Source organism: Pungitius pungitius, chromosome 20 (genome assembly GCF_949316345.1).
Source record: "Pungitius pungitius chromosome 20, fPunPun2.1, whole genome shotgun sequence".
Taxonomy (NCBI): domain Eukaryota; kingdom Metazoa; phylum Chordata; class Actinopteri; order Perciformes; family Gasterosteidae; genus Pungitius; species Pungitius pungitius.
In genome coordinates this window covers 4,226,422-4,464,869 of record NC_084919.1, presented here as the reverse complement: position 1 = coordinate 4,464,869, position 238,448 = coordinate 4,226,422, and the positions used below count along the sequence as shown (strand labels likewise).

General features: G+C 44.3%; 10 protein-coding genes and 1 long non-coding RNA gene across 21 annotated transcripts; 7 read left to right on the top strand and 4 right to left on the bottom strand.

Annotated features, from left to right (window-relative positions):
- Positions 1-77,286: 77,286 nt before the first annotated feature.
- On the top strand, positions 77,287-100,113 carry lama4 (laminin, alpha 4). The gene is made up of 40 exons (XM_037449659.2): positions 77,287-77,665; positions 81,203-81,304; positions 81,425-81,552; positions 81,648-81,728; positions 81,853-82,067; positions 82,361-82,461; positions 82,713-82,893; positions 83,286-83,369; positions 83,506-83,657; positions 83,957-84,067; positions 84,688-84,799; positions 85,183-85,347; positions 85,960-86,153; positions 86,908-87,024; positions 87,578-87,726; positions 88,518-88,659; positions 88,749-88,842; positions 88,927-89,043; positions 89,891-90,076; positions 90,265-90,404; positions 91,183-91,347; positions 92,001-92,146; positions 92,487-92,649; positions 92,740-92,873; positions 93,400-93,571; positions 93,784-93,915; positions 94,012-94,154; positions 94,656-94,785; positions 95,195-95,332; positions 95,571-95,704; positions 95,972-96,136; positions 96,514-96,667; positions 96,756-96,949; positions 97,065-97,254; positions 97,372-97,527; positions 98,076-98,235; positions 98,703-98,830; positions 98,923-99,016; positions 99,312-99,431; positions 99,524-100,113. The coding sequence occupies exons 1-40, from the start codon at positions 77,552-77,554 to the stop codon at positions 99,667-99,669; spliced, it is 5,649 nt and encodes a 1,882-aa protein (XP_037305556.2). The 5' UTR covers positions 77,287-77,551; the 3' UTR covers positions 99,670-100,113.
- Positions 100,114-103,107: 2,994 nt separating this feature from the next.
- Positions 103,108-117,741, top strand: tube1 (tubulin, epsilon 1). 4 transcript variants are annotated; one of them, XM_037449050.2, is made up of 13 exons: positions 103,108-103,262; positions 103,499-103,572; positions 104,741-104,793; positions 104,901-104,958; positions 105,172-105,287; positions 105,887-106,008; positions 106,358-106,545; positions 106,636-106,808; positions 106,990-107,130; positions 108,058-108,198; positions 108,956-109,130; positions 109,412-109,572; positions 117,722-117,741. In XM_037449050.2, exons 1-12 carry the CDS (start codon positions 103,238-103,240, stop codon positions 109,568-109,570), a joined length of 1,425 nt encoding a protein of 474 aa, XP_037304947.1. In that variant the 5' UTR covers positions 103,108-103,237; the 3' UTR covers positions 109,571-109,572; positions 117,722-117,741. The 4 variants fall into 4 exon arrangements, with proteins under 4 accessions (XP_037304947.1, XP_037304948.1, XP_037304946.1 ...); XM_037449051.2 differs by lacking the exon at positions 117,722-117,741 and adding an exon at positions 110,079-110,217 and having other exon boundaries at positions 106,364-106,545; XM_037449049.2 differs by lacking the exon at positions 117,722-117,741 and adding an exon at positions 110,079-110,217.
- ccn6 (cellular communication network factor 6) lies at positions 110,121-114,193 on the bottom strand. Its single transcript, XM_037449055.2, has 5 exons — positions 114,042-114,193; positions 112,124-112,400; positions 111,223-111,459; positions 110,518-110,711; positions 110,121-110,402 (listed from the first exon to the last, which is right to left on the bottom strand). The coding sequence occupies exons 1-5, from the start codon at positions 114,087-114,089 to the stop codon at positions 110,121-110,123; spliced, it is 1,038 nt and encodes a 345-aa protein (XP_037304952.2). The 5' UTR covers positions 114,090-114,193.
- Positions 117,209-130,797, top strand: si:dkey-119m7.4 (uncharacterized protein LOC560629 homolog). Of its 2 annotated transcripts, XM_037449047.2 has the most exons (10): positions 117,209-118,606; positions 119,123-119,226; positions 119,449-119,603; positions 120,117-120,285; positions 121,237-121,360; positions 121,713-121,819; positions 122,838-123,049; positions 124,703-124,811; positions 126,153-126,365; positions 126,859-130,797. In XM_037449047.2, the coding sequence occupies exons 1-10, from the start codon at positions 118,262-118,264 to the stop codon at positions 126,881-126,883; spliced, it is 1,563 nt and encodes a 520-aa protein (XP_037304944.2). In that variant the 5' UTR covers positions 117,209-118,261; the 3' UTR covers positions 126,884-130,797. The 2 variants fall into 2 exon arrangements, with proteins under 2 accessions (XP_037304944.2, XP_037304945.2); XM_037449048.2 differs by lacking the exon at positions 126,859-130,797 and having other exon boundaries at positions 126,157-126,355.
- A 1,020-nt stretch (positions 130,798-131,817) lies between these two features.
- On the top strand, positions 131,818-157,454 carry fynb (FYN proto-oncogene, Src family tyrosine kinase b). 5 transcript variants are annotated; one of them, XM_037449253.2, is made up of 12 exons: positions 131,818-131,892; positions 142,268-142,530; positions 145,270-145,366; positions 148,177-148,275; positions 148,672-148,775; positions 148,935-149,084; positions 151,707-151,871; positions 153,849-154,028; positions 154,332-154,408; positions 154,957-155,110; positions 155,799-155,930; positions 156,460-157,454. In XM_037449253.2, exons 2-12 carry the CDS (start codon positions 142,278-142,280, stop codon positions 156,666-156,668), a joined length of 1,620 nt encoding a protein of 539 aa, XP_037305150.2. In that variant the 5' UTR covers positions 131,818-131,892; positions 142,268-142,277; the 3' UTR covers positions 156,669-157,454. The 5 variants fall into 5 exon arrangements, with proteins under 5 accessions (XP_037305150.2, XP_037305152.2, XP_062415478.1 ...); XM_037449255.2 differs by lacking the exon at positions 131,818-131,892 and adding an exon at positions 136,128-136,783; XM_062559494.1 differs by lacking the exons at positions 131,818-131,892; positions 151,707-151,871 and adding exons at positions 141,138-142,137; positions 152,208-152,363.
- A 1,479-nt stretch (positions 157,455-158,933) lies between these two features.
- Positions 158,934-160,784, top strand: LOC119194810 (probable G-protein coupled receptor 139). The gene is made up of 2 exons (XM_037449222.2): positions 158,934-159,012; positions 159,775-160,784. Exons 1-2 carry the CDS (start codon positions 158,934-158,936, stop codon positions 160,782-160,784), a joined length of 1,089 nt encoding a protein of 362 aa, XP_037305119.2.
- An 865-nt stretch (positions 160,785-161,649) lies between these two features.
- On the top strand, positions 161,650-165,247 carry traf3ip2a (TRAF3 interacting protein 2a). Of its 2 annotated transcripts, none has more exons than XM_037449221.2 (10): positions 161,650-161,813; positions 162,254-162,301; positions 162,409-162,819; positions 163,695-163,836; positions 163,925-164,088; positions 164,170-164,258; positions 164,340-164,408; positions 164,494-164,598; positions 164,714-164,788; positions 164,908-165,247. In XM_037449221.2, exons 2-10 carry the CDS (start codon positions 162,286-162,288, stop codon positions 165,052-165,054), a joined length of 1,218 nt encoding a protein of 405 aa, XP_037305118.2. In that variant the 5' UTR covers positions 161,650-161,813; positions 162,254-162,285; the 3' UTR covers positions 165,055-165,247. The 2 variants fall into 2 exon arrangements, with proteins under 2 accessions (XP_037305118.2, XP_062415533.1); XM_062559549.1 differs by lacking the exon at positions 161,650-161,813 and adding an exon at positions 161,993-162,051.
- A 415-nt stretch (positions 165,248-165,662) lies between these two features.
- On the bottom strand, positions 165,663-168,293 carry LOC119194811 (uncharacterized). The gene is made up of 4 exons (XR_005114169.2): positions 168,188-168,293; positions 167,584-167,701; positions 166,045-166,202; positions 165,663-165,863 (listed from the first exon to the last, which is right to left on the bottom strand). It is a non-coding gene; the product is annotated as an uncharacterized LOC119194811 (long non-coding RNA).
- Positions 168,294-168,342: 49 nt separating this feature from the next.
- On the top strand, positions 168,343-210,857 carry rev3l (REV3 like, DNA directed polymerase zeta catalytic subunit). 2 transcript variants are annotated; one of them, XM_037449215.2, is made up of 32 exons: positions 168,343-168,778; positions 183,554-183,743; positions 183,875-183,949; positions 184,398-184,558; positions 185,462-185,603; positions 186,800-186,894; positions 187,450-187,554; positions 188,416-188,500; positions 191,316-191,449; positions 192,059-192,187; positions 193,325-193,562; positions 193,963-194,108; positions 194,842-198,628; positions 198,879-199,756; positions 199,847-199,929; positions 200,843-200,968; positions 201,148-201,340; positions 201,502-201,613; positions 201,759-201,874; positions 202,138-202,256; positions 203,118-203,236; positions 203,494-203,635; positions 203,999-204,243; positions 205,145-205,253; positions 205,497-205,703; positions 205,904-206,013; positions 206,813-206,927; positions 207,014-207,151; positions 207,412-207,602; positions 207,971-208,217; positions 208,637-208,852; positions 209,441-210,857. In XM_037449215.2, exons 1-32 carry the CDS (start codon positions 168,640-168,642, stop codon positions 209,579-209,581), a joined length of 9,033 nt encoding a protein of 3,010 aa, XP_037305112.2. In that variant the 5' UTR covers positions 168,343-168,639; the 3' UTR covers positions 209,582-210,857. The 2 variants fall into 2 exon arrangements, with proteins under 2 accessions (XP_037305112.2, XP_037305111.2); XM_037449214.2 differs by having other exon boundaries at positions 201,499-201,613.
- On the bottom strand, positions 210,412-216,151 carry mfsd4b (major facilitator superfamily domain containing 4B). Its single transcript, XM_062559547.1, has 4 exons — positions 215,031-216,151; positions 213,938-214,106; positions 213,731-213,847; positions 210,412-212,328 (listed from the first exon to the last, which is right to left on the bottom strand). Exons 1-4 carry the CDS (start codon positions 215,316-215,318, stop codon positions 211,073-211,075), a joined length of 1,830 nt encoding a protein of 609 aa, XP_062415531.1. The 5' UTR covers positions 215,319-216,151; the 3' UTR covers positions 210,412-211,072.
- A 413-nt stretch (positions 216,152-216,564) lies between these two features.
- Positions 216,565-236,646, bottom strand: slc16a10 (solute carrier family 16 member 10). Its single transcript, XM_037449220.2, has 6 exons — positions 236,108-236,646; positions 225,636-225,780; positions 224,484-224,913; positions 220,259-220,402; positions 219,625-219,853; positions 216,565-218,324 (listed from the first exon to the last, which is right to left on the bottom strand). Exons 1-6 carry the CDS (start codon positions 236,451-236,453, stop codon positions 218,077-218,079), a joined length of 1,542 nt encoding a protein of 513 aa, XP_037305117.2. The 5' UTR covers positions 236,454-236,646; the 3' UTR covers positions 216,565-218,076.
- Positions 236,647-238,448: the final 1,802 nt, after the last annotated feature.

The following is a 238,448-nucleotide window of genomic DNA, read 5'->3' as shown; positions in this document are numbered from 1 at the left end:
GGGTTAGACTGTTTGTGTGTGTTGATAAGACTTTTTTTCTGAGCGGATTGCTGCCTCAGCACTGGCTGCAGCCACAGGGAAGCAGAAGCAGCGTGTGCCTCGTAGAGCGGCTGTTTAGTGTTGCCGGCGCACCACACGTTTGACATCATGGATTTATCCTTCGAACATGTCACATGTAATGCTTTCATAGAACATTTCTGCAGGAATAAGTGCTGGAAGTCCAGGAAGTGACGGTGCAGGGCTTAGTGACAAAACAATTCATTTAGCATCTTTTTTTTCCAGGGCTTTCAACCAAACTCTTGTGGTTTTCTCAAGATAATGGGGCAGCCTGTCAAGGATTTTATGAGGTCCCAGAGTTGAGAGAGTGGAGATCCAGCCATAGAAAAGCCTGCTTTCTCAAAGGCCTAATCAGTGTTAACATGTGTGCAGCCACTCCTTCGATCATCCTTTCAGTCAGTTGCTCCAAATTAATGACCAATGCACGGCGAGAATCCCTGACCCGTGGCTTGACTGCCGCTGTGTGCGCCGCGTCGGATCAGCAACATTTAAAGGACGACTTTAAGGGGAAACAGGAACTCGACCAAGACTGTCAACTGCCCCCCCCCCCCCACCCCCCCAGCCTCGAACATTTCAACTACAAGGCATTCCTTACAGACATCACTTATTCAGTGTAGTCTTATAGACTACTTTTAAGGGTCTGCTCCATTTGGCATGGACATGGGGGGGTCCTGGCACAACTGTGAACCGGGACAGACTGTCCTCGGTCCTGAGGAGTCCGTGGCCATGTTGGCAAACCTGACCTGTCCCTCAAGCACGCTGGCCATCTTGTTAACCATTTGTTGTGGTTGGGACTTTTTTAGTCATTACGGTCAGTATCAACCGATGACTTTCAAATTACATTGTTTACCAGGGCGGTTAGTTCAGTGTTTCTCAACTGGTGGGTCCCGAAAAAAAAGTAAAAAAAAAAAAAAAAATCATCCTGGGATTCATGATCCCCCCCCCCCCCGTTGACCGATCGAATTGGGTCGCGGCTCGTCATTAAGGGGTAAAGGTGGGTCCCAGAGCCAGACAAGTTGAGAACCACAACCAACGTGTTGGGTAGATATACCTGTATATAACACACTATATTCTTAAGGCAAAACACGTCATTTTTTTTCCAAATTCTACCAATTATCTTTGAACCAACCCAGAAAAGATCCAAATACTGCTGGTTAAATATATATATATATAAATATATACATACATACATACATAAACACATATATGTTTGATACCAAACAGTACGAACTGAAACCCCCACGTGCGCTGACGGTCCAATCAGCTGACAGGGGGGGGGGGGCTCGCTGGAGATACGGCCGACGGCCACATCTGGCCCGCTGGCCTTGAGTTTGACACATGTGATATCGCGTGATGATGCATACAGAGATAATGCACACAGAGAACATTGTGAGAGGATGAGGGGTGTGTTGTGAAATGACGATAGGAGATGTTGTATGTCATCGTTTTCAATCAGTGTGTAAGTTTCCCTGTGCATTAAAGCCAGTTGAATGCTGTGGTTAGATTACCAATGCCTGCAGTTTTATTCAGTGCTAGCACAGCTGGAGTGAGCTGTGGTCCACTGCTAAGCATCAAATATGCCCCGAATGATCATTCTTCTTTCTCTAAGACAATAATTTGAAGCGATGGTGTGTGTGATTGGAGATGTAAAGTTTTTATTTTTTCAGATGGACGTCTTCATCTTGGCAAATGGAACACTGCACTTATTGTAAGTCGCTTTGGATAAAAGCGTCAGCTAAATGGCATGTAATGAACACAGGGCTCTGTCAGTATCTTTGTGTCACCATCTTTGTGTGGAATCGAAAGCAGATCATCATTATTAGTGTAAAGGGAAGTGACTCTGGACTTTGTTTCTACAGGAAAATGTTGACTCTGATGCGTTTGTGTTTCATATCCTCCCACTTGGACACTAGTAAGAATAACTATTGAAGCCATTTGATTTTTTTTTTCTCCAATTTCAAAGTGGGTGGGGGTGCAGATGGGGATAACTCCTTTATTCAAGCCTGAAAAAATGGTTCCCTCCTAGGAAACGTTTAGGTTCTTACTGCGACGGTGTGGACCCCGGCTGTTGTAAAGCAAAATGTAAACAAATCCAGATCAAATCATCCATATTATTTAGATTTTGTACAGGCTTAGACAATAATGCCAACAAAATTCCTTTCCCGCAGTAAGGACGGCCTGTCTGTGACTTTTTCATTAGTGACTGATAATGACAGAGAGGCCAGCTGGGGGGATCTGAGAGGGACACTGAGGTCATATTCACAGAAAATGAACGTGCCAAAATAACATATGACAAGTAGTAATGTTTGTAAGCATGTTGGGTTCAAAATCATAGATTTATATCAGTTTTCTGCTCTGTTGTATTGCTAAGTAGCGCAGAAAAAACTTGGTGAACATAACACTGCCCTAAATCCAGAAAACTTTCAGACAATGGATGATAATCCTTTTAGAAGGACTTGCTCCTCGCCCTCTGCTCCTGACATTTGAATCACCTTTTACACAACACCAGTGTAGTCTGCCCTCTGTTCTGATGTCTGTCTCTCTGCCGTTCTACTAATGCTGGCCTCCACTGCAGACAGAACTTCCTTTGGTATCGATAGCATTAGATGATGTTGTGTAGTAGTTTATATAATGGTGTTTGGTTTAGCAAGGTGTTTCTTGGTAACCATGCCAACGGGGCACTCTTTGCATGGACATATGTTTTGCATGTTTATACTATTAACTACAAATCACATGCACATCAACGCACGTGGAGTGGATGAAGTCATTGGCTTCCTGATAATCAAAAAAATTGATTGTTTAAAAATGAATTATTATTATTATTGTACTTGTTTTTGTTTGCTTTTTAGCAAATGGGTAAAAATATAAAGCAGCCTCTATATTTTACTACAAACAAGATGCCAACAATGTCTATCAAAATAATCCTTTCATTTTGAAAGACATTGTCTTTGTCTAATCCTTTAGGTGAGTGTACATCGGTACTGTGTGTGATTGTTCAACGATTAAACGCTACTAATCTCACCAGGCCATACAGCAGTAATGGCAGTATTACAAAAAAAGTCTTAACCTAAATTACCCTAAACTTCCCATAATCCATCTGATTGGTGCCTTTTAGTCTGTATTATCCTGTTCAAAATGTATAAGGTCCACTGTAGGTTCAGTCTGAGATATCACTGATGACATCACAATGACATGATCGCCCTAAGCAAAGGGAAGCTTGTTTTAACTGCGCAAAAAAGGGAGAGCAAGCATGCTAGACATGCCGCAACTCTATCCTAATGTCGTAAATGTCTCCTTTAATGCTACCGAGTTTAGTCCCTTTAATTGTTCTCTGAGGGCCTCGCGCTACCAGAACGGCACACAACCATTCGTATCAGGGGATTTTACACTAATGGAAATCGTAGAAGCACTCTATTCCTTTTTTGCCCCTAACTGGTGCTCACTATGACTTTCAAGCTTTACGTCCAGAGAGTACCTCATTTAAAGTACTTGTACTCCTGTAGAGAAGTCAATTATTTCTTCTGGTAAGGTGGTGGCTAGAAATGACAAAAGCACAAAAGCACCACTGTGCCAGTTGCTTTTCAGACCTCATTAGCATTTTCCTTTGACTGGGTGATGTTAAAGGAAGGGAAAGCAATCTATGTCTCCTCAAAGTTTTTTGTCTCAGATTAGGAATTAGGTTAGGAAGAATTCAGTGTCTGCATTTTCAGACAGAGTGTAAATTGTAACCACAGTCCCTACCATCCAGAAGATAAGGCTTCAATATTTCTGCAGGGTGCTTACTTTGATTCAGAAAATAAACCGATTTCACTAATTGCCCTACGATAACTCTTTAAAATGCTTTTCTTCTTGTGTTCAAATCAGAAAAGAATCATAGAAAAACATCCATCAAAAGTCATCCTTTAACTTAGAACTTCTTTCTCAAACCTATAATTTCTACACCATACCATATAACCATAAGTTCAACAAAGTTTGCAGAACGAATCCTTTTGGGACCAGAAATTGTTTTTAGTGCAATTATTTGCAACATTTCAGTCAGGTTGACATAATAAGACATTAAAGTAAAAAAAACATTTTACTTTCCATCTTACTAACTATTTTACAATTGTGTTGATTAATTGATACAATTTATTTATTGGTTTTTCTATATTGTATACAATCATTTAGGGTGGTCTCCAGCCATAGATCCCTGACCCCCAGAACCCCCCCCCCCCCCCCCCTCCTCCCTCAGCAACTAGTGCTCTTGAGAATCCCAGTGACCTATATTCAGTCAGAGTTTACTTCCGGCTCCAGTATTTGGCCGTTTGCAGTCCGCTTCCAGCGCCAAATCCACGCTGTACTTGCACATCAGTGCTTTGACCCACATCTCCATGGCAACAGCTCCACAATACCCAGACGATGCAGTGGCTGCTAGCAATGGGGAGAAGTGAAGGGACCCGCAGAGGGGCGAATATGTGTATGGGTGGGTGTGGGGGTGGTTGATTGACTGCACCTCTGCCATACTGGTTTCACTTTCCCTGAACTCCCTTCAGGCTCACTGGCTGTGCACTGCCCTGCATGTTGATGAGTAGATTAGCAAATGTACATGTGAAGGAGTAACCTCACAACGGCATCGGTTTTCCCCTTAGTTTAAGCAAGACTTTTGGTTCCCAGTGATCGATTTGTCTTTCCTGCGTCGCCTTTTCAGTAATTTTATCACAATAACACACATTTACGCTGGGTGAAACATACCCTCCAAACTGCCACCACTCTCTGCTCAGATAACACCGGTGACAATCAGTGCTCTGTGTCACGGTTTGGGTTCATGTCTCTTGTGTCCCTGGGGTAACTTCCTACCCTAACACTTCCTGCCTTGTCCTGTCATCTCCTAGGATTGTCTGCAGTGTCCATGATTGTGTTCAATCACCTGCACCTCCCCTGTGCATTTAAGCCCTGTGTGTCTTGTACCCCTTGTCGCGTCATTGCATGTTGTAGTGTTTGCATGTACGAAGTGTGTAGTCTGTTGGTGAATGGTGTCAGTGTTTTATCCCTTCATGACATTTTGGATTTTGACTATTAAAGTATTTTTCGTGAGAGTCTGCGTTTAAGTCTACCTGATTCCGGCTCCTGCCTTCACACGCACGTGACACTCCGTCTGTCCATCTCTGGGTACCTGCTGCGGCAGTTTGTTACGTGGCTCATAGCCAGGGTTAGACCTAATATTCAGTAGGTTTTCAGTTGAGTAACTCCCTTTGGTTCTAACCTATTTTTTTCATTCAAATGTAATCTAGTTAGTGCCCTTAAACGACATGCAATGGCTGTAGGCAAAATGTTATTAAAAATGAAAATATTTACCCACAAATAGCAATAATAAAGTTGTTTGCTACAGTCTGCTTGTGTGAAACCAGATTTTTTGCACTCTTGTAATACTAAATTCTTTTATCCCTGTAATGGCTCACACCTGTGCTTTTCCCATGTACATTGAGTAAATATTAATTGGTCAATATAACAAACCCCACAACCATTCTCTCCCACACACACGTATGCTTGGCCTTTAGGGTCATGGGTCTGATATTCTATCCAAGCTACCTTTATCTGCCCTAAACGAGCTCTTCCAGTTGGACAGCCCTATTTCATGGCAACCAGACAAATAAAGGTCTGCAAAACAAAGACTCCCTCAAATATAATGGATTTAGTAGATACATTGCAACTAAATCCCTATAGGCAGGTTGTGTGCTGCCCAACAAGTACAGCATGTTTTTTAATTTTTCGATTCGAAGCCAGCTCTCGGTAAAGATGAGTGCATTTTTTGACCTCCCATGGCTGGGTTAGCCTGAAGTATTTTTTCATCCATCTTATTTTCCTGTGACAAGACATTAACCACTAACTCTAACCCAGCCGACTGGGTGATGGAGTAATAAATAGAAATAAGCCAGAAATGAATACAAAAGTATTAAAAACAAAAACTTCGCAAGAGCTACACTGGACAAGTATTTCCAGGGAATCTGTGAGTGTTTGTACATTGTCTAAATCCAATCAAAGCAATTTACTCGGTTAGTGTCCTGACCAATAGACATGATTGCCAAAAATCTTAACTACCGGGGGAGGGGGCTTCAAACATATTTCCACAGTCCGGCTAGCTCGACAAGCATCCTTTCCTTCGCTGCTGATTCTTTCATCTGCATCTGACTTTCAGTGTGTACACTGTATATAGTATTTACACCAATCCTGCATTTCACCGGCCCTGGTTCCCAGAATGTCTAAGCCTCACAATAAATCGAGACTTGCAAGTTGCCGTTCAGCTGTTGGCTACAAGCTGTGGCACGGTCACAGACTGATGTGTGAGTTGATGTGAGCACAGGCTGGGGGCCGAACACACCACTTCCTCGCACAATGAGCCACCCAGGCGCCCCTTGAGTGTCTAATCCTTTCCCACCATGTCCGTATATTGCTATGACCTATAATCTAAACTGTCATTCATTGGATTGCAGTTTTTGTTGCTACTGCCAATCTGGTTTGGTCCCTATAGCTTTTTGTGGCTAAGAAATATAGAGCCTCCATCTCCAACCCAGTCTCACAGCAAAATGTGTAGTAGCGACGTGGGTCCACAAGAAAAAAAAGGTAGTATTGTTACAATTTGGAAATTTAGGAAAGCGTGGGAATGCAATGGTTTTGGCTGCGGTGATAAAAAAAAATGCATTTCTACTGAGGGTGTTATGGTACGTTTTTTTGGCCTATTCATTTGCATTGCCTTGCAACTAGGTCACGTGACTATCAAGTTTCCGTCAGCTAAAAAAGAAAATGGACTGTCGGCTTATTATCTGTGAAAAAACACAATATTATAAGAAAGCATCAGCATTTGTATGCATTTCGATTGCGTTTCTAGCGAGAAGAGAATGTAGAAGACCTTTATTAGTTTCTACGAAGCTTTTAGTGTCTCTTTAGGAAAGCATGGGAATGCAACGCTTATGGCTGCAGTGATTAAAAAAAATGCACTTCTACCGGGAGCGTTACGGTAAACTTGCCAGGCGCTCTAACCCACGTGGGTCTGGCTCGATTCCATTGGCTCTGACGATTCCATAGAGGGGCGGGACTTTGAATTTTGCCGGGAAACAGGTGAGATATGAAAACTGCATGGTGAGGCCTCCATTAAAGCCTCTCTGTATTTGTTCTGCTTTACTCAATCAAAGTAAAACCTTTATATATATACTATCCACACACTAGGCTAACATATAAGATTTATGTTTTGTGGGAGTAAAGCCCCTGTAAGTAGTTATTTTTTCTGTGTGCCATACAAATATTAATATAGATATTCTGATATTTATCTTCACATTTTGCCGTGAGACTAGGTGGCAACCCTCCCCGTCTGTTTGTGAAATATAAGTCTTGTCTTGATCTGACTCACGAAAGCAGCTTATATAGCGCTTCTCTCCTCCTCATATTAACAGTATTTTGAATAACTTCAGTGCCACGGTTGCCAGGGCCCACACTTACAAACAATCTAAAATGTGGCCTATAGACTTTTTCAACTTACTCAGCCATTCTATACTTTCTCTGTAGCAGTTGAACCGGTTACTGTTTAAATTAACCGGCATACATTGACAGTGGATCCCTAAGGATGAGCTCTTTGTTCGGTTTGAGATCAGCCTGCTCGCATCTTTTTCCAAATGGGTGATTTCAACCAAACTGGAGCTTGTCACATTGGATCACCGCCCAAGATCACAGAAGGCGGTATTAAAACATTGAACAGAGTTATTTTCAGCACAATCCATGAATTATTTCTTCAGCTGTCAGCTTCTTCTTTTTAGACATCTCTGACAAAACATTTGCTTGTAGCTTGCCCCCAAACACAGCAGGCAGTGTCGCCCAAAACTTCCCTCAAGAGGTGCGTGAAAATTCAATCGATTGGAGAGCAGTCGTAATGGCTCCAGTAATGGAGTTTTGCCCTGTACCACCGTTGCCTTCAAGGGTGCAATGTGGCATTTGGCAGATGGCTGACTTGAGGATGTTAATAGGAATTTTTTGGCCCCATTTGTTTTATCTTCTTGGGATCCCTCAGTATGAAGCATGTGACACAAAAAGCCACATTTGAAACTTTTTGTGTTGTGGTACTTGAACTTTCTATTTTCCCCTCCTTGCTGTAGGCTGCGATGTCTTCAGTCTTCTGGTTTGGGATTAGCTACTAAAGGTGTCTCAGTTTTGATAACAGAAATGTAATGCAGCATGGAAGTGAAGACTTGTGCTTTCACTCAGTTTTTTCTTCTTCATCTTCTAGACCAGGGGTGTCAAACTCATTTTGGGTTTGAGCCAGATACTGCCCAGTTCAAGCGAGCCACCGGTTATAAAGTATATAAAACATTTAGGCCAAGTCCCAGTTTGGACGAAGGCTTAGATCCCTGTGTCACTTTCTATTTCTGTATGGATATCTATATACTCTTTTTCATTTCCTTATGTGTTTTTTTCTTTAGCTGCTAATTACTCAACTATTTCCCCCAGATCATGCGTAACTGTCTGCTACGAGCAAGTGGAGTTGGTTGGATTTGTTTCCCTAAAATAGCTTCCTACTATGAATTTAAGCGGAAACCACTTTTAACTTTTGTGTTGACGTTAACCCGGTCAGTCGGTCATTGGGACTTGCGCTTTAAGAGTCATAAATAGCTACTAACGTGTATCTAATGCTATTGTTAAGGTACTGATTTGTCAAATTGATTATGAAGGCCTCATTGTGGATTATCCCTTTGTATTAGTGTAAAGATGTAATTCTCTTAAAAATGTACAAAAGGACACATTTTCTCATTCAATTGAATGAGGAAGTGTATTTGTGGTCCATCTGAGTGTCACGTGATGGTTTGGCAGTATCACCTAGTAGAAGGGCTTTTCAAACAAACACCTAACTTTTGACTTGCTTGTATTTAAAGCAATCACCTTATAAAGTTGGCGTTCAGATCAAATATGAAACTGGGTATGGCCACAATACCAGTACCAAATCTGGTTTTGTTGTGGTTAATTAGTGTAAGTCGGGGAGCAGGACCACGCCTCCAAAAATACAGCTTAACCCACTCTACTCGTTCTCCAGTACGCATTCTAAAGCCCTACCCTCCCAACCATATTCTTTCATACTCTAACTGTAGACTTCAGTAGAAACTCCAGGCTAAATTATTACAACTATCTTTTATTTTTAGCTTATTCATGAAAGAAATAATTAATGTGGAACCAGTCCACATTTAGAAGCATTTTTAGAGTGGCCCTGACGAGATCACCTGCTTAAGTATCAGAGCTTGGGCTGGTGGATATGGACAACGTCTCTCCTAAAATTGACTATTCCATATCTTGATATATTATTCATAATGCAATGCAATGCAATTCATAAGGCAAGTCGTTGTGACAGAAGTAACTCCCAATTAGGTGTCAGCTCCTGTTTTAATTTACATCAATATTTACATAATGCCCGTTTGGCTGACTGTTCTTCAACCTAATAATAAATATATACAATGAACATTTATACATCGATACTTTGACAACAAAAGAAGTCATTGACCAGCAATAATTCATGTTTTAGTACTTAATGAAACATATGACTTGTTATCTTTCAAGTGACTGATTTTAACACCCAGAGCGTGTGTATGAAAAGCCTATTATAATTTCCCCACATCAGTAGGCCGAGGATATCGTAGAGCAGTGGTTCTCAACTGGTCTGGCTCCGGGACCCACCATCACCCCTTAATGACAAGCCGCGACCCAAATCGAGGAACATTCTCAACTTCTCAAATTAATTAAAAATCAAGTTCATAAGCTGAATTTTATATTTTATATTCAGGATGTTTAATTATCCTAAAAACCCAATGTCTCCCCCAGATCAGAATGGTTTGACCCAACCTGGCACACGCTGCTGAAAACATGGACGGACGAGCTGGCAAAAAGACGACACTGCATTAAAAAAAGTCCCTTCAAAATAAAATCACAGGAGGAATTTTTTTGTGATTTTTTTTTTATTCTAAATTTTATCCATGCAGAGGCCCGCGACCCATTAAAAACGGTTCCGTTTTGTTCTCTTGTGTCTGTCCTCCGGGTTTTCCTCCACCTGCTCTGTGCCACCACATCTGTCACCTGCACTGAGCAGTTCTATCAACAGCCTCCACCTTTCACGTGTGCTCGCGCGTTGCTTAGTAACGAACGTACGGTGGCCGAGACGGTTTAACACCGTCTTCTCACGATGTGGCGTGTGAACTGGTGCGCGCGAATTAAAAAAAAAAAAGTATTGTGACTTTGTCACCACCAACATTTTCGTCTCGTCTTGTTAGTGAAAGTTAGCATAGATTTAGTCATAGTTTTATTTCTTAAGATCCGTTTTAGTCTCGTCTAGTCATGGAAAAAGGTCGTTAACGAAATTAACAATGCGGGGAGGGACCCAAAACTAGATGGAGAGATTATATCTCTGGCCTGGGCTCTGACCTAGTAGATGTGGCCCTGGAAAGGGAAGTTTGGGGTCCCCTGCTGGAGCTGTTGCCCCCGCGACCCAACCCTGGATAAGCGGTTGAAGATGGATGGAGATATCAGATTTTATTACTGGAGAGGCGCCCCAAGTATGGCAACGCCCTATTGGCCAGCCGCCAATGATGATGAGTGGAGGAAAATAATAGGACGGCCCTCTGAAAGTTGATTATAAGTTGATATATATATATATATATTCCAACAGGGAGAGCCAGTTATTATACAATATTTTTAATAATCACATGAACCTGAATGTTCTCCTCGGGTGGTTTTAGGCTGTAGATCTGAATCCAGATGGCACAGCAGGAAGTCCACACTAAGGACAGTTCGTCCGGTTGATTGCCATCATGTAGAAGCCTGCTTAATATATCGGTTATAGCTCCAAATGAAAAAAGCCAGACATTACCACGGAACAAGTTGTGAGCACACATGCCTCTCCCGTTTCATGTAAACTGTGACGGTATCACTTTCACTTCTTGTTGATTGCAGTATTGCTTTGCTCAGCACACTGCGCTGTTTCTCCCGAGCTTTGCGGCTCAGATGGATTCCACCCTTGGCCACGAAAGAGAATATCGACAAGTTAACACCACTTGTTTGTGCGTATGTGGCCTCGAGCAAATCATGCCAATCGCGTTTTTTGAAGAAAAAAAATAAATGTTTTGCTTAAAGACTCCCCGAAGCCCTTAGCACTCTTCCCAGAGTGGGGTGGTGGGGTAGTGGGGGGGGCGGTGGTGGTATTTTTTGCAGTCAGCTGACTGAACCATAACAAGTGAATGTTATCATACTGCCAAAAACATTTTGCTGTATGGCAACCTCATTAAACACGGTAGTTAAACTGAGTAATGGCATCTGTGGGTGGCTGTTCTACGTTGAGCCAAAACCAATAGTCAGCACAAAATATTCTCCTGCAGTGTTTGTCCTTAGAAAGTATAGGGCGTGGACAAGACTGAGCAGCAGAGGAATTCTTGTGCTTTGGAGAATGTGCCCTCGACTCCACTAAATAAAATGTGTGCTCTGGGCTCCGTGCTGGTGGTTGAATCAGTATCGCAATCAAGTAATCAAACAGAAAACCATTCAATACGTGTGGAAGCAGACTAGATAGAGACTACAATGAAATGGCTTCATTGAGTCACACGCACATGCTTCTAATAGGTGTTAGATTTTTAGGGGGTTTCCACCAGAGGGATGGACCTGTGACGATGTTCATTTCATTTTGAACCTGTAAGAGTTTGTGTGAACACTTTGTTTGAAGAAACAACAGACCAAATTGACAAATATTTGCAATGTTGGTAAGCAACCAATTAGTCGCAAGCTCGTATGCGGAAACTAAAACCTCTGTGCTGTTCAGGTTCACTGATTAACTCAGCGCTGATAACGAGTGGGGGGAATTGATGTAAACTTGTCACACAGAGTACTTGCTGCTTATTACGCCATACAGAGCTGGAGCAGCAAAAACAAATAACTCCATCTCTAACAGTTCAGTGAACAGCTATTTGAATGTGAGAAACTTGACATCACATAATTGATTACAGAAGGACGGAAAGCAGAAACGAGTGCTCATGTTTTTGTTTTTGTGGTTGTATGAAGCTTAAAATATGAGCGGGGGTTGATAGCTTAGGAGTTATGTTGGGTTTGTCACGGTTTGGGTCCTTTTTTATTTTGTAGTTTCATGTCTCTTGTGTCCCTGGGTTAGCTTCACTTCCTGCCTTGTCCTGTGATTGCCTGATTGTTTCCACCTGTGTCCAATCACCTGTGTGATTTAAGCCCTGTGTGCCTGTTGTCCCATGTCGCGTCATTGTTAGTCTACCTGTTGTTGGTGCACGTCTTTGTTTTGGATTGACCCTGCGTCTGAGTCCTCCCTCCCAACCCTCCCTGACAGGATGCAGTGAAAGCACTTCCTCTAAATCTTAATTTGTGTAGTTTCAGAATCAATTTAGCCAAACCTGAAACTGAAAAGTCCGTATGTTTGTATTGCACAATTCATCCTTTTACAAAGTATGGTGGAGCTAAATGTTTTCAGCACGCACTGGTTGTCTGAACCAGTGCGTGCTGTGAGAGCCACTATAGGAGCATCGAAAAGGAAATGGTGTAGATAAAAACAACTTGACGACTTGCTTGCGTTTCAATCTCTTCTCTCCACCTTTTCTGCTTCTACACTACACTATTATCTATCTTCTCCAACTTCTCTCCCCCCCCCCCCCCCCTCCCCCCCCCAAGTCCTCCTCCACCCTTCTTCCGGGGGACTTTGAAAACTACTTGGACATAAGCTTCTCTTTCCCAAACCCACCTATTAATTGTGTCCCACCGACTTCAAGTCTACCGCCCTCACTTCCCTCCTTCACCCACTTGTCTCCTAACCAAGTTCTTACCTTAGTAACCTCTACCCGTCCGACTACTTGCCCTCTTGACCCCATTCCATATCTACAATCTATCGCTCCTGACCTTCTTCCTTTCCTCACTTGTCTCATTAACACTTCACACTACCCCACTCCTCTGCTCTTTTCACTCGCTGCCGGTGGCTGCCAGCATCCAGATGAAAACATTGGTACTCACCTGCTATGCTGTGAATGGATCAAGTCTAATCTACATCCAGGACATGGTGAAACCCTACATCCCAACCCGCACACTCCGCTCTGCATCTGCCATGCTGCTTGTTCCTCCCCCACTGAGAGCAGCAACAAGATCACAACTCTTTGCTGTCCTGGCCCCTAAATGGTGGAACGAGCTCTCTGATGACATCAGGATGGCAGAGAGCCTTCACCTCTTCCGCCGCAAACTCAAGACACACCTGTTTAGACTATACCTTGACTAAAAAGACTAACAAGTTGTAAATTGGCTTAAATTAAAAAAAATTAAATTGCACTTTCCTGTTTCATGTTCTTTTGAGTTTGTATCCAAATGGTTGAAATGCACTTATTGTAAGTCGCTTTGGATAAAAGCGTCATCTAAATCACATGTAATCTAATGTAAGAAAATCATGCTTGATTTGAGTGTTAGTGCCGGATGAAGTATTGATTCATATGAAAGGGCCCAAATAAATGTAAGTCTGTGCGGTGGCTCAGAGTAGCGTATTTGTTTAAAGGCGCCCAGTATGACATTGTGCACAAGTTGGCACCATTCACTTAGAGGTGCAGAAGTTTTTAAATGTTGATGTACTTTTGCCCTTCCTTTGGTAATTTATTTATGCTTCACTGCAGAGCAAGCGCAGCCCGTTGAAGTGGCAGCTGACATCTTAGCGCTGAAAGCAGTGGAGTTGAGGTAGGAAGTACTAAAAGGTCATGCACACTAAAACGAGATTTAAATTTGATTTTTGAGTAAAAAAATGTTTTTGTCAAGGCTATTTTTTTGTGTTATGTTGCACAGTCAAACTTCAAGAACCACTTACATAGTATGAGTGTGATTACATTATGCATCTTTAGAAGCATGCTGTTTCTGCCCTAGTCTGACTCATTTCATAGACATAGATTAATAACTTCATTGATTGACTAAGATATAACAGGACCATTATCCAAATGTGCATCAGCCGATGCTGAATGCTAAAACTATTCCTTTATACATGGGAGTCATTTGCATTCACTATGGTGTTTCAAAAAGGTCTTCGAAAATGTAATAATGACCATACAAATTAAAATCCTAAAGGTGGACCCTTCACATCTCATATGTCTAGCTATATTTATCTGTCTTGAGTCTTTGATGTGAAGGTGCAGTGAGACGACTCGTTGCTACGGAACAAATGGGTCCAGCCAGCGAGGCAGCATGCAGTCGAGCCTTAATAGAAGGTTCAGTGCTCCCGGGGCGCGGCATTCGTAAAGGCCTCGGAGCATCGGTGGCATCCCAGGCGCTAATGTGCTCAGTGTTGGATCGACCATAGCAGTTCTGCCAACCGTTTCTAATGAGGTCGCTGAGGTGGTCTGCAGTGGTTATGCAGCAGTCCTCTAGTCAGGCCGGGAGGAATGAGTGTTGACAGTCACATTGTGTTGTGAATGCAGGTTCACCCCCGGGGGTCAGGCAAAGAGTTGCACTGTGATGTCACTGGTAGGGTTGCCACCTTCAATACAGAAAAATAAGGAACACCCGGGGGGGGGGGTCTGGGCAATTTAAATTTTTAAATTTTCTGGGCGCCCTGTGATGACCACTTTTGTCAGTTCTTTTGCATCCGCTTTCGCTTGAGAGCTGGACGCGGGGAGGTATCTTGAGCTGCCGCCGCCGTTCTTTCAAATCGACACTCAGCCAAGAGACCCGCCCTCCTCTAGCTCAGATTGGTTTGTTGTAGGTTCTCGGCCAATCAAACCAACGATGCCAGCGAACATTAACGAATCGGGCAGAATAGGAGGAGTCTTCACAAAATTCGGGTGCGATTATTTGCATGAAAAGCTGCATTGAACAACTCGGAAAATAGGAGACAAACCCCCCATCCCGTACCAAACAGGACGTGCTATTTTATTCTCAAATACGGGACAATTACGTATTTTAAGGGACGGGTGGCAACCCTAGTCACTGGTCAGCACGTGTTGTCCAGGAGAGAAGGTTGTCTTAGCTTTTTCATAGAAGAAAATAGAAATTACTTTGTGGAGAACCATTAGTTTTTAGGCACACTGCATCTGTAAACACTTGCAGAACATAGCAAAGCTTTATGGCTCTGGTTTTTCTTTTAGGGGGGGATGAATATTTTAAGAACGTGTGTCTCAGAATAAGGGGCTGCCTTATGCAATCAGAATAGTGATTGCATAATTTTCACTCTTAAGCGCAGTAGATCTGTTTGTGCCTCCTCCAAAGAAAATATTATTAAAATTTTGCATATCACAATACGACAGTCTCTAAGGGCAAAAACAAACAAACAAATCATATAGAAACTAGGCTACATCGTAGGATGGATAAAGAAAATGGAGCTCTACTTACGTTAGGATTAATCCCACAGACACATGGAAACTGACTAAACACATTGGCTTCAACAGGGCCTCCATTTATAGTGTGGGAGGCAACCCGCCACCTGGTGCCCCCTGTGGACAGGAGGGCGAATTGGATGCAGTTTCTAACAATTACATTCCCATATCCTGATGTGAAGAGCTTTTCATGGGCTGTGCAGGGAGCAGGAGGAACAACTATTCATCCAAGATGCATACCAAGAGTGTCTGCCACAGCTCCTAGTGCACCTCATGCTGCCGACCTAAAGTTTTAGGACCGAGATGACCCATGGTACACTTTCTTTGCGACCTGAACAAAGTGAGAGACCAACAACAAATAATCAAACAGTGCTTGGTAAAGAGAATATAATTCTACGATGAGCCCTACTTTTTGTCTATTTGTCTACTTCCTTGATAATTACAGAGGTATATTCAAGTTTCCTCCTACAAGTTGCATTATGACTAAAGAATAGAACTGGTTGAGGTCACAATTTCAATGGGCATCAATACCCCATTGTTAAAGCTTAACGTTCAGTGGACTTGTATTTTCTTTTTTCATACAGAGAAGCTCTGGCTCTGTTATCACTCTATGTGGTCTGCATGTTTTCTCTGAGTCAGAAAAACAACCAATTTAGTGTGGAATTTGCCACATACAAGGCCGAGCTACCTACATTGTTTCCAGAAGGGAACCTACAGGGCCATGTGTGTGCACAGTCAGACGGTCAGATTTGACCCGTTACAAAACCACAGCAATGCAGACGTGGGTTTAATTTTCCCATAATTTGCTCTTGCAAAGACTGAATACATAGAACTTAGCAGGTCATGTCTAAGGGTCCAAGGTAAGGGGTTGAATTATCTGAAGTTTGTCTTTAAACATGTGTATTTTGACAGCGTTAGTGGCGACCTCAAATTTCCCTTCTCTCTAACCATTTCAAATTTAATTCCAGTGGCGCACTAAGTCCACAAACCTTGCTCTTTGCAAAAATGCACTTTAAAATGAATGAGAAGCTAATCTGTGGGTGTTGGAAAAATAAAGGGAAACATCTTCCAAGGTTCCAGTCTTAATAGTGTGAAATCCCTATTGCACGCACTGAGCTTTGGCCCCTTGGCCCCCTTGGCCTTGGCAAATCAGCATTGCGATCGCTTCAGTGCCACCAACTTTACAAACTTTCACTCCAAATGGCAACTGTTGCGCTACATCTGGCAACTTTCCAAAGCGGAAAAAAATCGAGTCACTTTTTCTGGTGTTATTGGAAACTTTTCTGACAAAATTACTGTTCTGGTGTCCTCAGCGAGTCAGTCTCACAGAAGCCTCACAGCAGTACCAACCCCCCCTCACCCGCCAACCCCACTGTCACCTTTTAACCTCTTATGAGTTTGCAGGTATGCTCAAATAACACTCTTTCTTTTTCATGCAATTACATGACACAGATCTGTGCTCAACTTGTGACGGCCCCAGGGCCTCTGCCGCTGGTGTGTGTGTGTGTGTGTGTGTGTACCTGCCTACCTACCTACCTGTCTGTCCGTCTTGCAGGTTGCTGAGTGGCTGAAGAGCAAGACCGTTAACCCAATTGAAGGCAGCTGGCCGGTGCAGCCATGCCTTTAAGAGACGCCCAGCCTGATCCATCCAGACACCTGGCGTGACTGGGGCATGGTGGCCTCCCAGTATTCCTTCTCTGACTGTTGGTTCCTTCTTGTGAAAAGCATGGTTTATAGTTCTGGACTAAACCCTTTTTCTGTTCAAAACCCTTAAATTGCCGTTGTCACCCGTCCTTTGTTGCGGTTTAGGAGCCTGACCGTAACAAACTAAGTACAGCTTTCTAGTTATTATTATTTTGTTTTTGGGGCTTGAGGAACATGACACCCGGTGTTTACTGGTGACCTTTTTTTCTTTTTCTCCTGAACATCTCTTATCCTGACCAACTTTAATACTGTAATAGAAAGTCTGCAAAAACACTAATTTCCTCTGGGGAGTCATTTGGGTCCCCCCCAAAACTGCAGTCTCACTGTGGAAAGTATGCTTAGTCATATATTTTTGCCTTCTTGAACTCATTATCTCCATCAGAAGGTTTTTTGATGTTTGTGTGTGCTTGTATGTGCATTTAATGATGTGTGTCCTCTCCTAATCTTTCCAATATAGTATCTTTCTGTTCTCATTTCTGACTATGTACTCAAGGACCTCATTTGTTTGCATCAATTCCCATCTTTTTAAAATAAATATAATACATACCTTAATGACTGTTTTATGTACTACTTCAGTGATTTTGAATCTTTGAACCAACATGACAGCAGTTGCTTTGATCCACAAAATCAGCAGTTGCTGATTAAAACAGGGCTCAAGACTAACATGCTCTTCTTGTTTTCTCATCTTTGTAAAATTCTCATTTTGATGCATAGCGTTTGTTCTAGGATATCACTGCTGTGGCATTGTATCTTCAGGGACGGGAAAGATTAATGTTTTTTACGAATCACTGTCTTTAACATGGCGAAAGTTCATGATTTGAGCCCCAGATTTGGCAGATTGTCTTGTATCTCCCCGTCTGATCTGTGGAGTTCACGAAACACAGGAGATCAGTTGTCACGTCATGTGTGCTGGGAGCGTTTTGCTTGGATGCAGTCCCAGCTTTGTAGAATATATCATCTGCAAAAGGCTTGTTAAAGCCTCTCCAGGGCTAGAGCACTTTGGGATAACATGTATAAAAAACCATCCCAGCACGTGTTGGGGAAGAGAGTTGCAGCCACTTAACATTCAATTTTAATCATCTCCAGGTTCCTCATGTTGGATGTACTCATATTTCATTTTGCCATGCAGCATGTGTTTTGCCAGAGATAATCATTTTGCTTCCCACACATTCCAAATTCATCTCAACTGAACTTTCTTACTGCCAACAGCTAAAACATATCTTTTTTGTCCAGCTCTACATGTAGTGGTAATGGATTTGCCATGTCTATGGAGATTTATAGGCACCTAGAAGTCCTAGAAATGTGGATTTCCATTATTATTCCAGCCCATTCCATTTTAAAGTCCACTAAGGAGCCTCAGAAAGCCTCAGCTTCTTTCCTTCGACTGAATTTGATCCAGGTGTTTTGTTCTCTGGTTTCATGGCAGTAGTCACCGGCAGATGAATATTCAATTTTTTTTTTTTTTTACAAATTTGCCTCAGAGGGCATTACAAACTGTACACATGCAACATCCTCTGTCCTGAAACCCTCACATCGGAACATGAAAAACTCTTCCTTCCCTAAGGGGAAGAAACCTTTGTGAGAACGTCAGAGGGATGGACAGACTGCAGTGAATGTCATATTGTTAAGCATTCTTGCTAACACAGCTAACATGGTAACGGTAAAAGAATCGAACTTCACTCAACTCACCAGGATATCAAATGTTCAAAGTTTTTATCATCTTCCCCGAAACTCCAGACGTTGAATGGCTCATTCTTCAACAATCATATTAAAGCTGTTCAGTAATATTTTATTTTATATTATGAACACCGCACTGAAACAGGTACATTTTGGCTCAATTCAGTACACCCCATGACTCACTCTCAACCAATCAGAACGCTTGATTTCATCTTCCCGTATTATAAAAAAATACACGATACGGGATATGAAACATAAGGAGTAGTCAATGTACAAGCAGCCAGTTGAATGGTGAATTTATGCTACTCTGTTGAATTTGTAAATCTGACTTTGAAAGAGTCAGTGCCTCCCCAGCCAGCAACCTCACCGCACGTCACTGTCTCAAACTCCTCGGGATGATTTCCCAGAGGAGCGCTCCCATTAGGTAAGATGTACCAACAGCCCGCCGGTTTAACAGATGTCCACGGACATGAAGCTAATTAACGAGGCGGGTGAAGGCCTCCAGACGGGCCGCTGCTGTCACCCCGAAGCACGCGTCTCGTCTCGTCGCCTTTGAAAGTGACGTTTGCAGCGGGGCCGTTGACCTCTGATGGTCGACCTATCGCCATAAAGGGAACAGCAATAAAGCCTAAGTCCTATCCCCAATTCCTTGGGGCCTAACGGAGGTGTTCAGGGAGGAATTTTAGATGAGTAGGAATTCCCTTGGCACAGCGGCGTGTGTTAATAATTTGAAGAGCTTTGTTTTCATCTTTCGATACGCTTTCACCTTTTGTGTTCCAATGACAAAGACGCCGTTACAAACAATAGAATGGCAGCAGTATTTTGAAATCATACTACATGATCCAAGCGACGCGAATTCATCAGAATTGTTTTGGAGTCCCTTTTTTCACTCCCCTCTCATCAGATTTGAAGCGCCTCGCCATGGCGTCACAGCAGCCCTCGGATCTTGGAAGGTTAGATATCTAAACACTGGCTTACATTTCCTTTCCCATGAATACGTTTTATAACAGATTATCTGCTGAGTTCCAATTTCTGCCACTTAACCTCTCAACTCAAATTAAACTTGGCCAATCCTGGGGTTAAGCCACTTATCCCAACAAAACCAAAAAACCTTATTCATTAACTTTAACGACAATTAATAAACTCAACATAACCCTGGCCTCTAGCACACCTGCTGAGCATGGTTAGTACCTAAAATAAAGACAAACATGGGGTCCTATGTTTATCACTAAGCCCTCTAACAAAGACACTCTTTGTGCAATGGTTGGATGTTAAAAGGCACTTCGAAAATGTGCATAATCAGAGTAGGATGAAAAGAGCAACACCACCAACCAGTGTTTTGCATAGCATTGTTTCCCCTACCTCTGAACAAGGAGGCTGTCCAGCCTTCCAGCCAACAAGATTAGTGACCAGTTTAGCCACCTCTGGATCCTACGTGGAGGAGGTGTGAATTGGGCTGATGTGCTCTCCTACCACCTCTCAATATTGCTTCCGGTCCAGGTCAGCAGCTCCCTTTCCCCTCCCTAAGATTTCATAACTAAAATTCCAGATGAAATAACTCTCAGGCCAATATTGTTGCTCTTCAGTGAACTTCTTGTGAGAATAAATCTTCTCAGGCAGCCAAGCAGGCAGAAAGAAGGGGGAAGGGGCGACATACAAGTGGAGCAAAGAGAAGGGCTGAAGTTTATTGTACGAAATAGAGGGGGGAGAAAGCCCAAATTCCTTCCATCGCTCAGGTCATTTCATGGCCTCAGAAACTCTTAAGTCTCACTGTCCTAATGGCCAGATTTTTTAAAAAGCCTCAAGGTTTATGGCTTCAAAGCTTGCAAGGATATCACTTATCACATTATAAATTGAGGATGAATAAGGGCACCCTTTCTTTTTATTTAAATTCAACAACTCGGACGACTTCAACATGAAGGAAATGTGAAAGGAGATTCAGTTAAGAAAAGTTGGACTTTGATTCAACTCAAAACACAACATTGCTTGCTGTTATAATGAAATTAATTCGCGACCATAAGGCGCACTGGATTATAAAGCGCACCTTCAATGAATCGCCTATTTTAGAACTATTTTCTTATACAGTATAGGGCTTAGCTAGACTTATTCTGAAAATACAAATTCACGGTATGTATTTTCCATTTACACGTGTTGTCTGTCATATCTTCCTCTAATCTAATACACGTTCTGTCTTGTGTGCTGTCTGATGCTGATGTATGACAGGTTTGTCCCGGCAAGAGCAGTCTAGCTCTGGCAAGATTCCACTGATCGGTCATCCAGATGATCCTGTTTGTCTTAAACATCCATTATTGCATACTTTTCTCTAGATTTGTTTTCAAAGCAGTCTCTTGCCGTTTCCGTGTTGTTGCCTGGAGTACAGACTCCTCTAAACAGGGTACATTTTCATTACAGTGGCTTGTGTATTCTGTGTCCTCTCAGTGGTTACTGTGTGTATTATGCTGGAAGGTTTTTTATTTGGTTATTTAAAAGGATCCCCATTAGCTGACGCTGTCACAATCAGCTAGTCTTCCTGGGGTCCAAAAAAAATACATAAAAAAACAGTAATCACAATCACAATTACTCTACATTGAGTTATCAATTGCTGTTAGCCAGCTATCCGACATTTGCGTCATTGCAGTGCAGGTGGAATGACCATTCCTATAAGCATGCAGAAACATCGTAGTCAAATTGTTGTTAGAAAAGTAATCTTGCACTTGCTCAAAGACAAACTTTTCCAGTATTTACTTAGAATAGGCAGAATGCTAATAGGCCTACTATTTGGGCCCCAGAAAGTTGTTTTTGTATCTTTGGGTAAAGGGATTATCTTGCAAAGTTTTGGACACACACCACTAATCAGACATCTATTAAAAATGTGACGGATTGGTTTAGAAATATGTCCAGCTGATAACTTCGACAGCCGATTATCCAAGTTGTCTGTACCAACAGACCCACCAACAGTTAAAGATTTCCACCTGTACAACATTAACCTGATAAAATTCAAAACGACACATTTTATCTTTCATAATACACCTTTCAATTAGCTCATTTGAGTTGGAACCAACAGTGCATTTCATTGTCTCTCTAAAGTTAGAAACCTTATTCACAAAATAATCATTAAAATAATTTACAATCTGAATTGGCTTAGTCAAATAAACTCCATTCAAGTCAACAAAAGAAGTGCAAGTAGATTTTTTCCCAATGATTTCATTGAGTACATTCCACATTCTCTTACTATCTGTACCACTATCGTCAATTCACTTCTGAATATATATTTTCTTTTTCACTCTATACTCCTTGGTCACCTGATTCCTTAAAATACAATTATACAATGCACTTTTGCCATTAACTGTAAATTTCTTTAATGGAGCATGATTGTTAACAATTCTCATAAAACAATCCATAAATAAATTAAGGGATGCATCCACATCATTAATGTCACTAATGGAATTCCATTCAATATTATCCAATTCATTTAGAAAACTCTCCTCATTAAATACCCTATAAGTTCTCTTCATAATAATTTTAGGACAGGCTCTTGGTAGCTTAGTTCTCCTGGAAACAGCAATACAGTTATGATCGCTAAAGCCAACTGTTACAGAAATAGGTGTTGAGCACATATCCGGATTATTAGTGTAAATATGATCAATACATTTTCATGTTAAAGATCCTGTATTGTTACTAGAAACTCTTGTTGGTTGATCCATTAATTGAGATAAACCACAGGTGTCTGTCATGGTTTAAATCTTAATCTTCAGAGGACAAATATCAGACAGCCAATCAATATTTAGATCACCCAGCCAGTATAGCTCTCTGTTTTCCTCAGTCACCTTGTCTAGCATATTACATAAACCATTTACATAACAACAACCAAGAATAATCGGTTTTACATGTGGAAGATGTACCTGTAACCATTACACTTTAACATCATCAACCATTAAGTCGTGTCTCAATTTAACAGGAAAATGATCCCGTATATAAATGGCCACACCACCGCCAAACCGATCTTTTCTATTTTCTTGCAAGCAGCAGCGCATGGTCTCATTTAATTCAATTTGTTTTAGGGTTTTTTTTTACCCCGGAACAAACAGTGAAAGTTTTTTACGTTTATTAATTAGCCATTTTGAATAATTGACTCCTGGTAATTAACGGCTACCTTTTAGGCTCCCAGCAAGGAGCCGTAAGTTGGACCCTCGGCAGTGTGCAGACAGCATGGCACGTGGCTGCACCCCAACTGAACCACAGGCAGACGACATGCTCCCAGTCTCTTGATCGGTCTTGTTTTACTTCTTTCCCCCCTCCATCCCTCTCAGAGAAGACACCCAGCTGCACATGGTGGGAAAAGAAGCCAATACATAATGACTCTGCCCCACCAGCCTCTGACAAACATAAAGGCAAGTAGGCATAGAGAGAGAGCGTGCCCATCTGCCACGGCCTCATCACTCTTGAAATGCATGCGTAGCCCTGGGAGACCAGCGGGGGGGTTTGTGGGAAGTGAGAAAGAAAACAGCCTCGGCCGCTTTCATCACAGACTCTTGTAGCAGTGGAGATGCAATTAGGAATAATTAAAGGTACCCTTCACACTGTTGATATCCATATTCATACTGATACAAAAATATGTCTCGCTTGCCAACATTCTTTAGCCTTTAATGTTTACTCTTATTTTCTGGCTTCTGTCCAGCAGACATGCACTCTACCTCTCCACACTGGAGTGGCCAATGGGTAAATATTACCCATTAGCCACTCTACAAATGTGGTAAGCAAAACAAGGTCCTTTGCGGTTTTCCTTGGATAGAACATCTTGGCTCAAAAAATGAATACCATGTGTGGACAGGGTTAGACTTGTCTGCAGATCACAAACCAGTGTATATTTCCTGATATGTAAAAAGAGCAATTTGTAAATTGGCAGCTGTATGGAAATTCACGATATGCCAATATCCTATTTTCCCATCACCAGCAAGCTTGACCAAGCAAACCTGCAAAATGTTTGCTTTTTGGCAAAGTTTTCAATTTTGAAATCAAAATAAGTCATCCACGTGAATCGTGTAGATCTTTTTTTTTGGGGGGGGGGGGGCAAAGTCAGTGTTTTTGAGATTGGAGCGAGACAAGGAGAAAAGATCTTTGCACCCGATAACATTTCTTCAATGCAACGTGTTGAATCTTAGCCAATCAGCCTTTAGTTGTCTACAGCGCCTTCATGGAGCTGATTCCTGACACACAACAAGCAAGCACGGGCATTATTATGACATTATTTACATCTTAAAATTAAATATGGGTGCTACTGTGATTTCGAATTTCAATGGATGGCACACAGAATTGTAAAGCTGCTTGTTTAGGATGAGGTGAAGGTTTAGGGAACAGCTGTTGAGGTTCAGGCAACAAAGCTACATGTTTAGGATTAGGCAACAAAACTACTTGTAACAAAGCTATTTGGTTAGGTTTGGACAAAAAAGGAACGTTACTTGTTAAGGTTTAGAAAACAAAGATGCCTGTTTAGACAACATTACATTGTCTTTGAAAGGGTTAGGGTTTGCAATAATGGTGCGCTAGTGAAAGATATCACATTGGCTGAACTGCCTGCCCTCGTCCCTGGTTGTGGCTGCAGCGTACCACACGGTGATGGAGGAGCAGAGGATGGACTCCATGATGGCCGTGTAGAAGTGCACCATCATCGTCTTTAGCAAGGTGAATTTCTTCAGCTGCCTCAGGAAGAGCAACCTCTGCTGGGCCTTCTTAGTGATGGAGCTGATGTTCAGCTCCCACTTGAGGTCCTGGGTAATAATGTCTTGAGGACATTTTCACAGCTCCCTCATGGCTTCGGTTCCCTTGTTCCTTTTTAAACACCTGCAGTAGAAGGTAAGCAGCTCCTTTAAGGGTAGCTCCTGGACATTTCATTGAAGAGGCCTGTCTGGGCTACCAAGTGTAGCCTGCTTCTTCTTCCATGTATCTTCCAAAAATGGTTGAATGGGACTTCTCATGATCTATAATTCCTTTGGGCTGCAATGAATGAACAATCGCATACGTGTCATTTTTTAAACCATGAAAGGAAATGCCTGAAGTAACAGTGCGTGTCATCATACTCGGCATGGCGGGGATTCTAAGAAGAGGCCTTTCTACTGTTTCTTGCTTCTTATCAGTTTTGAGCCTTTTGTTCTTTGTGCATACACGCTTGCCTCTGGGCCCGTTCATTACAGACCCATTTGTAATACAAAATGGGGGGTGCACAGTTAATGAAGCGCCCTTTTTTTACAGCCAGTGTCCCTCTGTAGCCAGAGCTCCAGAGGACAATGACAGCCCTGTCACATCCTCCTGTTTTAAGATGGGACACAGCCACTGGTGTCGACTGGGAGAGAGTTTGCCCGCAATGAATGTACTTTTGTAACAAAAGAGCCACAGATCTTGTCAAACAAGGCAGTGCACAATGAAAAAGCATTGTGCCGCGATGTATAGACTGGTGCCATCTGGATTCCTAGCAAGTGACAGAAAAGATGGTTTGAAGTGCAGAGACTCTGGGATTTGTTTAAGTATCTGTTACTTTCACTGAGGGTGAAGCTGGATTTATGGGGTCCTTACCCATTGGGGACTACGGCAGACATGAAAAATATGACTGCACACAGACACAGACATCCAGGCGGTTCCGGATATACACATGAATCACCTGCTTTTCAGTCTGCACGCGTTGTATAATGGAGCCGAAAATATTATCAGGTCAAGCTTTGAACTCCCCTGCAAAAGCAGGAGTGAAGTCTAGAAGAAGCTGAATCGCAGGAGGCTGAAGGTGAACACCTGGAATTTTTGCAACTGGGCACCCAACAGTTCAGTTCAGTAGTGACTCCAAACTAATATTTAAGTGTGATTCTGCGACACATGACCGGAAGACATCAGTCCCTTGATGTATTGTTCTGGTTGCTACAGATGTGATAGCGCAGCCGGCAGGTATTTGTAGCCTTCTTGGAGCGCTGCCAAACAGGGAGCCAAAATAATTGCCCTGCAGCTATATGTCACCTCCCCGGGACATCAAAGTCAAACATGTGTGGTGCAGCCCAAAATCCCTCCTGGTCGGCGTGTGTCATGCAGCTTTGGTTCTCACCTGCTGAGCTGGTCAACAAGAATACAAGGCAATACAATACAATCAGCAGTTTTAAGTGTTAAATTGTTGCCACGGGATCGATCCTCAATCTGGGCACGTTCCCTACTCTTGTCAATGAGTGTGTTGATGTTGAAGGAAGTTCAGGATTTTTATCATTGTACAGTGCAAGGCATCTTAAATGTCTCCAGCTAGATGAGGGAGCAAATTACAAACGGTCAGTCTACATTTATAATGAGTGTAGTGCATTAGGCATACAATTACAACTATTATATTCATAACGTTATGATTTTTTTAATTCCAAATTACGACTACATATATTGTTGCTATAATGCTTGAAAGATGCTGGCTGCTCTGCGGTGCACAGCTAATTGTGCGTCCAGTGCCAACAGCGCGTGACAAAGCTAACAGTGTTTATCTGAGGGGGGCGGTGGGTGCTACGCTCCTTCTGAAATCTTAGTCAGTGCTTCGCCCCTTAGGTTATCAAGGTTTTCAAGCATTTAATCTGAGAGTTTTATCTCTGCAATGCTTTTAACGACTTCTTCCATAGAAGGATTACTGTCGATATCTTAGTACTTTCATTTGTTTCAAAATTCATTCACCTTTTATTGAGGTGAAAAGATTAAAGTCTTTCGACAGTCGTTCTCAGAGTATCAATAAAGTATCTTAGGGATGATGTTTGTAGACCCAATGAATTTCTCTGCAGTTAACATTCAATGAATGTGTCCATGATTCCATGTAATGTGATGGCCCGGAGGGTGGGATTCTTGTTAAGGCGTCGATAAACTGAAGTTCTCTGCATTACAGAATATTTAAAAGTATGAGATCCTGTGGCACCTTTGAGACCACTTCCTGGAAGTTTGTGCTTACGGATTTTTGGGCTTCTTTTACATGCGAGCTGTCATGGCTTCTGAGAAGCAAAAGCCCCCCTTACACCCTGACTTGTATACCATCATTGCTAATGCGTCGGATGCCTGTCGAATTGTTTTATGCAATTTGACACCAGGGGCCGGGACGGCACTCCGTTTGACGCGATGACTGCATCCCATCCGAATGTCAATTTGCCCCGGCCCAGCTGAGTCCTGCTCACTTCCTGTGGATCAGGGCTTTCTCTCATGCACCGCTGAATGGGGATGGTGTGACAACTCTGAATCGGGTTCCTGTTTCTTAACTCTTTTATCGAAAGTGAACCTCTTGCCAAGGTTCTGCCCACTTTTCAAATTCCCACCCACTGAAAAACAGAAGCATGAGCTCTCGGGAAAGGAGAAATGAAAGTCAGGAGCTACTAAAAAAAAAAGTGCTTGGGGGATTTTTCTTTCAGGTCAAAGTTTTTAAAAGGAAAGCATTTTGTTTTGACAAACTTCCTGGAGGAAGTACCTTCTAGTCTCCCATTGCAGGCTTGTCAAACTCTGGTTGATTGTAAAGAACCTCTTTCACACAGATCAGGTGATCACCTGATCTGTGTGAAAGAAGTCCTTTACAATCAAACAGTTTTCTGAGCATATTTTGCTCCCTTTTCTCATATTAAAGGATTAATGTACCTCATTATTTCGGTTTACAGTAACTAACTACTATATATCTTATCAAACTACCTCCCAGCCGATGTGACAAGCTGCGATAAACCCACTATACCCCTCCTACACCAGCCATCAGACACATTCAGTCACCAGATAATGGACATAGAAAGTGAAAAGGAGGAGCGCAGGAGTTGGTAGGCACCAAATATAGAGCCAGGTAGTCAGAAGCAAGTCAATGATAATGTTACTTCATCTCTTTCAGATAGGAAAACTGGCACCTTTTATAAGTGCAAACTTTACAATATTGTGCTGGCAACCTGTTGCAAGTCTGCTAACTTCTAGAGGACCCTGTGGAACAAAGCACCAGAGGTCCTCTAGATGAACTACATTTATACTTTTTCCAAAACCACCTAAAGGCTGATCTGATCCATTGAGATATTCTGATACATATTTACTCTGCTCCATTATATATTTAAATGAAAACACTTAACAATCAAGACCTGTATTGAAACCTATTAGCAAGACGAGCTGACGTGGTGATGTCATCAAGTCAGCTTCTGTTCCAATTGCGGAAATGACCGTTCTCCCGTACACGTGGGTCAGGACTCCCGAGTCTGTCTCCAGAGTCTATTCAAGTCCGTTCTCGGTGTCTTAGGTATTGAGAAAGGGCCAAAGTCATTGGCTAGAGATCGAACTGCTGTGTTTGTGCTTTTGGGTCCACCAATTTACACTCCCTTAACAAAGCCATGGTGTTTAAGATCGTTTTGCAAAGTAAGCAGCTGTAGTGGGAGAATTGTCATTGCTGTTCATGAATATTTTAATGTTGCCCAAAAAAACCAATTAATGCATATTTTACATCTCTCAACAATCTCTCAGAGTTCCGCTCAGCAAAGTTCGGACACTGGTGGTGAAGAAGGGAGTTGATGAAAAGCGAGGATGACTGAAGAATGCCCGATAGCTGGCCAGAGGAACCTGGGGTGGAGAAGGGTCGCATCCAGTTTCGCTCTGAAACGACACCTGACAGCAACAACAGACAAAAACCCTTTAGCAAATGGACATAGACCTGAGGTGAGAAATACTGGAGAGTGGGACCAGTCGTAGGTCTCACCCCGGGGTAACTCACATTGACTTTAAACGGCAAAAGATGTGTGGTTTGTGCATGCCCTCCACACTTGGGATGTTTAAAACGCAAGTGATAATATCCAAGGGTCAACGGACTGTGCTCGCTATCACTCTCTCTCTGGTTCTGTTAGGCGGCCAGTGTGTCAGAGAAGAGAGAGCAGCGAGTCAGCAGCTCCGTTTTGCAGCGTAAGCCCTGGCTGTAAGAGAGCCAGCAGCACCTTCCCCTCGCTGCCTTCAAAGCCCCCACTCCATTATTGGCATTATGTCCTTCTCTGAAGCGTAAACTTTCATGCTAAAGCCAAGCCACCTTTCTTTTTAAATGAAAATAATGTGAACTTGACCCAAAAGTTGGATTGTCGGGTAATTGGAATTTGAAACACAAGTTGGCATATAATTGGATTTAAGTCGAGAAAAGAAAATGTCATGACTATAATATTACGATGCATATACATAATATGAAGGCAAATCAATGTCATGACTTATGTTTTCACTTCATGGAACAAGTTTGGTCGGCTAAAGATACCATACTCAGAATTTGTTTTTACTTAACTAGACCATCTTCTGGATCCCAAAAATGGGATTGTGATGGCAACATACCAAGACCACTTTTAATTTTTCTCTTCAATTCCCCCTTTTATGTCTTTAACACGGTTGGTCTAACAGCGCTATGGAGCACACAGCCGCAGCATGTTTACCAGCTTGGGTAGTCTGGGATCATGTCATAGGTAATGGAACAGAGAAGAGAAAGTTCTTTTTTATATATGTCAAGCAATTCTCCTGAAGCTGTGTATAGTTTGCATCTCCGGTGACTAAGATCCACATAGCTTAGACAGCCAATGGTTTCACCTCATGCTGATCGCGGGCCCGCAAATGCGCGACGACACATGGAGAGTGCATTGTGGGATTTGTAGTATTATGGTGATCAGTGCTGGGAAAGTTCACTTTTTACATGAACTAGTTCAAAGTTCAGTTCACAAGTTTTAAAATGAACTAGTTCAGTTCATAGTTCAAACTTAAAAATATTTGAACTAAGTTCACAGTTCCAACTAGTTCAGTTCTTTTTTTCCATATGTTGCTGCAAGCTATTATTTTTCAAAATTGTTGCCACAGCCCAGAACCACAGACAGCAATTATTTTATCAGTTTAACCATTGTTGCTTTAATGTTACTGTCTATTCACTGTATTACTCCAACCTACAGGTCTTCAACTGGGTTGGCATGTCCTTCTACGTCCAACTTAAAGAGTCCAAGCAACACTGTATGAGCGTGTCAGTGTCCCCAGGAGAATGCCAATGCCATAGCCAGTAAACCATGGAAGGAAATGTGCTGAGGGTCACACATGGGCCATTTGGTCATTTCAGGCCGTGCACTGCCGACTCACCGCTACCCTCCTCCGAGTAAGTAGTCAACTGTGTCCACAGTCCGGCCCACTGCTGGACGTTCGTGATCAAATGAGCCACGTCACCATTTGAGTGTCATATATTGTTTCTCTTTAATGGGTTGGCGATGTTAGGCCTGCAGCAGAGGTGCAATCTTGTAGTAAATCACGCATGAGTCTTTTATCCATGCCTTTGAGTGATTGGTCTGGGGTTAGTTACAACATCAAAGTGTTTGTTCAGCTGTTCTCTGTCAGCTGGAATCGGTCCCGATGGAGATTAGGTGAGAGTAATTGAACTGCCCCTTTAACATTTGAATAAAATATATAAATTAATAAAATCTCAGTCTGGCAAGGAAAGGATTTTTAAGCCGGACGCACTTTGATGATTTTCATACTGCTGTACCTGTACCGAGCCTTGTGATGAGCTCTTCTTCCAGCAAACACAAGCTAAATTGCGAGCATAAACATAAATGGATGTGGATGTCTAATGTTTTCTGCTGCTCCCTCGAAAAGAACCAACAGGTTAAAAGAGGGAGATGTCCATCAAAGAATGGGAAAAGAAAGTTCAAGGCTGTTGCTTCATTGAGGTTTTTGGATGACCTTATTTGACCTGGGCTTATTTCATCCCCTCAGCATTGGATTTATCATTCATGATAATAACATGCCACGCCCAATTAGTGCGAAATGAATGTGTTGGCCAATATATATATTTTTTTCTAAATGCGGCAATCTGAAAAATGTGCCAATGACTTGATTGCAGCGTTTTACGTCTACAAAAATGAGAACATCAATGAAAATGATATCTTGTGTAACTTACATATACTTACAGACTAAGCCTTTTTTATTTATCCGTATCCGCCAATATACACAGTACAACAGCTCCTATTCCTCTTCTGTTATGAAATACCTACACATTATTGCAATGTGTGCACTGTGTAGCAGTAAACACACTGTAAATATCCATAAGCAAACATTGTCTCTAAAGCTAAAACTGTGTGCGGCCATTCTGGGAACTTTACAGATTCTTGGAATCTTAGCAAAACAAACCAGACGGCATAATCACAGTGTTGAAATGTTTGGAACAACAAAACAATATCTGAGGTCGTATAAACAATGAACGGATCGGCACGGCGGACCAATCCTGTTTACTCTTGCGAGGAGAAAAATTGCAAGTGTAACCACATTTTAAAGAACGTTGCGTTTTGATTGCTATCTCACATGTCCTCTATATACATTTCTGAGGGGAGGAATGTCGGGGTGTGTGGGGGGGGGGGGGGGGGTTTCAGGCTAAATGGTAACAGCTGTTTCTGAGCGATGTGTTTGATGGAGGTCGTTGAGAGCAGTCAGCTTTTATTTGCCTTGGCCACAGCCTTGGAAGGGGAACACTTCAAACGCCAGGCGCAGCAGTCAACCATTCTTTGGTTTCCGGGTCCAAAAAAACGCGGCGGCGCTACCCTGGGTGTTCGGTTTGAACGGGGAAGGCCTGTTTTGTGCCCGGGCACCGCGGGGCCCACAGCGAGGACTTCACAGGTCTGCACATTTCAGCAGGCCATTCCACGTCCGGTTATGGAAGGGTAACTGGTTATTCTCGCACTTGTTTTTAGTTCTCACTCCGTGTTGACAGATCACATGATGATGTATAACATCTTACATTTACAAATTTACCATAACAGTTAACTCATTGAGAGTTGCATATGACAAACATTGCAAAACCAGCGAGGTTATGACAGTCACTGAAGCTGCGAATGTACATATCTTAAGTCACAATTTTGACTTTCTAACCCTGAGAGAGCTGTTCTGTTGTATTGTAAGTGGGGGGGGGGGTAGATTTCCTACTCATGTACAATTCAACATCAAGTTTGAATTTAATGTTGGATTATCATTATAATATGAATGGACTCTCTGCTCTTTAGCAGAATATCCAGGTTAGTAGTTTGCTTCTGGTGTGAGTAAATTTCAGCAAACTCACTCTGTATTGAAGTTATCTTTATGATACCATTTGACAGCTTTGAAAATGATTAGTTTACCCATGTTAATCGGGGCATGATTGGAGGGATTAGGGAGCACCGAAGTCTTGGTCTAAACCAACAGCTTGTTACAGAAAGGCATGGTGCCTCCAGACCCATCAATAGGTCAATTTTTCACTTTGTCAATACTTATTACCATATATACACTTTAATATTTTGGGCCATAGTCGAGTTACATATCTTTTCACTGGTCCACAGAACACCGTTTAAAGATTCTTGCCCTTTTATCTCAAGTGTTTTCAGTGTTTCAGGTCTCTATGGAAGAGGTGCTCCGCAGTTTATTGTTGTGGCTGCATACTCTGTGTTTTTAGATTCATTTGTAAAAAAAAAAAAGGGACTGCTGTAATCTCTTTTGTTTTGGAAGATGAAGTTGAACTAAGTCATCTCTGGCAGGAATCTCCTCTTTCTACACTGTCTTTGCCTCCGTCCCTGGCCCCATCCTCCCTCTGAGACACAAAGAAGAAGAAGAAGAGGAAGAAGAAGTAAGAGCTGAGGAATGCACTCTTAAGCACTGGCAGCAATGGAAGACCTTCGTGGAAGATGAAAAGAATATTAGTCTCGCCTAATGAGATTTGACGAGGACTGCCATTGTCAGCTCAGGCCAGATGGGTAGGGTACATGACGAGCGGCCTGTCCCCGCACATCAAAGACGAGGGGATTCGGCTATTGAATACTCTTCTGGCATTTTTAGGCAGCGACGGAAATGAAGAGATTCATTAAGAGCACGGCTTTTGTCAGTCGTGATGCTAATGAGCTAGCTGCTCTGTGCGGAGCCTCGAGAAGAAGCCACCTACAATACATGACCCGGGTTCTCTTCTTTTGAACTTGAAAAACAAAACCTCCTCTCGGGCTGTGTTCTTTTCATCTTTGACACTCCTGCCTTTGCACTCGTTTATTTCTGGTCGAACGAACGTTTGCTCGCTCACTCTCCCCTGCTATGTTTGGTCACTCCGTGTGATGATAAAGTCTTGAAATTTCTGTAAGTCATTGCCGTCTTCTGCCATGGAGTAACTTGTTTAACTTTCAACAGTTTGTACTGAAACCGTATAAACACAAGTGAGGTAAACCATTATTGGGTGGTGGGCTGTGGGAGGGAGTTACTGAGCTCCCTTTAATGATACACTTCCTTACCAAAAAAAATCCCAATTGTGACAATTAAAGGGAAGTTTCTAAAGCAGTTGAAATGTTTTAGGAACCTTGTTGCCAATTGTGTTGTCAATGTAAGGTCAGTAGAGCTTTTTCAGTGTTCATAACATTGTTTTCAAGCCATGTCTCTTTTTCTTCTGTTAAAGCAGACCGTTTCTCTTGCATAAATTTGCACTCGGTTCCTAATCATGAATGACTGCCCTGATGGAGCCTTAGAGCCAAACATGCTTAGACTAAATTCCTCTGTTAAATGATTCAGGATTGAAAATGTTTTCAGCAAATACTTTACACTTGTTCTTTGCTTATCAGAAGTGAAATGAGATATTTCAGTCTAAGGTTTGCCAACAGTTAACATGATATTGGGAAAGATATGTTTGTTTTATGTAATACAACACTTGATTTAGCAGGAGTGTTTCCCTTCTTTCTTGTAAGAGAAATTCATTTATTTAACATCTTTCATTCCTTTTCCTTTCCTCCTTTCTGAATGCAAAATAACAAATGGCACCAAAGTCAAGGCTTTAAAATGTCTCAAAACTTGCAAACCAATGCGGAAGGTCCCGTTTGCCACATCCATTCATAGTCTACAGTCTCACAGCAGAAACATGTGTAAGGCGGATAGGTTTCGAAAAGTAGAATCAAACAGAGTCAATTAGCAGTCTGTCAAGAGCTTTTCTTTAACTAAGATGGAGATTCCCCTTGTTAGTCCATAGCAGCGACTGAACTTCTATTCATGAGACCAGAGTGCTGAATGATCCAACACAGGAAAGGGTTCAGAAGTTCCCGTGTTCTTGAGGAGTTAAAATGCCCAAGAGTAAAGTTTGCATCCAAGAGACTTGGCAGCAGTAGAACATGAGCATACAGATTTATTGGTTGCACTACTCATTGCATTGCCCATAACAGCAACAACAGCTCAGTATTTATCCAGCTTCTTTATTTCCCAGCGGGTCACTGGTCCCAGACAGGGTTAACTGGAACTGGCCAAAGAGATGTTTACTTGACCCTGCACAGAGATAACCCAGTAAGTTATGTTGTTCACACAATGCAGCCACTTCCTGTCTCGGCCCCACCTACCCTGATTGAGAGGAGAGGGTTCAGGGGTTGGATTTGCAAAACTGAGCTCAATGCCAGCGCAGTTTTTCTGCCGTTGCTTCAGCCAACTTGGTCTGCAAGGCATCCGTGGTTTGCTGTAAACCACAAGTTAGATAGAGTTAATGTTATAGGTTTTGAAACATGGAAAAAAACACATCTGTTAAAGTATGTAAGATATGTCATTTTTATTGTTTTAACACTGTCAAATCTGGTTTTACTAAAAAGATCCAACCTCACAATGAGATATATTTAATCGAATGGGTTTCATACGCATTCCTGTGAGGAGCAGACAGGAATTTCCTGGACTGGTTTGTTTCCTGGTGACCTGGAGTGGGTTTGGCAGGATGGCCTCTGACCCTTTGAACCTAAATTCAAAAATAAGAAAATAAAGTGCAGCTTGAGATCTGCACTTAGGGAATTCCAAACCATTGTTGGTTTTGTATTCATAATTTAGAGTTTGTTTAAAATGGTTACTCATGTGAACCTACTGACTCCTCTGTATTTTTCAGCAGCGGCTTTTTGTTTCTTTACCGTTTCACTGCGTGCGGTTAATTACATTCTTAAAAATATTTTACATCCCGTGAGTGATTTGGTCATATTGGAAGGCAGATTGCGTTATTTAAAAATGATACAAGTCAGAAGGCGGGTGATACACAGATGAAATACCCATTTGGAGCTGAAGCTCAGAGCAAGAATTTCACTTACAAAGTGTTGATGGCTGTGATTGTCTATGAATTCATTCCATTGAAAGACTGACCTTATCTGTGATGACCGGTGTCATGTAGTCATTGCTGAGGAAGTGTTAACATCAACCATGGTTCAACACACAATATCATTACAGAGTTTTGCTGTACAAAGATTATGATTAACAGTCAGAATAAATGTTAATCTAATCCTAATAATTAATTAATCCAATAATTTTGCAGTATAAAGATCTTTTCCTTTCAGAAATGCACAGCAACACCCATCTTGATGTCCAAAATCATTCGGCCCAATATTAAATGGACTTCACCATGGCAGCTCTTGAGTAGACGGACTTTGTGAATAAAATCATTCAAATTCAAAACAAGCAAAGTGTTGATGACGTTTCCTTAATGTTGCTGACTCAATAAGCCATCTATTTGATGCATTTTTGGTGTTCTTGCTATAAAAGACAATGCCAGCATTATTCTTGGGAAGACATTTCGTTCAGTTAAAAACAAAATGTAAAAGGGTCTTAAAACTTGCATTCTCTCTGCTGACCAGCACTCTGGTTGGAAGTCTAAGATTACGTAATATCACTTCTCACTTGATTTACTACGTAAACATTGTAAACACGAGTTCTTAGTCTTCTGTGTCTTCAATAGATGAATACATGATTCAATATATTACCGTCCAATTAAAATCAAATAGACCATAAAGCGCTGTGTGCTTGACAACGGGGCTACTGTGCTACTAGAGAAGTACACAGCGTCTCTATGTTTCTCCTCAGCATTCCAGCTACGGTAACTTCAGTTCATTGGTTTCAAAAAATGGCAGGAATCTGGGATGGCGAGAGGAAAATCACCAAACTGCATGCTTTAAGACGGCAATCCAAAAAACAAATGGCTGATGTCCCAATGATTATAGCCACTTCTCATCTTCAGTTGATAGTAAATAATGTCAACATGTCGGACTCTGTAAAGAGAAGTCCCCAGGGCGTATTAATAACCAACACAGTAATTCATAGGTTCTTATTAATCAAAGGAAAAAGTAGTTGTAAAAAGTATTTTCCATTTGTTCTAATCTCCCTACATACTGCACCCTTCAGAAGGCTTTACATTTTTGGGAATCTTTAAAAGAAAGCTAAAAGTTACGGCATGCAAAATAAGTCTTTTGTGAGTAAGGTGACAAAGGTGCAGCTGATAACGACTAGTACAGACTACAATGACACTCTGACGACTAGTACAGACTACAATGACACCCAGACGACTAGTACAGACTACAATGACACCCAGATGACTTGTACAGACTACAGTGACACCCAGACAACTAGTACAGACTACAGTGACACCCAGACGACTAGTACAGACTACAATGACACCCTTACCACAGACTAGTACAGACTACAATGACACGCAGACGACTAGTACAGACTACAATGACACCCTGACCACAGACTAGTACAGACTACAATGACACCCAGACGACTAGTACAGACTACAATGACACGCAGACGACTAGTACAGACTACAATGACACCCTGACCACAGACTAGTACAGACTACAATGACACCCAGACGACTAGTACAGACTACAATGACACGCAGACGACTAGTACAGACTACAATGACACCCTGACCACAGACTAGTACAGACTACAATGACACGCAGACGACTAGTACAGACTACAATGACACCCTGACCACAGACTAGTACAGACTACAATGACACCCAGACGACTAGTACAGACTACAATGACACGCAGACGACTAGTACAGACTACAATGACACCCTGACCACAGACTAGTACAGACTACAATGACACGCAGACGACTAGTACAGACTACAATGACACCCTGACCACAGACTAGTACAGACTACAATGACACGCAGACGACTAGTACAGACTACAATGACACCCTGACCACAGACTAGTACAGACTACAATGACACCCAGACGACTAGTACAGACTACAAGGACCACAATGACACGACAAGGGACAAGAGACTCACACGGCTTAAATACACAAGGAGGTGCAGGTAATTGGACAAAGGTGGAAACAATCGTGGCAGACAATCACAGGGGATGACATGACAAGGCAGGAAGTGCAGTTAACCCAGGGACACAAGAGACATGAATCTACAAAATAAAACGGGACATGAACCCCAAACTGTGACATAAAAAGACTGCTAACGCAAATCAGAGAATAAAAAAAATGGCTATAATTAATAACACGGCTCTTTGTACTTTCATATAAAGGTTGGTTACGAATTTGCACTAGTAGTGAAAGTGCTGCAGAGTTCAAGCAACTCATATTTTTAAACTTTTAGATACCACATTGTTGATTTTCCTCTAACTGTAATCAGCGGCACGATCCCAACATGTTTCCCTCAATGTCATGGGGGGGGGTATTGTACAAGAGTAGAATAAAGAAATCGGGGCTAAGTGATAAAGCGCCGCTTGACTTAGTGTGACCTGCTCGTTGTGGCTTAATCGGTTGCACGTTTGCAGAGTCGCGCTGAGAAGGAGGCGCTAAGTCGATCCGCCGAGCAGCAGCTTATAATGGAAATGTATGAGGAAGTGAAGCATATCATACGCAAAAAAGGGAATACGGCAGCTGAAACTAAACAAAGAGAAAAAGCAGACAATTGTGGACCGACTGAATGCGTAAGGATTCAGAAATATCTCCTTACTAGGAAAGTTGTACACTCTGTTTTAATTGCTTTAATAGGATTGTTTCAAAACTGAGCAGAGGGCATTAAACCTCCTGAGTTTTACAACCATATACATATAATGAATGAATATACAATTCATTTTGGGACCCAGCAGTCTGCAAAAAATAACTGATTCCATCTCCAGAAAATCTATACCTCTCATGCAGGTACTCGTGGGGAACAGCTAAAGGGTCTGATCTGCCCCGGAACACCTTCTCACGTCTGAAAGCACGTCTTAATATCAGCGCTTCTTCATCCAACACGTGGTTCAGAAGTGGGCATCATGGTGCAGGAAGAAACACACGTTAATGGCACTTTATATATCGCCTTCATCACAATTTAGTCAGTTTACAATTGCTCACTCCCCACTGCGCATTCAGAAAACAACGGAATAACTGTTAAACTGTTAAACTGTTTCGGGTCAAAACGGCAGCTGATTTAACACATGAGGCTGCAGGATTAACCTTAGCCTGGCTCTTAGCCTGGTCTGGAGCAGGCTAGATTCAACCTGCTTTCGTGCATCCAAGTCAGAGCTAAATTCCTCCAGGATAACCAGGATAGCCCGACTTAATCCCTTATCCGGGTTTCGTGCAATAGCCCTCGGGTCTTCGGAATGACCAGCAGGACTTTGGAAACAAGCTCACGTGTTTGCCACCCTCCCCCGGCTGCTTAATCCTTGGGTTCAAATCACCTGACACACACGTGATGAGTTGCAAGAGTTTATTTAATGGACACTATCTTTCTCTACTGAGTTATTCCCGGAAACTGCCTGAACCCTTTGCAGCTCTTTCTGCTTTCTTTAAAACTGCATTATTGTCTGCTCTGATTTGTTATGAATGAAAAAATAATTGTAGCAAGATCTCATGAAATTACATTTTTGGTGCCCGATGCTGCATAATCAGTGGTGCGTGTGAAGATATCACTCTGGACCCCTCCAGACGCTGACAGTGGGCTTAAGATGAATTTTTAACTGGCTTGTTGATCGTAAGTACTTAACCTAATGCATTTACTGTTTGGCTACTGGTTGTATAGGCTCAGCAAAATCAGATTACGAAATGGGGTTATTGTGGTAGTGTATGATTTATTCCAATCAAACTCCCTGAACCAAACAGTTTTGTAGTGCATTTAAAGCCACTTCAGTGGGGATTCAGGCAGCAGATTTCCAGAAAGGGACAAAGCAAGCGGCGTATTTTTTGTTTAAGCCTTCAAAAGGGGCCCAGGGGCCGTCTGTCCCTCCCCATCTCCCTTCTGTCCGAGAAGGGAGGAGAGTGGGGCACATGTGACTTTTGACATCAGGCATCTGTTGCTTAACCAAAGAGCTTTTTCTGCTGTCCATGTGCAAACTAATACTGTACCAACACCCCCTCCTCAAGTGGCCTCTGACCCAGAACACATGGTCCACACTTCTCAAGTTATTGTTAGACAAAACATCAATGGATTCAGTTTCACTTTTATATGGCAGTTTTAATTGAGTCTAAGAGTGTTTTTGAAACTCACAAGATTGTGTCTTCGACTGCTTCCCTAAAAGTGTCCTATAAGGCTCCAAAATAAAAGTCCAATCTGCTTCCATTTGGTCTCTTAGTGCTGCCAATCACTGTCAATCTGGGTTTTCCCACTTAACCAAAAAAGGGGTGTCCCTATTTTTGCTTTCCTTACTCCACTGAGTTAAGTCCCCTTCATTAAGGGCATGGCTGTGATTAATGGCTCTGCTGGCAGTGTGCTGCATCTGCTGTCCTCTCGGGGGAGGGGGTGCACTTCCCTTAACCCCGCAGGAGCAACGATTTCTGGCCATGTGAATGGCGGTGAAGACAGTGGAATAATATCTTAAAAAATTTGAAGGCACTTCATTGAGCAGTCACAATGATGCCTTCTTAGAGGATCAAATATATTCTAAATAAATCAATTAAAAGCGCTTGAACTTAACACGCTTAGGTTTGTTTTGTCATTATTTCCAAAGTAGTGTAGTCATTCAGAGACATATTTCAATCATTTTTCCATCTTCATCCTGAAGCAATGCTACTTGTGGATGATATAAAGTAAGAGCAAGAGTGGTGAAGGTCAACTTACTCTAGGTAGAAGTTATATGTCATTTCACAATTTGTCCTTTATCTTTTGATATTTTGAGAATCCAGCTGCCCGGCAAGGAGAAACCACAACCTAAAATTTCTCAAACCAGTCCTCCCAGCTTGCTTAAAAAGATTACCGCAGGAGGCTTAGCTGTGATACGAGGTGGTCTAGGAACACAAGGGAGACAAAGCTCCTATTCAAAGCAGACTTGCTACCAAAGTATTTTATCTAAATTATATCCTAGGATACAAGTTTTTGCTTAAAAGTGGGGCTGAGTAAATTTCATAACAATCAACCAGGCTTCATCCAACCAAACAGGGAAAGAGATTAAAAGATCAAGTAGGCCTATTTTTCCTCCCATTCCAACAGCCTTGCTTCCTCAATTACCCCAAGAATGTTAGGAGCAAACTCACTGAAGGCCAGCAGATGGATTTTAAGTGTTAGAACAAGGAAAGATGTCTTACATCAACTCTGAGGAGTTGATGTAAGACTATAAACTGATGTTCAGATCAAAAAAGTCCCCAAAAAGCAAACAATTATCTTGGAAACAGTTTAAATGTTTAAAAAATATTAACAGTCCCTCTAGTTGCTAGGGCTGAACAAGAGTTTGGCCCAGAAATATTTACTGTATCCAATCGAAATGAGTAATTTCATTTTTATAATAGCAACACTCATCAGCTCATTGAATTGATGGGAGTTTCTAGCTCTCCGATTGTCTGATTGTGTTTCTTTCCCCATGGACTTCAACAGATTCTCTACATTCTCAGATCTCCAACTTACTTGGTTAACTGACTGTATGGTATGTGATCTGGAATCACTGAAACAATGTGCCATAAAGCTCTCACATACAGTTCAGCCATTTCCACATAGATTGGCCAATTTTCTCTTAAAATCTTAAGCACATCAGACGTACAGATAGTAGCTTTAAAAGGACCATTTTTCGCCTTCATTTCATTGTTCGGACCTGGCCATTTTAAACCTGCATCTATCAAGTCTATTATACACTTTTTATCCATCGAACACTCCAGCCCTTATTTTGAATCATCAGTAAAGCCCAGGATCAACAGGTCTATTCAAGCTGAGAGGGTAACACAGTAAGTCACTAAGGGATCGAAAGAGGGGTTTTTTCCAGGAGTCAGCCAGCTCACTGAGCCAGAGAAACCTGTCAAGTGCACCATTAAGCCAGGCGCGAGAACCAATAAATCCACCAGTAGAGATGTGTTACAGATGTCTCATTCCACACACTAGAAAGACAGATGATGAGATTCAATCAAGCATGGGAGGGTTTCAATGGTTTGTGTAGGGCATAAATCGTGTTGAAAACAAGTCATGCTACTTGTTGAGCGTTTTTATTACATGTCCTTTATGTGAATAAAGGGTTATTGGATCAGACACTGGAATCATGTCGCATGTGACGCATTTTAAGAACCAATTATCCATATAAGCACATTATCTTAACCTTTTGAAGAGTGTGCAATGGAAATTAAATGCATAATACATAAGAAAGACTTGCCATATGCCACAATGATGGTTCCCAATGGTGAAACTAATGGAAATACACACTTCACGAGTCTGATGATAATTGGTTGGATGGTTTCAAATGTAGTAGTGCCACATGTCCCCCCACCCAACTTGCCAAATACAACCGCTTGGTCAACGGCCTTACCCTGTATGAGGCTCTGGCTACCTCAAGCGTCACTTGAATGCACACAGTTCCAGTAAAGTAAACTTCTGTTTTCACAGGAAACGACTTCATTCAATAAGTGAAAGTCAGGTGTTTTTGGACCCAACTCTCCACCCAGAATTCCTGTACCTCTATTTGTCTTTTTACAACATAACAAGACACTCTCCTTTACTCTTAAACACAACCCCCTAATTGACCTTTGGTGAGTTGGGAGTGAGAATGGCGCTGCATAGGGAGTGGCCAAAGATAAAATGCTTTTATTTAGAGAGGTTATTCCTTTCTGCTGTGGCATCAGTTAATTGTGTCAGAATGTGACCTGTTTAATAGAAAGTGTGTGTGGTGGCTTTGAGAAAGATTGGTTCCTCCACCAGAGTAAAAGTAAAGAGGACTCATTCAAAGGGAAATTACTATGAGATGCTGGGCCTTGTTTGTAACCGAGCACTCAAGCATAGCACTAAGCAAGAAACTGGAGGTCATGGAGGGGACATTACAGTGTGCTTTCAATCTGGATGAGCATGGCTTTAAACCACTCAATTTTCTTGGTGCAACACATTGTGAGAAATATTATACCTTATCATTTTTCCCATTACTGTGTGTGTGTGTGTGTGTGAGTGTTTATCCTCCAAATCAGTCATGCGCAAGTCCAAGCATGCGGTGAAACAAATGCTGTCCTCTGACGTCCAAAAGAGCAGCAGATGGTAGATAGCTCAGGAGAACGGACAGAGAGCCAAGTTCCACTGCAAACACATTACCTTCATGCTCGCACAAAGCCACACTCTGTCAGGGAGCTTGATTGGATTTGCAGGAACCCGGTGTTATTATTGGCTGTTCTGCCATTCATCTGTTATATAATGATGGGGATATTGAACTCTTCTTCTGCTTTCCATCCTGCAAGTATGACATCACAGTCTGGACAGGCGAGAGGATGATAACCTGATTAAATCCTCCTTTTTCTCCTGAAAGAAAGCTACTTAAAGCAATAGCAAAGGAACATACATCAAACTATTTGTATGACATGTTTGCAATCTCTCTTTGGAGATAGAGATATTTTGCTGTTATGTGTGTAACACATTTTACCAAGTAAAACATGAATATATTGCTTTTCTAATCCAGGCAGCCTACAACAATCTCATTGGGACATCTTAATTCAGGTTGGTAGTGAAAAGTGTTTTGTCGCAATACGTGATCTTCGAGAAGTCTTTACTTGCTAAAGATCATCTTAGTGAAGGCAGAGGATGATTATTCACAGACTTCGACGGAAGTGATGCTTTGAACAGACACAAGAGCAGAGGGAATGAGGACATAGTAAAGGTCTCAGATTTTAGTCAGCCTGTGAGAAACAGAAAAAGAGAGGTCACGTGCTTACTAGAGGGCAAAATGAAAATATTTAGTGGTTACTAAAAATAGCTCTGCTCCCAGAAGCTCTTTATAATGATACTCTTATGTCTTGTATGATGCAAGATGAATATTTAATCAGCAGCTCTCAGCCACTGTTGCATGTGGGGATATGCCAGTAAGTTAGAGAGTTAGATTGCCGTTTACTAAGTCATTTTAAATTAAGGTTTCAATGTTGTGATAAAGGAATGTCCACACAACATCGATTTTTTTTAAAGCATCCAGAGTTGGGTTGGAACAGCACATCTCTGTTCCTCAGTTGTTTCTAAATGCAAGAAAATAAACCAGTGTTGCTTTATGGTTGTTGGGCTGTTTTCTGCCTAATTGGGCAATATTTGATTAAGCATTATATATATTATCAATAGCTAAATATTGTTGGGGTGGTAGATTCAATTTGGGCTGCATTTTTGCTGATCTGACAGCTCTTTCAGGTTTGTTGCCTTGTTCACACTGTTACAACCACTGTTGGCATTGTTTACGCAGTTAGCACGGTTAGTTTATCACCTGCTCAGTTGCTTCTATGGTGAGAGCCGAATCATTGATGTTCTAAATGCTGTATAGATCCCCTACTAAAATTAAATAATCGTCATTTTCTGTCCTAACAGACAGACTTTTAGAACAACTCTGCCTGAAGCTTGAGTTTGTAGAGTAATTTGTTTATCTTTTTTTCGTATAGATTTCTCCGGTAGACCCTAACACCAGCGACGAGCGTTGTAAGCTGATACCAGCTTGTGTGTGTGTGTGTGTAAGTGTGTGCGCGTGCTCGAGCGAGCAAGAGAGAGTAGTACCCAATATGTCACCTTGATTGAAAAATTCATTATATCAACTCTGCATGTGTCCATACCGCGCTTGTTAGTAACGTTTGCTGGTTTGACGTGTTAATGGTAACCTGGCTTTCATAACTCGGTGCCTAACCTCTTACTGACATCACCACACGTCACTGGTCGCTGCCAGCCATCTGTATAGGGAAAGGAAGCAGGCTATATTTAGATTCTTCGTACATTTGTGTATGACAACCACCGAAGGAATCAAAGCTAATGCACTTCCTGTCTGTGTCGCTCATCGGCTTTGTCACAAGCCGCTTTCTGTGGGAGTTGATCACGTACAAAGCAAAGGGGCGACTTTGTTCTTTTTTCAAAGATATGTGTGAGAAACTTTAAGATAAGAGTATAAGACACGACATAAGATGTGTCATTGTCACTCGTGCATGAATTGCATTCTGGTGAAAGAGTATTCGTCTGAAATGAATCCAAATCTGTTCTCAACTGGCACGGAAATTCTTCCCAGGAAAGCTGATTAAAAATATGTCCCAATAAAAGGCAAACAAAGGAATTCATGAGGAAGTAAAGAACGCATAATTAAAGCAGGGCGATGTAAGGCATAGGCGCTAGAGGACAGCTTTATTGAGAGGGCTTGAGTCCTATCTGGAGATGATCAATGCTAGGGTGGGGGGCTTTCAAACAACAACAAATCACTTTGAGAACTGACGTTAATTTTCATTTGGTCACTGGCACCGTGGCTTTCGCTTTAATCCCTTCATTGTCCTTTTCACCTGATCTATCAAAAAGTGACAGGCTTTAGTCCTCTGAAGCTCTATGTCGCAGTATAGTCCGAGCACTGCTTTTTTTTTTTGTACAACTACTTTTGTAACTGTACACAACCGAAAAATTCCATTTCATGGTGAAATGGTTACAGTACAGAAATTAAAGATATAAACATTGTTTTAATCACTTTATGTAATAAAGAGCTGCTTTTACATAATTTGTGGAGAGTCGAAGTTAATTTGGAAGTCTTCCAGAAATAACAAAATTACAAACGTCTGCAAACTAATGGGTGACGTCATGCTGACGGTTCACTTTTTTCAACAGTCTACTCTTAACACGTTCGGGGTTAGCTCAACAGCCACAGAAGCGTCCAGCTGATCCCACAAAAAAAAGGAAAAACTATTTGTAGCAAGGAATGTCTCTGTTATTTATATTCATGATAATAATTTGGGGGGAGTAGCTTTGGAGGGGATGCCTGAAGGGACGGATGTAACAGCTTGTTAGCCTCAAGTTGGGTTTTCCTTATTACTCATTTATCTCACCTGTAAGCAATCCCTAACTCTTGGTGTTTGCCCCTCTCAATCCCATACATATAAAATTGCCTGCTGATGACACCCTACTGACCCCACTATAAAAGAAATCGCCTGCTCCCAAGAACGCTGTCTTTTTGTATTTTTGCTGTCTCCGTACTACCTCTCAGGCCCTATACAACGGGCGGTAATTGTTGCAGCCATGGCAACTTTGTTGTAATCTATACTTTCAACTGAAAAGTTAGTTGGATTTTTTGCGGAATGATACATCATTTTAGGTAATCTTTCAGCGGTTCCTCAATCCTACGTACTTGAGTAGAAGTATTCTCTCCTGTATCCTAAGCTCAAGCTAAAGTTGGGCTTGACATAAGTGGTTAACTGTATCCCATCGTACACACACGTTTTCATTTAATGTTAGGTGGGAGTTAATTGCAACTCCACAGAGTAAATGTGTGTACAAATGAGCTGTATTTATATTCTCTAAATGCATTGACAGTAACCATTTAATGCTGAAGAATTTAAAGTCACAGACTGCATAGATTTTAAGTGTGCTTTTCTCTAACACCCACCGCCGCCATGCCTGGACATAAAAACTGTAAGGGACTTAGATTAGACATTTTAAGGTCAATTTAAGCAAATCCCTGCTGTCAAATGTAACAGTATTTTAAGCGAAAAAAGACCCTCAAGATCCACCGCCACCTCGGCACCAGTTGTTCTCTGGCTTTCTTGGTTGGTGCCTCTTCCCTCATAATCCCCCCCCCCCCCCCCCGAGGCGTGACCCTCAGTGTCTTCCCGTACTATGTGATGAGTGCTGCGAGGACCTGTGGGTGCAGCCGCTGTAAATCATCGATCCCAGCTGCACTCTTGGATCAAATGGAGGACAAGCATGCTTTTGTGAGACGTCTCTAACTGATTTTTCAGGGTGACGAACACACTGGTTAGCCTCTTCTATCAAGCTGCTGGGATTTTTCTTCAACTTGGATCGAGTCACACACACTAGGGATACCAGCACGGTATTCATGAACCTTTTTTCACACCTGTTTTTATCCTTTTCACATACATTTCCGTTTTTGAGTATGGGGTTTATGTCCATTCCAATTCCTTCTGCTGCAAAATGTTAAAACTAAAGAGTGCACGGAAATATAAACTGACTTCCATACACATTAGGTTAGATTAAGTCAACCCCTTGTGAACCCCCAACATAAATGCAATAATTAAGTGTAAATTAGATGGCAGTGCAATGTCTTATATACTCTTGCCAAGGTTGCCAAGTTTTTCACTCGGCTGTTTGTTATTCCAGCATTTATCTTTTAAAACCAAAACCAAGAAACCACATACAAAATGATCATCCTCTGCTGCAGATTCTCTCATTCCAGATGTATTTGTATTTGGCTGAATGTCAGCGTGTGTTCACGGAAGAAATCTTTACTAATCTAAGGCCCAGGTGTTGCTAAAGTTCTTGCTTGTAGGACATTTGTTTTCTTTCTTCTTGTCTTCTTTTAGTATAAGGCTTTACAGAAAGGGTTTGAGACATGACATGATGATCTGTATTCACAATTGTCATGTAACAAACAGGGTTTGGATTAATCCTGCTTGTCACACGAGTCTTATTTTCAGTCACTCTAGGTGTCAAACTCATGTCAGGTTTGGGCCAGATACTGCGAAGTTCGAACAAACGCGGGCCACCTTTTCGACTGCCGTGGTGGCGGGGAGCGCGCTGATGTTCGTGCGCTCCCCCCCTAGTCCTCATGACGTGATGCCCCAGTCTCGGAACATCGGTCTGATGGCGATTTAGCCACCAGAAAAAATAACCCACTGAATTGTGGTTAGTTCCCCCTACTGATCTGAAAAACCTTGGGGTCCAATGGGAGTTGTGTTGGGAGCTGCCAAGCCAGAATAAATTAATCAGGACCTCACACTGTTTACTGGTCCGTCAGGAGCAGCAGGTGCTGTAATCAAAACAGGTTTCTGAGGGGCACCTTGTGTTTCCATGGGATTTTCAGAAAAAATCAGCGTCTCCACTTATCACACCTGATAGAAGGCCAGCCGATCCCGTAGACTCTCTTACTAGGGTAATGATGCAGGCGGTAGGTCTATGCCTACATTAACCTGTGCAAACCAACTACATCTCCTCAAAATAACCTTCATGTTAAGAATCAAACTGATTAGATTTGTATTTTATTCATGAACACTCTATGAACCCCACATGTTTATAAAAGTTATTCAGTTTTTAGATAGATTTGGGGATATATAGATATAGGACATCTTAACAATAGCTTTAATTACAAGTGAAAATACATTGATTCAATATTTAACCAAAACCACAAATACATGTGACGTTATATCCATCAATCTATTTCAATGTGACCCTCTGGGGAGAACTGACGAGAAAGATCGTCGAGTTTGGTGTTTTTATGGCCTTGACAGTAGGAGAAGTCGGAGCGCCCAAAAAAATAATGACCACCGCGACTGGCGGGAGTTTAACCTCTTGGCCGTCCGAATGTACTGTTTAAGTTTTTGTGGTCCGTCTACACCACAAATGGATGAGCAACCCCCTCCAGCCAGTGTCTCCATTCCTCCAACGCTAGCTTGATTGCTAGCAGTTCCCGATCTCCAACGATGTAATTTATCTCTGCAGGGGTCAACCGGCGAAAATAGTAAGCGCACAGACGAAGCTTAGAGTCTTTGTCCAAATGTTGAGATAGGATGGCCCCCACTCCTGTGTCCGAGGCATCCACTTCAACTACAAACTGTCAGGTGTCGTCGGGCTGGTTCAAGATTGGAGCGGAACTGAACCGCTCTTTGAGGAGTTGAAACGCCAGCTCGGCCTCCGGCGTCCACGAGAACATCGCCTTGGAAGAGGCAAGTCTTTTCTCTGCCTTCATGAATAGCTTGTTCTCCAGTAGGCGTTGGAGGACCATCCGGACGTGACGCTGGTGCTCCAACAAATCTGCAGAATAAATAAGAAAGTCATCCAAGTACACAAATACAAAGAGGTTGAGGAAATCTTGCAGTCCGTTACAATATGATCAAAAGGTGCCTTCAGATCACGTGACCTGCCGTTCATATGATGGAAACATGGCGACATTCAGAGAGGCAATGCTAAAACAACAGAGGGACACATGTATTGACCCGCATGCTATATGACTTAAACAAATAAAACAAAAAAACATTTGGCTAACAGACGGCTAACAGACACGAGTCAGAGGAGGTACACATAAGCTGTTCCGATTGATTATGGTAGACTGCTGTGTCTCCCCTAGCATGGCTGATATAATGATGGGAAACACTGGCACCGGTCGGTTATCAAACCAACAAATACAGAATCCCTTAGAGTTCATTTCTAAAGCCTCGCATTACGCAACGTTACATCACTTTGTTTAAGACGCTGCGCTACTTGCAGGTCGCTGTGTTGTGCCAGATACTCAATAAAGGTAAATAGGATAGGTTTTTTCTTGATCAATGACAAGCCGGAAAACAAGCCAAATGGGAGTGAAATGGGAGTAACGAGGCTATTTTTAAAATGTAAGGAGTACAGATATTTGCGTGAAAATGGAGTAGAAGTAAAAAGTCGTTAAATAAATAATAAATAAATACTACAGTACAGTATAGATACCCAAAATATCTACTTAAGAAAGGTAACAAAGTATTTGTACTTCGTTACTTGACACCTTTTCATTGCAGGAACAAGAAAGCCATATAATGGCACAAAGATGCTTGTCTGTGATGATGGAAAATACCCTGGTAATCCAAGCTCTTAATTACACCCTAACATAAAGGAGAAGCATCGCCCTGTGTGAACAACAAGTGGAGCATTCTCTTACACAAACACGCACACAGTGACATGTGTGACGCTGCTTATTACTGCCTTCCCGGGCATTGTGCACAGGCTCTCCGTAGGACCGTGCTCACATTATGGTGTGATCTTACTTCAGCATTAGTACGAAGACACAATAGCAGGCATTTATACCAAACAGTGGTACGTGTCATTGTTTGTACTTGATGAACATTTTACACTTTTTTAAAAGAAGGTTCCTATGGATTTGCAACAAGATCCCATCCGTCCATGAGCAGGGATCGGTAGTCTGCCTATGTCACTGTACACTATTTCATCAAGTTCCCTCTGCTTACACAGTGTAGTATATGTTGAGTGCTTTGGATGCAAAAGAATATACCAGGGGATCTGGACTGCACTTACTTTGTCGTGGCTGAAAGGGAAATAATAAGGTTTGCTGTCTTGCTTTGGTCTACGGAGCCTCTGTGTTGTTCTACCCGGTAGTTTGTTTTGTACAAAATTGGTAGATGCCTCTGCAGCTCCTCATGGATGATGGGTTCTTAGACTTATTTAACGCTGTTTGTGCATATGGTGGGCGGCACAGTGGTGTGGTGCTTACCACTGTTGCCTCACAGCAAGAAGGTCCTGGGTTCAACTCCACCCAGTGGCCTGTCTGTGTGGAGTCTGCATGTTGTCTGCATGGTTTCTCTCTGGGTACTCCGGCTTCCTCCCAAAGACATGCTCTGGGGATTAGGTTGATTGGGAACTCTAAATTGCCTGTAGATGTGTGAGTGTGAATGGTTGTTTGTCTCTGTGTTGCGATTGGCTGGTGACCGATCCAGGGTGTACCCTCTCTCTTGCCCAAAGTTGGCTGGGATAAACTCCAGCCCCCCCCCGTGACCCGTGAGTACAAGATAAGCGGTTTGAAGATGGATGTGCATATGGCAAATACGTGTGTGCTTACCTACGGGGAGTTATATAATGGGCAATGTAGAGGAAAGCTGTGCAAAATATTACTATTGAATACTTGCAACTTCTTCTCAACTCTTTTTAAACTGTCCTAACCATGTTATGGGACTGCAATGCTGAATCTCTTGGGTAGTCTTTTAATCTGGGGTGTATTTGTATTTAGTGTTGAGTAGCCGCTGATGAATTCTCCTGTTTGAAACGTTACTTTAAATGAAGTCCTCGGATGTCAATAAGCTTCCTGGAGCACGTATTGTCAGGCCCTCTCTCTCATTTGAGAGCAGAGCCATTAGCTGCGAAGAGCCCCTCGGGACCGTGTGGCAGATGACACAACGCCGGCCTCCTTTATCCAGAATCGGCGCCTATGGCCTTGCTCTTATCTGAAGTCTTGATGAGAACACTTTAATATCCTCCTCGGTTAATGGAGATCAGAGAGCGCTGAAGGAGAGAGAGAGAGAGGGAGAGAGACTGGCCGGGGAATATTGGCTGATGGTAAATTGGAAGGAAAGGGTTGCCAAGGCAACTGCTTACTCAGAGACAAGCTCACCATAGAAATACACTTACATCAGTCTTATTACTCCACCGCTCCCCTCCCCCACCATACCAGCGACCAGTTTTTATTGAACAAGAATCGGATCGTTATTACCCTTTTTTAAACAACCTCATGTCTACATAGACAAGCCTACAGCCTTATCACTCCCACTTTGAACCGACTCCGCCATTGTTGATTCCTTTTCCCCGAGCTTTGAATCAACAGGAAAAAATGTTGGCATCTGAGAAGGACAAATCCTAAGCGACTCTGACTCAACAGTTGTTTTAAAAGAGCTTTGTTTGTGCTATTCTTTGCTCTAAAAGAACAGCCACCTGCGAGGACTGCTCAGATTGCAAGGGGGGCTGAATAGTATTTGGGTTACCATGGATAGGATTCAGGAACGAAACTGAAAATAAAAGGAAGCAAGCTTTTCTGGCCTTTACTGGGTGTCAAAAGGAGTGATACTCTCTTTTTACAGGAAAAGGGGAACCTGAATGTCGGCCTCTCGGAACATTATTTTGGACTCAGACCGGCGGCATTGTCGCTTGGATTTGCGATATTTCACCTTAGTCTGCGATATGGCTTTGGATACAAATCCAAAGCCATGTAGGAGCGATCTGATTGGACGAGGAGCTGCATCAACTTGTTTTCGAACTGTTGGCACACAGAAAAGTGCAGTGTCAAAACATCTTTTGGTGTCAAGAGGCCCTGCTTGTTGACACAATTAACATTACTGTGACAAAAAAAGAAATATGTGCAGATGGAATTCTGGAGAGCAACGTCATTTCATCAATATGAGAAAACATATTTTAGCGGCCTTTGATGGGAACTTTCATCAGCCTCACTTCAGAAAATTTTCTTTTCAAATTCATTCAGACAATTTCACACTACACAATGAAGTGATGACATTAGACAGATATCGAATCAAACTGAAACTTTAATGCTTAGCTGGAGCGTACAACCGTGAGGCAGAAAAATCTAATTTATTTCATTTGATTTTATCATTTTCTTATCTTAAGTTATTTATTTTTATTTTAAAGCTTTTACTTATTTAAAAAAGCGGTTGCGAACAAGTGGCAGAATGAACTACACACCATCATGCACCAAACCCTAAACAGCTACAACGTGGTGTAGCTCGGCCAACGTAAGCGTTTTGCTTCTTGGCTGCATTTATGCTTCAATCATTTGCATCATCTGCTTTTAGTGATTGTGTAGGCTAATAACTGTCTATAACCTTTTTAATTATACTAAAAATAGGAATCATCTCTGGCTTGCAACTTGGACGCAAACATTAACAGTTTTTAGAGGTACAAACTCAACATTATTCTGGAAAAGCCCGGCAGTTAAGGTTGTGACCACTGGAACTACTTTCTTCAAAGAGCCACTCAGCTTTCTCTTACCACAGCTGCTCTTTTCATGAGTAGAAACACACAACTTTGTTAATCCCTGACTGTGCACCAGTGGACCTTTCACAGGAAGGGCAGCGTAGCATTACCTCATCCTTAATCGCATTATTCAATTTACGCCTCCTTTCTCAGAAAATGGAGGGGGCGGATCTCCTATTTATTCTAAACACACAAAGCTTTAGTGATGCCACAATTTTCCATATTGGCATCAGTGCGCTCCGCCAAAGTCGAACTGGAGTTATTTTGCAGACATAATAACATGTAATGAGGCAAAATAAACCGGGTGGACGGGGGAGCGACATCCCCGATCTAGAGGCAGGTTGTGTTGAAAACAACTGAAATGCACAAAAGGGATTTTCCTTTTTCTTGTTTATTTACTCGTGTAGACCGCACACATGAGTTGCAGTGTGGCAAAGGAACTCCTGCAGTAGTGTTGTAGTAGTGCCGGAACTGATGTCCAACACAATAAACAAAGCCTTTTTCAGAAGGGAGCCAATTGACCAAGAGGAACCTGGGGGCCCGCAGAGGATCATCCATCCGGATCATTTCCAAATACTTCCAGTATATGCCCCTATGCTACTAAATGTCTGTGCTGACGTCAGGGTCACACACACAGAAACGTAGATCTTCCACTACCGGTAATTAGAAGCCTGTCCTGGTGTGGCATTTTTAGGACCAGCTCCTCACTGCTCCACCTTCCTCTGCCATTTTCACTTGCGCCTCAATCCCGGTTTGCAGTTGACCCCCCCAAGGGTCGGGAGGGGCGGGGTGGTGTAAATGGGTGACCCTTCTACTTTCTTTGAACACAATAGCCTTTGATACCCAACGGTGGGAACGAGAGGCAAAAAGGGAGCTCATTGCACATTCAGCCGATTTCTTTTTGGCAGCCGGGGGCCGGAGCGCCAGCAGCCCTTAAATGGATGGTGCCATTGATGGTTAAATCAATTCGGGATGGTGACAGCGTCGCTGGGCTCCAGACTGTAACTATTGCAGATTACAACAGTGCTACACCCCGCCCCTTCCATCGTACCCCTCCTCCTAAAACCCATCCACACACCCCTCCCACAGCCTCAATCCTTACACTGGCTTTTTAAGATGAAGTGTGGGGACTTCAGAGGGGATTCAGAAAGGTGGGGTAGGAGGGCAAAGGGGGACTTTGAAGAGGAAGGGAAGGTTTACGGCGACAAAAGATAAAAATTTCCAGTGAAAGCCAGAGAGGGGAGAGAATAGTCACTTGCAGCACAATGCTGTTTCACTCTCTTCTAAAACAGGAAGAAAAAAAAAGCTGGTGCGAAACATCACTCAATGATGAGAAATCCGCTCCACTCAGCTGCTCTCTGTCCTCCTCCTCCTTTGCTTCCCTTCCCCTTCTCGCCGCTGCGCACACTCATTCATGCATGCATACCAGCACACAGAATACTTTTTTTTTCAGCTGTGATTTGGGGGTAGGGAGGGGGGTCAGCAAGGTTTAAATCCCAACCAGGGACTTTTAGTGCTGGATGGGTGGTCCTACATTCACAGTGGTGGTTGTGACACAGCAGGTTTGTGTGGATTTTCTTCTTTTTTGTTGGTGGTAAGTGACATACATGCTGCACTAGAAAAAGGCTCAATGCTGCCCTCTTTAGAGGGAAACTGGGGCGAATAAGACGGGAGCTCTGCATTGCCTTCACAGTGTTCATATATGGTGCTGTAAAGGAAGTGAAATGGTGGAGTTGAAGCAACCACAATCTGCAATGTATTCTGTTGAAAGAAAATATTTTTATAAAAACAAGAATTTCTAATGCCGACGCAAAAACCCACCCTCGTGTTACAAAGAGGCAAGATGGCAGTGAGTGTGTGTGTGCGTGTGCGTGTGAGGGGGTATTGGCTGACAGATGCACTAGAAGCCAGAGGTGGTCTGCGGTTGCCATGGAGACCGTGTGGGCTGAAGGAGCCAAGAGCATATTGAATATGCAGAAAAAAGTCCCCTGAGAACTGCGAGTGGATTTAAGATGGCTGTCAGAGGGAGATCTGCTGATGACAGCACAAGACATTGGCTACTGGAGGAAGATTATATCTTTGTTTTATTTGGGTTTTTGCAGAGCTGTGTCAACAATTGCAAGAAATGAAGCCCAGTTCCCTTTTGAAGTAAAAGATGAATCCCGTTTTGAATTTTGACTTTTCCATGAGGGAAAAAAGAAATCTCTTGTGTTAACCACAAACCTTATTTGAGACGTCTAACCAAAGAAACCCTTCTGAAATACGTGTCGACATCCAGAGGGATTTGGAGGCTGACTAATATCCGGTTGCTGGGACTCATTCCTGCAGCTTCTTAAACCTCTATATTAGCAATGGCTGTCTCCTCCATTCAGCATGTTTGCAAAGCCAAAGCTACACATCAAACAGCCTGGCCTCCCATTACGTATACTTATCAACTCATTAAGCCCCATTTCAAACGCACCACCCCCGCAACCCACTCCACATGCTACCCTGGACTGATTCTTTCCGATCAGTGTTGATGTGCATGTGTTTCCATCAGAGCAGCACTGTGAACAGATGTGCTTAAGATTGAAATATGTGCCATGTGCCAGTATTTGTCACATTTAGACAAAAGGGCACTTTGAATATCTGGGTGGGGTGTTGAAATTAAGCTCCGCTATGCTTTAGCATGTCATAAATGAGGTCCCTTGTCTTGTCTTGGGCAAGTTATTGCAATTAAAAATGTCAAATTTGGCATTCTTTAAACGTGTTTCACCCCAAGTGGTCATTTTTTTGCACTCAAGTATTGTGAAAGATGCCTTTCGTCTGCCGGACCTCTCTTAAACATGAAAACTTTTTGCACTTCTGTGCCTCGCTGAAGCAGCTGTTGGTTTACGCTGTTGAGAAGAGCCTCTTAATGAGCAGAGTATACCCAGAGTTTCCGCTCTTGTCACTTGTCAGCGTCTGTTTTATGGGTAAAAGGAAAGAGTGCTCCCAGTCTCATGGTTTCGCCTCCTGTACCTACTTCATCTGCAGTTCCTCCCTGGAGTTCATTCCACTTACCGCAGCTATGACCCTCTGGGCATAGCTTACATCACATAAGCTCTTAAAGGTGCACATCATTTACAGAGATGCTGTATATGGATTATGTACCATCTTAAGTGCCGGAGGCTGAAGTCTTTTCGGGGTCTTTGCCCAAGTGTAGTGTTACACTCAATTCCACAATACCATATAAGTTTAGTCTTGACTGTAGCTTCTTATGCTTCTCATTTGGACTGTATTATCTGTAACTGCTATTCAATACAGTCATGCTTTTTAAGAGAATTTTCACTGTGACTATATATATACACACACACAGGGCATAAACTGTACATGTACACAAACACACAGGTGTTACGGCTGTAAATTAGGAGTTCGTTGAAATGAGGACAAGGAGAAGCATAGTGGGATAACAACAATAGGAGGATAGCTACTTAGTTAGGATTGAAGGGGAGGGTTTCACTCATTCGACTGGTCAGAGAAATGTATAAACTAATGTTGTATGACCGCCTCGTTGGTGTCTTTCCGCCAGCCGAATAGTCGAATAGTGTTTACAGCTTCACAAAAAGCCCTGCCCCGTTTAACACAAAAAACGAAAGACAGAAAGAATTACACCGAAAGTACTGTCCATGATTTAGTTAAGCAAACAAACAACTCTTTACTGCACTTGGCAAAACTTGATAGTCTACCGATGCAGGTCTCTAGCAAAAGAAATCTCCATGACATCGGGGAAGAATCTGCTTTCATAGACCCAAGGGAAATGTTCCCTTTGACTGCTTGCACACAGTCAGTTCCTCTGTCCACCCTTTCAGTTCCTCTGGTCTCCACTGCAGACTGCACTGTGGTCAACACAAATATCACATCTGCATTTCCATAGTTCCTGGTTTTGGCTTCTCTCAATGTGTACACTGAAGATCCATGCTGGACTGTAACATTTGCAGAATGGACTTTCTTTTCCCTTAGGTCTTACCTAAAGTCTCATGCTGGTTTATAATAAGCATGAAAACTAAAAAGTATGCTGACGCTAAAATAGTAGTTTGGGAAATAGGGGGAAAATAATTTTAAAAAATATGGGGAGAACGTTAATCATAAGCAAAAGCAGCTTTGAAAAGTCTGTTTTGTTGACCCAACCATGTTCATATATTTACTATTGTACTAAATAATTTGCTCTTACCATCTAAAAATGATTTGGATGGGTTTCATTAAAGTTAGTTGAAAGCCCAATGAGTCTGATACAGATGCTAAATGGTCTGACTCAATTGGGCACTGACAAAGCGGGGTTTTTTGTGAGAATAAGCTGGCTGGTCTGAATTTGGGGAAATTAGGCTGAACTAAATATTAAGGGAGTTAAAATATGCTTCAAAACATATCTTGTTTAGTTTGGAGGAATTTTGCTGCTAAATCTCTCTCGATTCACAACATTTAAAACAAAACAAAAATCATCTTTAACAATAATTTATTTTAAGCACTCATATTTAATTCATCAGCAGTATTTATTCAATTCTGTAATTTACTCACAATGACCATGGGTTCACACCTCCCTACCAAGAAAGAGCATTGTAGAGAAGTGCTTAGTGTTTCCCCGGTGAAAAGGCAATCCAACATTTTTTAAAGAGCACAGTGAGGTTTGTGGGAGCTGTTGTCTGGAGGTCCAGACAGGATCCACTGTGCTGTACCGGGTTACCAAGTTTAATTATTTACGTGATTAACCTGAGCTTAAATTATCTTTTAGAATTCATTAAATGTTGTCAAGACAATAAGAAGTATAGTCATCAGGATATCCAATGAGTTAAGAGTGATGAGGATGACAGTAAATATTTAGAGCACAGCTGACCATATTCTTTTAAAAGGAAGTTTCAGAAAGAACACAGTTTGGATCTAATTCCAGCATTGGTGATGGCATCGTCCTTCTCCGTTGAAGCTTCATGAATCGGACCTTGAGATGGGGTGGATGGGGTTTACAGGTGCAATCAATGGTCTACCAGCAGCCGTGATCCATTCTCTGTGAATTTGCCTCACTAGCTGAGAAGGGTCCAATCTAAATAGGCATCAGGCTGGAATTAGCAACGGGCCTAAACTGGTTGAGACATGGCAGCTGGGTTCATCAGCAACTAGCACTAAAACACGCTCCGGCCCGTTGATGGCTGCTAGCTGCAGTCAGTTATGTTCGATCGCAGAGTCTGAGGCGTTAGTTGAAGATGGAGATAGCTTTTTGCATTGAAAAGGTAAACAAGCACAGGAATTCCTCCATGTGTCAAACAGAACGGGGATGAGTGGAAAACGGAACACTTTACAAGCTAGCTGCACGGCTAAGCTAGCTGCTAGGCTACCGCCTACCTCTATGTCAACATCTACCCTGCTCTGCACACGGTCTGCAGAGTAGCACCACTGTTGCCCTTCCAGACAGTGGTTGGCATTAGGAGTGAGAATGGGATATAATACTATTGATGGATTTACCATTCTTGTTTTGTAAATGGTGACATCTCACAACGCTTTCTTGTTTCTGTTTCTACCAGGCTGCGACTGCGATGTTGGCCGGAATCAAAGGTTGCTACCGAGTATGAGTTTACATTTTTTTAATTGAATGTAATTTTACACTTTTAACAGTGGGCTTTCTACAAATTCACGGTAACATTTTGGTCTGTCTTATTTATATAATGTAAAATATTATTAAATTATATATTCTAACATATGAGATAACATAAATATATCATGTTATTTTTTTGTTCGTGGTTGCCAAAGAATGTTTAATCAGTGATTTTCTAATAAATATACATATCAGAGGCATTAAAGGGCAGCATGAACTTCAGTTTGTCCTGGAATTGGATTCCCCCGCATTGATCGAGATAAAGCTGAAGGAAAGCTCTAAAAAGTGTCCAATCAATGAGTTACCTATCAGTCAGAACAGTCTGGATTAAATGAACCCAGCTACAGCTTTCATCTTATTACGGGTGATTTGAAAAGTACACCGTTTCTATCTGTTCCATTGGTACGGATTAAACTGCTGCAAAAGGAATCCATTTGTGAATTTGATCCTTTAGGGGTTTGTAGGTTAAATCATTATTCTAAACATGGCAGAGAGACACAAGATAATAATAGAGAGCACAGGTAATTCGTGCTGCCGAGTTGGATTTCTGCAGACTTGTTGGTCTCGGGGCCCTGTTTCCTGACATAGGCTGCTAGGGAAATCTAGGCGGAAAGAAAGCACTTACCCACTGTGAAATATCTGCAAAGTTTGAGTATTGCTCTTCAATGGCAGAGGCCCCACACACAATGCTGGGAAGTTCTGCACAGCCGCGCTAGATGACACATCCGGTCCAGGCCAAAGGATCACATCATCCCATTGTACGCTATCATTGTGTGGCTGGCCTGCGGGGAGGGGGTGCTCTCAGGGAATGAGAGGCGATGTGTGCCTTTTGTCTTTATCTCAAACTGTCTTAATCCTTGTTCTTTTCACAGGCTAGGCTGTGCTCTCGGCTGGTCCCGTGGAACAGTGAAAGAAAGAGCTTGACAGTGAGGGGGGCAAGAAACTGCCAGACTCTACTCAGTTTTTCTTTTTAATCCGAGCCAGCTGCCATTTCGTCTAGATTCTTCCTATTGCCCCAGAGAGATGATATACCATAATACGATAGACATGTTCTTGGCAGACGGAGAGTTTGGCTTCAGGTCAGGTCGAGATCCTAGTTTAACAAGCTCTGTCGCTGCTTCAATTCATTATGCATCATTAACCGTGATCATCCACTGCTAAACGTACCCAGCATGTATTGATCTACAAACCGCCCTCCTATGTCCCTCTCCACTTGTACAGAGAATATTTAGCCTTAATCAGAATCGGGTTCGTCAAGTAATGGGTCAAGTAAAGAAGAATATAGGAAAGTTATTCAAAAGGTTTATATATGGAGGGTTTCACTCGCTACATGTTTCGTTTAAATATAATGTTTTCAAGCCTCCTGAGATTAAGACCATCTTTAGAGTAACTGGAACATTAACAGGAAGTAAGTAAATGATGAACTTCTCTTTTCAGAGACCACAGGACCATCAGCTTGCAAAAGTCTGACTCAACAATCTTAAACAAATAGCTAAAATGTGCAGGCATGACTACAGAGGGCCCCAAGTTTGCTTTGACTTGGGACCTGACTTTAGCGCCCTCCCTAGTTCTTGACTTGGAACTTGACTTGTGAAAATAATTAGCAGGGATCCTCTGCAGACCATTTTGATGAATTTCCATGAGAGTTCAGCCAGACCAAAAGACATATCATACATATATGTATTATCATAGCAGCATTTAGGAAAAAGGCACCAGCTGGGAAGGAATACTGATTTATTTATAATGCCCAGAATATGTCTATAAAAAAGGAGATTAATCAGTCGGAATAGCAGCTTAAGTGTTGAGTTGTCTATCAGCAACCAGCCACACTGGGCACTGCAGTCTGAGGGTCAGAGCCCAGTGCCGCTACAGGAGCTGACATGGCCAGCCCAAGCTGGAGCTGAGCCAAGTCCAGCTAAAAAATCTGGCCAGCTAGGTGCAGCAGGCAGATGCATGCTTGCCTGTTTTGAATCAAACCCCAAATGGACAGAGGCATCGGTTCAAAGTCGTTGTGGTCAAGGATGTATGGTGCCAACGGCCATGCACCTGTGTAAGCAACAGTGCTTTCATCACAGAGTACAAAGAGAGCTCTCTAAAAAGAGGATGCACTCTGCAGCACCTTTCCATTAATGATATATTGTGAATAGTCAAATCTCTTATGTCACTGCAGAAATCTGTTTTTGAACCTGAACTGAATCCTCACAATGTTAGACGGGGCTTATGGAACTCTGGTCCACTAGTGTGTTTCGCTGTCGATGAGTGATAACAGTGAAAGGTTCGGTGCCTCGCTTTATCTGTCTCAGTATAGGTTCAAGATATCCAATGCAAATTGTTACCTATCTTTATGAAGGTCTGTATCTAGAAGTTAATGTAGTCAGCAAGACACTATTGGGGGCCTCAAATTTGGCATTTCTGCTGTCTTCAACTTGGATTTTGGCAATAACCATATTTTTTCTCCTCAATCAAGACATTAAAATGAATTTCCTGGAAACAAAAACACACTGTGAAAGGTTTAAGCCCTAAAACAAAAAAACAAACAACTCCCGGACCAGACAACAGCATGATGACCACTTGTTAATCAAGTTAGAGCCACTATCTAGTCTATTGAAATGGAGCGTGTTGAAGAAGACTTGAACCTTTGCAATTAGCAAGACCATCAACTCCTATTTACCATGTTTATTGAGGTTAGCATTTAAGCATGGAGTAGTCATTTTCTCATAGACTCCTAAATAATAATAACCAGAGAAGTCTCCTCCCGGTGACCCTTAGAGAGAATGGACGTTTAAGGCCGTTATGCATTGGCTTCACTTTTCAGAACCAAGTTGTCGCCTCACAGCACCCACAAAGACTTGCTGCTCATTGCTTATGTGCTGTATATGAGGTATTCATCTCAACAAGCCCCTATATCCACCTTTATCCTTCCACTTTCAGATGCAGAGGTTTCCTCAGGTGGTCTGTGATTGACAGGTACCTGCTGGCCCTGGATTGAGGCCACGGCATCAAAAATAAGAAGAGAGATAGTGATCTTCTCCAAAGCCATGTTTTCCTTCCAAAGGAGGATCCTTGAACGTAGTCTTCACAGCTGTCACAACACTTCAGGAGAGTTCACATGAAGGTAAATGGGCAGTGTGGGCTATTGTCACTGTGACTCCCCTCTGCAGAAACAGAGAGTTATTTTTTCAAAAGGTTTATATAATGCATTCATATTGTCTTTAACTCTGGTGGTCAGGCAATGTCTGGTTGCTCACGAGAAGTAAAAGAAGAAGTAGTATGCGGCTATTACACGCCTGCTAAGCCCAATTTTGTCAGCTATTCAGTCCTAGTTTTAGTTAGTTTTAGTTAGTCATGGTCATACTAAAACTTGAGAACATTTTTGTCTTGGTCTAAACCAAAAGTGTCCATAACGTTATTACACATCATTTTGGGTCCCAATCATAGGACACACATTTTATTGAGGCCTTAGGACTTCTTTGAAAATAAAACACCGCAGGACCTTTGTGTCAAGGAATATTTTAAAGCCGTAAAAATGATACATGAAACATTTTACAGTAGAAAAGACAGCTGCCGAGCCATACGTCAAGCAGTGTACTCTCTTCCAACAAACTGTCTATTGAGGACTGCGGACAAGTGATAAACTGTCATCAATAGTTTCAGTTGTGTCCAAACAGCTCAGGGCAGGCCCAGAAAGAGAAAGTAATTGCACTCTGGTGATTTCATTATAGAAAGCTGCAGAGTGTCTCCCCTGGTGACAGCTGCTCATACAGTAGAAAGTTTCTCTCCTGCCAGTCAAGAGATCACTTCTCACTCATATTCGTCTAGACCAGAAAACAGAGATGTGAAAGTCCTCCGCTTCTTGTCAACACCTCTAGCACAGTGCTGCAATACAGTACACACCATTCTTTCTTTTGGACTTGAGCTTTGAATTGTTTTATTTGTGTAGAGATGCACACACATCAAACTGCCCATTTGTGGTTCCAATAGCCCCATCACCATTAACATCATCATCATCAACCCTCACTTCACATTACAGCAGTGTGTTACTGATAGAAACCAGAGGCTGTTTTCTTACATTAATCACAGGACAAGCGAGCCCACATTCCTGAGAACATACGATTAATGTATTACATTCTCATAAGCAACACACGCACACAAACCCGGGTTATTATTGGAAGTGTCAAGTGGGAGACAGTGACTGAGCATCAAACGGGATTTCCCAGGACTAGCTTTGAGGACAGTACTCGATCACGTACAGTGAATTATCATGAATGTTTTGTTTAATCCCAACTCTGTTATTCGCCACCTCCAGTGTGATGTATTGTAAAACATACATGTTCCCTCGCTCACCTCTCCAGCTGTGAAAATATTTTCTCTGTCAAACATCTGCTGGAGGAATGCGGGGACAGAGCCGACCCGCTTCCTGTCAGTAAAGCTGCCAAGCGGTATTCCCCCCCCCCCCCAGCCCACCTCCCCTTTGCTGACTGCTTCCCCCGGTGGGTTTCCAAACCTTCCCTTTACATTTCCCAACATCCTCATACTTTCATATGGATTTCTTGCTACTAGTCGATGTTACTCTACTTATACCTGCGTGTAGTTTATATGCGTGTGAGTACAACAGGATGAACCCGTTAGACAACATTGTGTCTGATGAGAAACAGGAATGTATGCAAGAAGAATGCTTTCCTATTTAAACAAGGTCACTGAAGGCACTTCCAGTCTGGGTACATGTCCTGTTACCATGTCTCCAGCATGGGAGCTAAATGAACTGGATTTAACCATGTATGCGTTTTTTTCTATTTGAGCTTCACCGCCTTTAGAATTCCATTTTGGGCTTCTCTCAAAGCAATCTGGCCCTTAATCTGCTCCCAAATTGCTTGATGATGCCGTAAAACTGACAGGAGAGGCCTATGTGCCAGGACTGAGCCACCGACCCACCACAGCAAATTTAACCCTGCTCCTCTACTGCTAAGATGAATGTCTGTCAGTCTATGTTTACATTAAGGCTATGTGAAAAGGTTGGTTAAACCTCTAAATTAGCGATTAGCTGGCCTCTGAAACCTCAAGCCTTAGGGATGTTTTTCAACTACAACATGAAATCGATAATCTTGTGGTATGATAATAAAATGTAATACTTTTCTGCAGTCATTATCACTATACTGTAAATGTTCGGTCAAGGTTGAGGATGGAAGACCAAAAAAGAAAGATTTGGCCCAACAAGGAGATACATGTAACCGGTGGGATTTATACTGTTGGAATCTTTGGAGTCAAAAACATTCATAAGGACGCATGGTTTGTGTGGCCAGCTTGAATTAGGAAAATGTTCAACACAACACTGCATGCATGCCCCAATGACTTGTTTTTGGTGTGTGGTAGTCAAAGAATGATACAAAAATCCAAGCTTCCTGTTATGTGGGTATAGGATAAACATGTTGCTACATACATATACAGGTGCAGTAATCATTTAAATAGCTTTATATATTTTGTCTTTAGGTTGAAAGACCAAAACAGAACTGAAAAGAGAGAAAATATTTGACTTGCATGTATGATTTGACATGCATGTATGGTATCTGTCGGTATTTTCATTTCTGTATGCCACTGTAATCCTGTAAATGTGTGACTAATAAAGGATTTTCTTATCATATCACATGATCAGAAGCACAAATATCTCTGCTGGACGTGTGAACCGGCAACAGTTTGCAGCCTAATTCACCCTAGCAACAGGTGATGGTAAGTCAATATCATGTTTACGCCAAGTTTGACTATAAGTGTAAAGAGAAAAAAAAAGAAAAAGCCTGTGTGGCAACTATGTGGCAGTTGACACAACTACTTGTAAATGCTGCAGTTTAACTGATAGCTGTGGTTCCAACATAGTGTCAGAGCAGCTAATGATACGGCGGTGGACTACTGAGTGCAACCTTACACACAAATTCATATATTCAATGTAAACCTCCACAAACTGTAAGGCTATAATATTTTGTCCCAACATTGTGTTGGTTCTACTCACAGCATATGAAGGATTAGCTTTGATGTTGAAAGGGTAATTTTATGGGCAGTGAGGCTTTCAGTTAGCAAACAAACCATTTTTAATTTAATTCACGTTGATATTTTCATCTTGGTTATGCACAAATCATCTTACCTGTGAATGTATTCTTCAGGAGAAAGTGTTGCCATGCCCACCCACAATCTGCTGACTGTGACTGTACAACAAGCTGATGATAATTAAAGGAAAAGTCATCCTGAATCCAAGTATATTTAAGCATATTCGCTTACAGCTAACAATATCAATATCAAAAAGTATATGATGTTATTAGTTATTGTCCTTCTATTATATTATACTTATTCCATTACTTCACAATCTATCTTCTTTAAATGTGGATTAAATGTATTGTTGCAGACAAATAACCCTGTTGCACCTCTGTGCTTTCTGTTACAACAGATGACTTGGTGCTAGTATCAGAATATATACATAATTGTCAGTAATGACATTTTCTTGATTTAATAAACCTCAATTTCACAGCCTTTATTTAATAATAATATCATGTCAATTCATGACAAAACCTAAAATCTATCAAATATAAATAAACAAGACTCTTCGCACCCTGCGGCCGAGAGTGATACGGTGGATATCTGGTCCTTTTCTCTGCCCTGATAGCCCTGGACTCATGAAGTTATGACAGTTTCTGTCAGTCGGGGCCGTTCAGACACTCACTTCTGTCATTGGTTACGGCAAGACGAGCTGACTGCTTAATGTGGATGTGGCTTTGATTCGTTTATGTGAAAAAGTTAGCTGAATGCTTATGTTAACGGATGAGACAAACCCTATATTTGTAGGCTACTTAAGGCTTGCAATGGCCTAGAGAACACTTTGCGATCCACTTCAGGGAACGCCATGAAATCATAACAGATAACAACTATCCCCACAGTTACGACGCCCACATTTGAATGAACTAGAATTCTTATCCAGGTGAATTTTTGGTAATGGTTGTCTCTTCTCCAAGTGACACTTTGACTTTCATTCACTGAGAGGTTATCCACTCAAACCCGCCAGCCTAATCCTTGGCCTTACAGCCAACTGCCCGAGTGACCTCCAGGAAGGCCAGATGGGCAGGGGTCTGAGATATATCGCTAAGCGGTGGGGTCAGTTGTGATTGGCCCGTGATTTCCCGTGTTGGCTGGACGATGACAGAGTGTGTTATCAGAGCAGAATGTGAGGGGGCCTGCTGTTTGGGTTTAGCTGCGCCGGGGCCTGACAGGAGCAGCTGGGCCGCTGCACAGGGTTCTCATTATTCACGTGGGGTCCTGGCATTAGCACTCCTGCATGCTGCTGCGCAGGGAGAGCTGCACCAACTGCCACTTACTGCACAATCCAATCTGTGGAAGGACACGGCGAAGGAGAGGGCAGAGTTGAATGGGAGGCTGTTCTTGCCAAGACCCGTGAAAGACGGCCATGACACCGAACTGTGAAAAGTAATTCTGCTGCATCACTGAATGCACACAGTTGTTTTTTCCTACAGATCCCACACAAAGGACACTTTTCTTGTCAAATGTTAGTGTATTATGGACGGGGATGTTGGACAGTTGCAACTCACGTCTTGGTCCAGAGCTAGAAATCTTAGGTGAACAAGTCTCTACACTGTCGTAAAGTTGTGTTGTGTTTGGTGTTGAGGACTTCCATTCTGACAGGGGGCATCATGTGTTCATTCATTCAGTTCAGTCACACTTCATTGAAATTCTTAAACACACCAAAGTTACAGATTGGTTGCGTACAAATTTGACATTTGATTGATTTTTAAGAATAATGTAATCGTGAGTACGTTGTTACCCCTGCCTATCATTTCATAGTGTGATGTGCACGGCCCCTATCCCGGCAGTCACTAGCAGGCCCACACGCTGTTTTAGTGCTCACCCTGGTGTGGATCTCGGAGATGACGTTAATCACTGTGATTCGAGGGACTTTTAAACGGACCACGTCTTAATTGTTCCTGTTACATCCCACATAGCCCAAGCACAGCTGCGCTGTCCTCTATGCCACAGGGGCCTTAAGAGATTACAGATCGTCCCACTCTTTCTGTCTACTGAGGACCAGCAATCTTCAAGCAGCTTGCCCTCCCTTCGCCTTGCCCCTTTCTGGGGATGATCAGTTTGGACACAAAGGATATGGCATTAAATCAAGGCTTATCAGCATTGCCCCTCTTCCATGCGCCTCAGTCTGGGTGAATAATGTTAGAGTTCAAAAAGTTCAAACCAGAAGCCACATGACGATCCAGTTCATCCAAGCACACATGTAAATAATCTCATTACAGGGCCACTGAGCACATTAATTGGTCGAGTGGGAGTCCTTCACACTGTAAAATGCCAAGGGAAGCTTGGTGTTGATCCGCATTATGTGATACAGGTCTTGTGGCACAGGGAGCACATGGTTGCATTTGTTAGACAGAGCCGTGGTGATTTTTTTTTGTAAAACTGTGTTTTAATGAAATGTGGCCCTTTTTGGATTTAGGTCAGCTGTTACTACAGTGAGCTCTAACTTGTTACCGTGTACGATTGCAGGCGGGGGTTATTAAAAAAAAACACAAAAAGCTATGTTTGTTCAGAGGCCATGGGGTGATAAGCAGAAGCAGCTGTGTATGTTTGACAGTGCCCCATGTGTATAGAAAACTGCGGTGGCCCCTGGTCAGTCTGCTCAGCAGCTAGTTGTCCTGGGACTGGAGTTTTATAGAGAGAACGATGGGGAAGATAGACAGGAACTTTAGGGTCAGACTATAGTATCATTCCTGATTGCTAACTAGCACATGTCTGAACTATTTGCTTCATCAAAGCACTTTTTTGCATTGTATTGAATGGGTTTTTTTAATCATTCAAATGTCACGTTTGTTTTTTGAACATGATTTGCTGTAATACTACTGGTGGATGGACTTTACATTAAAACTGCAGGTGAATGGAAAAATGTCGCTTCACTGGGGATTTAGAGTGTAATATAATGTGTGCTTGTTACAGAAACGGGAGAGCTGGGAAACAAAAGGCAGGGTGACCCATTGCAGCAGGTTGAAGCGAACTGGCCTTGTTTAAAAGTGTATAATTGAATAATGGTTCCATAGCTCCCTTTTTTGTGGGCTTTCAGTATTAATATCAACGCTGCACCAGTAATATTTTACAGTCTGCCTCCTGGAGATCGGTCCAATAGGAGCACAACGAACTGCCTTAAAGTCCAAACAGTACAAAGAGAATAAACCTTTAAAACCTTTGTCTTTGTCTTTGATTTTTCATTATTTAAAAAAATACAAAGAACGTTGGACAAACCTCCAGACTTAACAGTTTTAGCTTAAAACTGTAAAAAACAGTTAGGACCGAATCCTCGTGGACAAAATGACATGGACAAAGGCTTCACCCGTCAGATGGCTTAAAATGTAATTGATCTTTTGGTAGTGGGGTCAGAGTGAACATTTCCTTTTCTGTTAAAGAGTTTATCTCCTCTTCCATCGCGTCATTACATGTCAGAGATGGACGTCAAAGAGAGTCCAGCACTGTGTTGTGGAATATTTCAATAAAACCAGTTTGGGAGAAGAGAATGATTCGGTTCTAGGTTCATCTAATAAAACAGAGTCTTGATGAATGATCAAAGTTGTAAAAAGTCCATTTATTGCTTGCAAGCAGGAGGTAAAATACACAAGCACGTATTACGATGCTCTGTGGAGACGGCGTCTGCGAGCGGTCAAAACGCTGAACTTTTATACACACACATGAAGGCCATCCTTCCGTCTTGCAGGGATGACATCTTGCAAACCAAGTTTAGATAAGAACCCAGGTTAAGATGGGGTTAACAGAGTTCCTTTGAGCATTTGTGTGAAAGCGTCCTTTACACAGCTGCAAAAGACAATTTTTGAATCTTTCTTTTCTTCTCACATTACTTCAATACAGACAATGAGCACTCTTGTTGCATACGACTATGTTATAACATATTTTACCATTACAACTGCAGGAAACTTCCACCTTTATAAAACGCATGGAGCTCTCTGACGTTCCGCACTTAGCACTGGATAAAATCCCTCACTTGGATGTTTGTGGTGGACATTTTATTCAGTGTGGGGTCTGTGACCTGGAGGAGAGTGCTTTAAAACTCAGCGAGTGAAGATTTATTAGGATGACAGCCCTGCCCAACCAAACCCACATCCAGCATCTCCCCCCCCATTTATTGCATAAACCAATAAAAATATACAATGCAGTATATGCAAAGTTGTCCAGAATCAACGCTTTGCTTCATTAGGTCATAACAACGTGATAAAATACAGTTCTATTTCATCCTTACTGACCGGCAGAGGCAGTGCTTCACACTGGATTATCTTCTTTAAAAAGTTGTGTGGAGGAATACATTTGCTTGTTTGGTTATAATTGATTTTCCTCTTGTTATTTCAAAATGAGTTCTCCAATCTGAAGCTTTAACAAAAACACACCTCAGGGACAAATAATGCATTACACAATTTATGGTTTGAATACACTGGACATGTCAATGATACTGAATGTGACTGAATAAAGCAGGTCGTCTGCACAGGTCATTCCTAAAGCAGTAACCTTTGTGAGCCTTTACCACGTACAACACCCTGAGAGGAGGTGAAATGCTCCACCCTTGACTGGCCCTGGTCATTATCACTGTGTAGATCACAAACCTGCAAATCTACTCTGCCATTCACTCTTTTTTTCACCATGGGCTGGCAATGGCCATGTGCGGTACGAAAACAACAGAAGAAGATAGCCCCCTTCTTCCAAGCTAGGAGGCCCCCTGTAGAGTCAATGCAGCTGGTTGCCCGTGCTCCAGTCTGAGAGCAACACTGCCCTCTAGAGTGTCTGCTGCAGGGAGGGTGTAGGGAGGAGGGGCTATCGGCCTGGCGCGTGCTGCCATGGTGACAGCGGTGGGGACTGCTGGTGATGACTAATCAGATTGTCCCCACACCGGGTGTGATTCAGTGTTTTGTTTCCCCTTGCAGGTGTTGCCTTATCAGCGGTGACAGTGTCTTTGCATTTGCATGTTGCAGCATGTTGCAGCATGTCCAGTGTGCATTTGTTGGTCTGTGGTGCACATGTGATTTAGATTCAGAGGGGTTAAATATTAATATATATGATGACACAGTTTTTCAATTTTTTCTTTGAAACTGACCCACGTCCTAATGTCCTAATGTTCGGCTGGGGTTCTTTTAAGCAAAAGGCTACATGACGAACAGGCGGATGCATTTCCCAGAACATGAAATAGAATTGTTGATTTTGTGGAGTTCGGTTTCTGGCTAATTTATCCTTCCTTGATTAGACGAGATTCTGCTAATTTATCCTTCCTTGATTAGACGAGATTCTGCTAATTTATCCTTCCTTGATTAGGCGAGATTCTGCAGGATCATAATATAAGTTAATCATTTTGTCTCTAGAGAGAAAGAACCTCATATGCAGGTCTCTCTATGTAAATCATTTCTTTGTTATGACTTACATCATAGGTCACTGCAGATTAAAATTAGCTTCTCTGGCTAATTCCGGCTCACTTACAGTACAACTGTTGATTAGTGTGCGTTGTCCCTGCAAAAAGAAAATGCCAATGTCATATGCGCATGGATCCGTGATGAGGTAATTCATGGAAACATTGATTAATAAAACTTTTTGAATTTTTAGAGGTGAAAACCATTTTTATGGGTCTGGAAAGAAACCTTCTGTTGTTGTAATGTTTTAGCTCAGCCTACGTAAGCTGAACTGCTGAATCCAGATGCTTAGAAGAAACCGTCTAATCCCCCAAACACTGTAACTACGCTAAGTAAACTGTGGTACTCTCGAGTAAATATTTGGCCATTTGAATTGCTGTCTGCCTTCAGTCTGAACCATGTTTCATTTCTTATCTTTGGCTTTTTCCTCACAAAGCCTGCGTCTCTCTTACTTCTGTATTTCTCTCTCAGCTCCTCAGTTCTCCTCTTTCTGAGGTTACTACAATTTATTTCAGTTGTTTTATTTTTAATTCAGTTCTCATTTATAGTTGTGAACTTAGTTCTTAGGAGGAATTAAATAGAAAGACATTTAAGTTTTTAATTCTGTAAATTAACCTTAAATCTTCCTTGCACCAGTTAATTACGAATGTTACTCAATATTTAAAATTCTTAAAATTATGCATCCTTGGTTTTAATATATTATACATTTTAATATGTATTAATATTACCAGACAAACAAATCAAAACTATATTAGCCTTGAAGCAGCATTAACTTAGTTGCAAATGCAATTTCAATTCAGCAGGTACAGACCAACATTTGATTTAAGTTTTCTGTCCACCTCATGAATATGAGTTAAGAGAACTCCTTTTATATATTTTTTGGGCTCCAACTCCTGATCTATCTATCTAGTTTACCTGCTAGTCTTTAACTATCTCTTTTTACTGTCTGCTGTTGGACAAGTAGTGAATACATTGTAAAAGAACAACTTGTATTTATTGGGCTCAAACAGTAATTTATGTTGGTAAAACATGAAAATATAAATTATTGACATTTAAGGCAATAATGTTAGTTAGCAAAACAAAGCAAGAAAGTTGTATGCGCCAAAACAGTTTGGTGAGTTGGTAATACTTAAATCCTTAAGTTGGGGTTCAATACAAGGGACAACAGTTCTACTAACTCTTAGTTCTTTGTTGTGAAATGCGGGAAAGCCAACTGTCCGAGTTGTCACTTTTCACTTGTCTCATTCTGGGTTTGCTGCTGCCTCGAGCTGGAGTCCACACAGGTACGCTTAAGTTAAAATGATACAGGGATTTTATTCTGAGTTGTATTGTGCACTATGTTGTATGTTGTTTAATGGAGAAAGCAACCTACACATTTTCAACATCTACACAAAGCTTTTCAGTCATTAGCGAAAGCTAGTGTCAGCGGCCGAGAAAAAAATAAATGATGTTGCCGACAACGCCACCTAGTTCAGTACTAAGAGCCCTAGGACTAAAACCAGGTTCTTTCTATTTGGTGGAGAGCAGTGACACAATGACCCAAAATGAGTGACCCAAAGACCTAATGATTAAAGAGCTAAAATAGTTCATACAGGTTTATCACCACAGCAGCTCAAAGTCCCACATGTAAATAGTCCACCGGTTGCAACGTCTGATTGGCAGCTGCCCCCTGCTTCGGTTAATGCTACTGCTGTTATTGCCACTCTGCTGCTGCTGCTGCTGCCACTGCTGCTGCTGCTGCTGCTGCTGCTGCTACCACTTCTGCTGCTGCTGCTGCTGCTGCTGCCACTGCTGCTGCTGCTGCTGCTGCTACCACTTCTGCTGCTGCTGCTGCTGCTGCTGCTGCTGCTACCACTGCTGCTGCTGCTGCTGCTGCTACCACTTCTGCTGCTGCTGCTGCTGCTGCTGATGCTGCTGATGCTGATGCTGATGCTGATGCTGATGCTGCTGCTGCTGCTGCTGCTGCTGCTGCTGCTGCTGCTACCACTTCTGCTGCTGCTGCTGCTGCTGCTGCTGCTGCCACTGCTGCTGCTGCTGCTGCTGCTACCACTTCTGCTGCTGCTGCTGCTGCTGCTGCTGCTGCTACCACTGCTGCTGCTGCTGCTGCTGCTACCACTTCTGCTGCTGCTGCTGCTGCTGCTGATGCTGCTGATGCTGATGCTGATGCTGATGCTGCTGCTGATGCTGCTGATGCTGATGCTGATGCTGATGCTGCTGCTGCTGCTCGAGCTCCAGCGTTCTCTCAACACTGCCGTGTGTCCTTTTCGTCTTCCGCTTTCGGTCTCCCTGTCTGCCTGTTAAAAAGGGAAAAGTCCCCATGGCATTTTTTTCATTGGTCCATTTGCCCATAAGCCACTGATTGTTAATGTGTCACTGGGGCCGATTGTTAATTGACGAGGATACAATGCAAATCAAAACAACTGAAAACACAAATTGTTAATCACAACACAACATGCAATCAATCATATGTCAATAAAACATGCAATCAATTATATGTCAATAAAACATAATAAAACATGCCATCATGAACTAATAAACCAATAAATTATGCAATTGTCCCTAATCGTCCACTGATGCATCAGTTAGCCGGGCAAATCCCATTTAAACAGGACAGGCATGTTATCTTCTGACTGGTTGGTATTGTGTTAATTCATGCTCACTAACTTGTTACAGCTACACGAGCAGCCATTAGGGTATTAATGTTTACTCAAAATTGTGGTCGCACTGACATTTCATGTCATCTCGTGATTAGAAGTTCCTGGTTCTAAATGATATAGTTGAGTTACATATATACTATTGTAGTTTGCAATTTTAGATTCCACTTAAATTATTCTGCTATATATAATGAATGTAATTTGTCTTCTTTTCTCCCTCCCGGCGGCTTGAGTGGACGAGGTGACAGATGGTTGACTGTCTCATAGGGACATTCGTCTGTCGGACAGGCTAAACGGTGAGGCAGCGTGGACTACCCTCAAGGACTGTCTTGTGCTCACAGCATCAAAGCAGCAATGATGGAAAGCTGGTAGACAGTCCTCTCTGGAGATATTAGCTCTCTGATGTGTTTACCAGACAAGTCAAACTCTGCTGTGACTTCTTCTTTCACACTGACACCTTCTGACCGTCCTTCTCAATGTAGTGAGTGGCACAAATAGAACGTGAGCAAAATGGCAATTTGGTAAGTGCCGCCCTTTCAAAACTGACTAGCCAATCAAAGCATAGTTTCCGCAAGCTTTTCTATTTATCCTCTGAGAGCAGCTGTCCTTCATTGATGCAGTGTTTTCAGATGATACTTCTTACCCAAAGGAGTGGAAAGGACATGTACTTTTTTTAAAGCACAGCCAATGAGAAGTCACAGTGAACCATCGTCGTCAAGCTAGGCTGAGTACCACTCTCGTGGCCTGTGGCTATTTGTGGCAACCTTGTGACTGCACCAGAGCAATTACACTAGCAAGCATTACTTCATTTTGTTCAGCTTGTGGATAGGTCATGTTTAACGCTGTGCGTCCTGGCATTCTGCATTATTCCACCAACATAGCATGGAGCTCTTTGTTCACGATATTGATCCATTTTTTATGTGTTTATGTTAATGTTAAAGGGAGAGTTGTGATACTTGAAAAGTAAGTAAACGTGACAAGGTAGATAGTAATACATATGTCCTTGCATGTTTACTATCGGCAATACTAATATTGCATTCAGAATTTTGGTATTATAAAAAGGCAAAGATAGAAATGAGTTGGCTTTCACTGTTGCCCAGTGAGCACTCATATTTACATTTTAGATGAATTGTAACATTAACACTGACACTGTCTAATTTCCATGTGTGTTTACATTGTGTCAGTGAGTCCATGTCAGTGTGTGTGTGTGTGTGTGTGTGCTGTTTCCCCTCAGTGACATCTTGGTGGGAAATGATGAGAAAACTGTCTCAAGGGCCGAACCAGTTTGTTGCTATGTGCTACACTTAATTGTCACTGAATGCATGAGATAGAAATGGAAAGCCTGTTAATGAGTACTGTGAGTCTCGGAGCAGCTGTATTTAGATGCCTGACTGTAATCTATCACAGCCAGGGAAGATTGTGTGGAGACATGGCAGCTGTAGTCTTCCCGCTCTGTGCTGCTGTAACTCAGCGAAGACACAGCGAAGACAGACAATCACGAGTGTATAATGTGCCTTTTTAACACAAAATCACAGTTTTAAGGAAAAAGTCCTTTCCAAACAATACCAATTGTAAGAAAACCATGAAAACCTATTTTACAATTTGCAAAGTTACTCGTATACATGCTTTATGATCTGCCCATTGATGTTTTTAGATAAAATACAATTATATAAAGTGTTTTCTTACTCGTCTGTGTCACAAATTCTCCAGCTTATTCATTTTTCCAATGCCTGTCTGCTTGTCAATTAAACTCTACTGTCATTCCAGATCCCGTCATCAACACAAAATCATCTGATTCTCATCACCTGGTCCTCATGCCCTTCCCACCTGCAGTCCATTCCCTCATTAGCCACCCACTATTTAAGTCCCCGCACTTGCACTTGCCCTCTGCCAGAGTGTCTTGTGTGTATTCCAAGTTTTCCAGCATTCTACAATTTCATGATACCTCGTTCGGACCTAGACTGCCCTTTCTGACTACGGATTCCCTGCCTGCCCCTTTTTTTGGATTTGTTCGCCTGTTGGACTGATATCTCGGCTTTGACCCCGTTTGATTAAGTAAACAACTTTTGATTGGATTTCTGTCTCCGAGTTGTGCATTTGGGTTCGAGTACCTTACAGTCTGCATGTAGCTGTCAAATTGTGGATGAACAGACTTGACCTTTAAAATTCCATCAAAGTTTTAGAGTTATCACTTGTTTAATCTGTTCCCTTGATATCTGTAGAATCCAAAAATCGGAGGTCCACATTTTATAACTTCTTGGCCTTAGCCTCCTATTTAACCATCTGTTGTCTTGGGATGAGCTTCACCTTCACTTTGGAAAAAAAAAACACAGCATAGCTCACAATCCCCTGCCAGCATTCACACATTCGTAGCACTCCAATCTGCCAGATTTCGGCCCAGGAAGGCTTACTGAGATTGAATCATCCAGTTTTTCCCACCAAGCTAGACCCCTGCTTTACATTTTTTTTTTAAATGGCTTTCTCTCACACCCACTCCTCCTTCCATCTGCTTTCAATCAACACTCATTGCCAAGATCGAGAAATGTTTCTCCCCGAAGAGCCCTTTCACACACGGCGGGTTTGTGAAGCAGTCTGTTAAGTGGACAGTAAGAGTAACCAGACCACACCTCAAAAACACCCTTGGCAGTCATACGCAAGAGAAACATCTAAATGTTTCTGCCATTTGATGCCCACAGAATTTTGACATTCGTTCAAAATCACGTGATAGTAAATAAAATATGACATACCACAGGAAATTATTCATTCTTTATCCCTCTAGGTATTTAGTAGGAAATTGTTTTCATGATCTAATTTGTCACCTTGTAGTCGACATTTACAATAACACCACTGAAAATTTAATGGGAACTTTGCAGCACTTTTTATTATTGATTTTGTGTTGTATGTGCAAATTAAAATGTTTTTCATTCCTCCACCATGATTATGATGCCCCGGGGCTCCCGCTCATTTGCAGAAGCGCCATCTGCGTATTTTGCGTTCTGTTTATTCATTTAATTTCCAGCAGACTCTGGACAGAAAAGGCATTGCTGCCTCCCACCGGTGAAAGACAACCGATTTTGTGTCTTATGTGTTACACATACAGTATATGTGTATTGTACGTTTTTGTTTTAGTTCCCCTTTATTTCTAGACTGTTCAAACCTTTTTCTATACGCAGATTTTTGCCATAGTCATTGACACACTACAGTCCGGCAAAGCCTTACCGTACTGTATTACGTACTGTGACAAACCAGGGGGAGGAGCCTGGAAGCTCAGGTTGGGGGAGGTGATAAAGGGGATGTACTATCCAGTGCAGGTGCTGCACTAGGCACGTGGCATTGGTCACGCCTGCAGCCTAAATAACCTAAATAAAGGGAGAAGGATAAATCCATGGAGCGGTACAGCAATGAGAGGGAGCAGCAGCAGCAGCAGGCCTGGAAATACCTCTCTCGTCTGCTCTACCCCAACAGGACAGAAGGATGTGTTTACCCCGTGGAGTACACTGGAGTCACGTACCCAGAGTGAAAAAACCCTTCTCTTGTTATTAAAAGGACCCTTTTTGTTAAAGAGAGCCCCCTTTCCCTGGGTTGCTACAGTACGATCTTGTGATACTCTGCAGTGCTGTGGATGGCTTTCTTAATGTAGCTTGTGGCTCAGAGGGTGGTGTTCTACTATGCCTGCTGTATCACTTAGCTGCCGGACCCAGAAGACTCATTTGATCAGGCGAATGGCTTTAGCTGAATAGGTTGGCCAAGAAGACCACCCGGGACAAACCTAGCCCTTTGTAAGGACAGTAAGAATACAGCGCTGCTGCTGTAAAACCTCCTAGTTTGTGGAATACCACCCTGGCCTGTGACTTTTCTCTTTGGTGTTTGCACTATGCTTTTTGCCGAGAATACCAATGTGCAATGGGCCAGATGTGGAGAAGGAAAAGTCCTCTGTCTCAGTGAGCTGGTGAAGTAAACAGATTGTGGTTCAGTGAAGCCAAACATCAGTTTTTGGGTGGATGTTGCTCAGGGAAATCTGTGACCTTTTAACCTCACGCAAAAGTGTTCGGATGAGGTTGAATTTAATTTAGTGCTGTACAAAGCAAAGACGGATATCTGATTTTAACACTTTATCTGTCACTTTGGGATGACATTCATCCTCAGCTACAATTTGGAGAATAACCAATGGCTGCTGGTGGATTGGTGGTAATGCCAGCCAATCGGTTTCAATAAACACTATGATCAATGCCAAAGGGTATTGTACACACATTGTTACTTTGCAGTTAAATATTTAACATTGATTCCATTAGTTTAACATAAGGACATCTTATTTAAACAATTCCATATATCAATGAATATATATAAAACGATATTCAGAATATGATCTAAATATATTAAAGGATAAATGTATTTTAAAACTACATTTATAAAATCTATTAGAATATGTACATATTGAGGTGAACCTATGAAGCCAGTTTGTTGGGGAAAACACCCAATCAGTGTGTTGAGGAAAGACCAACTCAAAAGCACCACAAAACTTCACACAATGAATTATTTTGAATACAATGTGCCTCTTTTCATCCACGTCCTGGTTGTGTGTCCTTACCGCAGTCCTGTGTGTGTGTCACAGCTGGGTAGCGATATTTAACAGGCGATGTCAGGTGTAGCATCTTTACAGAAGCGTATGTGCGGCTTCCCTTTAACGTCGGTCCGTTGTCTGATTGTAAGGTCAGGCTGATCTGGGTCCAGCTGTTTTACCTCTAGTATATAATCCATTTCCAAAAGCACAAATATTAACTATTTGCAAAATGTATTTTTAATATGATAAAAAAATGTTTACCACTGCCAGTAACTGACTTTTTACTGCTTGGTCAGTTTCAAGCACCACAATTGGAATCAAAGACACTAACTTTCTCAAGTGTAATACAGGAAAATCTGAGTACTGACTTAACAGGGGTTGCCGATATTTGCATCTGTCATGCACATCTTCAATTCAGACACAAAAAAAATAAGTTTACAATTAGCTGAGGGGGGAAAAGTTTGGTCTCCATAATAACAAAACACGACAATAGTTCAATGGAAACAAACAAGCAAAATTCAAATGTAAATGAATCCTTTGAGATGACCCCATGCTTAAAAGTCCACTCAATGAAAGCAAGACATATTGCATCAGAAAAAGATATCCGCTCTGTGGGCTGAAACGTTCCTAATATCAAGTGTTGAAATAAACGGTACTGGTTCCGCTTTAATTGTTTGTTTTTTTGTTACATGACAAAGTTTTACAAAACTTATTACACTTTTTATCATTAAACCACACCTCCCATCAGAACCAGCTCTCCAATGTTAGTCAGCCTCTTCAAAAGTGTACAAGTTACAATTTTCCTTTGCAAAAAAGTTGAGGAGAGTTTTAAATCCAGGTTCTGTTCGGAATAGTGAATATAGAGCTGCCTGAGGCCTTGTTTTGCTCTTGTACAACATCTCTGCTATACAAAATTGGAATGTGGCAACGTGTTTATTAGTCACTTAGGACCATGTGGAAGTTGTATGTCTTATGTGCTTACACAACATAACTTGGCCCAAATCTGGAGAAGCCACAGCTGTCTGTGAATGTGTGCATCGCCAGTCATCTGCATGTGGCCTTTACAGTATCCAGCTAATCACATCTTGTTGTTCTGTGTTTTGAAGCCTCAAACAATACGGCCATTGTTCTGGAAGTCCTGCTCAGAGTCTTCCTGTTGAGGGCCACACAATATCCATACATTTAGCCCCTTTTGATGGTCTGACCTTGGAAATCCAACCCAGAGCTCATGTGTGGGAGCTCTGAGGTGTAGCCGGGCCTGGCATATCCGAGCAGCTGTTTCTTTTCTGCCTGTGGAGTGCAGAGTGAGTGTTGAAGCTTTAGACCCCCTGGAAGGGGGGGGGGGTAGCCTGTTGAGCCCAAGTGCGCCCCGGACCAGCAAATGGAGACGGGGCGAGCTAATGCTCAATGTGAGGAGAGTTATGCAGTCTGGATGAGTGCGCTGCCTGCCTTCTGCTCGACAGACAGAAGCCCTCTGTTACTCGTTCTCTCCCTTTCTCACTCCTCCTCTCACTTGTTCTCTCTCCGTTTCCAGCCTTCCCATCTGCATGTGATTTAGGCACAGGCTTAGGGGAGAGGCTATTGCGCTAAGGGAGAGGAATCAGGGTAGGGAGGGAGGGAGTGAGGGGAAGGGAGGAAGTCCACACAAGTTTTGTTTAAACAGGACTGCGGCCGGGCCGGGAACTTACCACGGTGCTCCATCTGAAGGTCGGTAGCCGTGGGAGAAGCGAAGCTAACGGGCGCAGCAGAGCAAAGAGGAGCTGGCCAGAGACTTCCCTACGGCCAGGAGCCACAGACAGAGACTGACAGAGAGGGAGGATTAGTGCTCCACTGGGCAAACACACAAACATGGCTGCTGAATCTCTGACCTGCCTCTGCCTTCTCTGCATCCTATCGGGGATCTCCTATCCAGCTTCTGGGGCCAGGCTTGGGGAACAGCAACAGCAACAGTTTCTGCTGAAAGTAAGTAACTGGTTTTGTTTGATCTGCAGGGTGTCTGTGGACATCACTATTGTGCCTAGCTTTGTGCTCACGCCTGTGTGTGTGTGTGTGTTTGTGTCGTTAGACGTACCCTGAGGCTAATGCTCACATGGGCTCTGACTTACTGTCCTCACCACTGTCATGCCCCTCCCTGGCAGTTCCCTAATGGAAACCAGCAGCCAAATGTTGAGCAACAGTTCAGGGAAAGAGACAGAGAGAGCACAGTGGACAGTAAGGGCATGAGAAAAACTACTGGACAAATGGTCTCTTAGCTCAGAAGGCTACAAAGAATACAAGCTAAGAGGCCAAACTCTCTTAATTCTGCAGACATTTACTTTAAAAATGAAAATCTTCAGTTTTGTTTTTGTTTTAGCAAGATTTCTGATACAATTTTATATACCACTTTCTAACCTGCAACATAATCATTCGCTTATGAACATCATCATTGTCAGGAAAAGTGCATGTCTGCCCTTTGTTTGTACACCACTGATTGGCCATTAGTATCAACTTTTAGGCTTGAAACTGCAGTTCTTCTTCATGTCCTGTCACAGACTTTTGACAGAAGGGTCCATTCAGACGGTAAGGAACTGAGAAGATGTTGCAGGTCAAAGGTTACTGAGATGGTTGTCCCTTTTTGTGATAGAGATTATTTTATTTTTCCCAAAATGTTTTTATGTGCTTACTATCAATGACTGCACATTTTTAGAATGAGATGTCATACCGTAAATGGAGAACTTCAACATTATCTTCCGTTACTCTCTCAAACTATAATTATGTGGCTGCTCAGGATGCTTTGGGGTCCACTTGTGTTCACTGGCCCTATGAAACTGAAACAGTGACTGTGCACCACATGCTTAGCCATTGCAGAGCCACAATTGGGGAATAAATACCCTGACTTTCTCTAGGTCTGGATGTTTCTTCATACGTATAAACAAAAATCCAGAGGAAATAGAGAATATTACGGTGTTCAATTCCCAAACTTAAGTAAACCAGCACAATGTAATCATATGCTCATTAATTTTTATTTTTATTTCCTAATCTCTTGAGCTTTCTTAAATTGAGGTAACCCAGAGAAAAGGCCTTGCCCCCCCCGCAGCCGGACTGTCTGTGTGAAGTTATTGAATTAGGATGAGATTCTCATGACCCCGGATCTGTCCCTTCTTGAGGATGTCCGGCATGGCTAAATCCAGTGTCTCAACCCCTCTTTGAGGTCAATATAAATACAGCAGCCAGTTGAGAGGCAAAGCGGAAATTAGATGCAATAACACTTAATCCACTTAGTTTTTAAAACTTGGCAGGCCACATGTACAAAAACAAACCCCCATACATTCAAAAATCAAATTCATGAGACAATCCCAATGTCATAGAGACCCTACGCACACTGCAGAGATGGCCTGGTCACATATTTTGGAGCTACATGACCAGAGGGCATGTTGACTTTGGACAGCGCTCAGCTGTAGAGTCAAATCTTGTTTTTGTGCTGGATTGCCAGCTGCATCTGGTTCGTGGTGTCCAGAAAGCATCCTGTCAATGTACAGGAAGTGCACTGACAAATGGGGAGAAGCAAGAGCCTCAAATGGAAACAGAGAGTGGCTGTATATAATGTGTTGAATGTCATCTTTGTCCTCCACTGTGGTGGGCAGAGTGGGAGGGCCTCGGAAATAGTCCACATTACTGAGTGTGCTCACAGTTGGCAGACGGCCGCAAATGCCAATGATTTTGATTCACATAATAGTTAGGCGTTTATTAAAGTAACCACTTGGGTTAAAATCCCTATTCAGATGTTGTATTAGGGCTCAAGAAGTGGGTCTTATATGAGTAGTGTAAAATGTTATATGTGAATAATTCAAATCAAATCACTTTATGTACAGCCCAAAATCGCAAATTAAAAATTTGCCTCAGAGGGCATTACAGTCTGTACACATGCGACATCCATAGAAAAGCAAACAATAGCCTGTGTTAACAACGTAAAATGTCACATAGAAATAATAGCGCGTGTTTAGTTTAGTTGTGCCTCGGATGCACAAAGAATGCAAGTCAATTATTTGTAACTGTTTAAATGTTCATCTGCCGGCCTCCAGCGGTGTCTGTCTGCATTTTGTTGCTGATAATTTGCTGTACCATGGGTTTATCAGAGCTTTTTCCCAGGAATGTAACTAGAAAGTATTGGGTGGAGTGTTTGGGAGACCACGTGTTGATTAATGGGTTTTAGGTTGGTCTTGGCTTAACTTTAGACAGGGTCAGATTTCTTCCATTCTTCATGCTACATTAGGCCTGAGCCTAATCTTCATATTTACTGACAAAGATTGGTATTGATCGTCTCATCACATTTCCTGAAAGTAGGTGACCAGAGAGGCATTCCTTTCAATTTTGAGGACTCTGAAGAAGCCGTGTGCGGCTTCAAGACCCTCCGCAGAGCCTCCCCTAAGCGTAACCTGTTACCCTGTGCTCCAGCAGCTGTTTAAGCCATCACACACTGTCACACAACTCACAGGCCTAAAGCCCTTCAAGACTCTTTAAAGTTGCTTCACAAATGGCAAGTAGTTTGGTATGTCAGTGCTTTCCCCACAAATTTGTGGTTGTTTGCTCCTGACGGCTTGGACTACCATTTGGGGATTGAACTTGTATCTTCACCGTTTGCATCATTAGCTCCCATTTTCAAGGAAGTGCTTACATGAAAGGTTTGGCATCTTGAATGTTTATCCGGCAGTGATGTATGGGTCTGGTCTCACTGCATGTGAACTGTAGGTCAGGGGCCGCAGAAAAAAAGCGGGTCTGCAGGACAAATCCGTGCTGCTTTTTCAAGAGGGGGATTTGCATTAGCTAACCAGAGAATCATGTCTTTGTCTCGCAAACAGAGATTAAGTCAAAGGAATATGGGAATCATAAGTAGCCATAGAGTAGTGTTTGTGGAATGTCTTCAGGCCGCTCTGGATGCATCAATGTCCAGCCAACTGAGTGGAATAAGGAAGTCAAATTATGGACTTCTTACAGACTGCTATTGTATCGTGAATGGTGTGGCTTCAAATGTTCAAAGAGGTTCAAAGGCGCGTCTGTGTGTGCGCGTGTGTGTGTGTGCGCGTCATTGCTGCACTAAACTCTGGCATCACACCGTCCCGAGAGGTGACATTCTCTAAATGTGTGGGGGCTGCTGCCATTCATTGAGCTTTTCATCACAACTGACTTAATGCAGAAATCATCTTAAAGGAGTCGCATTATGAACATTTTGTGCTTCTACGTGTTAATGTGGCTGTTGGTTTCCTGCTGCTTCATGATACACAGGGCCGAAATAAGAAAACAATGGGCTGTTTTAGATTCCAATGAGTTGAAGAGTGAGTATGTAGCTCCATCACTTACCCTCTCTGGCAGACTAACTACGATTTTTGGTGATAGTAAACAAATTTAACCGGTAATGTTGCCACAGGAAACCCAAATTCGTTTTCATCAAAAGATATATGTTTTAAATGACAGATCTTTGAGATTACCTTTATAAGTGAGAATTTTCTGTTCCACATGCAGGTGTGTGCAAAGGGATTCTTCCTGAGTGAACAGAGCATATGCTTGCCATGTAACTGTAAAGGCCACGCAGACTACTGTGAAGACATCACTGGCATTTGCATAGTAAGTTTCCATCCACTTTGATTCCCTCTGAGTCAGTATGTTCACTTTATTTCCATAACCACCAGACCAGTTTTTAATAATAATACACATGTTCTAATACTATTGAATTTCCCCTTTCAGAACTGTAGGGACCACAGTACTGGGGATTTCTGTGAAATGTGTGAAGATGGCCACATGCTCGCTCACAGTCCGGACGGACGGCATTCCTGCAGACCCTGCACCTGCCCCCTCTCTGTCCACTCCAACAAGTAAGCCAGTCTTGTTCCTGCAGCAGAGGAAACTGCGTGTCGGCGAGCTGTGGGTAATCCCACGAAAACGATTTCCACACTGTGTTTCTGTCCAGCTTTGCGGTGCGCTGTGACAAAGGAGGTGGCAGTCTACGGTGCAAGTGCCAAGAGGGCTACGCCGGACATCTCTGTGAGAGGTCAGCGCCGAGCAGAAAGTCTTCGTGAACAATATAAATGTTTGCCATGATGTGCTTGGTGCTGGTCGTCGCTCTGTATATCATCAATTCATCAATCAATCAATTTCCTCTCTCTCTGATCCAGGTGTTCTCCGGGCTTTTACGGTAACCCAATGGTGATCGGTAATTCCTGTAAGCGATGCAACTGCAACAGCAACTCTGACCCTAACCTGATCTTCAACGAGTGTCACAACGTGACGGGCCACTGCCAGCACTGCTGGGGCAACACCGGCGGCGCCAACTGTGAGAGGTGTGCCCCAGGTTTCTACGGCGACGCCATTAGCGCCAAGAACTGCAAAGGTGGGAGCAATGGGTTGTCTCGGGCGTCATAGACGAGTGTGACCCGTGCTTATCCGTGTTAAGTGGAGCTTCCATGTTCAAAAGTTATGTTTCGGTATTGCTGTGACATTTTTTCCCATTATATTATGGGTTGGGTGTCATTCTGATGCTGGAAATAAACTGAGTATCAAGGATTACCATACACCTTTTTGGAAGCCTTTTCAAGTCCAAAAATAACCCTCTCACCCTCTGCTTGTGACCATCATGTGACCTCTAATGTCCTCATTGTTGTGCGTGCTCTCTGTCCGTTACAGAATGCGAGTGCAATGAATGTGGCACCTCTTCATGCGACGACAGGAAAGGAGTGTGTCACTGCAAGCCGGGTGTCACCGGACGACTGTGTGACCGATGCGAGGTGAGGGGAACCATGTGACTGGTAAAAGGATTTCTTCTGGGAGACCTGTGGGAGGTTCAAGGTTTATATGTACAACATAACAACATTACAGAAGAAACGTAGTTAATTCCGTTAATTAGTCATTAGGTTGTTGACTTCTGAAAACCCCCCAGAAGTAGATAAATCCTATAATTGATGCGCAACAGAATTGTGACTAAATGAACAAGAACAGCCAGATGTGGGAAAGTAACAGCGTTTTTTCACTAATCTAGGAGGGCTACTTCGGTTTCTCCGGCTGTCAAGGTTGCCGGAGGTGTGAATGCGGGCCTGCATCCATTCGCCCCACCTGCCACCCCCTCACCCACAGCTGTCCGTGCCGCCCAGGCGCCGGAGGTCGTTACTGCGAGCGCTGCCTCCCAGGCCACTGGGATTATAGCTCTGCCGGGTGCCAGAGTAAGTCATCCTACATTCCTGCCGCTTGTCAAATGTAAAACCGTCAACGCAGATAACGCTTTCCCAGAGGAAACGGCTATGCTGAGTGCTTACGTTCCCACACCCACTGCCACAGTAGTGTGGGTGATGTCAGAGCAGGCCGGAGACGCTCTGCTGAGAGCTTGATGACATCACCACCCAATCTATATAAAACACACACAGACACAGCTGCTAACATGGTCCCACACTCAGCAAGACAGATGTGCAGGCCTCAAGCCAAACCACCATCTGTGAGTCTTTTCATACTGTATGCGTGATAACTGCCCTGAACTGTTTCCAGCTGATCAACAATTTAGGATTTCTGGCTTCCGCTATGATGAAGTGCATCTGCTTTTTGGTTTGTCTTTCCACAGAGTGTGACTGTGAGAGCGGCCACTGTGATATGCACACTGGAGAGTGCCTAGCAGAGGCTGCAACAGTCAATCTGTGCAACATCAGTGAGTGGGCCGAACAACTGCAACGGAGACTCAGTCGCAGCCGTTTTTTAAAATAGACCAAAAACACAAACTTGAAGTCTGAAGTTAGAGCATAATTGCAACTCTGGTGCAACGCTGAATTTTTCTTTCGTTTTAGGTTGTGATGAGTGCATTTGGCATCTAATCGGGGACTTGCGTATGTCCAATAAGACGCTGGACCAGCTGAAAGTCGGTGTGCTGAACATCTCCACTGGCGCTGCTGCCAACGACAGGCTCAAGTACTACAACTATACCGCCCAACAACTGCAGGTACAGACCCACATGGAGCAATGTAGACAATAACGTAAAACAAATACAACATGCACTAAAAGACAGGTTAACACTGCACCAATGAATATTTCTTCAGAAAAACAGCTGTGTTCTGTAGTGTACGATTTGTATCCAGCACCAAATGTGAAGTCATTGGGACGGGCTTGTGGCGCTGTACACAATCATTCCGGAAATGCAATAAAAAATCACAGATCATCAGTGTAACTTTCCTTTTCCTTGACATGTTCTTGACAGCATAATGCCCACCCGATGAATGAATTATTCTGCTTTGCGTCCAGAAACAGTTTCAAGGCTGGAGAAACAAGTCATCTTTGATTAAGCCTCAAACTCTAGAGCTTGAGAAGGCCACAGACGCTGTGGTGATGGACATCAAACAGCTGGGAGAATCGGTCAGTAAGGCCATCATTTAAAGCACTTTAACCATTTAATTAGAATAGATTGGACAAGATAAAAGGAGAAATCTGAATGGGGAAACTCACTGTTTCATTGACATCAAAATGATTTATGTTGTTAATCATTGAGACACACCAGACTTTATTGAATAATCCTATACAGAAAATTATGTTGTGTGTTTTTTCATATAAAAAAATATTGGCATTATGTAAACAAACTGGTATTTAACATCAATGTTGTTAACAACGTTGTAATTGTGACTAGGACAAAAAGTTTTTACCACTGTGAAAGGGAAAATAATATTGTTAAATGCTTCTTTGTAGCAGTGTAGCAAGTCTGTGTTATTTTTCCTATTGAAATACATTTTGAATCAGTTCTGAACATTTGCATCAGATTAACTACTGTACTATACTAATATTCCAAAAAGGGGCTTAAAATGGCTTTTCCTCATATGCACATACAGTATTCTCTACATATCCTCTGTACAGTCAGACAAACTGCTGTGATGTATTGTTTAAGTAGTATTATATATATATATATATATATATATATATATAATATATATATATATATAGCCGTCTAGACCTGCAAATAAAAAATGTTGGGGGTTTTCCAGGAGAGTGTGGTGAAGACGCTCGGGATGATACTGCAAAACGACACGCTTGAGACCGTCACCCTGGCTGAGCAGCTCAGCACAGACCTCACTGATCTCAACCTACGCATTGAAGGTACCCAAACGCTCTCACAAAGTTAGACTTTATTTATAGTGCAGACTGCATGCCCTCATCTTTAAACACATTAACAGTCTTATTTTAATAACTGCATGGTGCATCGTACATAACGCAAGCGCATTCAAGGCAAACCAACTATTTACTCGTTAAAAAGCACAATGCGAGGTGCAAAGGTCTCTTAATATGCATAGCTGTGTTAGTTTGCCTGATGAAGCAAACTATCTCCAATTCTGTCTTGAAGCAAAGTAGGGGCCTGGCCCGTCACTCTTTAGATGGGAGATTGCATTGTTTTCTTTGAATGAAAATCTATTTTCTACTACTACTACACTTATGTGTTTAGATTCCTAACGTGTGTGTAATTTGTACGTGTGTGTGCACAGAGATGATCCATGACTGGGAGCTGTACAGTGTTCACCAGGACGTGGACCCGGAGGTGGCCAGGCAGAATACTGAGCAGGCCTATGCAATGGTGACCTGGATGAGGACATTGGATCTGTCCCCACGAGAGCCCATCGCCACCGACGAGTCGACTGAAGCCCATGACCGTGAGGAGATACACAACACATCACAAAATCACTTGAGTGCAAACAAAAGGCAGAAATGTATTGTTATACTAAGGTGTCCCTTACAAAATTCTAAGAAGTTTACGTCTCTGTAAACTGAGGTCATCTGACTAAAAATTAGAGTTGGTAGCAGGTTAGTATTCAACGATTACTTTAGAATTTGACTTAAAGTGAGAGGGCTATTTGAAGATTCACCTGTGAATATCGTACCTAGTGCCAGGCTTGGGGGTGAGGGTCAATGAGTATGCTTGAGTTGTTTTGACTTAAGTCCAAGGGTTCTACGGGTTTATTGGTCAGATTATGTATATGTGGTGAATAAGAGTTAACCTCGACAACAAAATGTGAAAAGATCTGCATTATATTTTGAATTGTCACATGCTGCCTATATATATTTGGGGTTTCCCTTTACATTGATGAAGACATTTCCACCAGAATGGAGGAAATGCATGCAGAAAGTATATTTCACAAGGGAAAACCCCCACAGTAAAAGTAACACAACCAATTTGTGCTGAAAATACATTACAGTAAACCAAACTAGTAACACAAGTAGTTAGTAATACGTTATTGAAATGCCTTCATTCCTCGTGTTTCCAGTGCTGAGGCGCATACGTCAGTTGGAAAAGAAGTTGATGATCACGGACGGCCGCCTCTCACCCGTCAGGGAGATTCTGTCCCGCTTCTCCGCCAAGCTGTCGGACGCTCGGGGCTTCCTGCAGAAAGCCGCCGACACAGTCCGGGAGACTGAGGACGTGAACAGAGCCAGCATCCTGAAATTCCAGAGCCGTGAGGTGATTTCCCAAGACACACCTCTGCTAAGAAAAAGAGAGCATGTCCGAAGTCTTTTAACGGTGCCATTCAAGTGCCGTCAACAGAAACACAAAACCATCTGTGGGCGCTTGTGGACTGTTACATTAGGAGGCAGGCCCAGGGGGAGCAGCAATACAATTCATTTTTTTCCACAATCTAGAGCCTTCTTACAGAAACATCCCTCTATTTCCCTGTTCTACAGAAAAGTCTTTACTCTAAAAAGAGAAAAAGAGAGCCATTGGGCTATACTCAATCATGCAAATGGCAGCCCCGAGGCAGGGATTTAAAATCCAATCATTATCTATTACAATTTTATATTAATAGAAAATAAAAGTTCCCCACAACGCCACCTAGTTTGGGGAGTCTAGGTCTCCATAAAAAAAGTTTATTTTGTGCCGCTGGGTGAACAGCATGGATCACAAGACATGAATTTAGTGAAAAAAATTAACTCTTAACTAACCCATATTATTAAATAACAAAAACCCATGAAATAACTGCAATTATATGGTCAGATGTCCAGCAAAAAATTAAGAGTTCTGCCCTCTGTAGTGGCTGCGATAATTGGAAGGGAGAGGAGATCCTGTCCAAAAAAAGTGTTTTTGCCTACATGACAAAACTAAGATGGTGTCTCAAGATGACTTGATGGTCAAGGTGGAGATCACCTTCTCTGGTGTATCCTATTTCTGGGCTTGAACCCAGCTCGATTTTCTCATGTTTACTTCATTGTGTCCCCAGGCGAAGCTGCAGAGGTTGGCCGAGGACCACGCCACTGTCAACGATACACTGGGAATAGCCAGAGGCTCCATCTCTAAGACAGAGAAGTCTGTGGCTGAGGTTGATGCAATGGTTCAGGTGAGGCCTACACGACTGTGAGGACCTAGGACCATCAGGAGGGAACCATGGTCACTTCAAATGCAGAGGTTGTTTTTTTAGAATGGAAATAATATCTGGGTCCCTGCTGTCCAGTGATGCTTAGCTTCACTCGCAGCGTTATAATTCATAATCGAATGGACTGTGATATAAGGCTGCAGTATCCCGCATCTATCTAGTAGATTGCATTTCATTTATTCATGAAATGGATTCCTGAGATGCAGCATGTGTTGTATCTGAAACTGGCCAATTTGATTTAGAAGCAATTTGTGAATGCCAGAGATTGAATCAGCAGCTCTCCTGTTTTAGTCAAGTAGCTCTATATTAAGTTACTTTGTTAAGTACAATAATTTTGATGTAACAATGTTAGATTGGTCAAAAGAAAAAACAAAGATAACAAAGAAAAGCAACTCTACATAGATCACTGGGGATTCTGAGATTAAGACATGAATGCAAAGCGGGGGGGGGGGGGGGGGGGGGTGGGCCTACAAATAGTAAATGTGTCTGTGTGTTTTGCTGGTCTACATCCGCTCAGAACGTGACCGAGTACCATGCAGCGATCGATGGCGCCAACCAAAGGCTAATGGAAAAGACCGAACGTCTCTCGCTGGCCGACAGATATCTGGTGCAGAGGGCCGATGAGCACGCCGACGAGCTGGACAGACAGGCCAATGACTTGGAGGAGTGAGACACTCAGTTACAGTTATTTGCCAAAACAATCAGACCCATGACAGGAGCAAAGGCAAATGCAAACGCATCAGTACATCTCTCAGAACGTCTCTGCCCTGTCTGGGGCACTGAAAAATGTAAATGTTTTCAAATTTAATGTAGGTGTAACTAAAAACTAAATCTTTTTAAAATCTCAGTAAAAATGGTCCCTTTTTAGAAATCTGCATACCGTAACATACTGCGTATTGTGCATTTATGGGGAGGAAGTGGGAGGGGGATATTTTTATGTACAAATTGCTGCATACAAAAGTTTAATATTCAAAGAAACCAGTGTGTTAGAGGTGATAATGTATATATATATAAGTAAATCTGTGTCATCGGGTTTTGAAAGAAAAAGGTGATTGAATTTATAGCACTGAATATTTATGCATTGAAATTATGTATCTGAATGTTTTTCAACGTTAAAATACCTCAAAAAATTCAACTGCAAAAAATTCAACCGCAAATAATTCAACGTTAAAATATTCAACTGCAAAAAATTCAACCACAACATAAATTCAATCACCTTTTTCTTTCAAAACCCGATGACACAGATTTACTTCCATACATATACAAACAAACACCCAATGCAACATCATCTCTGTTCCTTCCCTTTTCTGATGGACCTATAATCCATGGTTGATATATTGATTAGTGAAGCTTTCATTTAATATGTTTTTATGAGAACTGGGAGTTGTTGATGCTGTTCCACACAATGTAGAAACACTCAGGTTTGACTGCAACATCTGTCCCCCTGTCTCCACCAGCGATCTGAGAAAGAGTGACGCCAATGGCTTCGTGCAGAAAGCCATAAGTGCAGCCAACGTCTACAACAACATCGTGAAATACATTGATGATGCCAACATCACATCGCTCACCACCCACAACTTATCCCATCAAGCTGAAGACGTATGTGAAATAACAGAAATACACCGTACTCATTCCCTGTATTGCTGGTTTAATACTGCCACCTTGTTTTTATGCGTCCCATGTTTCAGGCCATCACTGGAATAAATACGCAGCTTGAGTACCTAGTAAGGCAAAGCAACAATGTTTTTAAGGAGTCTGTTTCATTACATTCAGAACAAAAAGGTATGTGGCTTTCACAGAATGCGTAAAGTGTTTTTTGCAGCTATCCACAGTTCCTTTAACCTCAACTATGTCACCATTCAACAGAGGCCGAAGACGAGGTGGCTGACAAGCGCAAATACATCGAGGAGACCAAAGAGACCGTGGATAAAAACACCCAAAAACTTGCAGAAATAGTGGAGGATATCAGTGGAATTTATGCAGGTAAAGCAATATTTTCCTATAAAATGTGTAAACCCACAGCGGGATGAGAAGATCTGATTTTGCTAGTCAGTGGTGTGTTTAGAGGAGAGTCAGTGGTGCGCTTGGACTAGTACAAAGGAGAGAGGGAGAGATGGAAACTACAACTATAGATCCTGTTAGACTTCTGTTTCTTTGTTTGAATTAAAAGGGTTGCTCCAACACTATGTTCTAAATCCCCACTCGACAAATACCGGACTTTCAGTCAATGGCGCTATGACAATTTAGGTACCCCAGCATCGATTCTGGACAGGGTTATAGTGTTGGTTTAAATTAGTCCCATGTATTTTATCCTATTATCCAACGGCGGTGTACTTTTTAAGTAAAATTTGGGTTCAATACATAACTGGCGTTGACTTATCTAGTACGGTAAAGTAGCTGAACATCCACAGGAAATAGCCTCTTGAGTGAAAGTCCTGTGTTTGTTTGACACAACCAACTCTCTCCCTACTACATCTCCGTGTCTCACACTGACGTAGATGGGATGGCATTAGAGTTGGTTCAAACCCAGCAGTGACTCATGCGTACACAGGGTGCCGTGGAGTGTGGCAATCAGACGCCCAGGTACGCGAGTTGGTAATGAAGCAGGTTGGGTTCACCCACATTGTTTAGGATGAAATTAGAAAAAACTCTTTTTCTCCCACATGGATTTGGTATTATTTTTCCAGGTTATGAGATATGTTTTGTGCCTGTTTTTGTCGGTTAGAAGAACTTTTTTTTTTAAATGACCGCAAGTCATCTTTTCCAATTGACAATGACTGCATCAAGTATCACTTGATTTACTCCATATCACCTTCTGCCTCCATTACAGACAGAACACCACAGCGACTGGAGTTTACCCTCAGAGTGGCTGAGGGGACTCTCAACCGCTCGGCAGAAGTCCTTCAGACCATCAACCCCATCAGCACCAAAGTGGAGGAGTGGGCCAACAACATGAGAAACAACGACTACTCTGCAGCTGCTTACGAGCGGGCTGTCCTTTCTGCCGGTGAAGCAGGTAGAATTACTGCTGCACCACATGTGTTTGACATTTTAAAGGTCCTCGCTATGAAATCACTATTTAACAGTAAATGCAAAATGCATTAACCCTGTTTGCAATTTCATGTTAATGTTAAGTTTCTTTATGCCTTTTTTTTACACTTGTCTCAATTCTCTTATTTTCCTGTCATTCAATGTGCTTTTTAGTGGACAGCCTGAATGTGCTGGTTCCCAGGCTGCTGGACAGGCTGAAGGTGGTCGAGGAGAAGAAGCCTGTCAACAACGTGACCACCAACATCATGAGGATCAGAGAGCTCATAGCTCAAGCCAGGAGTGTGGCCAAGAAAGTGAGTTCATCATTGGGAACATGCCTACAATATGGTCAATTTAGGACCAACGGTGCATTGGTATTTGTTGAAGTTAAAAAGAGCACCTCGTGGCTCTTTATCACGGCTCCAGTGGTAAGGTTCCAAACATCAGTCATGAACTGTGTAGAACAAAACAATGTAGAACAATAGTTTTTGTGTTGATTTTGTGTTTTATTTACTTACTTTTGCCAAGCAAATAAAGGTCAGAACGTAGCCGAGGCTGTTTCCACATAATTTCTCTGTATAATGTATTTGTGACATTAGAATGGGTGACCTCCTTGCTGTTTGTTGCCAGACGTTACACTGACAACTCTACACCTTTTGGGAATTTTATAATGACATGTATTATATTTCCCATTCAAAGCAATCAGTCAGCTGTCAACTAGTGGGTAAATAAAATTGGATTAAATGTGAGATACTAATAGCTGATCCGTATCAATACCTATCCCAATAACCATTCAGTCTGAAACCTGCTCTGGATCAAGTAATAGGAACAATAGGCTGACAATAGGTACAATTCTTTTAAAGATCAACAATTCAGTACATTTGTATGTATGTATTTATTTGTTATAATTAATTTACACATTTAGGATAGCAAAGCAACGTTTAAGGTAAGCCTTATGTCACGTTACACATAAAAAACAGATCAGTGGATTCCAGGTTGTAACTTTTGCGATTTGTTTAAAAACGTATGGCAGTAAAAACTGATGTTGATGTCGCCATGAGCTCAGAGCCACTGTTTTTCTTTCTAACCCAGGTACAAGTGTCCATGAAATTTAACGGTCAGTCTTCAGTCGAGATTCATCCTCACAGCAACCCAGAAGACCTTAAGACAGTGACGTCCATCAGCCTTTTCCTGAGAGTGGATCCTGACAAGGATCCTATAGAAGACCGTTTCATCTTGTACTTGGGAGACAGAAATGTGAGATATACATGGAAATCTCTTTTAGTGGCTTTGTCGTATGTGGTAAATAGTTACCATAAGTTACTATTAAGGTTCTACACTTCTATTGAGCAATTGCTCACCCTGAAACCCTCACCATAAACCTTTACCTTTTAAGGCTGCCAAGAGGAACCCATCCTAGGAGGTCCAGAGGGTACACTTTCATATTCCACGGGTTTCATCTAGAAGCAGAGATACTTCATGTGACTAAAGGGTCAACATTAATTGGGTGCTGTGAAATCCACAACAATCACGTTTCACAATCACACGTCTCACTTCAAAGTTGGACTTCATTTACATAAATACTATTATAATACGGGTAGATGAAATCCAGTATTCTGATTGGTTGAGAGTGAGTCACAGGGGGTACATTGTGTTAGCAATAAGGTACGAGAGGCTGTACTTTATCCTCCAATAATGTAACAGTTCGGGGGGGTTTTGTTTGGCCTGACGCGCAGCGACCCACTGTTATATTCCAAGTTTGAATAACGTAAAATATGATAATTTCTCTGTTGGAAACTCTGTAATCAGTTGTGAGCAATTGTAAATTGAATAAACAAAGTCCATATTGGGAAAATTAATAGTATAGTATAAACTCACTCACCTTTCTGCTTTTTTTGTTTTGCTCACAGGGTAAGAGAGACTACATGGGGCTGGCCATCAAGAATGACAACCTGGTGTTCGTGTACAACCTCGGGGGGGAAGATGTTGAGATCTCATTGGGTTCAAAGCCTGTCAGCCAGTGGCCCGCAGTCTTTAACTACATCAAAGTGGAGAGGTAATGGCTGCAAATTAAAACCTTTTTGGGAGTCTCTCATATAAACGGATCCCCCTGAGTAACACATACAAGTGATTTGATGGAACTTTTAACAATTTTCTTTTTTTTTTACCAATTATATTTTCACGTATGCTGTAATTTCAATGCAGCAGTGCAATCCGTCAACATTTTTGCCTGATTTAGGAGCGGTTTTTAGTCCCCTTCTTGACAACCAGCTTGTCATGGTTGGTCACAATAAATCCCATAGGTAATGTGGTATCTGAAAGAAAAAAACGTCGGCAGACAACGGCTGTCAAAATCTCAGTGAGTACTAATGCTCCTTTGTGAACTTTGCTCGCAGGCTGGGCAGACATGGAAAAGTCTTCCTGACCATCCCCAGCCAGAGCTCCAACGACGAGCAGAAGTTCATCCAGAAAGGTGTCGCTCCAGGCACGGACTCACTGTTTGACCTTGACCCTAAGGATATTGTGTTCTTTGTTGGTGGCGTCCCCCCAGAAATGAGGGTAAGGCCCTTTTCAACCTTTCCTTTGTATACAAAAAAACCTTTTTTTTAATAAATGATTATGTGTTTCTTTTATTTCTTCTTTACCCAGCTTCCACCTCTTCTGAGTCTAGCTCCTTTTGTGGGCTGTATCGAGTTGGGTTCGCTGAACAATGACGTGTTCAGTCTATACAACTTCAAAGAGACTCACAAAATGGACGTTGTTGCATCAACTCCGTGTCTCAGGTATCAGCTTGCGACTGTTTGCTGTCACGTCTTACCCCATCCTTGCCACCTACCTACTCTGTATATTGTCTATGTGCCCTGTCACCTCCAAATTCCAAGTACAGTGCACACTGCAGGCTTTGGAGTTATTGGCAGCCTGCTAGAGTTATACTCCTTCCGTCATTAACTTTCACAATAATGGAGATAAGAGAAAACTGACAAAATAGCATACAACACAATCAAATAGCTTACAATAACTATCTTCAGACAGTGGAAATGACGGGGAAAAACGTGCTTTAACTCTGGAAACTTGACTTGAAAAGAGGGAGAGTGATGACTCTTTAGACTTGGAGAGTCTAAATGTTGGCACTTTAAGACCTAAAATCATTATCCATTAAATTCACAAAACCATTAGCATATAGTAAAACTGCCACTCTCGCTTTGTCACTTAATACTTTTTTACAGTTGAATTTCCAATGACACTTCTAGGACGAGACCTTGACACATTCTGCACTCTGGATAAACTTTTCTCCTTCTGTTTTCTCAGGTACAAGTTGGCATTTTCCCAGAGTCGCATTGCCAGCTACCTGTTTGATGGAACGGGCTACGCACTCATCAATAATATTGAGAGGAGGGGCAAATTTGGTGTCGTCACAAGATTTGATATTTCCGTGCGAACCGTCGCCAACAACGGTGTCCTTTTACTCATGGTCAATGGGGTAAGTTTAAAGACTCACTCACGGTGAAGGTAAAGGCCTAAAATATAGTGATATACATTAGCTTGAGTGCAGCCTGAGTGTGTACAGGCTGCGCATGTGTGTTTATGCATACCTTGTTTGGTACATAGTTAGTTTTCATTGTTTATTGTAACTGAAAAGTTACAGGTAAATCATAATGTATCATATTGTCTTCTTTTTTTTTCTTTTTTTAGGATAATTTCTTCCTTTTAGAGTTAAAGAATGGCTTCCTGCGCCTAATGTACAATTTTGGCTTTAGCAAGGGGCCACTTCTCATGGAAAATAACTCACCGAAGCTGCAAATAAACGATGCGCGATACCATGAGGTAATTCTCCTCTTGTTTGTTTATTCAGTCAGACAATTTCACCTTGAGCATGTGAATAAGTTTTTTTTTTTTTTAACTTCTGGGCCGTTTGCACAGGTGTCCTTAATCTACCATCAGTCCAAAAAAGTTATCCTACTGGTGGACAAGAGTCACGTTAAATCATTGGAGAATCCAAAAACCACACTGCCGTTCTCTGATATCTACATCGGAGGGGCTCCCTCGAGCATTCTCAAATCCAGGTGAGTCACTCAGAATCTGAACTGGGTATCAACCAGTTGGAAGAACCAATTTTTCAAGGAGCCCAACCTCCATAGATAGGGCAGTTGTGCTCTTTGAAAAGGACCAGTCTGCCCTGTAAACTAACCACGGCTCTCTATATTATGGGTTCACCCAGTTTATCGCGTTAGCTGCGAATGGCACCTTGCCCCGACGGATCTGGTTCATCACAGTACCACCTCCTTGTGCAAATATTGACACTTCTGGTTACCCCCCCCCCCCTCTCCCCACCCCCAAAAAAAGAAGGTTGCAGCCCAATAGGATGCTAGGATGAACTTACAGTCCTGTCATGTGTTAAAAACTAAAATTCCAGATTTCCCAGTTTCGACCTAAGGGGTGGGGGCAGATAGGTGACCACCTTGCAATTTGCCGGCACAAGAAAGATGTATTTTATATACATACAACGTCACTAGCGCAGTTTATAAATTCCCAATAAGACAGTGACCATGTGTGTGTCACTACAGGCCCGAGCTGTCTGCTGCGGTAGGCCTGAAAGGCTGTGTCAAAGGTTTCCAGTTCCAGAAGAAAGACTTCAATCTGCTGGAAGAGCCTGGCACCATTGGTATCAGCAGCGGCTGCCCAGAGGAGTCCTTTGTAAGTGCTCCCTCCATCACTTCACACACTGTCAGCGATTATGGACTGCAAACATCCCCCTAGAGCAATTTAAAAAAAGAATAATGTGAGTTTTCTAATCTGTAATCAACAAGTCTTAAATATTCAGCAATTCAAATACAGTGGTCTGTGGGGCACTACTAAACTGTAATGCGTGACTTTAAATTGTACTTAAAATGGCACTTATCTATAACATGTTTTGAAACTGCTTATTTGATGAAAATTGTACTTTCTTGTTACTTGTTCTTCTGAGTTTGTATCTCTATGTGGAAATGCAAAGTCGCTTTGGATAAAAGCGTCAGCTAAATGACATGTAATGTAATGTAATGTAAGTTGAACAGGGGAAGGAAATAGGTGATGATAGTGAAATGTGTTGTTGTCGTCGTGGCAGATGTCCCGGAGAGCTTATTTCACCGGAGAGAGTTACCTGGGATCCACAGCAAAGATTTCCCCCTTCAGCAACTTTGAGGGAGGACTCAACTTCAGAACGCTACAGCCCGTCGGACTTCTCTTCCATCTGAATGACGGGGTATACGCGCATGTTTGTTGTAATACACATGGGAGGGGGTAATGTTAGCGATGTTTATTAATGCAAAATTTGGATTGATTTAGGGGAAGACATTTCTTTGTGCAATTTCAGAGGGTGTGGGGTACTGTCCGAGGAAAAAAACAAGCATCATTTCGTCATAAAAGCCAATCAAGATTGTTCTCCAATGTGTAATTATGGTGCTACGTGATAGCCACTACCTTATTTTCTCCCACTTCAGTCTGATGAGTTGAGTATCTCTCTGGAGAATGGAGCCGTGGTGCTGAACTGCAGAGGCACTCGAGTAAAATCCCATAAGAAACAATACAATGATGGAAGGACACACTTCTTAGTGGCCTCAGTAAACAATCAGAAGTAAGTAAGTGTTCTCTCTCACGACACTGGGGTGACGTCATCAAAACGGGATATTTTTGTTGGCAAACAAGAGAGGTGACACACAAACGGGTCACGCATAAAGCTCATACTCAAAGGGTTTCTTGTCCAGCCACAACACGCACACTGGGATAAACCGTGAGGTTCTGCGCACCCACAATCATGTTTTTTATCCTGAGACACATTTGGCCTGTAATATATGAATATGACCATGAGTATCACAATTAAGTGACTGACTTTTCACCTTAGGTATTCACTAGTGGTGGACGACAAGGACAAGCAGGAGAAGAAGCGTCCATCATCTGCCACAAGACCCTCCTCAGGTTCTGAGGTGAAGACCTTCTATTTTGGAGGTTCGCCGAGCAGCAGCTTGAAGAACTTCACAGGCTGCATCAGCTACGCCTACATCAACAGGTAGATCCCTGCTGAACAGTCCCTACAGCGCAAAGTAACGGGATGCAACTGATTCATCCTGCAGGTTACACTAGCCTGTTCATCCAAAAACACTTTAAGGATTGTTTAAAGCAGGGGTGCCCACACTCTTCAGGCTCGCACGCTACTTTTCAACTAAGTCATGGCGATCTACCCTCTCCCCTTTGATGACCGGCAGGCTGACGGGGGGGGAGTCAGCCTGGGTTTCTTTGGAATGTAACTAAATGCGTCCGGAAGTAAGCAAGGATTGCTAATTAGCATTAGTTTTGGTCATCTCCCGCGGTAGGCCGCGCATGCGCAGATGCTTGGTACAAGCCTTTGGGTTTGAGGTTTGAGCTCTCTTGCATGTATGTCTTCAGACAGGACCGGGACATTGAGCCGGAGGACTTCCAGCGATACACAGAGAAGGTTCAGACGTCCCTGCAGGACTGTCCAGTCCAGCGCCCCCCTGCTGCTCTGCTGTCAAGGCACAGGGAAACCACTTCTAGAGCCAAACAAGGCCCATCACACAAGGTAAAACAAAGAGTGGGGACTTTTTATGGTGTCTTAATGTAGTTGCGACAAGCCGCATCATCTTGACTTTTGACAAATACCAACATAGGTTAGCAGGGAGAAGTCCACCTTACCTTTGGGCCTGATGGAACTGAAGAGTGACGACCAGGAACCACCAGAGTTGAACGTCGAGCGATGCTACTTCTCCTCAAGTCCCAGAGCGACCCCCCAAGCCTTCCACTACGGCGGCCTCGCCAACAGCAGGCAGCACTACACAGATCTCCCTGTCTCTCTCTCCGAGAGGTACGTCGAAAACAAGGAACTCACAACAAGTAACCTTTGGGTCGAGTGCGTTTCCAAAGCTCCTTGGAAGGGTTTTGTTTTGCACGTACAACTTAAAGCGCCTTTCACCCATCAGGTCCCACTTCTCGCTGTCCATGAAGACCCACTCGTCGTTTGGCCTCATCTTTTATGTGTCGGATGTCGAGGAAGACAACTTCATGGCTCTCTTCCTGGCCCACGGGAAGCTCGTGTACACCTTCAACGTAGCAGACCAAAGAGTGAAGATCCGGAGCGAGGAGAAATACAACGACGGTGCTTGGCACAATGTAAGTTCATGAGCTTATTCCGTCAGTCGGTGTTGATCGGATTCATGGGCGGATGTGCACTTAGTTATGTGTTAATCATTTCTGAGGTGATTATTTCTTTCCCTTCTCCTGCTGAAGGTTGTTTTCATCCGTGATGGGAGCACCGGGCGGTTAATAATTGATGGGCTCACATTGCCGCAAGTCAGAGTTCAGGAAGGCAACATTTCCTGGAATGTCAGCAGCCCCTTTTATGTCGGGGGAGTTCCTCCAGAGAAGGCCCAAAAGAATATTCAGGTATGGATTCAAATGTACGTGGAAGGGATTTAAATATGCAGAGAGTGGGTTGTTTACAACACCCAAATAGTGTATCATCCATGTATGCAGTTCTCATTGAAAGGGTACCCTCTTACAAATTTATTTATGAACAGTATAATATATATGTTTTGGGGGAATTTTGCAAAAATCTTCTACATAAGGGGAAGAAATTAATGAGATTTTCTTGTAGAACAATGTGGAGAATAGAGTCAGGATTGCAGCGGTACTTTTAGTATTCTGTATGATTTAACTTCATTTCAATATTTTAAATTTTCTCAACATTTTTACTTTTTAGTATAAAAATGCAATACAAATGTATAATCCCACATGATGTAATTTGATCTTTAAACCCCTGAGTTGAACTGAACAAAGATGTGTTTTATTGAGTATACAACCTTTTACTTGTAAGAGGAATTTAATTGATTAATGACCTTCCAAATCTTTCGTGAGTTAAATATCTACTTGAGTTTAGAAAAGAAAAACCCAATAATGATTACCTAACCTTCTTATATGCCTTGTCCCTTAAGAGAAACTCTGCGTACAGCTTTACTGGCTGCCTGAAGAACATTCAGCTCGACGGGCAGTGGCTGTCCTCCGTGTCGGAGACTTTTGGGGTGACCCCGTGCTTCGAGGGACTATCTGAGGCGGGAACATACTTCTCAGAGGGAGGAGGATATGTCATCCTGGGTACATTTTATTGTAGTTTGTTAATGGGAGAATTCTATGCTTATGAACTCAGAGATTGAACTTTGTGAATCTTCTTTTTTTCCATATTGTACATTGGACAAGTGCTTGCAAAATTGAACATCTGTTATATTACACGGCTCATTGGATTCTCTTTTGGGGAAAAAAAAAACCTCACCAGCCCCGCTACTCTCTCACCATCCCTGAGTGAGAGAGCTGGGTTTAGGGGAACACGATACCACCGGTGCAACTGTGGTGAAATTGTGTCTCTGCCAAGAGGGGAGCAGCGAAGGGAGGGAGGGAGGAGCGGTGATATCCCAGAGGAATTTTGGGAAACGTGTAATTTCCCACCTGCTCACGCCGCAGAGAATCTTGCCTGGATAATGTGGTAAAGAGGTGAGGCCCGGAGCGCGCGAGGCGCCCCCCCAGAACTCACTCTGTCTCGTTCCCCTCTGCTTCTCGCCCCTCAGATGAAACATTCGACCTGGGGTTAAAGTTTGAGCTAGCGATGGAGGTGCGCCCCCGCGTGGCATCGGGGGTGCTGCTGAATGTGCGCACCGCCGAGGGCTACTTTACCATGTACATTCATCAAGGGACGGTAAGTCATTGGCCCACAACATAAATTGTGCAGATCAAAAAGCCCCCCCCCCCTTCCAAGGTATGAATGTAATGTGGCCTGTGTTCTTTCAGGTGGTGGTTCTTGTAAACGATGGGTCTCGTGAGTTCTTCACTAAAGTGTCACCGAGAAATGGGCTGTGTACTGGCAAGTGGCACAGAATCACTGGTAAGGATTTAAGAAACAGAAGAAGATTAAAAAGTTTTGTTCTATTTCCACGGTATATTTTTATGATAAAGGTTTATAAAAATCTTTTAAATTCAATCATTTTACTTACTGCAATTATTTACACTATGGTATATGAATAATTTAAATACCATTAGTAATATCTTTAAAAATGGTAACTAATATTATTAAGACCCAGAGCTTTAGTTGTATTTTAAAAACAATTAGTTTTAGACATCTGGACAAATATATATAATATATTGGCTAAACTGTCTCCTTCATCCTTGCTTGATCTCAGTGATACGGGACGCCAACGTCGTCCAGCTAGATGTGGACTCTGAGGTCAACCACGTGGTGGGTCCTCTGGACTCCAACTCCACACATACCAAGAAGCCATTGTTCATTGGTGGAGCTCCAGGTGAGCCCAGGAACACATTTCTAATTCCCTCCTGTCATTTACATCCATTCTCGCGTATCTCTAATCATGCGACGCACTCGTCCCCCTCTCAGATGTCTTCCTCCCGGAGGGCATCGCCACCAGGAGCCCCTACGTGGGCTGCGTGAGGAACCTGACCGTTAACAACAGCCGAGTGAGCTTCAGCAAAGCCGTTCTGGCCAGTGGGGCGGTCAGCGTCGGGACCTGTCCCACAGCATGACACTGCCGTCCACGCCTTCGCCATCCCTGATACTGACGAAATACGTTAGAAAAGGCTCTTTCTGTCAAGCATAACCATTATGAGAAGCAGCACCACTGTTTGTCACAGTTTCTCTCTTCCACTGTAATCTTTTCATTTATTTTTCTAATATTTTATTTGGGAGCTTTTTTTAAATGACAATGTCTCATGCCAAGAATACGCTGAAGTTATCTTAAATTAAAAAACTTGCAGTATAAGATGGAAGCGCCAGGTTCACAACCATCAACGAGAACCTATAGTGTATCCGTGATTTAGACATTTGACATTATAAATAAGATGTTTATGCATTTTATGTTCCACTATCCCTTTTTTACTCACAATGACACTTTTTTGTACAAGCTCATGCTCAAAACATTTCTTGTCGTACTGTTTGATATCTGATGAATAAAAGACATTTCACATCCATATACGGCATTTTGATTGGAAGCGTTATTCCCAAAACGGGGGATAATTTATGTAAATTTGCAACAATTTATGTAAATATGCCAATTTTTGAAAAAGACTAATCTGTAAAACAAAATTTGCTCTGCAATGGCTAAACTTTTACCCGTGGAATATTACATTACATGTCATTTAGCTGACGCATTTATCCAAAGCAACTCATATTGCATATTATATTATTATTATTATAACCCATGTGTTACATTTGGCCTGGGGAGCAATTAGGGGTTACTCAGGGGTTGCTCAGGGACTCTTCGACATGGCACATGGGGCAGCCAGGATCCGAACCGCCAACCTTGTGGCTCCCAGCGCATGACACTACTCCATGCGCCACCAACGCCCCATTCTTAGCAGTTAGGCCAGTGTGTAATTACATAGGTCGCTATGACAACCGTAGACTGAACCAGCCAGCGAATAGCTCATTTTGTATTCTTAAAAAGTTTGTGAATGGTTATTGTTAGAAAATTTCCTTCAACGAGAGGTCACTCAATTTCACCAGGCATTAAAACTCTGTGGTTTTGGAGAGAATTTTAGGAACATCGTCCATGCGTCTATGAACGTGAATAACTCAATTATGTTAGGTGGTTCTTTGCATTGTTTTTTAAATCTCTCTTAAGCAGAAATATTCTCTATTATTAAAATTAAAACTGATATTAAGTCGTTTGGACTCCAATATATTTTTTCATTTGTGAACTGGATATGTAGGAGTTATTAGTTACACCTGACTGCCATCTTGTGGCAGTATACGGTATCGCCATTAAATCAATTTAATAGGTGTGCACATTACAAAACATGGCAAAATAAGTTAAACTCGGAATATATGTAAAGAATTGAAAAATAAAACCTCATTCTGAAAATAAAAACTATCATGGAAAAAGATTATGCAGGCCATCAACTTTGACTTTATAAATGGAACCTTTAAAGATTTTTCCGTTTGCTGCTGCCTTTAACTGAACAAGATTCAAGGAGGAAGTGGATGCTTTTTATGGTTTATTTCATTTCAACTGCACTGCAACTTTTATTCTATTGTTATTGTTATTAAATGTTATTAAAAAATGTATTCATTTTTTGCCCTATGTTTAATGGTTTTATGTGAAGCATTTTGAATTGCCTTGTTGTTAAAATGTGATGTGCCAATATTAAATTAAAATATTAAAATCCTGTCTGGAAAATAACAACAGCTCTTGGTATTATTTCCTAGGGGGGGTCTTTTAAAGAATGGATTTTTCCCTACATTGTGACCTTATCATTCAAAAATGACCTGTAAAATTGTCCTCATTCCATTAACAACATGATGTATTGAGCACTATATTATGAACACAGTTTCACAGTGCTGGTTTATTCTTTTCAGAAAAAGGTATTCATTCTTGGGTCATCTTATGACTGTAACAACATATTGAGGAATCCCGTAGCCTATGAATTATAAACCATACCATCCTCCTCCACCGTCTACAATCAATCGGCATCTCCGGCACAGCACTCCTCTGGTTCACTTCATACCTCTCCGACCGTCACCACTTTGTCTCTGTCAACAACTGCAACTCCCACACTTCCCCTGTCACCCACGGCGTCCCCCAAGGTTCCGTGCTCGGCCCCCTCCTATTTACCATCTACATGCTTCCCCTCGGTCGGATCATCCGCCACCATGGACTCAACTTTCACTGCTATGCTGACGATACCCAACTCTACATCGCCACCAAATCCATCACCCCGGTTATCCTCTCCACCATCACTGACTGTATCTCCGACATCAAAACCTGGATGGACAATAACTTTCTCAAACTCAACAGCAAAAAAACTGAACTCCTCATCACCGGCCCCAAATCTCTCCTCTCCTCTGTCCAGAACTTTACCCTCCACATTGACGGTCACAATGTCACCCCCTCCCCCTCTGTACGCAACCTCGGCATCATAATGGATTCCACTCTCTCATACCAAACGCACATTAACCACATCACTAAAACATCCTTCTTCCACCTCCGCAACATTGCCCGCCTCCGCCCCTCCCTTACCCAGTCAACAGCAGAAATCCTCATCCACGCATTCATCTCTTCCAGACTCGACTACTGCAATAGCCTCCTCTATGGACTTCCCACCACTCATCTCCAAAAACTGCAATACATCCAGAACTCTGCTGCCCGCCTACTCACCCATACCCGGTCCAGAGAACACATCACCCCGGTCCTCGAACAGCTCCACTGGCTCCCTGTTCAATATCGGATTCAATACAAGCTCCTCCTCCTCACTTATAAGTCCCTCCATAACCTGGCTCCGCCCTACCTCTCTGAGCTCCTGCAACAACACCAGCCCACCCGCCACCTCCGCTCAGCAGGCACCAACCGCCTCACCCCTATCATTCGCACTAACCGCCGAACCCTGGGGGACCGAGCCTTTGCCATCGCCGCCCCCACCCTTTGGAACTCACTCCCACAGCCCATTAGAAACTCTGACTCACTACCTTCCTTCAAATCAGTGCTCAAAACCCACCTGTTCAAACTAGCTTTTTCGTAAACCGCCTTTTTTGTTTTTTTCCCCCATGTAAAGCGTCTTTGAGTGTCCAAAAAAGCGCTATACAAGTTCGATTTATTATTATTATAATTTCCAGTGCAACTGTTACCAATTAGATGTGGTTATTAGAGCAATACTTACTTTGAGTATGAATGCCCATAATTTCAGCAAGTAAGATTTGTTGAAACAAAGAGATTTGTCATCTCTTTACTATTGTTTAGCAGGGTCATAATTCTACTTTAGATTGTGTGCTGTTTTTTTTTTAAAGAGCCTGCTCCTAATGTTTTATGCAATATATTGTCGCTTAGAAACCCGTGGAGGAGACAGTCTCACTGTATTTGTAATAGTGCATCAATTTATTATCTAAATATGCATGAGCCAAAGAGGTGAGAGATGTGATGAATGCATATGAACTGTAACCTGCAGCCTACACGGTAAAACGTCATCAGCCCTCGACCATACACCGTGGAGGCGCGAGACAAGACGCATTCAAAAGTCGTCTCCTAATGTTATTGACAAATGTAAACATGACGTATGCCCTAACCCGGCGTTACGAGTGGGTCTACGCGTTGCTGCTACCATGACGCAGTCAGTTGTTGTCCAAGGTGAGTTAAAACCCGACTGCGGCACTCCGGACGGACGTAACCGACGTTCCCATCCAGGAGCGAGCTAACGGTTAGCTTAGCCGTCGCTGTCTTCGTAGCGTTAGCTAACGTCACTGTAGCCCCGCTATTAGCTGAAGGCCCGTGACTTCACTTGGCTTGCTGAGTTGGTTTACCGAACGGAAACATTTTCCATTACGTGTCATAACTTAACTGAGGTTTGAATCCGTGTTCTTCAGTTGGCCAGTGTGGCAACCAGGTGGGCTGCAGGTTCTGGGATCTCGCTTTACGGGAACACGCCCATGTCAATAAAGTAAGTAAAACACTCGTACAATACGGTAAGGCTACTTGACTCGTCATATTAAGTTAAGTAACTATATATAAAAATATATCCACAACAGAAATGCCGACATGTCATTAAACAATTATGATGGATTCTTGAATATAATGGAGCAGTAATAAATGCACGTAGCTAACGTTAGTTACTTTAACCTGTGCTTTTCTGGTTACTGTAAATAAACACTTGGACCATAGAAAATACGGTACACCTGTCGTAATACATACCATACTAACCATATTAATTGTTACACAAGACTATTATTAGTTATGTATTACGACTACGAAGTTTTTAAGTACCATTTTACATTAATGATCTTGATTATTCATCATTCTAAATTCTACCGTGATCATTGGGATTTAACGTTAAGAACAAGGGATCTGAATATGCATTGTGTAGATCTTATCAAACACAAATGTCACACATATAATACATTTGTGTTTTGCACTGTGAAGCAATGCAGTTTGAAGATTTCTCCTGGGCTGCTGAGAAATGTGATGCCAGTTTTCTGACGTTGTATTACAATTAAACCATTCATCAATAGATTAATTTACTTTTTTTTCTAGATTTGTGAAAGCAATTTTGTTTAAGTTTGCACTGATTAATATACATATTTCTGTGCCCTTTTTGTATTTTTATTGCAGCACTCCCCTTGAAGCTTTCATTCCAATAAAGACCCCTTTTGAAATCCTCCAGCACAGAGCAGAAATACCCGACTATGCATAAACACATACAAACACTCCTACTTAGTTATATGTTTCTTATACGGACAAAAAATAAGTGAAGTATTTCTACTGTATTACAAGTTTAATTTTTGTGGTATTTGTGGCCATCAGTAAGGGCGATATTTGCAAATACCTGCTCCCACTATACACACTGCAGATATTTAACTAGAATATATCCCACAGCATTATCCGTCTAATGAAGTCCCTGTAATGAGATGGACATGCTAAGCAGAGCCACTGTACTGTGTCGCCAGAACTGAGTACACAATGTCATTTCTATAACTAAGATGGATGGGTCCATAACTATTGAAAACACAAGCTTTGTTGTGCCCTAAATTAATCTAGCAGACTTGTTGACCCGCTTTCCACGACTTGGAAGGAAACCCCTAACATCTTACCCCACCTCCCCCTATTTTCAGAAAGGATTGTATGACGAGGCCCTCGGTAGCTTTTTCCGAAACGTGGACTCGAGGTAATCGCACCTTCTTTCACCAACCAAGGGCTACATAACTTGAAACATTCACCTCTGTGCAGTGGTCCAAATGTTGCACTGTGATATATGAGGTTTACTTTTTCCAGAGAAAGCAATGGAGCAGCATGTGCTGTTGGTGGGAGAATCCAGCATCTGAAGGCCAGGGTGAGTTTTTGCTCCTTACTAGAAATAACTTGAAAACGTGTTTTATCCCCAGGTCTTCCAGGTCAGGCCTGGATTCTTTGTTTCAGGGCTTTAGGCTTAAGTTAACAACGATGAGTTTTAGATTGATGGTGAGGTGTCAAAAGGCATGTGCTCTGCATATAATGGCTACTCAATCTGTGTGCTGGTCTCACACTCGCATATTTGAATCCACAGGCGGTGCTGGTGGACATGGAGGAGGGAGTGGTCAACGAGATCCTGCAGGGCCCATTGAGAGAGATGTTTGACAGCACTCAGCTCCTCACAGACGTGTCAGGTTCAGGCAACAACTGGTAAGAGACAGACGAGCAACGGGGCATCCCGAGTGGCCGCCAGCAACTGTTTTCAACCATATTTGTATCTGGTTTCACAATTATCTAACCACAGAGGGGTAATGCAGTCAATTTCAGGGTTGAGTCAATGTAACTGGATTGCTTAGTTATTTTCCTAAAGTTCTATATATGAATTAGAAGCGTTAAAGCTTGAAAAAAATCCAGATGGGTTTAGTAGTCTCAACAAGTGGTTGTAGTTTTTCCCCGCCTATTTGCTCTTTTTCAACCCTACATAGCGTAGAGTGGAGGAAAGGTCAGCCATGTTTCTTGACACGGGCGTGTAAATACTCACTCAGTAGGTTTGTAGCCTGGCAGAAATTGTTAAAAAATTGAAAGCCTCTTTGAAAGGGCATGATTATCTTAACTTGTCGTTCAATCTATAAAAGTGGATTTTATAGGAATTAATATTTCAGTGTCAACCCAAATGTGATGTACCATTCTGGAACCCAGTTCATTTAAACACGACACGTGAGAGTTTTAACAGAAATTTGCCCTTTCTTGCTTCATAAAACCAAAACGTTGTTTACGACTTTATTAAGTTTATTCTTCGGTTTCTCCAGGGCAGTCGGACACATGACGTATGGCTCGGCCTACAGGGAGCAGATTGTGGATAAGCTGAGGAAGGCAGCAGAACACTGCGACTGTCTGCAGTGCTTCTTTCTCATTCATTCCATGGGGGGAGGTAAGACAAGGACCGCGAGCACTGCTGCTGACACATGGGGATGAGTGGAGGCTCTTCCCCTTCCTGTGCTTTAATCTAACTCCAACAATGCTTTATTTAGTAACCAGTGGTCTTTAAATGTTAGGGTATAGTTCTGAATGTTATTATTCTAGTATTTTGTCAAATACAATATGTCAAAGCATTTGGACTATCAAATCTCCTGTATTACCAACACCTGGGTGTATATGTATACATACTCAAGAAAGGGGCTGGGAAAACTCTGGCTTCCACAATGTTCCATACTAATGAAAGAAACCAGTTTTTTAACTTGCTGCAGCAAAGTGAATGTACCTATTATTATGAATTCGAGGTACAGGCTCCGGCCTGGGGACGAAGGTGCTGAGCCTCCTCGAGGAAGAGTTCCCCGAGGTGTGTCGCATTGTCTCCTCCATCTATCCGTCCGCGGAGGACGATGTCGTCACCTCGCCTTACAACAGCGTCCTGGCCATGATGGAGCTCACCGAGCACGCAGACTGTGTCTTGCCAGTCGAAAACCAAGTTTGTTTTCATTCACCTTCTCTTTTTCGCAAGAGTCTCTCGTGGCGTGTTTGGATGGCAAATTTACGAGCGTCTGTTCTGCCCCTCCAGTCGTTGGTGGACATTGTGAACAAGATCCAACAGATGTCTCACGCTGGGAGGCCAGGGTCAGTGATCAGGAGAGACAGCGCTGTCATCTCTGGGCAGTGTGGGCTCAGCGGGGCCGAGAAGCCCTTTGATGCCATGAATAATATTGTGGCTAACCTGTTGCTCAATATTACCAGGTATAGTGTTTGCTTCAACAGAGAGGAGGATTAATCCAACACCGATAAATATTGGTATTCTATTTTTACACAGTGTGTCTAATTGAAAAGTGAAGCCTATTCTTGCTAAATCACTTGATGCTTTTTCCCCTATAATCTTTTTAAATCTTATGCCGCGCCTCAAGTTTCCTTTTTGTTTCAGCTCGGCCCGTTTCGACGGCTCTCTCAACATGGACCTCAACGAGATCGCCATGAATCTGGTCCCCTTTCCTCGTCTGCACTACCTGGTTCCCAGCCTCACTCCTCTTTACACGCTGGCCGACGTCGGCGTCCCCACCAGAAGGTCTGCTCTCTGGCTGTCACTTCAATCCATTCCACACATGTTGACTGTACTGATCAATGAGAAAAGACACCCCTCCCTCCACTGATCAGTATCGTGTAGAATGCTATTTGAGCCAACATGAAACGGTGTCGGCAATGTGGTGCTAGGACTTTTCTTCATTATTATTCCTTCAGTCTGAAAGTCCAAAAATATGCATAAACATAAACAACTCTCCCATATCTAGAACAGAGTGCTAAACAATTTTGGTGTTGTCATTAAGTGTGAAGTATGAAAACTCTCCCAAATGATGAGATGGGAAAGAGGTTGCCAATGGCACTCCTCCCTCTCTTTTTCTATTTAACGTGGCAAATCAAATAGTCAAATATTTCAGACAACACTCGGTGTAGGCAGTCGTGTTTGGTGCAGCAACAACTGGGACACATAATAGACCCAATTTTTTGGGGGGGTTTTTAAGGACTAGGCTAGACTTCACTTGGCATTGATAATGTAGTGTAACAGCTTATCAGACAGATGGTCTGTGCAGTGGACACCAAACCTCTAAATAATGGGTGGACCAGTTTGCTTGTGCGTTCCTCCCTGTGTTGAGTGAGACGGTGGCAACTCCCAAGTTTAGAAACCCCACCTCCTCCTGCCCTATAAACGTGGCCTTGTGTGAGCCGTGAACACCTAATCTCTGCTTAAAATGATCTCGCAAGCTCAGCAGAAGTGGTTTGGACAAATAAAGGTTTGAATATTGCCCCTTTGCTGGCCCACAGGGTTTAACCCGGGTGTTCCTGAAAGCCCTCCGCCTTTCTCCCACTGTAACCATTAAAGAGAGACTAGTGTTTGTGTTCTCTCCGTGTTTGCCTTTGCCCAACAAAAAGCACTGGCCTCTCGTGACACTTTATGAAATTGTAAATATTCTGTTTGTCAATTTTGCGTCTCTAGGCTGGACCAGATGTTCAGCGACGCCTTCAGTAAAGACCACCAGCTGATCCGGGCCGACCCCAAGCGCGGCCTCTACCTGGCCTGCGCCCTCATGGTCAGGGGCAACGTGCAGGTGTCTGACCTCCGCAGGAACATCGAGAGGTCAGAGCTGCAGTCCTCCAATCTCCCACCCTTCAACGGTCTCCTCATGCTCCGACCCCGGGGTGGGGGGGGGCCTAAATAGTGCCCTCATTCATGCACCAACAGCGGTGGTTCATGACTGGTCCATTCAGCAGCCCCCCCCTCCTCAGCTCTCCCCCTGCAGACTTGTTTTTCGTGTGCGGGTTGTTAAGAGAATCCGACACCGAAGTAGCGCTGAGAGCACACATTTGTGCATAACCATGTTTTAAGGCGGTTGGGTGCGTTGTAGGAGAAGCACACAAATGTACCTGACCAATGGCTTTTAAGAGAACACGGGTCACACACAGTACCAGTTTACCTGCTGCAGTATTCTCATCTGCCAACAGGGTTGGTTCAAGCTGCTCAAAGGTGCTTCTTCTCTTTATAAAATTGAATCCATACCAAAAGAATAATTTCAGTTGGGGAACAACTTGTTTGTCAAGACATTTGAAAACCTCAACTTGGAATCAAGGAGACGTCATTGAATTTTGACATTTAATTAAGGTCATTATTAACTGGTCAAGATTTCTTTTTCTTTTAAAATGACTACTTCTTTCTAGAGAATACCAAAGTCTTAAAATTGCTGAGAATATTAACCCCTTCCTTTGGCTCTGTCATTCTTATTTTACACCAACCTAGTGTTTAAGTGTCACTCTGAATAATGTTCCATCCCCGAATTGGAGAATGTCCCCATGTGCTCTTGTTGTCGTTTGACGTATCATTATCCTCGCTGCTCTAGACTGAAGCCCTCGCTGCCCTTTGTCTCGTGGAACCAGGAAGGCTGGAAGACGGGCCTGTGTTCGGTGCCTCCCGTGGGTCACTCCCACTCCCTGCTGGCGCTGGCCAACAACACCTGTGTGATGTCCACGTTCGTGGAGCTGAGGGAACGCTTTACCAAGCTCTACAGGAAGAAGGTGCGGAGTTACTGTATGCTTTTTCTTAGACTAATAGAAGCGTCAGCCAAGGCGTGTGTCATATTTTTTGGTTAAATGTGTGGATCACGTGTGGTTTTTCTTCATTTCGTTGTTTTCTTTGGACAATTGGTTTGACTCGCTGACGCAGCCTGACAATCCTGTAGCTTTTTGGAGATGCAAATGAAGAGTAATTCAAGTTGGACCGAAGACTTATAAGACACATGTGCAGCGGGTGAAATCATTTATTTTACGATAACCTGCACACTCTGTGTCTTGTCAAGGCTCACCTCCACCATTACCTGCATGTAGAAGGGATGGAGCAGAGCTTGTTCTCAGACGCTGTAGGCTCGCTCAGCTCGCTGATTGAAGAGTATCACCATCTGGATGCCACTAAGGGGAAACTCATGCCTGACGCACCCAGACTCCGCATCGCCAGATGAAGGTCTGCTCTGTTGTGTTTTGTTCAACCCTTTTTGTGGTAGATTAGAGTACATTTTTAAGAAAGACTTCACAACCAAATCTTTTGTATATACCTTTAGTTAATATCCATTCTGTCTGATTTATGACATGATTAACAAACAAAAAAAACTTTGTTCCTGTGGGAGGGGGGTGGGGACAAAAAGGAGGGACCAACATCATTTCCTTTGGAAGACAGACCTGATTTGCCATTTCTTAGTTCCCTGATCGTTGTATTATGGGGTTTCCGTTAATGTGTCAACAAACATCTGCTGTTCCAGCTACATGCACTCGCCATATTTCCTTATTGTTATTGCACTTAAATGTCCTGAAAAAAGGTTCACAAAAGCTTTCATCATCACTAGACAACTCCATTTATTCAATGATCCCAGCTACTTTTTTTTTTTTTTAATTTTTAAAAACTTTTTGAGGCACATTGGCGCTGCTGAGGAGAACCTAACGACCAGAGCGTGCACGTGTTTCTGTCTGCAGCAGCAGGGATCCTCCTGGCTCCCCTCGACCCGGTCCGATCCGCTACAGAAGCCGCAGGTCGGAAAACATGTCGCCTGGATCGTTGCACTTCCTCTGGCACACGCAGGACGTGATCCACTGCATCTTCCACTGGGTGTTGGAGCCCGCCTTGCACGTGAAGTTGACCTTGATCATGCTCGACTTGTTGGGGACACAGCACCGCTTGTCCGTACAGACGCCGCAGTACATGGGCTTGAACTTTTTGGTGCTGGTGCATCCTGAGAGTGTTAGCTTCTCCGCTTTCTTTGCTTGGAATTTAGGTCGGCAAGTCTTTCCCTTTTGCACCTGAGAGGGGGGAGGGGGGGAGGGGAAACTATTGTGTATGTATTGGATTTTTTATGAATTTTTATATATATATATATATTCAATGCTTTAATATAGAATTTGACAAAGTAGCCACCTTAACACTGCTCATCACGCTCTTCTCACAGGGCCGCAGCAGACACAGGCGCCGGTCCTTCCTCATCTCGCACTTGCCGTTGTCGTTGTTCACTCGCACAGAGATGCCCAAGCCGCAGGTTTTGGTGCAGGGGCTCCAGGGGGTGGTTTGGATCAGACAGTTCTTTTTCCAGGCTAAAGGAGGATCCCTGTAAGCTTTCAGTATTACAGTTAAAGGGCACCGTGTCAACAGCAGCCCACGCAGAGGACTAGTCTGTGTGCGACCAGAGGCCCCCGAATACCTAATCCCTCTGCAAAGAAGTTCATTTTCCTCTTCTCTAATCTTAAATTCCTTTTGCTCTACCGTCATGAGTACGAAGAATCGCAGAAGCAGAAAAGCGCATTTTTGTATGTGTGTCAGTGATTCATGTCATAAGAATGTGCTCGGTTTTCCACAATGTGAAAAGACATTTCTGTTTCAAAGACGTGTGTGTGTGTGTGTCAAGGCATTCATCTAAAGGCATTCATGCAAAGCGACTACATTAGTGTATCAGAGTGGAATGTATGGCGCTTTTACTGAAAAAAGCTCTTTTTATAACTGGAACCATCTATCTCGCCGTGAGGCGCTCACTCCTCACACCACCACAGTAATGAAACGCCCCCTCCCCTTTCCCCCAAACAGCCAACAGCAATAGCGTTCCAGGCCAGAACCTTCATGAACACACACCTGACATGTAGGTGGTGTCCTGCCGGTGTTTCTTTGGGCGAAGGCCGCCGCGAAGGCCAGCTGGCATGTTACCCATCAGTGGGGCGGGGCTCAAGAGACTAACCGGCTTCTGGATGAAAGCGGGGGTGCAGCCGATTGCTCCAGCAATGCATGTGCACTTGTAGAGGGGGCTGGGCTGGAAGCCCTCTCCGTTCTCATAGTGGGCACCATTTAGGTCGCAACCCACCGCCATCAGGTCTGAAAGAATCAGGGGCAAAGTGTCACAGCTTCACGACTCATGCAGGCAGAATCTCTGTGAGGCTCCATTGCATCATCAGACTGTAATGTTGATGAACCTCATTTCTCTACAACAAGTACAAAATAAAAGTTTTGCCATGTGTATAAATTGATTGCATTCATAAATTGCGAGTAAAACATAGGCGCTTTATTGGTTACGATGTGGATCTTTTTCATCAGATGCTTGTGACATAATTTGACTATACCCAAAAGTGGGCGGAATCTCGTAGGTTTGTTCAGTTAGTTTTGCATTTTGGCCGTCGCCATCTTTTGGAACCAAAAGTCTATGTATTAGTATTATGAGCGCGGCAGGGTCAGGTACCTTGCAAGTTACCTTTGAAGGGAACCACGGTGCAACGGTAGCTCACATTAACTGTTATTACTTTCTAGTGAAAAACAGACCTAAGCGTCCACAGCCTCAGATTTGCATATCTCGAAGAGTTGTGTAAACGCTACAAATGCAGTTGTCAGGAACAGAGATATTAACTGTGGTGACTGGGTGTAACCATGTTTACTTCTGCTGTAAAGGTGCTCAAATTAACATGGACGAGTTATTACTCACTGATACTTATGCTGGAAAACAAAAAAGGCCGTGACCAATTGAGAAAAGCAGAGAGCCACTCACACGCACACTCTCCGACTTGGTATCTGGGCTTGTCTGCTGAGAAGTCGCAGTACATGCTCTTGTGCGGGTCGCAGACGTCCCTCTCGTTGCACGGGTCTCCGATCTGCCTCGCGCAGCTCTTGCAGCAGCCGCATCCGTCCAGGACCGAGCTCACCCCCGGGGCGCATTGGGGCCGCTGCCGACACTTGCAGGGCCACTGGCAGAACTGCAGCCTCTCGGCCACGGCCCGCCCGTCTCCTGGAGCCAGCTGCCCATTGTTTTGAGCCCAGCCGAAGCACTGGGTGACGAGGGGTGAAGGGCAGAGGCGCATTAACTGTCGCTCACAACTTGTATTTTTCACCGGCGCTGTTTTTGCTCTGTGTATTCATGACTGTTTTCAATGCCATCTTTTAGAACCAGACTTGCAGGCGCTCCGGATGTAGCAGGAAATGTTGAGTGGACAAAATAAACAGCTTTTGCATTCATCATGGCGTCGGGGCCCCTTAACTTTACTGCACTAATTGGCCACACTACTTGTTTGTCTCGTGGAAAAGTAGTTCAGTGTGTTTCAGCAGCCTGCTGACGACTATTCCTGTTAATAATCCCATTGCACCCAAAATGCATCAATGGGCCGCTCTGTCGCACTGGGTGATACGTTCCTTCATTGGCAGACACAAAGACTAGTTTACTTACTCATTGCCTCGTGCACCGTCCGGCTGCCCCAAAAACTCACTAGAATTCCTAACTCCTATTTATTTTATTTACTTTTGTTTGACCTAAAACAGATTAAATAAGCGATTTTAACAGGGTTAAGGAAGAGGATTTGGCGCCATCTAGTGTGAGGTTGCAGATAGCAAACGACCACATTTCCCCCCCCCCCCTAAAGAGCCGGTGTCGCGTTCTCACAGGCATTTAGTAACTCTCCTTGCATATTTTTCAACTGTGCCCTTCATAGTTTAGGAAACGCATGTTTCTAATATTTCTTAATCAAAGTAAAGTCTGTGTTGTTATTAGTTTAGCGAAGTGGTTCCCAAACTGGCGGCCGACGGGTAGTTGCTTTATCGCCCATTTTGCGTCTGAGTTTATATTTTATGGTCTTATTAATTCAAAACAAAGAAGGAACAACCCAATTTTGTTTTCTTTTGGTCTGGTGAGGGGGTTGCGGTTGGGGGGGTGGGGGACCTTACAATGGTCCTATATCCTCAAAGGACCATGACAAACACCGCCTCTAAAAAAGCTTCGGTCCCCACATGTCACACAGGAGAAGCTTCAGTTACACGACTACGCGACGCCAAATCATCCACAATATGCCAACTCAGCTAGAATCTCAATCTCTGCTTTTTCCCTTCTACCTCAAAAAATAAGATTTTTGTTTTTTTGTTGCTTGTGATTTGCACATGTAACGCGTTACGGTGCCACAGCCATGTTTTAAACCGTCAGCCTGGATGCAGTTGGAGTAATAATCCATTTTAAGTGTGAAGTCTACAGGCAGCAGAGCTTATGAGTGGTCTACCGTTCAGCCATATATGAAACTTGCTTTCTTGGTGTTTGCTATGATGCAACCTCTCCGCGGTACCACTTGTGTTTCCAATTCCGCTAACTGCTGCTCAAGGGTCACTGTCGGCTATGCCAAACATCTGAAGCCTGTCTGTCAGGTTTACTGAATGAGCTCATTTCGTGGTGTGAAAACGGCTTCACGGGATCTTTAGATCCAAACAACTCCGACTTTGACCAGAAGATTATTTTTTTTCAGAAAATATATTCAAATAGATAGATATATTCCAAGGTTTCATTATAAAAGGTCAATTCAAACGCCGCCAAGGAACTGAGAAAAAAAACTAAAGCATCTGCGTTTGTTGCTGCTCCAGAATGAGTTCCCGCCACTGTTGTCCAATCACAAAGTCCCCAGAAAAACAAAAAAAAAGAATGCTCTTCTTACCTGTTGAGCGAGGATGAGCAGGAGGGAGCGGCAGAAAAGCGATAGCATCTCCTAATTGAGAAGGTCTATGTGAGCTCCAGGGGGGACGAGGGCAGCTGGAAGGTGGGATTAAGGGGTGGAAGACTGTCTGTTGGGAGAGAGGAATAGGGGGGATTGAGGTGGGGAGAGATTGGGAGCTGTGACCCAGTCGGAGAAGGGGGACAAAGCAGCCCTCTGTCTCCGGCTCCAAACTCACCTTTTTCCCCCCCCAGCATTACTGATCCGGAGGGGAAATATTTGTCTCCATAACTGCCAGGCCGCTCTGCTGCCTTCAAGTCCGGCCCACTTTGGTTTATTCTGAGCCCGCCGAAACCTCACGCACTCGTTCACCCCCCCCCCCCCGCTGCTCGCTAACGTTAAACCTGCGGAGACGTGCGGGACAGGCCGCCGCGTGGCAAACTCTGAGAAGAACACACAGTCTGGTTCGTTCTTTAATTCACCCAAAAAAAAAAAAAAAAGGGGGGTCGAGCTGGGATGTGTAAGCGCATTCAGCGTGTGTTTGTTTAATGTGGGGGTCCCACTTAATGCACACAGACGTGTATTTGAGTTCACATTCCGTTATTATTTACACTGAGTAAAGCGGTCCCTCTCAGAGCCCCGCTCAGCCAACGCCCCTTTGGGAGATCACATGGACGCACCAGAATAAGGGCTGCTTTTTTCTGTTTTCATTACAGCTAATAGACATATATAGCCAATGTGTGTATGCATGAATTGCATATTGTCTATAGATGCATGTAAACGTGCGTGTAAACACATATGAATGTCTATCTGTAAATATATATATACTGTGTGTGTGTGTGTGTATGTACAGATGTTTGGGTGTTTGTCTACATTACAGCGGGTCAAATAAGTATTGAACACGTCACCATTTTCCTCAGTTAATATATTTCCAAAGGAGATATTGACATGAAATGTTCACTAGATGTTGGTAACAGCCGAAGTAATACATTACATACAAAGAAACCAAAACAAAGAAGTTCAGAAATAAAGATATGTGTAATAATGTGAAATGACACTGGGAAAAAGTATTGAACACATGAAGAAAGGGAGGTGCAAAAAGGTCTGGAAAGGCAAGACAACAGCTGAAAACTATCAGTAATTAAAAATCAATCCAGACCCTTTAATTAATATCAGCTGGTTCAGTCCCAGCTGATGGCCTACAGCCATTTCTAAGCTTCTGGATTGTTCCAGTGAGCTCTGATGGGGCCATAATACGGAAGTGGAAAGACCATCATTTCACCGTAGATTTGTTTCGACCAGGTGCTCCTCGCAAGATTGATAAAGAATAATCAGAAGAGTCATATGTCAATAGCTCTTTTGGAAATACATTTACTGAGAAAAATGGCGACGCGTTCAATACTCACTTCACCCGCTGTATATATGTCTACATGCGTGTATGAGTGTATTGGTGTTTATACATTTATGTACATGACGGAGATACAGGTCATAGCGTCTCTGAGAGAGGAGGAGGGGGGGGGGGGGCACTGTTGGAACTGTTTGTTGTTGACTCAGGCCTTGGGTTGAGATCGGTGGGCGTCTACTCAAGGTGACAGAGCAATCTTCATTCTTTATTTTTGGAGTCAGTAAGATGTTTGGGTACAGCCAGGGGACGCTTTCCGTAATCTTAGGGACAGATTTGATTTGAAACTTGCATTCCAGACCTTTTCTACTTGCTCTTTTACTGGTGTGATGAAACTCCCCGATGGCGTGTGTTCACACCCCTCAAGGAGAAACAATATAACGCTTCCATATCCATTGAGGTTTCTCAACTACACTATACTTCATGCATAATGATAAGTGGATCAATGTGGATTTGTTAATTTAAAAAAAAGTCTTCACGCCGAAGCCCGAGGGATAAAGTCCCACCTTTTAAAAAAGCCCCAGGGGGCTCTTTGTTTGATCCTGCATTCTGTTAGTTGAGCATTCCTGCTGTGTTTGCACATTTCCTCCACATGGGTGGGAGAAAATCCACTTTTCAAAGCAAACTATGTCAGTGTAAAATTTCACATACATTAAAACCGATGTGTGTATATATATATATATATATATATATATATTTAATGCAATATTTTGGAACAGTCTCAGTAGGATAGTCATTTGGTATAGTGTTATTTTGGTTAAATGCTGCTTGTCTGTTAGAGCCAAATGAGCTCTTTGGACCTGTCACACCAAATGACCTACCGGCAACTTTATTTTTTTGTGATTAATTGTTTTGGCCATGAGTACCTTCAAACATTTTTGAATATTACGCCCCGGGAATCAAGTCGTGTGGAACAGACATGTTTAAAAAAAACACACAAACACATACACACACAATATAGCTGTTACCATTGGACTAATTCACATATTGCATAGCTTACCACACAGCTAAAGGATCTGAACCTGACGCAGACTGTGACACGCTGCTCTGAGTCAGCACTAATTTATTTCTCCTCTACCTCAAAACAAACCTCACTGGATTAGCCTCAATCACTTAACGTCTGCTCCGTCAGCCAGGTTCAAATAGGGAAGCGTAATAGCGTCTTGTGTTATTAGCTTAGCTTCCGACACCCCCACTGCTCCGGTGTTCATTTTGGCAGCTGTTTTTGATTTAGTCTGGGGGCATTGGACACCCCTGGTGTAGACCCTGCTGCCTGATTCCAGCTGAAATACAGATTTCTAAAATTAGACTTTATTCATTCAGTTAGTGAAAGTGGGTACTTTTGGCTGGGAGGGTAATGGTGTTGCGATATGTAAAGCACGATGGAGTAACAACTCCACATTCTACGCACAACAACCCATAAGTGAAAACTGTTTTTTTGCTATTTTTTTGCAAATCTGTTAAAAATAAAGAACAAGACATGTACATAAGTATTCACAGCCTTTGCTCAATACTTTGTTGAAGCACCTTTGGCAGCAATTACAGCCTCAAGTCTTGTGGCGCACCTATTTGTGGGCAGTTTCTTTCATTCTTCTTTTGCAGAACCTCTCAAGTTCCATCAGGTTGGATGGGGGGCGTCGCTGCACAGCCATTTTCACATCTCTCCACAGATCTGAAGACTTGAGGCTGTAATTGCTGCCAAAGGTGCTTCAACAAAGTATTGAGCAAAGGCTGTGAATACCTGTGTACATGTTAAGTTTTCGTTCTTCGTTTTTAACAGATTTGCAAAAAAAACAGTTTTCGCTTTGTCATTATGGGTTGTTGTGTGTAGAATGTTGAGGAAAATAACGAATTTAATCCACATACGAACAAACCGTGAGTCCTGGCATTTGTGTTTATTTATTTTTAATTTAATTGAGTTTAAATTTAGGTTTACAAGAACATTTTAACTGCTACTGTGTAAAGGGTTTTCTGCTCAGATGGAAAAGCTCATGATGTTTTGGAATTTGGATGTCTGGTATTCACATATATATATTTATACAAACACAGGACATATTTTGCATGCCGGGTTGTTTTTTTTTTTAATGTATTTCCATCACAACCTATTTATATTATACACATCCAAAAATATCACGCAGCTCACTCTCTACATTTTGTCCGCCTTGCACTGAATGGGAGATGTTGTTTTCTGTCGCCATCAAGTTGAATATAGTAATATAATAGTCATAGCATAGTCATAATCCTTCACTGCTGTACCTATCTACTCCTTTTGTGTCCCCAGTTTAGAAACCCACCCACCCGGCACCCTGTGAGCCGCTGAGCAGCGTTTGGAATGCGTGGCCCGTGTTGACACCCCGCTGAGGACAATCAAACGCGTTTGTCAGTTGAAACGCCAGCGCTACAATGGTGCCTGTCTCCAAAAACCCGTTTGTCCCGTTCGTCTGCAGAACTTCCCCTGAGTGAGGCTAGAGGGATCACCACAAAGTATTCATGTGTTGAATAAGAGGGATAAAAAAAAAAAAAACCTGACGTTATAAAACTTTTCAGGGGAGGGACATAGAGGGGAGCAGCTCCTCCCACAGAGGGCAGGGCCTCCTTCCTGTTTCGGTTCCTCACTCCCATGTGAGGTTTAAGTCACTCAGAGAGAGAGGGAGAGACGCGCTACGGAGAGCCGCAGGTCGCACCCAAACCGGAGCACGCCGCTCGCCACTTGTCACCAGCGCTGCGCCGACGTCCCCCCCTCCTCTCCGCCTCTCTCTTCCTTGCGCATCTTTGGCACCTTCACTCCAGGAGTGCGGTGGATGCCGTGAGTCTGAAGAAAATGAACTTTGATGGCATTCTCTGTCTCATTGGAGGCTTTGGGAAGTTCCAGAAGATCCTGTTTGTGTGGATCTGTCTGCCTCAGATTTTTCTGGCGTTCCACATGCTGGTCTCCGTCTTCACGGGGGCCGTCCCCCCGCACTTGTGCCTCTCCTCGGGGGGGGGCGCTCCGCCCCCCGCGGACTTCAACTTCAGCCGCGTGGCCGCCGTTGGGGTCCGGCGCGACGGGTCCTGCGCGCCCCCCTCGAACCACAGCGGCGCTGCAGCGGATGGACACCCCGGCGGGGGCTGCCAGGGGGGCTGGGAGTACAGCACAGAGACCTTCCAAAGCACCACCGTCACCGAGGTGAGGGGGGGGAAAAAAAACAACTGGTCCTGCCCGGCGGGCCCTCTGGCTCCACGGACTGGATTTGCTGAATTATCACCTGATGTGTTTAACATGAGGACACCATGCAGCTGAGGAATGTGGAAGGGTCTATTTTGTTACAGCGGTCTCTGGTGATACCTGAGACCGGGCTAAACCCGAGTGAAGTTTAGAGGGATGGGCTCCTGCATAACAGGCACCTTCCGACCCCCCGCCCCCACCAGCCATGTTTTGTAACATAAAGGCAGGGCAGGCACGGAGGGTTATGTCACCAAAATGATGCGATTGGACCAAACGGTATCACATGCGGCAACCGGCAGTGACCACAGCTGGTCAGTACGCCAGCCCGGGTCTGCAGTTGATTTAGAAGTTGGCCGTAGTGGACCTCTAGCTGGTGCTCAATGGAGTCCACAGAAAACAAATGATTCTCTGGGGAATATGAATCATTTGGAGTAACTTGAACACACAGAATGTCTTACTTCCCTCTGCTTGTTGCAGTGGGACCTGGTCTGTGACAGCGCCAGCATGAACAACATGGGCTCCTCCGTGTACATGTTTGGTCTCCTGGTTGGAGCCGTCGCGTACGGAAGCTTAGCCGATAAGTAAGTCGCATCACACCTGTCCATCCTCAGAGCACCGTCAGATGTAAGAGATGCAACTCCTTATCGGTCTCCCACAATCTCCCCTCCCTGCATTGCTTGAACTTCACCACCGAGTTGCCGCCATCGAAAAATGATGCATCGCTAAACATATCTACAAGTGTTTAGAATTGAGTGTTGTTGAACAGCTGTGAAAATGTGAACCGATTCGCCGTCTTGTTCCAGGTACGGCCGCAGGATCATCATTCTGATCAACCTCGCCGTCCAGGCGGTCTTTGGCGTCGGGGCCGCTTTCGCCCCCAATTTCTACGTCTACATAGCCGTTCGGTTTGTGGTTGGAACATCCATCTCTGGCGTCATCATGAATGCATTTGTCCTCGGTCAGCATCTCATTGAGAGCATTCTGGGGGGGGGGGGGGTTTGTCTCTGCGTCCTGTATTGGAATAACTTGAATTAATTTTACATCTGTGATTTTTTTTAAAAACACTTGATTTTGTTTACCATGTGTTTGAGATGCCGTGAGATCCCATTGCACCTTAAACGAAAGCAACATGTCTCTCCAAAGAGCATGCTGCGGGTACTCAAGATAATTCACCGACCTCACTGTGAACACTTTTCATGAGCCACTGGGCTCAGATCTTTGGCAAAACAAGTCAAAACTGTCAGCATAGATAAAGGTCAATAAGGATAAGAAGCTGTTAAGCACGTTAACTGCTCCTTTATCAAGCTTATGGTTGTTTTTTGTTTACTTTACTAAAACGGTTGTATTTTGTCATCTGGGTCTCTGGGTGAGGTATGAAGCAATAACCCCCGATGATGGAATGAACTAGTACGTATTATATGTACACACAGTAGATGTGATTCTATGTTTTTCACATGTCTGTCTCATCCAGGCACAGAATGGACGGGACCTAAGCAACGCATGTTGGCGGGCATAATCACAGACTACTTCTTTGGCTTTGGCTACATTCTTCTGGCTGGAGTGGCATATCTGATCCGAGACTGGCGTAAACTGCAGCTGGCCATCTCAGCACCTGGAATCCTCTTCGTCTCTTACATCTGGTGAGTGGGCTGCAGGGGGGAGGGGGGGGGGGGGGGGGGGGACTCCGATTTTGGACAGTGTGTACTGCCTCTCCAGCATTTTCAAACTTAAATTTGTGCTTTGTTAGCGACAGAGAAGCTCCCCTTTTTTAAGTCCTTGTGAAGGAGAAGAAAATGTGTGGCAAGCGCTCAAGGTCTTGCATAATCGGTGCCAAATTCCTTCCTGTACTTTTGCCAAATGCAGTGACATTCTGTGAGGAGTATCCCTTTGTGTCGCTCCTGCTATAGATCTTTCTCAAGTACGATTTTACTAGTAACTCACCAGGCACAAGCGGTTATAGACAGGGAAGAACCCTATACACAAATACACAGGATTTGTGATGTTACCCAAGATAGAAAAGCCAGTTTGTTCGGGCGGGTTTTTCGTATGGGTTGAAGTTCGGGTTCTGGCCCGAAAGGTTGCAGCCATGTGTGGAGTGTTTTTTAAATTTACGTCCGGAGGGCTAATAAAAAAAAGCTGAAATTAAATCACATCCATCCCCTGAAAGCAGCCCGGGCAGTCCTGGTGCACACTAATGTCGCCCACCTTGTTTGGCTTAACCGAACATTGCGGCTTTGGGTCGTCTGCGCAGCGTAGCAGAAGGGGAGATGAAATTAAAGTCAATCACGGCTTGGAAAGAATTTCATTATCGCCGTGATGGTGATGAAAGACGGATTAGAATGTATTGATTCTATATCATCCTTAAATGAAATGAAGAAACTGCTATGCATGGAAGTTGTGACTCAAGTTACTAGTTACACTGGTAGTGTATCTGGCATTTTGTGGTTGAAGACAGGATCAAACCCAGAAAGAGTCATGTTAAGACTACAGTTCAGGGTAAAAACAAGGTCAAGAGTAAAACCATATTGAACAAGGTCAAAAGTCTAATCAAAGATTCCCCCAACACAAACAATTTGCTTTTTCATTTTTAGGTTGTTGCCAGAGTCAGCTCGCTGGCTGATGGCGAATGACAGAAAAGAGGAAGCATGGGAACTGATCCGCACAGCAGCGCAGATGAATAGGAGACCCCTCACCAAAGATTTGGAGATGTGTCAGGTAGAGATACCTATTTAAAACCTATTTATTCTTGTTTTCCACAGAATAGATATTGTCACATTTATTCATTCCTTTCAAAATGTAATCATTAATACCAAATGGCCAGTACACAATGTCTATTTGCCTCCACCTAGTTACCTTAGTCAATGGCCCCATTACACAATGGCTTTCTATTGCTCCAGCAGCAGTAAGAGCTCCTTAACTCACTCCAGTGTCGCTTTGAAGCAAGCATTATTGTTTTGCATAAATGTCATTTTCATTCACACATGCAAAGCACTTAAACACCAGCGTGCTGCCACTGTGCCCCCCGGAGTCCAAAGTCTGTTTGCTAACTGTCTGCCTGTTCCTCCAGGTCCATCACATGGAAGAGAAAACTGTGGTGACGAAAAAACATTCATTCGTTGACCTCGTACGCACCCCTAGAATGAGGAAGCAGTCTTTGATTGTTTTCTACCTCTGGTATGTATGAGTATAAGTCTTCCCCATCCTTCATTTCATTCCCCATGTGACGATCCGACACACCAAAATAAAATGCTAGTCAGTCAGTACATTTGGAGCTACTTTGAGTACATCTCCACTGGTTGATATCTGTGCCATACAGTTGGTGTAGTTATGTAGTACTGCAGTATGTAAATAAAAAAAAAAAAACCTTCAAAGGGGAAAAAAGGGAAACCTTAGGTAGAACATCAGAGGAGAGATCCTTCTCCCGTGATGCACAGACTGCAACTGATGTAATTTGTACACAATGAGCCACGTAAAAGATGTCAAATACATTGAGTTCCTACAAATTTCTACAGACAGAAATGATTCAAATATTGCAAGCAGTAAGTCAGGTGTAAAGGCAGGACTAGAGAAGTAGAAGAAACACAGTTAGTGATGCGCATTCATGTTGACAGTAATAGTAATGCAAATAATAATTGTGTTTGAAGCGGTAAGGAGGGCCAGGCAGGAGGAGGCTTTACCTCAACTGGGCTGACTGTGTCTTCCCACTGGACTGAAAGTGGGATGCTGTTTCCACTGAAGGCTCCGGGTCCCATCCGACTTGTTCAAACTCTAGGAACAACAAGTAGTCCAGCCTTTATGGAGCGCAGCCATCTTGTAGGGCTGACTATAGGGCGCTCTCGGCCTATCCAGATAACCGCCGCCCTTGAGTTTAGCATCATAAAACTGCGCGCTGCAAGACCAACAAGGTCTCATTAGCCGATTTCTTTTTAGGTGTCTAACATACGTTTTGTCGCTGTGCCAGTCCGCGCTTCTCCAAACGGGTGCCTAGCTAACTTCTCTCCACGGCATATAACACACTAATGATGGGCACCTCATACTACCCCACTTAATAACAGCGTGTCCTAAATCTCCCTCTAATGAAAATGTACACATTAACTTTAAAGGGTCTCCATGCAGTCTCACCGTTGGTGTGGTGACTACACTGTGCAGCTCCAAAAACGTTGCTGTGTTTTGCCCCTTTTTTGTGCCCAAGGTTCGCCAACGTGCTCGTGTACTACGGCCTGTCGCTGAACATTTCAGACTTTGGAATGAACATCTATCTGACCCAGATGATCTTTGGTTTGGTGGAGATGCCGGCGCGCACCATTACCCTGTTCACCCTCAACCGCTCACGCAAGCTCTCGCAGCTGGCTTTCTTGGCCTTGGGGGGCTCAGCCTGCCTGCTGACCATCTTCATTCCCAACGGTAGGGACGCAGAAGAAAGAAGCTTTTTATTAGGGATTTTGATCATTTTGGCTCTGTATACTACCACAATGGATTTGAAATGAAACAATCAAGATGTTATTTAATTTGACGGTATTTGCATCCAAATTAGGTGAACGCTGTAGGATTTAAGGCAAATTATATATCTGACACCCCCCCCCCCTTTTTTTTAAGGGACCAAAAGTAATTGGACAAATGAACATAATCATAAATCTAATTGTCACTTTTAAGACTTGGTTGCAAATGCTTTGCAGTCAATGACGGCCGTGAAGTCTGGAATCCTGCATCCTGTTGCTTTTGTCAGCAGTCAAATCATCAACAAATACAAGGGAACCAGTTCCATTGGCAGCCATACATGCTCACGCCATAACTAATCCTCACATAATAATACCTCCTCCATTCTTCACTGATTGCAAAATTCCAGGAATATTCAAAGTTGGAAACTTTCCACAGGAATTAACCCAAATATATACGGGAATTAATGGGAATAAACTGGAAATTCTGGGGTAATTTAACTGTATGTACCTTCTCATAAGCACACATGCACACAAACATTTCTAATATAACTTTTAAAAATTACATTTTTGACTTTTTTGATGTTTTGTGAGTAGTTTCTTTAATCGATCACCACACCCTAACCCCCAAAAAGGTTTTAGTATTTTCCCCTAAATCCTTCCCGATCTAAACGTTTTCTTCCTGGCCCTCATCAACGTCCTCCTCACTGTCCACTTGTCCACGGTCCTCAAGATCTGACTCGTCATCTTCGGTGTCACTGTCCTAGCTTGTTGAGGATGGCTCTGTGTCAGCCTCAAAGAGCTTTTCCGTGTTCTTCCGGGTCTTTTGATTGTTGCTGAGCTCACCATTGCATTTGTTTTTGCTATCTCTGATGGGATAGTTTTTCAACCTAATAATGGCTTGCTTCACTGATAATGACAGCTCTTTGGCCTTCAAATGGAGAGTTGACAGCGACAGATTCCAAACCCAAATATTGCACTTGAAATGAACCTTTTTATCTGCTCCTTGGAAATGAAATAACAAGGAAATAACACACACTTGGCCATGGAACAGCTGAGCAGCCAACTGTTCACCTGATGAGGATGTAAATACCCTGAAATGAAAGCTGAAGGTCTGCACTTAAAGCACATTTTGATTTGTTTCATTTCAAATCCATTGGGGTGGTGTACAGAGCCGAAATGTTAAACTGTCAATTTCCAAATATTTATACACCTGACTGTGTGTGGTTTGCTTGGCCCTAAAAATGTGTAAAATATACAAAAGTATCAGAATGCATGAAAGAGTTGCAGAAAATAACAATTATGAAAGTAACAATTGTGCAAGACGGTAAAAATAGCGTCACCCAACCAAATTCACACAAACACATTTATTTTGTTTCATAATATTATTTGTTTACGGCCAAAATTACCAAATGTAAATTGCCATTAATCCTCTTCTTGCCATGGTGATTTACCCAAATTAAAGAGGTCGTTGTGACCACAAAGACCTCTAAAGTATTGCTTTAGGCACCGGTATCGTTTTAAAAGCACCGGTTTAGCACCAGTATCTAAAAAAAACAACAACAAAAAAACCGATACCCAAAACTAACTGAGAGGCACTTCCTTCTGACCTCTCCTCTAGAGCTGTCTGTCGTCAAAACCGTGCTGGCCATGATTGGGAAGTTCGGGATCACGGCGTCTCTTTCGATTATTTACGTCTACTCGGCTGAGATTTTTCCCACCGTGATCAGGTGAGTGTTCCCCGCCCAGAACACCGCTTCCCGACCCGGTTGACCTTAGATGGGCTACCTGACACCCAGTGGCCTCTGACCCTGGGTGCTGAAGTGAAGCCTGCTGTGACTATGGTACGTTGTGATTTGAGGTGTGACGCCACGATGTAGGTTGGATTATTTTGATGGTGTATGGGGGTTGTCAAAATGTGTTCAACCACAATAAAGGTTTGTCAAATCCATTTGAGCGCCGCCTGCAGTAATGATGAGAAATGTAGCCTACTCTTTATCATAAATCATACCCCAAACGCTTACTTCTTAGCCATAAGTTTCCTCCTCTCCTTCACGGGCTTACATTTCAAATTCTGCACAAGGTTGCACATTCGGGGGTTAGCCCACCGGCTGATGCAGGCGAGATGTCATTCTTTGGAATGAACTTCTCCAGGTTTGGGAAGCAGGAAGGTACCGTATTTTCGCGACTATACGGCGCACTGAATTACAAGGCGCACCTTCAATAAATTGCCAATTTTAGAACTATTTTCATATATAGAGCGCACCGGATCACAAGGCGCATAGAAGTAACTGCAGTAAAACGTTTGACTGGGGCTGCGTTATGTATCCACTAGATCGGGCTGTGCTAAATCAAACGTTATTAAGCGTTCTGAAAACTCTTCACTCCCATGGTAACGTTGTTCAAACGTTAATGTGGATATTAACAATATCTCTTTCGTTATTGGTTAATGAAAACATTCTTGGCAAATGCTTTCGTGCATCTTGCACCGAGAGGCAGCGCTGGAACAGACGGTGGCGCCTCGCGGCGGACCGTCTGCGCGATCCCGACATCCAACTACGAGCTTTAATGCACTGTAGCGACTCTCGCTAATGAATCTCTGGACAATGTGCTTATCTTCTGGTTTTATTGTCGAGAAACAGGCTACTGTCGGCCGTAGCCTACGCCGAACAAAAACACACCATCGCTCTCCAAAACAACAACAATTCCCGCGTCCCCATAGGTGGCACTAAGATGAGTGACGTCACATTGTGCGCCCTTCACTGACCATCCCAAAACTCTGTAAAGTGCAACGCCGCTCCAGAACATGAAAACACAGTCCGTTACAATACGCTGTTGGAGCTGGAATTACCGCGGCTGCTGGCACCAGACTTTCCCTCCAATGGATCCTCGTTAACCAGTATGGATCAACCAATTGAGCCATATATACGGCGCTCCGGATTACAAGGCGCACGCGCCGTTTTTTTAGGAAAAAAAGGATTTTAAGTGCGCCTTATAGTCGCGAAAATACGGTATTAATACGCGTGGGCACCGCCGTGTGACACAGTGGTGACTTTGAGTGTCTCCCGCAGACAGAACGGGATTGGCTTCGGCTCCATGTGCGCTCGGACCGGAGGGGTCCTGGCTCCCATGATGTACCTCCTGAGGCGCATCAGCCCACAGGCCCCCATGGTTCTGTGTGGGCTCTGCCCTCTGCTGGGCTCCGCCCTCACGCTGCTGCTACCCGAAACGGCCGACAGGCCGCTGCCCGACACCATCGAAGACGTGGAGGGGCCCGAACTCAGGTCTGACGCCCCCTTTTTGAGACGGTTGTTTTATTAACTACACGTAACTAACAAAAGCAAAGAAAATGGGCTTGAGGTTTTCTGAAGGAGCTCTGGCAGCTGGAGATCTCCACTCTTTGACGTTACGGTGCCGATAGAAACACTATTACCTTTGTCCACAGAGATTGAAGATTTGTAATAAGATAGAGGTGTGAAATGCACCTCGATTTTGATTTTCTCACCAATAATTTACTTGAACTTTATTAATCAACATGCGGGGCCTTGCCGCTCCAGAGACCATTGCCCTGAATCTGAAAACCATTGCTGTGATATTAACCCATTGTAGCCGTGCTTGAGCTACTACTGCAGGGTTCCTTGAAGGTCACACAGAAAAACAGGTCTGCTTATCAAGGGACTTTATTTTATTTCACAGTGAGCGCAGGCTTGGGGCTTTGTCGCTCCGCTCCGCGACCAGATTTTTAACGACTCATGTCTCCCACCTTTTCCGTTCCAGCGGGGAGGGCGACGGTCCTCCTTGAAAGTGGATGTTTGCAGCGCCGGGATCGACTGGCGATCATCATGGACCACACCACACCGGTGCCCCCCCGGCATGACAAGTTGGTGTTTGTCAAGTTTTTTTTTTCTCCAAAAGGCAAAAATCTACACTCGTATTCAAAGTCAAGATTATTGACTTTATTGTTATTTTTTTTCAAGGGTCTTTGAACAATTCCAAACATACAACAACGACACATGTTCAAAACACAGCAGGCTGTCACTCGTATGCATCACTTTGCAGCATTCCCTTTCCTTTTAGATTCAGGGCCCCCGATCCTCACTCGCGGTTCAACTAAATCGATCAAACGTCCCATCGTCCAGCTCAAACCGAGACGAGATGATTGACATCAGGCTCGTCTCGGTTTTCCAAAGGTGGGTCAGCGCTCAAGCTGTCTCGTTAGTTTGAACCCGGTGTCAGTCATCATCAGGATAATCGCTTTAGAAGGCGGAAGAGTCGATCACCGAAAACAAGGTTTTTTTTAACTGCAGAGGCAAATAAACTTAAAGGAAGAGCGTCTTTTTTTCTCCGCTGATGAGCAGGAGATGATGATGAACGCATATAATAATAATAATAATATGTGTATTTTAATCATATCTGTCGGATGAATTGTACGTATTGTAGTTTCACGTTGTTCATTCTGTACGTCCATCCCGGGGGAGGATCCTCCGCTGTAGGTTTCTTACCTTTATCATCCCCATCAAAGGATTTTTTATTGTTTGGGGATTTTTTCCCTTGTTGATGTGAGAATTTCTGGACAGAGGATGTCACACATGTAGAGACTGTAATGCCCTCTGAGGCAAATTTGTGATATTGTGCTATACAAAATAAAATAAAATGAATCATATAATCATGGCAAAAAACTGACCCCACATAGGCCTTATAGAATGCAGAATAAATAGATAAAAACAATCTACATCTACAACTTGGGCTTGTCTGCCACCATGGTGACCGGATTGTAGCTATTGAATTAAAAAAGCTGAGATGATGAAAAATACATGTGAACTAAAGGAGTGATTCAAGTTAAAAATAAAGTCCTAAAACAATACAGCGATTTAAATACTTCAAGGTTTATTTGATCAACTGCATGTGCGTTGGAAAATTAAGCTGCAACAATGTTTGTAAGTTTAAAATAAAAATGTTTAATTGCGAATTGATAAGATAATAACTATGACACGGCAGACACCAGAATGAACCGTTAAAATCAAAAGTATTTAGTAAATGAAAAGGTGTTGTGCTAAAAAGAACATCTCAGCTGAGGAGCCGCTGGTCTCCGCAGGCCACAGGGCGTCCTTTGACCGTCCCCAGACCCTGTCTGCTGTTTACAACCAGCCAACTCGAGAACAATGGCTGCCTACAAGTATTTATACCGATCAGTAAAGGCGTGAAAGTCGGTGACCCCGCCCCCTGGGAGTGGTCTCCTGGTGAGTTCAATGCAGCTCGGCTGTTACAGGCCTCAGTCAACATCAGTTGCATTTCGGTAGATTACATCACATTAAATACAATCATAACTGTGCCATGGTATTATTCTATTGATTACAGTTTCAAAATTACAGTGGTTTACTACATTCCCATTACTTTATTGAATACATATCTATTGTATTTTGGTGTACACTAAATGCATTTTATCTATAGTTAATTTATGAATCTTGGTCGTCAATTTATTTTTTAATATCCTACAACATCAAACAAAAGATGTCAAGTGTCAAAACGTGCATGTTGTGAACAGTAAGTGTTTGTTCGATGTTCTAAATGGTGTTATTAGTCATTTTTGGTTTTAATTCACAAACATCACCACTGCTGTTGCTTTTAACATTTACCATTAAATTTCAGTTCCGTAAATATCAGTGTGGAATGGATGAACAATAAAAACAGCAATATTGTGTCATCCATACATGCAGTGTACAAATTAGGCAAAACTGATAAAAACATCAGTTTTGTTTGGCCAGTGATGCCCATAAACGCCTTGTTCACAGCTGACCAGCAATCTGCTGTTGTGCACACAGTATCCATCTCAGACAGTTCAGTCTTAAGTTCACTTATGTTTTCTTTACATTTCTTATTTAACAGTGTCTGTCATTTTTTTTCTTGATGGCACCTTTTTGGATGGCTGTAACCCCTGAATTAAGTTTATGAAAGGTGGGCTTTCCACTTTTTTCAAAGGCTGCAGGTCTCCGACAATAAACTGCACCACCAGGTTGTCCAGCTGCGGCTGGGAGATGACAACGGAACCGCTACAGTACGCAGTTAATGCGGTTTGGTTCAAGGATCTGTCTTGACTGGGTTTTTTTATTTGCTTGCACATACCTTGAAAGGTTAGCCGGGTGCTTTAGTTCAATGTGCCGTTTCCGGTTTGCTGTGGATGTCACTGAAGTGCGGATTTTCGTTTGCAAAGAAAGGTCAGATTCCTCCCATCCTCACCGACCTTGTCAATAACTTTTAAACTATTTTAAATTATTACACGCCGCCTCTTTGCATTTTTTTTTTTTGATGACGCAAGCGGCGGTTCGGCGCTGGAGGCTGGCGTTGCCAGATTGGGTGTTTTTTCCGTTACTTTAATAAGGCGCCTTCCAGAGAGTCTCAAACACTCAACCATTTGACAATGGGACAGAACCAAACCCTCACAGAGTCTGCAGGAGTGCGCCTCAAGGTGCGTGAGGGGGCGACAGGTGTTGGGCCCATCGCTGCTTTCTGGTACTCTGTGGAAAAGACACCTTCACAGGTGTGGTGACAGTCGTGGTGCACAATATGTATTATGTTTTATGTTTTAAATGCTTGAAAAACAAAGTAGTAGTAAGTAGTAAAAACAAATGTTGAACTAAAGGATCTTATTTTATTTTTTTTCTTCTTTTGGATTTTATTGTAAAATGATTGTTATGCATCTCTAAACTTTTAATTTTAAATTCTGCAGAGACCAAGTCTGTGACTCACGTTGTTGCTGTGAAAGGTATTCATCAACTTGATTTGTAAAATAAAGATTTCTCGAGCAGAGTGTATCTCGTACTCCAGTTCAATTTGAACAAATAAGGCGTTTAGGGATATGGAATAAGTTCCATTAAAAAAAGTTATCTGTGAAACTAGTTTGTTGTTGTAATATTCATTTTGGCACGAGAAGTGAAGGGGACCTCATGTTCTATATATATTTCATGAGAAAGGGGGCGTTAATATGCTGCTCCACATGTCACCACAAGATGGCGCTCCAACGTCAGGTTTAGCAATGTAAACACGGGCTGTTTGTCAAGTTATTTAACAGAAATACAGCACCACAGATGAAAAAACACATTTATACCGTTGAGAGGATAGCATGATGTGTAAAATTGATAATGTTGTTAAATGACTTTTATATATTTTTTTACATAAATGCATGTTTTCATTTTATAAGTAGTACCAAATACATACATACATCACAAATACTTTTTGATAAGACCATCAGCCATATTATGGAGTATATGAAACATATAAAAATATGCTCTGTAGTTTTACCTAGGTTTAACACAGGCATACAAGGTATAATGTCATTATATATAATGTTGGTGTTGAGATATTTTTGTGTGATGCAATGGAGAGAAGTAACAGCAGTTCTGCGAGAAGATGCGAGGCCCAAGTGCAGGTGCACACTTGGTAGGGGTGATTTATGGCCTCAGAGGCCTGACGTCTTTTTTTTCCCCTTCTCCGTGCTTTTCTGGGGACTTTCCTGAATCTCTGGGCATTCTGGCATTATAAATGGGACAGTTCGACTGGAGAAAAGGGCTTTTGGACTCTTGCTCGCCGGGTTGTGGGTGTTGTTGCTTTTTGCTGGAAGGTGACAGAGAATCGACATTTTATTATCCTTTTTTTCTCTGTAACTTGTTTATAATCTGAATTTCTTTTCTGAAGTCAATAAAACCGAGTTCGCCCTGAGCCTTTGAAGTTTTTTTAACACACGGAATTACGAAATTATATACATCGGTTCGCTTTTTAGCTGAGGCTAAAATTATCTTCGGTATTTCCGATCCCTAGATCAAATTTATTTGAAGATTAAATACGTTCTGGGTAGTATTTGTTCCGTGGCAGTCGTGATTAGTGACGATTGAAAATCCCTGAAGAAAGTTCTCCAAGTTGACTATAAAGGTTGAGAAAAATAACCCGAAGGCTGACTTTGAAGCGGACTGACGACCCGTGCTCCGAGAAATATATAAAACTGTTAATGTAGTGTATATGTCACTTTATCTTTATTGAGCCAAAGCCACTTTCAATTTGCTTTGATTTTCATCCCATACGTCTAATTAAAAGACTAGTATTGTTAAAGTCTGCTGTGGTATCTGTGTTAAATTCACGTTTACTACACATCTTATTAAAAGAAATATTTTTACACACGTTTACACTCACCATCCCCATCCCACCCACCAACTGCCCTCACTGCCCTCTGATTGGACGGGCTTCCTGCCAGTCAATGGACCGGGCCGTTATGCACCCTTTACTTGTTTCTCAAAAGCTCTGGATTCTAACTATCAGGATAATCATTTGTGGCAATAAAAGCCAAGCAGTTCACAATACGTATAACGTAACTTTATGTATTTGTAATAAAAGCAGTTGTTTAATTTAAACACAAAATAGACATGCACCGGGACCAATTGTTGTCAGAGGGAATACGAATAATATGGCATAAAGTTCCCCCCAACAATGAATATCATTGCTGTTGTGTCCTTGATCCTGTAAACATTACATTCAACAGTTCCGCTACGAAGGAACAATTTCCCTATTTTATATACCCGCAACCGTTTCGTTGGCTGCTAATCGACTGCCTTCCTGCTGCCTCAACACGATATTTCCGACGCCCCCTGAAAGCGACACCAGTTTCATCGTGGGCCCCGCAGAGCTAACGCCATCCCACGCAGCGGCCACGGCGAGAGAGCACCGCGACACCAGGCCCTCCCCCCCCACCCCCACCCCTCCACCCCGTCAAACCCGTCTTCATCACGGCTATGGAATATAGAGCTGCGAGATTCTGAACAGGTAACGCCGTTTCATTTTTGTCTTCATGCTACTTTGGTGCCTCTGAAGCCGTTTGGACTCACTTTGATTAAAATCTTCCCCTGTAGAAATATTATTATTGACAGTTATTGAACGCAAAATACGCTGCAGCGTGTTAGCTAGCGACGCGACATAGGGAAAGCTGTGGGGTACACGCGACACCCGGTGTGTATTTCGGTGAAAACGTGCCAGTCTATCCCGGGTTAAGAAACGGTTTACCGGCGCTACTTAACGTCACAGACGAGTGGTTCCCGCGCAGCCAATGGCCGAGCAGGAATACATCTCGAGGCTTTCAGCCCGTGGCGGCATCCTGATGCATTGGTTTTAAGGGGTCCTCTGCTCGGGTTGTTTACCATGCTCCCCCCCCCCCCCCCCCTTCCCCTTGACCATCATCATCATCATCATCTTCCTCATCCACATCAGCAGCAGCAACAGCATCTTTATCAGCATCATCAGCATCTTGCTCAGTGGAGAGTCAGGAAACTACTTCTCTTCTCGCTCTCTCCCCTGTGATGCGTAAGAACACCATCTGCTCGAGCTGTTGCCTCCGTCGCAATGTCTGGTTTGTGACTTCTGCGCGGCGACGTGGGGTTTAACACTTCCTTCATTAACCTCCATTTTTTTTTTTTTAATACTGACTGGGTGTCCTTCCGGCCCTTCATTTGGGCCCAGACGACCTGCCATTTGCTTCCAGTCACCCTATCCCCATTTCTCTTCTATTTATCCTTCTTTTTTTTTCTTCTTCCTTTCAAGAAGTGTCTCCTAATGGCAAGACGTGCCACATGTGGCTCTCAGCGGGGAAGGGGCGTACTTCCATATCTGGAAGTTGGAACAGCTATAATTTCTTCTGCTGTAGAAGTGCTATTATCCCTATTTTTAGGAAGCCAGCATCCTTCTCTTTTTTTGTCAAGCAGTGCGAGCAGCTTGCAGAAAGCTTGCTGTCCTCTGCCTCCAGAGTAAGATTTCTGCACTAAGAAAGGAAACCTTGTGACATCTGTGCCTTAGTGCTAGTGGACCTGTCCGTTGTAAATCACGCACAGGAACCAGACCAATGTCGGGTACTTAGTTTTTTGTTGGCAGGAGGGGTGAGGAGTTGATCTCCACTGGTCCCGATGACAAATTTGTAGAAACTTCTTATGTAATCGACTTTTGGTTAAAGGATCACTTGAAGGGACTGTGAAGAACGTCCAACTGTTCATGGAGCGGAATCAGGCCCATGCACGCGCAAATCAAACATTCGCAATTTCATGGTCCTGATTTGCGCTCTTGGGTTTTGACTTTGATTTGCCTTCATAGACGTCTACCTATCTGCACCTTTCAACATCTGGTGAATCAGTCTTGATGGCCGGTCGCTGATAACTGGCGATCGCAATGTGCTGTCGTACACAATGACAGGCGTGCATTGAGTGTTAAGGATTGTAATTTGACTCATTTAGCAGCCAGCTGACTGAAATCGCTTCCAAGAGGTCTGATTCCACCAGCATCTCCATATCGCAACTGCTAGTTTTCTTTTCAACTCTACTGATTAAAAACCCCAGAGGTTTCATTGGCATTATTGTTTTTTTTTTTACATCTCCATTTAAAGAAAAGATAAGTAATGCAATGATATCATTAAAGGAAATGATGTGTGAAAGCGATACACGCGCTTGTCCAAACAGGGGACCCCTGGAGATGTCTGTCTTAGGGCTGATGGTCTTCAAAGGAATTGAATTAGCAGGAGTTGTTTGTCACACTTTGAGAAGAAGGTGGGACCGATGGCGTCAAGCTGCACAAATCCCCCATCGGCCCTCCGCTCCCCACCTGCCACAGCTCGCCTTTTGTGCTTGACTCTAAACGCGCAAAGTCAGTTGGCGGTAGTCACATGAGGCTTCGTTTCCCTCCGAAGGAGAATCACATTTGCTCATTTACATATGAGGCCAACGAAAGGCACTCTCTCTCTCTCTCTCTCTCTCCCTCTCTATCTTTCTTTTGCTCGTTTATATCCTGTTCAACATTTTCCGTTTTTATTCTCTGTCGTTTTATCTTTCTTCTCTATCTCTGATTGCATTTTGCTCTCAAGTGCCTTTTAGCCTTTTTATTCCGTAGTTCAATAGTGCACAGTAGCTTTTTGGTCTATATTTAAAACCGTACCACTTTAAAGTCAAGCAGGTATGTTTTAAATCTGCCACAGCCCAAGCGGAAGGCTTATACTGCTGCTGAAGCAGTTGTATGGAAATGGGAGGTCACTACAACACGTTTCGTCCATATGTGAGAGAGTAGCCAGCCACAGGTCCGAGGTATATCCCGTGGTGGTTTGAAAAGCAGCTGGAGGAGCTATATAAGTGTCATGGGCTGCCGGGAGCGGAGCTCCAATTATCACTTCCTAATTATGAGAGGATGAAGTGGTGAGATTTGGGCAGACATTGTCGTTGGAGGAATACATTTCGGACTATGGTTTGAGAGGCGTCTTTGGCTTCGCTGATCAGCTATTGAACCGGGAAGTCTGAATCTGTGAATCTCTTGACAACTTTACCAAACTAAGGGACCATCTGTGTTCACAGTTGTACGTGAAAGTGTGAAGAGAGATTAATGTGTTGTTGTTGAATGGCAGAAGGCAACTTTAAATATTGCCTTACTCTGGGAAAATTAACCGGAAAGTGAGATCCGATGAATTCTGTCTTCCTAACAACACAAAGAAGCTTCACAGTTTCTGAAGTGGTAATTTATGAGCTTTGCTCCCTCCATGAAGCTTTAAAATCCTTCTCTCTCTTTCCCTCCCCCTCTCTCTCTCTCTCTCTCTCTCTCTCTCTCTCTCTGTTTCTCTCGTAGTCCTTTTGAATCCCACTCCTCTGCAGCGTCTGTCTGTCAGTGAGGACTCGCAACGCACCTGCCAATCAAAGCACATCAGTCAGGTTCCATGTGAAGTTCAGAAATAAAGTTTGTGTAATAGTGTGAAATGACACGAAGAAAGGGACAGTAGAGAGCATGCAGTGGCAGCCCTCCTGCCCACTGTCACATGAGTGTCCTTTCTGTGGATGCCAATGGGCGTCTTTCATCCATTCCAGTAGCCAAACAGCTGAGCCCGTTGTGCCTCGGGCCGGTCAATAGCTGAATGACTTACCCCCCCCGCAGCCTCAGTGCCATTATGTTTTAGTGGTGGGTTGCTGTTAAGATAGATAACTACAAGAGAAAAAGACAAATGTTTCAGCATTACTTTATTTACTCGTCACCGTAGTACCGTTTTCTCAAAGGGGCTTTCCAGCGGGCAACATAGAGCTTCTTATCCCGTTCATTTTAATCACTTACTTATTTTTTCTGTCTCTTCTTCTACTTATGTTTGTCTTCTGTTATCCTTCAAGAAAAGAAGAGGCCCAAGCAGTCTCAACCTCACCACAAGTCGTGTGACGAAAAATACAAATGCAAACCAGAGGCCGACCAACTAACGCTGACAGCTCCCACCCTCTCTGCAGCAACCTACTGTTTACTAGTCGAAATACTACTGCCACAATGGCTGGTTCAGTGTAATTTCTTTATTTGGAGTGATTTCACCGACTCACACGCAGGTATCATCCCCATGGTAATGGATCCCCCAAAAATGTGCACCATTAGAGGTTGAGGCTTTCATTCCCTTAGCTTGGCCCCGAAGCATTCTGGGAAAAGTTTGACCCATTTCCACGAAGAAGTGCGAATGAAGGCGGCTGCCACGTGCGGCTAATATTCATGTTTTATTGACTGAGACCATAAATAATTGAGCGTCTCTGTGTCCCCACACGGTGTCTGTTTTTTGGCGGCGCACATCAAAATGTGGAGGAAATAAAACCATTTTTAAAACCTGATATAAATACAAAACACGTCATACTAAAACACACATCAATACATAACACCATGCACTATTGACACTATTTCACATCCTGTACTACTTGTTACAGCCTACATGCACAAAGTCTCAAACTTTCCATGCGCTCGCTGTTGTTATTTTTGACGGTAAGGGGGCGGAGCCTGTCACCAGGGCACATCGCGACACGGGCATTTATTTGCTCGCAGATGTTTGATTCATGTGGGCGCATCAGCCTGATTTGAGCTCTCGAATTTTGACAGTGATTTGCCACCTTAGTGTGTGTGTGTGTGTGTGTGTGTGTGTGTGTGTGTGTGTGTGTGTGTGTGTGTGTGTGTGTGTGTGTGTGTGTGTGTGTGTGTGTGTGTGTGTGTGTGTGTGTGTGTGTGAGAGAGACGTGTGAGTGAGACGTGTGAGTGAGACGGGGGGCAGAGCAGGGAAAGGAAAATGCAGCTGAATTCTTTGGACTGCGTGATTTAAATAGCGGTAAAAAAAGAAAAAAATACACCAAGCGCAATGTGTGTAGCATATGTTAGGCAAATTAGTCCAGTTTTTAATTAGTCCAAATTTGCACACATGGGAAGCTTTTTTCATCGAGGCTAGAAGCGAACAATGGAAACGAGTAGGCCTGTCGCAACAGCAAAAACAACAACAAATAATTGTTATTCAATTGTTATTTTTTAGCCTCTGTTCTGATTCTTTTAATGCAAGGCTGTCAATTTGTCGATTATCCCCAACTAATTCTGACATATCATCAAGTAATTGAGAAAAAAACCCTCTTATTAGTTGATTCAGTTGATCCTTAGTTTCAGCCCTGAGCGATTTCACTCAGCCATCACCACTGGAAAAACATCTGTATAAATTTAGGTCTTCAAGGAAATTTGTCACCCCTCTGTAATTCCAGTTTTTTTTTTCCATAATGCAAAATTCCTGACAACCCTGACCCAAGGGTTGTAATTATTTGCTGCAGATGCCAGACCTTTGGTTCCAACAGATTCCAACAACGCTGGTTCTGGGCAACGGACCATCTGCCGTGTGTGGTTAATCTCACGCTTTGTGGTGGGTATGTTTGCTTCTTTGTACACCACCAAAGTACTAAAAATATCTTTAGATATAAATATGCACCACGCACATCAGCAGCCAATTGGGCCCAAATAGCTGGTTAGTTTGCCAGTAGTCTTGGTTTTTCAATGGGTGGTTTTTTTTTAGTAGTCGGTTAGAATTATGCATTGCGGTCTGAGCTTGTTTTCTTTTGTACTGCTACGCTAAACATGCATGCATGCATGCATACTACACAGTAGGAGTAAATCTAGAAGAGGTGGAGGGGGGGAAAAGGGCAAAGGAGCGTTATTCTATTCCATCCCTTCATTGCTTCACTGCCTCAGATAAATGGGGGCCTTGACGGGCGTGGGCTACCCACTGCTCATGACCCCTCGCCCAAACCCCTTCATCTGCCTGTAATAGTGGTCGGAGGCCACGAGTGGTTTGACTCAGAGAGAACCTTGATATTCAGGCAGCACGTTTGTTTGTCTATTTACTCAGAAGGGGGGGGGTGGTTTAGGTTTGATTTGAGCATTAGTACCTGCTTCAAGTTTGTGAACTGGCTTTGCTGATTACAGGATGCCAGTGTGTGTGTGTGTGTGTGTGAACCTGCTTCAAGTTTATGAACCGGCTCTGCTGATTACAGGATTGTGTGTGTGTGTGTGTGTGTGTGTGATTGCGTGCATGCGTTGGAGGCCCCACTGCAGAAGGTTCAGCGGCATAACCTCTTCCTGTTGATACTGACTCACCGAATTGCTGCACGTATACTGGAGCACACTAATGACTTGCGCTCAATTCTTTCCTCTTACCACGAGTCAACTCAAATCAATGTGTGTGCTGCTTTCTACGTTGCTGCTTTTCGTCTTTCCTGTTTTGCAGAAAAGCGTCCAGATGAGAAGTTGTGAATAAATGCATGCAGGGTAAGCATGGAAGCTGCTGGGAGGAATAAGCTCTGATTTATTTTATTTTTGATGAAAGGCAAAGAAGCAAGGGTGAGGGGACAGCGTCCACTCCTTTCTGCCTGAAGCTTTGGACCCGCCTCGAAATTGTGACAGGTACATTGTCACCGGGGGGGCGTGAGAGGCCTCGGCTGAGCAAGTGGCTTCTAAGTGGATTGACACTCCGACAGGCCGATGGGGGACACGGACACCCGGACACCAACAATAGAGTTGTTCAGTTGGCCGCGGCACAGGGGGAAAGTGATTCTGGTTTGCAAATGAGCGCTAATCTCCATTTGACCCCTCCCAATCCCTCACCCCCCCCCCTGGGCATAGACACAATCGAATCGCACAAAAAGAACGCCTTTGGGGAAGGAGCGTCGTGAATCCCACGGGCTTCTAGACAATCCACTGTGTGGACTGTCGCGCCCCCCCCCAGGGACTAAGCCAGTGGCTTAGTGAGCAGCCTCGCGAGAGGTAGTGCTGCTTTAACCTCTGTGTTTTGACCGCTGGGAGAAGGCCGTGCTGAGCTCACAGGGAAGAGGGAGGAGAATCAATACACTGTCGCAGCACTAAAATGTGTTCTAGACACCTACAAAAATCATTATCAGTAGCTGTGTCGCTATGTCGCTAGGCTGCATTCTTGCAGGCCTAGCGGGACAGTCTAGCCTACGGGGGGGACTTCCCGCCTGCGGCATCAGCTTTACCTCCGCTGCTCCTGTTGCCTAGCAACCTGCTGTACTGATAAAGAAGATAATCTTCTCATGTCATTTAATTTAGGAAGATATGCTTCTCCCCTGGAGAATGATATATTTCAGGCTGAGAGAAGAACTTCTTTCTGTTATTTTATATTCAAATTAAATCAGTAATAGTGCAATCTCAAGGCAGAGGAGAGTCAGTACTGTCAAGAAATACATATTAGAATGTATGCAAGGACTTTTTTTCTATCGCATAGGATAAGAGCTATTTTAACTTAAGCTATTACAGAAATCAGAAAACAGAATCTGTCCAAGCTTCAGTAGCTGAATGTCACCACACACGACGTTCTCCTTCAGCTGGATACTGCTTCCTCCTGGCTCCATAAAACACAACGAACATTAAATGCAGTGTTAGTTTTGTTGCCGACATTTTTTTTCCATGACTAAGATGAGACGAAAAACGGATCTTAAAAAATAAAAACTTTGACTAAATCTATGCTAACTTTCGTTGACGAGACAAGACGAAATTGTTGGTGGTGACGATGTCGTCAGTTGGAAATTTTCCAAATTTTATTTGGGTTGATTTTACTAAATTTATTAAGCACTTTTTAAAATGAGAAACGAAACACAAAATACACAAACTGTCGATATTCTTAGTAAAAGTGGCAGCTAAGAGAGGGGGTTTTTTTGTACGACGTGGTGGTGGTGGTGTGCAAGTAGATGTGCAAGTAGACCGTATCTGTATCTCACAGAAATTGAATTGATGAACACGATCTTATAAAAACAAACACAGGCCGAGTCAAAGCCCTTTGACAAGTCTGAGTGGGGGGGGCCGAGGGCTTTTTTTCCGGCCAGGCCACGGACTCCATGTTCTCTGAGAATCGAATGGAAATTTAGCAGCTTGTAACAACGAGGTGTATGTCAGACTTTTAACCACATCCCGTCGCTGCAGCGATGAGGCTGAGATAAGAGCGCTTTGAGCAGGGCGTCGAACCTTGTTCTGCAGCAAGAGGCAGCGCCTACCAGCGGTTGTTAGTTTCTTTTACGTGCTTTTTGACATTGCACTTTTTGTTTCATAAAGGTATTTCCGTCATATACCTGTCTTTTGTCTCGCTGATTTCATTTCTGGAGGAGTTGGGGAGAAACTTGAAGCAAAACAGGTTCATGGGATATCAGCTGAGCAAACGGAGTAGCCACTCTTGCACTCTGCCCTACTGCTGTGTTGAACTCCCGTGCGGGGAAAAATAATGTATTTTCACATATTTTGAACACAATTTTAGAAGGCTGTTTATTGCCATTCAACACAGTCTGGGTTTTAAACTCTGAACATATGGTAAATTAGGTATCAGATAAGACTCAAATATGTTGATCAGCACATGTTTTTTAACATTTATTCAAGGTGCCAATAGCTCCCATCCCTTCCACTAAACAGTAGTTTACTCACAAAGGCTCGGCCCCCTCCTTCTCCACCTCTGGGGATCAGGCACCGAGGGGCGAGAGAGAGACAGAGAGAAAATCATGGGCCTGTGTTGTTGTGATCCACGCTCAGCCAGCAGAAAGGGATGTAGACTAGCATGTGGCCTCTTGGCTGCCCCCCCCCCCCCCCCTCCAACCCCCTCCCTCTGCTGCCACCTACACAGACCAGCCGAGCAGCAGCAAGAGGAAAGGCTGTTCTAGTTTTGACAAATGTGCCAAAATGTGTCTGTCTGCAAGCGCAGGTTTCAGCGGTGAGGAGGCTGGATTGGGTCTGTGTATTTTTGTGTGTGTTTTTAACGAGGCTTTGTACATCATCAGTCAGACCTCATGCAGGGATGTGGGCTGTAAAAGAAAAGAAGAAAAAAAAAGAGCTGTGAAACCGAGATAATCGAGCCCAGATCTTTTGCTTTATTGACTTCACCCGGGCCTCTTTGAAGTAAACTGCTTCCTGCCGGTAAAGGGGCTTCAGCCTTTGAGTGCTTCCTTGAGCGCTCTAACGTTGACCTCAGGCTCTGTCTCGTCGTGGTCTACTGCTTCAAAAGGACAATCTTTCCTGAAATTGGCAGAATTGGCGGTGTTGTGTCGGACATGTCCTCTGAGATGTGCCAGGTGACCTGTGGGACCCGCGCTGCTCAGCAAGGAATTTGGTCAAGGTTGTTTATCTAGACCGATTCCATTCATGAGGTTCCTACACACATCTTCAGAAGAGGGTCCATCAGTTGAACGAAGACAGTGATGTGCTTTTGTTTGTCCAATGCTGTCTTCAGCAGAGCTCTGTACAGGCCGCCAAGGGCTGAGCTCAAGACCCTTTCCTCTTTGTATTTGCCTCTTTCTTCCCTCCTTTTCACGCAGACCTCTCTGCTGATTTAATTATTCCGCCTCAATATTAAAAAAAATAAAATAAAAAGGCGTCACTCGCTCGCCGTAGGGGCTGTTTTCGCATGCTAATGTGTAAGGAAAACATCAATTATTCTTCTTCGGTTAGATCACAGCTCCCTGTGCTCCTCCTCCAATGCTTCACCCACTTTCAACATGAAATCGATAGACCCCGGCGGGAATCTCCAATTTCATGGGAAAACGTGACTGGCAGTGGAGTCAGATCTATGTTTCATATAACACCGGATGGACAAAATTCATTAGGTGTTTTAGTTGGTGCCAGAGAGACTGTGTGTAAAGTGTGGATGGGGTGACATATGATAACTCTATGTCTGAGAAAAGGAGGGTGTTGGGGGAGGGGTGGGGAGGGGAGGGGTGTTTGTCCAGAGGCACGTGCCACTCTGAGTGAATAATTCATTGGAGGGTTGAAGCTGTCTTTAAATTTACATTTACTATAGAGGCGATGGGGCAGCGTTCGGGGGCTTTGGGTGGCTGTTGATGGAGGTGGGGTTATCACAACACCAAAATTAGGACTTCGATACTATACCTGCCAAAATATTATGATACCCGATACTTTCGATACGATACTGGAATATTTATATATGATAGTAATAAATAAAACATCTGCAAGGTTCCCTTTTTACCAGCTTGTTCCTGCCCAGCTTAAACAAATGCCATTTTAGTATTAGCCCACAGCAAGATATGAATGAAAATTACATGGTAAAATCATAGCATTAATTATACACGGCTATGTATAGGCCTATTGTCCGTATCTGACTATATGACTACATAGTTATTTCCATAAGTATGAATTACATCATTTAACAGATGTGTGTTTGAGGTGGGAAAAAAACTAAAGCTATGTGGGTTCTGTGTGCATTCTGACCTCATGATCACATCAGCCCACATGAGTGAAACTGTAGGTCATTTTGCATGTTTATATTCGTTCTCAACAAAGACTTTCATTGTAAAGTGGTTAAAAAAAGAGGTCCCTAAAAATGGGCAATTTACTTTAATATCCTGTTTTGATCAAGTGTTTAGTGAATTTTTGGCATTTTTCTCACCAGAACAATATGTGTAATGATTATTACATGAACATAAAAAAGAAAAAGAAGAACAGAAGAAGGTCACCCGTTTCATATGAGGACACTGAGACAGAGGGGAGGGAGATATATTTCTCAATAGTGGAACACGGGGTTGACTGATCGCTCCATCTTTGGGTCGCTCGTAGATCCTGGAAGGACGGCGGGGGGGCTGGCTCGTGTGGGTTTCATCCCTTTAGAATGACGCTCCGTCCCGAAGGAGACCCACTGGTTGGCGACTTGTTGAGGACCTTGACTCCGCTTAGCCCATCGATCAACCCGTTCAGCACACAGCACACACTGTACGTTTAATTCATTGCCTGCATTGGTGCCCTTTTGGATTTTTCCCGCCCTTCACCACACCTGGTCTGTCTACTGTCTTTTATAAACCGGCCCCGGTGTGCTTTTTTCCCTTCCTCCTGTTGTCCACAGATTGTAGATAATGGGCTGTGTGCAATGCAAGGATAAGGAAGTAACCAAACTCACGGACAACCGAGACACCAGCATCTCCCAGGCACCGGGCTACCACTATGGGCCCGACCCCGCGCCGCAGCACTTCCCCAGCACCCCTGGGGGCGCCGCCATACCCAACTACAACCACTTCCACGCCCCCGTCGGACAGGGGATGACAGTCTTTGGTGGGGTCAGCACCTCCACCACCCACACCGGAACCCTGAGGAGCCGTGGCGGGACAGGTGAGAGATGTTAACAGCTTACTGAAATCACACTTATTCCGTTCTTTTTGCACTCAAAGATAATGGTAATGATGGGTTATTTTATGTGTATTTATTTATTTTTCTTTAAATGAAAGAAATCTCTGCAAAAAACAAAGGTGCTAAGGCCACTCCATAAAGTACGATCTGCACTTTAGAAAGAACAAAGGAAAAGGAAGTAGTTCAGACGAAAGCTACTTCACTACCCCTTTATCGTTTTCGCCAGGAAAGGGAAAGTCTGTGCAGCATTAACTGGAGAGTGAGGGTGATTTATTCCAAGTCCTGCCCCTCCCCCCACTCCCCCCCCCCACCACACACACACACACTTTAGTTTGCAACAACTCTTGAGTACTTAGTGCAGCTAAAGGCTCGCAAGATCACAACCTCCCAGACCGGCCTCGTCAGGAACGTCCGGCTGCTGTTAGCGGCGGGCCTTTGTTTATCGAGGTGAATATTTCTACTCAGGATATCCTTTCTGTTCTTCCTGAGCCCCGGCCCGCCTGTAGAGGAACGCTGTGTTTCCACTCGACAAAACCGCCGTCCTCTCGCTCAAAAGTGTGGATTATTTTCCGTGCCACATAATCCAAATCCACTCGGCGTGCAGGGGAGCGTAGAGAGGTTTTAGCTCTTTTTAATTTTCTCTTGGGGGGTGGACATAAGCCGGCCCTTCCTGCTCAACCACCCCCCCCCCCCCACCCACCATCATCTATTGCACTGCAAATGTGTTGGCACCGGGGAATTTTATTGATTATCAGTTGATCTTTTGCTTAAAATGGAAACACACAGCTGGCCATGTGATTTTGTGTACCTCATTGAGTGGGATCCTCACAGACAGCTCCAGGGGGGAGTCAATATACCAGTTTAAACCCAGCGCCTACCTCTGCTTACCTAATGGAACAATTAACATGGGCACAACCACCAGCAGTGCATTCAGGGGCTTTTTGGCATTTCAAAGAGACACACACACACACACACACACAAACAAACCCCCTCTTCGCATCACGCTGTTTTACCAGAAAGGCCTGGGTCCCATGAGAGTGTGCGATCTCTTTCAAGTTCATGATCTTTTTTTATTATTTCATCACATTTAATTGCATAAATGATTGCAGCCGACTCACTGAATCAACCTTTGAAATATGGTAATGCAGCAAGTGAGGTTTTTATTCTGCCTCATGGAAGTCAAACTGAACTAACATCCACATTACTGACGGGTTCACGCATTGTGCTTCACACCGGCATTCCGATGCCCCCGACACTTTGTGGCGGGGATTTAGCTGATGCTTTGATTAAGGTGAAACACACGAGCGAACCAAAGAGCTTGCTGTCTTATTCCGCATTTAGAAAGTCAATCCATTGACAGAGGGAGCTCTCAAGCTACTCTATAACCCTGTCAGCCCAATTAAAAGTAGGAGGGAATGACTCATTTTTGTCTGATTCTACATGTGTGTTCACTCCATTGAGTCAACAGTCTTTGCCACGCATGAGTGTGGCACCATAGAAGTGGTGAGGTATTCAAATGAGAGCTGCTATTCTGCGCCAGGATGAGGGATAAGACTCAAGAGGGAAGAGAAGGTGACAGCTTGCTTTGTGAGAATGATTGCGCAATAGACATTCTTCCATTAGGAAGCTGCTTCAACCACAGCAAAGAACAGGCAAAGGACCGCTTTCTGCAACTAGATATCAGGAATGACTTTACCCCTAATTCTTAGCTCCGATCGATGACGCCACTTTCATACTGAAAATGGGAATTCACGCATCAAACTTCAAAGGGGGTGGTAAAGTGGTACATGGGACGGCAGAAACAGTGTCTGATTGGTTTAGGTTCCACGCTGATTGGTGTAAATGGATCTCGTTATTTCGAAACCTCATGATCTAAACAATGTTGTTTGTCAGTATCCATAAAGCTATGCACTAAGGGTTATGCATCAAGTGCTTATCATTTTGAGATGTTGTATCGATTGATAGTTAGATCATTGTAATGAAATGAATGGACAATCATTTCAACTGTAACGTAGGACTTGCATTTTGAAACAGTAGTACTTTGATGTTACGTTGAGTCATATTGAACAGGTGATTTTAGTTCACTGAAAACATGATCTTTTGATTTTTGTGTATTGTATCCAAGCAATTGAAAAAAAAATATTGAAAAAGAGTTTTGAAAAACATGCAATTTGATCATTGGTTGTAGGTTTTGTATCAAGAGTTTTGAAACATGGCATCAAGGTTTTGAAATTAGCGGCAAAGTGGTTGTAAAAAAAACTGTAATTCCACACATTCAAGGGGGTGGAGGATACTTTCTGCAGTGGGGGGTGAGCCCCGCTTTTATAGTGGTAGGAGAAACACTGAACTTGAACCCGGGTTTGGCTAATGCTCGGTTGCCTACATTTTGGCGCAGCCTCTTTTTTTTTTTCTTCAAATATGGCAATGGCCCCCCAACCTCTGATCGACGGCCTCCGATGACACTCAAAATGAAAGGAAATATGTCTGTACTTTTATTGCTGTTCCCAGTCATCTACATGATGCTTTGAGAAATGACCAATGTGTACTGAGACAGGCAGACGAGGCAACAATCCTAATGTTTTACTGCCGTACATTTAAATGTTTAAATGTCATCACAATCCAAGTGACATGGTACTGACTCGCAGACCTATGATTCATCCTCGTTCACTCCGGGCTTCACTCTCTCCTGCCGCTGTGACGCCGTGTTTTTTTCCCCCGTAGGAGTCACCCTCTTCGTGGCACTTTACGACTACGAGGCACGGACGGAGGACGACCTCAGCTTCAGGAAAGGAGAGAGGTTCCAGATCATCAACAGCACGTAAGTCTGCACCTCGCACGTGGAACAGAAGTGTTTCCACACGGAGAAATCCTGTTCCTGCTGTTACAACCAAAACGGGCGGGACAATACCTACTGAATTAATTCAAGTTTTAAAAGAAAAGTGGAAAGCGTTACAGATGTGGTGAAGTTTAGGAGCATCCAGTAACTGGAGCAGCGAGTCAAGGCAGCCTTCTTGGACTGGAAGGTCCTTGCCACACCCACAGTGACGTTGGCTGATTTTGCTATCCGGTACACGGTGTGTGTGTGTGTGTGTGTGTGTGTGCTTTTCACCTCTCTTACCATCGTGGCCTCGTCTCGCGGTTTCCTCCTTCTTTCCGTCTGCATGAGGCTGCCAGGCCTCTCTGTTTTGTTGGGTTTCTGGAGCACTGCAGTGACATGTGAGGAGACAGGGGCAGGGGGTCTGTTCACTGACAACCCATTCTACGTTTTTGATTATGTGGCGATTGTGCTGCCCCATGCGTCGCTGCAGAGGGACGTCAACTGTATTGTTTGTTTTTTTTTAAAAGAAGTTATTTTCCAATCAGAAGTGTGGAGAAACAGCAATTGGATTCCCTTCTCTTTGGTAATTTCAGTATTCAGTTCACGTGTCATTAAATAAAATCAAATAATAATATTTTTTTTTTAATTCAACAATTGGCAACCAAGCCATAGACTGTGGTAAACCTTCTGAATGTGTTGCTGTTTATCTCCTTTTGCTGTGCAGTTGAATTACTTATAAAAGCCCTCTGAGGCAAATTTGTAATTTGCGATTTTGGGCTATACAAAATAAAATGAATTGAATTGAATTGAATTACTTGAGGTGACAGAATTTAAACATGGACCCAAACTTTGGGTCCTGGGGTGTCGGCCTTCCTCCTCGCCCCCCCCCCCCCCCTCCTCCTCTATCTCTTCCTCTCCACCTCTGTCGTCAGCCCACGCCTCACTGCAACAACCAGCCTGCAACATGTTGAACCGCCCACACTGACCCCTGCTGGACGAAGACGGAAAAAGGGCTGAAAGAAACTCCTTAGGCAACTTTTCAATGCCTGCTGCATACGCAGCAACGCACGCTGGTCTAGCAACCCCACTCAGTTTGAATGAAATTAAATATGTCCACGGTCACAATCAAGGCAGGCGGGAGGGCTTAATCCTAAGTGTGTATTGTGACGCTTCATCAGACGGTTCTCACCCAACATTACGCTTTTCTGACAGAACTGCAGCAACAGACAAAACACTGCAACATCTGACAGTGCTGCACAACTCTTCTACGTTGACGCGGCTCCCCTGCTTTGAGTTATTCATCCATCAGCAGCCACCACAGTGTCACATGAGCTGGGCGTGGGTGGCAGGCTCTTTGTTTACTCTTGGTGTGGCTTTCTGTCTTTTTTCTTTTGTGGCAGAGCACTTGGTCTAAAGGAGGATTAAAAGAGGGAGCAGGACAGACCCTCACCCGTCCACGCACGGCTCTTCCATGGCTCCCTTAAATCCAGATATCCACACAAAACCCATCCTGTATACCGCTCCTGCATACTTTTCCCCCGGAGAAAAAAATGGCCAATATTTGGGATTCCATGTTTCCCGCCTCCCTCCTGAGGGATCTCCCATGAACAATGGGCGGACCTATCTCTGCTCGGGATGCACCCTCCCCGTTATGGCTTTATTCTCAATCTCTTTGAGCATCCCTCTCAGCTCCCGTCTTTGGTGGGTGAGAGATGGGATGAAAACGGGTACACAGTACCAGAGAGACACTGTCAAAGCACATGGATGCAGAGGGGGGGGGTGGGCGGTCTACAATGAATTATTGTGCATTTGTGTGTAAGCCTACGTAATGACGGTGAACCATTCCCGCTATCTGCCACTGGGATACTAATGTGTGTGAAGAAGAAGGAAAACAAAGGAAGAGAAAGAGTGAGGACTATGATAAAAAAAAATAAAGTTTTTACTGGTCAGTGAATCAAACCAATAGTGCATTTCTCTCTAAACTTTCCCATTTACCGTTTTTGACAGTTGACTATGATATATTTATACTTACATTTTGTATATTTGCAGGATCAGGGGGGTTCATATTTCAAAAGTGTTGGAAATTAAATTCAATGAAATTCCACAGGTGGAAAGGTTTACAGAGAAAATATATTTTTAAATTGTTTCGTCTTCTTCTGTCGTGATTTAAGGGCAGCCCATTTCTGGGCCACCAGCTGTCTGAAACCATGTGTCCAACTCATAATATTTCACAACAGAAATGAATCTCCTTTTCTTAAAGCTGTTAAATAAAAAAAATCTAGATATTAAAATCCCTGCCATTTGTCCACATTGGAACGTTGAGAAGTTCTGTGTTTGTCACAGTGTGGGAATGTGAAAGGAGAAAAAGATGAAATATGAGAATTGTGAAGTAGGGGGGGAAGAGGAGAAGTCTGTCGCAGTGAGGGGACAGCTGGGTTAGCAACGAAAAGTGACACATAAGACATCAGAGAGAGACACTAATGGACACACCAGCAGTGAAATAAAACAAAATCAAGAAAAGCAACTTTTAAAACGGTTCAGCTATATCTATTTATGGATTTTTGCCAGGATGTGGCACGTTTTCTTCATTATTTCCCCATTGAACTGACAAGCACAGAGAACAAAGTACAGAGCTGGAGTGAGTGTATGTTTAGCGTAGTTAGACTGGCTCTGATAAAAAGGTTGTTCCCATTTTATTTAACCAATACATAAAAGAGCCTGCTCATATGAAACTTCTACTTTCTTCTCCTTTTTTCCCCTCACTTTCTCCCACTCCTCTCTCTCTCTCTCTCTCTCTCTCTCTCTTTTAGCGAAGGGGACTGGTGGGATGCTCGCTCGCTCACCACTGGTGGCAGTGGCTACATTCCCAGTAACTATGTGGCTCCAGTGGACTCCATCCAGGCAGAGGAGTAAGTAGTGTGCGTGCATGTATGTGTAAGCCACAGTATACTGGTCCAGGACTAGCGAATTTAATTTACAATGTGCTCTGAAGTAGGTCTATATTAGTCTTTACTCTAACATACGATGATGACGAGTATTTTTTATCTCCTTCATAGCCGTAAAATGACACGGAAGGACTATCTCAATAACTGTTGTACATGCGTTGCACAGAGAGCAGGGAACACTTTCTGTTCATTTCTTTTCTCAGGGCTTTCAGGTAACTTACCTTAAGAAAGTTACTGTACACCATTTAGCCTCATTGATCTGTGTGTCAGTGTGTGGGTCAAAATATGGTTGGCCTCACTGACTAATGGTCACTGGCACTGTGCAGGGTTGGGTTAACGCGTTCTCTCCTGCGATTGCAGTTGGTACTTTGGTAAACTGGGCCGTAAGGATGCCGAGAGGCATCTGCAGTCCACCGGAAACCCTCGAGGAACCTATCTCATCCGGGAGAGTGAAACCACTAAGGGTAACACCCCTCACTCACAGGGCCACGTGTGTTTGTGCCGTCAAAGATCTACTGTGAAAAGAAACAGAATAATTACGCTAATTCGATTTACACCATAGACTAGTTCGTGATGTTTACCGACTCCAACCCGGTACTGTGGGTCCCCCCCCCCCCCCGCAGGTGCCTTCTCATTGTCCATACGGGACTGGGACGACGTGAAAGGTGACCACGTCAAGCATTATAAGATCCGCAAGCTGGACAGTGGCGGCTACTACATCACCACGCGGGCTCAGTTCGACACGCTGCAGCAGCTGGTTGAGCACTACTCAGGTAACAAATCCTGCGCTTAATATGACATTCAGATGGCTCCTGTATCTACATAGAAATCTAAGGATGTGACCATATTAGGACTTTAGCAGTACGACAATAGTACAGTAACTCTACTGCAGTAGTAGTAGTAATAAAGGGTATTTATTTCCATTAATGTTACGACTTATTCTGGAACATTTTTGAGAGTAGCCCGTTTATTTCATGTAAATTAGCCTCCCAGACAGCCCCTCGGTGATCAGGCTGCTGGAGCGTTGTGTCGCCCACTTTCCATTCACACGGAAAACAGACAGATGTTGCCATGGAGAGATGCACCGCCACGGAGACCGAGGACCCATTTGCACGAGCCAAAATAGCAACGTCAGACTCCTCTGCCCAGTGTCCAATTCCACAAGTTGATCCATTAAGCAGACACCGTTACACTCTCATTTTATTTGGTCTACCAGAACATTTTTGAACAGGGAGGAATGAAACTGGGCACTCACCACGAGGTGCAAAGACATGGAAGCTTCTCGTTGAATGGAAACAATCAAATACATTTACATGTGTCTTTATTTATTCATATAGATTCTCACTCAGCACAGCAGAGCAGCGAGACACATGATGCCATCGTGGAAAGACACTTATTCAGCAGTGTTCCTCAGAAAAAACTGTGTTTACATTATCCGGATGTGTGCGTTGAGCTTGTTGCCGCAGCGTCTTTGTCACTGACATATTTTGATAATTCCATTGACAAGACAAGATGGTTTTTTATTGCTCTTAGTTGTCGCTTCTTCCTCTTTATTGACTTTGCTTTCATACTTGCTTTTTACAATGTGGGTCTATGGCGTCGCAAAGATGTGCTTCTGTGTTGGGATTAGTCACCATGTTCCGTTGCTCTCATCCCGCTCACTGAGATACCGCGTCACGCTCTCATTTGCTCATTGCTGTATCGACATTTAACACTATGTTTTTTCTGTGTGTTTATGTCATGGCGCCTATTCATCAGCATACTAGATGACGTACGGAGCCACGGGAAATAACTGTGACCATATTTTAGGCTTTGCTTTTGCTGCATTTCTCTGTTGTTATAGCATAAAATGTGGCTTTTTCTTCAGATGCAACTTAAGAGACCAAATGGCCGTGAGAATCGACATTATGGAGTATTGGAGAGAACAAAAAGACAATTCATCGTCTTATAAATAGCCAACGGTGCAGTCTCAGAATAATGACTAGACTTCAAGTTTAGTCCAGGAGGTAGTAATTCATAGAAGATGCACATTAAAGCAATGACCTCACAAATGCACCAACTGTAGTCTGTGAGTGATGGTCCTGGTGAAAACTGGCACTTTGTGACACCCACATTGGAAAGAAAATGAAACCAAAATGGAATGCGGACAAAATCTGGTTCAGCGAGTGAAATAATTGCATCCTGGCTCACTGAATCCTCCTAAAAAATAAAACAGCATTTCATCCAGCGGACTAATGGATGGAATCTATTGACCCGGCTCGCATCCATCATTCAAAGCTTTCACAGCTTTCGACGAAACACAGACTGTGTGTGTGTGTGTGTGTGTGTGTGTGTGTGTGTGTGTGTGTGTGTGCGCGCGCGCTTTAGTCCACACATCAACAGCCTTTATGGCAGCCTGTGGGGTGAGCATTAAGCTGTATTGACGTCCCAGTGCAGCCACTGAGGCAGCAGGCCGGTGGCTCCAGATGGGCTTTGATGGTCGAGTTGCAGGTTCAACCCCCTCACAAGGGCGTGGGGGCCTATCTCCGCCTATTTATCTCGCATTTACAGTACTGCCTCGTGCAAACAACCTGGGGCCTTATCTCTGGCAGCGGGGGCAAAGGGTGGGAGCTCTGACTGTAATCCATTGGCTCAATAGATCAGGGCTAAACACCACAGCTTCCTCCAGAGTAAAAGTCGTTTAATTCCATGTGCACAGAACACAGCGTCAGTGGTTGAAATGACTAACCTTTGGCGGCCACGGGGGAGGGAGGGAGGGAGGGAGGGGGGGGGGACGGCCCCTGGTGATTCGGTGTACATTTATCCAGATGAGCGACCGGCCGTGCCGGGTCTATCTCCTCGCGCAAATTACCGTCATTATCGTAAAGTGAGTGCGATTTGTAGATGCCATGAGCCAAAGTGAGCCATAAAACTGAGCCGTGCATGCTCTCCCACCCCGCAGCCACACTGCAGCGGTTTTCCAGCCCAAGCCGTGGAAGCCGTTACTGTTGAGAAAGTTCCGAAATTCACCGAAAAGCACCGAAATTCTCTTGTTTTTAAATAAAACCACTTAAACAGTTTTGGTACTTTGGCAGGTCAAAATCTTTGAAATTGAGAATCAGGTGTCCCAAATCCAAAAGTATTGGATTCTACACTTTGTACCTCCCTGTCTGATAAATAACAAAAACACAACTCCATAAAAATAAGCGGGATGACATCACAAACGGTCATAGAGAGCACATAGTGACTGAAGGCCTGACCTGAAAGCAGCCTGATTTTCTTCGTCCTCGCTGTGTGTCTTGGCCCTTGTGTTGTGAGTCCCTTTCACAGCCCACCCCCCCTGCTTTCCTTGCAAGGCGCTCTGCTAACGCTCTCCACGTCTCTGTCTATGCTCCTATCCGTGCATCGCTGTGCAGACCGAGCCGCCGGGCTCTGCTGTCGCTTGGCGGTTCCCTGCCACAAAGGGATGCCGCGCCTGGCCGATCTGTCGGTTAAAACCAAAGACGTGTGGGAGATCCCGCGGGAGTCGCTGCAGCTCATCAAGCGTCTTGGGAACGGGCAGTTTGGGGAGGTCTGGATGGGTACGGATCCGCCCCGACAACGAGGGCCGCATGGAAGAGGCCCGAGCCGAGCCAGCAGAGACACTAGAGTGACCCCAAAACACCCAAGCAAATTCTCATCTTGAAGGGGAGGGGACGAAATGAGAAAATGGGGCAGGGAATTGCTATAACTCTTAGTTTGGAGCTTTTGCCAGGGAGCTTTTTTTTTTTTTTTTTTTACCTCTCCCTTCCAAAATCTCTAGTAAAAAAACGTCGTGTGCTCTCACAGTCTGGAGACGGCTCCCTTCCATGTCCCTCACATGCATGTTCCTCTCCCCAGTAGATAACCCTGTGTGCTTGCCTTCCCTTCCCATGTAGAGAGTGCGGATGGTTTGTGCTTTAATTTAACCGGCGTGTGTGTGAACTACATCCCTGACACTGTTGGCTTGAGTCATGACGCCTGGGAGATCAGCAGAGCCACACTTGAGTTGGAACTAAAGTTGGGGACGGGATGTTTTGCTGATGTGTTTTACGGTAAGGAGATCCCCCACCCTGACCCCCGAAGTCTTTTTAATATTAACCGCGGGCCACCCTGAAAATGTCAACACTTGTATTCATCCCGTTATCTGCATTCTAAAATGCGCCAACAACTCATTTTAAATTAGTCGGCTGGTTGGAGATGAAAGTAAGTTCTATCTGGTGCTTGCCGGATTTGTTTTGAGAAACATAATCCACAAAATACCATTTTGGAAAAATCTGTTCTTATTCATGAACAAAGATTTCCACTTTCCTGTTATTTATAAGTATTGGATGAGTGCAGCATTGTGGGCAGTTTGGACCTCTAAAACGGGCCAATGTTAAGCCTGCGTTTCTTTTTCACAAAGTCCTCTCTTCGAGGGTCCTGTTCAATCAAATGAAGGTGGTTGTTTCCTAATTACCTTGTTTTGATCTAACGTTAGTTTACACGAGCTGACTGACTGAAATCCAACTGAAGGGAAATGCTTTTTGTTTGGCTCGAGCTAACAAATCTGTTTTGTAACTTATCCATCCTTTACACTCTACTGTTAATAAAACACTGGTTTCTGGTCCAGATGTATCTACATTATGTCCCCAGGCTCCTGCTAATCAAACAAAACCAAGAGACCAGATTCCTGCTCTGTAGAAGAGCAATTCTTTGCTACGATTTATAGTTTTTTTTCTTCTTTGCAGTAACAAAGTAGCAAAATGTTCACTGACTGCAATAGTGGCAATAATAATATAAATATTTAAATATATAATGCTCTTTAATTACCTATTATTTTATTATGGCCATTTTGGCCTTCTACACTGCAGAACATTAGAGTGTGTGCATGCTGGACAGATATTGAGCATCGGGGCTTCTCCCAGATACATACATGTCAAATACATGTTTACAACCCCGGGACATGCCCTGCTCTCCATTTGGATCATGACTAATATATAACTGTTGATGTCACAGAACAAGATCATGGGAGTAGCGCTTTATTGGAGGGATTATTGCGAACCGTAGATCACATTAAGCCCTCTGTGACACAGAAGCAGTGCCCATAGGTGGTTTTGCCGTACCGTGTTACTGCAGGAACTGGCAGGCAACCCACAAGAAGCCTACAGGCTTGCCTTTTGTTAATCACCCTTTAAAGGATTTTCTGCTCCTGTGTTGGCGCGTTGTGGCTCCACAGGTTCCCGCTGGATGCCTCTCCTGGATTTTAAAAGCCATTTCAAATCGAGATCCAGTCCAAATCTCCCATTTAATCATCCTCCAGCACAACCTCTGTGCATGAGAGTTACACAAGAGCGTCTTCCCGTGCGATCTCCCGATCTCGTCCTGTGCTGCATGTTTACCACATTGTCATTTCGAAGCAAGGCTCGACCACTCGGGCGCTGACCCTCTCCTCGGGTCGGGCGGCATGAGTTGGCAAGTCTGCCTTTCGAAATGATGTCACTTGAATGTGATTTGACGTTGCCCCTATGCTGATGCCAGCTTGTGTGCGCCTGTGCCAGGGACGTGGAACGGCACCACCAAGGTGGCGGTGAAGACTCTGAAGCCTGGCACCATGTCCCCCGAGTCCTTCCTGGAGGAGGCTCAGATCATGAAGAAACTCCGCCACGACAAGCTGGTGCAGCTCTACGCCGTGGTGTCGGAGGAACCCATTTACATTGTCACAGAGTACATGGGCCAAGGTACACAACAGGCATCAATGCCGCTCTTTGCTAAACTTTAAACTGTCAAATTAAGTCCCAATTGAATGGCAACTGTTTTATATAGAGGCATTATTCATCCACCTTTAGCACATGACACCCATGGATACAGGTGAAGAGGGACAAATGCATTTGTGATGATCCCTAAATCCTGTACCCCTCTCACTTAGACATAGTTTTGTTAATGGTATAAAGTATAAGTGAACAGAAAAAGGCTGCTGGTATCCAAAGCATTGTCCTGTGTGTTTTTGGACGGACATCAGACATCTTTTATGTCCGCTGCAGGAAGCCTGCTGGAATTCTTGAAGGACGGAGAAGGACGAGGGTTGAAGCTGCCTAACCTGGTGGATATGGCTGCACAGGTATACCGAGAGCTGGTTTCTGCATGGCAGTAACAGGAATATTAGACTAGTTTCCTTAAAACTAGAGAAAACCAACAAAAAAACTGATGTACCTCAGCTCAGAGTGCAAGGCTTGTGATTTTCTGGTAACCAACTAAATGTTCTCTACGTCAGAACCCGTTCGGCAAAACGGAAAATCAATGTCCAATTCAAATGTTTTGCGTTTGTTACATTTAGCTGGTTCCAGCTTCTCTAATGACAATTATGCATAAAAATGAATGAATGGAAATACGGCTTGCGCAATAAATCTAGTATCATAGGAATTCAACTTTCTTTTCACATGCACAACAGAATTTATTACGCCTGCATGTTGAATGGACAATAACTATAGAACTACAGAATCCTTGCCTACAGGTCATTCTTTTGAGGGGAGTGAATGGATTTAAAGGTTTTTCTCTCCCAAACAACATGTATCGATATTCTGGAAATTTGTTTAGTGGTTAGAGGTTACACCCAACGTGGTACGTTTCTGGCAGAAAGCGTGCTCACCTCAGTGCGCCCTGCTGCAGGTGGCGGCTGGCATGGCCTACATCGAGAGGATGAACTACATCCACCGAGACCTGCGCTCCGCCAACATCCTGGTGGGAGACAGCCAGGTGTGCAAGATTGCCGACTTCGGACTGGCCAGGCTCATCGAGGACAACGAATACACGGCTCGGCAGGGTGGGGCCCTCCACACACACACACACACACACACACACACACACATGCACATGCTTGATGCTTGTATTCACATAATGGATTATTAAAGCATTGTGTTTCTGGCTCGATAATCAGACTGAATTAGCTGTGTCCTGTTTAGTCAAATGGAAGGAAAATAATTACAATCAAATGAATGCAATTATTTCCTCGTCACTAAGTCGGCTGAAGAAATCTCCAGAGTCGGAAGGTTCATTCATGCCGTTGGAAAAGATTCAAGTCCACCTACGAAATTCCTTAAGGGCTTCCCAGCTGCATCTGGTGGGCTGTTGTTGTGACAATTCCACCCGGTGAAGAAGAAACGTAGGGGACCGTGTGTTGGATTCTGGCTCCCTTCACCTCCCTGAACCGAACCCCAACTTTACTCTTGTTTGAAGTGGACTTGTTTTGTATTTCTTCAGATTCAAATAAATGAATAGAGATTGTGATTAGATTTCACAGTCTATTTGCATTTGGGTTGTGATACCTAACTTTGCAGCTTAATTCTTGCGTAGAGCTTGAACGTTCACTCCCGTTCGGCCTGTTTGAGTCCAGTCGGGGGGCACTGAGTTCTGTTTTCTTGGCCGGATCGGGCGTAGTTATCTACCACACTATTTTCACCAGCCCCCTTCCTCTCCTCCTCACGGCTTCTCATATCTCTGCTCTCCCACAGGCGCTAAGTTCCCCATTAAGTGGACTGCCCCGGAGGCGGCGCTGTACGGGAAGTTCACCATCAAGTCGGACGTGTGGTCGTTTGGCATCTTCTTGACGGAACTGGTCACAAAGGGCCGGGTGCCTTACCCAGGTGAGTGGGGAGGAGGGTCGGTGAAAGCCAGGCTCTTACCTTCACGCCACTTGGGAAACGTCAATAAAGTGGCCTGATAAGGGCAAATCTCTCCTGTGTGTACCCAGGCTTTTTTATCAAAACAAACACACCTTTTTTTTTCTCCCCCCATAGCAACAGGCCCTTGGTGTTGTGTGTTAATGTTAAATGTTCTTTTAATTCTCGGTAACCGTCCTTTCTCCTCCATAATATGCCTCCTTATTTTTGCTGCTCGCCGGTGTGAGGCAGAGATGTGGGGCGGCGGGGGGGGGGGGGGGGGGGGGGACTATACTCTGGGTGCAGGGAGGGAAACACCAGATGAGCATAGCACGCTAACAGATGAACAGATGTGTTAGGACACCCCCCCCCCCCCCCCCTCACTCAATCAGCCCTGCTTCAAAAACACACCAAAAAGAAAAACGTTGCGGCATTGCCCAGGTGATAGAGGCCGGTATGTTTCAGAGTTAACACATCCATTACCTTGTGCACGTGCCCCCCCCTACCCCTCCAGGCATGAACAACCGCGAGGTGCTGGAGCAGGTGGAGCGGGGCTACAGGATGCCGTGCCCCCAGGACTGCCCCATCTCGCTGCACGAGCTGATGCTCCAGTGCTGGAAGAAGGACGCGGAGGAGCGGCCCACCTTTGAGTACTTGCAAGCCTTCCTGGAGGACTACTTCACGGCCACCGAGCCTCAGTACCAGCCCGGGGACAACCTCTAGACCCCCCCCAAACACCCCCCCCGTCCCCCGTCCCCCGTCCCCCAAGGCCTGGGGAGGAAAACTGGCCAAATTGGCGCTGTTACAAAACTCTGGAGCCTTCCAAGCCAGAACATTTTTTTATTTTACAAATCTGTACAGCTTCCTCAATCCCCAAACCCCGTAAAACCCGTTCCGTCTGCGACACGCCCCCTAGTGTCTGGACTTGGGCGATTGCCATAAGTGGGGAGGGATGCACAGGGAGTTTACCGGAATCATGATAATGCAACGTGTTCAATGTAAATAAGAAGTTTGTTTAAGTTTATTTGTTTGCTTTAAGAAAATAATAACAATTGAAAATGATGAAAAGGAAAACACGGAACCGCTTCGTAGCAGGTACAGTTCATCTGTGCGTGTGCCATAGAGTAACTTCTACATTATTTTCTAGAGATTGGATCAGAAGCCTCCATATATTTTTTTTCAAAATTTTCCATAATGTGTAAATAAAGAAAAAAACATCTTCACCAAATGATTTCTTGACTTCTTGGGTCGCAGTGTTCCAGCAGCTCGTTTTTCTTATTTAAGTATTGTTTAAGCTTTCCATTCACAGGCGCAAACAGCAGATCTGATCTTAATGCAGATGGTTTTGTGGCCAATGGAAATAATGTTTTAGTTGTACAGCTGGTTAACGTCGCTATAACTTCCTTTTTTTTTAATAGCTTTTCATTTCCGTTATTTTAACATAAGTTGTTTTGTTGATTCAGTGACTTGGCACAATTCAGAAAAGAACAATAAACATTTTACACATGCCATGTTTGTCACCTTCATCTATCACGTACGTGTGTGTGTGTGTGTGTGTGTGTGTGTGTGTGTGTGTGTGTGTGTGTGTGTGTGTGTGTGTGTGTGTGTGTGTGTGTGTGTGTGTGTGTGTGTGTGTGTGTGTGTGTGTGTGTGTGTGTGTGTGTTCTTGTCCAGAACAAAAAAGGTAAAAGAAGTCGAAGTTTATTTTTCCAGTTTCACTGTCTCACCATGACATTGGTTGTACACAAAATTAAGGGCCGTTACCTTTTGTAGTCATGAGCTCAGACTTTGAACTGTGTTTCCAAGTACATTTTTAGTCTATATACTTTCTTTCCTGACTGAATGACTTACATTAGTTGCACACATTACCTAATTAATTGGTGTGTAATTAATCATCTATACATCCATGCAGTACAGCACTCTGCAGCATCATTGTTTCCCAACAGCCGGCATTCACCTCATTTGAATGGACCTTTTTTGCTTTTTGTAACACAAACCTTTCAGTGTTATTTTTTTTAATATTCTAATTACTCTGGCAATCATTCTTTCATTTTTTTTTTACTTTGATGTCCAGAGAAGAAATACACTCAACAATGGATTCTCTGATCATTAAGGTGACGGCTTGCTGGCTGAAAGCACAATAAAACTGAAGAGTTTGAACTATGCAACAAAAATCATTGCTTTAACCTTACAGGAGCATGAAACAAAACAGCTATTTAGTGCTTCTTTTGGTTTGCATCATTGACTGTATCTCGTCTCCAGGTGTAGGTCGGGCGGAGCAACTCTCCTCAGCAGCTGGAGCTGTGGCATCCACCCCTCCTCATGTCATCAATAGTCTTGTCCTTAAGGAGACATTTCTAGTTGCTATGACCCTCTGTCATACCAATCTCTGTGTGACACCTTCATAGCAATATAGGACACATGGCACGGAGGATCTACCAGGTATGTCTCATTTTATCCAATTGTACTGTTGACCTGTAGTAGTACACATTGCATTTCAACTTTTCTTAATTTCAGTAAAGATTATTAAGGTAAGACAGAGAGCTAGGAGGATCTGTGTATGATCAACAGTGGGTAGTTAGAGATAATAATTAAAGAAATACGGTGGCAAACAAATAAGCTAAAGAGGTGGGTATAAAGCCACCTGACTTACAGCCAAAAGTAAATAAAATGCAATTATAGCTTAGATCCATATCCATAATTTAATTCATTTATGTTGTTAATGTTTCAGCTTTCAGAAGGTTTCTTTTTCTTGTGTACAACATGTACATTTTAGTCATTTTGGTATCAATTACAATCAGCGCATCACATTCATAGAAATTTAAATGCAAGTAGTTGAAAGAAATAAAAGCTCCACCTGAAAGAGTGAAACAGCTTGAATCTGCGACATATCGCTCACCAGTGTTTGTCTGCTGTTACTCCTCCTCCCCTCTAATGGCTTTATTGCAGGTATTAGCATGTTAAATATCATCTGCCTGTGAATGAACTATGGAGGGAGCCGGCGTTACCTTTTTCATCACCCTGCAGAAGATCTACTACCCGCTGCTTTGCCTCATGGGTATTCCAGGTTTGTGTCTTCTCCCCCATCTTTTTTCATTGCTGGTTATTAATGATTATTAATGATATTGTTGTTGAATGAATCCTCTTTTGCTCAATTTGTCCATTTCTAATCCAACTATGACTAACAAAGCATCCTGGTTATTCAGCATTTCTTTATCAATCACGTTAATGCAATGAAACCATATATCATATAATAATCCTGTCGTTTGCGATACAGATTGTGCTTTAAAACCCACATTGATGAACAAGGGTATTAGTTCCTGCATTTCTGGAGAAAGGGAAACTTTAAAAAATACCATTGGCAAACACTATCTTAGATACTGGAAACATTACCTTATGGTTTTAAAAAAAGTTGGCATGGTAACTAAGCTACCTTTTTAAACTCTCAGTGTCTTTGAATATATACATAGATTATTAATGATATATATAGTTAAAGAATCCTCATTGTGACAGAGGAAACCCTGAAGATCCCGTCATGCTTCATTCTTTTAGCCTATTTGTTACCTATGTGACTCACTATTATTATGTATTATGTTATTGAGTTTTGTTAACAAAACCCCTATGCTAGGTCAAGAGCTTAGCACCGTAACTGTAGCTAACTAAAAAGTAGACAATATGACATAAGTGCAGATAATTCTCCTGGTCCGTTGGTATCATACACTGAGGGCCGTGACTAAAGGCTCAGTATTTCTTGGCACCAATTTATTTAATTGAGGACCACTAGACGAGCAAAACGTATGGACCTGAGTGTGTTCTTCTGCCTTGACAGCCAACCTCTTCACCTTCTACATGATCTGCTTTCGTAAATGTGGGATGTCCAACACAGCCATCGTTTACCTGAGCTGTCTGGCCATCGTGGACACCTTCTATCTAGTGTGGGTGATCCTCCTTGACCTGACTCTCACCTTCTGGCTGCAGCAGCCCTTCTGGCACTCCCGTCCCTGGTGTGGCATCCTGGCGTTTCTGCAGTATGGTTCGCTCTGCAGCTCCTCCTGGATTGTGGTGGTGTTCACCATCGAGCGCTACCTCGTTCTGCGCAGCACGGCGGCCAAGCAGCACTTCTCCCAGTCCCGGGTCACCAAACTGACGTGCTTTGCTATCGTCCTGGTTTCGCATCTTGTCTCCGTTCCCCCGGCCTGGATCAACACTGTCGCGCCAGTCAACCTCACCATGAACGGGGAGAATGTGACGCTGCCTAGGTGCATATACCGCGATAAGGTGTACTCCACAGTTATTGTGTGGATCACTACCTTCCTCTCAGGGGGAATCCCCATTGTATTAGTCATTATCTTCAACTACCTGATCGGGCACCATTTGTGCCGGGCCACAAACCTCTTCAGTAAGGAAGAGCGCCGTGTCATGCACGGGAGAACCACCAGGGGCATGTTGAAGAGGACCATCCTGCTGCTGGGCACCGTCTCCGTGGCCTTTGTCGTCCTCAGCCTGCCCCGCTTTGTCACGTACTGCATCCTCAGGACCGTGTACAACGACGTGAACTTCAACAGGGACGACTACAGCCTCCCCATCAATGTGGCCGGAGACTTGGCCAACATGCTGCAGAACCTCAACTCCACCACCAACTTTCTGCTGTACTGCATGGTCAGCCGGCGCTTTCGGCGGGAGCTCGTCCAGGTGGCCACGTGCAAGGCGAGGGCCCTCGAGCTGGGTTCTGTCCTCGCCCACACAGCCGTGAAGGTGTTCTCAGTTGTAGATCATAAGGCCTCGCCAACCCGTCACCCTGCAACTGTGGTCCTAACCAATCTTAAGCTGATAGAGTAGAAAGGATCAATGATCAGACTTTTACCTTTAAGCATATACATTCATCCTTGACTATGGATAATGAAGATAAATAGCACCAGATAAACACAGTTAGCTCTGTCCCCACGGTTTGCACTGTTTGTTCTTCTAGCGCTGTTATTGCAAGTGGTAACGGTCACCATGTCAACCACAGCATCGCAGAAATGTTCTGAATTTTGGAATTTAGCTCTTTTTATTTCTTGTATGAAAAGTTTGGGCCATCTATTTCAGTCCTGACTGAAATGTAAAAAAAAAAACCTTGGATGTGATTGATAGAAAACGTTCATGGATCCCAGAGGATAATTCCTGATCACTCTGGTGTTTTAGCTTATGTCAAGTCACGTGACAACGTCTTCACTCATCCATGAAAATGCATGGATTGTCACACATTTTCATACAGGCCTTCATGGTTTCCAGATGATATATGTATTCATGACCCTTTCAGTGCCAATCATTAACGGAACATTTCAATTAGTCAAGTACTTGTAGGTTTGTGATGAAAAAACTGCTGAAAAAGCTAATGAATTTTCCTTTTTAATTTGCTTTATTTGGGGTTTTGGGTTTAGTAGAATATGTTAGCATGCTAAGAGAGGTAAAAACGTTGATTTTTGCTTTACATCTGCATTTGTTTTAATGAGCGAGTTAGCATTACGACGTTAGCATATGAAGCTAACTACAACCTCCCAGAGCTGTAAGAACGACTGTCTTGTCATTAAATGATTTCTTTTCTGAACAGCGTCGCATGTTCTTCATGTATTCCAACTACTAGACAGGTTTGAATGTGTTTCTTGAATACCTGAATGTCCAACCTGCCACGTCTCAGAGTTACAGTTACACCTGTCACGATACGGAAAGCCTACCTGGCTGAAGAAACACCCAGGCCAGTTAATGCCCTGCATTATTTGCATAAGTGGGTCACAAGGCCTCTCTACTTTGCATACTCGGAATACTTCCTGTTTCCCTCAGAACAGGTTTTTGCTGCGGATGAGGAATCAGCAGGCCTAAGGGAAGGTGAGTGTGGGACTACGGTGTTCTGCTTCATTCTCTGTGTGTAAACGTAAACGAAAAACAGTTAAAACTCACTTTTCCGTGTTTTGCCAAGGAGACATACTTGGCATACCTTTCGATCTGTGATTTTGACCTTTGTACTAGTTTACAGCGATCATGTTGGTGTGTTACACTCACGCCTAAAACTGTACATGTAGTCCCACCCAATAAGTGAAGAATGATCCAGAATACTACTCCTTAGGTGTTTACACTCGATCGTGTACTTTTATTTCTTCTATTTAACCCTCCAGATGTGCATTTTCAATCATGATCATGGTTTTTACTTATTTAAAAGTATACTTTGAATCTCTCACGTGAAACTGCACTTTTCCCTCTTGGTGTGACTTCATGTAAGTTACTGTCTCTTTAAGTTGTCATGCTCTGTCTCATTTTCTCTTCACCAGAGGCAACAGACACCTCCTTCCTCAGTGTCGAAATGGATTCTTTTAAAGGTAAGAAAATACACTTTTATCAGTCCGCGCAGCAGTCATAAATCCTTCTGGACGATCACAATGTTTTTTCTGAGTGAAACCTAATTTTTCCTGTTGCCTTTCGTCAGTGCCTTGCCCTCATCAGAGGGTGCCTGTTGAGACGGATGAGAGCATGACATCCTCCGGTCTGGACTTGGCCTGGCCTCTGTCTTGCAAACAGTGTAGTGGACGCACAGAGAACATAGGGGGTAGTGGGCACAGCGTGGGCGCGGCCTACAGTGCCAGCCAGTGGAGCCTCCCCGAGGGCCACCACCTGCAGGACCCCGGACCAGCCTGTCGTCACGTTGCACGCCTGGGACCGAGCCTGCTCCCTGCAGGGTACCAACAGGATCCCACAGGGGGCCACAGTAGAGGCTTTGCTGAACCTTCAGACTGGCCCTCCGTGGGGGAGGCAGAACCCTTGGAGCTCCCTTTGTCCCTCAAGTCCGAAGTTAACCACGCCCATGTCTCGTCACAAGACACAGCAGCACGTATGAACGGTCAGTGTCAGTTTGGTGATATGACAAAACTTTGTGTGTGTGTGTTTGTGCTCGTCCCAACACTAACAACATTAGTAAGAAACTAGCATTCAGCGGGCATCAGCAGTGGCTCTCTACCTTTTTTTTATTCCCCCCATTGGTGTTTGCAAATCTCTAGTTTTGTTGGTAAAGTCACCCCTCCCAAAGGGTTCTGTTTACTCTCCAAAACTTTTCCCTACCTCCGGCCTGCAGGAAATTTCAAAAATGTTTTTTAATTTAAATCAATCACAATAGTACATCTTGTGTCATATATATCTTTAATTATCTCAATATTAGACCACAGTAAGACCTTTTAAGAAATGTTTATGTTTATTTATTTATTTAACTGCAATCCTTTGTGTTCATTGGTTATTTGGCTTCTCTAGTCTTCTGACCACTCAAAGCGCTTTAATACTACATGTCATCATTCACCCGTATTCACACCCATTCATTCAGTGATGACCGGAGCGACCACACACAGTGCCACATACCCATCAGTAACTGACATTGACACACTGTAGTCACAGCTACAGCAGTAATGCTGGGGCTAAGTGTCTTATCCAAAGACTCCCCTTTGCCGACATAAGAAAAACATGCACCCGTAGCTTTTCGCCCACTGATGTTCTACTCCCTTAAACTCAGAATACTAACAATCTCTTTTACAAATATTGATTATCGAATGATATTAGCCTGCAGGAAGCAAAAGCTGCCATTCCCGATGACTGTCACTCACTACATCTTTGTTGGATTTGGTTAAAAAGTTGACTCACCAACCCTGTTCATGTTGAGTCTGCATGACCTTATTACTGCTGAATCGGAAACTTTGATATCTGCATCTCCTCCTTATCTCCCTGCAGGCCCCAACCCGATGCAGGGGCGTCGTCTCAGACAGTGCACGTGCTGCCCACCGGCAAACCAGCCCCCTCACAATAATTACAAGCATCACTATACACGGGACCACCAGGCAGATTCGTGGCATGAGCCTCGACGCTACCTGCAGTGAGGACGATTCCTGTCCTCACCTGATGTTTTTCACAGATTCCATGCATAAATTGCGGCATAACCTTCTAATGTTTCCTTCCCGCAGGAACCCCGTCCCTCCAAATGTCCAGCAAGCATCTGTGCCTAATCAGCGCATGGGCCCTCCCAGAGAATTAATACACGAGGTCAGCGTGTACGGCTCCCTCCAGGCTGGTCCAGGGCCAGCAACGGGGGAGATCAGGAGGACCATCAGCCTGTCTGAGGAGTATAGTGAGTCTTGTCAGTGTCCCTGGATGAACCTGTGCTCTTTGTGTAATGACTCAAGAGGGTTCACTGGCTTTGTGTCACCAGGGAATGTCTTCATCACATATTCAGTGGACACAGCAGAAGAAATCATTCCTTTCACCAAATTTCTGACGGATCAGGGGTTCAAACCAGCAGTAAGTGAACATTACCTTTCCCTCTGTGTGACTCTCCACGCAAACACTCACACTGACACGCGCGCGTGTCCCCGCTGGCAGATTGACATCTTCGACAATCCAATCCGAAGAATGGGCATCAACAAATGGATGGACAGCTTTCTGAATGACGTAAGACTGCCCATCGTGTGTGTGTGTGTGTGTTGTAGTGAGGTTTTCTTGCGAAAGGGCCAACGATGGAACTGCTGTTTCACAGAAATCGGTGCTCATCATCGTGGTCATCAGCCCCAAGTACAAGGAGGACGTGGAGGGAGACGGAGACGATGACCACGGCCTCCACACGAAGTACATTCATAATCAGGTGAGCACAAGGAGTGGTTGCAGCTATTCGAGTTTACATTTCTTTAAAGTATTAATATTCGACTACTTTATAATCAAACACTGACTCCTTGCCACTCCTCACCCTTCTGGTACAGATCCAAAATGAGTTCATCCAACAAGGCTGCCTGAACTTCAGACTGGTACCCGTGTTGTTTCCAAACGCGTCCAAGGCAAGTAACAAGCAATGCAACGGCAAACACACTCCTGGCTCTCGACAGGTCTTGGCTCATCTTGAGTAACAGGTCACAGTTGGTGTCTGAGCGCTGATGTGCGTCCCTTCTGTCTGCAGAGACACGTCCCCAGCTGGCTCCAGAGCACCAGAATCTACCGCTGGCCCTGGGACACCCAGGACCTGCTGCTGCGCCTGCTCAGGGAGGAGCGCTACGTCATGCCGCAGCGGGGGGGCGACCTCACCCTCACCGCCCGCCCCCTCTGAGAAAATCTGAAAGAAGGACTGACGTGTGCGGAGAACAAGCAATTTTCAAAAGAAAAATAGTTTGTTTATTTCGTGTCGTGTGCCTCGAACTGTTGCACGGCAGCAGTTCAGATCACTTCAGTGTTTTCCTTCTGTCGCTTGTTGCCTCTTTCTTTGGATGTATTATTAATTAAACAGTTTCCACATCTCTCTACACACTCGTAATACCCATCAATCCTTATCGTTAGATAGAAAAGTTTTATTTGGGGCAGTGGGACATTGCATTATCAACATATTGTTATCGAAAATTCCCCATTTATTTCCAGCTATAATCTTTTCGCAAACACATTTTACACTCCGTCAATTTATTCAACCCCCACTTTTAATGTAAAAATATTGATCGCTTTAATTGTAAGCAGAAGTCCCAAATGCTAAAAGCCTTTGCCCTATTGTTGCTTTTGTTGTAAAAAAGTTGACAATGTTGGGCTTGTCCTTCTTAAAATGACCATGCCTACCTTTAATTTTCCAAAGCCCCTTTGAAATGTTATTTTGAAATCAGGGTCACATACTTATTGATTTTGCACTCATTTATTATTTTATCTTTAGCACATTCATGCATGACATAGTAGGACAAAAATATTTATACTTGCTTTTTTTTATTTATTTTTTATTGTCGAATAGATGATAACACTTTAAAAGCCTTGAACGGTTCCAGTGGCACGCAGGAGGCGGCGCGTTGTATGTGATTGCAGAGGCGAGGACCAGCCAGAAGGTGGAAGCATGTTCCAGATGATGACTTCAACACTGTATCTTCATGGCAACAGCTCGAACTTTCAACCAACGGTTAGGTTAGGTTATTGATATTCTGTTTTCATATTACTTATGAATAAATAACGTTTTAACTAACTGGTGGGTATTCTGAATGGCAAATGAATTGTGGCTATTTAAAAAGAATAATGAAGGCGTTCTTGAGGATTACATTGTCAGAAAGGACCTGATGCTAAAACCTACCGTCCACATGTTGAATTTCCTCCTTATTTATTCCTCAACCTCCGACTGCCGTCTCTCCCACAGAACGTCCTCATCGGTAGGCACACACCGTAGAGCTATTCAGCCCTTCTCCCAAACCTGCTGACGTCTCATATGAGCTCCTGCGGGGGGGAGCTCGTCTGTAAACACAATAAATCCACTTCATTATTGTTTCAGGACCTGCACGCCACTAGACTCAACCTTATCTGGTGAGTCCACAGGAACCACACACAGATATCATCAGGTTGTTTATTTCTGCAGTAATATTGGGCATTTTAACATGGGGCTCTAGGGGAATAGAGCCCCAAACCCGGAAGTTAGCGTAGCAGAGAAATTTGTTTTTACAAGAGAGTTGTTTTGAAATTTTACAGAAAATAAGATTGGTAAAAAAAAAAATAGAGAGCGCTTTTACCATCGTTTTCTGAGATTAAACACAATCACCAGAAGTAAAAAATAAATTTTAAAAGTCCAGCTACAAACCAACTAATACCAAAACCATGATTAAATGTTTGACGGGAGTAAGTGGACTGTGACTTATTCTTTTGGTCAGACTACCAGGTCATGCTGAATACACTCTAAGTTCCTCTGGAACCTACCACATGATGGGATAAGACACGTGTGTACCCCGTATAGTCCAAAATTGTGACCCTTTAAGTACTCACGTCAAAGAACACAGATGTGTAATCATTATTGAAGTGAGCATAAAATGTCACTTCCACCACCTCGGGGCCCTGCTCTCTCTCTCTCTGGAGGACACCCAGCCTTAAAATGCGCTCATTGAACCCAAAAGCCCTTTAAATATGGCATATATAATAAGTCTGCACTAGTTTTGCTGTTAAATGCGTCCCTCGCATGCACTCGTAGACCACGAGTGTGCTCGTCGAACCCCCACTTGGCTCATTAAGCGGGTCAGGCTCTCAGAACCCAAGGTCAGCACACACACACTCAAGCAGACAGCAGAGACATTTTTTTATCCTGTCCCCGTCGTGAACCGGATTGAACTAGCTGTTTGGAGTAAGGGTTTATGGCTCCTTCGGCAGAAGGAGTAAAGCAGTGAGCCCAGCACGACTGCTGACCTGCCATGTATGGTCCATCATAGGGAGCTGAGCGGAATACTGAGCAGAGCAGAGAGATGTAGGAGGCAGATGGGTGGGAGGGGTAAAAGGAAACAAAGTGTCCTCTGGAGGCTCTAAAAGATTGAGAGAAAGCCGAAAGTCATGGCTGTGAAGGCCTTCGGCGAATGTCTGCCTTTAATGCGGTGACTGCTTTTAATCCTGAATGGAAAAAGGTTAACGCATTAGTGTCTTTTCTATAGTTGGGGTCTTAGGATCTTTAGGTGGAGATGTAGATCATCACATAGAAGTGGTGTGCGTAGCGTGAAAGATGGAAACACAAAGGCTAATAACATTAAAATGTAGGTAGGTAAGGACCATTCCGATGGATGTATTCTTGTATAGGTTTTTTTTTCCCCATACCCCAATCACAGGAAACACATCAACCAATGAGAAACGTGCTTCTTACCAATGGGGAAATGATGCTTTCCTGCTCTCTGAGCTGATCCTTGTGTTGCTGCAGTGGCAAATGAGGGTAAAGCGTCATCAAGCTTCACAAGTATCTCCATGCTGTTTCCTGTTTTACCCTGGAAGCACATTTAGTTACAAAATAAATGTCCACCAAGGACATTGGTTTGAAACTGTAACTTGCTGCAGCATTGCTTGAAGTTAAATTAGTTTTTAGTTTTAAAAATTAACCTATTCAATATATAGCATCATTTGTATCGGCTGGGTAGCTGATCAAATCAGCGATACCTCACAGATCGATAACTAGCTGCCCTAAATAAATGTGCCAGATTTGAGACTGCCAAAATAAGACTTCATCTTTCGTGCTTGCGTGTGCTTGTAGCGTTGCTGCGCCGGTGACTCAACGACGCTGCTGTTATTCTGAAAAACCTCTACGGAAGTACTTTTCCTGCGCTTTCTGACCGGCTTTACCTCCGCTCGTATGTTAGCTAACGCGGGCTAGCCTGTTATGGAAGACGATAGAGAACATCAGAGGGTCTGTCTGACAAAACGGGACTGGCTGAGTATATTTCTGGGGCGTGATTTAGAAAGATAACACTACATACCGGAAGCCCCGGCAAGGTCTTCCTGGCTGATTAACCAAAAAAAAAAAAAAAAAAACACCATAGCGAGAGAAAAAAAAATTAATCACGAGAAAGCCATAATTACAAGTAGGCTACAACAACATGGACCTGGCGACTGCGGAGCGCCCGCTAATCAGTCGCCGCCGTCGAGTGTAGCTCTCCCCCCCCCCCCCCGCCCGCGGCTGAACCTTCCGCGGCGGCACTTCGGGGCGCCCTGGAGCCTCGGGAATTTTTTTTTTTTTCCACGTCTTTTTCATGGGACACCACCGGGCTTCCCCCCCTCCGCTTTGTCGTTGTTTCTGCGCCGTGACAGCGCTCCCTCTCGGCCGCTGTCGACCGGCCGCGGCGGCTCCTGCGTCGCATGGACTCCTGCCGGTAGATATCGGGGCTGTTCCGGCGGGTCTTTCCCTCTCCTGCGTGGGGACGCGACAGTCATGTTCGCCGTGCGTATCGTCACCGCGGACTTCTATCTGGCGAGTCCGATCAAAGACCTGGACGTCTGCTACTCTGAATTCAGGGAGAGCGGCGTGAAGAAAGTGCCGGTGGTCCGTATATTTGGAGCAACACCTGCAGGTTAGCCAACTCTTCATTTGCATTGTCTACGTCTCTGCGTGCGTGTTTCTTTTTCATTATTAAACCGAGCTAATGGTGGCTGTGAGCACGCGGCATTTTAAGCGTGTGTCCACCCACCCCCTTCCTTCCTTCCCCCCCTCCCTAAGGCTGTTTGGACACACACGCACGCGTGCGCACACGTATTGTTTTGAGTCTAATATGCAAAAAGTCAACAGGAAGATGATGTGTTAACCCGGTCTGCACCGCTGCAAAGGCAGTTCTTCCTCCTCCTCCTCCTCCTCCTCCTCCTCCTCACACGGCTTTGCTTTGTTTTCGCCTCCTGGTGGTGGAGGTGGCGGCTCCGGTCTGTGAGAGCTTGACCTGTGTGTCTCTACCTGCCACATGTGGCATCCAGGGACAGTCCGTATAACTCCTTTTCTTTTCTTCTCCTTTTATTGTTTATTGCAACCTGTGGAGTGTGGACGGTCTAGACCACGCCGTGGCTGCCTCCTCTTCCAGCTTTGTTAACATGCTACAGTAACACGCAGGATTTAACAATGAGATACAAGCTGTGCACAACACCAGAACCCTTCTTTGTGTTGAAATGAACGTGGAGTGCATGTTGACACGCAAGCCAAGACAACACCTTTTTCAATATAGACAGTAGTTACTGATGTCAAAGAATATATAGCGCACATAATAGAAAGTAAATGGTGTTCTGCTTTGAGGTTTGGCACATGCCCCTGCTCTCTAATAGACCCATTAGAGCTGAGCACTGTGGGTACCTTTTAATCCCCACGGCGCTAAACAATGGAGTCATTTCCTGCACAATGGCACGGTATTAAAACCCAGCCAAATCCTCTGGTGCACGCCGTGCTCTCTCCATCCATCCAGTCTGTACTACAGTGACCATGTGAATTACTATTTCCCTCGTTACCAGGGCTGGCTGGCAGACATGCACCCCCCCCCCACCCTCCTACAGGGTTGTGGCGGTGCTCCTCCCCGGGACGACCCGGATTAAACGATTTGGAGCAGTGAAATGAAGGGGCTCTGGGTCAGAATAAAGGTGTCCGGTCTAGTTTGGCTCCTTCATGAACCTGCATGCGGTTTTGTGCTCTCTCTCTCTCTCTCTCTCTCTCTCTCTCTCTCTCTCTCTCTCTCTGTGTTTTTGTGATGGCAATTATAAGCTGAATCCAAAATGTCATTGTAATTTATCCATAAAGCAGGTTACACGGTTATGATCAATGGTACAAATTGTGTGCCATCAAATAATTTGTTAATATCAACAACATTTCAGCCCCATAGTGTATCCATTTCTTTCTTACAAGCACATTGTCTGACATGTGCATCGATGGATGGTTTGATGCCAAGAAACACAGCAGAATAAGAAGCTACAGGCAGTTGTTTGGGCCTAGTAGGTCATTGAGATTGACTACATTTAGGAAAATAGTGTTGGTGTACCTTTTATTAATATTTTTTTTAATGGTAATTCTAAGCTAAATGAGCCAGCCCCCATGATCGCAGTACACAAACCCAGTCGTGAGCGTGGTTTCTTTGTTCTAAATGGGATTTGACTTAGTGTGTGTGTGAAAAGAAGTGTCTCTGTAGCGTGTTTGTGCCGTGGCGGTCACTCTCACAGGTTTGAATTTTTTTTTAATTTGCTCGCGTATCACTCCGGGCGAGCCGGAGTCCTGAGTTAGCTTTGTGTTTCCAGAAATACAATTACATCACCATCTGGAACGCATTGAGAGAAGTGAGAGAGGCACACATTTTTTTCTTTTTCTTTCTTTCTTTGGAGGTCATGAACAGACCACGCCCACTTAAAAGGAGCTCCTTATGCAATATTTCTCTTTGCCCTGAGCAGGGATTTTCTAATGCACACCCCAGAGGATGCAAGTGGCATAATGTGTGTCTGCTTTTATCTCATCAGTGCATTCGCCCCCAGTGCGCTGCGCTATGTGTCTCTGCTCCGACAGCAACCCCAGGCCTCCCGGTCTCTGTCCTGGCCTGACCCAAGCCATGCACGCTCCCACCAATCAGCCCTGTGTAATTCAATGCCACGCTTCCTGCCCCCACCTCCCTCCACCACCACCAACCTCTCCTCTCATTGTTAGCATTCGTTGGCTGGCTAGCCCTGTGCTGCACACGTACTATACATGCACCCTACTCTCCAATACGGTGTGGGGGGGGGGGGATCCCTTTGTTGTGAAAATTGCACTTGTGATCTGTATCTAATAAGTGACTGTATTAGCGTGTTGTGTGCGGGTAAGGTGGCTGCAACCTTTTTGAGGACAGCACCCCCATGACAGGCGGTACCCGCACTGTTTTGGTTCCCTGCTCGGGCATGTGCACAACAGTTGTTTTTATTGAGTGAGGGAGGGAAAGGGAGGCAGTGCATGACCAATTGAGTGGGGGCCAGGCATGAAGCTTATGCAAGGGTTAAACCAGAGGGGGCTCCTTCAACCCCTGTCTCCCAGGTTGAGCTCTCTCCAGAGGAACCCTTAAATGCATTTGATGGAGTTTCTCCCGTATCCACTATTAGGATAATGGGCAGATTCAAAATGACTTAGTGGCTCGTTAGGCAGAAGGTCATCGTCCCCTTTACTGTTTACTTCTGCTGCTCCAGCGGCCTCCAGTCACGCTGGGACCAAATTACACCTCGATTTGCTGAAATCGGGTCTTTGGATTTGCCTTTTTGTTTTAAATTAATTTGTTTAATTGAAAACCCCAGTTCGTATTCAGGGAGCGTTTGGTGTATTTCCAACGTGTCCTGCCACACGTGTTACCGGGCAAGGGCGCCTGGCCTTGTTGGCGATCGCGGAGCCACACAAAGAGAGACCGACTCACTGCTCCACGCTAATCCTCACTCTGTGATGTTTTGCACACAGAACGAGGCTCAGCTTCTTATCGGGGCTTTTTTAGTAGTCAAAAGAAGAGCGGTGTTACAGTACTTGAAGGCTTCCCTTTTTATGAGAAGTTGGTGAGGGAAGGCAGAGGACACTAGAAGAGGGGCTGTTCCTGCTTAAATAACATCATTTACTGACAACTCCGTTTAACCCGCTGTGAGAGATTTAAAATGTTATTTGTGGGTTTGTTTTAAGTGTTCCCAGGCATCCAAACCCACTCTACAGGGGTACAATCACAGTCAGAACACAATCTGACCCAATTGCATTCACAGTGTACATATTAATCGACAAATTCTAAAACTATACATCAGCATTGCAGACAATCGCATATATTGTGGTCACCGACTGTTATTATCTCCCGAGCATCCTGGATTTGCACCCTAAGGCAGTTGCTCAGTACGTGGCGCTGATCAGCAACAGCACCATTTTGGGGCAATTCTCTCTTGCTGCGGCAGGCCAACCTCAGGTAGACCTTTTTGGTGGGGTTTATAGTCAGAGAGGCACAGGGGCTTTAGCCAAAAGCCAGAGGTGACGTAATGGTCCCCAATGCTGATTCATCCATAATCAGCCAAGTGATCAATTATATCACGTCTGTACTGTGTGGCCCCACCAGGAATTTGCCAATTTGTTGTGTATGGCTGTCTAACTGCGAGTGAATGCGATGCTGCACGCGATTGCCCGCAACCTGATTGCAGTGCAAAATGTCACCTTTTTAATGGTGTCCAAGCCGTACATGGAGGGGTTTATGTTCAACCTTTCATCTAACCTGCTCATTGTGGTGGTTTTATTATCCAGTATTTGAAACCAATTTCTTTCTCCCCCTATTCTCGTCTGCATCTCACACTATCATCCTCCTCAACCTCCATATTAATTGCTCGATTCCACATTTGCTACCAGAAGGTGGGACTGGGTTTAGTTTACTCGGACTCAATGCCACTCAGACAAGGACTTTAATTGTGACAAGTAAAGGAATCCCTCCTCGATTTAAATGCTTTTTGATTTTGACGCCACAGACAAGTTGGTGACACTCTGCCTCGTTGATTTACGCCTGAGGTCACTAACTGTCAGACTGGATCTGGACCCAGAATTCACATTGCAGAAATACTTCAGAAAGTACAGGTTGCTCCTTGAACATTATTATAATTTATAAAAAATAAAGAAGAATACCAATCGGAACATTTAACAGAATTGGTTTTAACGTCAAAACTTCTCACAGATGCACACACTCAAAAACTCACACTCCGTAACACACCCCCATCTTCACTTGAAGCTTATTCATTAAATTCATGTATCAAGTATATATGTGTGTGTGTGTGTGTCTGTGTGTATATATATACATAGTTAAAAAATAACGAAGTGCTATGAGAGGAATTTAAACGGAATTTGTAAATCAATGCATTAGAAGCTTCTTAGTTTGCACGGCTGGTTTGATGGATCGCCGTGTCTCCCTTTACAGACTTAACATCCGCTACTTTCACGTGACAAGAAATATTATCAAAAGGATTATACTGAATTAATTTGTTAGTCGTGTGTTGATTACATATAAATGTTGATCCAACTCTACAATTTTATCTTCCAGGCCGTTGCTTCTAGAAATCTTCTCCCAACTTCACATCTTATTTGAAGACCCCCTGATCTACATCATAACCTTTTTTTTGCGGTTTATGACGATAGACGAGGTCTCTGAAGCCAGCACCAGCTTCCTTTTGTCTCGAAAGAGCCGTGAGTTCATAGCAGCTGCCTCAATGTCCTTGCTGCTGCTGCTGCTGCAGCCGGTGTGATTGATGGCTGTAATCGCTCCCTCAGGCTCTTTGCTGGGTATCCAAAGGCGCGACCAAGCCTGACACTGCAGCAGTCCTCGTCCCCAATGCGTTTGCTGTCACCGCCAGGTGCATCAAGTGACCCCCACACCCCGTGTCTTTATTTTAACAGAGTTCAACATTCTCTGCTTTGCAAAAGAAAGAGAGAGAGACTTGATGTGGGGAAACGTTGGCTAGACTCCTAGATGTCAGATTCATTGCTGTCACCAGACTGTAGCGTTGTTATTGAGTTAGTAGGTAGCCACGCACACACACACACACACACGCATTTACTAATGTGGGTTGGTGGTGGATTTGCATGCTTTTGAGTCATAGCGATCAGCCTGTGGGGGGGAAAAAAAGCAAATATAAATTAGACGCCCCGATCATGTTTTTTGCCTCTGATACCAAATGCAGATATGCCAGATGCAGATGATTTTTGTTTCCTCCCTTCTTCTTTTTTACTGGGTTTCAAAGAGGAATTTAAAATACGTCTTAAATATAATTACAACTGCTGTTCATAATGTTGCATCAAGACAAGTATTTTTGTCACACAAGAAAAAAGCCAAACCAGCAATGACGACCTGCACACAGTGGGGGAGGGTTTTCAGCAGCACATTCAATGTTGTACCTATTACTCGACTATACTCTACTCTACTACTATCAAAGCAAAACAAAAACGTTGGATGAACGTATGGACGAAGTGCAGCCCGTCGACCCGCTATAGTAACTCTACTGGCGTGGGATCTGCAAAGGGAAACCATATTAAAATCTTCCCTGTGTGAATAGTATTCCATAACATTCTGGTGGTGACTGTACACGTGTGCTAGCGTGACATGGGGTGTATCTGTAAATCAGGGTGGCGCAGCACTGCTTGCTGCTACTACAGGAATACTTGAGCATGTGCTTTCTGATGAATGCGTTGTTCCCCTATAGTTGCCTCTGCAGGTCCTACTTCTGGTTACAGGTACCAGCTGCTACGACATGTTGTCTTAAGTTATACTTTTGACTACAAACACAATGATATAAACCACACAGTGTCCACTTTTCCCGCCAGTCGAACCATAGCCAGAATGACAGCGTAGTTTGTTTTGATGGACACAGCCAGCATGTGTAATAATGACTGAGGCATCTGGCTCAGCGTTTGACCCCCCTCACAGGAAGGGAGCAACTGAACCTTCTAACGGTTTCCAAAAAACGGGGGGCTTGGGGGCCTTGTAGCAGACGCAGAGCTGAGGGCCATTAGGAATACGGTTCCTGACTCTGTTGTGCCCCAGTCGACCCTTGACTAAGCCCCCAAAAGCTAAGCTCTCTGGGTAACTACTCATGTCATGTGTTGCTTTGGTGTGTTTGGTGGTTTTTTCTCTTAGAGTTTTGGTCCAGAGAGCTTTCAAATGCAGTGTTTCCCACACTTAGACCAATCGAAAATATTCAGTCATCGGAAATATTATTATAGCGATCCCATTTCACAGATTAAAGGTCAATACGGTGAGATGAATATGCTTTGGCATTTTATTTTTTTTACTACATTTTTAATTCGGTAGCAGTGAGTTTCGAGGGGAGGCTTATTAACAAGAGGAGGGAGGATAGGCCAGAAACCCAGCTCTAAAAAATATCTCTAAAAAATAGCATTTGCAGGCGCAAATAGAAACAAGCCTGTGTTTGTGGCTGAGGGGGTTGTTGTTGTTGTTGTTGTCCTTGATGAGCTCCTCCTGTCGTCTTTAAACCGTTTTTTATAGATATTTACCACCTTAAAAAACCTTTTCATTCCATTTAGATATGCTCGGTTCTCTCTCCCTCGGCCCTCTGTTTGCAGAGACCTCGCCCCCCCCCCTCGACCGCATGCAGCATCCTCTTTAGCCGATGCAGGAGCTTCGGCTCCATCCAGTTGCTCCTCACGCTCCTTATGAAATCCGTCGTGGCATGTCCTCGTTTTTTTCTTCTTCTTTTTTTTCCTGACTTTCTTCTCAATGTTCTCTACGCATTACCGCTGATATGAATAAGTGCGCCAGCACTCATGTAAATGACCAGCGTAACAATAATGAATGCCAAAACGAACGCACCTTTTGATGAGGATTGTAAATGGCTTAATACACTCACCAATAACGGCATCCATTGCAGTCTGTCCATCCCTCTGACTTTTATTCCCCATGGAAGGGTTTTTCAATTTTTTGGGGAGTTTTTCCTGTGCCGATGTGAGGATGTTGCATCTGTGCAGACTGTACAGCCCTCTGAGGCAGATTTGTAATTCGCGATTTTGGGCTATAGAAAAATAAAATGAATTGAATAATGTTATTGCGTCAAACCACCTCTGCTTGGGCATGACCCAGATTATAGAAAGACAAAGAACGGATGACAGGATGCTAAACTGTTGTCAGTGTGTAAGTTGCTGCACTCTGCAGGTCACATGTCCTGCCTCTGCGTGTCTCTGGCGCTTCTCGGCCTCCCTCCTCTCCGGTCTCCCACATTCAGTTTGTTTTCCTCAACATTCCGTTCCAGTTTCATGGTTTTCATTTTTTTTTTTTTTTTTCCCCCCCACGATTCACAGCAGTGTTTCCTTTCATCTCACCTCGTCACCCCTGTCCCACCTCCTCCTCCTCCTCCTCCTCCTCCTCCTCACTGTCCCATGCCCTCACATTGTCCAGGACGGCCTCCCAGTTAAATGCCGTATAGCAAGCGGAGAGAGCGAGAGAAAGTGTTTACAACCGGAGCAAGTTTGTTCTTTGCCCTCACCCTTTTTGACCCCCCCTCCCCCAAACACATACACACCCTCTCGTCCTTTTGCACCCACCTTTTCCTTAATCTCCCATGCGTGAACCTTAACTTGGTGGCCGTCATCAGTGGGAACAAATAGCGAGGGATTCAAGTAGTGGACAGTTCTTTTTCTTTTGTGGGGCTTTGAGGGGGCTTGGGGGGGGGGTCCAGGGTTTATTCTGCTGCCTGCTGACGGCTGACAAACTGAACCCTCTTTCTTCCCACAAGTGCATCTGATGGAGGCTTTTTGTACCAAAAGGCCGCGACCACGATGAAAACCTTCTTCTTATATAGTCAACAAACAACAACAACTAAGCACCCGAGCGACGTCACAATGAGAGCAACGTCGGTTGTGATGGCGTAACACCGGTATGAGCACAGCGCTAACGCCCCTCCTCTCTTGCATAGGTTTTGCATGCTCATGGAGCTTAATTGAATTGAACTCCTCTCAGCACTACGGTCCCACTACACCTCGCCGCGTCTGCACTGCTCTCACGTCCTCTCCCTTCGCCGCTGTCTCGTATCGTATCCTCACGCTTTGCTGCAAGACGATATACGTTTTCCCTCTCTCCTCTTCCTGATGCTCCCCATGGTCTTGCCCAGTGTGCAGGCCAAACCCCCCCCCGCCCCCCCCCCCCCCCGTCCTAGTTCACAGGGTTCTTACTTTAAACTCACAGCCTGCTAATTACACTATTCACTGGAAGTACTGCTCCTTTTTAGCTCTCCTCCCTCTTTGTAGCCTCCCTCTCGCTCCTTTGCTTTTTCTCCTCTCCTGGCATCTCTCTTTTTATCTTTGCTTCTTTACAGCAAGCTATCTGTGATCCTCCCTGAACCAACTGCTTTCCATCTCTTTGCCGATGACCCCAGAATATTGATTGCACGGTTTCACCAAAATGAATAACGGCGCGATTCTGCGATGGAGAGTCATGCTTCTCGTGCCGAGTACACAGTGCAAAGTCGAGGTGAAGCAGGGTAGGAAATCTACGTATTATTTAGGGGGAAAAACTGACTGAAAACTATGGGCATTTGATAAGAAATTGGGGGCATTTTTGGAACTTGTTAAAAATAACATTAAGACTAAAATAATAAATAAGACTTATTTGGGTTTCCTCTAAATGCAAGTGTCATCATATGGCAGTTATAAGACAGTTGTCTACAGGTTTAAAGTGTTTTTAACCAAAACCAACCAAACATAAATCAGACTCATTCATTTTTATTTTTATTTCTTTGTAGTTTTTCGTGTTTATGATAAGCAATGTCAAACAGCGAGACTATTTTGCAGAACGCTGTCTTCTGCATCCAGTCAACTGCAGTCTCAACTAATTGTATTGTACCCAAATAAAGATGTGGCTGTTAACCATGTTCAAAAATCAAGAAACTCAGGACGGACAGAAGACGTCTTGAATTGAACAGTTAAGATCCAAAGTATTTAATAAAAGAAAAGGTGTTGTGTTAAAAAGAACATCTCAGTTGAGGAGCAATCAGCAGGCCACAGGGCATTGAATCCCCACCGTGAGTCAATGGGCTCTAGAACAATGGGTGCCTACAGGTATTTATACAGATTAGATCAAGACCGTGTCTCCTAGTGGGGTCAATGTAACTCACAATGTCTCTCAGTCAATACCAGTTGTGGTGTTATCAAGTATTACATGCACGCATTTTGTCTTATTCTATTGATTACAGTTTCAAAATTACAATTTACAATATTGTCATTACTTTATTGATTACATAGTTCCAGTCATTCGTTCATTTAAACGGGATAAGGTTAATTCCATGGCCAAATAGCCAATTCTCTGGCCTAAATACGTCCAATGCAAACACTTATATTCTCATGTAGAGCATTTCATAAACTGTTTGTACTTAGGAAGTTCATGGCTGAGGTTTGTCCGGGTTGGTCCGCTGGGCCTCCTGCATGCTGCCCGGCGGCGGCATGTAAACAAACTCCGACCAGGATGAAAGAAGCAAATTCATTGGGGGGGGAGGGAGTAAAGTTAATGATGAAAAAAATCCTGATCAATCCTGAGTTTGACGTGTGTTGCGGACACCGCCGCAAAGTCATGCAGCAGCGCAACTCCTCCACCCAGGTGGCGAGACACACACACACAGCGGCGGGTTCGACAATCGGCCGTCATGGTCGACGGCTCATCTGCGCCCCCTCTCTTCTCTGGGTTAGTTAATTTAGGAAGAGGATGATTAGAGCGAATCCATTAGAAAGAGTGTGATTTAGTGGGTTGTAACTGTCCTCTTTTCCCACTCCTCATTACAGTAATTCTGCTCTCACTGGAACGTGACTCATTGTGTGGATGTGTCCCAAAGCCACGATCGGCGCCGGCGCTGCTACCCCCCTCCCCCCCCCCCCCAGCCGAGGAGTTACGGTTAGACTGGTCTCACGGCGCGGATTACTTATTTCTCCGTGGAATTGACTGTAATCACACTTTTTCCCAGGGAATCTTCCGATTTCCTAGAGTTCCTCCTCTCTCGCCTCATATTTACACCATTGGCTGTCCCCTTTGAAAGCAAAAATGCCACAAAAATGAATAAACAAAACAAAACATTGGCTTGACGATGTTTTTCCCACCAAAATACCAAACGTTTCGGCACAAAATCAACTACACATTTATTATTATTATATAAATATTATATATTTTTCACATTGCTGTGAAGACCACCTTCACCCAATACTTTTTTACTTTTTATGTCAACAGAGCTTTGAACGCACAGTATTAGCCGGGAGGGCGAGCGGGCTTGGGTATCCCGTGACACGTGTGTAGCTGGTGTGAGTCATTAAAGTGAGTTGTTTTAAAAGGTGGAGGCGGCTACCTGCAGCATTAGTTCCCCATGAGGTTAAAGCCGCTAAATTGACCATGTGACTCCTCCTCGTCAGAGAGGGAGTGATCCTCCGGCAACTTTAGAGCAATAAACTGCTGTGGTGCTGATCTGATCCCTGATCAGTGCAACCATTTAAGGAATTGTCTGTGTTCTACTCTTGGGTTAGTGACTTAGGGCTTGGCGGTATGGCCGAAAGCTTTCATGGTATTTTCAGATGGTATCCGGGTATATGAAGGGTAAAGCCATAATTTATTGATGCCAAACTGATCAGCTATTCGCCGTCATTAGCCGCGGCTTGACCAACTTTGCAATAAATCGTTTTCTGATCTAATGTTAACTTGCGTGGACTTTTTTCGAAACCCCCCCCAAACAGCACACAGCTCCTCTCCTGGGCACAACTGCTCTCTCTCCTTGTTGCTCTTTTGCCGTGTTTTCTTGTTGTGATAGCGGACGATCTGTACACAACATGTAGTCCAGAGGGGGCATTTTATGAAATTAAAATTAATTAGTGTTATAAATTGTTTGTCACAAGCTGTTGCGGCGTGGTGTTTTACCCTGTGAAATAGTGTTTGTCGAGGGTTATTCATTTTTATTTTTTATAAAGTTCACAACCATGACTCGATCTCCATACACGTAATAAGAGAAGCTCCGACCGCTGCGCGCTCAGCGATGAGGTGTAAAAATAGATTCTGCCTCAGTCGGGACCCCAGACCGTACTGACTTTTTTTGAAAGCCCCGGCCGGCTACCAGGCGTAGCGGCTGACCGTGTAAACTGCCAAGGAAAGAGTTACCAGGATGGCGGCCTGCACTGACTCATTAGTCTCGACCGAGAGGGAACTGTGCTTTGTGTCCCCCCCCCCCCCACCCCCACCCCAAACAGGTAACCTAACCTGGTTGGTTGGACTTCTGCTTGAGTTGAAGAAGTGGAGCCATGCTCAAATGAACTCCATGTACTTATAGGAGTGATAGAGCTGTAATTTGTCCCTTATTGGAATAGAAATGCCGTCACGGCCGGTCTCCACACGGTCCTGAGATGATGTCTAATCAGCCGACATAATTAGTTGGTGAATTAATCACCAGCATGTGTCACAGGTCTCCAGGCTGCAGCCTAGAAGGTTGCTACAACATAAATATGGACGCCAAAAGAGATGTAAGCACTACCACAGGACGCACATTTGTAGACCAGCTGGCGCCCGGCAAACTACAGACATGCACCCTGAGTCCCCCCCCACCCCCCGCCGCCGTGTCTAACTGGCAGGAAGCAGCCCCCTGGGAGGACGAAACGAGGGTCGTCATCTAGGTCCCGCACCTGAATGAGTTTCATAAACCAAGAGAGGGGGGGGGGGGGGCGGGGGGTTTATTAGTGTGGACGCCGAAGTGACTCACCGTCACCTCTACTGGTTTCAAATTGTATGCAAAGAACGGGACGAGGAAGGCCGGCTTCCCCACGTGCTTCAGTTCATGGCTGCACGTCGGCGTCTACCTGTCGAGGCCACCGACAGGTTCGCAGCGCTCTGCGTGGCCACGTGGCAGAGAACTCGCCCGCCGGGTGGTGTTGACATTTACTGCACGGCCTTACTGAACCAGTGGTGTTGTGGGGCTGCTGCTGAGTCTGCTGGAGCTGCCTGCAGACAATGAGGGAGAGTGTGAGGGGGATGGGGGGGGGGGGGGGGGGGGGGGGTTCTCATTCACAAATCCCCCAGTAGTGAGTCAGACAGGAAAACTGCACATGTGGGAGGGGACCAGCGAGGAAAGCAACCAGAGGTATAGAGAGCCCAAAATACATCATTGTCATTTAGCAAGCGAAAGATGGTTTCAACTTCTCAAATGGGATAATTTGCTGTTAAACAATAAATAAACCATAAAGGAAATATCTGTTTGATTAATCATAGCCCTGCTAGTTAACATGCACTGAATTGGGATCAGTCAAACTAGTAGTAACGTCATGTTTTTGTCATGATGTTGATCATTTCTTAAGATTTAATAGTGTTTTCCCTAGCGCCACGTCCCCACCTACAGCGAGATATTTGCACTTGTGTCGATGCAGAACTGCGTCTTTTTTTTGTCTGTAGAAGACCACAAATTCCGACTTAATTGAAAAATGGATCCCATGGAGGTGTTGTCGCTATCGTGGAACGTTTTAGTGGGGCGTCGGGTTAGTTGAAGTCTCTTAAGCTAGACTTTAACACAGACCTTATTTCAGGCATTTAACCTATAAGCGACACATGTAAAAATGCTGACTCATGCAGGTTTAGGACTCCTTCCTGCAGCGCTCTATTCCCCCCCGCCCCAGTCCTCCTCAGTGTGACTCCATCTCGGCAGACACTACGACGTCGTCCCCTCACGACTAGGCTGCACACACTGTCGGCATTACTCGCCACTCCGTATTTTAGTCCTTCCCCTCCCCCACGTTCTCCATCTCGTGCAGACCTACTCACTTTCACTCTCATCATAATTATTCTTCTTTCTTTTACTGTCTGTCCCTCCCTCTCTCGCTGTAGTCTGACCAGCTTGGCAGAAAGAATAACTTGTTTATCTCCCCCCGCTGTCCGTCAGGGGGCTTTTGCTTTGCTGTTGCCTAGCAACTGCAGACGAAGCGCACATCAGTGTGTGTGTGTGTGTGTGTGTGTGTGTGCGTACACCGCCGGATTGGCTGCTAGCATTTTGGCCTATGCACATGGTGGCATTGTTCATCTTGAAGCACAAACACACATGATCCAGGTTGGACGGAGAACCTATTGATCCTATGAGTTCCTTTGTGTGTCACTGGTTGCAATACCATAATCTGCTCATTATTTGTTATCAATTAACATTAAAAAAATCATGAAGACTGACTGAAGAACAATTTTTTAAGTGAAGGGTTGATGTAATAGAGGATGGAGAATTGCCAAGGGGTGTGTGTATGCATGTGTGTGTGTGTGCACACACATGCATCTCCCGAAACCCTGCTAAAGGCGATGAGGGTTTGGGTGGAAGACGCGTCTCCCCCTGTCTAGCAGTCACTGGTCGGAGAGTCTTTGATACTGTCTTCAATTTTATTTTTTACACTGCCCTTTAGTTATATCCCATTAAACCTCTGGCAGCATCCAGCGCCGGCTCAGGCCGATGATGAATGGGAGCGCGCCGCCTGCAGCTCAACCTCACCTTAGATGGCTTTGAGCAGTGTGGGGGTGTCGTGGGAGTGATGACATCACGCCGCTTCTGTCATAAATATTGCATCCCTCTCATTTTCTCAGCGCCGGCTGACCTCACGTCACGTTACACCGCTCGAGACCTAAATCCACCCTCTCGCTCTCTCTGGTTATTCAGCTAATGGGCGGCTCCCACTCATCCATCTGGTTCCCGGAGCCTTACAGCGATTGGTCGGAAGGTCTGTGTGGGAGGGTGCAGTGGTTTACTGGACCCTATGCACACGTGATTTTATTTTTACACGTCATCACAGAGCGCCCGGCGGTCTTATGTGTGTTGAGATTGAGTCAGGGTTAAAACTTTATAACAACAATGAATAACCCACAACAAACTATTTGACAGGGGAAAACACCACAACTGGCACTAGCAGCCAAAACAAGCTAACACGCTAACAAGCTAACTCGCTAACAACTCGCTCGGCCAGTTGTGAGCCAGTTGGCCAGCGGACAGCTGTTCGGGTAGCCACGGCCTTTTTTCGGGGTCAATGAATTAATGTGTTTATTTGAAAAAGCAATACCGTGATATTCCGGGATACCGTCAGAATGTTTAATACCGTAAGATGGATTTTTGGCCATACCGTGCAGCCCTAGTCGGCAGTATAGAAACCCTCCATCAATCCTTTTTTGGGGTCCTTCTGACCTGTGCTTTAAATGTGTCTTTTGAGTGAGCTAATTTACTGCGTGGTAATCCACCGATGAAGTCTAGCAAAGTTGCCTCTTAGATTCTAAAAAACCTGCATGTTGTAGCACAGTAGCAGTGTAAGGCGATGGACTGTACGGAGACAAAATGAGATCATACTGCAGAGTGAACGATGAGATGGGGGGGGGTTCTGTTTTTTATGTTTTTGTGTGTGTGTGGTTTTAATACAAAGCCAAAATCTCACGTCGGGGCACGCTAAAAAAAACATGTAATGTCATCTGCGTCATGCTAAGGCTGGATTTGTCAAGCAAAAATACTACTACTCATGATTTATTCATTAAGGAAATATTTGTAATAGTTGCAAAAGTGAATTATTTAATAATGTTTTGGTCTCTTAAAATGCCTTTTTTTTTATCCAGTTGTTCATTGCTCCACCAAATCCTGACACCTCTGGTTCCAAAAAAACAACAAGTGCCAAACCCGAGGCCTCAGAATGGTAGTTCACAAACCAAGTGGCCGTAGTCACAGTGACTGTTGAACTCTTATCCATTCTCCTTGAATGATGCGTCTTTTTATCATTTGATCGCAGCAGCCCAGCAATTAGAAAAAAGTGGGACCCTGGGAAGTAGACGAATTAAATCCAATCGAGCCGCAGGTTCAATGGATTTGTTGTGTTACAGGCCAGAAGACCTGTCTCCACCTCCATGGCGTGTTCCCCTACATCTACGTGCCGTACGATGGCCACAGCCAGCAGCCGGAGCGCTACCTGCGGCAGGTGGCCTTCAGCATTGACCGGGCCCTCAACGCCGCCATAGGAAACCCTGCCTCCGGCGCCCAGCACGTCTTCAAGGTGGTGCTGGTTTCTGGCATGTACGTGACTCGTGATTTTCTGCTCTTGCCAACACAACCAGGAAGGCATTTCACTCAATATGAAAGGATGACATCCCTAAATTACTGTATGCTCCAGATTTACATATGTGCCCATCTCTTGTCTCTTTCAGGCCTTTCTATGGTTACCACGCTAAGGAGAAGCACTTTATGAAGATCTATCTGTATAATCCTCAGATGGTCAAAAGGTAAGGTTGGCGTTTGAAGATTAAATTGGAAGAGAAGATAAGCGACCAGGTTAGAGATTTAGGGAGGCAAAAAGGGAAGTAGAAGGGTGAACGATGTAGACCAGAAGGAAGGTCAAAAGAGAAGATTCGGAGTGGCCACTTCAGGCACTGGTCTCCGATCAGCACAGAGGTCTGAACTTTAAAGGGAGACCATGGAGCAGACAGACCTTAAACATCCACACAGAGCAGCTCTGCCGACCACAGAAAAGCTCTGGTGCTTTTCTGTGATCCAGGAGGGTTCCCTGTCTGGGCATTCAAGAGGGATTTTAATGAAGCCCTCCACGGTTTTAAATGTCAAAAGCATTTATTTTAATTAAAAGAAAAGCAGCAATGTTTAAGTCATACCTGACTTGTCTTTAATAAGTTAGCCCCTGTATATCTCTCATTACAGAGTAACTTTGTGTTGCAGGGTGTGCGAGCTGTTGCAAAGCGGAGCAGTGATGAATAAGATCTACCAGCCTCACGAAGGCCACATCCCTTACCTGCTGCAGCTCTTCATCGACTACAATCTGTACGGCATGAACCTGGTTAACTTGGGGGCCGTAAAGTTCCGCAGGGGCCCGAGCAAAGGTAAGGAACCAAAGATCCACCTCATTCACCGCTGATGCAATCAATGGTATCAATGCAGCGTGCCACAGAGGAGCTGAAACACCCGAATAATGGGTACACCTGTTTACATTTCCTGCTCCCCCCCCCCCCGGCTCAAACCTAAAAGAAAGTTAATCTGGGATAAAGTGGAAGGCTGATAAAATGGTTTGAGCTGGTAAAAAGGGCTTCTGCCAAAAGTCCTTCTCTTAAACGGGTCGTGGGAGGTATTTGAGTTTGGGTTGGGTCTGCTAGGAAGAATAGTGCTTGTGCTTGCCGTCAAAGCGGCGCCCCGGGAGACTAGCCGTGATGAGAGCGCCGCCTGGGACCAGCCCTACATTGCCCCAAAATGTATATTTTACATATAGTTAATATTTGTGTATTTTTAATATAATAAAAAAGGTGTAGCCAGGCCCGCCCCGGGCCACCACCGGTTATCTCGACATATCGAACTGTACTTTAATGCATTGGGCTTTTTCAGATCCGACAAACTGGCATCATAGTTAATATGTCCGAGGGTTCCTTCCTTCCTTCTAATTGACATCTGCAGTGGTTATGGGCATAAAAATACCAAGTTCTCCTCATGAAAGACATGAATGACAGCCCTCCTGTTGCCTCTCTACAGTTCCCAACACGGCGGCAGCCAAGCAGAATTTGATTTGTCAGTCATTTTGAGGTCCGGCCTTTCGTGATTTTTCTCCATCGGCTCTGAGGCATTTTTCTCATTTTCCAACTGATCTCACCTGGCTTCCCACTCGTATTGGCCACATGAACGTACAGCGTGTGTTGAATATTCACCCGTGTGTAAAAACCTTGAGCTGCCGCCTCGTCACACACAAACGGGAGATCTGCCGCCGCTCACAGCACCGTGTACTCGGCGTTTTGCAGGAGATGCAGCGGTGGCCCCAGACAGGCCAATTCCCAGCGGCATTCCCAGCATCAGCCCCTGGAAGAGCCCCTGCACCTCCAAGCTCAACGACAGCACCCTGGGGGCTACATTTGTCCGCTGGGAGGAGAACGCCATACCCTGGTGAGTCCCGCCTGCACGGCTTCTGTCGCATTAGCTCTCTTACTGTGAGTGGATTTCTCTACATTTAAGGTCCCCGGGCCCTTCGAGAGACATCTCTCTCTTCGGTCGCCCCGTTTCTGCCTTTGTCAGATGGATGGTTGGTTTTCGGTGTGGTTCACGTCCCTGACATCCCTACAAAACGTTCTCGTTCTTCTTACGCCACAGAACATTTCAAGATGTATTCTACATGTAATTTAGGCCAAGTTAGAGATGAATAAATCCCAGCTTTTGCCATCATCACAGGAGGCAGAACGCAAGAGTCTGCTAAAGTCAAAGTGACTCAAAGTTGTAATCGCGCAAACTTGTCCGATCTATAGCTTTTGCGTGGAGCTACAGCAAGTATCTCCATCTTTCTTTAAATTTGTTGTTAAGCGTTATTGTCCAAGAATTGTTCAGTGAATCTTTATTCAACATCTTCTATTTCCTCCGTGGCCCCTTTTTAACTTCTTCACACTTTCAGCTATTAACTGTTTGAATATTAAAATGCACAGCTCCTTTCTGGCTTTCCAGCTAGGACTTTTCAGCTTTCTAGCTCTTAAAATTGAATTTATATAAATTAAAAACATCACCTTTTTTAACATGGTTTTCCAACGGAGTTCATTTTCAAATCCTCTCAAACTTCTTCAACTTTCAATCTTTCAGCTAGAGACACCACTTCAACTTTAAAATGTTGTGTCTAAACTATTTTATAATAAAACCAGCTTGTTTCTATTCTACTTTTTTCATATTGACTGATTATGTTTCATCAGTTTTGGGGTCCGTTTCTGAGCTTTACATTAGTGTGTATTGCGCTTCTTCCAGTCAGGACTGAACATCTAGAGTGAGAGCAGCCTCAGAATCCGGGCACAAAAAATTATGGCACTTTTGCCCTCACGGCCACAACATTAACTTTTCAGGCTCTCTAATCCTTTTTTAAAATGATTAATTATCAAAATCAATAACAATAATCACACTTTAATTACCCCATCGTCGTTTAGCTTTTCGTGCCTCTAAAATGAAATATTGCCCGATAAAAATAAATAAAGTCACAAAGGTCCAACTTCAGTGTTTCCCCTGCCATTATACAAGGGGTGGAAGGACGCCCTGAAATGACCTCCCTGACTGAAAGAATAACATGATCACTTGGGCATAAGTTTTGTTTCCTGTCCCTTTCGCAGCTCTCTAGTTCTGGATGAGGTGGAGAAGCAGAGCACCTGTGAGCTGGAGGTCGATGCTGTGGCTGTAGACGTCCTCAACCGCCTGGAAATAGAGAGTAAGACCCGCCGAGGCCCCCACGCAGCATTCTGGGCCACTCGGACGTAGTTGTAGGACTGAGGCCGGGGGGGTGCGATGGCGGAAGCTGAATCGTCGGTGCTCAAAATGACACACATTTGGCTGTAGTGACCGACAGAACCTAGCTGCTCGCAGCACTTCATACATCGTAATCAATTGGCGGCACTGAACATAATAAACACCGCAGAGCCAACCCAACACCTTCTGTCACAGGAAAGCAGAGGGGGGGGGGGGTGCAGAACAGAGTGATATTCTGTGGGACTAAACAAAAGCCATAAGCAAGATGGCTTTATTTTAATCCGACAAAGCAGCTATTGCTTGTGTTTGTCTCCCTGCATATTGGGCCTAAAACTCAGGATTTAGGGACTTTTTTTCAGCAGCATTACAATTTATTTTAAATTGGTGTCGCTCTGATATATGAGCTCTGCTGGACATAAAAAAACGTCATTGCTGTTGGGTAAAAACTGAAAAAATGTTTCAACGGAGCCTGCTGGGTTTTGTAAGCTCACCCACTGTGACTCCCCTCTGTTGGCAGATCAAATCGGCAGAAACCCGGGCCTGCAGGCCATCTGGGAGGACGAGAAGCAGAGGAGGCGGGAGAAGGACCAGGGCTCCCAGATAGAAACCCCCGAGTCCCAAGGTGAGCACATCCGCAGAGGAAACTGTTCAAAACACGGTGACTCAAGAAACTCTTGACTTTGCTTTCATCCTCTCCGTGCCATTGTAAGACATTATCATTTTAAAATCAATTCTAAAGTGAGTTGGGTTGCGGGCTAAATAATCCAAACAATGAAGACCTCGTCACTTTTCCTTAACCTCAGTGCACGGCGTTATGACGTCAAGGAAAGATTTGGGATGTTGGGAGATGCCACCCTTTGGCGCTAGGAGAATCAGACAGGTGGAAGTTTATATTTTTTAACAGAAAATGAATTCATTTAAGGACTCCAAAACAGAATCATGCCTCCTAACAACAATGGTTTAAATTTCTCCTATATGGTTTTAAATGTTACGATGTAAAAGAACTGTGGTACTCCATTACTTTCTTACCTTTCCTAAAGGATGGTCCAGGGCATCCTATGCCAAAGGCCCATAAGAAAGGAGGCACCTTTCCTCTTAAGAGAATTCCACCAGCTCTCATCTCGACTGCCATTTTAAATACTTGCCAGTCATTTCACTCAGTGGGAACCTTCCTTAAAAACGTTGTCCCCTGACCGCAAACAACACAGGCAGCTGTCGTGGCAACAGGATGATAAATAATCACAGGCCCATCTGCTGTTGATGATGTAACGAGTTTGCTTACACATGTGTGGGCCTGGGCCTGGATATAAAGAGAGGATGTTAATGTCCTGGTATGCAAATATTAGAGTTTCTACAATATATAAACAAAATATGCACATTAAACATTCAGCTTTAAAGTTCTGGAATGTCGGATTACACCCAATTGTAATATTGTTTGTAATGACTTGACAACAATGACTGAATTTAGCTGTCTGTTTTCTAGACCGTGGGTTCGTCGCTTTGACCGAGAGTGAGAAGATTTTCATGAAGAGATTTAAGGAGATCCTGAAGGAGAACGAGTTTGACGTGTAAGTCTCTGTTGTTTTCGGGGACAACTCTGATTTCTAAAGCCTCTGTTGTATATTAGTCCCATTTCGTTGAAGAAAGCCAAAGTCGCTGGCAAGAAGCTGGAAGTCATAAAACAATGCTTTTATAAATAAGCACAAGATGCTTCCAGTCACATCAGCGAACCATAGCGTGTGACCAAGTTTATCACGAGTCTCTCTCTTTAATGCTTTGTGTGTCGACTCAAATGTCCTCAGTTTTAGGGTCATGTCAGTGTCATCTGTCACCTCAGAGCAAGAGGGGGGGGGGGGAGCAACTGCAAAGGGGGCTCGGGCAAGGTGTGCAAGTGAAGTTAGAGCAGATGTAGCGAAGAGGGTTGAGAAGGGACGGGCGTGGCATGGAAAAAAAGAAGGGGGGGGAAAGGGGAGAGAGGTGACGGAATCCCTCCCTCGCGCTCCCACAATGCACAGGAGCATTTTGTGTTATGGATAATAGTTCAGTCAGTAGTGCAGTTGTTTCTGTGCATCAAATCCAGATGGCTACTATTCAGTAACCTCTGATAGCAGACAGGAGTGAGGGGGGGGGGATGGATGGATGGATGGATGAAGGGAGGGAGGGAGGGAGGGTTGGAGGAGGGAGGAGCAACGTGGTGTGGGAGAAGTGTGGGCTTTCGGTGTGGAGTGATGGAACACACACACACACACACACACACACACACGCACACAGAGCTTGCTGGCTGGCGGCTCTCAGCTCTCCCACAGGCCGACTGTCTCCATCTCCCGTCTATCTGTTAATACTCGCATGCAGCCCTTTCCCTTCCCTATTGTGCATCGCTGCGGTTGCTGCTGTGCTGTCATGGTCTCACTCGGCATTGCAGGCTTCGCTGGAGATTTCAAATGTCTTTTCCGTCTTTTCTAAAGTCCAACAAATATCTTGTGCACAATTTCTCAACATTTTTCTCCTAACACTCATGCATGGATATGGATTTTTGAAGGGGGAATATATTTTGTATGTAGGGTATTGAGCATGCATCAACGGGATACACTTCCCGCCCTCCTTGTATTTCTTCTTCTTTTTGTGTCTGTCGTTAAAACTGTCACAGCACAGCGGAGGCAGTAAAGGCAGCGGGCTCGTGGCGAAATGTGTTAATCGCTGCGGTAATCTCCCGACGCCTGCCGGGCCCGACTCCCTCGTCGCCCGCTGGAGTCTTTAGCTGGCAGACTAATTAAGAGAGAGAGAGCCAGACAGCGGCACGTGCACACCAGCTCTCTGGAGCCTTTTGCTCACACGGCAAAGCAAACTCTGTGAATGACAATGAGGCTGCAGTAAGAATCCCTCCGGCTGTCGTCCTCGCCTCAGACGCCAGAAAGGCGGCAAGATGCGAGCTGGTTTAAAAAATAAAATGTAGATAAATGATTGCTTTTGGGGTTTTCATCCCTTCATCACCTCGGTAAATGAATAAAAATCCTTTACCAGGTTTGATTTATTGGTTCAAGAAGCGGCCTTCTCTCATCGACTGTAAGGCAGCGTCACTTCTCGCTCCCGTCTGTGTGGATGGATTTCTTTATTCCTCTGAGGTGCTGCCAGGCTTACACGCTGAGGTACACAGCTTCACCTGTCTGGTGTTCATCAAAAACATCCACTAACACCCGCTAACATCAGCTCTCATTCTTAGGGGAAAAATTGCCTGTGTGAGTCACAGGTATTTATTGATTCATCCAACATGACATCAGCGTAGACACGCTAATAACTCGATGTACTTCAAAGACACACATTCAAAACTGACAGAACCATGATAAAAGTCATCTAAACAGTCTTCTTAGTCTACTCCGTAATAGTTAAAGGCACGAAGCCTCTAAGTCAGGGGTGTCAGGGTGCTCAAAGTCAAAACTACTATTACCAAACAGTGTTAGCTGTTAAATGCGCTCCTTTGTTTACGGTTTACAAATGATTGTTTCAACAACCACCAAGTCTGTTTTAAGAGTTTGAAAGACTGCCAGAATTTTGACTGCAATTCAACGGACTGGACAGGGAAGTACTTGTCTACTGAAGAGAAAAAACTCCCGTATGCACTGATTCTGAAGGAATTAGGGTAAAATTTACTTTGCATGTCTCCAGCTACTGAGTCGCCGGAGCAAACGGGGCATTGAATTGATCCCTTGAGGACATTTCATATACGGTTTCTACTTCTCACTGTAGGATTTAAACTTATACCGTCTTCGACATGTGGCTCCAATCCCGAATTTGATGTTGAAAAAAACGCTCGTCCACACAAGGTTCAGATTACTTCAGTGTGGCACCTAAATTGGAAGTCCTTTTTTTATTTTTTTTCATGCCCATTCCGGTGAAATTTGTTCAACTGGCAAGCAGCCTCCGCCCGCCTGGCCTTTACTTCAATATTTCAGAGTCACTAAGTGGTGGGTTGCTAGGCGATGCAGCAGCGAGGGTAAAGGAGCGTGATAGGCAGCTTGTAGCTGAGAACAATCTGGAGGGATACAGAGCCCGAGTTGGCTGCCTTCCCGTTTTCCATTCATATTCTCTCTGTGACACACACACACAGCACTTAGCTGTATACACACTTAGCAGACAGGAGACGCTCTCCACACATGTGCAGCTGCACACACGCCCTGTGTACATTTCCACGCAGAGTAAACAGAGCACTTCCCCTGATTAAGACCCACAGTAAGGAGATGCTTATAAAGCACGACCGCAAGGGGGCCCGATACCTCTGCTTTGTGGAGAACTGACAATGCTCATGTATTGCAATAAATAGAGAATTCTATCCAGTTTGATTTTAGCAGAAAATATAATGCATAAACTCTCTCCGTCTTTACTCAGGACCCAAGATTTGTCCGTTAGGAACAGGGAGGACCAAGACCATCTCCTCAGTGAAATGACCCTGCATCCCGACCCACTGACTCCCGAGTTCACTCCTGCTAATGCTGTGGAGGCGCACAGGCAACCGCAGCCAGGTGAGGGAGACAGACCTACTACTATGTTTTGAGATAAATGGAAGTAGATATCAAGTGTCTGTAATGGAGAGGTGCCAAAGTAAATCCCACCCAAAGGGCAATATGGTAGAAATCAAATTCAATTGTTTTCCTAAGTGCACTCATAAAGGTTTTTAGATACATTCTCATGGCAACAATCTTTGAACCTCCACTTTCAGTCTGACCTTTGAGCTTCCAATTGTATCGGTTGGGTTAAATGGACGTGACCGTTTTGTCAAAAAACCCTTTCATCATCATGATCCAGAGCGACCATCCAAAGGTTTTTCTTTGCCTGGAGCAAGAGACTCTCGCCTTGCCACCATTGATAGTTGGAGCAATTAGTGCAAATGTTAATTTGTTATGTTTGTCACAACACACATCTAGTGTTCAAAGGGGCTACTACTGAACTTGAGGAAGGAGGAAAACACAAGCAGCCCAGTCACATCCCTCTTCATAGCATCTGTGTGGCTGCCATAAACCACTTTGTGTGTGGTTTGCATAAGCCTGATCTGCTTGCACTCTCTCTGCATAACCTCCTGGAGGTGTGTGTGTGTGTTGCTTCAGTAATGCTAACAGTACTCTTGTGTCCAGACTCTGTGAGGAGCAGTAAGAAAGTCCCGGAGGAGGCTGTTGTGGACGAGGAGGCCATTTTGAGTCTCCTGGAGAACAGTCAGACCTTCCTCCCGCTCACCCAGACATCCAACCTCTCGCCCCTGTTGGGTACGTAGCGACTCTGATCAATGCCACTTTCCGGTCTGACCCGTCTGTTTTCCATCATTCGGTTTACATATCTCTTTAAAACCATTAATCGCGGTTAAGACACTCCAACACACTATTGAAGTAAAAACTAAGGTGAATATAAAATACCGCAAGTTACTTTTGACTAGTGCTGTTAAACTGTTCTTATGGTCAACATTTCTTCAGAACTGAGTCCTTTTGAGTTAGTTATTTTATATTTTAGAACCTTGTTGTAAATCACTGGTTTTATAACTTCATTGGATTCTGGCTTAATATGAACAGCTATGGCATCAGAAAGAGATGCATTACAATCCCAGAGAGCCAGTGAATTAATATATAGGGAACAGAGAGCTATGATGTATCATGATGTCTCTAAAACACTGGTTTGATCACAACATTTTAGCAAGTGCCCACGATATGCAGACAAAAAAGGCACAGGTCTCTCTGTTACATTATGCTTCTGATACGTGCACTTCCTGTTGACATTGTCCCATGTAGGAAGGTACGGTCATAGTAAAAATAAAATGACTGAATTAATGTACACCAGTACTGGGTCCTGCTGTGCCTCGTGTTCATGGAGACTCCACAGTTGCGGGGTGTACTGGTTTCCTTCAGTGCTCAGTGGGACTGGTTTCCCTCGGTGTGTAGTCGCAGCAGGTCCATCCTGGACGACCTGAAGGTGTTTCTGTACGTGGGGAACAAGGCACCGGTGCAGAATAGAGATGAGTTTTATTGTCAGGTTGAGAAGCCTTCTCCCTCAAGGTAAAGATGGAGTAGAAGAGATCAAGTACGCCCTCATAAACTTCTCTCCAGACTCTTTCTATCCTGAAATAAATAGTTTAGTCTGCTTACAATCTGTGTTAATCTCTTAAAAAGGATAAGATGACTGGCTGCCACTCCAAATAATGACTACTGTCACTTACCTTGTGTATATTATATTACCTTGTGACTTTCTGATTAGCTAAGCTTACGCTGAATATTTGGCAAAAGACTTGCTGACTTATGGTGACTAATGGCAAAAGCCTGTGAATATTGAGTTTAAAAGCCTAGGGTTCATATAGAGCTAATATTTAATTGGTTTAATGTATTTTAAAGGGATTGTTTTTGATGTCAATGCAGACAGCAGCCAGGACCAAGCCTTCATCGATCTGCTGGCAGGGCTGGAGAACAATGGCTTTTGCAGGACCCCCGTGAGGCAGAACTCCCTGTCCCAGTCGCTTCCTGGTGCAAGAACCCACCACTGTAACAGCGACGAGGAGGAGGAGGGGCCGGAGCTCGACAAGGTGGAGGCCGAGCTCAGCTTGGTAATGTCACAGCGGTGGGACAACGAGCCTCCCGAGAACTTGCCCTCACCAAGGCAAGTCCGTCTGAAAGTGTAGCACAAATGAGCGTGTGCAATGGTATTAATGAGCAAATGAATATAGAGGCGAATCATTCTTGTACATGTACCCGCAGAAATGTTATTGCTGATTTGCGTATTGCAAATAATCCAGACTGAAAGCTGGCACTGAAGGTGGAAGATATTCATATGAATAACAATTTTGCAAATTTAATAATGGTTCAGCAGCTTGTGCTTTACACATTGGAGAGCTGCTGTTTCTTTGGTTAAAGCGTCAAACTGTTTGGGCCTGAATGTAAAGCGACAGCTGATGAGCCAGAAATTTGGCCCGCTTCTTCTCGGCGAGCGGAAGCCGTCAGACGCCACCACCGCTTGCTTTCTGTTCTGACTCGTGCTCCTCTCACCCCGCCGCACACAGGCCAGCCGCAAAGGAGCCCGACAACGGCTTCAGCGACGAGCGGCACGAGTCCTCCGAAGAAGACATGGAGTGGAGCGGCGGGAGTAACTGTCTGTTCGCCAACCTGTCCATCCCCCAGCTCGACGGGGCGGCGGACGAGAGCACCGGTGAGTCGTCCCCCCCCCCCCCCCCCCCCCCACCGCTAATGTGTTTCATCATCTGACTCCAGCGGCACAATGACGTTTGATTTTGCACGGCGCAAGACTTTGGGATTGTAATTGATTCCGTCGAGTTAATTGACTTAATAATTAACTCTTGCCACCATGAGTGCACCGGTGCATTTATGTCTGTGCACCATTTGCTCTGTCAAGAACTCGCGCCCCAACGGGCTGCATGCTGCCCTCAACCTGAATTTCCTCTTGACAGGAATAAGCCGCTAGCTAACACTTTTTTTCCCTTATGAGTAAAGATGAACGACAAGTCTTGCTTTTCTTGCATTTTTACTGTTTGCACCCTGTCACTCAAACAGGATTGATCTTATTTGGTAAAACTGGAACAGACAAAACAAAGAGGTACATAAATACCACGTAAAACAATGTGGCACAAAGATAGCGTGACACGAGAGCTAGCATAGTTTAGCTTAATAACAATGAGCCAAACCTGCGCGTCTTCCTCGTGTGGACTGTCCACTAGGTGTGCAGCACCTACTAAATTTAGGTTTAGAGAAGGCAAAACACGTAACATGTTTTTTGTATGTTGTGGACTGTGTCTATTGTTGTCTGTATGAGTATGTACACATCTTTTGCCAGCCATCTCTAGTGCTAATGGATTGGTTTCATTTGCTAACTTTTTTGCTGCTGGAAAACTCTTATTAAGTAGCCTCCTTTGTTGTATCCATAGATTCATCCCTAACAGACAGTGGCTCCAGGACGCAGTCTTCTGTCATAGTCTCTGAAAAGATGCTCGGAAAAAGGAATCCTTTCTCCGAGGAGACGGTTCACCTGGAGCCACCATCTCCAGCGAAGCTCTTTCTTGAGCACAGACCGGTTCATGGGTTGGACACGGAGCAACCACTTGACAGCCACTTTCAGTCAAAGAGCAGCCAGGACAACAGCAGTGAATGTTCAACGGGGTTCCAATTCAATGAAGAAATCTCCTACATCCCCTGCAAGTTATCCAGTCACCCTGAAGTGTCTCCCATCTGCGTGGAGAAGATGAACATACGACCCCTGTATACATCCTGCACATACGACAAGAAAAACTCCATCGCTTTGGATAAGACCGAGCTGGAGACGTTCCCATTTGGTAACGGAAAGGTCACCAAAAACGGGAAGAAGTATGGCAGCATAAAGAATGTAGAAACGAACTGTCTGTCCATTCTTCAGAACCATAGGACCTTCTCCCTGTGTTACTCGGAGCTGAGAAACTGCTCAGCTAAGGCAGAGCTGGACCTCAGCCAGAAGGACACTAAAAGCCCTATCCCGAGGAACATCTCCTCAGCACCGTTGCCCATGGTGGATGATGGATTTCTGGATCCTCCGGAGGAAGAAATGGGCCAGGACAGTGAGGAGGGAGATGTTGGTGAACTCAAAATCAGGTACGAGGACTATCAGGAAAATAAGACTGAGAGGACGATCGTGGCCCAGCAGGAAGCACACTATAAGTTCTTCCCAAGTGTCATCCTCTCCAACTGCCTCAGTAGGAAGAAAGCTGTTTCCAAAAAGCAGTCCGATCCCTGCAGCAAGCTTGAGCAGGCCCTGCCGCGCAGGTCAAGGCTAAAAGTATATAAAAAAGGGTTGGGAATGGCAGGACAAAGGAATACAATTTTTGAACGCTCCACTTCTGACATCCAGGATGGCACTGCCCCCACCTCAACCATGACTGCTTGTCTAGATACTGTAGATGCAGAGATGCCAGTTTTGGAGAATGAATTGATAAAAGAGGCAATTGAAGACGTGCCAATCACGAAGAATAGGCCACAAAGTGAGGAAAGCACTGTAAGTGAACAGCGAGACCAGAAAGAACCAGTTTCAGAGCCTCCTGTCACAAGCCTTTCCAGTTTTTCCCCAGGAGCTAAAGACTCAGCAGAGGAAAGTTTAAGCTCATCACAGGATTTATCAGCCAAGGTCACCTGTACTAAACCTTTGGCACTGCCAGGTAGTAAATATACTCTGAGAGCCAAACGGAAGATGATCCACGACGCCGAGGATGGAGAACACTCAGGTTCTAAAAATCCAGCCTCCATCAAAGAACGGTTGAAGGACACCAATGTCCCCAGTGGGCAGGAAGTAAAACACCAGAAACGACGCAAGAAGGAACCCCCGATCATTATCAAGTACATTATCATCAACCGGTTTAAAGGACATAAAAACATGCTGGTGCGGATGTCCAAAGTGAGTGCAGAGGAGCAGTTGGTGACGCTGACGTCAGACAAGCTGGAGCAGTATAATAAACTAGCCCCTCTTAAGGATTTCTGGCCCAAGGTGCAAGAATCCTCTGCTGTCAAGTTGCCCATCGCGGAGTCAAAGGCCAAAAAACACCCCAAAAGAAAATCAAAGGTCACCTCCACAAATAAGAAAACCGTCTGCAACTCCTCCAAACCACACATCAGACAGACTGAAAGGGTCAAAAGGACTAAAGGCTCTCAGAGAGGTCCAATTCTACCATCTCTAGCTCCCCCTGGGCCGTCTTACTGCGAGCTAGCAGACGACCATGAGCGCGAGTATTCTGACGTCATGGTGCAACTGGGCTACCTTTCAGATAGCTCCCCAAGTCCTAAAATCTCAACGCCCCCTCGTTGTTGGTCCCCAAGTGAGCCTCTCGCAGACACCAGCAGTCCAGAGCGGCCGACAAACCCACCCAGTGACCCTTGTCTTAGTTCTGAGCTTCACAAGACGCGCGCAGCGTGTTCAACCAAAGGAGCACAAAGAAAGTGTCAAACTGCCAAACCCAAGACATCCGCACACACTCAAAGGAAGGCAAGCAAGTTAGTTGCTAAGCCTGAGGTGGAAGTGGAATCCCAAACGGATAAATCAAGACCAAGGAGGGTTTGTGCACCAAGGCAGAGGAAGAAAACTAAAGACACGGCAGAAGAAAGTATCTTAAAGAATTCTACAAACACCACCAGACCAAGGACGTCTTTCAAAAAGAAGACCGAGGGACACACAGTCCATGACTCAAGTCAAGGCACCTCCCAGCTTCTGTTGCTTGCGGATGAGCCACCTCTTTCCACGATTTCCTCTCAGGACGGCCCCCCAATTCAGCAGCTAATGAGCACAGGTGGCCAAAGCCAGGGTAGTTCCCAGCCAGTATCGAGTTCAGACTCCAAATCAGTAGCCAAGTCCATAGAACCAAAGGTCGAAGACTATGAGACTTCCATCATGGAAGTCAACCAAAGCTTATCTGTACCAGTTCAGCTGAAGCAGCAAGGTTGCCAGACCACGTTGGTAAAGTTAGAGGCTTTACAAGAGAAGTGCACTACACCACCTCCAGCTAGTCGACCACTACCTGAAGAGAGTAAAGATCCCACACACTCCCCACACTCGGGCCCGGAGAGCGGGCAGATCCCGACTCTCTCCGGGACCCCTTCTGGCTTGGCTGTCCTCAAGCAACTTCTCCAGAAGAGGCAGCAGGGACAGGCTCTTCCTCTACAAGTGGTTGGCACAAATAGCCCCTCAACTGCCACGGCTCAGGCCACCGCGCTCCTAGATCCCACGTCTCAACCGCTCAAATCCAAAGGCGCTCCGTCCGCCTCTCCACGGAAATCCAGGGCCCCGAAATCTACCACTCCCAAGGTTAAAAAGCCCAGAATCAGGAAAGGCAAGGCAAGTGGCCCTCGGCCAAACCTACCCGTGAAGCAGGAAGGCAACGTGTCCGATGACTACCCCCTCTTCCTGTCAGACCCGGGCCTGGACAGCTGCAACTTCGTAGAGGACAGCTTGTCACCGCAGCTCCCACACAACTACACCTTTGACATAAATGCCATCGATCAAACGGAGTTCTCCAGCCCGTACAGCGGCAGTCAGTTTGTGCTAACTGATAAGAATTTACCACTCAAGTTCTTGAGTGATGTCAGTCAGGAAGCTGTATCTGCTCAGTCCCCGGGCTTTGAGAAGAAAATTGAAAGGCTCTTTGATTCTGCGGAGGACCTCCATAGGGGCTTCGACTGGCGCAAAGCAAGGCCCGTCAGCCCCGACCTCTTTGACAGACCCGAGCAGGGGGAGTCTCTGTCCAATCACCTCACTTTCCTCGAGTCGGACAAAACCAAGAGCAAGGAGTGGGACTTCTCGTTAGGTAAAGCCCACACCACGCTCAGCCCGTTTCAAGATTTCCACTGTGAGAGAACAGAGTTGCTCTTTTCCGTCTTCGACTCTGTCCTGCCGTTACCCCTGAGCTCTGCGTCATTCGTCGACCACGAGGGCTCCCCGACCGGGGAGCTTTTGGAATGTATTGATGGGCTAACGTCCACCACACCCAGTAGCTCCCCCCGCTCCATCAGCTCACTCTCCCAGGTGAGGGCAGGCCAGCTGCCGCGCGGCGCGGGAGGTGGGGTCCACGTCCTGAAGCCCCTCATGTCGCCGCCAAGTCGCGAGGAGGTCCTCGTCACTCTGCTGGACCTGGAGATGTCGGAGGCCACGTTCCAGGAACCCTTCTGCAGCAACCCCTCTGACGTGCCAGGGAAACCAATGTAAGGCTTTGTGCACCATCCTTACAAAGTTATTTAAGGCATCTTGCACGTAACCAATGGGGTGCGACTGATACACCAGCATGACCAATATTGTAACACAGTTTTGTTTCGTTTTGTTGCAAAATTATAGTATTAGTCCGGCTCGAATCCATTCTATCTACAAGGGTGTATTTAATACATCACTCACTGAATTTTCACTTCTAAAGCTGTAAAACTGCAGTGACTATTGATTCCTCTGTCATCTCTCCAGGGAAGTTGGTGGCCGTAAGTTAGCGGTTCATACCAGGCTGACCAAGGAGCTGGCAGAGTTCAGTGGAGACCTGTCTTTGGAGGGCCTCCATTTCTGGAAGACTGCCTTCTCAGCCATGACTCATCCTGCCATCACTCCCCAAGCCCGGGGAGCTCGGATCTCAGGGGGAGAGAGTAAAGACCATGCCGAGCTTGATCCATCCTCAGCCGGTGACAAGAAGGTCATCCTTATGCCCTGCAAAAACCCGCCCATCAGAGAGCACGTGCAGCTGTGGCTCGAAGCCAGGAAGCAGTACGAGAGTTTACAAAAAGGACTGCTGAAGAAGGTGAGGGTTGGGCAGGGACATGTGGTGGGGAAGGCAGAAGGAACTGAGCCGCCAGCTGCTTCCAGCTGTCCAGTAATGAAGGTTGAGATGTGCGAGAGACTCTCCAGTGTCAGGATACAGAAGAGAAAGAAAAGCAACCTGTCCTTGATCGTGACCCCCGTGACGACCACAGGCTCACAGTGTAAATCCACAGCGACGAGTCCAGTTTCTGATGGCGGTGTGAACTTTGAGCAGGAGGGCCGAGAGAGCGATGATAGTGAGGAAAAAACACCCTCTCCAGAGTCCCCAGAGCTGCCTTCCTGGCAGCAGTCCTTTCAGCCCAGTTCCTCGGGGCTGGACCGGCTCAGCGGAAAACCTCCAGAACAAATGTCACCCGGGCTCTCTGACTCCTCAGAGAGAAAAGGGGGGAGCCCCAGTCGTTCACCCTTCCATCTGAGTAACGGAGAAGAGGGGAGGACGAGTCCCCACTTCCTTCACAGCACCCCCTTTTTAAGGCGAAGGCAGAGAAGCCAGGAGCACCTGGAGCCAGTGTGCAGCACGCCCATATCCGAGGGTGAGAAAACAATGTGCCAGGACTTTGCCAAAGTTGACCCCTTTGTTGACAATAGCGATTGTTTCTTCTTCTTCTTCTTTTTGGCTGCAGAGGATCCCGTTTCTCAGAGACTTCAGCAAAAGAGGAGACAAGCGGACCCACTCAGACGAGTGTTGCTGACCACACAGATGAAGGTCAGGCCACAAGTGTGGATTTTCATTAGGGCTGCACCTAACGATTATTTTGATAATCAATTGAGATTAACAAAACAGCATAAAAAAGTATTGATTTCTAACCCTTTATTCTTACTGCAAATTCACAGTGCAAAACAAGTTGCTCCTTGAAAATAGATACGAAAAGAAAAAATACAAATTAGAAGGACAGGATTTGTTTGAACAGCAGAACTTAAACTTACACACAGTTCACTTAAATCTTATCATTAAATTGTTACCATCATTGTAGTAAGTGCAACTTAAGTACATTTATACACCACATTTAGTCACAGCTTAAGATGATAAAGTCCAGTTTCAGGGTTAGAAAGTCGAAATTATGACTTAAAGTCGAAGTTATGAGATAAGTCGAAATTATGAGATAATAAGTCGAAATTATGACTTAAGAAAGTCAAAGTTATGAGATAATAAGTCAAAATTATGACTTAAAAGGCGAATGACCTTATCTGGTTTTATTGGAGACTTTTGTGGTGTCTGACGTGAAAGCATGTGTTGTTTTGCAGTCACTGTCCTCAGCGGGTCTCACAGATGACTGCAGTCCAGCTGCAGAGCACAGAGCCACCTCCAGACTGACTTTTTAAGTCATCATTTCGACTTTCTAACCCTTCTTTTTTTTTGTGGCTGAAATGGGCTTCCATAACTCTGTGACTGAGTGGCATAAAATTGCGCGATACAACAAATCAATGCTGAAATTCCAATACGATTGATTTTTATAGATTTAAATGATTTGTTGTTGCAGCCCTAATTTTCATATTTAGCTCCTCTCTCCAAAACCTTCGGATGTACCTGATAGTGTGACTCTATCAGTGAATTGAGCCATAATGTGGTTTTTCTGCTGTTCATTTGCTATTTCTCATGTGCCCTTTGTCTTCCCCAGAACCAGTTTGCTGCTTTGAATGTGCCAAAGAAAGATAACTCTGAGATTGAAGGTCCCAGCATAGCCAACTCCTACGGTTTCAAAATCAGCATGCAAAATCTGCAGGATGCCAAAGCTCTGCATGAGGTGAGCTGCAGTCTTTTCCCAAACTCAGTCTATTTTTTTTGCGCTTTTAGGATGGATATTTAAGTCCAATATTTAAGGTCAGAGATAGATATATGTGAAAAGATGACCATCACTCAAAATCCAAAGGCTATGTATTTTCTCTTCTGACACAGCTTTTTTTTCTCCCATTTCCACATCAGGTCCAGCACCTAACACTGATAGGCATGGAGCTCCATGCAAGAACCCGTCGGGACCTTGAGCCTGACCCAGAGTTCGACCCCATATGTGCCTTATTCTACTGCCTCAGTTCCGATGCTCCCCTGCCAGATGTTCACAACACCCAGCTGATGGGCGCCATTGTGGTGGACAAAGACCATCAAAGCAGTGACCAAGGTCACAGTTGCTATATCCTATATTATCCACATGCAGAACCCAGTGTTGTTGTTATTCCATGGACATGTTCTTTATACAATTTTCCTAATATGTAACAGTGTATATTTTATTGCATGTGATACGCAGCCCTGCTGAAGATTCTCTTTAATCAACCTCAGCAGGTCACAGAGGAACGGCGCCCCTGCTGGTCAGGTCGGGCGTTTCCGGGCTGCAGGTGACGTATGCCACTGATGAGAAGGCGCTGTTTCAGGAGCTGACCGCTGTCATGAGGAGGTGCGTTTGTGTTGCCAAGGCCGTGGTCTGCACAACTCAGAAGCATATTTTGGGTTATGAAATACCAACTAGAGCAACCACTGCACGTGTTCGTCAGTTGGGAAAATAAAGTGTTGGCTCCGGCCCGGCTGTGTTCCTCTGTCAGGTTTGACCCGGATATCCTGGTGGGGTACGAGGTGCAGATGCGGTCCTGGGGCTACCTCCTGCAACGGGCTGCAGCGCTCGGAGTGGATCTGTGTCAGCAGCTGTCCCGAGTGCCAGGTAGGGCCCCCCCCCCCCCGTCCCCAGAGATGCTCCTCCAACAGTTAGTAGAAACCAATCAGAGTTCACAGAACATCTTTCTAAGGTATTAATTATGGCAGGCTTTTGCAGATGTGATAATCAGTGTGAATAGTGTGAGTCTGTGCTGCTGAATGTCAAACCTTCAATCTGAGCAAGGGCTTGTTGTATAGCAGCCCCTTATTCTGGGAGAGGGAGAGAGAGACTCTAACTTTCTGTTTGTCTCTGTGTTTCGGGGTCCTCAGGGGACTCCAAAGACAACCGCTTCTCCGCAGAGAGAGATGAGTACGGAGCCGACACCATGAGTGAGATCAACATCATTGGGCGAATTACCCTCAACCTGTGGAGGACGATGAAGACGGAGGCAGGTGTCCCGGCATGACCCCACACACTAGTAGCTCATAGCATGTGACCTAGTTTGTCTTTTTTCTCTAGATGTCCTTTTTTACTCTTTTTCATATTAGGTGCTATTTAATATTTTCAAGTACTCCATAAACTACTAAATATGACCGTAGCATTGCATATTGGCAGAGTAGTTTTAATTTATTTCGTATTGCCTTATTCAGTGGTTTCTTCAGCTTTAGGCTGAGCTCCTTTTTGATTGACCCTAACCCTCACAACACAGGATCCTAAAGCAGTTCTTACCAGTAAGTCACTAGTTACGTTTAAATAGAACACAGCTGGACAGAAATATGGTGCGCGAGATGCAAAGTATGCAAAAGGGTTTTGTTAATTTGGGTGAATTTCCCCCATTTCTTGAGGGTTTCTTGACTTAATTTTGGGCCTTGTGGGCATTCATGGATTTAGATATTGTAAAACTGTGGGTCATTGAAATAAAATAAAAGTAGTTGCAAAATAGGTATAGGCAAAATGTGTTTTTGAGATACAGAACTTTTATACATTCATTTTTTTTTTCACCTTGTCAAGAGTCATGAGGGGAAAAAAAGTATACAACAAAGGCCAGAAACAGTGATTAGTGGTCACAAACAAAAGGTGGTGTACTTATCAAAGAAACGTAGTACCGCTTTAATAAAAAAAATATATAAAGTGAGACAAAGAAAGATTGCTACAAGCATACCAGTCTTTCTTTGTTGGACACATTTCCACTTTAAATTTCCACTTAAGGAGTGAAAGTCTGACCGGCTTGAGGAACATCGTGGAGGCGTTACCTTTTGAGGAAAAGGGTCTAAGATATATATTTTCTTTTTCACTTCCCCCCCCTCAGGCAACATTGAACAACTACACTTTTGAGAACGTGGCCTTCCATGTGCTCCACCAGCGCTTCCCCCTCTACAGCCCCCGCACCCTGTCCGACTGGTTTGACCATAACACTGACCTCTCGAGGTTTGTGCCCCCACCAAACAAACTTCCTCCGAAATGTCAAACAGGAGCAGTGACACTAAAAATGCAGATTTAGATCCTAAACGATATGCTTCTCAACATGGGCTGCACATGCAGGGATCTGTTCTAGTATGACACTGTGTGTGTGTGTGTGTGTGTGTGTGTGTGTGTGTGTGTGTGTGTGTGTGTGTGTGTGTGTGTGTGTGTGTGTGTGTGTGTGTGTGTGTGTGTGTGTGTGTGTGTGTGTGTGTGTGTGTTAGGTGGAAGATGGTGGACCACTACGTGAGCCGGGTTTGCGGCTCAATGAAACTTCTTCAGCAGCGTGACATCATCGGCAGAACCAGCGAGCTGGCGCGGTTGTTTGGTATTCAGTTCTATCACGTTCTGACCCGAGGATCACAGGTATGACCGGACACTCTGATTGGTCAACAGCTTCCCTAGTGGAGTATCTGTCGCTCTGGTTTGTGTGTCCTGAACTGTTGAAACTAGTGAGCCCATGTTGGTGGGTTTTTTGATGCGATCGAGTATGTTGACTTAACAGATCCTGCTCTGAATGGAAGTGGGGGTTAAGCAAATCAAAAACCAGCAAAGAGGACACTCAACCTTGATGGGGGCACGTCATGATATTATCAGTTATGAATAATAATTGAAATAATTCAATATAATAATTCACTAAGTGAAAAATATTTTTGCTCGTATTGATTCAAAAGGCATTCATCCAACTCATCAACCCTCTCTTGCCCCCCCCCCCCACCCCACCCCCAGTATCGCGTTGAGTCCATGATGCTTCGCCTGGCCAAGCCATTGAACTACATCCCCTTGACGCCCAGCATCCAGCAACGAGCCCAGCAGAGGGCGCCGCAGTGCATTCCCCTGGTGATGGAGCCCGAATCGCGCTTCTACAGCAACTCGGTGATCGTGTTGGACTTCCAGTCACTCTACCCCTCCATTGTCATTGCGTACAACTACTGCTACTCCACCTGCTTGGGCCACGTGGAGAGCCTGGGAACGTAAGCACGCATCCTGCTTGCTCGCTTGGCAACAAAATGGTCCAACCCACTCGTTATTATTACAGACACCCTGAGTGCTCTGCTCTGCCTGGTGTTCCCAGCTAAGAGCAGAGAACGTCTCAAGTCAGGCTTACTGTGGTTGCATAGCAACAGCAACAGCAGTAGCAGTGAACACATGCATACATCTACCACTGGGAAACAGGCTATCGTCACGCTCTTCATTCTCAGCAGAGTAGAAAGCGGCAAATTGATTCCAGGAGATTTATTAATGTATTAATCTTTAAAGCATTTTGATTAATACAGTTGGGTATTTGACATAGTTAAACCAATTATCAGTGTATTGCTGTAAGTGTTAGTAAGAAGTGAATGGGTGAAGTAACTAACCGCTAGATATTTTAATATATGCTGGTTGTGTAATTCGATATTTTAAAACATCTTAGCTGAACCAAAGCTGCTTTGGGATTTTATGTAGGCACTTCTCATTCAGTCATTTCTTTGTTTATTTGTTGTTTTTTTTGGCACAAAGTGCCATTTGAGATTGTGTCGCTTGTTTCCATTTGTAAATTTAAGGGGAAAAAAAACTACAATTCACCATCTCCACTTCCTGCACATGCTGCATACAATTACCAAGTGGTGCTTCCCCCTCTGAAGATCAGGATAGAACTCTTGGTTCATTCAGAATAGACATAAAGATCAGAAAACCATGTAATACGAATAAATATTTTTTCTCATTTTTTTTGCACATCATAGCAGGAATAAATATAAATAAATAAGTCAAGCAATTCAAATAGACACAGCACGTCCAACTAATAAAAAGCACTCCAGTCATAAGTCAAATATTTTTTGTCTTCATTAAAGCACGAAGTGAGTAAGTACAGATCTTCCACATTCTCCGTTTCAGGCGTGATGAGTTTAAGTTCGGCTGCACCTCCTTGCGGATTCCTCCTGAGCTCCTCTACCAGCTCCGAAATGACATCACCGTCTCACCCAACGGCATCGCTTTCGTTAAGGTACAGCCCCCCCCCCCCTGCCCTTCCTACTGAAGAGAGCTCACAAAAGTTGGACCTTTTAGGTATTGAGTGTGTAGTTTGAGAGACCTTTAGGTAATCCAGCAAATAAACACGGAAATCAAATTCCTGTATGTAATGTATATAATTGAGTGCAATAGGCCTGCTCCAGCCTTTTGAGCCCGCATTGGCTCATACCAGTTGTAAATAAACGCTCCTCCTTCCCCCCTTGTTGTTCATGTCCAGTCGTCGGTGCGTAAAGGCGTCCTGCCAAACATGCTGGAGGAAATCCTGTCCACCAGGATCATGGTGAAGCAATCGATGAAGGCGTACAAGCAGGACAAGACGCTGACCAAGCTGCTGCACGCCCGGCAGCTCGGACTCAAGCTCATCGCCAACGTCACCTTCGGCTACACCGCCGCCAGCTACTCCGGCCGCATGCCCAGCGTGGAGGTAAGCGCTTCCACGGTAACCTACTGCAGTCTGCACTTGGGGGGGGGGGGGCAGCAGCAGCTGACAGTCCTACTGTGTTCCAATGTAACGGCAAATATTTCCATGGGAAAAATTAAATTAAAATTGTATTTGTTTTATTTTGTATTTATGACAGCTGCATCGGTATTTCTTTAATCTCGCGTTGGTCTCCCCGTGTCCAGGTTGGAGACAGCATCGTCCACAAGGCCAGAGAGACGCTGGAGAGAGCCATCAAGCTGGTGAACGACACCAAGAAGTGGGGAGCGCGCGTTGTGTACGGGGACACCGACAGGTGACCACCAGAATCCCCAGAGCAGCGGGGGCGTAACGCGGGCTCATAATGACTCCCACACTTCTTACACTGCTGATGTGTCGCTATTCTTCTTATTGTTTTCACAGCGAGCTCCAAGGCTCTAATTAATTATCAGTATCTGAACCGCCTGTAACTGCTGTGTTTTCCCAACAGACTATTTGTTTAAGACCCAAGAACTATCTCATTGGTTAGATTGAATTACTTCAGACAAAGAAAATAGAAAGGAGACGAGGGCCTCTATATGTCTGTATGAAATAATCCAATTGTAACTTTTCAGTGGAAGTTTGACTTGATCATGTTGTATGTACAGTTAAGGTCACATAGTCCATCTCCACTTGATTGCTATTAATTTGCTAAATAAAGATAATTGCATGTGTGGTCCATACGCCACTGTTACATATGTAAAACTATAGAGCCCAAATGAGATTTAAGCATCACGTCCATTTACATCCTCGGGCTGACTCAGGTATGCAGCTGATTTGATTCTAAATATACAGTAAAGCGCAAACTGCTCTGACGGAGAGTTTAACTCATTTTTGACAAGATATTTGATGAATACAGACCCCGAACAAAAGGTTGGCAGACACCCCTCCGTTTAATGAACCTGTTTTATTGGACGGACAGAAATGGAGAGAAGATGCTAAACAAGGAGTCCGAGACAACGGGAAGTGATCCAGTGGTGGATGCACGGGGAACCGGGGCGCTGAGGCTCAATCACTGAAGTGACTGAAGTAGTAAGAGCCCTCCTTGTGTCTCCGTGTGTGTGTGTGTTCGGCAGCATGTTTGTGTTGCTGAAGGGAGCCACCAAAGAGCAGGCCTTCAAGATCGGCAACGAGATCGCCGAGGCCGTGACCGCAACCAACCCCAAGCCGGTCAAGCTCAAGTTTGAGAAGGTAGTGCTTTCCCAGCGCGCACACACACACACACACACACACATGGGCTGCAGCCACTGTAACGGTCTTTTTTGTTGGGCTGGCAGGTGTACCTGCCCTGCGTGTTGCAGACAAAGAAGCGCTACGTGGGCTACATGTACGAGAGCCTTGACCAAAAGGAGCCCGTGTTTGACGCCAAAGGGATCGAGACCGTGCGCCGCGACGGCTGCCCCGCTGTTTCCAAGGTAACGGGCAAAACGATCCTCGCCTCCTCCCTCTTCCGCTCCGATCACAGCCGTGCCAGTTTTTTCAGTCCCGCGCTTCTCGTACATCAAATCGGGTGTAAAGGAAGGGTTTGTAACGTTCAACACGAATCCAGCTGCACAAGACCACGCTTTTCTTTTAGGTAGTTCCCTCACGTCCCCGCTCCCCTTATCAGTCATCCGTCACTGACCCGTGTGTGTGTGTGTGTGTGTGTGTGTGTGTGTGTGTGTGTGTCCACCAGATTCTAGAGCGTTCCATCAAGCTGCTGTTTGAGACTCGTGACATCAGCCAGGTGAAGCAGTTTGTGCAGCATCAGTGCATGAAGGTTTTGGACGGCCGGGCCAGCTTGCAGGACCTCACCTTCGCCAAGGAGTACCGGGGAAGCAGCTCATACCGGCCCGGAGCCTGCGTGCCGGCCCTGGAGCTCACCAGGTGTGTGTGTGTGTGTGTGTGTGTGTGTGTGTGTGTGTGTGTGTGTGTGTGTGTTTCCTGCAGAGATTAGAAGAAGCTGTAGCTGTCAACTACAGTTACAGTAGGCAGTGTGTGAATCCAATTACTGCTTCCCCACAGCGGTCATGGTCTGGATGCACTAGCCTGCATATGTACAGTACCTGAGTCTGTTGCTAGGCAACACGTCTCTTAATGGGCGGGAAAGAAAGGCACGGATCAGAGGGAAATGTTGAGCCTCATTCTTGAGCAGCAGTACAGCTCCTGTTGTGTGTTATCCCGAATTGATTCGGTACAATAAAAACACAGCTTCGGTGTGTTTGTCAAGTTTTGTCACTTTTTTTCCGTCTCAGGCGCATGATGGCGTACGACCGCCGCCTGGAGCCCCGCGTGAGTGAGCGCGTGCCTTATGTGATTGTGTACGGGATGCCCGGCGTTCCCCTCATCCAGCTGGTGCGTAGGCCCATAGAGGTGCTGCATGACCCTGCCCTCCGGCTCAACGCCACCTACTACATCACCAAGCAGATCCTGCCGCCGCTGGCCCGCATGTTCCAGCTGATCGGGGTGGACGTTTTCGCCTGGTACCAGGAGCTCCCCAGGGTGAGACCAGCCGCAGCAAGAATGAGCAGTATTTCTTTCATAAGCGATGCAAGTAGTGATTTACTGACAACACAATCTGCATGAGAGTATAATGTCAAAGACGAAAGCAGATAAAAACACAATGGTCTGCAGTTTTAAAAAATAGATTTCATGTTATTGCTTCGCCTCAATGTCCAAATCGTTTGTGAGGTCTTTTCATTCAGTCAATTTGGGTAGAAAGCAAACAAAGGACGAGGAGAATGCCTCCTCAATGCTCCCCGCTGAGGATTGAAAGAGAGACTCGTCAGACCCGAATTCGGGTTTCTCTCTGACGGAGCACACGCGCCCTCTGCTGGTGGAGCCAAGAACAGAGCCAACAGACCACACGCTTCACCATGTGATCCAAGCTGTATTTTGTCACCCCCCCCGTATGTACACAGAGTCAGAAGGCGTCCTGCTCCTTGGCCGTGGGTGGAGAGGAGGTTGGGAGGAAAGGGACCATCTCCCAGTACTTCACCACCCTCCACTGCCCCGTGTGTGACGAGCTCACCCAGCTGGGGGTGTGCTCGCGGTGCCGCGCCGCACCCCAGAGAGTCGCAGTGACGCTCTACCAGGATATGAGACTTTGGGAGTCACAGCAGGACCAGCTGCTAAAGGTGGGTGACCTCGATGGGCGGGACTCGGTAGAATGGTAGATTATGGTTTAAAGCTGCAGAATAAGTATTATTGCTTTCTCCCACGACCCCACCACCCCCCACCCCACCCAACTTTGTGTAGTTGGAAAAATCATTAAATGTATTCTGGATAACAATTGTGGTAGTTAACAAAGTAAGTAATGCTTGAGTAGACTTCAGTTTTAAATGACTTGTAAGCTACTTCTACTTGTGGATTTCTGAGCATTTTGCTGTGTACAGATGAGTGTCTTCACTGTGGTGGAAGAAGTGCTTCTAGTGTGGCTGCAGTTTCTTTAGTATCAGAATAGTATAGTTGAATAGTTTACTTATATTCCCGTTTTCTCTGCTTCACACATCATATCTAAAAATATCTTCATGGCGTGCTCCAAACTTTCGGTACTGAAGGTGGCATCGACAGAAAATCAGATTCCTTTCAGACTCAACCTTATAACCTCTATTGCAGCAAAGTACACAGAATGGAAATGCAGCTTAAGAGTGCAATATTTATGTCTTGTATTGTAAAATTCTGTGTATTTCCAAACGTGTGTGTGTGTGTGTGTGCGTGCGCAGATCTGCAGGAACTGTAGCGGCTGTGCAGAGCGCCAGGTGCCTTGTGTCTCTCTGGAATGTCCTGTCCTCTACAAGCTGTCCCGGGTCAACAGACAGCTCTCCAAGGCCCCCTACCTCCGACAGCTGCTGGAGCAGTTCTGATTGGCTCCAGAAGCCCCTGCCCCCACTGATATGGTGCTAAAATCTGCTCCCCGCCCCCCCCCCCCCCCCCCCCCCCCCCCCCCCCCCTCAGTGTTTGATTGTCCACTTAGTTGAAGTAGTGCTTTGATTGAAGCCTGTCAGGGTTTCCATTCTGTCTTATAACTGTTGTTCTTATTTGCTCTACAAGTATTTTTCTGCGTGTGCAGATGTTTAACTCCCCTCCCCTCCAGTGTCTTGATGCTTGTTTGCTGCCACCTCCATTAGCTGCTATGAGCTGTGCAAGGAGGATTAGTTTGGTCCATATGCGGTGTACCAGTCTGAAGTCATTGGTTTAAAGACTAAATTCAAACCACCAAATGACTTTTCTTCATTTTTATATCGACGCGGTCTTTTTTGTAAATGGTTCCCGTATAACTCCATGTTTAATCTCACTGTGTATTAGCATTAACAAAAAAAGAATTAAAGCGCCGGCCATGAATGGAAGAATGCAATCAGATCTGTTTTTATGTATCCTGTGTACGGATGCCATTTTCCCTGTTTCTTTAACTTTGTATCGATATACATTTTGGCAGATTTCACACTTCATACTCTAACTTCTGAGTGTGGGAACTATTTCAGTCTTTCCAAAAAATCTGGGACTGTTGCAATACTGTGTTTTGATAATTTATGTCATGAAGAGCATAGTTTCGTTTATATGGTTTTGTGTCAATTCCAGTTTTATCAGCAAAAGGAAAAAAAATAAAACCATCAATATCCAATCCTCAATTGTCCTTGTACCTGTACACAGGATCTGTGTATTTGTATAAATGTATAAAAAAGTAAGAAAGGCAGTGTTTTTGTTTGTTTTTAATAGACATTGCTGTGGGTGGAGGTTTGAGATTGATATAATAAAGTCAATGTAACATCAGTCAGTGACTTGATATTGAATGACATTGGACACTTGATTCAGAGATCCACAAGCCACATAAAAACAAAACTTGTCAAGTGCAACAAAAACGAATCACCCTTTGATCCTTCTGCTGCCACAGCGCACAATGATTGACAGCAGGGTGCAATAGTTCATCTCATCCACTCTGCCCATGTGTCCTCCAGCAAGGCACTGGGAGCCTGTTTGTGAGGGAAGCCAGCAGACCCATAAATCCTTGTCTTTTGGGGAGTTTTTCCTGTGCCGATGTGAGAGGATGTTGCATGTGTACAGACTGTGAAGCCCTCTGAGGCAAATTTGTAATTTACGATTTTGGGCTTTACAAAATAAAATGAATTGAATTGTGGGGAATCTGACTTATTTTATTATACTAACTGTAGCAGAGGAGATCAAAATCCTTCAGCACCAATGACCCCGCCGTTCGGTCGACACGCTGCATGGATGCTGAAAAAGCTGCACAGGCTTTGGTCATCGTTTCATTCAGCTCACACACACACACACACACACACACACACACACACACACGATGGCTCTTCTAGTGAGGGACAAAAAGCTCTCCGAATGTTTCAGTCCCTCTTCTCTTGGTCCAGAGAGAGCAGCAGTTTGCTTCTGGGGGAGTCGCCAACTAAAGGGGGGGTATCTGAGTGAGCAGCTCCAGCTGGCTCTGTCTCCTGGGTGCTCTCTGTTGGAACAGTGCTGTGAGGAGGAGAGGACGCCTTGCTGGGCGAGTTGATGAGACATGCTGCATCGTCCATTTCGATGACCTCAAAGTCTGCGTCGTTCCACTGGTCAGCCTCGTTGTTCTCCTCCTCCTCCTCTTCATCGGCCACCAAGTCCAGCAGCGCCTGGCGGGCTTCGCTGTCGTCGGCATCGGGCCGGCCCCTGGGGCGGGGCTTCCTGCTCAGGCTGCTCGGGGCAGAGGCCAGCTTGTACATGACTGGGAAGAGGATGGAGGTAAAGGTGGCAGTGATGAGCGACAGGTACATGAGCAGGGGTTGGTCGTGGAACTTCCCTAGTAGGAAGCCAACAAGAGCGGGAAGCACCATCTCGCCCAACGCTGCCCCCACCACGAAGGCGGACGCCGTTCGGCCCGTCACCGTGGTGTACTGCTCCACCCAGGAAATGCCGCTGGGGAAGGTGGTGGCCATGGAGGCCCCGTACAGACCGGTGCCGACCCACAGAGCCACCCTGTCCCTGCTGAAGAGGCAGAGCAGCAGAGAGGACAGGGTGGAGCCCACCAGGCTGAGCAGGATCATTGTTCCCGGGTGCATGCAGGTCGCAAAGAAGATGGCCAGCCCCCTGCACGTGGCAAATGCCGCCCAGAACCATGAATTCAGCCCGGCCGCCTCAGACGGGTTCATGCGGGCGTAGTCCTTGGCGAAGGTGAAGATGAAGGAGCCGTAAGCCACCTCGGCACCTACGTAGGAGAAGAAGAAGAAGCAGAGCAGGGCAATAAGAGCCACGTGATGTTTGGCAACCAGTGGCTTCGCCGCCGACGCCCTGGCCCGGTCACGCGCCGCGCCACTGCGACAGTAAAGGACGAAGAAGAGGAAGGAGACGAGGCAGATGTAAGAGCCGATCACCACATAGGCCCACATGGATTTGAAGGTGCTGCTCTTGCTGTGGACGGGCTCCCCGGGGGCATGAGGCGTGGAGTTGGAGTTGCTCGGTGCGATTACCGTGCTGCTGTTGCCGTCAGGCCCAAACAGCAGCTTGGCGATGATCGGAGAGGCAAAGGCCCCGGCCGCAAAGCTGAAGTGCAACGCCTGCATGTGAGGCCCCGCCTGCTCCTCCCATGTGTTCAGGATGAGGACGTTGCCACCTGATGGAGATACGATTGAGTAGACCGTGATTACATGAATGACTGTGACATAATGATTCATAATCGTGAATGTCTTTTTTTTATCTTCATAGACACAGATGTTAAGTTTGTCTTGGAGGTATTGAATGTCAAAATGAATTATTACACATTTAATAACAAGGGTAGCCCAAAGTGCTCGGCCTTTGCTCCCCAGGACACTGTTCCTTGTATGTGGTTCAGAGTCGATCTAATGTCCCGTTAGGCAGGTTAAATTAACCCAATGATTGAGGTCAGGCCAAGTTCCTCAAAAGCTGATCTGCTCTCTAACAGTCTCGTTAATTTGAACCAGTGATCAGGTTAATCACGTGTGCACATCCTAATTCAAAAGAGGGAAGAGTCAATCACTGAAACGTGATTTTCTAAAAGTACAACGGCATATAAACAAAGGAAGAGCCTCTTTTTTTTCTCCGCTGACGAGCAGAAGATGATCATGAACGCATGAGTTCAAAAGCATATGTATAAGCATGTATATGAATCATTTGTTGTATGAATTGAACATACTGTATTTACACTTTTTACATTGTTCATTCTGTACACAAATGAAATGGAATGAATTCAATAGTGTAAACATGGCAAAATCCAACACCGCAACGAGGGCTGGACAAGAAGCACGGCAAAATAGACATGTTAAAGCAGACGTGTTAAATGCGGAAATGTACTTAATGGAATGTTTGATCCAATGAGCTCAACTCTTTCAGAATAAGATAAAAACATACCAAAAGATTATTTACTATAGTTATGAGGATATATGTATTGTATGCCCCTGTGATATGATACATGTCTATACGTATAGAACTGGGAGTTTGAATATCTGTGTGGCAGGTTAGATTAGATTTAGAATAATATGTGCCCATAAATAAGTCGTTGAGGCCCTCAAACTAATCAGTTGGATAAGAATCATCTCATATGTTTTGGAGAAGGAGTAAAGATAACATAATGGGTTCCGTGATACAAAAAACCAGAGTTAAAGGCCAATATTTGTGAAAATACAGACTGTGTTAATCCGAAGAGAGTCGGCTAGCTGCCGGTGGGCCGTTTATGATGACATCAAGAACAGCTGGTGCATTCAGCAGTTACAGGTAGATTTCCCACCATGAGTTGGTGGAGACCAAACACAGAGCTAAGAGCTCTCATCAGGTGGAAACCAACTCTACATAAATGTCTCAGGCTGTCAGCACGTTTTAGACAGCGTAAGTAGAGAAGGCCAAAACAAGTTCAAACAAGAAAAAGTACCCAATACATTCATCAATCGCATGGAGGGGAAACCCGCTCTCATCAGGTGAAATAAGTCAAAGGTCATAGGGGTGTGCTGATTGTGTTGGACCTATGTTATTACGGATTATTTGCAAATTAGTTGCGTTACCTGTATCTAGAATACCCATCGATATGCCGATGCTGGACATGAGCCCAGTGAGCAGCAGAGCCTGCTTACAGAAGGGGATGACACACATTCCAACGGACGTCATCAGCATGGAAAAGCCTAAAAGACAACACGACAAGAGGACTTAATACACACACACACACACACACTGTCTACACCATATACGACTCCTCCTGGATGAAGGGTTACCTAGCAGGAGGTGGGGGTTCATGTAGTCGAAGAGAAGTCCTCCAAAGAGGGAACCCCCAATGTAGCCCGCCGAGCGACCAACAAAGATGTAGGAAATGTTGCTGATGTTCCGTTTCACATTCACAGCCAGGTCCTCGAACGTGGGGCCGAGGACAGAGATGCTCATCCCCTGGGAACACAGGAAAGCTGCAATAGTTACAACGAGAGGGTACGTCTAGTGGTACGTTAAAAAGGACGTAACTACCCCGGAATGCTAAATGCACCCCGTCAGTCCAACAGGTTGTTGAATGGTAAGATACGCCATGGTGGGTGTTCACACTCGCTGTATATAGCACGGGAGCGATAAGAACCCAACAATACTCACACATTCAAGTCATAAATTAACTAAGTGTAAAAAAAAAAAACACCGGCCTCCTTGGTTACTACTAAATGGAACGAACAGTTTCTGGAAAATGTACAAGATTTACAGGTGCGTACAGTATGTTAAAGTGCAATAGTGTCTTTATGTATAAGCTGAATCGAGGTGAAGCAAGGTAAAGCCTGTGTGTACATTTACTTTCCACTGTGTAAACTGGAGAAGTGTGTGTGTGTGTGTGTGTGTGTGTGTGTGTGTGTGTGTGTGTGTGCTGGTGGCTCAGTCGTCTGAAACAGATGAAACAGCTGAAGAGCAAGTTTTGCAACTGTGTAAATCCGCCTGTTGAGGATCCTGCCATATTTATTTATTTATTTATTTGAGCCGACTGAGTGAAAGACTTCCTGCACGTCGCAGAGTAAACACGTGATGTCCGTGACCAGCTGCTCGCGAGGCAGCAGAGGCCATCGTTAGAAATGACGTGAAACGGTGCTATTAAACAGGCAGCACATCGCCAAGGTTTGTGGACACTAGTTAAACACGATGGGACTACAACTGCCTATTTCCTCAAAACATTTGACCTGATGGCCCTAGAATGAAGGGAGAGAAAAAAAAACAAGACAACCTAACCGAAGTGTGCTCCTCGCCACGAGCAGTATTAATATCTAACATGTACCACATTCCGGTGGCGTTAACCGACGAGTACGTGTTTACAGCATTTTCTTTTCTTTCTACGCATACCAAGCCCAGAAATGATGCACAGAGCACCAGGGTGACCATCCAGGCGGCTCCTTTCCCGCCCCGTCCTCCGCCGACCACCTCCACCTCCACCGGCCCGTCGCTCCCGGGCTTCGCTCGCTTCTTGACGGCCTTCAGCGCGCTCCTCAGCCCGCTCCCGGTATCCTTCCCCTTGTCGAACAAGGTGTCCTCCTCCTGGTCGTTGTTGTCGTCGTCGTTGTCGTTGTCCTCCATGCTGGCGAAACGAACGTGCTTCTTTTTGACGGTATCTCGTACGGCGGAGGAGGACATCCCCGCCTGTGTGTAGCGCTACCGGAACACCGTTAGCGATGACCGCGTAATGGCGGTGCTTCGGCTCCTTGACGTCCTTCCGCGGGTTCCCGTTTGTAGAGCTGTCGGTGCTACGCGGTTCAAACGTCTTCTTCGGACCCCGAGGACAGCGCACGGGGGACACTGTACATGGCAACGCCAAAGGTAGAGCTGCTGGAGGGTCACAAAGATCATCTATCACCGAGTCTCCCACCTGCTAGCAGTGAGCATTTTTTAGTTGAAAAGACGTTGAATAGTTTTTTCCAACGTCTAATCGTAGACGATTCTTTTCAACCAAAAATGCTCACTGGGATAAGTCTAAAATAAAGTTTGATTGAATAATTGTTTCTTTGATTGACATATTTTCTATTTAACGACTGCAGTGTGTATTCATTTCTTTTTGTTAAGACAGCATTTTGTTTCATCGACAGGTTAATCGTTAATCGTTTCAGGTTAATTGTCCTCTTAATTTAGAGCAGAGTGAGACCTCTTTGACGGACCGACGCCACAGGAAGCAGCAGCCACAGAGTTTGCACCCAGAAGCCTTGGCGGCCTCTTGTGGTTACAGAGCGACGAATTGCAGAAATGGCATTAAGTACAGTGTTTATACCTGATTAAAAAGGGTTTTCGAACGTTCTCTATCCTTACTTCAAATAGAAATATAATATTTGGGGGACCCTTGGATATCCTCCCTTGGACTCTCGGATCATGTTTAGTTTTACTGCACTTGTACTTCGCCCCACTTTATGGGCTGTGTATTTATAGCCATGCTTTGTAATCTTAGTAATAAATGATTCCACATTGAATGTTAGTGCTTGTGTGTGAACTCAGTGATGAAATACTGTAGATACCAGTCACAACTGTGTCGACACAAATTAAGAGTCCAATTTATTTCTTCTTCTTTTTTACTGCCTGGAAACAGCTGACATTCTGATGGCTTTTATAAAATATTACATTGCATATACCGTAGTTCACCCGCTCATCTTGCGGCAGCTAAGAAAGATATTATATAATTATCTTTTAGTAAAAAACATTTTTGGTTAACTCATGAGAGATAAGCATTGAAAACAACAGAAATTAAGGCACAATGACGCTAAATATTGATGTTGAAAGCGTTACAGAAGCAAAAACAAAAAAAGCCACTGTTTCGATCAGTTATGAGAGGTAAGATGATATAACTGAAAATTCGTGATAAAAGGCTGACATGAAAAGCAGACAAAAAATAAACTCAAGTCATAGGTTTAAATTGTAAGACAATAGATGTGATTCCATTATAACATGTAAAATACATACTCGGCGGTTATTATAAATTCTCATTTGTTATCTTGTTAAAAGGCATTTCTGGTTCTAAGCAGCAAGCACTTCATTAAAGAGCAACGTTTTGGACGGCTAACTGGGAGTTTATTTAGCGTTTTATTTTTTGGGGGCGGGGTGGGTAGGGGTGGCAAGTCACTTTGAGTGGGGGTTGCTCCGCTCACTCAAATGTGAGTGCTGCTGTCATAGAGGAAGAGGGACGGGCATCAGAGGTAGAGAGTGTCTATGGGCACCAGAGGGGGGGGGGGGGGGGGGGGGGGGGGGGCGGAGAGGACTAGGACGGAGGGGGTTGCTGACAGCTCCGTGGGACACTAGCAGCAGCAACCAAACAAGATTAACACACTTTCAGTCATTTCTGTACAATTTTGGTCTAAGTTCATTTTAAGGCTTGAGGCAAATGCCAACTGCAAAATAATAAATACAATATGAAAGCATTAAAAGCATGAAAAAGCACCTCTCTATCAGAGGCTAACAGCCAGGGAAGAGAGAATGATTAACTTCACTTTACTGCCTGATGGTCACGTAGCCAAAAAATACATGTGTAGTACAATGTTCATAGAGGTGAGGAAATAGACATCCACCACTATTTGTTTTTATTGTTGGTCCTTTTAAGAGGTCATCAGCAGATCGGTCGTTGACATGGCAACGGTTGTTTTATGACCTGGGCCCGCTTTTGCCATATCTTGAGGCATCAGATGTGTTTTTCCCACTTCTAACCGGAGGTTAAACATTGTAAATGCGCTTCACACAAAGAGATTGTTAACCCTCTACGGGGCCCCAGGGCCTCAATCCCGGGGGGGGGGGGGACCAGAGCTCCTCGTCTTGTGTAAAAAGTTTTAAACAAGAACAAAGCTGCTTACCTTGAAGTGTCCGAGCGCCTCTTTGAATCAGGCAAGCCCAGAGCTTCACGACTAACTCTTATAATGACCTCCAAATACCCCAAAACACACTGTGCGTCTCTTCCTTTAAATACTATGATACTACAGATTACCCCCTAGACAGTACTTACATATTTGGCTTTAAGCAGGAGAAACTTTTAGCAGTTTGATTTGAGTTAAGTTACGTTCCACACATAAGACTGGGTTCCTGTCCTATATAATCCATTTTTAACACTCCCATAACAACGCCATCCCCAAAGTGTTTTCTCTAGACGTGCATCGGCAGCTTCTAGTGAGTGAGTGAGTGAGCACACCGTGTCTTCTCTCCCTCTGGGCAAAAGAACAAAGAAAACAGAAATGGTAGTCTCAGTTTCCATTTAAAACCTCCAAGTTTGCCCGTGTCAAACTATCTGATACGTTGGTTGTTTGTTTCATCGCTTTGGCAGCTTCTCTCTCTTAAGGCAGTTGTTTACAATCTCACTCATGCTGCATCGCGGTACTCAGCGGCCTGAGTCTGTGTTTTTAAAGGTCGCCTCAGCGGGGGGCTCTCAAAGGGTGGACTCTCCGGTTCTGCTCTGAGCTGCTTCGTGGGCCTTCTCGTTGTCGGCCATCTTGCCGGGCTCGATCATCTTCTCGGTGAGGTCCGGGTCCCCGCTCAGGGCCTCCTCCTTCTCCCTCCTCTTGCGCCTCGCCTCCACCCAGGGTATCAGACAGAGCAGGGCTCCTCCGAAGATCGGCGGGATTCCCGCCAGGTAGAAGGCCTCGTCGTAGCTGCCCAGTCGGTCCCTCAGGAAACCTGGGAGCAGATGGATGGAACCATTTAAGTGAACGTACTGTATTAATGCCCGATGAACGTCACTGTGAACCCGTTCATTCTGGTGTCTGTGAACGGCGCGTTCTTTCAGGTTAACATCGTTTAATAGGGTGCCAGATTTCTATAGAAAACACACTGTAAACGCGCCTTAATAAGTAGCGGAACAAACACCCGATCTGACAAGGTCGGTGAGGATGGGAGGAATCTGACCTTTCTTTGCAAACATTTGCACCTTAATGATAACTGTCGTGTTTGTATTGCTTATTTAAAAAAGACCATTCAAGCAGCATGTGTTTGAGAATGTACTGTAGGGGTGAACGCTGCAGCTGCTGCTAGTGTGGAGTGAATGGACAGCAACATTAAAGCAACAATGGTTAAACTGATAAAATAATTGCTGTCTGTGGTTCTGGGCTTTGGCAACAATTTTGAAAAGTAATAGCTTGCAGCAACATATGGAAAAAAATAACTGAACTAGTTGGAACTGTGAACTTAGTTCAAATATTTGTTCAAATATAAGTTTGAACTATGAACTGAACTAGTTCAAAATTTGTGAACTGAACTTTGAACTAGTTAATGTAGAAAGTGAAAGGAATTCCCTCATTTGAATTATCTTTGTTGTCCGCTTTTTGAAAGTCACTTGTTGAAATATATTTTTTATGTATTTCTTTTCTCCTTTATCTGTTCTTGTATGCTAATTGTAAAACACTTGGAGCTGCATTGTTTATATGAAAAGTGCTCTTTAAATAGTGATTAGCGGTTTTAATTCCTATTCAAAATATCTGTTTTTTAATCTGCTTTGTGGGAAAATTAGGGATTTTTGCTTTCAATATCAGCAATGGCAAAAACAGCAAGGTGCCAAAATCAACACTTCGTGGTGCAAAAGACCTGTAAACTGTTAGATATAAATATAAATATGATATTTTCTTCCATCTCAAGACAGTGACTAGGAGCTGAGTGTCTTTTGACAGGATTAGCGGTTATTTTTAAATGGGTTTTTATGAAATAACATTTTATATTTGTGCTACTTCAATAAAGGTTAAGTTCTGCTGCATAGACAAATTTGGCCTTAGAGTAAATGATCAATGGTATCTACAATAATTAGGGAAATACTGACAGAAATACACGTTTTAATCATTGAAAGATGATCAAATATGCATTAGGCTAATTTGGATTGTGTAAATAACAACCGCCTACTACCTACTTCCTTTTTTCCATTGTATGATTAAGCATCCCGACTACTGAGGAAGTCGCATCTTGGGATGCTCATTTTCTCCTGAATTACCTGCGATGGGCGGTCCCACGGTCATGGGCACGGACATCAGGCCCAGCAGGAAGCCGATGGCCTGCGAAACGTCGTCGGCCCCGACCAGCTCGAAGGCGATGGGCGCCATGATGCTGATGAAACAGCCGTCGAACAGCCCCATCAGCAGGCACACGGCGATAAGCCCTCCGAAGACGTGGCACACGGGGATCATCATTGACATGATGCCGATGACGAAGAAGGAGGTCACCTGGTGGGATGATGGGGTGGCAGGTCATCGGAAGGCTCAATAAGCGTGGAGAATTTTTGATTAAAGCTTCTGAAGTTCATTTGGATCTGATGTTTTGATGTTACATGAACTTCACACCATCATCTGTGGCTGTTTTAGAATAATTAAAGTGTTCCTGAGATCAGAGTTACTCTTTTTACATTTTAAAAGTACGCTTTGTTTCTATCCTGCAACAAAATGTGATTACTTCCAGTTGGATTGGAAATATTCTCAACATTAGCATGATTGGGGAACTATCAGCAGCTTTAATAAACTAAAATCTGCCCTCAAAGGCTCCAAAAGCACTTGTCACTAGCCGGAAAGCCACGAGGTGTCGAAGTACGTCACCGCGGTTTGCTTCTTTTGAGCCGGAGACCCAGCACTGACCTGCAGGTAGACTTTGTTGACCCCGTTGACGTAGTCCGCCGCCCTGCCGAAGATGAGGCGGCCCACGCCGGACGTGATGCCGATGCACATGAGCAGAACCTCTTTGCTGGCGTCGGGTCCAAAGCGCTCCTCCACGTGCTTCATCTGGGGACAGTTGGGAGGAGACAGATGAACACGTGGCTCTCATCCAGTGCAACACCAGAGAAGAAAGAAAAAGGAATGTTACAAAATACAGGAGGAGGGAACATCAAAAGGTAGATCACTTCATCTCCGTAGCTGTGGAGGTCTGTAGACGTCAGGGACGAGGTATACTGTGTATATACTGTACGTAACTCCTGGCTGTCTGTCTGTATGTCTCTAAGTGCATCGGGTTTAACAGGAGACGAAATTATTAATATTCCAGGCTGCATTTTTGGGGGTTTTCGTTTGATTTTTTTCAACACAACTTCTGTGGAACTATCTGTTATCTACCGAAATTCCTTAGTATTTATTTTGCTGTTTGGTACCAGTTGCTTTAAGATCTGAAAGAATTTGCTTTAAATCACTATAAAATCCAGTCAATCTTATCTATATGGCCCAACTTCAAAAATCCCAGGGGCTTGAAAGTTTTGCATTCTTTTTCCAGAAATGAAGCTGTGTATAAGTGACCCGGTGGATCCACTGCGCCGCGCTGTGTCAGCCGAGGTTTGTTGATGTCGAAGCGTAACACCCACCGGGACCCTTATCCAACAGGTCCATATTTCAACATTCCTTTTTTAAAATCTTCCATTTTGGTTGCCAGTGAACGTAAGACTCCACTGTTAGAAAAGCAGCCCAGGTGGGGGGTGGGTTTCCACATCACTTGCTGTACTTGTTCTTCCTGCCAGTCTGTGAGGCCCAGAGTTTGAGAGCCAGTGAGAAAAGCAGGGCCCCCTCTGTGTGGAGCCCCGCCAGCTACTTTTACCTCCAGACAGGCAGGGGCTGCTCAAAGTGCATGTCTGTCTGCCACTTTTATGACCCCCCTCCCCAAAGCCCCACCTTTCACACACGCATACGCACAGATCTCTGGATGACTTATTTGTCAATACGCCTGTCAGGAGGGGATTCCAGCATCCGGGAAGCATGGCTTTCCACATGGTGCTCTTTTTTATTGCTTTTCTTTCTCGTTTGTAAATTTGAGGCTCCAGTTCGAGCCCTGTACATTGTACACAGTAAGGGGCTGGTCCAGCCAATGAGGCTAGCTGATTTTAAACTAGCTAGTCAGTGGGGCTCATTAACAAAGTAAGGAGACGTTGTGATAACAAAAGACTCCCTTCCTGCTCAGGTAGGCATAGCTCCACTATAACTTTAATACGTGTTTGCTGCTACATTAATAGCCTTTCATATTGAAGTTATTTACAGTTATTTTTGAATATTAAAGGGAATTTCTTGGGGTTTGTTGACTGACAAAATAACCTAAAGATTATTTAAATACTGACAAATGAATTGAATATTAAAATAACTGTAAAATGTAGTTATTTATTCTCTTGAGAAGGAGATCAGTTGTTCTTTATTTGAAGTGTCACAGCAGATCAGGATCATGTTGAGCACATCATGAAGCTAAGATAACAAGCACACCATCAGTCTAAGCCGCTGGTGTGAGGGAGGGTTCAGGGGCGGTGGTTTGACAGGGAGGACGCAGCTTTTATGTGGTTGGCACTTTTTTGTTCATGCATACTTGTTGGAAACACTGGTTTGAAAAACTCCATGTTAAATCTAAAAAATATACGTTTTCACACCGTTTCCTTCAATTTTAATATTTCAAGTAAATATAAATAGATATAAATATCTGTTGTAGTACTCTACAGACGTGAGGAGAAAAAAAATTCTATAAAACACCATCCCTCTGTCATTTCTGTGTAAAGGCCACCCGATGTTCAGAAAGAGACGTTCCCTATTGAACTCGTACTGATTCACACGCTGCATCAATAATGATAATAAACATGTATTTGAGGCCTCCTGCGAGGTCGCAGCATGGTGTGGTTTAATGCGTTCACTGTCTTCAAACAGATGACATGGTCCTATAGATTCTGTAGCTGTTGTCACACTTTACCATCCGTCAGTCTGTATCATGCACCAGTTTACCACGGGGTATCGGTATCATTTTTGCCACTATTCTTCACCCATTGTGGCCATTTTTACACCAATCGTCAGAACGACAAATATTTCTCAACTGGTGGGTAGTGGGTCGTGGACCCGTTTTTAGTGGGTCGTGGGCCAAAAATAAAAATAAAATAAAAAATAAAATAATAAAATGCATGTGATTTTATTTTGAAGGGACTTTTTGTAAGTGTCGTTTTTTTTTTGCCGGCTCGTCCGTCCATGTTTTCATTTGGCGCCGCAAAGACAACCGCTAGCACCCTGAGGGATGATGACTACCGCTAGGATTAACATGGCATTAAATGTCCAAAACACAAATAAGAACAGCTGAATCATAGAAAGTACCACATCACCACTGTGCACTTTAGAGCCGCTTTAAGCAGTGTGTTCTGGGGGGGGGGGGGGGGGAGTTTTCCCTCTTGGAGCCCTGTGGTGCACCGACCCACACACATGCTCCCTGCCCTCCTGTCCTCGGCTGATTAATGGTCATTAAACATCCAGCCCACGCAAACACGCCGCAGTCCTGCAGGTGCTCCTTGTCAAACACACTCAAACTAACTCTCCCTTTTTTGGGGTCGAGTGAGCTTTCGCCATGACGCCAATGGGAATCTGTTGCAGGGAGGACACATGTTCCTCGTCTGGCTGACGTTCGGACTTTCCTGTGTGGCCTTCCTCAATATGCCCTTTGTGCAAAGTCTGGCAGAAAGACACCACCGTGCCTTGAATCGGGTCGGAGCATAGAGCAAACACAGCAGTATGGCATCTTATCTAAGATAATAGATAACAACTGTAAAGGTGTGTGTGCGAGTGTATTCACTTCTACAGCTGGATCTGGAAAAAGGAAGAAGTAACAAAAACCTAAAAAAAACAAAGCCCCGTGGCTCTAAAAGGGCAAAAGACTGAGTCAGACACCCAGGGGTGGGGTGGGGGCAAGTGGAGAGGTTTCAAGGGCCCGCTTCCTGAAAGGCTGAATAATGCGCTATTCTGATTTTTTTAACCTCCTTCCTTTTTTCCCCAGACAGTGCCCTTAAGAGCAGGCGGGGGGGGGGGGGGGTGCTGTGTGGAGGGAAGGACGGGTGCCAGGGCCATGAGGGCAGTGCTTAGCCTTTCCACACCTCCTTCTCCTCCACGGTGTCCCACTCTGCAGTAGCAAGGCTGGTGTCCCTATAATAACAAGTCACGGTGTCCAAATAAACAAGTCTCCCCCCCCCCCCCGGAGGCCTGGCCCCAAGATTAAATAAAAATGAAAAAGTGCATCCAAACCAGCTACCGCAGGGGCAATCACTCACAAGCTACACGGGGCAGGTTGAGGTGAAAACCTTGTGTTCCGTAGTTTTTTTACTTTCAGCAGCTGTTTCAATTCATGGAACTTTTTGGATGCCGATAAAAGACAGCAAAATGATAACATCTGTTAATGCGGTCAATACATTTTTTCTTGGAAGCCAATGCGATTAATGTTTTCATATGGTCACACAACAATATGGCTATCTATCGATAGATTCATTTGCATTTTGAACAACTTAGGATAAGAGTGGGATGAAGGTTTATTAGGTTAAGAAAAAAAAGGATAGATCATTGTGTGACGTTTTTTTCTTAATGCAAATCCAAATCTCGTTGGCCTTGGTGTGAAAGGATTCCACAGGATCGTCCCCATATATCAGTAGTTTCTTTTGCGTTGTGGACGGGCCTTCAGACTGTCCTTACCTACAGCCCTAGAACACTGTAACCTATCTCACCTGGGGGGGTGCCTGGGGGATTCTGTGGTTAAAAGTTCCCTTCCTCTCCCCTGCTCGCATTCAGAAATCTCACGTTGCAAGTATATGTTTTGATATGTGTGTTGTTGAAGCTCCCTCCTTGACTCACCACTCATTCCTCCCCCTGTGCCAGCGAACACTTCCAAAACATGGGATCAAGACACTGGGAAATCACAACATGGAATTCCTCTGTTGGCACCTACGTGCTGTTTGTTCCTCAGACTGACCTCTGACCCCCCCCAAGAGCGCGGCGACGACGAACCAGCAAAACGCAAAAACAGGCACACGTGGAGAACAGCGGATGAATGAAAGAGGGGTGGAGGGGGGACACACACACACACACACAAACTCACCAAGTGAACATACGGCACAAAGTAGCCGTAGAGCGCCGCCGGGATGCCGAACGCCCAAATGCGATATCCCAAGGACTTCCAGATGTTGATGTTGAAGATCTTGCTCATGGGCGGGCACCGGCGGCCGGTGGCGGTGCTGCTGGATCTGACGGGCATCAGGGGCTTGTAGGTGAGGCCGGCCAGCATCAGCACGAACATGAGGATGCAGAGGACACGCATGGTGTTGTGGAGGCCCACTTTCTCCAGCAGGTGGGACAGCGCGAAGGGCAGCGTGATCGTGAAGGCGCTGCTGCCGGCCGTCACGATGCCGTTGACCAGGCCCAGGCGCTTCTTGAAGTAGTGGCCGAGGATGACCAGGCTGGGCTGGTAGGCGAAGGAGCAGCCGCAGGCGAACACAATGCCGTAGGTGAAATACAAGGGGCCCAGGGACCTGAGAGGGGGGGGGGGGGGGGGGGAGAAGCTCAATGTCACTCCTGACGTTGATGCATTTACAGGAATTTGCACATTTAAATGGTGTTTACATCAAAAAAAGGTATCTATGCTACTCACAGCTGATGTAAGTTAGTCTGTTTTTAATACTCACAGTTATGTTTTTAATCCCATTTTGATAATTGCTGTGTTGTTCGCTGCTGGGCGAATAGTGGTGCAATGGGTTTATTCCCCCAATTAATTATATAGATATTGCTTTGGTCCAATGAAGATTCAGGCTTTTACAATAAAGTCCACCGGTTTACACCTCCCTTTTTTATTATCGAGCAATGTGTAATTTTGTCCTCTAAGCTTTTCAACCATCAACTAGATGAAATAATCTGGTGTTTACGGTCCAATTAAAAACAGTAAGGTGCGTCCAAGTGCCAAGTCCCGAGCAGGGTAAATAAGTGTAACACTGAGATCATGTGACACTTTGCACCTTGCACTGTGCAGAACTAAGTGTTTCAGCTGATTATGCGTTTCTTCATGTCTACGTGTATCAAATTCTGGGTAATTATTAACGAGTGTCAAGAGCAGAACCACTGACCCACTGGGTCCAGATAACTGTTTTTATATATATATACACAGCAGTCTTCAGGCAATGGGAAAGGAGTCCATCGCTTATTTTCAGTGGCATCATATTTACTCATTTGAATTGAAAAGCCTTCAGTCCGTCCTTACGTGACAAAGGAGCTGGCCAGCAGGCCGACGAGGCCGACAGCAGCGCCGCCCACCGCCGTGATCCTGCAGCCCAGGATGTCGGTGAAGACGCTGACGATGGGAGAGCAGAAGAAGATCATCCCCATGGAGAGGGAGCCCACCCATGCTGCAAGAGAGATAAAAAAAAAAAAAAAAAATGGGCACATGTAAATCAGAGCGGTTATCATTTCCCATCCAAAGCACAAAGAGAGACAGAGCCGTAATGCTGAGGATAATGACACAAAACCAAGCCTTGTTATACGCGAGCCACCAGTTGAGAATCACTGCACTAGAGGAAGTGCCGGAGGATGGATAAAGTCACTGGGATACATCCTCCTTGGACATAGAAAAAATAAAACAATAGTTTTTGTTCTTTTTACAAGTCCTTTGGAGTTTTTAAACAACCTCTCTCTTTTTTTTTTACAAACAATTACAATAATTCAAAGTAATCCATTCAGATATGGATCAAATGGGTAGATCGACTAATTGTCCTACACTACCCGTCCCAGGGCCATGGCTGAAACTAAACTGGGAGCAGACCACTGCAGGGGCAACCACCATCCACCGAAGCATCCTGGATACCTTCAGAATAAAATTATTGGTTGAGCGTTACACTCTTCAAGCAGCAAGATACCTACGCTAAGATCGGTACACCTTGATGTTTCCGCATAATAAAATACTGACGAATGGCGTGTCTCCTTTATTCGGTTAGTTCTTCGTCCCTCAGTGCATTGCTTAGGGTTCACAGCTGTTTCTTACGATTATTCCAGACGCTGTAGTCTGCAAAAATTCCCCAAATCTAATGGGGTCCTCTTCGCCAGATCTCATATTAGTGGGGATATCAGCGCGCTTTAAGACACAACATAACATAATGCAATAAGTGGCAGTGAAGGAAGGCAAAGAATCCCTCAAGGACAACAGGAAATTGCTGTTGTGGTTTTATCTGCAGGCTCTCTCAGTTTCAAAGCATTTACTCTTCAGACAAAGAGGAATTCTTGATTAAAAAATGTAATAGAAGGATTCCCTCTGTCCCAGTGACATCCAGCGTTTGCCGCGGGCCCCCCCCCCCCCCCTGGACACCGACAGGCAGAGTTGGCTTAAGTCGTCTGTCTGCCTCGTTGAAGACTCCTCTGCTCTGAACCTGGTCACCCCACAACAACTGGACCTACAACCATGAACCGCTTTAAGTGCAACCTACAACGCTGATCCCGAACATCATTTTTTACTGTTGTCTGACATCCGAATAAAACTATCGATTGGCTGTCAAATACTTTAAGCTAAACAGAGTGGAGAGAGCTTATACTGATCATTACGGAGCTATGTAATGCTTCCTTGAGCGGGCTTCCAGTAAACAATATGATATCTAAAGTACTGTGTTATAGTGCCTCTCGATTTCACACAGTATAATATAGTATAGTATAGTATATATAAAGTAAGTATCTTGACTTTAGGTTACTATTTCTAGTAATTATTCTTTTGGCAACCTATTTCAACCATCTATTCTTTCCTTTTACCTAACCATTTCAAATGTTTATCCATTACTTTTAGCTAACTATTCCAACAATATATCCATTACTTTTAGCTAACTAGGGTTGACGACCACTGTCCGAGAAAATGGAGTAAGACCGAATGTGTGGAGCACAGAGAGGCCGTCACGAATTCCTGATGACCTGATTGACCTGCATCAAAGCAGCTGGTTGGAGAGTTACATATTAACCAAAGTTAATGGGAACAGCTAATGGATGGGCCCACTTGGCTGATGCTGCAGCTGTGTGACGGACCACTTTCCTGGCAAATAAACAGCTCGTCCCTGTAGCACATTGTAGGAATCTGTGGACAGGGCCAGGCTACGATCTAGTGCCACACATGAGACCACTTAAGGACCCCGGACGTCACCACATGCTGTTGCACTTGAATGCAAACACACGGCGGTGGGAAGAAGTGTTAATAAATCAACTGCTCACGCTGCCAAAAAAACAGGAGCAGAAGCAGATATTCATCTGTGTCATTACAGCATTGTAATGGAAAATATCTACAATTTTCTACTAAATATATGGTGTAAATGCTTAAATGCCTGTACCTTTGCTCCGAACTCTTTGGAAACTTCTCTTTGAATGAGAGTACATTCTTCTATGTATCTACCTATTTGTTTAGTGAAAAATGTAATATCTTACTCATGTCTTACAATCTTATAAGATAGTGCATAACTTGTTGTGTTACAGACACATCATATGCTTGCATTGTGATCCATGCAGCTGACTGCCTACACACAGGTCCTCTTCTTCTAAACTGTTGGATAACAAGTACTTATTGTATGTTCCCATGTTCTACGCCCTAAGGATGGTCCAGTACACAGCCCCCCCACCCTTAAGCACTCTCTTTATCTCTGTTTGTATTCTAATCTGCAGTGCACACTTATGAAAACTCTTTGAGACTCTGTACAACTGTGCCTTGCTTTTAAAGACAAGTTCAAGGAATTTTTCAATTGCGGATATAATTATTTTTATTCACCACAGCATTAACATCTGTCAGTCGGGCCTCATCATTTCACGCGGGGGGGGGGGGGGGGTTTGGCCACAAAGTAGCCTCCCTATTTACAAAACTTTCAAATGAAATCAAATATATATGGTGTTTTTTTAAGTTAATACACCAGCTATGATGGTGAAATGCTCCTTAAGAGGCTGAACCAGCACCCGGCTCACTTTACCACCGTTCTTGTACTAAAACCCAGTAGCTGCCTGAAGAGGGCGAGCAAGAGGTGGAGGAGGAAAATGAAATGAGCAAAGGGTAAGTCAATGTGTATCATTTGGAAGTCTGTGCATTTCCCCGTGGGTTTTTGAGTAGGTCCTGATAGAACTCGGTTTCCTTGAAAAATGGATAAAACCAAAAGAACAAAGGGGAACAGCGAAAAGGGTCATTGGGGTTACAAACTGTGGCCTATGTTAAGCTGAGAGTCGTCACCACCCAAGGACGGAAAGGCAGAATAACAGGAACAAAGATGAGTTCTTCTTTCAGACTGGAAATGGACTGAAGAGTGACCTTTTCAAAAGTCAATTGAATGACAAACAACAACAACAACAACAACAACTCTCTTACTACTAGAGGCGGGAGTGTCCAGGAGGAAGTGGGGTGCAGAATATCAAACCCAAAGCATGTGTTTTGAGTTTACAGGATTTCCTTGTCTTCATTGACTATACGTACCCTAGAACCAGGACCGAAAGACTCACAATGAAGCCCTATTGCGACAGGATTAGCCCAATGGGAGGAGGCGCATTGCAAAAGTCACTTGAAATTAGTTCATCCAGATTTTAGTTCAATGAAAAGACATTTACCTAATCTAAGGGATGTCTCTTGCTCACAATGCAATCCTCTCATTTTTTTTTCAAAGAAACTGTGAGTGGCATTTCAACAATCTACTAGTAGAAATGGAAATTGAATAATAACTTCCCCCCCCCCCCCCTTATTTTAAAATCACCCTCAATAAAAGGATTGTGTACCACATCAACACTGTACACACTCATACCAAACTAGACTAACGTGAGTGGAATGGTCTGTCTTTGACCAGAATTAAATGAAACAGCATTTTCAAGTTTTGGCTACGTAATACAGACACATCTGATGACGTTGGATCTTTAATCATCTCACCTGCAAGAAGGAGGAAAACCAGTCGGACTGGATGAAACAAAGAAAATATTCTTGCATGTGAAGACTCACTTCCTATTATTCACAGCTATTAACTTTAGGCCTGTTGACAAGCTTCCTGTGGCCTTACAGTGGTGCAACGAGCATTCCTGTTAAAGTCTGGCCGTACAGCTGTTGCTGTTCAATCACAAAGACCTCAGTCACAAGGCACAACCCTAATGAGGGGCCTCGGGGTGCTGCACATATACATCTTGAGATGAGAGGACCATATAGAACTGCAACTCCTGGCTCCAGCAGTTGGAAGCAATTTATAGCGTGCCGCTCCGTTGGAGAGCTGTCGAAGGGGGGGGGGGGAGAAGTATTGAGAAACAGTGTTTTTTTGGCATCCTAGTGTTCTTCTTCTCTGGGGGTTTTCGGACCTCACAATATGGGAAGTGAAACCTGTTGGCCAATCAAACAACAAGAAAGTCGGGGAGCAGCAGAATGATTCTGCGGCTGTGTGCAGGCGGGGGGGAGAAAACACGTGGATCCAATACATGGATCCGTATGAAAAGTGTTGACTGGCAGTTGAGGTCCGTGACAGAGGAGCTGGGTGTGGGGCGGTGTGGCAGGCCTGTTGGTGATTGGGGGAGCCTTTTCATCCGCCCACTTCCCCTGAAAGCGCAGCATAGAAGACAGTTTTGGAAGTGCTTCTCATCTCCCCCGACAATGAGGTCTTTGCTCAATATCTCCAGAAATGTCTGAGAATGCAGCCACAAACTTGTTTTCTGAACAGCAGACAAAGGGGGACTTTGGATGGATCAAATTTAAATAATTTCTTTTACATTTTTTACTTCACAGATCCCATCTGTGTAGTCCTTGTAAGGCCATAAGAAATTCTTACACCCATACGTACTGTAAGACAAAGACATTGGAGTTGACTGATCAAATTGATTGAGATGAGTCAACTGATCAACTGAGCCCTTTTCTTAGAAGATGCTTAATTCATTTTATTTTATTTTGTAAAGCCCAAAATCGTAAATTACAAATTTGCCTCAGAGGGCTTTACGGTCTGTACATATGCAACATCCTCACATGGGAACACAGGAAAAATTAAAACCCTTCCATGAGGAAACTTCAGAGCAGGGATCCCTTTCCCGGGATGTACAGACTACAATGGATGTCATGTGTACAGAATGAACCATCTAAAAGATGTACAATACATTCAATTAGTCATTAGGACAGAAATGATTCAAATAATTGCGAGTAGTGAGCCAGGGGTACAGCAGAACCACTGCAGGGGCAACCACCATCCACCGAAGCATCCTGGATACCTTCAGAATAAAATTATTGGTTGAGCGTTACACTCTTCAAGGTTAGAATTGAGAACTTTCATTGGACCAACCTGAAAAACAGGACAATCAGTCCTATAAATATAGCAGACTGGCCGAAATCCATCTCAATCTTTCTATCTAGTCTGTGTGGTTTCCTATTGTGCATATGACATATAAAGACTTCTGGGTTGATCTTTACTAACTTAGTTACCTACGGGATGCAGACGGCAGTGAGCTACACGCCCACCAAACACTACTGAAGGGCTCCGAGCACTGGCCACGAGGGGGGGGAAGCAAGGCCTTCCGATGCATGTGAGAGATACCAAACAATTCGTCGTCCCTCCGCCATTGACGTGCTGCTCTGCCTTGGAACGTGTTTACTCGTCGCTCGCTCGGTTTTTATCTCTCAACAACCTTCACCTCAGCTCAGGCCTGAGCACACACACGCCCGAGATCAAAAGGCATGTTGAACATTAACCTTGTGTATGCTCAGAACCGGCCCAAGTTTATTTTATTTGGATCGATTCAATTTTTTTTCTTTAAAATAAGGTTGCCCGCCCAGGACAGCTTTTACAGCTCCCAACTGTTTAAGGTCTGTAGGAGACAAAGAAGCAGGCATATTACAATTTCAATCTGACGACCACGCAGTTGATTTAATTAGAGACGACTTTGAAAACAAAGTTTGAAAAGCAAACTGTGGACGGGCGTACGTGGAGCTGCACAGAGACAGACTTAAGAACAACAGATCCGTGACAACAACAAAGAATATCTATACGTATATATGTATATATATATATATACTGTATATATAAATAATGAAAATTGAATCATATAACAACTGGAAACATAATTGTAACTTCTAACTTCATCATCATTTCTTGATTACCCATGGCATGGCATTTCTATTATTAACTCCATACAAACAGGTTCTTTTGATAAGCTAAAGTAACACTGACACTTTGCTTTGAGCTGGAGGAGAAACCTGCCAGCAGAAGCAGAGGAGGCCTTAGGTTTGGCTCGTGCTAACATGTAGTAATAAGAGTTAACGTCCATCTGTACCTACCTGGGTCAGGGTCATATTTCTTGTTCTTGTGGTTTTATAGCTTACCGCCACTCAAGATTTCCTCTTGATGGGGGGGGGGGGGGGGGGGGGGGGGGGGCAGGTCAAACTCCAGCCGTTTGCTGAAACGTCAGCTGCCTCCCTGAGGTCTGTTGCTGTGTGTGTGAGTGATCGCGGAAAAAACGCACATCCTGTCTCTACCTTGTGCTCAGCGTGGGTGAGCCAAGTGATACTAGAGAACAATATTTTCACCCGTTTTCCTTTCACAGCGAGCAAAAATAATATTCAGTCAAAATATGGCCATGAGACCACTTGCATGAACAGTCAACAGGTTCCAAGTGGCTCAGTCTCTCAGCTCTCCAGTGTATGTATACCCAGTGCAGTGTAGCTTAAGCATTAACACGTAGTGGAGTTAACAAGGGCACGTTAGCTGGCTAACTAGCTAGCTGCTAAGTGAGAACAACGTTGCAGCTCAAGGCTTATTTTATTGTGTAATCATGGGCATCGAAGCGCTGTCATGACATGCAGTGTAGAAACGGTGCTGATGTCTGCGGTTCCCTCCGTTGGATTTTTCCAAACAGCACAACAAAGACTTTGAGCTGCCGTTGGGTCCAGAAGGTCTTGAAGAAGCGGCTCTCACACTTGACGACGGCCAAACGGCTCGTCTGGCACTGGGCCCAGGAATGACCCTATCTGGCGTTCCCACAGCGAGGGAACCAGAGCCGGGAACACAGATGTGAGGGCCGCTGACCAGACCGTTCGGGGCAGTCTATGGGCTTGAACTCCCCCGCGCCGGGATTGGTTTATTTCGAGTTAAAACTTCCATAGTGTTTGTGCGCCGTGAGAAAGCAACAGCTGCCAACATGAGAGATGAGGGCTTCTATTGCCCCGTCAAGATGAACCTGTCCAAAGCCGAACATTTGGGAAACTCTACGCAAATGTCTCACTCGGTTTGTTCAAATGTTGTCGTGACGCGTTACTATGGAAAAGCAATCAACGTTTTGACTTGTAGGTTAGCTTAACTTTAGCTAGCTGCTATGTTAGCTTCACGGTAGCTGGCTAGAGAAGACACACGCCAACGGAAAATATCTCTAAAGATACATATATGATCGAGCACAAGTTCTATTGCAGCGACCTGTGATCTACGTGTAAATGCACATACAATGATACAAGCCGCAGTTCTTGGTTAACTGCATGAAACTGTCGGTGCAGCATCCCGTGATCACACAAGGTCTTATTTAAATTGACTCTCCCCCCTCGCCCCCAACAAGTCTGCTGAACAAGCATTGAAGGTTTTCCATCAAGTTTCCAGTAGGAGTCTTTAGGAAGTTTATTGTAGAACATGGGACAGTATGGTCTAGTTCAGAAAGAGTAAAACAAATACTTTTAACAACTAAATCGTGTTTGCTGGTTTAGCATGAAATGCGTGTGGAGGTAGATCTGGAGCACATGGCAATTCACCAGTGAACAAGCTTGAACATGAGGAAAAGAAACATGTCGCAACGTGTGGTTCGTGGGATCTCAGGACACAGGGAGATCAGAAGGGTTTTCAATGGGAAACCGGCAGTATTCTAATCCAACACCGCATATGGGTTTCCATGATGAACAGACGTGTAACATAGAACCAGATGGAACTGTCCCCAAGCATAGGATAAGTGCCTCAGTATGTACAAGGATTCTACGTCTCAATGGGTTTCAAGCAGTAGGCTAGATCGATGGGCATCGCAGGGCAGACGGGACAGTCCTTTTCATGTCTAAGGTAAACCCTCACTTGTGCAATTGGGTCTAACTCAATCATGGAAACATGGTAATGACAGAACCCTGTTAGAACTCTCACCAAGGTAGTCAATCCAATACCTCGGTGTTGTAGTAGCCTTTACAGTGCCAGTTTCATCAAATATCCAATGAAGATCATCATGGTCTCACATAGTTTTGTCTACAACATGTTATTCTGCTGATCATTACATGGCAAAGACGCCAAAGAGATGTTATTAAGGGAGGGGATCCCACTGTAGCGGTATGTAATATTCATTAAACATCCCTGGCTTCTCACTCTGCCTGTCACAAAGTCTGAGGTCCTCTCCCACGTCGTACTCACTGTACGGCAGCTTCCGGTTTAGACACCAAGCTGATGAATTCATGTTGCCCCCTCCTCTCACAGGAAGAGCTTCTGCAGAGCGAGGGTTTCTCAACGGAAGCCGCACTTCATGTACTTGCTTTGGCGAAAAAACCCCAGGAAATCACAGGGACAAACGTGTGCTAGGGGCAGGAGGTGCACCCGCGAAAGAAAAACAGGGCAGAGTAGGAAATGCACTGTTTAATGACATCAGAGGAGCGAGACGGCAAGACGCGGACTAAATTTAAACCGCGCGCTTATAAATCTGAGGGTCCCGTCTACAGGGCAGGGCGTTAACATCTGATATGTGTGGCATATCTTTACGATCAGAAAACGTTGGTTACCCCCAGAGTTCTCGAAGGGTCAGACCGAGTTGGCGTCATACTACGGCCCGGGAACTTAAAAAAAAATCTTCTACTGGCATGTCCGAGGAGAACAAAGGCAGACCCCCAATTAACAGCGTTAGATAACAGCGTTTAGGGCACAAAGGTAAAGGAAACACACGGTTGGGACACGTTAACGTAAAATGCCGTCTATAGACTCGGGCCCCAGCGTGACCCAACTGAGACGGTGCGGAAAATGAGGCAACCTAAAAATGTGGTTAAAAGAGATAACAGAGATATGAAAAAGTAGGGCCCTGCTAAAGCATGTGTGTGTCTTACTATTGCAATAGTGAAGCAATTACCAAATACAATTGTTACTTTTCTTAATCTCTTTTAAATGGATTCAAAATGTCCTTTAAATGAACTTGCATCTCTGCGTGTCAAGATAAAATAAGAAAATCCTTCATTTCAAACAAACTTGTCAGTGAGCCTCCCCGCATGTCACGCTCCGAGATCCCGACTCGTGGACGTAGATGTGCGTAGCAGTTCAGGTTTTATGAAAAGGCGCCAAAACCCTAAATCTAAATCTAAATCTAAACATTGCTCCCCCCTCACAGAGAGACAGTAGAGCCCCAACGAACAAGTCATGATTACACTACATCACGTGAGCCAACTTAAGAATTCATCAGTCAAAAAACGTTTGGTAGTTATGTTGCTTTAAATTTCAGCAATGATTATTGTAGATAAAAATAGGCACATTGAGGCCTGAGAATAAATAGTATAACAATTTTATTATTGCTTTTGAAGTCAAGAAAAATACATGAAACCCTTGGTGGAAGTTGCATAAGCCTGCCTGGAGTCCAACCACCGTCCCCCTCCTCCTCCTCCTCACATTCCCATCGTCCAGTTGTTCAATCTTCCCCAGGCGGACCACATCACTCATCAAGACAGAGTGCCAATGAACTCTTGGCATTGGATAGGGGCGGAGGATGGGTGGGTGGTGGGTGGTGTGTGTGTGTGTGGGGGTTTTCATTGGGTTGGAGTGCAGACTAAAGTGCTGCACCGAGTCCTGAGTGCTACGACAACAGCAATAATAAAGATTACATTTTTCAAAAGATAAACTTGTTTTATTAAAGATTTGTAATCTCTTGTTTGCTTTACTTTGTGAACAAGGTTCGTGACCAAAAAGCGAGCTATTGGTTAAAATGTAAGTACCAATGAGTTACACTTCCAAATGTCCATAGTTAGGTATATTGTATATGTCTAGTTGCAGAAACACACACAACACACAAACGACAGGGGGGGTCACATCAGAGCAGCAGCAGGTCACCACACACACACAAGGCGGAGTGATATTAACTATGTGACCTTTCCCATGACGTTGACCCCCCACACACACACAATTATGTATATTATTATACATAATATAGGGAGATTTCAAAAAATCCATTTTTTAAAATCTTATACACGCCGCCATGCGAGACTTCACGTGACATCTGTTAGAACGTTTAACTCATTTTACTTCTCTTTTTTTTTTTTTTTTTACAGCAGCCTCTATGGCGCATCGTCTCCCGGTGTCTCTGAGGACATGTGTCCCGCAGTACCTTCCTACACACGTGGAACCCTGGAGGAGAAACTTAAGCCGCCACACACACGGGGGGGGGGGGGGGGGGGTGGGGGACAGTGTCGGGTTTCCTGCGCGGAAAGACGCTCTCCGGACCCCGTCAGTCGCACTACTTAGCCTCCCCTCCTCTCTCTCTCTCTCTCTCTCTCTCACCAGGAAAAGCGAGACGTGACGTGTTAGATGACAATATTGCGACGTTTAACCAATAACCACAGTCACACAAGTCCCGCAGTGGCGCGAGATCGTTCTGCCCATCCTTTATATGTCCACATTTAGCTTAAAATACGCCCTCGTTCACATTTAGACCAAACGTAGAAATGATTGTGACTAACGACCCGAAGTTGTCCGTTCCCCCCCCCCCCCCGTCCCCCTTCACCTGTCTTGAAGCGGAGGTCATCGTCCTCCTCGGAGCCGAACTCCCGCAGCAGGGAGAGGAAGAGGATTCCGAAGGCGTTCTGGATCCCGAACACCGAGCCGTTGCACCACATGGCCGCGAGCATGACTACCCAGCCCCAGCCGCCTTCGGGGTGAACAAACTCGACCTCCCCGGCTTGCTCCGCCGCGGCCCCCCTGCTGTCTCCGTTCACCTTCTTCTCCTCCTCCTCCTCCTCCTTCTCATCACGGTGCCCCGGCCCCCTCTCCTCGGGGAGCACGGCGGCGGACTCCTCGTCCCGACCCTCCGCATCACTTTCCCCCGTCTTCGGGCTCCCGCCTTCTGGCATCGTCTCTTTTACTTTACTTGTCAGGTATGCGAGCGGAGAACCAACGGCTGCCTCCGCGATGAAATGACAACAATTTAAAAAAAAAAATTAAAAAACGGCTTTGGGCTGACGGTAAAGTAGCATCAATGGAGGCGCAGCCGGCCTGAGGGTGGTGCCAGTTGGCGCAGCATCTGGTCCAACGATTGCTGTCAAAAAGTTGAGCTGTGCGATTTTATAAATAGACACCGCGCGGGGGGGGGGGGGGGCGGTGCTACGGGGGGGGATCCGGCTGCTGATTGGACGCCGACATTCGACCAGGACGAAGCGTTGGAATAAATGGCATACATACGCTATACTTGGATTCGCATATACGTTTCAAGAGACCACCGGTAGAAAAAAAATAACATATACACGGCATAATGATATCTTCCAGTCTGCTTCCCCCTGTTATAAAAGATCTCTTCCCCCTTTTCTTCCAGCGGCTGTGATACTTTCGTTTTTATGGCGCTTTGTGGGTACCCAAAGACGCTTTACGATGTAGATCTAAGTAAGAAAAAGGGTACAGATAAGAGAAGTACATGACAAGACGAAAAATAAAAAATAAAATAGAAAAATCGAACTGGATAAAACTGAAGAATGAGTCATGTAGGGGTTATAAAATAAATGGACTAAACTGCAAGGCAAGCGGGGGACCCCAAACATCCCTTTCCCGGGCCACATCTACCAGCTCAGACCGGCGGATCCCAAGGCGTTCCCAGGCCAGTGCAGAGATCTCTCCACCTGGTCCTGGGTCTTCCTCTGGGCCTCTTCCCAGCTGGACGTGCCTGGAACACCTCCCAAGGGAGGCGTCCAGGGGGCATCCTTTACCAGGTGCCCAAACCACCTCAACTGGCTCCTTTCAACGCCAAAGGAGCAGCGGCTCTACTCCGAGCTCCTCACCCTCTGAGGGTCTCTGAGACGCCAGCCACAGCCGCTTGTACCCGTGACCTAGTTCTTTCGGGTCATGACCCATCCTTCGTGACCATAGGTGAGGGTAAGAATGACGATTGACCGGTAGATCGAGAGCTTTGCCTTTCGGCTCAGCTCTCTTTTCGTCACAGCGGTGCGGTAAAGCGAGTTCAACACCGCCCCCCCCCCCCCGCTGCTCCGATTCTCCGAGCCAGGCTCACACTCCCATCTTCTACTCACTCCGTGAACAAGACCCCGAGGTACTTGAACTCCTTCACTTGGGGTAAGGACCTGCTGCTGAGAACCATGGCCTCAGATTCGGAGGTGCTAATCCTCATCCCAGCCGCTTCACACTCGGCTGCGAACCGCTCCAGTGAGAGCTGGAGGCCGCAGACCCGAGGACGCCATCAGGACCACATCGTCTGCAAAAAGCAGCGCTGAAATCCGCAGCCCCCCCCCCCCGAACTGTAGAAACCCATGACCACGCCTCGATATCCTGTCCATGAAAACCACAAACAAGATTGGCGATGAGGCGCAGCCCTGGAGAAGGCCGACCCCCCCCCACAGGAAACCACTCCGACTTACTGCCGAGCACCCGAACACGGCTCTGGCTTTTGGGGCGTACGGGGATTGGATGGCCCCAAGTAAGGACCCCCCCTCACCCCGTACTCCCGCAGCACCTCCCACATTTTCTCTCGGGGGGGGGGGGGGGGGGGGGGACCCGAACATTCGCCTTCTCCAAATCCACATGTAGACTGGATGAGCACAATATTTAGTCTAGTCACTTAAAGAAAATCATAGAAACATTGTACTTTATGGTGATTTTTGATGGTGAAGTTTGTTCAACTTTCTCCCTACAAATTCAGCTCGAGATTCAATTAATTTTTTTAGCCCGAAATTGCAAATTTGCCTCGGAGGGCTTTACAGTCTGCACAGGTGAAACTATCCCAACAAATGAAAATCCTTCCATGTGTGCCAATTGAAACCAATAGAAACATCACACTATTTGGGGAGCGTGGAATGATCTCAGTCAAGTCCACACAGTCATGACCGAGACTTTGAGGGTCG

Bases quoted from the DNA above. Each gene is read 5' to 3' on its own strand.
- fynb (XM_037449253.2), top strand. From the start codon at position 142,278: ATGGGCTGTGTGCAATGCAAGGATAAGGAAGTAACCAAACTCACGGAC. The intron at 148,276-148,671 runs GTAAGTAGTGTG...CTGCGATTGCAG, and splicing joins GACTCCATCCAGGCAGAGGA to TTGGTACTTTGGTAAACTGG. The intron at 154,029-154,331 runs GTACACAACAGG...TGTCCGCTGCAG, and splicing joins CACAGAGTACATGGGCCAAG to GAAGCCTGCTGGAATTCTTG.
- lama4 (XM_037449659.2), top strand. From the start codon at position 77,552: ATGGCTGCTGAATCTCTGACCTGCCTCTGCCTTCTCTGCATCCTATCG. The intron at 85,348-85,959 runs GTGAGGAGATAC...TCGTGTTTCCAG, and splicing joins GTCGACTGAAGCCCATGACC to TGCTGAGGCGCATACGTCAG. The intron at 90,405-91,182 runs GTGAGTTCATCA...TTTCTAACCCAG, and splicing joins CCAGGAGTGTGGCCAAGAAA to GTACAAGTGTCCATGAAATT.
- traf3ip2a (XM_037449221.2), top strand. The intron at 164,089-164,169 runs GTGAGTCTTGTC...TTGTGTCACCAG, and splicing joins CAGCCTGTCTGAGGAGTATA to GGAATGTCTTCATCACATAT. The intron at 164,259-164,339 runs GTAAGTGAACAT...CCCCGCTGGCAG, and splicing joins ATCAGGGGTTCAAACCAGCA to ATTGACATCTTCGACAATCC.
- mfsd4b (XM_062559547.1), bottom strand. From the start codon at position 215,318: ATGTCCTCCTCCGCCGTACGAGATACCGTCAAAAAGAAGCACGTTCGT. The intron at 213,848-213,937 runs GTAACCCTTCAT...GTTGTCTTTTAG, and splicing joins GAACCCCCACCTCCTGCTAG to GCTTTTCCATGCTGATGACG. The intron at 212,329-213,730 runs GTAACGCAACTA...TATCTCCATCAG, and splicing joins GATGGGTATTCTAGATACAG to GTGGCAACGTCCTCATCCTG.
- LOC119194810 (XM_037449222.2), top strand. From the start codon at position 158,934: ATGGAGGGAGCCGGCGTTACCTTTTTCATCACCCTGCAGAAGATCTAC. The intron at 159,013-159,774 runs GTTTGTGTCTTC...CTGCCTTGACAG, and splicing joins TTGCCTCATGGGTATTCCAG to CCAACCTCTTCACCTTCTAC.
- ccn6 (XM_037449055.2), bottom strand. From the start codon at position 114,089: ATGCTATCGCTTTTCTGCCGCTCCCTCCTGCTCATCCTCGCTCAACAG. The intron at 110,712-111,222 runs GTGTGTGTTCAT...TAATACTGAAAG, and splicing joins GGACACCACCTACATGTCAG to CTTACAGGGATCCTCCTTTA. The intron at 110,403-110,517 runs GTGGCTACTTTG...CCCCCCTCTCAG, and splicing joins GCGTGATGAGCAGTGTTAAG to GTGCAAAAGGGAAAGACTTG.
- tube1 (XM_037449050.2), top strand. From the start codon at position 103,238: ATGACGCAGTCAGTTGTTGTCCAAG. The intron at 108,199-108,955 runs GTCAGAGCTGCA...TCGCTGCTCTAG, and splicing joins CTCCGCAGGAACATCGAGAG to ACTGAAGCCCTCGCTGCCCT. The intron at 109,131-109,411 runs GTGCGGAGTTAC...TGTCTTGTCAAG, and splicing joins CCAAGCTCTACAGGAAGAAG to GCTCACCTCCACCATTACCT.
- rev3l (XM_037449214.2), top strand. From the start codon at position 168,640: ATGTTCGCCGTGCGTATCGTCACCGCGGACTTCTATCTGGCGAGTCCG. The intron at 185,604-186,799 runs GTGAGTCCCGCC...TCCCTTTCGCAG, and splicing joins GAGGAGAACGCCATACCCTG to CTCTCTAGTTCTGGATGAGG. The intron at 206,014-206,812 runs GTGACCACCAGA...TGTGTTCGGCAG, and splicing joins GTGTACGGGGACACCGACAG to CATGTTTGTGTTGCTGAAGG.
- si:dkey-119m7.4 (XM_037449047.2), top strand. From the start codon at position 118,262: ATGAACTTTGATGGCATTCTCTGTCTCATTGGAGGCTTTGGGAAGTTC. The intron at 119,604-120,116 runs GTCAGCATCTCA...TGTCTCATCCAG, and splicing joins CATGAATGCATTTGTCCTCG to GCACAGAATGGACGGGACCT. The intron at 121,820-122,837 runs GTATGTATGAGT...TTTGTGCCCAAG, and splicing joins TTGATTGTTTTCTACCTCTG to GTTCGCCAACGTGCTCGTGT.
- slc16a10 (XM_037449220.2), bottom strand. From the start codon at position 236,453: ATGCCAGAAGGCGGGAGCCCGAAGACGGGGGAAAGTGATGCGGAGGGT. The intron at 224,914-225,635 runs GTAAGGACGGAC...CCCCCCTCTCAG, and splicing joins CTGGCCAGCTCCTTTGTCAC to GTCCCTGGGCCCCTTGTATT. The intron at 218,325-219,624 runs GTAATTCAGGAG...ATCTGCTCCCAG, and splicing joins CGTGGGACCGCCCATCGCAG to GTTTCCTGAGGGACCGACTG.